A 288,358-nucleotide genomic window follows, 5' to 3' on the forward strand; every position below is an offset into this window, starting at 1 on the left:
CTGACTTTCTAAAGGCAGGAATGTACAACACAGCACTGCATTCTCTTATTTTTCCCAGTCCACCAAAAGCAATTTCTGCTATGCATTCAGTTGTTGTTTTTTTGCCTTATGTTGCTTATGTGCAGCATGTGCTTCATTTCATTATACAAGTTGACAGATATCACCATTCCAATAGGCTATTATGCATGCTGGCAGAAATGACCCCCTCCAGTCATTAATAAAGAAGGGAATCTACCAATTGGAAGCTGTGGCAAACGGAGTTCAGACAACATGAGGCCTTGATTGACCACAGTGAGGAAGGGGTTAAAAATCTGGAAAGGGATTTATTAAGTTGGTTTTCTTTCCAATCAGTTTAAGAACAGGAGATCAGCAGTTTAAGCATCTGTGAAATTTAGAGCAGAAAAGCTCTACATTTCACATATGCTTAAACTGCTGATCTCCTGTTCTTAAACTGATTGGAAAGAAAACCAACTTAATAAATCCCTTTCCAGATTTTTAACCCCTTCTTCCTTTAGAGCAGGGGTGTCAAACTCAATTTTATTGAGGGCCGCATCAGCATTGCGGTTGCCCTCAGGGGGCCGGGTGGGGGTGGTTAAAGTGCATATGGCCTACTGGGTGGGCATGGCCAGCTCTACATCGTTGGCATCAAGGGTGCCTATGGGGGCCTGGGCAGGAGTGGGACAGATCTGAGGGTCTCTGGCAGAAGGAAGGTCTCTGGGCCAGGGCCAAGGCAGTGGGGGCCGTTCCCTCACTGTTTCCAGGATGGCTTCGCAGGCCGCATGAAACCACTTTGCGGGCTGGATCTGGCCCCCGGGCCTTGCGTTTGACATGTCTGCTTTAGAAAAGCTCTAAATTTCACATGTGGTCTTCCTTCCTTCCCACATTTACCCTCCAAACTGAAATTTTCCTATACTACTGGTTGTCATCAGGCAGCTGTCTGTATGGTCAACAGGCTTTGAGACAACATGTTTTAGTAAGACAAGAGGTTGGACCAGGTTACCAGTCTTAGCTACAAATGTACCCAATGCAACCATCCCCACTAGATGTCAAGATAGTAACAATCAGTTCTGGAACATTTTGGCCAGTATGGCCCAAGTAGAACCAAACATCTTCATGCTATTATAGGCCAACCAGGATCTCTAATCTAGCACGACCTTGCAAGCCGATATACAGTACCGTTGCCTGTAACCCACCAACTAAAATTTGCATGTAGTATATATTAACACAAAAGGGACACGGTGGCTCAGTGGGTTAGGACACTGAGCTTGTCGATCAGAAGGTCGGCAGTTTGGCGGGTCGAATCCCGAGTGCCGCGTAACAGAGTGAGCGCCTGTTACTCGTCCCAGCTTCTGCCAACCTAGCAGTTCGAAAACACATAAAAATGCAAGTAGAAAAATAGGGACCTCTACGGTGGGAAGGTAACAGCGTTCCGTGCACCTTTGGCATCTAGTCATGCCGGCCACATGACCACGGAGACGTCCTCGGACAAGCGCTGGCTCTTCGGCTTTGAAACGGAGATGAGCACCGGCCCCTAGAGTCGGAAACGACTAGCACGCATGTGCGGGGGAACCTTTACCTTTACCTTTATATATTAAAACTTTTCTCTTCCATCAGGCTGACCTGGATTGATGATGGGTTTTTAAATATTTTTAAATTTTTAACTGTGTAGTTAATTTATTTTGGGGCTGTTATTTAATTCTTTTTTTTTTTTTTAAATTTTTGTACTGTTGTTTTTTATTGTTGTTAGCCGCCCTGAGTCCTTCGGGAGATAGGGCGGCATATAAGTCCCAAAATAAATAAATAAATAAATAAATAAAATAAATAAATAAATAAATAAATAAATAAATAAATAAATAAATAAATAAATAAATAATAAACACAGCCCGGCGCGCGCACTCGAGAGTAACGTGCAACCCAATCTGTACCACTTTCCCGCCCTCCCCCTCCGCATTAGTTTGTTAGCCGTTACTCCGCACAAGTGCAAATTTAAACTACGTACGCCCCCAATAACACATTTCACAGATATTCGCCGCCATGGCAAGCGCTTTCCCCGCCTACGCGCCACTTCGGCTCTTTCCGTAAGCGGCGCCAGGGTTCCGCGGGAGTCTGTTATTTCTTCTATCGGGCGATCGCCCTGCCCCTGGTTTCCATGGAGACGGGAAGCGTGGCGCGCGGCCAAAGCGCTCCGTTTGATCCTTTCCAGCCGCCGTCCTCTGCTTCGGTGAGTGGTGGGGGAAAGCCTCGGAGACATGGCAGGAGGCCGGGGGGGGGGTGTGCTGCGGTTGCCATGACGACGCCATGGCGGGCGGGTGGCTGCTCAGCGAGCGTCCGCAGGTGGAGATGAGAGGGAAGGTGCGACGGGGTTTTGGAGAGCCGGCGCTCAGAGAGCGAAAGGGCCTGAGGTTATGACGGGCAGGCTCTTCTTCTTCTTCTTCCGTGGCAAGAAAAGCCCGACGAAGCTTGCTTTGTTGGGAAGCCAAGGCTGAAAAGCTACCGACTCGATTGAAATCGGCGTAGTGTTCCCCCTAACGCAGGGGTAGGCAACCTCGGCTCTTTTATGACTCATGGACTTCAACTCCCAGAATTCCTGAGCCAGCCAAGCTGGCTCAGGAATTCTGGGAGTTGAAGTCCATGAGTCATAAAAGAGCCGAGGTTGCCTACCCCTGCCCTAAACCAGAAAAGAAAGAGTGGGACTGAACTTGTCTGAATATCAGTTTTTGTTCGGAGGGTGGCAATTCTGCGATTCGGGCTAAAGGGTGGGCAGGCGTCCGAGATAGGCACGCGGTGTGGGGTCGCTGTGTCGGTGGTTCCGACGGCTTGAACGTCGTCTTTGGGAGGTCCGAGCCTGCCCTGATTTCGGCGAGGATCAAAACGGAGGTGGCGATTGCCATGGCGACAGGTTTCGCTTACTTTTTAGTCTCCTCCCGCTCAGACGCTTAACGAGCCTAGGCAGCATCAAGCCTTAATCTGCAAATTATTTTTCTCCCCCCCCCCGCCGCCCCCCAAATATCGCTCTGTTCGGGGCTATATGACTGGATTCCAGAATTGGTTGGGTTTGAAGAAGAAAAAAAGGTTTATCGTTTGCCTCAACGTAGTTGGCGAGCATATAGTGAGAAAAGGGTCAACCTCTTCTCCAAAGCAGGACAAGAAATAAGGATGGAAACCTATCATGGAGAGATCCAACCTAGAACTAAGGAAAAATGACCTGACAGTGAGAACAGTTATTTATTTTATTTATTTATTTAATTCCATTTATATCCCGCCCTTCTCCGAAGACTCAGGGCGGCTTACAAGCTTAGCAGTAGCCTTCATTCTATGTATATGCCTGCTTGTTAGGGCTTTCACACACACACCCAAGCGGCATTATTACAAAGTCAGCTTATTGCCCCCAACAATCTGGGTCCTCATTTTACCTACCTCGGAAGGATGGAAGGCTGAGTCAACCTTGAGCCTGGTGGGAGGCGAACCTGCACTAATTGCAGGCAGCTGGTGTTACTTAAGGAGGCATTAGCCCACTGCTCCACCAAGGCTCTTGGTTAACCAGCCGCTCCGCTTGCCTTAATAAAAGACAGGCTGCAGTTCTATCAGATTAACACATGAGTCAAGTTTTATATTTATTTATTTATTTATTTTATTTTTATGACAGTTATATCCCGCCCTTCTCCGAAGACTCAGGGCGGCTTACAAGCTTAGCAGTAGCCTTCATTCTATGTATATGCCTGCTTGTTAGGGCTTTCACACACCCCCCAAGCGGCATTATTACAAAGTCAGCTTAATTGCCCCCAACAATCTGGGTCCTCATTTTACCTACCTTAGAAGGATGGAAGGCTGAGTCAACCTTGAGCCTGGTGGGATGCGAACCTGCACTAATTGCAGGCAGCTGGTGTTACTTAAGGAGGCATGCTTATGCTGCTACTGCATGCAAGAACATCTTTTAATTATTAAGTTATCCATATTAGTAACTAGCTATGTCTCTCACCTTTCCTTAACAAGTGCTGTATGTATGTGTTATATGTGTGTGTGTGTAAGATAAGCATTTCTAAAGACTGTACTCAATGCATTTGACTAAGTGGACTACACATGGAAATTAATGTGATAAAATATTAGTATTTAAGGAACAGAAGACTCTTTGATCAAAATAATTGTGTATAAAGTGAGGATAGTAGAAGAAAAAGTGGGTACTGAGGATCAAAGAAGAAATTACTAGAATGTTGCTCAGAAGAGTTGTAAAGTATAACTAAAGGAGAATTGAGTATTTGTCCATATAGTCAACAAGACTAAAACTTGACTTGATGCCTTCTATCTAATTTGTGTACAGGTGGTCCTTTTTCAGTGATTGCTTAGTTTAGCAACTGCCTTGTTTAGCAACTGTTTGCAGTTATGAAGCTGATGAAAGAGTAACTTTATGACCAATCCTTAGATTTATGACCTTTGTAGGCCTGTAAAGCAAAGCAAAGCAAGATCATAAGCATGGTTGTGGTGTCATTTGTCCTAGTTGCTGGTCCTAATTGTGGTTGCTAAATGAGAACTACTCTAAAATAACCCATGTGAACTTAATGCCTTTTCTTAAATTTTATTTAGAGAAACAGAAAACCTGGATTATAATATACTGGATCTATCACTTCTGCCTTCCCATGTTATTATTTCAATTGATCAGAATGATGGATATCTCATTTCATTATACTATCTTAAAGTGTTCTATAAAATCTAAGTACAATAGAAATAAACCTATACTTTTTAACAAGATTACAAACCTGTTTATACAGGTAGTCCTCTACCTATACCAGGGTTCCCAACTGGGGGTGCTGGCACCCCCTGCGGGTGCGAGATAATGTTCCAAGGAGTGCGGAAACTTGGGTTTTCAAAATTATCTTGTATATGCTTAATTCATTGCCATTATTTCGAACTTTTGCAAGGGATGTGAGAATAGATCAGAAGCATTCTAGGGGTGCGGGGTATAGAAAAGGTTGGGAGCTGCTGACCTATACGGACAGTTTGAAATTAACAACAGTCCTGAAAAAGTGACTTATGAGTGTTTTCACACTTATGACCATTGTAGTATCCCCATGCTCACATGATCAAAATTCAGATGCTTGACCACTGAGCCATATTTATGATGAGTGTCCTGGGGTCAGCCAGATTCATTTAACAACTAACTTAATAACTGCAGTGATTCACTTAACAACTATGGCAAGAAAAGCCGTAAAATTTAGGGCAAAACTCATTTAATTAATTGTCTCGCTTAATAACAGAAAAATTGGGCTCAATTGCAGTCATAAGTCGAGGACTACCTGTACTTACTTTGGAATTGCTGTTGAACTTATCCTATCCTTTAATTTTCTGTTACCTTAACATAAACTTGTAGAATAGCATGTTAGTGTTTTGAAATAATTAGGAGCAAGTACTTTGCTGAATAAGGGATGCGGTGGCTCAGTGGGTTAGGACGCTGAGCTTGTCGATCGGAAGGTCGGCAGTTTGGCGGGTCGAATCCCGAGTGCCGCGTAACAGAGTGAGCGCCTGTTACTCGTCCCAGCTTCTGCCAACCTAGCAGTTCGAAAGCACGTAAAAATGCAAGTAGAAAAATAGGGACCACTCCGGTGGGAAGGTAACAGCGTTCCGTGCGCCTTTGGCGTCTAGTCATGCCAGCCACATGACCACGGAGACGTCCTCAGACAAGCGCTGGCTCTTCGGCTTTGAAACGGAGATGAGCACCGGCCCCTAGAGTCAGAAACGACTAGCACGCATGTGCGGGGGAACTTTTACCTTTTTACTTTGCTGAATAACATTTTATTGCCATTATTTGAGTAACATTAATTGATATATGCTATTTGTAATTTTATGTTTTCCAATGTTATAGTTTTATTTTAAGAAACATCCACAATGAGTGACAAAAAAGAAACCAGTGAATCTACAGACACGGGGGATACCACAGAAGGTGGTGACTATGAGGATGATTTTGAGAAAGACCTTGAGTGGCTAATTAATGAAGAAGAAAAAGAAATTTCTGATGATATACAGGTATTAAGAAAATATGATTGTATATCAGTATACATAGAACAAAGATATGTAATACAGATTGATTAGGAGAGTTGCTGAACGCAGGATGAAATTTAAATGGTTTATGATTAAATGCCAAATGGCAGTCAGCTATTCTGTGGCGTGATTCACCATCAACAAAGATGATTGGGGGACTGGAGGCTAAAACATATAGGGAACGGTTGCTGGAATTGGGTATGTCTAGTTTAATGAAGAGAAGGGCGAGGGGTGACATGTTAGCAGTGTTCCAATATCTCAGGGGCTGCCACAGAGAAGAGGGAGCCAAGCTATTCTCCAAAGCACCTGAAAGCAGGACAAGAAGCAACGGATGGAAACTAGTCAAGGAGAGAAGCAACCTAGAACTAAGGAGAAACTTCCTGACAGTTAGAACAATTAACCAGTGGAACAACCTGCCTCCAGAAGTGGTGAATGCTCCAACACTGGAAGTTTTTAAGAGGAGACTGGACGGCCATTTGGCTGAAATGGTATAGGGTTTCCTGCCTGAGCAGGGGGTTGGAGTAGATGACCTCCAAGGTCCCTTCCAACTTATTATTATTATCATGTTAATAACGTATTTGTTTACTTTTGGGTCACTATGTTTTATGAGTCTAACCACTGTAATTTGTAAACTATTACAATTTAGTTCAGTGGAACACAATCGGAAGCCCCAAGGATTTGTGAAGTCCCTCCAAAGCTTTTGTGAGTGTACCAAAAATTGTTACTAAATTATGTAACAGGTATTGTGATAAAAGGGAAATTATTAAATGTATAACTGAAAAAGATTGTTAACTATGTTTGATTTCCATTAAATATAAATGAAATAAATTTAGGAATTTGATGTATGCAGACTTCTATGCAAAACTTTAGAGCAGTCCTCAGATCAGAAAATCATATATTCCCAGGTTAGCATAGTGTAAGAATAAATTGTCACCCAATAAATCTTGCTCAAACAAATTGTGCTTTAAATAGTACACGAACCATGACTGTGCGTATTGCCTCCTACATTTTGTATAAACAGATATTACATTTTTTTCATAGAATCATGATGACAATGAAGAGGATTTTGAAACTAACACTGACAAAGACTTAGAGGATAGAAAAAATCCTTCACAAGATTCTCTTGAGCCTGAAGAAATACTGAAGGATGAGGAACGAAATTCTTCACAAGAACCGCCTGAGCCTGAGGAAGCCCTAAATGATGCATCACAAAATGAAATACATTCTATATTTGTACTTGATCCTAAGGCATTGGAACCAGCATCTGATACAGATAGCGAAAGCTCCGGTCAGGAATCAAGGCTAGAAGACAAGGAGGAAGATGATGAAGATATAAAGCGTTATATCTTAGAAAAAATTGAAGAAGCTAACAAACTTCTGTTGAGTCAGGAGCCTTTAGATGAAACAAAAGAAAGAAAACTAAAATTCAATGATAATATAGTAGAACTAGAAGTACCATCTCTGATAAATACAGAAGCAGATAAAAATGATCCTTACAGAGAACAAAACATTGCAGGTAGGCTATCTCAATTGCGCATTTCTAATGAAACGGGACAAGAAGATCTATCTCTGTCCATCAATGGTAGTATGGATGATGAGCACAAGGATGGCAAGATCCTAGTAGAAAGAGATGGGAAATTTGAACTCTTGAGTATCCGTGACATTGAAAGTCAAGGCTTATTTCCTCCTCTGAGTATTTCTTTCAGTGACATTGAAACTCAGCATGTTTCTCCTAAAAGTTCGTACGCTAGTGCTTTTGGTGCAAAAGACGAGTCCTTCTTGCAAACACCTGTAACATCTTGTTCTCCTTCCAAAGAACGATATTTTTTTTTCCCTCAACCACCACCTATTCGACCAAGCTCTGCCATCAATATTACGAGAAATATAGAAAGGGGAAGGAGCCCACGCAGGGTCCAGTCAGCAAAAGTGAGCCTTGATATAAGAAGTTCTACATTCTGTTTATCTCCCAGGCAAAAAGAGCTACAAAAGCAAATAGAGAAAAGGAGAGAGAAAATAAGAAGAGAGGTGAGAATATTAATGATGTGGTTACTTTTACAGATCTACGATTAGGATATGGAAGCAAACAATACCCTTGATATTTGTTCCTCTTGCAAATAATATTCAGAGTACAGGTTTTATATACTGTATACTGTTTATATACTGTTTGGCTGCCATCTTCTTTTATGCAGTCATTTGTGTTTGAAAACTTCTAATAGAAGTGACATTATTTATTTATTTATTAATTCGGTTTATATACCGCCCTACTCCCGAAGGACTCAGAGCGGTTTACAAGGCAAAATTTAAAAATAATACAATATAAAATTAAAATAAAATAAAAAAAAATTAAGTCTAGCCCCCAAAAAATTAAAATCACAATTTAAAAACATTAAACCCCTCAGTCCAGACCAGATAGCTCAAAGAGCCAGGTTTTTAGGTCCTAGCGAAATGAACGAAGGTCGGGGGCAGTCCGGAGTTCCGTTGGCAGTTGATTCCATAGGGCAGGTGCGCCCACAGAGAACGCCCTCCCCCTGGGGATCGCCCGTCGGCAATCCTTGACTGGCGGTACCCTGAGGAGGCCGTCCCTGAGGAGGCCGTCCCTGAGGAGGCTCCGCACAGGACGATGGGAAATTGACGCTGGCAGCAGGTGCTCCCTCAGATAATCCAGGCCCATGCCATTTAGGGCTTTATAGGTCATCACCAGCACCTTGAATCTCACCCGGAGGGCAACTGGGAGCCAATGCAGCTTGCGGGGAAGAGGTGTTACATGGGAGTATCGGGAGACTCCCATCACAACTCGCGCGGCTGCATTCTGCACCAGCTGAAGCCTCCGAGTGGTCCTCAGGGGCAGTCCTATGTAGAGAGCATTGCAGTAGTCTAGCCGGGAGGTCACGAGCGCATGGGTGACTGTGCGTAGGGCATCTCGGTCCAGATAGGGCCGTAACTGGCGCACCAGGCGAACCTGGGCAAAAGTCCCCCTGGCCACGGCTCCTATATGATCTTCCAAACTGAGCTGTGAATCCAGGAGGACGCCCAAGTTGCGGGCCCTATCAACGGGGGGGGGGGTAACACCTCACCCCCTCATAGTTAACGATGGAAAAGATTGGTTAGTCTGAGATGCCGGTATGCACAGCCACTCAGTCTTGGCAGGATTGAAACGAAGCCTGTTGACTTGAAAATGAACTTTAAAATAAATCCTGTTGGTTCATATCTTAAACTTAGCATGTTCTGCTTCATCTTTTAAAACATTGCTAATACTATTCCATTTGTAAGGCTGTGTCCAGAGGTCAGTTTCCCTTGCTGACTTTTGTTCTTGTTATGCAATGGTAGTTTATTTAGCGTACCCCAATTTCTTAGGTTTTCACAATATACCGAACCATAAATTAACAACACGAACTCGATTAAAAAACCCACATACATTAACGATTGATTTATGATTCAGGGTATTGTATGAACACATGTTGTATGAACTGTTTGCAGTTCTAAAAGCAGAAATGGTTTGATGGAGGAGGGAAGCTATAATCATCAAATAACATGAGGCTTCACTGCAGTTGAGAATCTTACTAATTTTGAAAACCTATTGTGTTTACCATTATGATAGTATCTTTGGCTAAAAACAAAAACAAAAATTTGGATTACCTTGGCTCTAATCAACATTTCTTTGTCTTCTGATCCTGTAGAAAATCTCAGAATGAGAAATCGTGTGATTTTGGGTAGTTCCTGCTCCTGCTTACAATCTTTGGGCCAGTTTTCCTTTATTTTCAGTTTCTCCCGAGCTTTCAGAAGACCTTGAGATAGGGGATATATTGTGGAAGAACAGCTGAAAATCATGTTCTTTTTTTTCTAGTCTGTATCTAGTCTGTGATGGAAAATTAACTTACAATTTCCATTCTGAATTTTTTTTCTAAAATTGTCATTATTTGTTAATGTTTTAATGCAAGGAAGAAAACCAAAAAAAGATGTTGGAAGATGAAAAAAAGAGAGAAAATGATAGAGTCTTCCAGGCTTGGCTGCAAAAGAAAAAAAATCAAATACTGCAGGAGAAAAGAGTTCAGCGTGCCAAAGAAATAGAGAACTTAAACAGCAGGGTAGGATGAAGTTTCCATTATTCTTCTGTGGTTGGTTCAGTTTTAAAAGTTTAAACCAAGTTTTCTTGATGAGGATGAATAGAATTCAGCCTTTTATTTCCAGATGCAACTATTTGTATGTCAAGGACAAATCTCACTTACTTACAGATAATATAATCAGCTATTTGGAAGCCAAATTAGTGTGGTATTAAACATTACTGAAATTCTTTTTGTTGCAATGTGTTGTGTGGATATTTCCCCAACCTCAAATGCATCCTAACAATAATGGCAAAATTTCAATTTCTAGATGCATAGTCCTTGCTTATGTCAGAAAATGTCTAGAGTTTGCCACTTCGTTATAAAAAGTATGGAATGTTAATTTTGTAAATTAATAAAATGGTTTATGCTGATATTTTGAAAATACAATTGAGTAATATAAATTGAGTTATATTTAAAAGTTTGTGAACCATTCTGAATTTTCAATATTTCTGCATAAATACGTGATGGAATATGCACATGGACAATCAGTGGACAGGAGTTATTGCAACACAGAGCTATCCTAGGAAGGAGGCAGTAAGTCTCATCAGAGAGAGGCTCAGATTAAGAGACTGTGCAGTCCCTAGCTAGATTGAGGAAGGAAGGTTCGGGATAGTTGACCAATCATGTTGATCAGTTGACCAATCACTAGGAATAAGGAGTGTAAGTAAAGGCCTCACTTGCATTGACAAATGTCAGTGTTCCTGAGACCATCATCATGAGAATACTGAATAATGATTTACATGGCAGAGTTGCAAGGAGAAAGCCATTACTTTCAGTTAGCAAAAGATCATGTTAGGTCTTATTCAATCTGTAAAACTTGGTGGCAACAGTATCATGATTGGGCCTACTTTGCTGCCTTTGGGCCAGGACAATTGATAGAACTATGAATTCTGAATTGTACCTGTAAACTCTTTAGGAAATTGTTAGGATATCTGTGAAATGAAGCTCAAGAGAAATGGGTCATGCAGCGAGGCAGTGAAACAAAACACCAGTTGTACAACCCGAGAATTAAAGTGGTTAAGGCACCAGGCTAGAAAGTGAAAGATGGTGAGTTTGAGTCCCACCTTTAGGCATGTAAACCAGCTGGGTGACCCTGGGCCAGTCACACACTCTCATGTTGTTGTGGGGGAAATAGGAGAAAATGTAATCTATGTACTTCACCTTCAGTTATTTATTTGTATCCCACCTTTATTATGTTTTTAGAAATAATACATTCTAAATTTATTAGAATTCAAATCCACAAACATATGCAACATACCTTCCTCCTCCTACCGTATGTTCCCCTCAATAACCCTGTGAGGTGAGTTGGGCTTAGAAAGTGAATAGTCCAAGGTCACCCAACCAGCGTTCATAGTTAAGGTGGGACTGGAACTCAGGTTTCCCTCTTTCTAACTTGGTCTCTTAACCACTAGAGCAAACTGACTCCTATTATTCATAAAAATAATAAAATAAAAATAAAATACTAATACTAGTTACAAGAATTAAGATGCTTCTGAACACATGCAGATGACTGGTTTTGTATTCAGTGTATCACTTACTAAATATGGAATAATAATTAAGATGGAATTGTTAATATGAATTATTTTCAGGTTATGTTTATGATGTAATCTTTTCCCTTTTCCACTTCTCTGATATTATTCTGGAAGGCAGGTATATATCTACAAATCATAACCGGTTTTTCTTTTGATTTTAATAGATTAGATTGTCTCATGCCTTCAGCTTAGGAACATATAGCTGTCAAATTAGTTTCATGACTCTAAGAATCAGTATACATTTTATATATATATATATATATATATATATATATATATATATATATATATATATATATATATATATGATATATATATATATATATATGTTTGTTTTATATATATATATATATATATATATATATATATATATATATATATATATATATATATATATATATATAATTTATTTATTAATTTAATTTATATACCGCCCTTCTCTCAAGAGACTCAGGGCGGTGAACAGGGCAATACATAAAAGTTAAATACAAAAATTAAAATTAAGATTATTAAAACATGATTAAACAATGCCCATAAATAATACAAATTTAAAATTGAAGTTATTAATAAAAATCCCAACCCGTCCCATCAGGCCAGGCCCGCTTGTTTAAAGAGATGGGTTTTAAGGTCGCGCTGGAAGGAGCGGAGATCGGGCGCCATCTGGAGCTCAACCGGAAGATGGTTCCATAAATCCGGTGCACCCACAGAGAACGCTCTCCCCCTGGGGGCCACCAGTCGGCACTCTTTGACCGGCGGCACCCTGAGGCCCTCTCTGTGGGAGCGTACTGGGCGGAGGGAAGTTGACACCGGCTGCAGGTGCTCCCCAAGGTATTCTGGACCCATGCCATGAAGGGCTTTGTAGGTCATTACCAACACCTTGAACCTCACCCGGAAGACAACTGGTAACCAATGCAGCTCGCGGAGCAAAGGTGTGACACGGGAGTATCGGGAAACTCCCAATACAACTCTCGCGGCTGCATTCTGTACCAGTTGGAGCCTCCGAGTGGTCTTCAAGGGTAGCCCCATATGTTAAATGTTTGTTAAGCATTCAGACTACACTTGCTTGGTCCCAGACACGGGACAAATCTTATTTCCTGTTTCAGCGTAGCCCAAGGCCATCTACAGGTAGTAGCCACAGCAGTGGCAGGTCATATTTGTGTAAATTTTTTGGCTTGCTAACAAAGTCTCCCTTTATTCTTTGTTATAGGAAGATAGAAATCCAGAAGAAGCTTTCAAGTTGTGGCTTAAAAGAAAACAGCAGGAACAGATTAAAGAAAAACAGATACAAACACTGAAAGAGCAAGAAGAGGGTATGTTCTTCCTTCCAAGAACAGTTGAAAATGACAAAGCTTATAAACAGTAAGTATTTTTGTTTTTCATTTTGGGAACCAATATAATATTGTTATTTTAATAAGATCTGGATGTTTTTTCTCCAGGAAAGCAGATTAATTTTGGTCTGTTGTCTTTTCTCGTTTTCTCCTGTAAATGTGTATTTTTCTCACTACATTTTGGATCAAGCTAGAGAATATATTCGCACAACATGAAATTGCAGTTTGAAAACTTGGATCAATTTAGAAACCATGTTTTTAACACAGCATTATATGTTATGAAGATGTATGTAACTATAGTCATCCTTTCTTCTTGCCTTATAATAATAATTGTTCAAATAAGCTGTTTTATCAAGTTGATCTGCTTTAAACTGAACGTAGTGATTAAGTGAGGGGTTTGATTCAACACCAAATAACTTTAGATCATGGCCAGTAACAATAGAAATGAAATTTGGTTATTGCTTGATGAGAATAGTTTCAGATTCAACATTTAATCTTTTACCAAAATACTTGGGCTTATATTTCTCTGTAAGCTACAGCATGATAATATGCTATGTTAATAAGTAATAAGTTCACTGTCATCAAAAGATTCAAATACTTACTGGTCTCAATATTATGAACTATAGTCCAAATCACAGGTAATTGTCTAATAAGACTTTTAGATGCATTCTGTCCCAGAATGTATCTTTCTAGGGATAGGTTATCTGCTTTTACTACACAAACAGCAAAAATGAAGTGTTGGTTAATATTCAGTTTTAAACATGATTTCATTTCTATGTAGATGGCTAAGGAGGAAGAGACGTGAGAAGCGAGAAGAGCAAGTAATTGCTAGAGAACGATCAAAACAGTTTAGGCAAGAAGTCAGAAGAGCAAAGCAAATAGAAAATATTCTCCATTCAATTTCTGAACCAAAGTCACTTCGCTTTACAGATCAATACTGCTGAGATTTAGAGGTCTGTTCCAGAATGTCTTGCATAGGTTGAGATTGCCTGTTAGAAGTGGTTTCTCTTCTGGAATATTTTGAAGTCCTTCAATAATGACTTAATTTTCTCTATCTTAGTAATTTTTCCCCATCTTAAACTTGGAATAATTATCTATTTGTGAATAGATCGGGATTGCCTTCTCAGTTCTATAAAATTTACATATAATAAATCATCCTCCTGCAAGTATGGCGTATTTTTTTCACATCTGGCATTTGGTTAGAAACCCTACACCATCAATCACAGCTAATGCCCAAATAATACAACACATTATTTATGCATGTATCAAAGTTTACTGTTCATTCAGGCAGCTGAGCTATTTTAAAGTTCCATTTAATAAAATTTCTATTTTTCTGTTTTATGGGCTTATTACACATTCAGCAGTAGAAACACTTTCTACTTATTTTGAAGTAGAAATTACTAAACTTGCACTGCTTTGAAATGAGCAGCATATACAACTTGTAAAAGTGTTAGAATATAAATCTGTTTTGTTTCCAAAATTTGGGGAAATAGTTGAAATAGGACTTTGCTATCATATAGCACTTATTTTTATGCTGTTTCCTTTTGTTCACCCTCTCCCATTCATAGATATAGATATTGTATATAATGCCGAACCTATTTTGTATACTATACTGTCATTCATATGTGTTTGTATGGGGTTTATATGACAGTGCTGGGTTAATGAGTCAAACAGGTGTTGCAGGACTGTTTTTCAGGAGTAGAATGTACAACATTCTTCTAGATACTATATCATACAAAAAAATGGCTGAAGGTTTTACTATATCACAGCATTATCTGGAAGTTCCATTGTAAAAAATCCAGCGTATTTGGTGTGTTATTGAGAAATTGCAAATTATACCACCAACCCACCCTCATTATTAAGAAATAGAAATTTAGAAAGGAAGTGTTTTTTAAAAGTGATGACAGCATATTTTTGCCTATTTACAAATTAGAAAAAAAAGATAAAGTAGTCTAACCACATTTAATAGCACCGTTAAAATCTTTTCACAAAATCCCTCAGCGATACTGATTCTAAGTTTGTTTTTAAAAAAATCTTCTCTACAAAAGGTGAACTCAGAGGCTCATCTCCAGTAGTTTGCACATAAATGCTGTTGCTACTCTTTGACATAAATGATGTGCATTAAAATTCATTTACTCTCACCAAATCTATTCCATCACTTAAGATCTTTAAAGAAGCATTTTGAGTTTTCATTAAAATATGCATTTTAACCTGCCCATGTAACAGCTAATACTGGAAATCAACTGTAGAAAATACTTAAAACATCCACCCTAATTCTAAAATAAAATAGTTCACATAAAGAAATAAGCTGGGTCTTTTCAAGGAAGCAAATATTTGAGGTTCGTGGGATATTTCTAATACTCTCAAGTGTTCTCTTAAAGAAGAAAATTTGGTAATGCAAATTCTATAGATCTTTGTACAGTATAGAACATTTTTCTAATACATTCTTGGTTGGTGTTGAACAAATTACATTGCATTACAAATTCAATCTGCCACAAAGGAATTTGAGAACAGAACGTTAAAGCCCTGAAAGCTTTATGAAAGACATATTTCTAGCACAAAATCCAGTACTCATTAGTTAAAAGTACAGAAAATAAAAGTGCCCAAAGATCGTATGCTTTATCAGAATCAGAAGCCATTGCTACTAAATAAGATTTTTTTAAAGAACAAGTAATTCTCCTTTGCAGTGAACACAACAGTTGAAAGTTATGTTCTCATATCTAGTATAGGGATGAAATCGTCCAATATTTTTCTTTTGGGAAAGAAAAGATGTTGTTGACGGCTCCGAAAAAGAAAGTTCTGATACTTCTGTACATTTGCCAGAATCCAGCATTTTTAATACCTGGAAAATAACAAGGCATAGCGATGAATTACATTGGTTTCTTTTGCTAAAAATATTTATAACATATTTAAAACAATCTGAAATATCTAGATAAAGGGGTATCTCACTTTTTAAATTTAGAAAATTCAACTCCCATGCAAGAGAAAGGTTTATCCTGTGTTGCCAATTTACACACTAGAGATAGTGTGGTATCTCTATAAGATTATTTTATCCTGTACAGAATAAAGAGTTTACTTCTTAAAGCTGTTTGTTATCTTAAATATTGAAACCAGCAACTTGAACTGTGACCAGAAAACAGTGTATTATCTTAGTTTTAGATATCAGTATCGCCTAGAGGCCACAATTTACACCAATTGAACTTTGCACAAATTCTTCAAAGGTGGTCTGTATTAACTGAACAATAATGCAGGAGATGCAATTATTATAATTTAGATACAATTAGTTTGGAAAGGATTGCATTTGACATAAACAGCATACATTCCTTTCACTACTGGTATAAGCCGAACAATTCTCAGTTCAGATTTTCTATTAGCCTCAGCTATTGCAATTGAAACTACAACCATAATTGAGATTATGTTCAAGGAAAAACTTCCTCAGGTCTTTCTATCAGCAATCTACTTTAGAAGTGGGCCGTGACAGAGGTGTAGCTCTAAGAATCAACTCTCACCCTGCTCTAACCACCACTGAGTTTGTATCTTGTCTTGCAAATGAATAGTAGAAAACTATTGCTATGAAGTACAGTAGAATACTAATATTATATAGTAGAATACAAGGCTTATTAAGTCATAGCATTTGTTATCATGCAATAAAAAGGTACTGCTTTATGTTTCTGGAAAATAAACTTGAAAATTTTAATGCACAACAGAATAGCATGCGATTGTGTAAAATAGTTTTTACCATTTCAGCCATTTTCTCAGCAGGGGTATTGCAGAGTTCTGTGGATGAAGAGCCATTTTTTGGACTGTTAGAGTTTCCAAGTAGGTGTAAAGTTACTGCTCTAGCAAGCTTATGATTTACAGCAGCTAATTCCACCGTACTATGAGGATGTGCACTAGGGTAGTATGTCTGCTGTCTTCCCCACTGTAGAGAAACCAGGAGCTCCTCTAATAATCTGCATTGAAAAAGAATCAGTTTCAGTTACAAATGTTATTGACATAAGAAAATTTGGTGGGCTAAAGAAACAACAGGATAAACAGTCAAGGAGAAGAAGGGATAAAAAGAAAAAAGTGTTAAGTTATTCAAGAGCAAAATTTGCTATTTATAGCTTTGCCAGTGATGCGATGGAACAGATTATGTAGCTTCTGGTTAAGATTTTGGATGGGAAAATTAGTGTAATGTTGAATTATGGCCCTTGTACAGCAGGGGAGACCGCAACAGGAAGGGCAGAAAACTACAGACCAACTGTGGATTATTTTCAAAAGAGGTAAAAATAATTGGGGGGAAAAAGATTTCCCCTTGCATGGGTAGCTCACATCAGCCATGTGGGACAGAAATTTCACCCAAAGAGTATGGACTGACCTATTATCCATTTTCAAATTTTGTCCTCCACATAGAATAAAGTTTCTTACTTGTGGATGATTCTGAGAATAAAATGTAAGATACACAGACTGTAGAAGAAAAAATTAAGCTATGCAAGCACCTAATAACTAGGGAAGGTAGATCTCTATTGTCACAGAGAATGGTAGTTGCTCTAATGCTGCATAGTCTGTGCTACTACGTACATTTTAAAGCAATCACACTGTTTTCAATTCTCTATACATCTGTCATTCTATATAATGCACATATACACAAAATATGCATGCATCTGTATACACTACTAAATATTTTGTGTTTGTTTTTCTATTTGTAACCTTCAATTAGGCAAAATGATGCATCATACCACAACAGTTTTCGAATCAAAGTTACTCAAATGGCCTAACTTACAAAATCTGGAATCCATCATTCTAGTGGGACTGAAATTTGCAAAAGCCGTGACTGTTTCAATGCTGGTCCTGTTGCATCAATCACAGTCACATGGCTGTCATTTCCAACTGTCCCTGTCAGCTTCCCACAAGCAAAATCAGTGAGGATGCTGGCAGAAAGTTACAAGTCCAAGGCTAGCAAGCAGGCAATTGACTGCTGGAGGAGTGAGGGCATGTGTAAGGTGTGGCAATGGTTGGGGAAGGTGCATAAGAGGTGCAGCAGGTCAGGGTGGGTGTGCGAGGGGGCACAGGTGTGTAGGTTGTTGTCATGGTGTGAGCACAAAGGGACTTTGGGAGGATGCACAGGTGGGGGGGACTTGTCTGAGCATTTTGCAACCTTCCCTGTTGGCTTCCCCATTGACTTTCTCTCTGCAAGCTTCCCAAAAACAAAGTTAGTGGGAAAGACAGCAAGAAGTTGAAAAGTATTCTTGCTCCCAGAAATAATGAACAACTGAAACAATGACACAACTGAAACAATGACTTGACTGAAACAATGACCTAATGGGTCATGGATTGTCTAGTGCAGGGGTCAGCAACCTGAAACAGTGAAAGAGCCACTCGGAACCGGTTCCCTCACAAAAGGAAAAACTGGGAGCCGCAAAAAATGTGTGCACATGCACGTACATGCGCGCATGTGCAGAACAGGGTTTGACTGAAGAGTGGAGCCAAGGCGAGATATGCACCTACCCTGCATATTTGAATTGATTGGTTGAACCTTTTTAGTCCCACTTTTTTGGGGGGGGGGACTGCACATGGCAGAGGACCGGGAGCCGCAGGAGATGGTTGAAAGAGCCACATGCGGCTCCGGAGCCGCGGGTTGCAGACCTGTGGTCTAGTGTTTATATATAAGGCTTGTTAACTGAGAACAGCTCTCCATACATATGATCATTCTGATACAATTATTTCCCAGCTGCATATTGTTTTCACTGTATTCAAAGTGTTTTAGACACAATATTTGCCTGTATTTTACTCATAGAACTTTGTATATAGAATTCTAATTCAGTCTATGGAATTAGAAGTAAATCTTTAAATAAAGCAGATTATAGCTAAGGCTTATGCAATAATAAATATATAGGAATAACACTGTATTGTTTCTAAATATCAATAATCCAGAGTTTCTAAGTAAAATGGCTAAACTGAGATTTGAAAAATGTCTTTCACAAAAAATACATGTATTCATACTTTTGTGCAGCAATCATTTCTTGGCGAAACTGATCACGTTCATTTAAAAGGTCCTGAATTGCACTGTGTGCATCTCTGGCCTGACGCTGGAGAACAGCTCTGGAGTTAGTCAACTCATCAGACATGACTCTGTAGAAGAAATTTCAGATATGTCCTAGTTAAAATTGATTCAACAAATTAATACTGTGTTCCTATTGTACATTATCAGTTAATGCGATGGTTGCATTTTCGTGCTGCAGCCTAAACAGATTATGTATATGATTTAGAATAAAGGGATAATACATCTTGAACAAACAAATGTGATATGAAGTACAAATTTCTTACGATATCATCCTACTTTTTCCCAGGAGTACTATTATGAAATAACCCTGTAAAATATATTACGGTGAAGGATGGCATTCTAGGACCATGCAGTGAGCTTGTTTGCTAAATTGAGATTTAAATCATTACTTTAGACCAGTTCAGACATGGTACCAGTTACATCATAGCAGCTTTCCCAATTCACAATTGTATTAAAATCAACTGCCCTTTCTTTTGCAATAATTTAGGAATGTATAAAACATCAATTAAGTGAATAGATAATAATTGTCAGACAAACCTCTAAAAGCATAAGTAGATTTATAAAAGTTTTTTTAAAAGGCATATAATGAACTTTTCATTTGGTTGGCATACAAATATTCATAATTATCAAAATTAACTTTATTAAAAATCTCTAAAAATGATTGCAAACTATAAGAGGTTTAGGAAATGAAATATTTTAAGCCTCAGGCAGTGTTTCAGTTTACACTCACCATGAATTAGCTGCTCTAAAACCTATTAGTGGAGTAAGCTGCAGAGATGCCCCATTAATAATATTAGAACATGGATATTTAAAAGTAATTTGGCTCCAAGACCTACCCAGTTTTTATTTATAATATTTTATTAATTTTCCAATTTTACATTTATTTAAAAAGCAACATGGTGGCTGGGTTAATCAATAGTTCGATAACAAAATTGAGCCTTGGTGGAGCAGTGGGCTAATGCCTCCTTAAGTAACACCAGCTGCCTGCAATTAGTGCAGGTTCGAGTCCCACCAGGCTCAAGGTTGACTCAGCCTTCCATCCTTCCGAGGTAGGTAAAATGAGGACCCAGATTGTTGGGGGCAATTAAGCTGACTTTGTAATAATGCCGCTTGGGGGTGTGTGTGAAAGCCCTAATAAGCAGGCATATACATAGAATGAAGGCTACTGCTAAGCTTGTAAGCCGCCCTGAGTCTTCGGAGAAGGGCGGGATATAAATGGAATTAAAATAAAAAAATAAATAAAATAAATAAAATCTTTAGTACAAATCTCAAGTTACAACATCAAATATTTCCTCTTTTTCCCTTAACATTTACTGTCTCGTATTTAAGCTAACACAGTTCTTATTATATCAACTCAGTAAAAACATCCTTATTACACTTCTTCTGTTATCTTCTGCATTGTTAGTTCTTTGGTTGTAGTCAAAGTTTGGGTTTGTGTATCTAAGTTGGTGTCTTGATCTTTTATGTTGGGTCTTATTTTATCACAAGCTGAAAGAATGGTTTTATGTATTGCTTTCAACATGGAAAGGATCTTTTCCTGGTCTTCATCCATCTCTTTCACGTGTTTATAAATAGTCTTTATAGTAGAAGTTGTTTGTCAAGAAAGTTTTTATAGTCCAAGCTATTTCATCATCTCATATAGTAACCAATATTCCTCAAATAAAGAGATAGGAAGGCAATTCCCCACATATAACTCTGAAAGTCAGTAAAGATTTACATTCACAGTTCGAGTAGGCCGGTTATGCTGCCCAGCTGTTCTCTTACAGCTGAGTTTCTCACAGGTGGTGCGATGGTCAAAAGAGTCTTATCTGAGGTCTGGGCTTCGAGCCAAGTCTCTGTTAGGAAATAACAAGTTGTAATACCAAACTCTGCCACAAGATATCACTGATGCTGTTTAAGGTTTTTTAAGTCCAAAATTTTTATAATCTTTTTTCCAATTTTATTTCTTTTTTGTAGATAAGAGCAAAAGTCTCCAATAAAAATTGGAAAATTTTTGGTTCCCAAGTTTCAGGAACATATAAATCCAATTAAAGTTGTTCTTTTAATGCTTTAATTCTCCTGGGTAGTCAGTTGCCGCTATTCTTAGAGGGTGGGATAGAAATTCCCTTCCCTCTCTCCTCACAGAGGGAAAGATACTTCAGGCAGCTTTTACAGGAAAAGAAAGTACTTAGGGTAAAGAGAAGATCGGATCATCCAGTTTCATCTGCGTTGCTTTTGAAGTGCTTGGTCTGCAGCCTAGTGATGAGCCATATTACTATGGCTGGTCTTTCCTCCGCTGGTTTGGAGGGCTGCCCCAGATCGAGCGGAAGGGTTGCCACCCTCCCGTGATCAAGTGGGGTCTCCTCCTTGCTCGTCATCCCTACACGGCTACTTTTGACCTCTTCCAAAGTCCCCCAGTGGAGCAAAACCGAACATGGAAGACGGAGCTCGCTTTTCAGCATCCGCGGCAGCCGCGATGGCAAACCAGAAGTCCTAAGACCTACTCAGTTTTGTACACCAGAGTGAGTACTTTGAATTGGGATCAGAAAATTATTCAAGTTTGCACAATTGCTTTATGAAAGGTGTGTTGTGGCATCTCCTAGAAGCACCAATCATGTTGCATCATTCTTGGCTAATTGTCAGTTTTCAAGAGGCATTCCACAAAAAATATATGTAGTAGTAATCCAGTCTCCAAACCATACTTTACCAATGTCAATTCTGTCTTCTCCTGGAATACACAACTGGTTTATCCGCCAAGGCTGATAAACATTTAGCCTGCTACTGTTGTGTATCTTTGGTTAAAAGCAGTCCCAAGCTGTAAACCTGATTTTTAAGGGAAGCCTGACCCCATCCAGAGCAATCATTTCTGTTAAACCTTAAAGCTTGGCATCCTGCATCAACTCTGAACAGAGAAAAAGTATTTATGTGTGTATGCTTGCTTAGGTAGAGGTACATTTATTTATCAAGATATCTTTTAAAAGGCAGCATTATTAACAGTACCTGCTTGCTAGGAATTTGCTTCGCCAAACATCACATTGAATAGACATCCGTTCTAACTGCTCAGACAACTGAGACACATTCCGCCCAAGGGCTTCATTTTCAAGAATCAGTTGATTTTTTTCACGTGCCATACGCTCAAAATGATATTGCAAGTCATCTCCAACAGAAGCCACAAGTAACTTTTTCAACTCCCGATTGACCTAAGATAGAGAAATGATTTAAACACACGTTGAGTTGATTAACCTACTGCAGTTGGAAGAACTGGGTATAAAGTAAGATGCATGCTGGTTTGTTCTGTGTTACTAGATACGTGTAGTAGTTAATTACAGCATATATTAAAAATTGACTGCTGTGCATTTCAAAATATGATGAACACCAAACAAAGCTTGTTACTGTTTGTGTTACTGTAGAGTGGCCGCATAAACACCATGTCTTAAAAAGGAAAAAGAAAAAGACTGGATTTTATACAATGCAGCATTAACAAGCTGAAGATAAGTTTACATGTTTACAGCTTTCATAATCTAAGACCAGTAGCTTTCTATCCTATAGTACCTTTCAAGAAGCTCCTCCAAAATTCAGTGATATATAATAACTCTTAATTTGGGTGAGCCTACTCTCAAATCCGAGGAGGAGCTAGAATCAGAAGGTCATGTTTACCATTGGTTTACATTTATGCAGTTGAAAGAAAGATTTAAGTGAGATAAAAAGGAATCATGGGTTTAATTTTGTTAAAAATCAGTTGGAAACCCTACTGTGAGGTAGTGATAAACATATTATAGCTAAAGTTTATAAAATATTATTGAATTTAAATCTGGAAAATGAACAAGTAAAACACTGCATGATTCAGTGGGCAAGGAATTTGAGGTACAATATAATGGTTGAACAATGGGAAAATATGTGGAATAAAGAATTAAAATTTATATTAAATTATAATTTAAAAGAAAATTTTTACAAGATGATGTACCGTTGGTACTTAACACCAGACAAGTTATCAAAATTGTATAAAGGTATTTCAAGTGTAAAGGTGAAGAAGGGACTTTTTACCATTTATGGTGGACATGTGCTAAAGCAAGAAAATATTGGAGCAGGATTGAAATGTTTACAGAAAATTCTTAATGGGAATATAGAAAGAAAACCAGAAATTTTTCTCTTGGGGGTAATGGACAAAGACCTGGGGGGGGAAAATGGAACTTTCATGTTATATATGTTGACAGCAGCAAGATTACTTTACGCTCAGAAATGGAGGACTACATTGATTCCCACAACGGAGGAATGGTTACAAAAGCTGATGGAGCTAGCAGAGATGGCTAAACTAACTGTACTGATTAAAGAAAAGAATCTGAACACTTTTACTGCCCCTTCTAGACTTTGTGCTTGAGGTAAAAAAAAAATGAAATTTTGATTTTGGGTTTTACCAATTAGATAGACTTGATGTTATCGAAATGCCTAGCTTACCGTATATTATTTTGTAAAAGCAAAAAGTTGAGCTTTGTAGTCTACTTTGTTGCAGCAAAGGAAGTTGGAAGTCAATGCCTTTTTTTTTCTCTTCCCTACCTCACTTCTCTCTATTCCCTTTTCCCTTCTCTATCTTTTCCATTATTTATTTTTGTATTTTCATTGTATCATATACAATAAAACTTGTTTTTTTAAAAAAGCTCCTCCAAAATCCAAATTGTAATTTTGCTTCGGTGAAAGTTGGCTTTTCCCAAGAGATATGGAACTTACAGTCTCATGGAATGACGGCATATTCAAACATAGCAGCTACCCACTTTATCAATTTTTAGGTAGAGGGTATAGTTCTCTATTTATACAATTATGGTTTATATACATATTTAGAGACTGCCCTTCTCCTTTATAGAGTGACTCAATGAGCCACTTTATATTGAATACTTTTATAGTCATGGCTCAGAATAATCGAATGATGCAGACTACAATCCTTAAAGGCCTTACTATGAAACAATGTCATTAAGGGCAATTTAATTTAATTCTGAGTGGTAATGAACAGAAATAATCAAAACTAGGAAAAAACTGAGTATAAACTATTAAATGGAGCTGAAGCTGCATTGTTATCCCTGAATAATTATTTGTACACACTGCAGTTATTTCTTCCAAACGAATGGTATAAAAGAGTCTTTAAAAGTAATTCAATCAAGTCTATTTTCTTACCTCTGTTTGCACGTGGAGTTGATTGGAAAGGCCTTCCTTATCCTGTAACAATCTCTTTTCTGAATTCTTAAGCTTTCCTATTTCACTTCTTAGCTCCAGCAGTTCTTTCTTATTATCTGATGAAATTCCATCGGACAGACTGAGGGGCTCTTTTTGTAGACCTGAGGATTTAGATCCTTTAACAGGTACCACATGGTATATAGAAGTTTTAGGAACTATTATTCGTACAGCTTCAATTTCCACAGCCTTGTCACCATATACTTTCCCCAGCTGAAGAACTCCGGGACTCAGTGATGGAAGAAGTTTCTTGTGTGGGCTTCGATGGGCATGGCTAGTTGTGTTGGGGATCACTTCAACAGATTTTGAAGGCTGCTCTGTTTCCATGCCATCACCAGATCCACGAATGGGTGAGGTAGTGTATTCACCTTCAGATTGAGGCAGAAAATAGGATACAATATGTTTAAATCAGGAAAACATGATTAATATACCCTAATATTAGGAAAGCCCGTAGTTCAGGTGTAGTGCAGGGGTCCCCAATCCGTGGATCAGCACCAGTCCATGGCATGCCAGAAACTGGTCCTCGCAAAAAAGCAAAGCCCCATCTGCAGGAAGCACATGAAACCGCACCCCGTCTGGTCCACAGAAAAACCTCTCTCCATGGAATTGGTCCCTGGTGCCCAAAAGATTGGGAGCCACTGGTATAGTGGGTTAAGATACTAGGCTAGAAATTGGGAGACCATGAATTCTAGTTCCACATTAGGCAAAAATCAGTTCGGTGACCTTGGACTAGTCATTTTTTTTGTCAACCCTAGGAAGGTGGCAATGACACTTCTGAAAAATCATGCCAAAAATACAGCATGTATTAAAAGCCTTCCCTTTGTAAATATCTGCAAATATATCTCCAAAATCAATATTTAATTCCTAGAGAAATAATATATCTCCAAAATCAATATTTAATTCCTAAAGAGAAATACTTACTATTTTCTGCATTATTTAGAGTTGCCATTTTATTGACAAGATTGCATATAAGAAAAAACCCTTAAAGCCTAAAAGAGACAAACAACAAAAGTGTTATGACTGTCAGTTCATTAAACAAAATATAGAATCATTAGTACAGAACATATTGCAACATACTAATTCAACTTCATAATGCAGCTTCTCACAAAAATAGTAGAAAATGTTCAAGCCCCCAAACCTCATTTGGAAGTGACTAGATGAATACGCATCCTATTTGGGATGGTTGATCATTATTTTAAGTATTGTAAATACATTTTCATGGAGCTTTATTTTTTTATTAAAAAGCTGCATATCTTAGTGTAATAAAAACAGTTAATACAATAAAACTCTGAAAGACAAAAAGAGGAACTATTTCATTTCAGCAAATGCTGAAAAAATGCCTATGATTTTGAAATAGGAAGTTGACTTAGAACAGTCCTCTTTTCTCTTTTAGGCAGTATTCCAATGGAATTTGGGTGCCTGAATAACCTAGGTATGTTTAAGATGGAATTCTACCCCACCCTCAGAATATAATCAATCATGTATACAATTTAAGACCTATCTCAAGCATAAGGCAAAATGAAGTGATTACTGCAGGTAACAGTTTTGGGGATTCAGGACTAGATAGAAAATCAAGTTATTTACTTTACAAACTGGAAAGAGAAAGATGCTAGTGAGATTTGGATGTTGGCACATCAGACAGCAAATCTCTTTGCCCAGCTCTAACAGGTTCAAAGAGAGCTTTACCCTTAAAAAACTGAAGCTCGAAAATGATCCCCTCGTGTGTATTTTAAAACATCATTAATATTCCAACAAATCCTATGGCATCAGGACCAGGTTCGTGCACCAAGGTGGCAGAAATAAAGATACAGTATACAACACAGAAATCAAGAGGCAAAAATATTATCTTTCTGACTTATTGAAAGAGCTTACCCCTCACACTGATTTGCCATATGACATGTGAACTTTGGTTCAGCATATGTGAATCCCGGTATTTTGGATTGTAAACTAGTTTGCAAAATTCCAAATTAGGTTGCTAGGTCTGGGCTACACAAATTCTGACAACTCTTAAAGGTAAGAAAGAGTTAAAAAATTTCCATAGCTCCTTGTAGCTATGGAACTCCCAGGAGCTGCCTAGGAGTTGTCATTTTGGCATAGGCCTGAGGTAGGGTGGGGAAGCCAGAGGAGGGAGGAGGTGCTGCGGACAGGTGCATTGATGGCGTGCAAGCAGGCAGGGGTGGTGTTTCTAGTGACTTACTGGGGTTTTTTTACTATGTATCAATTGTATTTTAATCGGGCATGTATTTAATTATCTTTTAGTTTTTGTAAATTTCTGTGTTTTATTCTTGCCCTGTACACCGCCCTGAGTCCCCCGGGAGAAGGGCGGTATAGAAATATTAATAAATTAAAATTAAATAATTTGCAACCTTCCCTACTGGCTTCCTCATTAACTTTGCTTACGTGGAGGTGGAGGTGCCAGAGAAAGTCACAGATGGCAATCATGCAGCATAGCTTCTGCAATGTTGTAATCGTGAGCCAGGCACCTGAGCATCTGGATTGCAACCATATGATCATAGGGACATTACAACAGCTGGAACTTCAGAGACTGGTTGGAAGTCCATTTTCTCAGTGTCTCAGTAACTGAATGATTGCTGAACAAATGGACATGAGCCACGTCTACTCATAACTTGCCTTGCCAGTTGCCTAAAGCTACCACATATAAACAGACAGCAAAACTCACACTCACTATGCATTGATGATGTTACCTAGTTGGGTAGTGAAACATCTGCAAGCTAACCAAGGTCAGACAGTATCAAGAACCCCACATTTCAACCCTAAGCTACAGATACTCTCTTCTATTGGAAAATCATATTTTTCATTCTCCAATTTTTTTTGGGAAAGGGGACTGAATTGGTGCTTCTGGGTTAGCACCGAGACTTCCCCTAAAAGCTAGTCTGTCCCCTCCAGAGATGCTGGCTGAAATGGAGTTCTTACATTGGTTTTGGGGGGTAGTTTGTTAGTTATTTTTCCCTTCGTCCTGCAGTTTCTATGGTGGAGTAATTGTTCCATTTTCTTATGTCATACTGTGGACAAATAAAAAAACTTACACAACTTTATGGTTTCTGTTGTAAACTGCTGTGAGTTGGGGAGGAGATATTCGGCAGAAGACAACACTCACAAACCATAGAAATAAGTAAACAGAGATCATCCTGGACTTACAACAGTTCATCTAGTGACCGCTCAATGTTACAACGGCAATGAAAAAAGTTGACCTATGACCATTTTCACAGTTATGACCATTGCAGCATCCCCATGGTCACGTGATTTACATTTAGATGCTTGACAACTGGTTCATATTCATGACGGTTGCAGTGTCCCGGGGTCATGCGATCCCCATTTGTGACCTTCGGTCAATGGGAAAGCCAGATACACTTAACAGCGATGTTACTGATTTAACAACTGGAGCGATTCACTTAACAACCATGGCAAGAAAAGTCGTAAAAAGAGGCAATACTCACTAAATACATTTCTCCCTTATCAACATAAATTTTGGGCTCAATGGTGGTCGTAGGTCGAGGACTACCTGTTAACCCAGTCATGGCGGACACTTTTTCCTCCTAAGGCTGCTCTCCTATTGAATTTAAAGAGCCCTTCAACTTTCACATCAACTCAGTGCTGACGGGTCTCCGGCACGGCAGGTTACATTGTGTCCGGGAATGATGTCAACACATCCCACTTCTTCGTAACAATGATTTACAGATAGACAGCTGATTTAACTCGCTTCAGGCAATCCCCAGATGGCTTCATTCTCACAACACGCCAACCCAGAAATAAGCCGATCGTTATTTGGACGACTAGGTGAGGCTCAGGCGATCGATCAGTCAATTGCTGCGGAAATTCGTTTAAAGTGTAAAAAAAAAAAACTGACCAGCTGCGGGATTTCCTCCTTCGCTCTTCCCGGCTGCTTCTCATCGCTCGTTTCTTTCTCCTTTTGGGAAGGAGTAACTTCCCTTCCGTCTACTCCCTTCCGTCTATAGAGGTATAGTGACAAACTCACCCAAATGGCGTAACTTCTGACTTCAGTTTCAACTTTTTGTTTGTCTTGAGAGACTAACCCCAGGGGTAGGCAACCTCGGCTCTTTTATGACTCGTGGACTTCAACTCCCAGAATTCCTGAGCCAGCTGGCTCAGGAATTCTGGGAGTTGAAGTCCACGAGTCATAAAAGAGCCGAGGTTGCCTACCCCTGGACCAGGGGTCTTCAAACTTGGCCCTTTTACGACTTGTGGACTTCAGCTCCCAGAATTCCTCAGCCAGGCATGCTGGCTGAGGAATTCTGGGAGTTGAAGTCCACAAGTCGTAAAAGGGCCAAGTTTGAAGACCCCTACGGCCTGGACTAACCAAACAAATCACTGGCAACCTTTTAGACTAGAAAATCACATGACCCCCTTAATTTTCTATTTGTAGAGCAGTGTTTCCTCATCCTTAGCATTGTAACTCTAAAGATGTGTAGACTGGCAGAGAACTGGCAGAGAACCCCCATCTAGAATGCTGGCTGAGGATTTCTGGGAGTTGAAGTCCAAAACATTTTACAGTTGAAAAAAGTTGAAAAACATTGTTGTACAGCATATGTTCAGTGGAACAACCTGCCTCCAGAAGTGGTGAATGCTCCAACACTGGAAGTTTTTAAGAAGAGACTGGACATCCATTTGCCTGAGATGGTATAGGGTTTCCTGCCTTAGCAGGGGGTTGGACTAGATGACCTCCAAGGTCCCATCCAAATAATAATAATAATAATAATAATAATAATAATAATAATAATAATAATTATTATTATTATTATTATTATTATTATTATTATTATTATTATTATTATTATTATTATTATTATTATTATTATTATTATTATTATTATTATTATAATATATGCCGCTTGGCTAGCAGTGCGACCCTCAGTCTTCGGAGTTCCCTTCGGTGGATGGGCGGCTATAGAGATTTGATAAATAAATAGCCATGGAAAATTCCTACGTTTTCTGCAAGGCTTTGGTTCAAATGGGAAAAAAAAGAGATTCCAGTTTCTAAAAGTTGTATGAAGAACTGCATGAAGTTTGGCTGATTTGAACACGGAAGATGGAATCGAAGTAGATCGGTCATGGCTTCAGTAATTTTTTTGTGAGGCTTTTTTTTTTTGAACGGGAGTGCAACCAGTTTCTTTTTCTATCTCCATTTTGGGGGAAAAATATTGCAGGATTAATGTACGTTAGCCACAGGTCTCCTTACAATCTACCGTACAATGAAATCTATTCGCAGCTCGAGTCTGTGGCGGGACTAAAAAAAAAAAAGCACTTTTCACTCGAAAGTTAATGAACGCTGTGACTTCTAAATTTCTATCTCTACGTTCTTGTACAGACAAGTAATAATGACGCGCCCTTACCCCCCCATTCATCCTTGCGCACGTTCACCTCGCGGGAATTTCATGATTTCCGGTCTCTTTTTCCGGTGACAACGCCAGGCTTTTTACTTTGCCGGACTAACCATCGCGAGAGTGAGCGATACTCCTCCCAACCAATAGGAACTCAAGACGGCTTTGGTCTTTTTACCGGAGGTTTAAGCCGCAGAGCCAGAGAAGGTGTGGCCTCGGTTGCTAAGAAGCGGCTTGGGGATAGCTCGTGTCGCTAGTCGAGTTTTCTTTCTCCTGTTTTGCTCTAACGGTGCGGTGGCGATCGCGTCCGGGTAGGCGGAGGTGGCTGGACCATGGTGAGTAGAGATGGCCTGTGCATGCTGAGAAAGGAGATCTCCGGCTTGGGAGGAGATTCCCGTAACGTCAGCATAAAAAGTCGATTAAGGGAGGCGACGATCCCTAACGAAGTATCCTCAAATTTTGAGCTTGCGTAAATTTTACATTTCTCACCCAAATCTTTTCCCAAGTATCCATTGTAATGACTTCTTGAAAATTCTGAGCCCACTTTATCATACAATCTTTTAACAAGTTCTGTCTCTGAATCAATTTCTATCAATGCAAGATATATCCGTTTGATATGTGCTTGACCTTGATTTCTAATTTGCTTTACCAAATTTTCATCAGTCATTGAAAAACCAATTTTCTGATCTTCTTTCCACCTGGCCTGTAATTGCCCATACTGAAACCAAGTTTGAACAATCTTTTCTTCTCGTAAGATATTATACGGCTTCAAATGCCATACATTCCTTTCCAAACTTAGAATTTCCTTATATGTAGTCACATCATATTTAAACCCAACACTTATATTTTCTATTGCGTGTTTCGGTATTGCCCATAAAGGTATCTTATAATTTAGCTTATGTCTATACTTTTTCCAAACTCGCAACAGAGCATGTCTTAAAATATGCACCTTGAACACATTATCCACCTTATCATACAATAGGTATGCATGCCAACCAAATAGCAAATCATGACCTTCAAGATTTAATAATCTCACTTGTGTTAGATTAATCCAATCACTTATCGCTGACAAAGCAGCACCTTCATAGTATAGTTTAAAATTAGGCATTTTAAGACCACCTCTCTCACGCGTATCCTGCATAATCTTTTACCTGCCCAGACAAATTTATTAATACCCTTTTGCTATTCCTCCAAGTTTAAATCCTTTTTAAGAATAGGTATCATTTGAAATAAAAATAGAAATTTCGGCAAAACATTCATTTTCACTGCTGCAATTCTTCCCAATAAAGACAATTGTAGTTTTTTCCAACTATCCAATTCTTTTTAAACTTTTCCCCATAGCTTTTCATAATTATTTTTATATAGCTTTGCATTTGAGGGTGACAAATATACCCCCCCTAACGAAGTATCCTCATGAAAAGAAATCTTGTCGCTTGAGCTAATAGCAGTCCTATAGCTGCTCAACGACATGGTGTTTATTAGGGCTTTGTTAATAGTAGTACAGTGACCACATTTTCTTGGAAAAACTCAAGGACAAATCTAAAAGTGGGCAAATCTGAGATTCACAAAGGTAAAAAGTTATAACGTTGCTTTACAAAGGCAATTTCAAAAGCAAAAGGAATAAATCTACAGAACAACTTTCTGAAATACTGTAAAGAATGGTCCTTTGCAATAAAGGACGTACTGGGAAAAAATGAGGAAAAATGGACAATGATTTATGTAATGAGACCACAGTTAGATTCCATCTTTCTTCAAACAAGCTGTATGTAGCATCTATAGTTACATATTTTATTTTCTCTGTTACCTTGAAAAGTAGGCTGGCCTTAGAAAGCAGTAGGCTACAACCATTCAGTGTTATTTATGGCTAAAAGGTGTTTCAAGTTAGCTCATTCTGCTCTTAAATGGATCTTTCCCATCATTTTCACTATATCATCTCCTGCCACCTTGCCCAATGAACAAGGAGAACCAGAGTTTCTTTGGTAAATGTGTGAAAAAAACTCATGTTGGGATGACTGTTATAGTTGCTAAACTGTTAAATTATCTTCACGGTATCATAATAAGCTGAGGTTTTCTTTAGATTTAGGAAAATGATGTCTATTTGCATTAGCTTGGGGAAATATGAAGTCCCCTCCATTCAAGAAGGGGAAGGCAAGATGGAAAAAAAACAATCAAGAATTCAGGCTGGCATTGGCTGGAACTTATCCTCTGATTTACATAGCATGTTAAGCCATTACGTGGTTTGTATGATTTGGGCATAATGTGTTGGACAAACAGCCAGTTTTGGAGTGATTTATCTCAGTGAGTGAACTCAGATTGCATGGATTGTTACTCTGTTGATTTGTTATACATTCTAGTATTTTATATGCAAACATAGAAGCAAAGGCCTATAAAGATTACAATTATGAAGCAGAAATTATAGATGTAAAACCATACAACTGTAAGAACCGCTGATTTATTTTTGAATACAGTAAAGAGAATTTGAATCTGGCTCATTAAGATTGTTTGCCTGCAATTTTATGCATATTACTACATTTAGAAGAATTTTGTTGAATACAATAGGATTTATACTTGCTATGCATAAATAGGGCAACATTCATTTTTCCCAACTTAATTTCTCTCAGCTGCTTTGTATGTAATTATTTAAGTGTCTAAAGTTTGACTTAAGTCAGTTCTATAATCTTTTGTGACAAGCTCCTTTTCCCCCTGGAATCCTTTCTTGGCTCAACAGTGATAACAAGGTTGACTCAGCCTTCCATCCTTCCGAGGTAGGTAAAATGAGGACCCAGATTGTTGGGGGCAATAAGCTGACTTTGTAATAATGCCGCTTGGGGGGGGGGCAAAAGCCCTAATAAGCAGGCATATACATAGAATGAAGGCTATTGCTAAGCACATTGATTTGTGCTTCTTAGATTGTAAGCCGCCCTGAGTCTTCGGAGAAGGGCGGGATATAAATGGGATTAAAAAAATGTATTTTCATCTCATTTCACCTGTTTTACCTAAAACCTTTAAAACATTTTTCTTACCGCAGTAATAACTTTGGCTAAAATCCCCAATATTGCAACATTTGTAGAAAAAACAATAGGAAAAAGTAGCCTTTCACTTAGTTTAAAAAGAAAAGATTTCAAAGAAGATGTGTGTAGGCCAGGGGTAGGCAACCTTGGCTCTTTTATGAATCGTGGACTTCAACTCCCACATTTCCAGAGCCAGCATGGCTCAGCTTGGAAACTCTCCCTTTCCCCCCCAGCATGGATGGCTCAGGAATTCTGGGTGTTGAAGTCCACGAGTCATAAGAGAGCCAAGGTTGCCTACCCTTGGTGTAGGCAGTAATGGCAGTTAGGTATTATAATGATATGACCTGCTGGAAAGGTCTGTTTCTGTGAAGAAATGCATTTGAATCTGAATTATAATTATATAATGGATAATGTATAAAACAAGCAGAAAAAACAATATGGGAAACATAAACATTCCATCTCATGCTAGATATGTCCTTAAAGTTTTGTAGAAATCCTTGAACTTTTGTACAGAATTTGAATCTGGTCAGAAGCTGACAAAAATACCTAAACACACACTATTCTGCTTCTAATGCTATAATCTCCATCCTTGCAGTTTTATGCCTAGTGTAAACTGTAGCTATGGATGGGATAGTTTACTATGTGTATGCCAAAAACCTAGGCATGTAATGCTACATTGTACTATAATGTTACTGTACATACAAAATCATCCTTTTTTTGCTATGGTACCTACATTGTGGAGTCTTTTCCTCTACTAGAGATGAAGTTGGCCTCCTGCTGAATTTTCAAACCTTATTTAATAGATTTAGAATAGATGATTGTTTTATGTATCTACTGTTTTATTGGATTTCTATATGTCTCCCCGAGTCACTTTCTATAAGTTGGGCAGCCACATAAATTTGATTGATCGATAAAATAGTTGTAGTCTGAATGCATCTATAAAGATTTAGGAACCCAAGAAGGCAAAGAGGGCAACAAATAAAGGATTAGGAAATGAATTTATATTCCTAGCTTCTTAACAAACAATACTTGAGTTCTTATGCTTGAACTGAATATACAAGCATAGCTCTGAGCGTTCTTTCCAATTCCTGTACAATTAGTGATCATAGGAGCTTCTATATTTTCTTCTGTGTAGTGATTTTCCTCCCCAGGGTCTTATTAGTTTATGTGCATTATTGTTGCCTGTATATGTGTGTGTTTCTGAGCTGTGATCAGGGCAGGTTCTTGTGTGTTTGCTCCATCTATTTGTATTTGACTTACTGAGAAGGGAAGATATGTATTTTCTCTGTGCTAGTCCCATGACAGTTGCTTCCAATTAAGAAAACTGGTTTCCCAGAGTCTCATTCTTTAAATTGATTTAAAGAAACATGCTTAGGTTACAACATCTTAAAAACTGGGTATGTATACTTTAGGTCCTCAACCTTCAGTAAATGCAGGTCCTCTTTTGTTTCTTCTGATCCTTTTTTTAATCTGCCTGTTGATGCAAAGAAGTTTGCTACCTATTTGCCTGATCCAGATGTATATAGATCGGCCAACATTTGCAAACTACCACTCCTCATTTCAACAAATTGCAGTATGTTTCTGCTCTCCCTTTTGGTGCACCTGTATATTTTTATCTATTGTATGCATAGGGTAACACAGGGTTAGCTGCATCATAGTACAGGTTTTAGATTACGGGTGTCAGTACATTATCCATTATATAATTGTAATTCAGATTCAAATGCATTTCCTTCCTTCCTTCCTTCCTTCCTTCCTTCCTTCCTTCCTTCCTTCCTTCCTTCCTTTTTTTAAGCTGCCAGAGGCTCCGGGCAGAGGTGGCAACAGGCAGGCAGAGGTGGGCAAAGGCTTCCCCTTTCCCCTGTCATTGCCTCTGCATGGCTCAGCTCACCTCTCGCAGACCCGCGCACGTGTGTGTTTGCGTGCGTGTGTTTGTGTGCATGCGTGAGCACGTGGACGCATGGTGTGTGTGTCTGTCTGTCTCTCACCCCTTGCAGCCCCGCGCCCCCAACGGAGACCTTCTGCAATGGCAGGCTGCAAACTAATGAAAGCTGGTTTTGGGGAATACTTGTTTCTTTTTCTCAACCTGCCACCTATTGCATCGCGCCCTGCCCCCCCTCAGCTCCTGCCCCCAGACCTGTGGAAGGCTGTAAGAAGCTCCCATCACAGCTTCTCTTACCTCTCCTGTTCTTTTCCTCCCCAATATCACAGTGTGCGGCTGCAAGAGGTGAGACCCCCCCCTCACACACGCATGCATGCACACTCACACAAACACGTGCATGGTTCCCATTCTGTCTCCTCTGAATTAAGGAAGGAGCTAGGGGAGGGGGAGAGATTGACAGCGTCACCGGTGGCCATACCACTGGTGGCCGTGGTTTTCCCACTTGTGGGTGAAAGGGAAGCCTTGCAGGCTGCGAGGCCAGGCCGGCAAGCAGGGCATGGAGGTGCTAGTACTGATCTACAACTTGGTGCGGAATGCGGTCAGCCTTAGATCCTCAGTGCTACCCTGGAGCCAGCAAGGGCTGGCATCCTGTGTGGAAAGGAAGCACTCAGAATGCAGTCCCCAGGGATGCCAGGCCCCACACATTCTCCGTGTCCTGCGCACGTGCCCAGAGGGCAGGGTGGGAGCAGTCCCTCACTGGTTCCAGGGCAGCGCCATGGATCTAAGGGTGACTGCGTTGTAGATCACTGCCTGGTTGGCCTAGGTCAGGCTGAGGCACCGTGGGAAGGGCCGCTGTTTCCAGGGCGGCTGCGGGGGCCAAATCTAACCTCACGGGCTGGATTTGGCCCACGGGCTTTGTGTTTGATATGTGTGGTCTATACCATGTAGGCTTCATAGGTTATAACCAGCACCGAATTGCACTCAGCAGCATATTGCTAACCAGTGCAGTTTATCAGGGATGCCCATTATTTCCCATGCTGCTGCATTTTGGATCATTTGAAGCTTTCAGATGGTCTTCAAAGTCAACTCTAGATAGAGCACGTTGCAACAGTCAAGTTATGAGATGAATAGGGCATGAGTGATTGAAAGACCTCCCAGAGTAGGAAAGGGCACAACTAGTGCACCAGATGGAGTTGCTAGGCCTTCCTTTCCATAGCTGCCACCTGTTCAATGATCAGGAATTTGGAGTCCAGGAAGATTAGTTTAAAATTAGGTAATAAAGCTTTCACTTTTCTTTTTCTGGCAGTGTCTGAAAATAGGGGTGTGGAGAATAATTTGAGAACCCAACACAAGTATATAATCTATTTATTTATATCCTGGCTTTATCATTTAAAAAAAATAACTCAAGGCAATGAACATATCCAGCACACCTTCCTCCTATTTTCCCCATAACAACAACCCTGTGAGGTAAATTGGGCTGAGAGAGCGTGATTGGCCCAAGACCACCCAGCTGGCTTTCATGGCTGAGGCAGGACTATTTCTCACAGTCTCCTGGTTTCTAGGATGGTGCTTTAACCACTAGACCAAGCTGGCTCTAAAAGTACTAAAATATCATTTATATGGAACAGACAGAGAAATCATGCTTTGCTTTTATTTGCCCCACGTCAGTCACAGCTAATGAAATTGGAGTCCAACAACATTTGGGGTTAAGGGGGTTGCACTTACCCTGATTCTGCCTGAATGTGGGTAGGCCTTATTGAGTTACTGATTCTACACTGGTCTGTATATGGAATCTATGAACAGGAGTTCTCCCTTTATCAGCTTCTGTGCACATGCAATAACTCTTGCACCAATTCTAATCTATTTTTGAGTTCCACAGAGACTTTCCAGGACCCCCTACAATGAGAAATTTGACTGCTGCTACTGTGAAAATGAAGCTTCCAACTTTATCTATACCATGTTGCATTGCGCTGGAGGCCTATTTGGAGCAGCTATTTGGTTGTCTAAGCTTTAATTGCCAAGTCTTCTTTGCAAGATTAATGGAATGGTAGTGCTGTGGAAATGGGAATGGCTATCCCTTGAGGCAGGAGAAATTGGACTCCTAGGAATTCTCAGCATTCATGAGAATGAGTATCTAGGTCTTCTGGATTGGAAGTGCTGTGCATTAGAGGAACGTCACTAGGTGGGAAGGTTGCTCCTTTTGTGGAAAAATCAGGGAGCCCACTCTTGAACAGCCATACCTCCATAACTTCCAGTGTTTTTCTCTAGCTAGCAATTTTATAACTCCACTGCTTAATCGGGGGACATCTTCCCTTGCATAATCCCTTATTCATAAGAGACCAGGGGGGGGGAGAGGGCTTCGGTTTGCGCTCGCGGCGCTGGTGGACATGCACGGAGAGCTCTCTTCCCTGCTGCCTGGTTTTCTTCCATTGGAGGACCCTGAAAAGGGTCAAAAGTTGCCCTGGAGGGGTGATGACTGTGAGGAGGCCCTCCGACTGATTGTGGAGGGGTGACAGCCCCTCCATTTGATCCAGAACAGCTCCTCTGGACTGACGAAGAAAAAATTGGCCATCAACATGGCTGGTCATCAAGCCGTACCAGCCAAAAGCCAAAAGCACTAACAAGCACGAAGAAAGCAATGCGGAGGAACTGGGTGAGACCCTACCTTTCTTATTCCCCCAACTACTTTCCTGTGGGAACGTTTTGAAAATTTCTCCCCCCCCTTTGGAATAGTGGTGTCTGCCTACTTGGGGATTTAAAGCTTTGAAAATAAAATAAAAATATAACTAAATTAAACAACTAAAAAATTAGACTTGCACCTTTTGGATATTTGGGAGTCCCAAAAAGTTTCTATTTCTACGGGGACCTATTACCCTATCTACTTGTTAAGCTGGAAAAAAAGAGGAAAAATTAAACTGGATAAAAGCTTAACTGGAGCTTGTAAAAGGATTTTATATGCTACTAAGGACATCTTGTGGCGAAGCCTGGAACAGCAAGGAAATTTACCTTTTACTGTGAGACCTGGCTACAGCCTAGCTGATCTTGGCATTATCTAAAAGAGATAAGAATTTGAAACAGCTGGCGGAGGAAACAACTCCCAGGAATAGTGGAGGTGGACATACACTGACTTCTATTAAAAATAGCTTCCACTAAAGAACTATCTGTAAACACCTTAGAAATGGAGGAATACTATCCACAACTTAACTATAAACTTGATGTCAGCGCTGCTAACATCGAATGTTATTGCTTGACAAGAGATGAAGAAGTAGCCATTTCATATGTTAAACTTGTGTATTGCTTTAAGAGATTGAGTTAAGGTTGGGAGGGGGGAAGAGGAGGATTGTACCTTCAAGGCCATGAAATTAAAGAAGATAAGAACTTGATGTGTTTTCTAATGGAAGGGAAACTGATTCTTTAAATTAATTGGAGAATATGATTAATGACAAAATTAGAAAGGTGGAGAATTGTGTTTAATATATTGTGCAAGGGGGCGGAGATTTCAGATTCCAGCTTCCTTCGAGCAAGCATTTACCAGTGTATTAGGCTAAATAAAGGACTTTTAAGGTAAACAATGCCTCAGAGTCACTTGAAAAGCCCATACGTCGGAAACCTGACACTTATACTTGAAACAATTCTTGAAATTACTGAGCAGACGAAATCCAGACTGAAAGACAAAGGTGCCAGCCTAAATTTACAAAATGAAGCCGTGATTTCAACTGACGAATCTACAATCCAAAAAGCAACAGAAGAGGAAGAAATTAATATCAAGACAGAGGACTTTAAAGAACAACAAGTACAATCTACTGAGAAGCCAAAACTTGATCTCAACTATAGAACCTGCAACCCAAAAAAACAACACAAACTGAAGAAAACAACACTAAGATGGAGGGTTCTAAAGAGTTACAACTACAACATACTGAAAACTTAGACAACCATACAACAACTTCAACTGTGGACATGACCTCTCACCCAAGCCAGATGAAACTGGAAGAAGACCAGACTGAACTGATGACAAATATACTGATCCAAACAGGGAGACTTGAACTGTAAGAGCAACAATGTAATGATTACAAAGAGGCCAGTTCCTTTGAAAAATTGACAACTGGATGGTCTCCCTTGATTCAAATAACGTGTCGGAATGAAGGGAGATCCATTTGAGGATTTAAAGGCACTGGTATGGAAGCCTGCTTGGCACAAAAAGAAAGCCAGAGTTAGATTAAAAAAAATATATGTTTTTTTCTTTTCCCCTCCCTTTTTTTAAATCTATAATGGAAGAGCCTAAAATTTTACTTAATGGGTCAAGGGGAGACTTTAAAAGATATTATTTGATTTAATATTTAGGATTTAGATTTACAAGGGAAATTAAAATTAGCTATTAGAATATAGTTTTGACTTATAATATGGAAGTTGGATTGAGACAATAAAGGATACTTTATTAGTAAGTGATGAGATACTAGGATGACAAATAGAATATATCTGTGAAATATATTTGTGAAATAAAATAAGAATGTATTTAACTAATTATGTAATGAAATAGGGGATATTTGGGTTACCTGAATGTTAAATACTATGGATCTTAAAGGCTAAGTTGGAGCACTGTAATTAAAAATTGATAAAATCTTAAAAACAGGACATGATAACTATAAGCAAAAATATATTGATAACTATCTTAACTGATTGTGTTATAACTAAAAATGTATTAACTTGATTGTGACATAGTAATTATGGGAAACAGGGAATTTTTAGATGATTTAACCAGAGCTAGGTACAGATGATTTTGTTAGTGGACTATCACCACGTTGCTTTCTAAACATTTTGAAATTTTGATGTAAAGTTGGAAAATTAATAAACCTTTTTTTAAGAGAGAGAGAGAGAGAGAGAGAGAGAGAGAGAGAGAGAGAGAGAGAGAGAGAGAGAGAGACTTGTTCTTTGCCAGTTCAGTCAAACTCGCCTTTTGATATCCTTTTGCTCAAATGGCTTCTCAAGACCTTTTGCTTAAATGGCTCTGCATCCCCATGTTTGCTTGCATCACTTGAGCATGCCTCCCTCTCTGTTCTTTTAAGTGGTTAGGTTTCTGAGCCAGCCTTCTACAGATCACTACAGACAGTGCTCATTTTCTGCCTGGATGAGCAAAGATAATGGCAGCCCTGCCAGAGTGCAGTGTGCAGTCCATCATTTTTTTTCATGCAGCTTCGTTATATTAATGGATCACAGCCCTTCAGTGTTTGAAATCACCTGTTATAAAGTATTGCTAGTTGACTAACTTAATGCTATTCTCTTACTTCATTTTGGTTTTTGTGAGCTTTGTCTGAACTCAGACCATGCATAAAATAAATATTTAATTTATTATTTTATTTTATTTTAATTCCATTTATATCCCGCCCTTCTCCGAAGACTCAGGGCAGCTTACAAGCTTAGCAGTAGCCTTCATTCTATGTATATGCCTGCTTATTAGGGCTTTCACACACACCCCAAGCGGCATTATTACAAAGTCAGCTTAATTGCCCCCAACAATCTGGGTCCTCATTTTACCTACCTCGGAAGGATGGAAGGCTGAGTCAACCTAATTATATGAAAGTGGTAATGGACATTCTTCCATTTTTTTGTTTTGAAAAGTATTTTTAATTACAGTTGTTTTTTTTTTAAATTATAAATTTCTTTACATCTCTCTAGTTAAAATTCCATGATGTAAACAACCTTGGCAATGGTCCATAATTCCCCAAGAATAGAATTATGTTTAACCGCAAACTATAAATAGAAGAGTAACCATCAATAAAAGGGTATCATCAATGAAGAAAGCAATTGATAATGCTGCTATTCTCTTCAGATAAAAATAGATTGGATTCTCCTTCAGCATTTTCAGAGCAAGTTTGTAGAAAAACTTTGAAACATTTAACTAAATAATATTTTTCCTTTGTCACTCAATACTTTAAATAAGCTGATATATCTGAAAATATGGGTTCAAATTTTAGGCTGAAATGCTATTAACAGCATACCAGCTAATCCACTGAATGAAGTGGGATTTGTTTCCAAGTAAAGAGGTAAGCAGATTGTAAATAATCACATTCTCTAATTGCATTAGGATTAAGTATTAAAATCAGTTCTTGAAACACTAGGTGGAGCTATTTACTTGGCAAATATATTTCTCTCCTGGTTTCTGTACAGTCCATAATTTACCAGCATTTAATTAGGGTTTCTTTAGACAAAAATATTAATTTGAATCATTTGTAAATACCTCTCCTTCTAGAGATCTTAAAACTGTTGTAAAAATAATTATGTTCACACATAGGGCAGCTGACATGTTTTGAAAATGTCATTTCAGTGACTTAACAGGTTTCCCCATGTGCTATATTATTGTTATAAATATAACATTGTGTATAATAAGACAATTATTTTTATTGTTGAACTTTCACCTGTATTTAATCAGTATTTTAAGCCAGGTTGGATGCACCACCCTCTGTCATCCTTGGGCTGTACTTTATACTTTATTTTACTGTATTAATGTATTTATGCCTATTTTTTCTATAAATACGTATATGTTTATGAATTTTTTTTTGCTATAGTGTTCTCTGTCCAAAAGGCCATAAAGAATTTTTACTTGCTTTGATAGCATAGGTGCTAACAATGACATACAAAGCCCTACATGGCATGGGTCCGGACTGCCTGAGGGAGCACCTTCTGCCAATGTCAACACCCCACCGCCCTGTGCGCTCCCACAGAGAGGGCCTCCTCAGGGTGCCACCGCTCAAGGAATGTCAGCTTGTGGCGCCCCGGGGGAGGGCATTCTCAGTGGGTGCGCCAGCCCTCTGGAACTGCTTACCAACTGAAATCCGGATGGCCCCCGACCTCCGCACCTTCCGGCGCGACTTAAAGACTTACCTATTCCAGCAGTCCGGCTTGGCCTGATAGCTCTGATAGCTCTAATTGGGGTCCCAGTTTGTTTTGTTTTGATTATTGTGTTTCAATACTGTTTCACTTTGTTGCCTATCTTACTCTGTACACCGCCCCGAGTCCCTCGGGAGAAGGGCGGTTTATAAAAACAAACAAACAAATAAATAAATAAATGTATTTTACCTATACAGGTAATCCTTGAATTAGGATTACAATTGAGCCCAAAATTTCTGTTGCTCAGCAAGAAGTGGTTACGTAAATTTTGCCCCATTGATGACCTTTCTTGTCATAAAGTGAATCACTGCAGTTGTTAAGATAGTCACACGGTTTTTAAGTGAATCTGGCTTCTCCATTGACTTTGCTTGTAGAAGGTTGCTAAAGGTGATAATTTGAGCCCAAGACTCCGCAACCCTCATAAATATGAATCAGTTGCCAAGCATCTGAATTTTGATCGCATGACCCTGGGGATGCCGCGATGGTTGTAACTCTGTAAAAATGGTCATAAGTCATTTTTTTTTCAGTGCCATTGTAATTTCGAAGAGTCACTAAATGAACTGTTGTAAATTGAGGACTACCTATAGATTTTTTTAGGTTCAATCTCAGACATCTACAGTTAAAAGAGTTAGGTAAGCTAAAGGTGAGTAAGACTGCTGTGATTCACAAAGTTGCAAACCATAGTAGGCTGTAATTGAAAACTAGAATATGTGGTGCCCGTGAATCAACATCATTCCTCTTGGTGTCTGCTAGGCTTCCTATAGAACCAGATTTTAATTTTATGTATTTTTAAAAGGAAGGGACGCGGTGGCTCAGTGGGTTAGGACGCTGAGCTTGTCGATCAGAAGGTCGGCAGTTTGGCCGGTCGAATCCCGAGTGCCGCGTAACAGAGTGAGCGCCTGTTACTCGTCCCAGCTTCTGCCAACCTAGCAGTTCGAAAGCACGTAAAAATGCAAGTAGAAAAATAGGGACCACTCCGGTGGGAAGGTAACAGCGTTCCGTGTGCCTTTGGCGTCTAGTCATGCCGGCCACATGACCACGGAGACGTCCTCGGACAAACGCTGGCTCTTCGGCTTTGAAACGGAGATGAGCACCGGCCCCTAGAGTTGGAAACGACTAGCACGCATGTGCGGGGGAACCTTTACCTTTACTATTTTTAAAAATCAGTAAGTGAAAAGTGCCTTTTTATATCTAAGAACTCCTGTTCTAGAAAAAGGGGAAAGATAAGCTGTGATGGAAGAGACATAGCAAAAAGACAAGTTAAGAACTAGAGGAGATGGCAGAATATAATCTCATCCGTTTGCTTTCTAGGAAGTTTTTTTTTTTTTGAAAGTCCATGTCTGCAATGTAGCCATTTATTTTGTTAAATCATTTTCACGTGAGACCACTACACGCTCATAAAATTTCAGTTATATCCTTTGACCCAAAAAGATTGCCAACAACTGCAATTCAAGATTGTTTGCTACAGTTTCACTGTGTCTCTGCCACAGGTTTTTAAAAATAATAAATGGGAGAATTGGACCTTCTGTTTACACTAATTCACTGTTTAGGCAGCCACCTTACACTGGCAGTTCTAAAGATGTGCTTTAAGTATTCTATAACAGGGCTTTTCCACCAGTGGTACGGGTACCACCTGTGGTACATTGGCACCTGGCAGGTGGTACACGACCATCATAGAAAAGTGGTACAAGGGAAGGGAATTAGCTAAACCGGTGGCAGCAAGCCTGAGCGAGAGATGGCTGGAGCTGCAGGGCTGTCAGAGCTCAGCGGAAGCGCCAGGATCAGTGCCAGCTGGAGCTCGGCGCTGATCCTGGCGCTTCTGAGCTCATAAGAATCACCAGTCAGTTGGAATGTTGCAGCATCTCCAGGGTCTTGTGATTTACATTCAGATGCTTGGCAACTGATTCATATTTATGATGGTCACAGTGTCCCAGGGTCATGTGAAGTGACCAAAACCTGCTGCAACCACCCAGCAGAGGGGGGGAATAAAAACCAAACACCCCTCACCCCACCCCTGCTACCAATCCTCAACAGAAATGCTCACAACAATGCAAACCTCGGACAGGAGGAAGAGCGCCGCCGGGTGGGCAGGCAGGTGTCTTGCTCGGCTGTGGCTTGGGGGGCACTTTTTCCAGTGCCATTGTAACTTTGAACAGTCACTAAGCGAACTGTTGTAAGTCAAGGACTACCTGTACTTCATCACTTTTTTCCTTTTTTTTTGTTCATCAAGTTTTTGACACCTTGCTAGGCGACTGGTGGTACTTGGATGTTGCCATATCCTAAAAGTGGTACAATGGGTGAAAAGGTTGAAAAGCCCTGTTCTTATAACCCCATGGTTGCAATAGTTAAAATGTTCATAGGTAGCATTGTACAGTATGTGATATTGAAAAAAATATAGAAAAGATTCTACGTCCTTTGGCCACCTGAATTGGATTGTGATGCAGTTTAAGCTTTAGTAGAAAGGTAATAGCATTATGCTATGGGATTATTTGCATCGCTAATTTGATTAGTCGATCTGAATTAAAAAGATTTACAATGCTAGTCTTTACAAGGATATTCAATGTAAATCCCATTTAGTCGATTGGAATTTGCTCTAGTCAAGGCGTATACAACTAGAACCGTAACTTCACTTTTGTAAATGCGCACTGTACTTAGTTCCAGAACTATGAATTCCAGTTGAAATACTCTTTGCCCTCCCATTTTTCCTTCTCTTTTTTGTTACATAATTCTTTACGAAAGATATTAGATAAGTTAGAAAAACCAGCACACCCCTGTTCCAATATTAACTTGATATGTGTCTTTATGATAATAGTTTTATGGGCATGCCATCAAACATTGTGGTAACTGAAATCTGTGTTCAGCTGAATTGCCCAAGAGTTAATATTTTACGCAATCCAAGGTAAAAAGAAGCATTTAATTTTAATGACAGACTGATCAGGAGCCTGTTTGGTTAAACTGTACTACACAATGAATGCTGGCTCAGAATGTTCCCAGTAGTGAATAAGGCGGCGATTGGTTGAACTCTTTTCTGTCTTTGTAGCAAGGCAATAAATTTTTAATAGGCCACGATATTCTCAGAATGTTCAAGGTAAGTGCAAAATGTGTGCTCTTTGGAACCGCCTTTCAAATTCTTCGGCACTAACACACGCTGGTATCAGCTGGCTGAAGGTCACTTTTCACCCTTATTGCAGTTCCAGGAGAACCCAACTGTAGTACTTTTCTTATGTCTAGGAAAGTGTTAGACGTAGAAAATGATTGTGGCATAGTTGGCTCAGGGTCAATTGAGAACTCAGAGACTGAGTTCAAGGCTCATTTGTGCATTTTATATATGCTACATTGACTTCATTCAGATCTAAATGTTTCTAACTAGACCTTGCAGCCCTTTTTGTTCATAATGGCTTTTAATTAATTACACTGGGCTTGGTTTTTTTATCCATCATTAGTTGTTTGTTTCCCATTTTTGTAGTGTTTCTGTTTCTCCGACTTCATTTTTGTTTAACCGTTCCTTAAAATTTGGGAACTGTGGACAATATGGTACCTGGAACGGAATGGAATACAAATATAAAAATCAATGCTGTAGTCCTCAACTTAAGAGGGGCCAGAATTCCCGTTGCTAAGCAAAGTTGTTAAGTGAGTCACACCTGATTTTACAATCTTTTTTGCCATGGTTGTTTGTTTGTTTGTTTGTTTGTTTAAATTTATTTGCTACCCATTTGTTGGTTATGACCTACAAAGCCCTCCATGGCATGGGTCCAGAATACCTTGGGGAGCACCTGCAGCCGGCGTCAACTTCCCTCCGCCCAGTACGATCCCACAGAGAGGGCCTCCTCAGGGTGCCGCCGGTCAAAGAATGCCGACTGGTGGCCCCCAGGGGGAGAGCATTCTCTGTGGGTGCACCGGATTTATGGAACCATCTTCCGGTAGAGCTCCGGATGGCGCCCGATCTCCGCTCCTTCCGGCGCGACCTTAAAACCCATCTTTTTAAACAAGCGGGCCTGGCCTAATGGGACGGGGTGGGATCTTATTATTACTTCAATTTTAAATCTGTATTATTTATGGGCATTGTTTAATTATGTTTTAATAATTTTAATTTTTGTATCCTATTTTTATGTATTGCCCTGTTCACCGCCCTGAGTCTCTTGAGAGAAGGGCGGTATATAAATTAAATTAATAAATAAATAAATAATAAATTTCATTTCAAAGCAAGCCTGGGCGACTCACAGGATAAAAATATTAAAATCATCAGAGATCATATCCCTAACACAATAGATGAAATTACTACCAAATAAAATCATAGTTACAAGATGGGGAAGAAGGGAGCAGGATGGGAGGAAGGTGGATTGGTTCTTAATTAATCAACCATCTCCAGTGTGATACTTACTCTCCTGTTGGGACCCCAAGCCCTCTGGCAGAGCTAAGGTCTTAAGGCTATGGGGAAAGGTCAGAAGGGTGGGAGCTGATCTCACCTCTGGGGGTAAGACAGCCACAGCAGAGAAAGCTCCTCTCCTAGACCCCACAGCCGAAATTCCTTGACTGATGAATCTGCAATATGTCTCCTTTGCCAGCACAGGTGGGTTAGGCCAGTACCATCAGGTTGAGATGTTCCTCAACTAACCTGGATCTTTGCCTTGCAGGGCTTTCAACACCTTGAATTGCACCCGTAAGCAAACCAGCCAGGTGGCAGCCCTAAGAACTGCCTGCGCTGGCACACACTATACCAGCTGTAACTTCTGAATGCTCTTCAAGGGTGGTCCCCTGTAGAGCGCATTGCAGTAGTCCAAATGTGAGATGACTAGGGCTTGAATGATTGAGCAGAGGTTGTTGAGTTGTTAAATGAATCATTTGGTCATTAAGCAAATCTGGTTTCCAGAAGCTGTCTGGAAAGATTGCAAATGATGATCACTTGACAATGGGACATGGCAACCATAGGAAATACATACTAATTGCCAAGTACCCCAATTTTGATTAAGCGACTGTGGAGATGCTGCAACAGTTATAAGTGCAAGAACTGGTTGTAATTCATTTTTTCAGTTCCTTTGTAAATTTGACTGGTCACTAAATGAATGGTTTTAAGTTAAGGACTACTTGTAATTAATTAAAGTGAGTGTAGTGCAGAGTGTTCAACAGTAACAGCTTCCAGTTTGTTTTTAATCTTTCAAGAATATGCAGCATAATTGCCTTGATCTGAAAATTAAAAAATATTCTGATTGTAAATTGCTTTGAATGCAATTTTACTGTGAAAAAAAATGATGTACCGTATATACTTGAGTATAAGCCGAATTTTTCAGCCCACTTTTTGGGCTGAAAAACTCCACTTCGGCTTATACTCCAGTCAACAAAAAAAAAGAACTGTCCCTTCGTTCGGAACAGGCTGCTGAGAGAAGGGAGCGGCAGAGCCTTGCAGAGCTGGCGGCAGTCCAGCGTTGTTTCTCCCCCTCGTGCGTGCGTGTGTGTGTCAGACCCACGGGAATGGCTGGTAGGGAAGCGGCATTCCGGCATTCCCCCCCTTCCTGTGTGTCGAGCCCACGGGGCTTGACACACAGAGAAACGCAACTAGCCATTCCTGCGGGTCTCACACACACACACACACACACACGCCGCCGGGCTCGGCTCCTCGGCAGGAGGGGCAGCCCCAGCCGCGCCCCCCTCCCGGCCCGCAGCGCCGCGCCACCGCCGCTTCCTCCGGGCAAGTCGGGGGGGCTTGCGGGGCGAAGGCACCGGCCAGGGGGCAGGCAGGGCGGGAGGGCGCGAACTCACCGCCGCCGCGCTTCCCCCCCCATCTCTCGCTTGCCCGCTGCCTCGCCCGTTCCGCCCCCAACTCACCGGCCAGCGCTTCCCCCCCATCTCTCGCTTGCCCGCTGCCTCGCCCGTTCCGCCCCAACTCACCGGCCGGCGCTCTCGCTTGCACGCTGCCTCGCCCGTTCCGCCCCCAGCTCACCGGCCGGCGCTCTCGCTTGCCCGCTGCCTCGCCCGTTCCGCCCCCAGCTCACCGGCCGGCGCTCTCGCTTGCACGCTGCCTCGCCCGTTCCGCCCCCAACTCACCGGCCAGCGCTTCCCCCCCCATCTCTCGCTTGCCCGCTGCCTCGCCCGTTCCGCCCCCAACTCACCGGCCGGCGCTCTCGCTTGCACGCTGCCTCGCCCGTTCCGCCCCCAACTCACCGGCCAGCGCTTCCCCCCATCTCTCGCTTGCCCGCTGCCTCGCCCGTTCCGCCCCCAACTCACCGGCCGGCGCTCTCGCTTGCACGCTGCCTCGCCCGTTCCGCCCCCAACTCACCGGCCAGCGCTTCCCCCCATCTCTCGCTTGCCCGCTGCCTCGCCCGTTCCGCCCCCAACTCACCGGCCAGCGCTTCCCCCCCCATCTCTCGCTTGCCCGCTGCCTCGCCTGTTGCGCCCCCAACTCACCGGCCAGCGCTTCCCCCCCATCTCTCGCTTGCCCGCTGCCTCGCCCGTTCCGCCCCCAACTCACCGGCCGGTGCTCTCGCTTGCACGCTACCTCGCCCGTTCCGCCCCCAACTCACCGGCCAGCGCTTCCCCCCCCATCTCTCGCTTGCCCGCTGCCTCGCCCGTTCCGCCCCCAACTCACCGGCCAGCGCTTCCCCCCCCATCTCTCGCTTGCCCGCTGCCTCGCCCGTTCCGCCCCCAACTCACCGGCCGGCGCTCTCGCTTGCACGCTGCCTCGCCCGTTCCGCCCCCAACTCACCGGCCAGCGCTTCCCCCCCATCTCTCGCTTGCCCGCTGCCTCACCCGTTCCGCCCCCAACTCACCGGCCAGCGCTTCCCCCCCATCTCTCGCTTGCCCGCTGCCTCGCCCGTTCCGCCCCCAACTCACCGGCCGGCGCTCTCGCTTGCACGCTGCCTCGCCCGTTCCGCCCCCAACTCACCGGCCAGCGCTTCCCCCCATCTCTCGCTTGCCCGCTGCCTCGCCCGTTCCGCCCCCAACTCACCGGCCGGCGCTCTCGCTTGCCCGCTGCCTCGCCCGTTCCGCCCCCAACTCACCGGCCGGCGCTCTCGCTTGCCCGCTGCCTCGCCCGTTCCGCCCCCAACTCACCGGCCAGCGCTTCCCCCCCATCTCTCGCTTGCCCGCTGCCTCGCCCATTCCGCCCCCAACTCACCGGCCGGCGCTCTCGCTTGCACGCTGCCTCGCCCGTTCCGCCCCCAACTCACCGGCCAGCGCTTCCCCCCCATCTCTCGCTTGCCCGCTGCCTCGCCCGTTCCGCCCCCAACTCACCGGCCAGCGCTTCCCCCCCCATCTCTCGCTTGCACGCTGCCTCGCCCGTTCCGCCCCCAACTCACCGGCCAGCGCTTCCCCCCCATCTCTCGCTTGCCCGCTACCTTGCCCGTTCCGCCCCCAACTCACCGGCCAGCGCTTCCCCCCCATCTCTCGCTTGCCCGCTGCCTCGCCCGTTCCGCCCCCAACTCACCGGCCAGCGCTTCCCCCCCATCTCTCGCTTGCCCGCTGCCTCGCCCGTTCCGCCCCCAACTCACCGGCCGGCGCTCTCGCTTGCCCGCTGCCTCGCCCGTTCCGCCCCCAACTCACCGGCCGGCGCTCTCGCTTGCACGCTGCCTCGCCCGTTCCGCCCCCAACTCACCGGCCGGCGCTCTCGCTTGCCCGCTGCCTCGCCCGTTCCGCCCCCAACTCACCGGCCGGCGCTTCCCCCCCATCTCTCGCTTGCCCGCTGCCTCGCCCGTTCCGCCCCAACTCACCGGCCGGCGCTCTCGCTTGCACGCTGCCTCGCCCGTTCCGCCCCCAGCTCACCGGCCGGCGCTCTCGCTTGCCCGCTGCCTCGCCCGTTCCGCCCCCAGCTCACCGGCCGGCGCTCTCGCTTGCACGCTGCCTCGCCCGTTCCGCCCCCAACTCACCGGCCAGCGCTTCCCCCCCCATCTCTCGCTTGCCCGCTGCCTCGCCCGTTCCGCCCCCAACTCACCGGCCAGCGCTTCCCCCCCATCTCTCGCTTGCCCGCTGCCTCGCCCGTTCCGCCCCAACTCACCGGCCGGCGCTCTCGCTTGCACGCTGCCTCGCCCGTTCCGCCCCCAGCTCACCGGCCGGCGCTCTCGCTTGCCCGCTGCCTCGCCCGTTCCGCCCCCAGCTCACCGGCCGGCGCTCTCGCTTGCACGCTGCCTCGCCCGTTCCGCCCCCAACTCACCGGCCAGCGCTTCCCCCCCCATCTCTCGCTTGCCCGCTGCCTCGCCCGTTCCGCCCCCAACTCACCGGCCGGCGCTCTCGCTTGCACGCTGCCTCGCCCGTTCCGCCCCCAACTCACCGGCCAGCGCTTCCCCCCATCTCTCGCTTGCCCGCTGCCTCGCCCGTTCCGCCCCCAACTCACCGGCCGGCGCTCTCGCTTGCACGCTGCCTCGCCCGTTCCGCCCCCAACTCACCGGCCAGCGCTTCCCCCCATCTCTCGCTTGCCCGCTGCCTCGCCCGTTCCGCCCCCAACTCACCGGCCAGCGCTTCCCCCCCCATCTCTCGCTTGCCCGCTGCCTCGCCTGTTGCGCCCCCAACTCACCGGCCAGCGCTTCCCCCCCATCTCTCGCTTGCCCGCTGCCTCGCCCGTTCCGCCCCCAACTCACCGGCCGGTGCTCTCGCTTGCACGCTACCTCGCCCGTTCCGCCCCCAACTCACCGGCCAGCGCTTCCCCCCCCATCTCTCGCTTGCCCGCTGCCTCGCCCGTTCCGCCCCCAACTCACCGGCCAGCGCTTCCCCCCCCATCTCTCGCTTGCCCGCTGCCTCGCCCGTTCCGCCCCCAACTCACCGGCCGGCGCTCTCGCTTGCACGCTGCCTCGCCCGTTCCGCCCCCAACTCACCGGCCAGCGCTTCCCCCCCATCTCTCGCTTGCCCGCTGCCTCACCCGTTCCGCCCCCAACTCACCGGCCAGCGCTTCCCCCCCATCTCTCGCTTGCCCGCTGCCTCGCCCGTTCCGCCCCCAACTCACCGGCCGGCGCTCTCGCTTGCACGCTGCCTCGCCCGTTCCGCCCCCAACTCACCGGCCAGCGCTTCCCCCCATCTCTCGCTTGCCCGCTGCCTCGCCCGTTCCGCCCCCAACTCACCGGCCGGCGCTCTCGCTTGCCCGCTGCCTCGCCCGTTCCGCCCCCAACTCACCGGCCGGCGCTCTCGCTTGCCCGCTGCCTCGCCCGTTCCGCCCCCAACTCACCGGCCAGCGCTTCCCCCCCATCTCTCGCTTGCCCGCTGCCTCGCCCATTCCGCCCCCAACTCACCGGCCGGCGCTCTCGCTTGCACGCTGCCTCGCCCGTTCCGCCCCCAACTCACCGGCCAGCGCTTCCCCCCCATCTCTCGCTTGCCCGCTGCCTCGCCCGTTCCGCCCCCAACTCACCGGCCAGCGCTTCCCCCCCCATCTCTCGCTTGCACGCTGCCTCGCCCGTTCCGCCCCCAACTCACCGGCCAGCGCTTCCCCCCCATCTCTCGCTTGCCCGCTACCTTGCCCGTTCCGCCCCCAACTCACCGGCCAGCGCTTCCCCCCCATCTCTCGCTTGCCCGCTGCCTCGCCCGTTCCGCCCCCAACTCACCGGCCAGCGCTTCCCCCCCATCTCTCGCTTGCCCGCTGCCTCGCCCGTTCCGCCCCCAACTCACCGGCCGGCGCTCTCGCTTGCCCGCTGCCTCGCCCGTTCCGCCCCCAACTCACCGGCCGGCGCTCTCGCTTGCACGCTGCCTCGCCCGTTCCGCCCCCAACTCACCGGCCGGCGCTCTCGCTTGCCCGCTGCCTCGCCCGTTCCGCCCCCAACTCACCGGCCGGCGCTCTCGCTTGCACGCTGCCTCGCCCGTTCCGCCCCCAACTCACCGGCCGGCGCTCTCGCTTGCACGCTGCCTCGCCCGTTCCGCCCCCAACTCACCGGCCAGCGCTTCACCCCCCATCTCTCGCTTGCCCGCTGCCTCGCCCGGGACCAGCGGTGGCGCAGCAGCCCAGCCAGCCAGCGGGCGGACGGGCGGAGAGAAGCCCGGCCCGGAGGGGAGGGAGCGGAGTCGCCGTGGCCCACGTGGAAACAAGGCTTTACTGCCACACACACACACACACACACACACACACACACAGAGACGGATGGAAACAAGCTTGACTGAGGAGGGAAACAAGCCCCTCCCCCACACACACGCACGCACGAGGAGGGAAACAAGCTTGACTGAGGAGGGAAACAAGCCCCTCCCCCACACACACGCACGCACGAGGAGGGAAACAAGCTTGACTGAGGAGGGAAACAACGCTTGACTGCCGCCTCCCTAGCAGACCACCCCATTCCTGTTAGAAATGGAGCCCAGTACTTCTAGTACTCTTGCACCAATGGAGCCCAGTACTTCTAGTATTCCTGCACCAAAACAAAGACGCAGGTCATACGAAGCTGCTTTCAAACTAAAGGTTGTGTTAAGAGCAGAACAAAGCAATAACAGTATTGCAGGTAGGGAATTTGGTGTTGATGAAAAACAAGTGAGGGAGTGGCGGAAAATGAAAGCTGAGTTGGAAAAGATTCCAAAGGCAAAAAAAGCTCGACGTGGTTTAACAACTCCATATGTGGCTCTAGAGACTGAATTGCATGAATGGGTTATGGAGTGTCGTCAAAATGGTTACTGCGTAACACGCATGGGAATTCGCTTACGTGCCCTTCAAATGGCTAAAGATGACAAATTAAAAGTACCAGGCATTGAAAATTTTGTTGCGTCAGCAGGATGGTGTACTGGCTTCATGAATAGGTATGGCCTATGTTTGCGGCAAAGAACAAAGATTTCACAGAAGTTGCCAAAAGACCTTGATGAAAAAGTGATGTCATTCCATTCATTCATCATAAAACAAAGAAACATCCATAACTATGACCTGGGAGATATTGGGAATATGGATGAAACACCTATGACCTTTGATCTTCCAAGCAACAGAACCGTGGCAAGTTTGGGAGACAAAACTGTTTTACTCAGAACCACAGGTAATGAGAAAAACCATTTTACAGTTGTTCTGTCATGTTTGGCTAATGGAACTAAGCTGCGGCCTGTCATTATTTTTAAAAGAAAGACCTTGCCTAAAAAGGTCAAATTCCCACCACGAATTACAGTGCGCCCACATGTTAAAGGCTGGATGGATGAAGATGGAACAAAAAAGTGGCTGGAAGAAGTTTGGAATGGACGACCAGGAGCAGCCTTAAAGAAAAAACCATCATTGCTAGTTTGGGATATGTTCAGAGCCCACACATCTGATGACATAAAAAGATTGGCAAAGTCTTCTCAAGTTACTTTAGCCGTTATTCCAGGTGGGCTTACATCTGTATTACAGCCCTTAGATGTGTGTTTAAATAAACCTTTCAAAGACCGTGTGCGAAAGATGTGGTGCGAATGGATGTCATCTGGTCAAGCCCGACTAACAAAAGGTGGAAATATGATGAAGCCTGACATAGAACTGATAGCAAAGTGGGTTCGTGATGCATGGGAAGAGATTCCAGAGGACATGGTGAAGCACGCCTTCAGGAAATGTGGCATAAGTAATGCTATGGATGGCAGTGAAGACACTGCTTTGCATGAGGAGGACAACTGTGATAGTGATGACAGCGAACTCTGTGACAATGTATATGATGATAACCTCACACCAGCTACAGCTGCAGCTCTGTTTGCAGATACAGATGAGGAGGAGGAATCCAGTTTTGAAGGATTTTGATGCTTGTGTTTTAGCTTGGTTGCTTATTGAGTTAAGGTTTTTGTACATTTAAAGTTATTGTTAATACTTTAATATTATATATTGTTTTTGTTGAATATACTGATAATATATTGTTTTTGTTGAATATACTGATAATATATTGTTTTTGTTGAATATACTGATAATATATTGTTTTTGTTGAATATACTGATAATATATTGTTTTTGTTGAATATACTGATAATATATTGTTTTTGTTGACCCTCTTTTCCACATGCCTCAATTAAAGCAATTTTATTGTTATCTACCTGTATTTTTATTTTTGAAATTTACCGTGAGCTGCTGCATTTCCCAGCCTCGGCTTATACTCGAGTCACCAACTTTTTCCAATTTTTGGGGGTAAAATTAGGGGTCTCGGCTTATAATCGAGTCGGCTTATACTCAAGTATATACGGTAAATGAAGTAATATATTGTTAAGTACACTAGGATCTTACAAATGAATTATTTGATTTCAAAGAAGTTCATGCTTTCAAATTGAATAAAGTTCCTTCAGTTTGCTTCAAAGTCAATTATATTTGATAGACTTACTAGCTTTGCAAAGTCTTGAACATTTTTCTTTCATATAGAGTGCTTGCTATTCAACTATGAAGAATATATTACTAATTATTTTTCATAGCATTTTCTCATTTACACAGTTGTGATAGCATACCAGTCTTTTTTTTTAAAAAAAAAACAATGTTGCTGAAATAGAATGTGACAGATTATTTCCTGAAGAGGCTAAGTGAATCATGCCAACAACTTAGAAATGCCACTGCTCAGGGTATGGGGGATGTGTTGGTTTTTTTTAAAAGAAAAAGCTTACTTTTAAATAAGATTTACATTGGACTAGGATTTTATGAAGTCATTTGGCACAATTTAAGCTGTTTACTGGATAATTTGGAGGCAGCAGTGTTGTCTGCCTTCTCTGCTATCTCTGTCCTACAAGAGTTTTAGAGGAACATTCTTTCTCTCTCTCTCTCTCTCCCTCCCTCTCTCTCTGTGTACTGTATCTCCTAGTCCAGGGGTCCCCAACTTGTGGTCCATGGCCCACCAGTGGGCCATGAGGGGTTTGCAACTGGGCTGCGGAAATGGCCAGCTAGTGCATGCACACATCCTTGCAAGAGCAACGGACAAGGGTGCGTACATGCTCCATTTAAATGAGAAGCAGGCTCGCGTGCACACTGTTCACACAAATGGAACTGTATGCATGCTTGCTGGCCACTCAGGCAGAACCACCACCCCCTCCCCGCCAGTCCACAAAGTCGGAAACGTTGGGGAACTCTGTCCTAGTGACTATCTGGCTGAACATTTGCAGGTCTACTATCCCTCCAGTTCCAGATGCTTCGATGATTTTCCATTGCAGGCTCTGGTTGAATCTTTTATGGAAGTTCCAATTACTTCAGTTTTTGCTGCCTTTGAATTACAAATTCAAATTAAATAATTGAAAATATTTTTTCTTTTTGGAATGTGATTGATTGATGTACCCTATATTACATCCTCTTGTGAATTGAAATATACAGAAGGAATGAGTTAAAATATTGTCGTTCTAAATGAAAGAAAAATTCAAGCACAAGCAAGTACTGCATTGCAAAAATCTCTGCTTAGCTCCATCAACTTCTGACCCCCCCAGTTCTGACTATTATGAACTTTAGATTTCCTAAAGTTATTTACATATTCCACAAAAGTTTAGTAACTACAGTTGATTAAGGTTAAGCACTGTCAGTTGTTTACATAGTGTTTGTGTTCTATAAATGGGGTTTTTATTAGTGTATTAAATATTGTGTTCTAGGACTTTATAACTAATTCATTGTGTGCATCTTAATCTAAATAATGTTATTTTGATAATCACCCCGCATTTAATATTTAAAGATATAATTTAGGGATGCAGTTTTAAACATAATTGAGTGATTCCCATTTACGTCTGCTATTCAAACATCATAGTATTTTTTAAAAAAATCCTAATTAGTTTTATTTTTTAAAATTCCCATTTGGCACAAAAATTTATGATAGTTTCTAAATAATTGACTGAATGGCAAGGAATGGGCAATTTTGAGGGGTCTGAGAGGGAAAAGGTAAAAATTATATTGTTCTAATTGTGCTTCTGTATGTATTTTACAATTATCTGATTTAAAGATATTTATCTTATTGTTCACAGTTCAAAGCTACTATATGTAAGTATCCTTTCTGTAGAACAACTTGAGAGTATCAAAGCAATGGAAACGGACAAAATGTCAACAATATAACATGAGCTTTTTAAAAAGGGCATAGCAACAGGAAATAATACCAACCAATATTTTTAAAAGCTATTTTTAAAAAGTAGGAAAACTAAGCTTGACTGATGTCCCTTGATAGGACATTCTAGAAGCTTAGTGCGGTAACTGAAAAAAACTTTGTCACATCATTTGGTGAACCTGTAGTTCATTTTGCAGGTTAAAAATTGAACAGAAAGTATGACAAGGAGTAGTTTACTATGTACAGTAGATTCTGTAGATTTAGTTCTTTTTAGGCTTGTGCAACTTAAACTGTATTTGTCTACCAGCAATAAAAAGTTCCTGGTGTTTATCAAAGGAAGATAACCATCATATACCACCATCATAATTTAATAGAACAGCCTGTAAGCAACTAGATGATAGATGGTGCTGGTTAAATGGTTGTTTGCAGGGAGAAAAAATAGATGGGTGTAATTCTGTTCATTAGCTTTCATGTGAATTAGAACTATACTTTTAAATGAGCTTATTTTATTCTCTTCACAATCTGTTTTTTTTTCTTTCCTAACTCATAGCAACAGATGTTCCTAATCATTAATGACCAGAGGGCACATTTGTAATATTGTTAATGTGGGCTCTTCTGCAAAATAATTATTTGAATGTGCTTCTCCATTTATGAATTGGCAGCCAGTGAGGGTCACAACCAGTTACAAATTTTGGACCAGAATGTACTTGTCCTTTTGTTCCTCACTTTGCCCTTATCCACATGACATTCACATCCATTTATTATAGTCCTTTTTTTCCTTTGAAGGTACTATACTCAGACTTTCAAAGAAATCAGTGGTCCGCTACCACTGGTTATTTTTCTTTGGAAATCTTGTAATGATGTTGGAGTTTAATACCTTGCCCTGCAGCAAGGCAACCTAATTTTTTTTTTAAAAAAAATGAAAATTATCAGATGAGATATAGAGCCTAGCAGCATTATGTAAGGTATCTACACTGACACTTCTGAGTTATAGTGACTATAAGTAATAATAATAGCGACAATAATAATATCAACAGTAACCATAATAGCTGTGACAATAACAATTTCAGTTTATAACTTGCCTTTACCTTAAAGCAGAGGTGTCAAACTGCCGGCCCATGAGCCAGACGCGTTACGCGGAAGCCACGCCCACCCCATTGCCAGCAATGGCAAAACAGTCCCGATACGTTGCGCGACATCACGTGATGTCGCAAGTTTGGCATGTCTGCCTTAAAGTATTCAAGTGTGCCTTGGTCTTTGTCACAGGCTGCTTTGCTCTTCACAAAGAGTATGATAGTGCTGAGAAGACAGTGTTCTGCTCCCCCTCATGGATTTTCCTAATTTCTTTTCCCAACAGCTTGAAAAGATGCTTCTCTGTACCATTTTAGTATTATATTTTTTTAGCTTACTTGAAATTAATTCTATCACTGTCATCACCACATAGAACAAGTAGATTGTAATCTTACCTTTGAATGTCCCTCACTTTTTAAATCCGTTTCATTGCCATCTGCAAAATACAGGAACTACATCCTTAATTCCATCTTCTCTGGGCATTTGAAAGAGGTTTTCCTTTCCTAATTTTATTTAGTTTTATTTATTTATTAAATCTTTATGCTGCCCATCTCCCCTACAAGAGATATTCCCCCTACTATTCGGGGAATATCTAATATTCTTTCTCAACACGGGGAGAGGAAGGCGTGTTTCTGATCTGGGTTATTTTTCTGCAGATCTTTCATTACCGATCATATCATCAGTGCACAGCAGAGTATGATTACTGATTGCTTACATACAGTAACTTGTTCTGCCATTCTCGGTTGGGGTATATCTTCTTTGAAGTTCCGTGTTTATAGCTTTATTTGGCATATTTGCTGTTTATCTTAGTACTAGGCTAGGGGTCCCCAATCCCAGTCCGTGGACCAGCATCGGGCTGCAGCATGTCAGAAACCAAGCCATGCAAACAAGTGAAGCCCCATCTGCAGGATGCAGGCAGCACACAAAACCACGCCGCCTCCAGTTCACAGAAAAAAACCTCTCCACAGAATGAGTCCCTGGTGCCCAAAAGGTTAGGGGCCACTACTCTGGGCTGTTTGTTTTGTTCTTTACTTTTGGTTACGTATTTAAATAGTTTGAGGAAAGGGTTAATCTCTAAAGTTCATCCCTGGGCTGCATACATTTTCTCCTGGAGGAAGACATATATTGGAGTTGACAAAATGTGTACAGTACAGTATGAGCTTGGTTCTCATATTCTTGGAAAAAATAGGCAGCTCATATATGATTTGGAATTGTTTCTATTTCAATCTACAGTAATCAAAATTGAACATAAATAAGAATATTATAGCATTACTGCTACATCCTATTCAGGACTACTCACTATTTTATTTATAGCCTGGATCTTGAAAGCAAATAAATATTTGCTTTTCAGAATGCAAATAGCTCTACATCTAGAAATAAACTCTTCCTCAGTTTTACATTCTTCCATCTAAATGGGTAAAAAAATTGGCCCTGTACTATTTTATCTCCTATATGGATGCTTAGAAACAGTGCAAGTCTTCCATGGAAAAATATTAGTTGATATATATGTACAATTTTATATAGTAAATAAAGCAAAGTAATTATACAGCAAGAGTCTCATTTGAAAGTACTTTTTTAAACCCGGGGTCCCCAACCCCCGGGCCATGGATTAGTACTGGTCTATGGCCTGTTAGGAACTGGGCTACACAGCTGGAGGTGAGCGGTGGGTGATTTAGTGAAATCAAAACCATCCCCCACCCCAGTCCGTGAAAAAATTGTCTTCCACAAAACTCGTCCCTGGTGTGAAAAAGGTTGGGGATCCTTATTTTAAACTACTGTTTTAAAAAAGCGTGAGCCTTCAAACAGCTAGTGGTAAGTAGTGAATCCATTCGTTTCTGTCTTTTGTGGTAAATAGATGTAAAATCTTTCATTTGATCTCTGTTGGTAATGGCTTATTGCCTTTTTACAGCAGTGACAAAAGTATACAAGCTGCTTCTTAGACAGAAAAGCTCTCTTAGCAACTGCTGTGTCTTCTGTGAGCCACAAATAAGACATACTGTTTGTTGTTTTGAGCTTTAGAAAATGACTGGCTGACAATCGTCTCTTTCTATGTCATCAGCTGCTTTTGAATACTGCACTTTTAAATGCATACTATTTGATTAATCCCTGAATTTTAAATAGTCTGGAGAAGTTGAGAGTATGTGGCATTCTCACTCTGTGCATATATACATATCAACTTATAGCAATAGCACTTAAACTTATATACTGCTTTACAGTGCTTTACAGCCCTCCCTAAGTGGTTTACAGATTCAGCACATTGCCCCTAACAGTCTGGGTCCTCATTTTACCAACCTCGGAAGGGTGGAAGGCTGAGTCAACCTTGAGTTGGTGAGACTCGAACTGCCAAACTGCTGGCAGCCAGCAGTCAGCAGAAGTAGTCAAGAACTCTCAGAAAAGTCTGAAGAGATAGAGTATAAAATTAATAAAATATGTATTTTATGGGCATCTGTCTTGATTTTATACTATGATGTCCAGATAATCACTAGTATGTACTGTTGTAAATAAATAGCAATAGTTGTCAATGAAGACAGTGAATTGATCCATAATTTTGGAGAAACACTTAAAAAAGTAATGCTCCTTGTTTAAAATTCCAGGTTTTGGTGCCAGGTTGACAAATCTTGATGCCTTTCACTGCAAATAACTAAGCAATATTGTTAGGTGTTATTGGAAGAAATATTGGAACATATTGTCTATTCTGAAATTGTTACAAAATCCATACATTTGACTTTTGTTTTCTAGAGTCAAGATGAAAGATTTGCTTTCATTGCAGAATGGTATGATGCAAATGCTTCACTTTTTCGGCGTTATGAGCTTCTGTATTACCCTAAAGATGGATCAGTGGAAATGGTAGGATTATTTTGTATAAAAGTATTTTATAAATATGGATTGCATTTTACACAAATTAGAAATAGAAGAATTGCTTTTCTTGCCCAAGAACTGCATAATGTGGGAGAAGATGGCATTATTTCCCCTTTTCAGAAACCTACATATAATTGCAATATCTTTTCATACAAAGAAAGAATGTAATTGAGAAAAACTGAGTGTTAATTGAGAAAAATATGAAACTTCCCAACAAATAAGGGCAGGTTGAACAATGTTGCTTGAGATAATCCACTTAGCCATTTTGTTTGTTTCCTTTATTTTTTTCTGTGACCATGGAGTTGAAATCTGATCATGGAGATGAAATCCCATGATATATTTCCTTTCACAAGTTAAATACGGTAAGTTACATAGGATTAATATGTAAAGTCTGCTTATCCAATTTTTGTCTTTTTCTCTCCATGTTAAATATTAATGAGTTTGATATTGATCAGAAGTTGGATTATTGAATTGATATGTTTTGTATATTTATTTGTGTGCATGCATATCACCTGCATAGCTCTTATTATCTTAAAGATATGCATGTTAGGTGGGATGGATAGTCTTGGTTTACTGTCACACAATCTATCATTTATATAACCAGGGATTATTGAATAAACATAGTTGGCTAAGTTCTCAAAATATACTTAACAATAAACTTTTTTTTAAAAAAATATTTTCTTGAAAATAAAACAGAACCTATAAATAACGTTTTAAAAATTCAAATATATTTACCTAAATAATACAAAGTAGGAAGTAAAAATAATACAAGAAATAAAATAGAATAAAGGGGAAAAAAGGAATGAGTAAGAATAGATTAATAATATTTATCTGATTTTCTGCATTATAAAATACTATTTTTTCATGCAGAATATATTACAATTTTTAAATATGTAATCTAGATCCCATGGAATCTTATTGCCTGATTTTTCCTTATTGTTAGTATGAAGCTAATTAAAAGGCTGAGGATTCAAAAATGTCATTAATCTTAAACCAGAGTTTACAAACCACTTACACAATCTTCTAACTGAAACCCTAATAAATTATATTAGGATGATGGGTGAATTTGTGCTTTTTTGTTTGTTGTTGGCAGTCTGATATTTGCTCATTCTGGTTTTGTGCAATCTCTTCTTTGGTGAATGAAATGTCATTCTAATGAAACATCTACAAGGAAACCACCAAGCTCAGAGAGCACCAAGGACCCCACAATCCAACCCTGAACTACAAATATTCCCTTCTATCAATCTCTTCTTTGCTATTAATAAAGGTTGCCAGATATTTTTCATGAGTTTGAAAGAAAGATGCCAGAGATTTATGAAATTAATTCGTTATTTTAATGTTAAGACTTTTCTAGTGGATGGGAAAGCACGTGCCTAAGATCTTTGAATTCTAATTCAGTGGGCTTCATTTGATCATGGGCCAAAGAGAGTGCAAGAAAAAGGGAAAGGAAGAAATTAACAAGCTGTATTTACAATTTTGAATAATTCTGTTTATTGACTTTATTGTGCACCTGTGTCTTTGTGTAAACAGATGTATACATAATTTAGGATGAACAGGCGAATTATGTATACATGTTTGTATTAATATAACAGTTTTTCAGGTGTGTTAGCATTTGAAAATGGATTGAAACTTTTGCAATAATTATCAGAAGAAATGACAAATAATAGTGAAGCATTCTATGGCATAGTCGCTTATTTCCAGAATGTGAGCAAACAGGAGAGAAACTTCATTATAAACTGTAAATTATGCAGTGTAAGAAATTAAACGAAAATCAAACAGAGTAAAGTCCATTGCAAGGAGATAGTGGTGAATTGGTAATGGGTGACAGTGAGAAGGCAGAGCTTTTAAGTTCTGTTTTGCATCTGTATTTTCTTAGAAATAAAAGGGAACTGCATCTTAGGACAGGCAAGTAGAGGGTAAGAAAGAACATAGGCTAAGAAAAGTGATTGAAAGGTGACATTTCACATAGAAGAAGAAAATTGATTTTTGTCAATTGCCCCATAGGATAGGACCAAAACCAGTGGGTTAAACCTACCAAGAAGTAGGTTGAGACTAGAGGGCAGGAAGAACAAACTGCCACAGAAAGTATTGAGTTATTGGAATCCCTCAAACAGGCTGGATGATCATATGTTGGATGTACTTCATCCTGTGTTGAGTGGGTGATTGGATGAGATGATCTCTAAAACAGCATTAATATAATAATTGTAGAATTGTTTAATATAAAAGGAATTGGATTTGCCAATTTGTTTTTTGTTAATTTTTTATCTCAACCTTTATATAGTGCTTAAAATCTCTACCCTCAAATCACCCTGTAAGTGCCTATAACAGACAGTAGACTAGAACTTGGGGGTCTTTGTCATCTGTCCAATACTTTAATCATTATATCACACTGGCTCCTTTTCAATTGTTATAGCATAGTTATAATCATCTCAGGAAGACATTTAATTTTTTCATGGTCATCAGAGACTCAGAATCACAAAGTTCCTGCTTAAAATGTGACAAACTACAAACTATATGAGAACCAACAAATTAGGCAGGTAACTAGGAAACATGATTTGTTAAAAAATTAACCAGAAAAGTTAAATCGGAAAAGTTGTCACATTTTTGTCAATAAAACAGAAAATAAAAAGGGCAGATGGGGATGTTATTCTGCCTTCTTTTCTATGACCCTTTCTGGATTTTTTTTTTCTTATATGTATCAAGTAGGATTTCAGTATCCAACATTTGACTGAATTTTATTGAAATGTTATATATTTTAATTTAAAATAAGAACATTAAAACAGCTGTCTCTTTACTCTTCAGTACGACATGAAGAATCGCTTCAGATTCTTAAATCGCACTAAATATGAAGATCTGAATTTTAAAGATTTCTTTGTGGGCAACAGAATTACTATTTTTTCACGCCACCTCAATTTGGTGGACTATGCAGATCAATATACCTCTCGCATATTGGGCAGTTGCAAACAAAGGTGAGAAAGTGCTGTTTCTGAACTTCTGAGGAGTTTTCAATTTTTTAAGTTAATCAAGATACTTCACTTACTGAGTCATCTTATTATATACAAGAATTAGCATTGGATTTTCTGATGGATGAAAGGAAAAATTGCTGCTTTAACTTTGTGTAGTTATATCTTATTTACTATCAGGGGCTTACAATTAAAATTTTCAAAAGTATTCATATTAGATCTGTTACAACTCAGACATGGTTATAGAGCCTAAGTTGTCTTTTCTAAGTTTTTAATGATGCTCCAAACAACACCTTGAAACATGAATTAAGGTCCTGTGATAAAATGGCAAATAAGCTGGAAAATTGTTGTACCAGAAAAATTATCCCCCCCAAAAGTTAGCAGTATTACTATAATACAGATTATTTTTCATTACCTGATTTAAATTTGCTGATTATGTACAACAAAGCCATTTTTATTTTTATTACTCATTTCCTAGATAATCTAATTAAAATGTGTTTGTATGTATAAAATATATGTGTATATTGCTTGTATATATACTCCAATGTATTATTAATCACTATTAATATGTTTAAATTTTGGAAAAAACTTGTTTTCCTTTGTATTTGTGTTTCTCTTATACTGGGGTTTCTTTCCAACTGATGGTAATACTCACAAATTCTTTCAGAAACTTTACTTAGAAAGAGCTGCTGGCAAACTAGTTTTTTCAGCACTGTTGAAATGTTTTCAGAAAGGAAGAAAACTAGGTTTTCTTGATGACATTTGTTCATTTTCACATTAGCAATGTGGATAACAACAGTAACAACAACAATAAAGTAATAGCAAATACCTTTCTCTTCAAAAAAAATTGTGTGACATAAATTGTTAAAATAGAAGAGCGATAGTGTACACATGTTATTCACTGGCTTCATTAGAATTATTATTGATCAAAATATTTACTGACTTCGACGTATTATTGATCAATATGGCATTATCGATATCAGTATGCCAGATTATCCCCCCAAGATACAAATCAGTACCAAAAGTATGTGTCAACTAGCATTTAGAGATTTTTAAAGTAACAGGTAGTCCTCAATTTATGACCACAATTGAGCCTGAAATTTCTGTTGTTAAGTGAGACTTTTGCTTGTTAGAAGGTTGTCAAGTATGATCACATGAGCTCGGGACACTGCAACCATCATAAACATGAGTCAGTTGCTGAGCATCGAAATTTTGATCACTTGACCGTGGGGATGCTACAACAGTCGTAAATGCGAAAAATGGTCATGTCACTTTTCATAGTGCCATTGTAACTTTGGACGATCACTAAATAAACTATTGTAAGTTGAGGACTACCTATATAGCAAGAAAGTGACGGGAACTCTTATATGTGTTAGGATTTTTTTCCGAAAGGGAGAGGAAGAGGAACAATGGGTAGGCTCATCTAAAATGGCAGTTTAGCCTCTGAGAAAAAAACCTAAAAATTAATCTGGCATTTCTTTTGAGCATATATAAAATAAAATTGCATAGTTTCTATGTCTAAAAGTTTGCATACATTAGAGTCTTTTTTTTTTGCATCTTGGATGATTCCATCCCATAATTTGAGTGGTGGCTTAGGTTCCTTTCTTTCCTTCATTCCTCACAGTCAGCTACTGTTCCCAGGGAAACACAAAAGAACAAAAGCCTCCAGCAAACCCTAACCTCAGAATAGTTCTTGCTCAGTGGTTTAGCCAATTTATGATACGAGAGATAGGAGAGATTGGTTCTCAGGTCAACTGTGAGTGTCTTCTGCCCTAGATAAATCTTTAGAAACTTGTATTGTCATTAAAAATCCAGCTTAATCCTCAGGACATTTGTAAAAACTAAGCTTATACTGTAGTCTTTTGAGAGGACTGTTTATCTGGCTTGGAGCTGACCATGGTGCTTATACTACTTGATTTTCCTCAGGGAAAAGTTAGAAAAGCAAAGAAAAAGATACTACTGCTTTCCCACAGTGATTACACATTGGTTAGGGACGCCACTTCCTCTTCTTTTTCCCTTTCACACCAATCTCTGGCATTTCCTCCCCTAAAGTATCATAATCCAGATATTGTCATAATTAAATTTCAGCAAATCATTTGCCTTTCTCAGTTTCTGACAAAGACACTGAAGGAATATGTTTCTCCCTTAACTGGTCCCTACCCCAAGTGTTCCAATTATATTGCAGTTATCAAAGGAACAGGGTCATGGGATAATGGGAGTAACAGGATTTTTTTTAAAAAAATAAAGTTTGATGGATTACGTTTAGACTTTTGCAAAGCCAGCACCTCTCACCATAAGAATATATTTCCATTTTTCAGTATGAGAATATTAAAAACTAAGCAATATTGTAAAAGTATAATTAGCTGCTCTCTCTCCCTGCCCTATTTGAGGTCATGTATTAGGGTCATATTTCTTCATGTCCTTCCTAATATATAGCTCAGGGGTGTCAAACTGCCGGCCCATAGGCCGGACGTATCACGCAGAAGCCACACCTGCCCCATTGCCGGCAATGGCAAAACTGTCCTGATACGTTGCGCGACATCATGGGATGTCGTGAGTTTGACATGTCTGATATAGCTGCTTAACAAATATGTGGCTCCTTATTTGTCTCGCAAAAGGTCCCTTTCCTCCCAACTAGAATCTGAAGAGGACAAAAAGACAACAGTGTCTGAAGAAATATCCTCCTTACTATTTGTTCCTGTGTAACTTCACTCATGCACTCATTACCTCCCGTATAGATTACTGCAATGCTCTCTACATGGGGCTGCCCTTGAAGAGCACCCGGAGGCTCCAGCTGGTGCAGAATGCAGCCGCGCGGGTTGTGATGGGAGCATCCCGATACTCCCATATTACACCCCTCCTGCGTGAGCTGCATTGGTTACCAGTTGCCCTCCAGATGAGATTTAAGGTGCTGGTTCTTACCTATAAAGCCCTACATGGCTTAGGCCCGGGATATTTGCAGGACCATCTGCTGCCAGGAACGACTTCCCATCACCCGGTGCGCTCACACAGGGAGGGCCTCCTCAGGGTGTTGTCGGCTAGACAATGTCGGCTGGCGACCCCCAAGGGGAGGGCCTTCTCTGTGGGAGCGCCTGCCCTGCCCACGGTATATAAATTAAATAAATAAATAAATAAATAAATAAACTTCCCCTTGAGCTCCGGATGGCCCCGGACCTCTGGTCCTTTCGTCGCGGCCTTAAAACATTTCTTTTCCATCAGGCTGACCTAGACTGACAATAGGGATTTTTAAAAATGTTTTTAATATTTTATCATTGGGTCTTTAATTTAATTTTTTTTAACATTTGTATTATTGTCTTTTATTGTTGTTAGCCGCCCTATCTCAGGAGAGTCCTTCGGGAGATAGGGCGGCATATAAGTCCCAAAAATAAATAAATAAATAAACTTTTTTCAAAACTCATTTGCATTACTGAAATGTTTGGACCAAATATTTCCATTATTTATCTGGGCACTAGGAATGATCACATCATGATGATTGACATGATTATGTTTTCCTGTCTTGGTAAATGTTGATGCATAAGCTATTTTTTAAAATTTGTCATTTAAATTTGTTATAGAACCTTGGCATTATTAAAACCAGATGTAGCACTCAGACTTGGAGAAGTTATTGATATGATTATTAATTCTGGTTTTACAATAACAAAGGCTAAAATGGTGAAACTTACAAGGTGAGATTTTAATCATTGCTCATTTTTCAAAAAATGGAAATATAATTTACATTTTAAATTTTTACTGATTCGTGAAGTACAGTCTTTTGTAAAACTACCCTAGAATGCATAGATGTTGCCAATATATGTTGTCTCTTGATATCATTAAAATATGACTGTGAAACCATATTTAGCATTTCCATCTTGAACCATGCAGTAGACCAAGAATGGAAGAAATAAAGATAAATACTACCTGTTATAATGTGATATTACATGAATGAATGAATGAATCTTGCTTGCTGTTATTAAGAAAATGCTACAAATATTGTGTACACATTAATTAAAGATAGAAGAATCCATTAATTAAGAATATTAAAAATATTCTTAAAAATATCTTTTATAGGGAAGAAGCAATGGATTTACACGCAAACCATCAAGCTAAGCCTTACTACAAGTGAGTATATGTTTTGGTACACTGAGTGGTTTAACTTGTATGTTACATTCCATGAAATAAAAACTCTTACCATGTTGCTTTCTATCGATGTCCTTTGAGTTATCTATACAAATATAATGTAAATAGTATTTGATAAGCATAGAAAAACTAGACTTCTCTTAATTTTATACTGTTTTCCTTGTACAGAATTGGATAGTTATTGATTTTCATTCTGTCAGGTTTGTAGTCAAGTCAGACTCAAATCCTGATGATTTCATTGAAACATCCATGTTGTTTTCTTGATAAAAAAATAAGTTATTTTCTATTGCTACCTTCTAAAATGTATTTTTGATTTCAGCATTAAAAAATCCCTGTGGTCTTACAGCCAAGTGCTAATCAGATCGGGCCTTATTTAGATTTTTTTAGTACCAGCTAGGCCCTGCAATCTGCTCTGATACTTTTATTCTAATAAACTAAATATATTCTAATAACATTAAAATACTCTTTCATTGTTTTCTCATCTTTGGAATTTTCTTACAAGAGTATACATGGTCCTACCTTAATACATTAATAAAATTCTACATTTTATTGTGGTATTACATACTTAGGTGCTTTGCAGTGTGTTTTTGTTTCAAAATGGTCTTGATCCTTTTTTATTTTCTTACCATTAAGCAAATTGACATTATACTACAGTAGTATAGTATTAGTATTAGTATAGTGTGGACTGCAGAGTGTCACAGAAGATTCAGTGATTCAGTCTATGAAATATCCAGTAAATCAGGAAATAGCTATTGTTAGTCAGCATAGACAGACTGAAAATTGAAGGACAATACTTTGTTTACAGCAATTTTCTTGATGGTTGCTGCCAAAAAAGTGTTACTGTGGTGCATCAAAAAAGGGGTGTTCTTGTTCTAATCACTGCAAAATATAAAGTTAAATCAGTTTCTCCTTTCCAGGAGACTGGGAATAAGCAAGGTAATCTTGCAACTTCCCAAGCTGCCTCTCCGTGTTCCAGGACACAGTAGCAAGTTCTTTGGTTTAAAATATATTGGGTAGAACATGGGAGTCAAATGTGCACATTACTGTATTATAGGTAGTCCTCAACTTACAACCATATGTTCAGAAACCAGTTGTAATTACAACAGCTCCAAATGAAAGTAGTTACAACCCCTGCCTGAAGTTGCGGCCATGGTCACATGATAAAAAGTCAAGTGCTTTACAGCACACATGCCCTTACAACCCTGGGGATGCCACAGCTCCCCTTGTATATCCCTCCCCCGCCCCCATTTTGGCTGCTTGCACAGTGGCATTCATCAGCAGCCACTACAATTGTCCCTACACCAGCTGATCTTCACCACCTTGATCCTTTCTTCAAACCAATGTCCCTTTTAATGTGAAAGCCCTCACAATGTGCAAAAGAAATGGTACACATGTGATTTGGGGAAATGAAGCTTTTGAAGCAACCCGAGAACAAGGCTTCTGCTGTTCTTCAAACCACACGTCTAATTTTCATGAGATTTGGAGAAGACCAGGAAGTTTCCAATGAGGTGCCAGCTTGCAGAAGGAAAGGGATGCCTGCTTGAAGAAGGTAGGGGAAGCTCACTTGTAGAGGAAAAGGGAAGCCAGCTTGAAGAATGGCTCAAGGTGGTGAAGGTCAACTGGGCAGGAGGGGCAATTGGGGTCACCACTGGCAGTACCACCGTGCAGAGCCAAAAGAACGTGAATGGGAGGGAGAATGATCCTTACTGAAACTTCACCTAATAATCCAGGTGATCGCCTAACAGCTGCAACTGGGAATGATGGAATTGTGGTCATTGAGTGAGGTGGTCATGTGGGCATCTCACTTAATGACTGCAATAACATACGACTTCAATTCTGGGCTCAATTGTGTTTGCAAGTCGAGGACTACCTATATAAGAGTAATGTTAGGAAATTCAGTGATTTATACTATTCCTGACTATCCACTTAATTAGGTGCTTGCTGTTTCTGGGAGCAGTATTAATGTGCTAAATTTATTTTGTGATGCTTTATATACACACTGTGACCAGTACTTTGTTTTCTTGACATGCATGTTTGCGATTGAACATGATTGCCCATATATGTATATAAATAACAGATAGAGTTCTACAGAGAGAGATGCCTGGCTTGATAGACTTGGCAAGCTTCATTTGGCTTCTAGGCTGCCAATTCCTAAGGAGCCAAAAGTTTAGGATTTATGTTCTGCTTAATCTGCAATTAAACATAAGATCAGAGTTCCTGAGTAGTCAGCAAATCTGTTATCTCTTTTCAGTTCTGCTTTTCTTAAAATATTAAAATAGTTTCTGATGTTGCAAAAGATAACAGAATAAACAGAATAAACAAAGTATTGTTTCAAAAATATGAAAATATTTTTTCCAGTCAGATTTTTCTGCAACTTACTGTTTTTACTATAGTAGCTTAATATTTGTACTGTGAACCCAACTTTCTTGGTATTATTTTGTTTAGGATGGAAGAATCCTGTTGAAACATTTGGTTTCCCAGGTATCCTGACTATTCTCTTTTCTGCTTTCAGTGAGCTTCTTGAGTTTATTACAAGTGACCCTGTTGTTGCCATGGAGATTTTGGGAGATGATGCCATAGGCAGATGGAAACAATTATTAGGACCCGCAAATTCAGTTGTAGCCCGAACCGATGCTCCAAACAGCATTAGAGCACGTTTTGGAAGTGACAGCATAAGAAATGTGGCTCATGGCCCTGATTCCTTTGCCTCTGCTGCTAGTGTAAGTTTCTCAAATATACATTTGCTAAGCCATTCTGTACACGACTTAGTTTCTCTTAGCATATAAGAATTATTTCTATTTTCATACCTCTCAATTAAATCTTTTCCACTGATGCATATATGTAAAATGAACACTCCTTCCTCTTTCTTTCTGAATCCTGTTTAAGTTACTATTTTTGACCAGTAGTTCTTTATTGACCAGCTTCCTAATTCCATGGCTTTCATCTTATTATTGACCAGCCTCCTAATTCCATGGCTTTCATCTTACTTTTGATCAAATGAGGAAATACAAATAAGATCTGTAGCAGATCCTAAGGCATATTTTATCACTAACACAAACGTTTAGTGTTAGTGATTTGTTATGAAGATTGCTTCAATGAATCAGAGAATTCTCTAGTCCATTCCTCTTCCTGATTCAGGAAGAGTTTGTCCAGGAAAACTACTGTACTGTGTAACTAACTATGTTTATATGACTTCATCCCATTTTTTTTCCACTAAAGCCTCCCCCATTTTGTTGTCACTTTGAATAATGGTAGTATGATTTCAGTCAAATATTGCCCCGAGCTGTTAAAGGAGTAATTGCATGATAATACTCTAAATAAATGAAATAGTAAATCTTACAGAATAAAATAAGATATATAATATATACATCATTTTAATTTTCATCTTGTTAGAGTTGAAACTATAAATGATGATACATAGCCGCATTGAATTTTTTTTTTAGTGTCCTAACTATTTATTGTGATGGATTAAATAAATGTAAACAGATTAATTGGAGGCTCATCTGAGGGCAAACCTTCATGTGAATCTTGCCAAGCTATAAGAAAACAGATTGGACAATATATTTGCATTTTACTTTTCGATGCCTGCTTTCCTTTCCATGGAAATATGTTTCTTGATGTTGATTAGAGGAGCTAAGAATAGTGCTGCTGGCAGTGTTTTAATTACACCCTTCTTTGTCCCTGCTGTGTATCCTGAAAAGTATTTTAATGTAATATTATGTATGAGTTATGAAGAGTTAAAAGAATCCATTAATTTATACACTGTTGAATTCTATACAACTCTAAAATGGTGTACCACATGCTCATGCCACTGAAAAATGTTAAAATGTAAGAGATTATAAATTAGGATGCCAAAAAAGCAGGGTCAGTCCTTGGCACTTGAAATGTCTTTCGGTTTGCTACTGATTTCCTCCTTCCAATTTTCTTATCTTCTTTAGCTTTCTCCTTGTTTTGTGTTGCTTGGAGAAAGGGAAATATTTATATTGAGATTACTTAGCAACTCAGGATCAGTGTACTGTAAGGCAACAAGCATTGTTCTTCCCATTTCAGATAAGTGAAAACATCTGCCAAGACTGAATCCAAGTAGTGTCATATCTGGGAGAAATAACAGGTGATCTAGTCACAGGTGCCCTTGCTAGCCTGAGATTTTACCTCAGTGTCCTGCTCATGAAAAAACAGGCTACTAATGGAGAAAAGTATATGTAGCTTGCAGAAGCCATGTTGGTAAAGTAGAAGAGCAATTACTTGGTTGTTTGTGAAGACAAACTTTGCGAGAAAGAACTGGAGATTGATCTCTGAATAGATATTAAAATTGCAAGTCGGAGAGAATAGATTCAAAATAAGTACATACTGTCCAATCTAGCAGTTCATACAGTTCCATGATTTTCAGGCAGATGATTTCTGCTGATTGGATTTTTGAAATCATAGTCCTAAGATTTTCTGTAGCTCTTGGAGAAAAGTTCTAGCCCCCAATCTAGTCTGCATTTTTTTGAGAAAAATAAAAAACGTAGGAGAAGGATCTCACTTCATCACAAAGAGAACCTCTGCTGTTGTTGATGGTGACCTTTCCTTCCCCAGTGAGCAGCTAGCCCGGTAAAAAGGCCCTCTGTTTTCTAGGAGTGGGCAGACAAGAAAACAAACAAAAGAATATCTGTGCTGTAACAGATAAATAGGAAGTAGGACTGTGGTTTTCAAGCTTATTTTTGTAATTTGGTTGTTTTTTGTTCCTTTTTCCCCCTAATCTCTCTATGTTGTTGGATCACCTGATTCTGCCTGTATTTTTCTTTTTTCATTAAATCATTAGTTCTTTTTGTTTTCCGTCTGGTTGAAAAACACACATTCTCCCATAAATGTACTCAGCTTGCTTTGGGATTTGAATTGTTATGTTTTTATTGTCTTGGGTTTGAGGCTTTTTCATCTTTTCAGGCAGTTAAGTCACCTGCAATAGCTTACTGTTCTTTTATTTCTTCTGGCCCACCTGATTCACTCCTATAGGCTAAAACTCATTCAACACAGTCGGCAGTCCTGTGGCATTCAGGTTGGAAAGTTCTCTGTTTCCAATATGAGCAGCTAGTAAGAAATCAAGTGTTATATAGTTTATTGTGAAATATTTACTGGTAATATGACAAAATAATGAACTCATCTGGTGGTCATAGCTCAATGAATGTGTTATGGTGACATAGGATAGCTTTCATGGTTTTCTCCTTGCCTATTCTTGGTAATGCAGTACTGAAATTTGCCTTAAATTTCTCAAGAGTTTTTTTTTTCTGTGAAAGGTTTATTGTATCTTTTTCTTGGCATTATAAGTAGTCCTTGACTTACGACCACAAATAAGCCTGAAATTTCCAATTCAACCAAAAGAGTTGTTAAATGAATGTTGCCTCATTTTACGACCTCTCTTGCCACAACTGTTAAGTGAATCACTGCAGTTGTTAAGTTACTAATACAGTTCGGTGAATCTGGCATCCCCATTGACTTTGCTTGTCAAGAAGGTCGACACTGCAACCTTCATAAATACATGCCAGTTGCCAAATGTCTGAATTTTGATCACATGACCACAGGGATGCTGCAAAGGTCAGAAGTGTAAAAAATGTTGGTAGGCCATTTTTTCAATGCCTTCATAACTTTGAAAGGTCACTAAAAATGGTAATAAGTCAAGGATTACCTGTACTTGGGGATTTTTTTTTTGAAAATTGACATTGTTTTGGATCTTAGTCTGTGTTTGGAAGTCTATTGTCTGTGCTGAATGATGGGGCGCTTTCAAAAATATGTTAATAAATAAGGAATGGAAATGAATGAAAACCAATGAATCTGACTATTACAATCTCAGTGCTTGGACCCCCATTAAATGTATGTATTTAATTCTTATTATTTCCAGGAACTGGAATTATTCTTTCCTTCCAATGGAGGCCGTGGACCCGCAGGCACTGCAAAGTACACACATTGTACTTGCTGTGTTATTAAACCTCATGCAATTAAAGAAGGTTAGTTAAATTCCTTGCAGAGTCAATAAAAAAACTTGTTGGTCCTCATTTTGTCTAGTTAGTAGACATGTAAATTATTTCCACAATGGTAGCTGTCTCAGCCTGGTTCTAACAAGCAATGCTGTTCCTTTTTGTTAATGTCAATACTTACAGTTGCAGAGATAAAGACCTGTTTTCCTGTTGCTGCTCATCTTTTTTTTCTTTTTTACTTTTTTGACAAGTCTTTCCTACCAGCAGTTTGTTTATCAGTTAGGCTCAGATGATTTCCAGCTGACCTGCTTGCAGAATCAGATGGAGATGCTCTCTGTATGCAATTAAAGTACATAAACCACATAAATAATTATTTGGGTTAACAGGTTCTGCAGAGATACTGTCAGGAGAATGCCTGCAAAACCACTTTGACCTTCATGTTTTGCTGCTTCTAGCAGGTCCTCAGAATAAAATCATAATGTTTAGAATATAGTATGATAGTTGTTTCTTCCCATAATATATCAGTATATAGCAGTGGAGTCTTTCAAATGAGAAAAAGCTATTAATGGGGTTTGTAAACTATGTTTGATAGTTTAAAATCCTTTTTTATTTTGGAACTAATTGTTTTTTGCAAATAAAATTAGTTCATTGCATTATAAGAAAATACATTTAACCCTCTGTAGCTTTAATATTAATAGCTTTTCCCAGCCTGGGCATCTTTCAAAGGTGTGTATTTTAGAATTATTATTAATGATCTGCTGGCTGGAATATTCTGGGGAAATTGAAGAAAGTATATCTGAAGGATATCCAGATTACAGAAAACTGCTATTTTCTACTACTCTTTTTCAAAAGATTTGACTTAATTTGACTTAAGCTTGTTCTTTCCTTCTGCCAGTTTCAAAACTATGGTACAGTTAGTCCTCTTACTGATCATAATTGGGACCTATATCTCTGTTGCTGAGTGCCACTGTCATTAAGCAAAATATCATGTGACCATGCCAGACCCATATATACACTGAAAAAAGTGACTTAGCACCATTTTTTCGTATGACTGTTGTAGCATCCTCATGGTCACATTACTAAAATTCAGATTCTTGACCACTGGCTCAAATTTATAATGGTTGCAGTGTCCTGGGGGGTCATGTGATCACTTTTTGCGACCTTCTGAAAAGCAATGGGGAAGCCGGATTCACTTAACAATTGTGTCACCAATTTAACAGCTGCAGTGATTAACTTAACTGCAGCAAGAAAGCTTGTAAAATGGGGCAAAATTCACTTAACTATCTCACTTAGCAACAGAAACTTTGAGCACAATTGTCAAAAATCAAAGATTATCTGTATAATATTGTATTGATAGGAAAGACAAAATGTTTCTTTTGATCTGCTTTGATTAGGCCACTTTCTCCATGCAATGCATAACTTTTATAACCCATGTTCATATTCCTGATATTTCTGTTTTTCTGAGCTAAACAGCTTCAAACATCCAAGAGGTGTTACCATACCCTGAGCTGACAGTATTAAACCTATCTACCGGGAGCCCCTGTTATGCATCAACACTTAATTGAGAATTTCCAGGATGGATATCAAAAAAGAAGAACCCCAAAGGAGACACCATGATAGCAATTATCTCTTGAGAGTTTATTAATTAAATGGCCCAAACAGATCTGGCCAGAATCCTGATTCTCTGGGCAGATCTTATAGCTCTTTGCCCCATTCCCCCACCTCTAAAAATGTTTATTCTGGCACTGAGATAATTAAATGGAAGGAAATTGATGTTTGTGTGTACATATTGTGAAAAAGAAAAGAATGCAAAAGTGTACCCAAGCACACAATTGGGAATTCAGATTGACAGGAATGCTGTTGCCTCCAGCTGTTTGCCTAGAGTGCTCACGACAGCCAGCCACAAGAGCTCTGGAGGCAAAAACTGTGAGCTATTAACTTGTTAGTGTCAAGGCAGGGATTTTGTTGGTTACTAGCAGCAGCACAAGCTGCGCATAAGATAATTAATTTGCTTAAAGTCATGGACTGTAGCTTCTTAGTTTGTTTTTCTTAGCGCTTATTAGGGAGATGCTGTGCAGTCGAGAAAAGCCACTCAGGAAAAAAAAAATAGTTTGTTTAAACAATCTCTCTAGTTTGCAAGGGGAAAAAAATAAATTGCCTATTCATGTAACTGAAAGAGATTTTTCTAAAGTTCTTCAATGATTTTTGGTTTTTACCATCCTAACTAAGGTTATGTGTTTTATATCATCCTCATACTTGGCCAGCTCATTGCTTACATCAAGATTGTTTGATTCATTTAAAAATTACTAATCTCAACATAGATCCTTTCCTACTTTTTCCCTCTAAAAAGAAACTTGATTTGTAGTCATTTGTTTGTGTTTCTATTTAAGCCATTAGCAATTCTCTTATCCCATGACTACTATACTAAACAGCTTTTGATGAGAAGTCCTCATCCATGTGCCTATTGACACTCTGAAAGAACTTTGTTAAGCTTCATGAAGCAGGATTTATCTTTATGAAATCAATGCTGATTTTTCTTCAGAACAGCTTGTACCTATGTACCTAGTTACTTTTTATTATATTACCAATTTTACAAATTTGCTCAGAACAGATGTTAAGCTGACTGACTTAAAGTATAATTTACAGAATCACCTCAGATCCCTTTTTGGAAATCTGTGTTACATGGTTACCTTTGAATGTAGTCAGTAACACTGAGCTTGATATAATTTGTTACATGTTTTTGTTTTGTTTTTTATTAAGAGATTAACAGCTTCACATTTGAATGACTTTTCATTGACTCAAATTAGGACTCCCTGATTTCTTATAGTGCAGTCTCTCAGGATGTCCTAGAATATCTTTTCTCAAATAATTTTAGTTGTTTTGATCCTCTTCCTGACACATTCTGTTGCTGTTGATGTTTTCAGACCTTTGAAATGGACAAAACGTGAACATCAAAGTCATGAATAGTAAACTTCTTATTGTAGGGTAATAAATAATAGAACAGTAACAGTATCTTGCAACTTTGAATGTGCCTCTCCCCTCCCCTTCCTAAAGAGAAGTTTTGAGAGGTCCAGGCTGAGGTACTTTCTCAAATTCCATTCCAGCTATGCTGAGATTTCTTTTATTTGACTATTGCCTTGGCTGTTGCTGTTCCTCTCCTTCCTCAAGGTTATTCTCACACTTTGTTACAGATGTCACATCTCAGTGTCTGGGTTTGGATGGGGATCAGCATCCACCTTGCCAAAATTGAGTGGTTTTGGCTCTTTGGGCCCTCAGCTTCTGGGAATCTAATGCTGGATGGGGTAGCACTACCTGAAACAGACCCTGTTCTCAACTTGGGTGTCTTTCTGGACTCATATCTCCTGTTCAAAGAGCAGATAACATTTGTGATTAGGGGGCCCTTTTTTACAATTTCTGTTGGTGAATTTGCTCCAGTTCCTGGATCAAGAGGCTCTGCTCTCAGTCACTCATGTCTTGATCACCTCCCCAATGAATTACTGTAATGTACTCTAAATATGGTTGCTTTTGAAGAGCATCCAGAAGCTGCAACTAATGCAAAGTGCTGTGGAGCAGACAGTTGTGGGCACTCCAAAACTAGCACACAACCTCTGCTCCCAGAACTGCAGTGGTTGTCAATTTTATTTTGATTTTAGTTTAAGACGCTGTATGCTAATCTGGACTGCAGAAGAACCTTTTTATGGGTCACATCTATTAAGTAGTATCATCTGACAGGACCCAGGAGGAGAGCCTTTTCTGCTTTGGTACCTGTCCTCCAGAACATCTTCCTCTTTACGATAGAGTAAAAAGACAAAAAAAATGTAAGAGTAAAATAAAGAACAGTAAAAGAAAAGTTATATATAAGGAAAAGATTTCAGTCTTCAACACAAGTATAAATAAATTTGGTAGTCTTCACCCCGATAAGGCTACAAACTGCTGTGTCTTTTTACCATAATCTATCCCTTATCTTAAACAAATCCATAAGATATCAGCTTTTCAATCCTGGTGTCAGCAAAAATGTTGCCAAAATTTCATAAAAACATGTCTTATTTTAACTTTGATCAAATAAACCAACTTTATATTCCTTTTATCTCTGAAAATCTTAATCTTTAATTCATTCAAATATCATAAGATTTTATCTCTGTCCAATTTTTCTTGTCCCATTGCATAGGCTTCTTCAAGGCTTCAACAAGCCTCTTTTTGAGTCTTTAACAAACCTCTTTTGTAAATCTAATAGAAATATATTATCCAGGTCATTTTCTGGAGAAACAGGATGACCCTTCTAACCCTAACCCTAACCCTTTCTCAAACACATACCCAGTGGCTGTATCTTGGCACAGATCTTGATTACTACTACCTTAGATGGCTGTCAAAAGGTTCAAACCTCTTAATACTTTTCTGCCATTTAGTGGTTGATAGGTTAAACAGCTGACACAATGAATAATTTTAGAAAAATTATGTGGATGTACTAAAAGCCCCCACAGCTTAACAGGTCTCTCTAACACACTGTACCCAAGAACATGTATGCAGTAGCAGCTTCTCAACAACACAGATTAGTGCAACCATTTTGTTCAGAGAAATGAACTCTTTGCCTTTACATAATGGGCGATAGGCCAAGAGACCTTTTGGGGGGGATGGGGGGACTAGCAGGACATCGTGCCTGGCTTGTACAACCATAGCATATCAATGATTGTTGGAGACAATGTTTGGAGAAGTTAAAGTTTTAGCCAGGAGAAGCCAATAGCATTTCACAGCTGTAGGGGCAGCGGCAATGCATGGGCCTATTCTGGATGCTGTTAAGGGCACATCATGGTGGCAGCAAGATTAGGATAATAGGAGTCCCACCTGACTCTGGGACAGAAGGAAAGGATAGTAAAGAGAGACTGTGTAGTATCATCAATTTTACATGTGTCATTCCCAGGTAACAGACAATACTTGTCAGGTTTAATACACTGTGGCTACTATGCCACAACTGCAACCAAAACAAGTTTTATCCCAAGCATGTTTGTGTTATTGTATGCCATCTAGGACCTATCAAATACAGACTATCCAATTAGTATTATTAACTACGAGATATCCACAGGTTACCATGTGATTTTGAAATCTGATTTTCTCCCCTAAGAGCTAAATATCTTACACTTAAGTGTAAATCATGGTCTTCCTATTTTCTGGAAATTACATATATTTTTGTTTTGCCTTAAGCAGAGAAAAATCCTTCCCAGCTGAGTGTCTCAGCTCAAAAGTTTGAGTAGGTGTTATATTTATCTCTGTACAGGTGTCAGATGCATATATATTAGTCCAAATATATTCTGGATTTTTTAAAAAGAATTATTATATGATAAGAATATCCTAACTCTCAAGCATTTAATATTTAAAATACACTTAGGTATCTGACCATTCCTTTCCTTTTTGTTTTAATACAGGTCTAGCTGGAAAGATTATAAAAGCAATTCTTGATGGAGGATTTGAAATCTCAGCCTTGCAGATGGTAACTAATTTTCTTATTTTCTTTTTATTTAATTCTTGTGGAAGTAGGAGGGGGAGAGAAAATTTCACATTTGCCACTCCTGTTTCTACTATAGAGCCACACACCTTAGTCCATTGCACTTGGGAACATGTCTGCCTCAGCTTTCAGTGATTCTTTCTCAGCTGAAACAGCTGCAGCCAGAAATGTCGCTGCTTCCTTCAGCTTTGTTGTAAGTGGTGTCTTGTATGAGGTTTTCAGAGCATTATCTTGCTAAACAAAGGAAATCAGCCTTTTCAGTTCAGTTAAGCAAAAAATAGATAGACTTCAAAGTTGCTGAATTTATTTTGTTTTTTTCTTATAATTCTCAGATTGTCAGCCAAAGAAAGATGAAAATGACTTAAAACTGAATCAGGTTGTCTCTGTCCATATTCTGAATCAGGAAACTTGCAGAACTAAACTGAGCTCACAGTTTTTTTCACATAAAAATCCTGTGTTTGTTCATTGCAGCAGTTAATTTAGGTAGAATAAAGCATTTGTTGCTGTTGCTGCTGATGCTGATAAAACAGGGGTGTCAAACTGCTGGTCCATGGGCCGGTTGCATCATATGGAGCTCCGGCAATGCAAAAAACGTCCCAACATATCACATGACGTGGCGAGCTTGACACCCGTTTGTGCTTAAATTGTAAGCCGCCCTGAGTCTTCGGAGAAGGGCAGGATATAAATGGGATTAAAATAAAAATAAAATAAAATAAAACATTTCACAGTCAGAACTGCTTTCTTGCAAATGCTGACCTACCTCCCATATGCTAGATCATTATATTTTTCCAACAGCACTATGGAAACAACTTTTAAGGGTGGGAATTATCCCCATTGAATTTGCTGAACACAAATCAATAAAGCCTTGATATAAATAATGTAAATTGAGAAGCATCTGGCTACTCCTCCTCCAGAAGAGAACAAGGAAAAGGACTCATAGCCAACCCTAATTAATTATGGTTAGCTTTTTAAAGAAGCAATGATCAGATTGGTTCTGAAGTAACCTTATTAATAAGATGTTAATTGGAATTAGTAGTTTACCCCACTTTCTCGGGAGAAAATGCTTGAACATTTGGTGGTTGCTGATCAATTTCAGACATTTTTAACTGATTTTCTGGATCCATTCAGGACAGCTGCATTCCTGATTTAGAACAAAGACTAGTTTCTAGACTGCGAGTTCAAGTGTGGTAGTGCTGGAACTCATCTCCTAAGTTCTAGCATAATATCTGAAACATTACATTAGTCCGACTCTGCAAATACATCCTTAGATATTACAATTAAAACTCACTAGTCAGTTGCAATAATATTGTACAAGCACTTAAAATTGTCAACGTTGAAATAATTCTTTAATAAAGTAAAAGGAAATAAAAGCATTATACAAACAGCATTCCTCCTTTCTTTTCCCTACCCCATTCTTTCCTTCCGTTGCTGTATTGCGAACTTACTTAAATTTTAATTAGTATAAATAATTGAATAATATATATAGTGAACAACAATCATGAGTTTTGTGCAGCCTGAAAATTGGCAAAAACGTTTTTTTGGAGATAGAGTGAAGTTAATTAAGACTTTTGTTGAGGAAGGTGTTTCTTTATGTGCAGGAAGCTCGGGGTTTGCACCTGGTGTGTTTGTACTCGGGGAGCAGGTTGACAACTATAAGGCTGGGAAAGGAAAGTCTGTCTGTTGTCACCAGCAAAAGGTGCCTCCTCCAGTAGCCCCCACTGACTCTAAAGCAGGGGTCTTCAAACCCGGCCCTTTTGTGACTTGTGGACTTCCACTGCCAGAAGTCCTCAGCCAGCATCCCCTGCTCTAAAGCAAGGTTACTTACAAATTGTAAGCCCAGACTTTTGTGATACCTAAATTTATTATTACTATTTTGAATAATGTAATTTTGTGTGTGCTTGACTTTGTACCATGTGGTTTGATGAGTAGTGTGCACATGCATGTTGTTTAACAGCTTATTTGCCAAACAATAAATAGCCTCTACATGATTGAGAAACCACACAATTCTTGTCATGTTTCTTGTACAGAAAAAGGGCAGCTATAATTGTTAGGTAGTTTTTAAGTACTTTTAAGACAATACTAGCTCCACAATTCTGCTCCACAGAAGCTCAAGAATTAGACTATTCCTTTCTATTTTATACATAGTTCTATATGGACCGAGCAAATGCAGAGGAATTCTATGCAGTCTACAAAGGTGTTGTTGCTGAATATTCTGTAAGTAAATATTATAACATCTATTTTCCCCATTTTTGATGCAGTTTAGATATTACCTTAAGGGACCATCCTTTTTGTATGGTAATGCTAAGAATTACTACTCATAGTTATGGATTATTTTAATATTTGCTGTAAAATAAACCATTAACAATTTATTGGAAAGATAAACGATGCACATAATTTTTAATTTTGAATCCACAGTGTGATATACATAAATTGTGTGCACTTTTGGGTAATGGTTTTCCAGGCTAAAAAGCATCCCCATTAAGTAACATTAGGTTGTCTTTGAACATCATATCAAAATTCTTAATTTTTAAAATTAAGACAGATTTCCAAAAATTCAAATTCCTTGCTACCTTTAGAAATCCTCCTTGCATTTTTCTGCCTCACTTTAAAAATGGATCAAATCTACAAACTAGCAAATTAATTTGTGCATACTTTTTCCCCATTGAGGAGGGATGCTTGGCATACCTTCTGTCTCCAGATCTTTCTTCAGTTTAATAATATGTCATCTTTGCAATTGGGGAAGAATTCTCAAAGGCAAATTTTGTTAATATGCTACATTTGCAGTATTTGCAGAAATGCCACACTTCGTAATATTTGCTGAAATGCCACTTTACACATTTTGTTCTACAATAGTTGGATAGTTATGTACCCATTCTATTTTTATTCTGTCATGCCTCACTATGGTTCTCACCTGTTTACAAAATACACATGACATTTAAAACATCCAGTTTAAATACCAATGGTAAATTTAATAAAAAATGATGAGTCAATAATTAAATATAACAAATTGAATTTTTTTTCCTATTAAGAACCAACAAACTCAATAGATAGTATCATTTCAAAGTGTAACTACTCTAAGACAAAACTCAGTTTCCAGAATCCTTCTAAAGGAAAACAGGAAAGGAGCTAGTCTAATTTCACTTCGATTTTCGAGGCCATAATGTCTAACTATATTTTCCGCAGTATTTCCAACCTTGACATTCTAGACTCCTGTCACAAGCAGCACACCATGCTTTGCATTTTCTGTCAATTTCAAATGGAACTTGATCATAAGACTCATCCATTTCCTTTTCTGTATATATAGTTGGAGCATAAACTTGAATACACTTGACAATTATGTCTAATTGATTATATCTGGTGATTGATAGCTTTGTAACCAAGTATTGTTCTTGCTATTGTTTTTTTAACTATGAAAACAAGACCATTTTTTATGTCCTGATAGTAAACAGTGTAAACTTTTGACTGAAACTATTCAATTCCAGTCTATCTCAATTTGCTGATCCTAAGATACCGATGTTTAGTCATTCATTTTCATGTTTTGTTGTGTTAGCTTTCCCAAAGCTTTAGGTGCAATTAGAGATCCTGTAGGCTTAAACTGGCAACAATATAAACACAATTAGTACTCTAAAACAGGGGTGTCAAACTCGCAACATAATGTGACGTGTTGTCACATATTGTGACTTTTTTTGCTATTGCCGGCAATGGGATAGGAGCAGTTTTGCTATGGGCCATGGGCCAGCAGTTTGACACCCCTGCTCCAAAAGATCCTCAACTTTTCTTCAGCAGTGTGTTTAGTGCCATCCTTTCTAATGGGTTATTATATCATCAATTATTTATATTTCCAACTGTGTGGTTTTCTTGGTAAAATATCAGTGATTTATTAATGCTTTCTGTAGTATGAAAAAATGTGCAGCTTGTAGTGTGTTGAGCTTTTCAAAATGCAAAACAAGCTAGAAGAGATCACTCTTATCACATCACACATGTTTATAAAAATAAATCCTCAGATATTGGGCAGGTACTTTGCTTTTGGTTAATGTTTATCCCAAAATAATCTAGGATAAAAACCCAAGTCTAGTCCTAGAGGATTTGTTTGCTTGTTTCTGCATCCCTGCTTTTTGATTATTTGGATTTTTGTAAAATAGTCAATTTAGTAATGGGGCCATAAAATTTTCAATAATGTGCCTTCAGAACAATGTAAACATCTGTTGGTTTTTTTTTTCTGGTTACAGGAGATGGTTGTAGAACTCTATTCAGGACCTTGTATAGCTCTAGAGATTCGGCAGGTAGATCCTGAAAAAGTGTTCAGAGACTATTGTGGCCCTTCTGATCCTGTAAGTAACTTATTGAGCAACTTATAACAAAATAAGACTGATGAGTGAGATCTGTGAATGTATATCCCTTGACTTTCACATTTAAAGCAGCTTGGAGAAGAGATCCATTTTTGCTTAGCTTGTAGTTTTGTACAGAACTGTTCACTCTCTCTTCTTGGGTCAAAATTTCCTGTGTAAAAAATATATACTGGCATAATAAAGATACTTGTGTATTTTCCTTTCCTTTCCAATCTATTAAAGGGCTAGGATCAAATTTGCCAAATTACATATGTACATATTAGGAGTATAACAACATTAAATATATTATATTTTGAATCCAGACAAAATGCTTTCTGTAAGTTGAGGAATAGCGTTGTACTTTAAAAGAAATAAAATCCAGAATGTCTTGGTTGAAATCCAGAATGTTGGACAAAACAACATTTGGAGGGATTGCACAGGAATTTTAAGAGGCAAATAGAATATGGTTAGCATGTTTCACCCTTTCTCTTCACTCCTCTTATCATCCATTCCTAGCATGGCATGATTCATGGTTTTGTCCATCTCACTAATCTTCCTTTTATCTCTGTATTGAGTTTTCACCACTACTGAATAGACAATATATCTCCCTGTTGTCCCAAGGCTTTTCCTTTGCCTCCCTGCCACCATCACTACCACAACCAAGATTCTCAATGTTCTTACCCAAATTACTTCTATTAAGAAAATAAATAGTTATTCAGATGCAAAACAAAATAGCCACTTGCACCACAAGATATTTTGCACATTTGCGTTTCAAACAAGTGTTAGTATTAAGTATCATAGTGTTACTTTTCTAGCCAAAATTCGAGCTTTGCAATTATGACTTATAACTTTTTAAAAAACTTGGTCATTCTCCTGGGAATTGACATACTTTTGATGTAGCAAGTTGAATTGTATAACAAGATTATGAGACATTGTTTTTAGGCTTTTCCTTACCAATCTTAACAAATAATCAGGCATGCACAGGCTACAAGAACTTCTGATTTATGTACAAAAATGTATGTACAACTTTTGTGAATATCTATGAAAAAAATCCAGTGACTGCTGCATTTACAGCTGAATTATTTTATTTAGTTGTTTCAGTAGGGAGATTCTAATTGATATTTTCTTGTAGTTTTTAAAAGTTTCAAAGAATTAGTTGTAGGCATAGGAAACAAACATTAAGCAGAAGGCATATTTTATGTATGATTTGCTATTTGTATGCACTTTCAATGCACTTAGGAGAGACTCTACTCCAGCCCAGCATCATTAAATATATATTCAGGGATGACAGAATTTGTTATTCTGTGTATGTGGTTGGTGCCAGTTTGGAGAAAGCTGATTTATGAAATTGAGCATGAAAAATGTATTTGTTATTGTTAAAGTGAAATTAGAATAGAATAGAATAGAATAGAATAGAATAGGACCTTGGAGGTCTTCTAGTCCAGCTCCCTGCTCGAGGAGGAGAACTTATACCATCTCAGACAAGTGACTAGCCTCTGTTTAAAAATCTCCAGTGATGGAGCGCCCATGATTTCTGGAGGCAAGCTGTTCCACTCGTTAATTGTCCTCACTGTTAGGAAGTTTCTCCTTAATTCTAGGTTGCTTCTCTCTGGTCAGTTTCCAAACATTGTTTCTTGTCCTGCCCTCTGGTGCTTTGGAGAATAGTTTGGCACCCCCTTCTTTGTGGCAACCCCTCAAATACTGGAATACTGCTATCATGTCGCCCCTGTTTCTTCTTTTCTTTAGACTAGCCAAACCCAAGTCCTGCAGCTGTTCTTCATATGTTTTAGTCTCCAGGCCTTTGATCATCTTAGTTGCTCTTCTCTGAACTTTTTCCAAGGTCTCAACATCTTTTTTGTAGTATGTATATGCATACTAATATGCATGTACATATATGAATAAATATATGCATGTGGAGTATAGAAGATAACGGCTTGAGGTAAAAAAAATAATGATCCTTTGGTTTTCCAGGGTTTTATTAGCTATCCTTATATTTCTGTTACGGCTAATTTTTAGAATTTATACCACTATACTAAGCTATGCATGATTGTGTAGCTTATGCTTACATCAACATCTACAGTTTTAATTGATTGTGTTAATGCAAAACTAATACTTGGTATATAATCCACAAATGATTTTAATAATGTTGCTTTATTTATTTGTTGCATTTAGATCTCATTCCAGTACAATAACTATTTCTTGGTCCGCTTTTACAATTTTTGAAATAAACCCATCTTGTGTTCCAAAATTTTAAATTAAAGATTTAGGTGCTGAAACATGAAATACCAGTGATTAAATGTTAAATATTAAAAATGCTAGAAACTATCAAGATAACAGTTATATTGCCTAAGCAACAACCATTACAATATCTGATGTCATTTTTTTTCAAAAGTGAGCTCTTCTATTTCTAGATTAGACTGCAGTCCTTAACCTATTTATGTAGGCTTAACACCATTCAATCCAGTAGGACTTCCATCTGAATACACATCTACCAGTTTATACTGTAAGCATGGGAAGAGGGGTGGCAAGGCAAACGATAATATATGTGAGCCAACATCAAATATACATCATAAATATTTCATAATGCACATTTTGCCATCAGATGTCATGAGGTCATTACATAATCATGCAATGACATTCTGATACATGGGCCATCCTTTTGAAATTACTGGTGCTTGTTGTTGCTGCATGTTATAGGATTGCAGACTTAAATCAGTTAATGATATCTGGCATAAAATAGCTAAATGAGCTATGGCAAAAGAAGTTTCTGGTGTCATTTCTGCTATGAACTACCTAGGTGACCTTTAGCTAGCAATTATATCTTAATTTCAACCTCAGTGTTAAAGTCCTGAAATATTAGAAAACTAATCATTCTTTTGAATATTAAAACTTGCATACTGTACACCTTCAAAGGTCTATGCCAGTTAAAATAATTATTTTAGAAATCATACAGCTATTAAAATACAGCTATATCAATAACAATATTAGCTATCTTATTTCTGTTAGTTTCAGAACTGTAATAACTTTGTTTCAAAGATTTGTTGATATGAAGATAGAGGTTTTTCTGATTACAGTCACATAAACTGGATAGCATTTTAGGTAGTTCTAGACAGCCCATAACTCACTGAGTTATGATTTCAGAGATATTTTTATTAAATTAAAAAACAGAATGACTACAGGTAGACAAAAAAGCAGAAGTGATTTCTGACTTCTGCTGGCTGCCCCATTGACTTTTCTTTTTATAAGACTTTATGAAACTTCAATAGAAGATAAAATACAAGAAAACAGAAAGAAAAAATTAAGGAAAAAACAGATAAGATAAAAAGAAAAATTAAGGGTGCAGAAAGAAAGAAAAGAAAAATATAAAAAAGGGTAGCTTCCAACTTTGGTACAGATACAAAGATAAAATATATTATTTTTTTGCTTTAAAATTCTTTTTATAAGACTTTATGAAATTTCAATAGAAGATAAAATACAAGAAAACAGAAAGAAAAAATTAAGGAAAAAACAGATAAGATAAAAAGAAAAATTAAGGGTGCAGAAAGAAAGAAAAGAAAAATATAAAAAAGTGTAGCTTCCAACTTTGGTACAGATACAAAGATAAAATATATTATTTTTTTGCTTTAAAATTAACCATTATATGTGGTACTTCAGTAGTGTATTAAATAGTGAGTTGTTTGACTCACTAGCAGCTGATTGTCAAAACCTCCGTTTTGCAATCTTCTTGCAAGGAATGGCTGTTCAGGGGATGAGTGCATTATTTTCCAGGATTCTTCTTAAAATCTATAAAATTCTTTAGGCTACAAGATTCTGGCCGAACCCCACATCAGTTATGGAGTCACTTCCCATTTGAGGGAGCCACTCAATCTGCCATTTTCTTCATCAGAAGCTCCCCCATTTACTTTTCTTATGGGAAGCTGGCAGGGAGTGTTGGAAATAATTATTATCATCGTGGCAGTGTGGCACTATTGAAATGGGCACAGCTTTGCCAAATTTCAATCCCATGGGAGTAATGGGTCTCAGATTTTGAATATACTCTGTAAGTTAGCTCATTTAAGGTACATTGATTAAAAAAATGTTTCCCTATGAAGCAGCATTTTGCCCAATTGAAAGTTACAAACAGGACAACAGGAGAGTTTTAGTAATATACTAGAAAACCTGTACCCTGCCGGGTCATTTTTTCAGATATATTTCCTTACCAGATTCCTCTATGCCTTCCACAGTGACACAGCTTCTAACGTACTGCCTTCACTGGAAAAATTGGGATATGTTCAGAGATGTATCTGACTTGAAGATAGCCCATGCGTAGCACAGTCAAACATCAGCACAGAAAATGTTTTATAACATTTTGAGTTATGTCATAAATTGCTTTATGATAATGTTTATATCATTAAATGTTTTATAACATTTGCCAAATTTCAATTCCACAGTCTGTAAGGTAGTCCATTCAAGGTGCCTTGGTTCAAAAAATTTTGTCCTATGGTGCATGTTTTCCCCGTTAAAGGTTACAGGAATCAGAATTTAATGATGATAGATAGATAGATAGATAGATAGATAGATAGATAGATAGATAGATAGATAGATAGATTAATGCAAAGCAAAGAAAGAAAAGTATTTTCATTCAGTGCCAAGGCTATTGTAGGTCAGCACAGAAAATCAGATCAATATGAGGCTGCAGTTAGTATGTCATTCTGTCTCTGTTAAAAAAAAGATGTGATTAGATTATCTAAAAAGTCAGACATCATGATCAGCATAACATATAAACACAAATATTAAATTTTGGACCTCTACTAGATAGTTTTGTCAATGATAGATAATTTAATTGCTGAACTTATTTGAGGCCACACAGGCTACAAAATCTTTTATTAAAATGATGAAATGTAATTTCATATTTTTTCCCTTGCATGTTAAACTGCAGTTCTTTTCATTTCTTTGTAAACATATTTGACAATTTAGTTCACTGAATTTGATGGCTATGGTCCAAAATATAAAGAAGAAATCTAATAGGAGAAGGCTGCAATATTGTATTTCTGGTTTTGCCCTGAGTTGTGAAGCATATAGAGCTGATTAATAAGATTCACAAATATTGCCTCACAGGCTTCCATTTTTCCTGAAGTCATAATTTTGCTGAGATGTATTTATTAATCAAATTTGTTTAGTCTCATTTCTAGCTGCCATCTACATATTTCTTTGAAAGTAAACAAGCAAAAATTTTTGCCGGATCCAGTCTGGGTCGATTCATAGAGTGAAGAGGAATTGTCTCAGACTGCAGATAAAATATATAATAACAAACTTCCTTTATTTTTTAAATATTTTTATTACAGTTTTGTGGGGCTGCATTATTAGCTGTCACAGCCACATGTGGCCTGCAGCCTGTGGGTTGGAACTGCTGTAGGCTGTGAGAATAACCTTGAGAGGCAGGAGGAAGAACTGTAGCCAAGACGAAATATGAACCCAAAGCAGGAATGTAATTTAAGTAAGCAACTCAGTAATGACCTTCCTCATTCTCTGGAATGTAAAGGAAGGAAGGGGAGAGACACATTCAGATTTCCAGAATACTGCAACCGTATAATACATATGATATTAGGACTCATAATTTTGGTTTCTGGTCTGGACTACCTTAAAAGGCTGATATCAATCAAATGGATTATAAACCTGAAAAATATTAGAAGGATGGATGGCACCAAAATAAAACTTTTTGGCTTGAGTAAAAAGTTTTATGTTTGATGAATGGCAAACACTGCATTCTAGCACCTTAACCTATTAGTGAAACATGGTGGTGACAGTATCATGATTTGGGTCCCCCTTGCCTCTTGTGTATGATTCCTGTTGTTGTTGTTGTTGTTTTAATGGCTGCAACCACATTGTAAGGTTCACTTTCTAGCACTTTTGCTATTGTCCTTTGTACTATTAATTAAACAGACTTTTCCAAGGCTCAGTCAACCAAAGGAGAAATGTGGGTGACTATTTGGTAGATGAATCATTTAAAATTTACTTACTAGTCTTCTCCTCTCTACTGCAGGGGAATCTGAGCAGAATTTTGATCAGTTTATTTCCTTGCAGAACTACAGACATACGTCAATATATTTTTTACCCCAGGAAGGGGATGGATACTTAAATTGAATTTAGATTACTAGCTAGATTACTTATAAAATAATTTTTTAAAAATCGATGATCTCCACATGCTTAAAGGTATGGTAGGCAACTCCCCGGATGACTCCTTCTAGTTACCGTGGGAAAGGCATTGCCTAAGTCAGGGGTGTCAAACTCGCAATGTCACGTGACGTGTTGCGACGTATCGCGACCTTTTTGCCTTTGCTGGCAATGGGGTGGGTGCGGTTTTGCTATGATGCATCTGGCCTGTGGGCTGGCAGTTTGACACCCCTGGCCTAAGTGCCTCTAAAAAGTTATTTCCTTCTTCATCCTTCTTAAGAAACGCAGTTATGACTGGCAAAATGGAGAGCACGGAGGTCTCTGTAGACTTTTCTAAAGACTGTCAGTATGTTTGAGCAATTCCAGTCAACTAATACTGGAGTCTCTAGATAAGTTTAGCCAAACTGTAACTATCAGTTGTATGTGAAATATCTTTCAGCTACTGTGCCATGAGTTCAACTGAGCAGATGGCATATATTTTTAATTCTTTCTCACTCGTACTATACAATGTTTTTTTTGTAATTTTATACTGAATTGCTTATATGATACTCAGACCAAAATGGAATCCCCTTTTTCAGGGATTATTTGAAATAGTCTTTATAAAAAATATTTTATTATATAAATGATCTATTTTTCTTTAAGTATGCAATTATTTTCTTCACTTTTCCTTCACATCTTACAATTTCTATTTTATGCAGGAAATAGCGCGTTATCTCCGTCCTGGCACCATCCGTGCTCACTTTGGTAAAAACAAGATTCAAAATGCTGTCCATTGTACAGATTTACCAGAGGATGGACTTTTGGAGGTAAGGCTAAGTACATTTTTAAAATTATATTAGATTACAGGTTTTTTTTAAAAAATAAAATAAAATGCATATAGAAAATTATTTGAGTTTATATATATATATTTTAATTCCATTTATATCCCGCCCTTCTCCGAAGACTCAGGGCGGCTTACAAGCTTAGCAGTAGCCTTCATTCTATGTATATGCCTGCTTATTAGGGCTTTCATACACCCCCCCAAGCGGCATTATTACAAAGTCAGCTTAATTGCCTCCAACAATCTGGGTCCTCATTTTACCTACCTCGGAAGGATGGAAGGCTGAGTCAACCTTGAGCCTGGTGGGACGCGAACCTGCACTAATTGCAGGCAGCTGGTGTTACTTAAGGAGGCATTAGCCCACTGCTCCACCAAGTCTCTTGGTGGAGGCGCTATTTAACATGACAAATGTGTTTTTTTAAAATAATCCTCTCTCCTTCCATGTACATATTACAACTGGCTGCAATAGGGAATTCTAGTTCAAATTAGCATTTTATATAATTAAGTATCCTGAATTTATCAGTACAGTGCATGCTCCTACTACTCCAGAAAGCATTGGTATACTCCATATATCGTCTAGTTGGTAGGGCATAAGCAATAGTATGTTATCTTGGAAATTAGTTTCTTGATTAGAGATCTGGCATAGAACAGTGTGACTATTCATAAAGTAAATCTGAGTTGGCCAATATTTAAAAAATAACAATTGCTGTGTTTGGCACAAGTATGATTGAGACTGGTAACTTAGTCTATAGCTTCTCTACATTTTTGAAAAGCATTATAAGAAAGCCTTGATTAATCAAAACCACGATGGATTTTGGATACCTGTTAATCAGTCTGATGATATCCATGGCATTGCAGTGCTATATATCGTTTTCTTTTTTCTGATCTCAAGCCTAATTTCTTTGCTTAAAAATTTATTATTAATTAATTTTATTATTATTTTCCCCCCAAATCTTTATTATGACCATAAACTAGGGCAGGAAGAGTAAACTTTAAAAGCTAAAAAGAATATGAAATAATCAAAGTTAAAAAAAACAATACACACACAAATGCGCATATTCATGCACACACCAGAGTATATACAAACAAAATTCTAAGAAATCTTTTAAAAACCTTATAAAAAGAGATTATGAAATATACAATATCAAACATTTTAAAATTAATATATGGTTAACTAAATCTATCAATACAAAACTCAACTAATAAATCAAATACTCATTAAGGATAGTTTGAGGCATGGATTTTGATCACTGCTGTGCAAAATCTAGCAATAATATATGTATGTTGTGTCAGAATTAATGTCTACAAGCAGCAGGAAGGAATAAAATTATTTGGGGTGCTCTGTATTTCACCAGTACAGTATTGGTGAGATGAGGCTAGAATCAATGGTTTGTCTTCAGATCGTATAAATCTTTCTCTTTTTACTGGGTTTTTTTGTTGCACTTTGCATAATGTTGCTTAATTCAAAAGGTACACATGTATGTACATAACAATATTGCGACATTAACTACAACTTAAAATAAATTTACTTTTGCTGATATTGTAGGATTGATGCCGTAGAATTATTGTCTACCTAAATAGGACAGATGTCCCAAGTTTCTATTATCTATCTGACACCTGGTTTTTCTGGATAATTAATCCCCAGGGGAAATGTCATGACTTGCTATGCTACCATAATTTCTAATTAGCATGGTAGCGCTGGTTTTTTTCAAGCTTTCTGATTCTTTAATTTGCATTTTGCTTTAATATTGCAAGCTTGATATAGTGTTGCCTTATGCGTGAAAAAAGTGCTTTACGTATTACGTACGGTACTTCTCATCTCACAATTGCACCTCATCCAACACTGGCAATAGATGAATTATCAGTGTTGCATAAATGTATATATAATTGAAGTACTGAATACTCTTCAGATTTCTTGATGATTGAAAGTCATTATTTGAGATTCTTTGCTGAAATAAATATGTAATGCTTGCCCCTTGCTTGTGACTTCAGGCAAATGTCACAAAAATGTGGCTTGTGTTAAACACAGACACTTCAGAATTGGTCCTGCGTAGTTAAAATATATTGTGGTACTTGCTATTATCTTCCAGTTTGTCATTATGCATTAGAAAGTCAAGTTTGTCTAATTGCTCATTAGGCAAGCTTGTACTATTCTCAGTAATAAAGAGGAGGCTGATGGAAGTGAGTGTTTTTTTTTCTTTTAACCAGAATGTTAAACCATAGCTGTTTTGTACTATTATTGATTTAAGAGGTGATTAAATGAATAGGTTTGACATAGGACATTTAGGGCTAACTTCTTTAAATGTGTTGAATTCCTTTATGGACTACCATCATTGCTAATAATTCAAATGGCAAGAAAGCACATTGGAAGTTACAGATTTTTCACAGCACATATGCTATCAGGTAGTGGTTTAACGTGGCCCTTAGTAACATTCAGCTTTTCTCAGTGGAAGTTAGTGAAAGTGAAACACTCTGGGTAGTCAGGCTCAAAATAAATTAAGGTAGATGGATGGGTCTGGTGAAGTGAATATCGGGAATAAGTAATGAAGTATAAGGTTTCCTGCTTGAGCAGGGGTTGGACTAGAACAGGGCTTTTCAACCTTTGTACCACTTTTAGGATATGGCAATATCCAAGTACTATCAGTTGCCTAGCAAGATGTCAAAAACTTGATGACAAAAAAGAAAGAAAGAAAGAAAGAAAGAAAAGAAAGAAAGAAAGAAAGAAAGAAAGAAAAGAAAAAAGTGATGACGTACAGGTAGTCCTCGACTTACAACAGTTCACTTAGTGACTGTTTGAAGTTATAATGGCACTGAAAAAAGTGCCCCCCAAGCCACAGCCGAGCAAGACACCTGCCTGCCCACCTGGAGGTGCTCTTCCTCCTGTCCAAGGTTTTCATTGTTGTGAGCATTTCTGTTGAGGATTGGCAGCGGGGGTTGGGTGGGGGGGGTGTTTGGTTTTTATTTCCCCCCTCTGCTGGGTGGTTGCAGCAGGTTTTGATCACTTCACATTTTGATCACTTCACATGGCCCTGGGACACTGTGACCGTCATAAATATGAATCAGTTGCCAAGCATCTGAATGTAAATCACAAGACCCTGGAGATGCTGCAACATTCCAGCTGATCGGTGCTTCTTCTGGGCTCAGAAGCGCCAGGATCAGCACCGAGCTCCAGCTGGAGCCTGGCACTGATCCTGGCGCTTCTGTTGAGCCCTGACAGCCCCGAAGAAGTGCTGATCCTAGCGCTTTCGCTGAGCCCTGACAGCCCTGCAGCTTCAGCTATCTCTCGCTCAGGCTTGTGCGGTGCTGCCACCGGTTCAGCTCATTCCCCTCCCCCGCTACCACTTTTCTAGGATGGTCGCGTACCACCTGCTAGGTGCCAATGTACCACAGGTGGTAACCGTACCACTGGTTGAAAAGCCCTGGACTAGAAGACCTCCAAGGTCGCTTCCAACTCTGTTATTCTGTTAAGTGGAGGACTGTGGTCTGAACATTTGGACTGGATTTTGTAGTTAAGCAAAGTAGTTCTAGGTTCAGGAGGATTGCTTTGAACATGATTCTGGATCAGTCTTGCAACTCAGTTAAAATACAGTATGGAAGCTTGGTGAGTGCTTTGACAAAAAGAAAGTATAAGAAAGAAAGTATACCTCAAAATGATGTTTATGCATGTGCATGTATTCTGTATTATACACACACACTTTGTACACATGCATATTGATCATCAGCAAAGCCTTCATTATAGTCTGACCCTGAACTCTTGGCTTTTTCCTTGTGAAAATGATTTCATTTAGCAGAGTAAAGTTAATAAATAACTCTCCCATGACTTATTTGAGCTGGAAAATAGGAGCAGGAATTAAAATGCTAATGGATTTCTCACTATTAAACCATTTTCATTCATAACAGTTGAATTGCTGTTCTATTTCTTTTTTTTAGTATCATTATACTAATGTCACATGTATTTTTAGATCATCTTTAGCTTCCTGAATCAAAGACTGTAGTTAATATGCATCTTAATATCTTTTGGATAACATTTTCACTTGAAAGTCATGCACATTGACAACGTAGATTCCAGAAATGACTATTAATTAAAAATTGGAATATCCAAAAGAGGTAGTAATTGAGTATATTCCAAGGTTTAGTATTATTTTTAAGGTAAGAAGTAAACTGGTACTATAGAGAAATGATTATCCTTTTAATTTTAATTCTGATGTGAAATGTGGTTCTTAGAGAAAAAAATAGTCACTTGGGCCTGTAAAAGCAGTTGGATGTTCTGCCTGCCAGCACAGAGAAGAATTTAAAATCCCTCTCAGATTTCTTTGCAACTTCCCAGGGGATGTTGTAGCCCACAGAGTAAGAATTCTGAAACTATAGGAAAGTAGATTCTAATTAAATATAAGGAAAAAGAAGTACCATTAGCAAGAGGACCTTGATAGTAGTACCAGTAGCCCAGAGAGATTATATACTCACATTCAGTGGATATTGACTACACAGCCTTCTCTTGCAGAAATTTTAATTTAGATTCCTACACAGAGCACAGGGCTTGAGTTCAATGGGCAAAATGGCCATTTATAATTGTATGATAGTATGACTTAATGCTTCTAGGAAAGAAAGTAGGTATCATTAATATTGTATAGTTACTTTGATATGGTGGCAACAAACTTTGTACATATTTTCTCAGAATTAATGCTAAATACAACTTGGTCCAAATCAGCATCAGATGCCCAGCTGAATCATAGCTGAAGCACAGTCTGAGGTACCAAGTACATTAACTTATTGTCATCACAACATTCAAAATAAGATAAGGAGTCAATGCATTCAGTGTTAGAGTTGCTCAGAGGGTTAAGGATGAACAGAAGCAGGAAGATTAGAGGGTATACATAAATAGAAATGTGCTGAAAGGCACAAATACCAAAACATACCGTATATACTTGAGTATAAGCCGACTCGAGTATAAGCCGAGACCCCCAATTTCACCCCCAAAAACTGGAAAAAGTTGGTGACTTGAGTATAAGCCGATCCGCCGTTCTGCAAGCCTCCGCCGCCGGCTGCTTCGTTCCGCAGCGGAAAGAAGCAGGCAGGCTGCTTCGTTCCGCAGTGGAAAGAAGCAGCCTGCTTCGTTCAGGCTGCTTCGTTCCACAGCGGAAAGAAGCAGGCAGGCAGGGGGCGGAGGAACGGAGACCCGGCGACGTTTGGGGAGGTTTGGGCGCCTCTCCAAATATCCCCAAACGTCGCCGGGTCTCCGTTCCTCTGTGCCCTGCCTGCCTGCTTCTTTCCACAGCAGAAAGAAGCAGGGAGGCAGGGGGCGGAGGAACGGAGACCCGGCGACGTTTGGGGAGGTTTGGGCGCCTCTCCAAATATCCCCAAACGTCGCCGGGTCTCCGTTCCTCTGTGCCCTGCCTGCCTGCTTCTTTCCACAGCAGAAAGAAGCAGGGAGGCAGGGGGCGGAGGAACGGAGACCCGGCGACGTTTGGGGAGGTTTGGGCGCCTCTCCAAATATCCCCAAACGTCGCCGGGTCTCCGTTCCTCTGTGCCCTGCCTGCCTGCTTCTTTCCACAGCAGAAAGAAGCAGGGAGGCAGGGGGCGGAGGAACGGAGACCCGGCGACGTTTGGGGAGGTTTGGGCGCCTCTCCAAATATCCCCAAACGTCGCCGGGTCTCCGTTCCTCTGTGCCCTGCCTGCCTGCTTCTTTCCACAGCAGAAAGAAGCAGGGAGGCAGGGGGCGGAGGAACGGAGACCCGGCGACGTTTGGGGAGGTTTGGGCGCCTCTCCAAATATCCCCAAACGTCGCCGGGTCTCCGTTCCTCTGTGCCCTGCCTGCCTGCTTCTTTCCACAGCGGAAAGAAGCAGGCAGGCAGGGGGCGGAGGAACGGAGACCCGGCGACGTTTGGGGAGGTTTGGGCGCCTCTCCAAATATCCCCAAACGTCGCCGGGTCTCCGTTCCTCTGTGCCCTGCCTGCCTGCTTCTTTCCACAGCAGAAAGAAGCAGGGAGGCAGGGGGCGGAGGAACGGAGACCCGGCGACGTTTGGGGAGGTTTGGGCGCCTCTCCAAATATCCCCAAACGTCGCCGGGTCTCCATTCCTCTGTGCCCTGCCTGCCTGCTTCTTTCCACAGCAGAAAGAAGCAGGGAGGCAGGGGGCGGAGGAACGGAGACCCGGCGACGTTTGGGGAGGTTTGGGCACCTCTCCAAATATCCCCAAACGTCGCCGGGTCTCCATTCCTCTGTGCCCTGCCTGCCTGCTTCTTTCCACAGCAGAAAGAAGCAGGGAGGCAGGGGGCGGAGGAACGGAGACCCGGCGACGTTTGGGGAGGTTTGGGCGCCTCTCCAAATATCCCCAAACGTCGCCGGGTCTCCGTTCCTCTGTGCCCTGCCTGCCTGCTTCTTTCCACAGCAGAAAGAAGCAGGGAGGCAGGGGGCGGAGGAACGGAGACCCGGCGACGTTTGGGGAGGTTTGGACGCCTCTCCAAATATCCCCAAACGTCGCCGGGTCTCCGTTCCTCCGCCCCCTGCCTGCCTGCTTCTTTCTGCTGTGGAAAGAAGCAGGCAGGCAGGGCACAGAGGAATGGAGACCCGGCGACGTTTGGGGATATTTGGAGAGGCGCCCAAACCTCCCCAAACGTCGCCGGGTCTCCGTTCCTCCGCCCCCTGCCTCCCTGCTTCTTTCTGCTGTGGAAAGAAGCAGGCAGGCAGGGCGCAGAGGAACGGAGACCCGGCTTCGTTTGGGGACTTTTGGGGAGGTGCGCGCGCACCTCCCCAAACCTCCCCAAACTTCGGCAGGTCTCCGGACTGCGGTGGCTTGGGAGAGGTGAGCGCGATCCCGGAAGCTCCAAAGCCTCGGCCGCGCACAAGTCCTCAGTAAGTTTTTTTGTTGACTGGAGTATAAGCCGAAGTGGAATTTTTCAGCCCAAAAAGTGGGCTGAAAAATTCGGCTTATACTCAAGTATATACGGTAATTATTACCATGAAAAAAGGTGCTTTTTTTGCAATAGTAGAAAAGCATTTAGCTTCTCAGGCGTGCATGTGTTAAAAAGATAATACCAGGCTTTGGCCTTGTTTCTTTACTTTTTAGTAAACATTTTTAAGTTTGCATATTTAGTGGAACAACTTTATGATGTACATTGCCCAATCACTTCTTGATATGGGTGTTGTGATTCCTCACCAGCCAGTGGATCCAACAGGTGACTCTGAGGAATCAGATGAGGAGGAGTCTGGAGTGACATTGGAGTCAGAGGAAGGCTCTGAGGAGTTCCAAGACTTACAGTTGGACAAGGAGCCTGGCCCCTCTACTCGCACTCAGGCTGAGACACAGCTGTGCTGGGAGTCTGAGTTGAACAGTGATAAAGAACAGTTGGGACAAATCCAGGATGCACGAAAGTGCAGGCAAGAGAAACGAGTAGGACAGAGGAATGCAATGGGGTGGCTCCAAAGGCAAAGGAGAAGGCATTAGGAAGCCACACCTTGGCTGAATTATAAAAGGGAAGGTGTGGGAGGTGCTGGTTGTCAAAGGCAACTGTTTGTGTTGAGGATCAAGTTTCTGTGGACTGTTTGCCTTGGACATTGACTCAGGTCTGTGAGAATAAAAGGGGTTGTTTTTTTCTTGCTGTTCTTGCCTATTTCTTGGAAGAGGGGTTTCTCCTTGTGAGCAAAACAAGGACTCACATAGGTTGGGACAGAACAATGGGCCACCAAAGAAATCAAATAAATAAATAAATCTTTTGCCAGAATATTTTTTTAAAAAAAATAAAACTGGAGGGTTTTGGGTTTTTTTTGTCAATTTCAGATATAACCTTACCTCAGTGGGATTTACAGATATATTATTCTAGTCTAGAGATATCTTGAAAAATGTTGAAGCTGGTTTAGATTCTGATTTATTAGCAAAAAAATGCATCAAGGATTTTCTAGGCCAAAAGTTGCCTCTCTTAATGCCTCTACCAACGCAGGAAAGCTAATTGGCTTCCTGTCACAATTTGGGGTTTCCCTTGTGGCTCTCCATTTCAAGGTGTTTTTCAATCATGCTCTCAGTTTGTTGCGATGCTCTCTGAGCTTGGTTATTTGCTTGAAGATGTTTCATTACTCAACTAGGTAACATCCGGGACTCCACCAGGGTGCAGGTGTCAGAAGGGAGAGATTGTGGCAACCTCTTGCTGTTTTAATAAAAGTGCTCTCCGTGTGGTTCTCAACAAACATGAACAAAAAAATGCAACATGATCCTTCTCCAAAGAGGTTTTGGTATCCATAAGTGAGCTTTAGAACTGCTTAATCCTTCCGAACCCTAGATATGGGACTTTAGGAATTGTAATGTTTATGGAAGAATAAGGAGCCTTGTTAGAAAAATATCAGCCAGTCAGGTATCTGTAGTCCTTTACGTTCTTTTGGAAAAGTGATGAGACGTTAAGTTTCAGTATTTTCTGTGGAAGGGCATCTTACGTAAAGTCTTTCATTAGTATAGTATTGGCACTTATTTTACTGTTAAGAAAAAAAGTTAAGTTCCTTATGCCTGCTCTACACATATATCTGAAGATTACTTCGGTTGAAATCTGCAGGGCAAACCTCTCAGTCACTATACATAAGAACTACAATCGAAAGCAGGGAACAGCCCAAAATACTGAAGTGATTTGATTCTGTGTGGTCTCGCTTGCAAAGTGGAATTGTAAATCTTGGGGGGGAAAGCCTTTCAAACTCATGATTAAATCAAAATTATAGTTTGAATCCAAAAATTGTACAATTTTTCATGTAAATCAAAACGTTGTAAGGCTAGCTTTTCTTTCACAGCAGCCTTGCATAGAAAATGGCAACCGCTTTTAAAACTGAAGGGGATTGTAAAAGGAGCTTTTAAAAGAAAGTTGGAACAACTTTTCAGTAGGGGAAAATCACATTCCGTAACGAGCTACCTCAGCAGCACTTCAAATGTTGATCAGGTTTGAAGGGGAGGGGGTTCAGATCGTGGGGGTGGCCCTGAGGAAGCAAAAGTCTTCCCTTTTTGCATTATATTTGATCTCGCCCTCCCTGTGTATCAATTAGATAGGCAGCAGGACTTTTTCAGATTAAACTAGAATTCATAACTTTTGTTGGGCATAATTTTAAGATGATTCTAAATGTAAGATGAGTTCAACTACATCAAAAGGAATATTGAAATCATTTTTGTTTCCTGCAATTGTCTTTTATATGAAGATAATAAAAGTGTGTAAATGATTAACTCTACAAAGTTTCAACTGGCTGAAAGCCTACACTTTCTTTGCCTAGCATTCCATTATGTCATATCCTGAACAAAGGTCTCTTAGTGCTGTACTGTGTCTGTTCAGATGTAAGCTCCACTGAATTCAGTGAGGCTTATGCCCAGGTAAGTGGGTCTAGGATTGCAGCTGAAGGGTGCTGTTTACATATTAACTTCTGAGCAAGTACGCAACCGAGTCTTTAAGCAATTTGGAATTTATTCTTCTTTCCTCAGCAGTGCATTTTTATTAGTAAGACAAGAGAATCAATCATGTGAAGTGAAGCAATGCCCGGTCTTGTCATGGGCTCTTCCTTCGTACCACATTTCCCCTTTCAGAGGCCTTTAAATAATTAATAACAAGGCCATTGTACTTCCCAGTCATCTGGTGATGTTGCAATACAGCCTTTCATCAAGGGCTAAAACTGAGCGGTATAATTCTATCTCAGATGCTTTAATTGTTCAGAGAGAAGAGAAAATGCTTTGGGGCTGATGAAGGCAGTGTCAGACCAACTCTCCTTCTCAATATCCCTACTATTAAACTTTTTCCTATTCTGTTCATTTCACTAATTGCTTCTGTGATTTCTCTTTCAATAGGGCATTTGTTTTTTTTGTTTTTTTGCTTTTCTATTTGTGTTGTTGTGATTACAGTGCAATCTTGTATTATATTGATTTTGATATGATATTGTGAACTGCTTTGTATAGTTCAGATAGAAAAAAAAATACATTTGATTTTTAGAAAAATGTAAAAACAGCCAATTCAATTGCGATGATGATTTGCCTATGCAGCTATTTCATATGCTTTGTCATAATTTCTAATTTTGGTAGCAGGAACTAAAAATAAGTAAAATCCTTGTCTGCATACAAGAGATTAAAATATGAATTACACTTACTATAAATGTCACATTCCCATGATTAATTCAGCATTTGCTAATGTATATGGCGTGGGTCTACCCACTTTGCACTCCATATACTGAGGCCCTTCCTTTCCCCCAAATTGCTGAAACATTTTCTTTGTTTCTATCAGAACAGGTAGAAAAACCTAGTTGACCGTAGCTAAGCAAGATGAAAGAGACTGCATCTTGGATCTATCAAGCTTATCTTAGGGCTCATACTACAGATTTCATATTTATAAGGCACCAAGATTCTAAGCAATTTGCAATACAAGATTAAAACAGTCAACAACCTCCTTACCCAAATCCCAGTGGAATCCAGCCCAGCTTAGCCATCATAAAATCTCTATAGCAGCATTAATAATCAAGTTACAGAAAAATTGAACACTTGTCTAAAGAGGTAGTATTCACAACCATCCAAGTTCAATAAGTAAGATATAAGTAAGTGAGGTATTTCACTTCATGAAATACTTGCCTTTGGGTCCATGTCCTCTGATTTCTTGTAAAGAGAGGACTTTAAGAATTTCACTCCCTAGACATGTATATGGGTGTCAAAGCAGCAAAATTGCTGTTTAATTTGAGTATCAACCATCATATCATTTTCTGAGTTGGTTTAAAGGCAGTTACATGTAGGCTGCATGATGATAAAAACATATACTAGGGACCCCAAGGGTTCTCAATCCACGTAGGTGCACAACTGGTATGTTATAGTAGGCTAAGCAAAGGCCTTGCCTTTTTCCATGGTTTCTACTTGCTGATCTAGTAGTAGCTATGAGTCCAGGAGAACTTCTACAAACCTGTTTTTTCAGGAACAGGCTGACCCATCAAATGAATTAAGGTCATTATAGACTCAACTGCTTCTGTATAAACAGTAACACTAAGATTTATTTTAGCTTAGTTTGGCCCATCTAGTTCTTCATAGTCTTTTTTGTATATTATCTATTTTTTTTTCAAAATGGGAGTCAGTTTTCAATCATTGTTATTGATATGACTTGGGGAACTCAAAAAGAAAAGCTTCTTAGCCAGCGCAAATAGCTGTTGAAAGGCCAGAGTTTAGTAGAGCTCTCATTTTTATTTATTGTTCAAATATATATACTGCTTTTCTATTTGTATAAAACTCAAGATAGCATACAGTATTTTTTTAAAAAGAGAAAGCTTTGTGTATATTAAAATTGAGTGTAATTGCTTTATTCTCAATTTGATGACTTCCCAACTATATTGGAGCATATATTAGAAGTCTATTCTTCTGATGACAAGCAGATTTACAAAGGATATTTCATAGTCTATAGAAGCAAGTAAATATCGGAGAGAGACTGCCCAACCCAGGAAGAGGAGTCAAACAGGGAATTAGTCTGGAATCCTTCTGTGGGCACAAGAAGACAAAGTCTTACCCTCTTGAATGCTGTTGAAACTTATCTATGCTTATACAGGTGCAAACCGTCAGTCTGAGAACTTGAACAATAAAACGCTAATTGAATTATTTAAGTGTGAATCTGGTTGTTACACCTGGCATTAAGATATGTAAAGAGGTACAGTCATCCTGCATAGGATGAAATCTGTATTACAAGAAAGCTCCCAATTACCAGCTACAAAATATGATGACATGTGATTTCTTGATTAGAAGATTCAGACAACTGGTCCTGTTTCACCTCTCAAGGTTATAAAATACTACTGTTTTGGCAGTCTCCTTGTAATAGTATGAGGGAATGCCTTTGGAAGTTGCTACCTAGGGAACAGCGAGAAGAAACGGGGAGAAGTCCACAGCTGCAAAAGAAAGAAAATTGGAGAGGATCCTCCCTAACTTATCAGACTGTAAAAAGAGACAGCAAGAGTTTTGTAATTTCATACATATAGGTTTCTGTTAATGTAACCTTACAGCAATGTAGAATTAGCTCATCCAGTCTTTTTCTATCTAGGAAGACTGACATCAGTCTTGCAAGTCTGAAAGTACAAATATCCAGCTCTTCTGCGCTAGTTATACCTTTCCTGGATTGAGAAGCCCTTCTTTCTTTCATTCACATCTTAGTTATGGGGCTATTGCCATGAACTCTACATGAGACTACTCTTGAAGAGTATCTGGAAGCTGCAGCTAGTGCAGAATGCAGTGGTGTGAGCAGTTTTGAGTGCCACTCGAGCTGCACATATTATGTCTGTGATATGTGAGCTGCATTGGGTACCAGTTTGCTTCCAGGTTCAATCCAAAATGTTGATTATCAGCTTTAAAGCCTTCATCCCATGGGACCAGATTACCTATGGAATCATCTTGTCCTATCTGGTCAGGCAGGAAGGGTATGCTGTGGATCCCATCTGTTAAAGAATTTTGAATGACAAGATCCAGGAAGAGAACCTTCTCTGCCATTGCCTCATCCTTTGGAATATCTTTTTCCACAGCAGTGAGATGGGGCCCCACAACATCTGGCCTTTTGAAAGAGGGGTTAAGACTTGGCCCTCCCAACCTAGCATGGAGGTTGAAGAGTGTTACAAAATCCTGAAAGCAGTTGGTGATGTGAGGGAGCTCCCTCCACCTTTATAATCTGTAATATTTTAATTTTAAGTTCGTTCTTCATTCTGTTTTATTTTTTGTGTATTTATTTATTTATGATTTCATATCACCTTTTATGTTTTTATTGTAAACCGCCCAGTCACTCTTGTGGGACACTCTGGCACCAACAGTTCGACAGGCCCTTACTTTTCTACTCTTTCAGAAGGCCATTAAGACCTGGCTTTTTACTGAGGCCCTGGGATTGTATGGGTAGAAGGTATGGAAGGAAGCAGCTGAGTTTGCTTGGGGCAACCCAAGGGGAATGATTACAGCACAGGATTTTTCTCTAATGCTTTACTGTTATTGTTTTTATTATTCTTTTATTTATTAGTTTTATGGTCATTGTAAAAATTGTAAATTGATCAAGATGAGTATCCATATAAATATTTTAAATAAATAAATGCATCACTTAGGAATGGCAATTCCAGCTCTCCCTGATGCCATTGTTAACTGAATTCCGCCAGTCATTAGGCAAGGACCCACCCTGATCCCAAGTGACTCCCAGCTTAGTCCCTCCCATCTCTGAGCTGTGGTGGCGCAGTGGTTGGAATGCAGCATTGCAGGCTAATTCTGCCAACTGCCAAGCAGTTTGATTTTCACCAGCTCAAGGTTGACTCAGTCTTCCATCCTTCCAAGGTCCGTAAAATGAGGACCCAGATTATTGGAGGCAATACGCTGACCCTGTAAACCTCTTAGAGACGTGCTGTAAAAGCATTGTGAAGCGGTATATAAGTGCTATTGCTATCTTACTTCACAAAATGCATTTAGAGTCTGCCAGTCTGTCTTTCATGTCCTGGCAAATGAATGTCTTATCTGTGGGAGAAGAACTTTACACAGACAGTGCAAGGCCTTATTTCCTTTTTCTTTATTTTTCCTCTGGGACTACTTGGAACCAGCCGAATTAGAATTACCTGGAGCAAACCTATGCTTTAGGTACAAAAGCAAGTATTTGGAAGCAACATTGTGTTAGAGAAGGAAAAGGTCAATGCTGCAAGCAAAAGTTGCAAGTGAGAGCTGAGCAAAACAAAAGACACCAGGACAAAGATGACTCGGAAAGTATGTGGGACTAGAGCTAGCCTGCAGAAATGCAGTGTCGAGATGGGGGAGAAATGGGTTCAGAAGCATGCACAGCCACAACTGAGCAGAGGAGCAGAGCCAGCAGCCATGCCAACTTCTGCAGTTCCATCCAGAGCCAGCCAGCATTGGCAGCAGGCAAGAAACAGACACACCGAAGTTCTAATGCTCTGTAGGCCAGAGACAACAGACACTTGATTAAAAAAGTTTATAAAGTTCAACGAGTTACACTTTCACAATGTCCCAGAAGTAGATGATGCTCCATATAGTAATTTGGTCAATAGAACTCCTTGACAAAAGAACTCTTTGCATCATAGGAGAATGTATAGAAAGTATAGTAGCTTTGTTTGTTTCAGCAAGGCTGGGAAATGTCTTCCTCCTCCTCTGGATCAAGCCCTTTATGCTTTCCCCCCCATTCCCATTCCTAACCAGGATACCTTATAGTTAGTATTACTGTGCTGTACTCAAGTACAATATCCAAATATCCCTTGATTAGGGAAATTAGGAGAAAACTTGTTTTTATGTAGGTGGCTGATAGCTTATTTACCTATTTCACCAACTTTTTTTCTTGGTAGAATTGATACTTTAACCAGACCTTTTTTTTTTCAGCTTCTCTGAAGAAATAGTAGGTGCTAATTCCAGGGAAGCTGTCCGTATGCAATAAGGCAAAACAGAACAAATACTCTTCTTTCATTTTTATTCAGGATATGAATTCTGTTACCTGTCATCTCTTGCTAGTATTTGAATATGTGTTGTTAGCCTTGGTCCTCTTCTTAATTGTGAATGCTGTTTTGGAATTGCACCGTGTTTTCTCTCCTTCCTAGAGAAAAAGAAAATGCTCCTTAAGGAGCATTTGAACTTGTGACATCCAGTTAAATGGTGCCGGCGGGTGATCCCCAGGGGGAGGGCATTCTCTGTGGGCGCGCCTGCCCTTTGGAATGATTTACCGGTGGAACTTCGGACCGCCCCCGATCTGCGTACATTTCGCCGGGATCTGAAAACTTGGTTTTTTGATCTATCAGGCCTGGACTGAAGGGGTTTTAGCTTTTAATATTGTTTTAATTGTTGGGCTTATGTAATTTAATCTATTTTAATTTATACTATTTTTATATCATATTTTATATTGCCCTGTAAACCGCCCTGAGTCCTTCGGGAATAGGGCAGTATAAAAATTTAATTAATTAAATAAATAAATAAATTGTTACTGCCCTAACCCTTATTACTCCTTGTTCTTCGTCAACAAGGTTATTAATCCTGTAGTTACTATATACTTCTAATTATTGTGTTTTAAAGTTATCTTTTTGGTTATCATTTCAGCCTTCAGGCTCTGTTATTATGCCTAACTGTAGTTACCTTTTCTGTTTTCCACAAATAATTACATTTTTTAAAAAATTGTATTGTCATTTCAACTATGGCCTACATTTTGCTACGTCACTACAGCACTATTTCCATGATTTGGATATTCATGAAAATCATGACCATCATCCTGGAAAGAAAGCAACTATTCTCTAAACAAAGTGGCTTCCATTCAGAGATTTGCAAATTGGATCTCTGCCTTGATGCACTTTGTCTTTCATTGCCAGTTAAGGATTCTCCATGACAAGTCAGGCCCTCCTCTACAATCTCTTCAATGACCTTTTTGATGGCTCTATTTTTGCATGATTTATGCAGTTCTCATCCTTGATGTAGTCTTTCATGTAGCAGTGCAACATAGCAGTTGGATATCAGAACTATGAAAAATAATACATTGGGGAAAGTGTGTTATTTTCTGATTTCATGTAACAGAGCATCTGTCCTTACCTGCTGTTTAACCATGGGTGCAACGTGCAGAGAATGCAAGAACATGAGCAGTTGCTGTGGTTCTTGAATTAATCATCCTATATTTACCCAGTCTTGCTCTATTCTCATATAGTGTTAAGGCAGCCTTGAGAAGTCTGGAACAATTGGACGAGTAGGGATTTTGCCCATAATCATGTGCATTAACAATGTGTTTGCTGCCAAAAAGTCGTCTATGTCTGTTAAAAATTCTGATGTGGCTCTGGCATAGAGCACCATGCACATGTGCAGCTTAGCAGGAAATGTGAATCCATCCCATATAATAAACTTTTTAAAAATAATCTGTTTCTCCCGGACTATTGTCAGTCAAAACCTTAAGTTCCACAGTGTTCAAGTAGAACTTGTGATGGGTTTCAGCCAATCCTTCCTGTTCGTTTTATCCCCAAGCAAACTTAGAAAAAGATGGACAGAGTGGCAGCTTGCTAGAACCAAAATATGATTCTGTCAGTGTGTCACATATTCTACAATTACGTTGTTTTGGTTTCTTTTGCAGGTGCAATACTTTTTCAGTATCCTAGACAGCTAACAGAACACTGTGGAGTAAAACTACTTAGAAAAAACAAACTGCAGAATGGGAAATGTATCTTTATTCATTTATTGTCCAGTGTTTAACCTGAATGAAATACAAGGCCCACAAGAGCACTGAACTCCTGGCTATTACATATATTAGAACATAGAGTTTTGCACTTCAGACAACACTTAACACCAATTGATGGGATAACTGCATTGCTTCTCAAAGTTCAAAATAAAGATTTATTTTTAGACATGTGGCTTTGGTTTATTTTTATACATTACACCTTTTTCTTGCAGAAAAAAAATTGTACAACTGCATAAATATAAAATTCTTCCACCGTGAAAATGGTTAAAACATTCAATAGAGCACCACAGCATGTGATGCTTCTCACAGGAAAAGAAGAGAATATACAAAGCAAAATAATTCTTCTTCTCACTAATGAAATTGATAGGCTGACATGGATGTCACACACAATTTTAAAACATGGTAGGATGAAAGAGAAAGAAAAAGACACCAATTGCTACAAAGCACAGTACATGATCACTTACTCTCCATTACTTTCAAAGTTAAAGTAATTTTTTTCCCTGCCACCACATTTAATTTAGTAACTACTGAGGAACAGAAGTTGGGGGAAGCTTCATGGAGTGCTATTGAATAATCACAGTTGGGCCTTTACCTTTTCAAAACAAAAGAGCCGGTTTGATGTAGTTAAGGTGATCTAGCAATCAAGGAGCTGTGTGTTCTAGTCCCATTTAGGCATGAAAAACTGGAAGGGTGACTTGGGCCAGTCACTCTCTCAACCCAATTCATCTCAAAGGGATGTTCTTGTGGGGAAAATAGGAGCAAGGGATATTAGGTATGTTTGCTGCCTTGAGTTGTATATGAAAAAAAAAGTTTAAAAAATCTTTAAAAAATGAAAAAAAAAGTACTGTGCCAGTTTTAATCCCACTGAGTATTTACACCTTGTGCAGCAAATCTATGCTCACAGAAAGTAGAAAACAGTACAATAATACATGGCTTGAAAAATGACCAGAATAATGCACCTAAAGTACTATACACTAAATAAAATTAACATGGCAGCAATACTTAGGGGGCAGAAACACTGCTTACTACAAGTCAGTTATGGAATCATAATTTACAGTAGAAATGGGCATATCCCAAGGCTCAATTCTGTTTTTCATCATTTACAATAGAATAAATATCTGTCACTATTGCTACACTTTTAGGTTTACATTCTAATCTATTTAAATGCAGAAAGCTAGTGTAAAGCATATAGATTATGTGTAGGTCCCATATGTATGAGTTTTGTTCAAGACTAGTAGTTTTGTCTCTTTTTATACTTTTTAAATGGCTAAGAGGAAAAAAGAAGAAAAAAAACTGTGCTTATGATCAGCTGCTTTTTATCTCGATTTTCATATCAAAACGTCCCTGGAAACGATCTTTGTCACTGTAGTAAATATTTTGAGCATAGGCCTTGCACTCGATACGCAGCCCAATATCAGTAGTCAGGTTGGTGAACTGTACTGCTATAAGAGGTTGAAGGTATTTCTCCTGAATGAGCCTGCCATAATATGGGTAGTATTGTAGAGGAAAGCCACCATAGCCACCAAGACCATAGTATTCCACGGGGCCAATTTTGTCCAGATCCTCCTCTTTCTAAAAAAAATAAATGAAACATATTTTAAAAAAGCATCTTTCCTGACCTGTGCTCCAACTTGAGCTGTTCTCTAAGTAAACATCCAATTATGCATCTTTCCAGTACCCTTTAAAGTGAGTTCAGATAATTAAAATAGTCATGTCTCCATCAACCTTAATTGCCTTAAAATAAGTTTCCATGATTGAGTGAATCACTAAAACTTTAGATTCTTTTTACGCATTACAATAACATAGATGATGCAAAAAAGTAAGAAACATATACTCACATAACAAAGTGAATGTCTACCTGAAACTAACGTGGATAACTTTTTGTGCCACTAGAGTCCCTATTGTTCCAGATTTTTTTTTTACTTACAATGAGCATAAATCCACAATCACTATAGATCTTAAAAACAGGAGCTTCCCAATGCAACGTAGTTGGTCTCCAATAAGACCATTAAATTTAGAATGAATAGTCATAAAAATAATAGCAATCATTAACTAAATGAAATTTCCAGCTTAACGGACAATATGTCTCTAAAATGGGAAGGGGATGTTGCTTTTACCCCATCTGTATCTTTCAACTTCAAAATCTTTCAAATTCAAAATACTGTGCATACTGCTATATGTAAGCATTGGAAGAAACTATTAGGTAAATCAAAACCTTAACTGTCATTCAGCTTCCTTGGCTATCTATAAGCTTCCTAGGAAAGCCACAAGTACATCATGTTAGCAACAGCTGTCTCTTGGTATTTTTCCCAGAATTTTCACTGAAAAGATAAAATCTAATATTGGAAGTTATAGTTATAGATAACCATTCTTATAATAGGCATTTTAATGTACATTTGCCACAGAGAAATCAATAGCCACTGGTAGACCTTTAATTGAGTTAGCTTTCTAACCCTACAAAAGGAATTTATAACTAATAAGGCTGAATTCTTTGGCTTCACTCTTTGGCAACATCGTAAAGCAGTTGCAACTTCTCCCAAGGTAGCACTGCTCTTTTAAGTTACTGTAGAAAAGTATTACTTTTGCTCTCCTATGGACTCTGAAGCACCTGAGCACTATGAGACCCTGATAAATATTATTCATAAAAGATTTTATGCTGTTTGATAGATGTTTTCATGATTGCCTTGTGAATTCATCTAGGGCTGTCCAATGGTCTGTAATCTGTCAGCGCTTTCCCCATTCTTTTCTGCATGTTGAAATGCACACTGCGTTTATAAATGTGGGCAGGCTGCCAAGCACCCACTTTTTTATCAGGTGACCATAGGGACACTGTAACTTCAAGGAACAGTCGTAACTAGCATTTGTTCAGCCATTCTAACTTTGAATGGTTGCTAAACAAATGGTAGCTAAGTCAGGACTACCTATATACTAACCTAGAGAGAGTATTCCTCATATCTGATGCCAAAAAATGTCTTTTTATGGATTCTATGCCTTAGATTGTGCATGCATCCAGAGGAGAAGCTCCTAGAAGCAAATCAGTATCATAGCTGCTAGTTATGTTGGATTTCAGCTCTTATTTGACAATCACCATAATGCCTCTGAAGATTAACGTGAAGGCAACACTTATTTGTTACCTCAATTTCAACTCAAGAACGTTTCCATAGCTAAGAATGAGAATTTGATATGGCTAAGGCACAAGACAGGAGCCATCACAGTATTTTTAGCACTAATAGCAGATATGATTCCAAGACCTGATCCTAGTTATCAGTACTATTTTGAACTAACAGGATGGTCTTTGAGATAGATCTTACAGACAACACATTTCATTAAGAAGATTAACTGTTTTACCTTAGCCATGCAATGAATGGGAATGATATTGGGATTATATTTTGCCAGCAGCTCAGGTGGGATGGAATAATTTTGTGGAAGCTGCGGAAAAGAAACACATTTCAAAAAAGTTTTAACAAATTTCCAAGTTGCTGCTAATAAATAACTCCTATATTCAATATATTTATTTCCCACATATTATATTTTCTATAAGCAGTTGTTTAACAGTTTGGAAGTGAAGCTGCCTTGGGAATGGAAGGACAGGAAAGGAAAGGATGGATTTTGTATATGTGTGTAATGAACTAATATAAGTCTTACAAAAAATACACTCACACACACATAATCCACAAAGACAAGATAAGAAAAAAGATTAGTGTGATTAATTAGTGAAATTTTGAATTTACATTCAGCAAAACTACAACTTCTGCATTTGCTGCTCCCTAATCACTGCTATTCTGTGGCCAAACCTATCTCTTGTTCTATGCAGGTAGCTCTCACTTCTATCTGAGGAAATTGGGTTAGACAGCTAAGTGAGCTTCTGAAAAAGTAGAAATCAAACGATCAAGACTAAGGATGGTTTTAGCTGAAACACCCAGCACGTGGGCAATGTTGGGCTTTAGGCTGTCTAAACCGTGGTTTAGACAGCAGATTTTCTGATGTTTCACTAGTAACTGATGGCGTCTTCAGGGGCCAGGTGATCTGTGTGGTCAGTGAAATATCAGGAAACCTGTTGTCTAGACCATGGACACAACTCTAAACCCCAATACTGCCCTACAAATATCAGCTGCAAAAACTTAGACCAATACATTGCTCCCAGCAATATTGGTTAAACCTCATTACATCCAATATATTTCTCTAACTTAACAGTGTTTTTTGAGAAATAAAGATACGATCAGCATGTTACAGATAGAAGCAGACCTCCAGAACTGGTTTAAAATTCTGAGAAAAGATAGGGGAATGTGAAATATATGATATTAAAGGGTTCAGTTGAGAAAAGAAAGAAACCAGAATAGAGAAATCCAGAGCTGGATTTTAAAATGTTTTCAGTATCTTACTTTAGTGTCTTCTATTCTGGATTAGAATTTTAATCACCCCATTTAGAACATTCTGTAGGATATAATAAAAATAATAGACCAAGGCTAAATTTAGATGAAGCCCAGTGTCTTTACATGGCCTTAGGATGTAATAAATTATTCCTTCCTTCTCAAAATATGGTGATTTTGTTTTAACTGAGTATTAGAATATCTGTTTACATTACAACACATATTAAAATTTGTAAAAAAATAAAATAAAATATCCAAATAAGACAATAGGTACAGTTATTTCCAGAGGTATTTCACTGCTTTTTTGTTACTAGATTGATTGATGAAAATACTGTATAGAATCACCACCATTTTATGTATCAGGAGTTCCAAGTTCTTCAAGGACTGTATTAATTATTGCTTCACTGGATGACCAGTAGATGAACAGTTCTCAATTAAGAGGGAGAAAGAAGCAAACTTGTCCAAGCTGAGATAACACTATTTTCCTATGAAATCATGTTACCTTCTTTTATCTTGTATCTTATAAAAAGAAAAGTAATACTTGCCTTAGGTATGAAACCCAGAACTCTGTTGAGTTTAATGATGACACATGGCTTGCCATCTTGGTAACCAAAATTTGGATCTTCTAAGCCAGAGCAATTTCCCAGCCAATCGCGAAAGAACTTGCAAGATCGCAGAGCACCTGGAGAGCCATCAAAAGGTCCTCTGTCTTTGGGAGGAGAAGGATCATCTGATGGTGTGGTTTGGGAAAGAAAGAAGGAGAAGTCAATAATACCTTATACACATTTTAGTCAATACCACATTTTTTAAAATTAACATATAATGGCTATTGCCTTAAGAGGGTAATAGATTTCCTCCTCCATTTTATTTTTAAACAGAATAGAAGTCTAACATGTATTTTATAGTTTTGCATCTCTGTCGACTGGTATAGGATAATTTTTGCCAGTGATTGCATCCCAATGCACACCGATACCAAAGCATATAATGCTACTGATCATATATTTTTCTCAGTCTGAGTATATTTAAAAATGATTGCACATAGAAATAAACACCTTGAAGGTTATAGGAACCTTGTTTTTTTTTACACAGAAGCTTCTTCAAGACCACTGTTGGAATATTAGATACACAAGAGACTGCTAGCTTTAAGACCATCAACAAACTTTCAGGTTGATCAAACAAAAACAAATTAAAAAGAACATCTACTCACTGCCACAATTCTCAAAATTGACATCTTGCTGAATATTACTCTCATAATCCTTTAAGAATGTCTCAATTAGGTTTACATATTTCTTGTATGAGTTTGGATCAGAAGGGTTGAAAGAAATCTCCATTTTAAGGACTTTGGGAACAGTTGTCAATCCTGGAAGGAAAAGGAAAATAGCTGTTAACCTACAGGAAGAGAAACCAACGAAGAGGACTTGTGGCAATGAAGCATTTCTAAGAGCAGGAGAGAAAGATGAAAACTCTCTTCCATCAACTGACTGAAAACCAGCAATCCACAGTGTTTAAATCTTCTTGCTTCTCTTCTGCCTGCCTTTTTCTTGCTGACCACAAAGTCCTGGCACAGAGACTCTGGCCACCCAGCCTGTGATTTAGAAATATGTATCGTATTTCAGGCAAATTTCAGGAAACTTCCTGACAGTTAGAACAACTAACCAGTGGAACAACCTGCCTCCAGAAGTGGTAAATGCTCCAACACTGGAAGTTTTTAAGAAGTGACTGGACAGCCATTTGTCTGAAAGGATATAGGGCACAGGTCTGCAACCCGCGGCTCCAGAGCCACATGCGGCTCTTTCAGCCGTCTCCTGTGGCTCCCAGTCCTCTGCCATGTGCAGTCCCCCCAAAAAAAAGTGGGACTAAAAAAGTTCAACCAATCAATTCAAATATGCAGGGTAGGTGCATATTTCGTCTAGGCTCCACTCTTCAGTCAAACCCTGTTCTGCGCATGCGCGCATGTACGTGCATGTGCACACATTTTTTGCGGCTCCCAGTTTTCCTTTTGTGAGGGAACCGGTTCTGAGTGGCTCTTTCACTGTTTCAGGTTGCTGACCCCTGGTATAGGGTTTCCTGCCTTAGCAGGGGGTTGGACTAGATGACCTCCAAGGTCCCTTCCAACTTATTATTATTATTATTAAATGTCCTTATATCAAAGGAAATCTTGAAAAGAGGCACCATACAGGTATTTCTCAACTTATAATAGTTTGTTTAGTGACTGTTCAAAGTTACAACAGTACTGAAAAATGTGACTGACTGGTTTTCATACTTACAACCTTTGCAGCATCCCCGTGATCATGTGATCAAAATTCAGATGCTTGGCAACTGGTTCATATTTATGACCAGGATCATGTAATCGCTTCTGATAAGCAAAGTCCATGGGGAAACCAGATACACTTAACAACCAGCTTATTAACCTATCAACTGCAGTGATTCACTTAACTGTGGCATGAAAAGTCATAAAATGGGGCAAAACCCAATTAACAAATGTCCCACTTAACAACAGAAATTTTAGGCTCAATTGTGGTCGTAAGTCGAAGACTACCTGTATTCTTCGCATTTGGACTGGGTTGCTGTATGTGAAAATGGTACGTGTGAACTTTTTTGAATTTTATTTTTTTAGAACTGAAGTCTATGAATATAGGCAGCTGATATAAACTGCAGTGTCCTCCCCAGCCCTTTGTGTATGCATCCCAACATCAAATATATTTCAAATAAAACATTAAGTACAGCAATTGGTAGACTGGGGTTTGAGGTGGGGAAATAATTGAAAGTTTTAGAGGAAAATAAACAGGGTATAATAATAAAAATAACCACTATCTAATGTGCTGATTCCTACTTATAACGCCCCCCATTCATCACTATCATGTATTGCAATTAATCAGCAAACTCACTCTAGAAAATTCTGCTTTTGTATGCCACCGCCCCCACATATACTAAATTTGGGGAGAGCTGAAGGCCATGCTGGCTGGGAGCGCTTTCCTTGATTCTGCTAGTTAGAAGCTGGCTATGAAGCTTGCCAATGGTCATCAGATGACTGCGGGCCAATGACATGGTTATAAACAAGCTCCAGTTGCAAAGCACCAAATCTCAATTACATGACTACAGGAATACTACAACTATCATAATGCAAAAACCAGCTGTAAATTTATTTTTTCAGCACCATCATAACTTCAAACAGGACAGCTGCTAAGCAAGGACTAGCTTGTATGTATGAAGAACCAAGCTACAAATACTTTAAGACAGGGGTGTCAAACTCCTGGCCCGCGGGCTGGACATGTCATCAGGAAACCGCGCCCACCCCATTGCCGGCAATGGAGAAAAAGCTCCGATACATTGCGCGACGTCACGTGACGTCACAAGTTTGACATGTCTGCTTTAAGAGATTATTTGAACTACAACATTGTTTACTGTTATACCATCTACAATATAACTGTAAATAGTGTTGTACAGTAGTTCAAATTATAATCCAGAGCAATAACATTCTAGTTTCCAAATATATTTTACAGATTGGAGAAAGGCTAGCATATGACTGATTTCTCAGATTTTCCCCAGTTTACTCAGATACTCAGTTAGTGCCAATAATTTAGTCAACTAGTCAGCCTTTGTTATCCAAAGCTTTGTATGGATGATGGGAGAAGTAAATCAATTATAAATTTCAAGTTTCTCAATTTCTTAAGTTTATGACTGTATTGCCTTGTTTCCACATCAGCCTCAGTCACACAAAGCATACGTTAATTTTATGTACATTCTCCTCAAGCATTTAGTTGGATATAAAAATGCAAAATATGCACTCTTTTGAATGCTATTTAGCAGAACATAAGCAATAGCAATAGCACTTAGACTTGTATACCGCTTCACAGTGCTTTACAGCCCTCTCTAAATGGTTTACAGAATTAGCACATTGCCCCCAACAATCTGGGTCCTCATTTTACCAACTTTGGAAAGATGGAAGGCTGAGTCAACCTTGAGCCGGGGAGACTCAACCTGCCAAACTGCTGTCAATTGGCAGATAGCAGAATTAGCCTGCAATACTGCATTCTTAACCACTGCGCCACTACACACATAAGGTAGAAATAGTACTTATGTGCGTAGTGGTGCAGTGTTGCAGGCTAATTCTGTTGACCGCCGAAATAGTACTTTACAAGCAGCTTCTAACACTACTGATTTTTTAATTCAATCCTAGGGACTTTCAATAAAATGATTTAATTTATTACTATACTGTAAATGACTATTTTATAATCCTGTCCATATTGTGCAAAAGCCAATGACAGCTCAGCTCCCAGCATTTCAGTACACTCAGAGCATAGCTCCCATCCTATCCCAGCCAGGTCCCTGTCTATTCAACAGGCAATGAAAGCTAGTTTGAACTGACATTCCACATACAGGGAAAAAGGATACCCTGGCTACATTTTCTTGTACATTATTTCTCGCTATGTATACCTTTTCTTTTAATGACTAATTTCTTTGAAATTATAGGAAGGAACACAGGATGATTTGTGCATTGCTAATAGTATAGTGGCTGAATTACATTTTTCCAAAGGAACTGATTCTGTGTTCCAGTTAGGAGGGTATCTGATGCAACCCAGTGTTTTGCATGTCAAGTACATGCAAACCAGTGACCAATAGAATAACTGGAGGGAAGGGGGAAGTTGAAACTAGATGACCTCGTCTTTATACTTGGATTGTTTTGGATGCTGGCCAGATACAAATGTAATATTGTTTGTCCAGTGCAATCAGTTCACTGGATAGTTTACATTGTCTGGAACTCTCAGCTCCCATTTGGGGTGGGGAAAGGCTCCATTCAGGGATTAATTTATCCTGCGTACTCTTTCCACACTTGTCTTACTCATTCCTCATGGGTTGGACTACAACTTTCATTAGTCCCATGGCTAGAGATTATATTATATATGCAACTGGAAAACCCATGACCCCATTGGGTCATCAGTTCAGAGATATTTCCTTACCAGGTTTCCCGATGCCTGCAAAAATGCAGAGTTTCTAATGTACTAGAAACTTTTTTTTAAGAATTCAAGAAGACATTCAGAGATGTATCTGCCTTGAAAGCAGCCCATGTTGAACTGCAGAGCACACTGAAACATCACCAGTTGACCACAGGAAATGTTTTATGACATCTTGTTTTATGTCGTAAATTACTTGATGATAATGTTTATGTCACAAAATGTTTTATAAACTTTGCCAAATTTGAATTCCACGAGAGCCATGGGTTAGGGATTTTGGATGCATTTAGTAAGATAGCCCATTTGAGGTACCTTGGTTGAAATGTTGTGTTCTATGGTACATCATTTTGCCCAGTTAAAGGTTAATGAAATCAGAGTTTTAATGATAGATATGGTAGGTAGGTAGACAGATAGGCAGGCAGGCAGACAAACAAACAGACAAGACAGACATAGATGACAGAGACATAGACAGACATGACGTGAGACTAGAGAAGGCTGCTTTATATTCTCCTTTTTCTCAGAATATAAAATAATAAATATAGATCAGCCACTTTAGCTAAATCTTTATTTATTACATTAAGAAAAGACAAATCAACCCAGGTCATTGTGTTTCTGTATACTACTAAAACTGCCGTTGTCATGACCTTTACCTGAGTGAAATGGTGCATCACACGGCAACATTTTTTGAACCAAGATACTTCAAAGGGGCTAACCTTACAGAATGTGTCAAAATCCTAGACCGATCACTCCCAAGGAAATGAAATTTGGGAAAGTTTTGGCTGCTTCAGTGCTACTGAAATACTGGGCTGCTGCTGTAGTCATGTGATCTTCCATTTTTAATGTTTCCCAGCCAGTTTCACAATCCCTCACTTCCTCTGCCACTTAGCAGCAGTCACTTACTTGCCTGCTGGAAAAGGAAGGGAAGAACAGGGAGGAATGAACCCCACAAACTTTTCCCTGCCCATGTCACTCCTATGCACTCCTCTGACCTGTGCTACCCACCCCTGTGCCTTCCCTGACCCATGCAGCACCCCTTGAAACCCCCACAACTTTCTCAACCCACACCACAACCCCTTCACTGTCCCCAACCTACAGCCTAATACTAGGCAAGAGTGGAGCAGCTGTCTTTGATGTAAAAATATTCATTCTGTGATTTATACATTACAGTAAAACTTACATTTGGTTAATAATGAAATATATTTGAAGAAATTGAGTTGCTTGACAAAATCCTGACTATTAAACATAGAACAGTAAACCTATGTAATTTATTTGTCTCAGGTGATCTTATGCTGAAACCTAGCAATTTAATTCTTCATTTCTTACCTTCTATAACTTTGCATTGCATGGCTACGACTATAAAAATAAATAATTCTTGCTTGGTACTGCTAAAGGGCAAACAAGAATAACTCCTTCCTGCAGCCCTACCCTTTTCTGTAATCATACGCCAACAATGCAGTATGGCTATGTGGTTAGAAACAGGATGAGAAAGTTACACTAATGTTGAAAAAGATTCAGGAAATAAATATTGTGCCAATAGCTTATTCAAATCAGTGCAAATCAAATGTATACATTTACATACAGACATGCACACACTGATCGTTCCAAATTGTAAGGCTATTTCAGAGACAAATTAAAAGCATATTGTTACATATTTCTTGTGAGTATTGCCTGAATTAGTCCCCATATGATTGGAGTTGGCACCTTACACAACAGAGTGTGTAAGGCATACTCTGTGCTTGAAGGTCCAGGTAATTAAAGAAAATTTCTCAGATGCGGTGGCAGCAGACTGGTCCTACTTACAAAAGGCTCATTCTTCTATCAGGGTGAGATATCCGTAGAAGGCTCTAGTCTAACTTGACAACTGTTCTATGCAAGTGTTAGATTAAGGAACTGACAGATAGTCCCTGAGTTTTATCTCTGGATTAGAGTATTTCTCTTCCTAGTACTGTGGTTTCAAGAACCATGAGTCAGAAATGAAGCCAAGTGAAGAGCTTCTGATGGGTAATTCTATTAATAAATGCAGTGATTTCAAGCATGAATTGATGGGTTCCAAATAAAGATAACTGATGCAAACAGTAGATAACAATAGAATAGATTAGGCAGACATTTTAGCATGCTCTGCTTTTCTTTCATTTTTATTGAGTTATTTTATCAAAAATAATAAAAAGCAGGATAAAAATAAATCAAATGTATATATTTTATATTTGCATTCTGTTCTTTTTTTGTTCCTTATTAATATTTTCAAAACAATAGCAATAAAATACTAAATATGTATAGAGATGACTTTTGATATTACAAGAAAATTGAATTCTGTCTTGAATTTTTTCCCTGAGTTTTGATATTATAAACTTTACAACAGGGGTCTTCAAACTTGGCCCTGTTATGACTTGTGGACTTCAACTCCCAGAATTCCTCAGCCAGGCATGCTGGCTGAGGAATTCTGGGAGTTGAAGTCCACAAGTCATAACAGGGCCAAGTTTGAAGACCTCTGCTTTACAATATCAGTGACTATGGTATAGGAATGTATATACTGTCAAGACAGTTGTTATGAATAGTTTCAAACACTATTTACATATAATGTACAGAATACTTTTTAAAATGAATAACAATTTCTGTGGTATTCATTGAAAACTACTGTAGGGATAAAACTACATATAACACCAATTTGCCAATATGCTACTTGCTACATTTCCCTACCAGCTCCTATTTATATTTCTCTTGTTACTTGGAGGATGGAAAACCAAGCATAGTAATCTATGAAGGCCAGGGGTGTGAAGGGGTGGGTGATGTTTAGTGATGTGATCATACCAATGTCATCATGTGCATATTTGTATCAGGCATTAGGTCACAATATAGAACAAAATGAAAAGAAAGAAGGAAAATTAGAAAGAAAAATGAGGAAAAAAGAATATAGTAAAAAAAGACCAAAGAAATATATAAATTATTTTCCCATTCATCACAAGTATAAACAATTTTAATAACTTATTGCCTTCTTTAAAATACAACGCATGATCTCCTTTTCCCATATTTAATCTCTTATCTATAAATAAATCCTTAAAGCATTGTCATTTAGTCTTGATCAGCTAGAGTCCACGAAGGGGTACCAGAAATAATAACCTATCTATTTTAACCCTGATCAAATAAGCCACCTTTATATGCCTTCCTGTTACTTTTAACAATCTTGATCTTTGGTCTCTTCAAAATATGTTCTAGAATTTTATTTTATTATTATTAATCCCTTCTCACAAAATTTTTCAAAGTTTTAACAAGTCTCTTTTGTAAATCTAATATATGAAAGTTATCCACGTCATTCTTTTGGTTTGTTATTTGGACTGTATATCCACTTTCACTATGAATATATCAGTGGGCTTCAATTATATGTCCAGTTTTTATATCATGCTTGTAGCCTGTCATTTTTCAATCCACTTTGAGATCAATCTCAATCTCAGTTAAGAAAAATCAAGCTTTTGATAGTATGTACCATACCATGTGCAATAGTGCTTGCAGTTTAGGCAACAAACTTTGTGAACTAACATCTGGTATATCCAAGTATAATTTGAATCTTGCTGCAATTACAGGATTCAGGGATTCCAATGATTGGGATGTAAGTATAATAGGCTATACTATACAAAAAAGACAGACTAAAAAGCTCTCTCTCTCTCTCTCTCTCTCTCTCTCTCTCTCTCTCTCTCTCTCTCTCTGTGTGTGTGTGTGTGTGTGTGTGTGTGTAGTTGCCATTTGTCAAGGAGGGCATAAAAGCAATACGAATTCAGAAAAAACATGATTTACTTCAAACCTTCTGGGTTTGCTTACAACTAAAAAGTGATCAGCAATCAGAACTGTGTCATATATAGGCTGCCAGGACATTCAAAGGATTATGATAGCATTCTGCTTGAGGAGATAACCCAGATGGCAATAAAAGGAGAGGTTATAATCATGGTTGAATTCAATGTGCCTGACATTAACTAGAATCTTTCAACTGCACTTACAAGCAGGAGCAGAGATATTAGGGGCATTAAATGAGAGGCATTAAATGATGCCTCTCTAAAAGAGTTAGTAAAATGCCCATCAAGACCATATTCTAGTCTTAGTTTTGACAAATGGAGATAGGGTACCAGAAGTTGAGGTGGGGGAAAAACTTAAGTTACAGTGATCATCAATGCCTTTGGTTTGGCAAATGGGGAGAAACAGGCTTCGTCTCAATCCCGCCAAGACTGAGTGGCTGTGCATACCGGCATCTCGGACTAACCAGTTCATTCCACCTTTAATGATGGGGGGGTGAGGTGTTACCCCCTGTCGATAGGGCTCGCAACTTGGGCATCCTCCTGGATTCGCGGCTCAGTTTTGAAAACCATATAGGAGCCGTGACCAGGGGGGCCTTTGCCCAGGTTCGCCTGGTGCGCCAGTTGCGGCCCTACCTGGACCGAGATGCCCTGCGCACAGTCACTCATGCGCTCGTGACCTCCCGTTTAGACTACTGCAACGCTGTCTACATGGGGCTGCCCTTGAGGACCACTCGTAGGCTTCAGCTGGTGCAGAATGCAGCCGCGTGGGTTGTGATGGGGGTTTCCCAATACTCCCATGTAACACCTCTGCTCTGTGAGCTGCATTGGCTTCCGGTTGCCCTCCGGGTGAGATTCAAGTTGCTGGTGATGACCTATAAAGCCCTAAATGGCTTGGGTCCAGGATATCTGAGGGAGCACCTGCTGCCAGCATCAAGCTCCCTTCGTCCTGTGCGCTCCCACAGGGAGGGTCTTCTCAGGGTACCGCCGGTAAAAGATTGCTGACGGATAACACCCAGGGGGAGGGCCTTCTCTGTGGGTGTGCCTGCCCTTTGGAACCAGCTGCCCGTAGAGCTTAGGACTGCCCCTGACCTTCGCTTATTCCGCCGGGACCTGAAGACTTGGTTCTTTGAGCTTTCTGGCCTGGACTGAGAGTATTAATTGGGGTTTTAATTGGATTTTAATTGGGGTTTTATATTTTTATATTTATTCAAGGTCTAAATATAATCATTTTAACTGTTCTTAATTTTGTAATTGTTGTATTGTTAATTTAAAAACCTTGTGAACCGCCCTGAGTCCTACGGGAGAAGGGCGGTATATAAGTCTAATAAAGATAAAGATAAAGATAAAAACTTAAACTGATATAACATAGACTACAACTAATGTTTTAGACTTTTAAGCGAACCAAGTTTTACTGAAATGGGGGAGTATCTAAAATATATACTTGAAGGGTAGCATAAAGTGACAGAAGTCAGTACTCAGTACACAGTGGGCACCGATAAAATCTGCCATCTTCAAGACAACTAGCTTCTACGTGAGGCACATTATTAAAAGAAAAAGAAACCTACCCTGGTTCACAGCAGATGTACATAGAATAGTAAAGGAGAGAAAAAAAATCAGCATATACAAATATAAGAATGGCAGAAGTGTAGCTGACACAGAGGTAGATAGGAATGTACGGAAGGAAGCAAAACGAGTTATTAGTGCTGCTAAAGCACAGAAAGACAAGGAACTGGTTACATCTATTAAAAAGGGAGATAAAACTTTTTTTAGATGAATTAGTGACAGAAGAAGAAAAAAACTGTTCACTCACCAAAATAAAAAATGCAAACAATTTTTATTTTAAGGGAAGCCTGGCTGTAGCAAACCATCTAAAGTGGGGGTGGCTCCGGCGATGCCCGGGCTGAAGGCGGTGCCGCAACCCAGCGCCCGTCACCATGGAGACCCGTCGCCGCTGGCGTGCAGGTGCGTCCACCGGCACCAGCAGGTCTCCAAACCACTGTTCGGGCGGAGCTGCGCATGCACCTCCGCCCGAACACCCATGTCGAGACCTGCTGGTGTTCGGGTGGAGGTCGGGCGGCAGTTTGGAGGCCTCGGGGGTGGCTCCGCCGACGCCCGGGTTGAAGGCGGCGCCGCAACCCAGCGCCCATCACCACGGAGACCCGTCGCCGCTGGCGTGCAGGTGCGTCCACATAAAAAAAAGTGGAACCACGCGCGTGGAACCGCGCGCGTGTATCCACGCGCACGCACGCGCAAAAAAACATTTTGCACATGCGCAAAACATTTTGTTTTATGCATATGCGCGTGCGTGGATGCACGCGGGCGGCTCCCACTTTTTTTTATGTGTGATGGAACCGGTTCCCAGTGGCTCTTTTGCTTTTCCAGGTTGCCGACCCCTGATCTAAACAAATACTTCTGCTCAGGCTTTTCAGAAGTAGATGCCAGTACAAAAACAGGTTGGAGAATACTAGTTCTATCTGGACAGATTCTTTTCCAGGGTTTTTAGAGGTGGAGGCTTCAGGTGAGCTAGCCTTCTGAAAGCTTAATAAAGCAATGGGTCTTGATGATATTCATCCCAGAATCCTAAGGGAACTTCTAGGTGTACTTGCTGGACTATTAACTGATCTTGGTAACCTGTCTCTTCTAACAGATGAAGTTCCCCAGAACTGGTGAATAGCTAATATTGTACCCATCCATTATAGCTAGGGAAGAATCTGGAAACTATAGACCTGTGAGCTTAACATCTGTAGTAATGATGTTAATGGAATCACTCCTGAAAAAAACGATTACCAAACATTTAAAAGCACACAACTTGATGGACCCAAAACAGCATGGCTTTACTGAGACAGATGATGTCAAACTAATCTGATTGACATCTTTAACTAAGTCACAAATGTTTGGACGAAGGTGCTGTGGACATAGCCTATCTGGATTGTAGCAAAGCATTTGATACAGTTCCACATAATGAGCTTGTAAAACATTGAACAGGCACTAGGGCTTAACCACTGGGTGGTTCAGTGGGTAGGAAGTTGGCTCAGAGATAGATCCCAGGGTGTGATTATTATTGGGGCACTGTTTAAAATAGAGACCAGTCACAAGCATTGTATAACAAGGCTCAGTCATAGATCCTGTTCTGTTCAATGTGCTGGTAAGCGATATAAAGAAGGATTGCTAGGTGAAGTTTGTCTTTTTGCTGATGACTCAAAGGTATGTAATAGAGCTGATGTTCCTTTGGGGTATTTGTAACATGGAAAATGATTTGGCATTGCTGGAAAATTGATCAAAAATGTGGAAACTGCAGTTCAATGTTTCTAAATGTAAAATCATGCACGTAGGAAAAAACAATCCTCTGGCAAGGTACAGTATTGTGCATACAGTCAGAACAATAGGAGAAAAGGATTTAAGTGTGCTAATAGCAGATGACTGCAAAATGAGTAAACAGTGTGGCCAGGCAGCTGTGAAGGCAAACAAAATTATGGGATGTATCACTAGAGGGAAAAAGGAGGTCCCAATCCCACTATATAGGGCTCTAGTCAGACCCCATTTAGAATACTGTGTCCAGTTCTGGAAAGCTGAGTGAATCCAGAGACGAGCAACAAAAATGATGCAAGTTCTGTGGGACAAAACATATTGGGAGAGATTGGAGGAACTGAATATGCACAGCCAGGAGAACATAATTGAAGGGGGGAGTCATGATCGAAACCTTTAAATATATTAAGGTGTGAATGAGATTCTATAAGGAAGGATTTTCAATATTAAGCAAAAAGCAAGAACACAGGGGCTGACAGGAAAGACAAAAGTAATGCTAGAAAATATTATTTCACAGAAGGAGTAAGGGAAGCTTGAAACTAACTTCCAGCAGAGGTGGTGGGTCAATCGTCAGTAACTGAGTTTAAACATTCTTAGGGTAAACACTTGTCTATCATCTGACAAAATTTTAAAATAAAAAACCTTAAAAGGCAGACCACTATGTCTTTTTCTGCCAAATTGTTTCTATGTTTCTGTCTCAATCTTGTTCAGTAAAATATGTTCCTCTTCCATAACATCTCTGCAATACAGTCTATCTATAATGGCAGACATTTTAAAATTAACTTCTGGGTCCATTGTTCAAAAATATCCTTCAGCATGTGGGATGTTAAAATATTTTGATCCATTCTTATTAGTAAGTCAAATTAAGTGTTCTTCCTCTCTAATTGTACTCTATTTCCTTTTGGTTCCCTTTAACATCCAGCCTTCAAAGACTCAGCCTAACATGATTTTTTTTAAAAAAAAGAAAACTCAAAACAAAAGCATTTTTCCACAGGAAGTATCCTTATGATTAATTTCAAACTTTTATTTCGAGTACATCTAGACTCTTAAGATGTACTTTCAAAATCAGAGTTCTAATCCCTCATCTGCTGTTTATTCCAAAAGAAAAAAAAATCCTCAAATGTATATTTAAAAATTCTTTTGCTAAGGATTAAAAGAAACTCACTGCTATAAAAGTTGTGAATACAAAGGTTTCTAATAGCTGAAAAGAAGTTAACAATCAGTTTCTGAACATGATTAGAAAAAGATGTATGCAAACTCAGTGTCCTTTACTGACCCTTCAATTCCCTTTGTTGTGTATTCCTTCTTCTCCTAGAGCTCCAAATCTTCCACAGACTGCTCATGCAAAGAGCAACTGTACAGAGCACTTGTGGGCAATCTTAAGACCTTTCCTTATCCAGAGAAGAGTTACAAAGAGACAGACTATTTGCCAGTTCTTCATTCCACCGTGGTTCTTGGCTCTACATTCAATTGAGTCATCTTTGGTTTGCTATTTCTTCCTCAGAGGTCATCTGAAACACCTCTCCTAGAAGTTAATTTATTAGTAGTAATGAAATATATATGCTGCCTAATTCACAGCAACTCTGAGCAATTTGTGCAGCTTATATTAAAATCCAGATGTGTCAGGTAGCCACTTCCATGAACATTTGAGTGGTTCATACAATAACTTCATGTATCACATAGCAAAAAGTCTTACACATTACATTGGAATTAGGGCTCCAGGAATCAAAGTCCAGTGACATAATAGCACTTCCTTCATGCAATGCTGTTGCATTTAGGACAGTTCAGCTTAGTCAAAATTGACAGAAGATGAGGTATGACCATGCTAAGCATGCCTATATCAGATTCAATGAAAAGGCTTTCTTTCCTGATTTATATTCTGACTACTTTCAAATTTGAGGACTTCACGTCAGTCTGTCAAATCCTTTAAGGGTGGCAAACTCTGGAAACGAGAATACCTTGGACTTCTGGAATGATCATTATTGCTAGTAGAGTAATAACGAATCTCCACATCAACTTATATGTAGTATGATTAAGGCAGGTTTATTGTGTTTCTTTCTCAAACTTTCCCCCATTTCTGACTAAGGAATCTTTTTGTAATGCTCCAGTTCCTTCCTCTGTATTCACAGGATCTGATAGATATTCCATTGCAGAGTTATAGTTATTGATAACTTTTAATTACATTTTAAAATCTAATGAATACCTTATCCTCAGCATTTTTGTAGAATATATACTGTTTATATCAAATAATCTCTTATTCTCTTCTCTCTGCCTCTTTATTAATGCAATATCTTGTCCACAGTTCTTTTTTTAAAAAAAAAGATTAGGATCAAGCCACTCCTAAAGAAATCTATACTATACTCAGAAAATATAAATAATTTTTAAAATTTGAGTGAACACAACTCTTTCCTTTTTGCAACATAGGTTCCTACGTCTTCTTGTCTTTCTCCTATACATTCTAGGATGGACAAATAAAAGAAAGAGCTGAGGACATTTCATTTTTAACAGCTAGGTGGAAAAGAGAATTTTAGCAGAGACAGACTGTCATACAAAGTCATTTCCCACTACTGATTTAAACAGCCATTCTCTTCTGCATATGCCATCACAAACCAATGTTACTGTTCAATTGGCTGTCTACATTATAAATCCCTATTTTGCTTCTGTTGAAACTTCCTGCCCAAATCCATTGTTTAAATTTGTAGATATGTCAATCATTACAGGCACTCTCTGGCTCTTGTCACCGTCCTCTTCACTTTAACCAGGTGGAAAACTTCTAGCAATCAGAGCAGTGCCGCAGGAATGGAAGGAGACTGATATCATTTCCCAGTTTCTGCCATTTAGGCATTTAGGTACAAATTAATAATGTGAAAAGGAACAATGAGAAGATGTTTCCTAATTATAAACTTACATTATGTGTGTGTGTGTTTTAAAATTAACTAAGCTGCACCAAACAGATTCTAATCCAGACAGATATAATTAAACATATCTGGAGGACACCAGAACAGAAATAGATGCAGAAAAAGGTGTGTGTGTGTGGGGGAGCTTTCTCTGGTTACCTAGGTCAGGGGTAGGCAACCTTGGTTCTTTTATGACTCATGGACTTCAACTCTCAGAATTCCTGAGCCAGCTGGTTTGCCTGGGAATGAATTATATAATAATATGACAGATGAAAATGTAGAACTGGGAGGACAACTTACCTTATGATGCAGAAGGCAATGTAATATTTCCAGGATGCTACCTAACTGCTAAATAATCTGCCTGACTTTAAACCAGCTTTCTCAACTTGATATGCTTCAAATATATTAAACTTCAATTAGCATCATTCTTACCAATATAATGATCAGTACAAGTTTGAGGAAGATTGTATTAGCAGTTCTTATTCATTTTTTCTCTCTCTCTCAATAGAGAATGACAGAATTTTTTTGAAAGAGGTAGTTAAAAGGTAATTACCCTACCTCTACAACCCTGCATAGCCCTAAAGGCAAACCATATCTATTCCACTGCAACAGGGGATATAATTAGCCTACCCAGCCATCCTCATAATTACCTGGGGGTGCTACTCGGTCCTGATACTTGGGTTGGAATGTGCTGATAGTTAGCAGCATGACTTGAATGGTCCCAATGAAGATGCCTGCCAGGCAGCCATAGAAGATCGCGTAGAAGAGTAAGATCTTAACTGTGACAAGAGAGAACAAATACTGCTATTAAGGACAAAGGGTTATTAGACCACTAGAATAAACACCAGCTTTTCAATATTACCAGCGCAGGTCACATTAAAATCAACATTAAAGCCAATTGCTATGAAGAAAAGATAGCAAATTCAAGCAATGGCACCTAAATTTAAAGAGATCAGAACGAAGTAATTTTTAAAAGTTATGAGTTATGAGCATGTGCTTTTCATAGAAACTACCATCCTAAATACATTTACTTAGAAAAGATTTGCTTGTTGTAGGTTGTGGGCATTATAATCCAATACATCTAAAAAGTATAATGTTGGGGAAAACTGGCCGATATTGTTAGAACTAGAATGATGCCTAGTTAAATCTCTGTGTCCTTAAAGGAACCCAGGAGCAGTGCATTCCCAGCTCCAACATAACTCTTGTTAGCAAACTCAGTGTTAATGGCTTTATACTCCAAAACTGGACCACTGAGAGATAGGGAATATATAGAGTAGACCCTAAGTATGGTAAGAAGATGACGTAGTGGTTAGGGTGTTGGACCAAGCATGGAGAGTTGTAGAAAGTTTATTGGGTGAATTTAGGCCAGACATTTTCTTTCAATCCAACCTACCTCATGGAGTTGCTACTGTGGGAAAACATAGGAGGATAGAGCACTTCTCTACAAAATGCACAATATAAATCATATAAATAAATAAATAAGAGACAACTATTGACATTAATCACATCCAGCTTACACCCAACTTTGTTACAAATGGATCTAAAATCTACACATATTATTCTGAATGTTTCCTACATAGGAAACTTAAAGTATGTTTTTAGAATTATCTCTGCGTCTGAAGCTGCATAAAACCACAACTCGCTGTAATAGTTATCTTGATTAAACTCCTTGTTTTCAATTTTTAAAGTCTCTTTCACATTTATTTGAACTCAAATCCTCTTAAGAAGACTCAGTTCTCAACAGCTTCCTCATATTTTGCTTTTTATATAATCTATTAATAAAGCTATCCCGTATTAATCACCCATTTACAATACCAAATTGTAATCAGTCAGATTAATGCCCCAAAACTTCGTAACAGAATAAATTGGGGGGGTGGTGGGGGGAATTGTTGCTGCTTTTCAAGGAAGAGGAGTAAAACTTTATTTGTAATACCACTTCAGGGAACTTCAGTTTTTGAAATCTGGTTTAATCAGTTTTTAGTTTACAGGGATTATCTCAACTGATTAGCAGCAGTGTTACATGCTGTACTAAAGCCTCGGTGCAAATCTACTAGCAATCCAATTTTTGAATATAAAAGGGGCGGTGAAACTACAAATTACATTTTAAAAGTGATCTTTGGAACCAACATTTGTACAGAATGACTGTGAAAGGGCAGCAATAAGTAATACATATACAGAAAAGTTTCTCCTTTTACAAGCTGGTCAGAGCAAGAGATAAGTCCTATTAAAATAAGGTGTTTTTCCACCAAAGAAGGGAAAAATGAAAGTAATCCAGAGAGACCAGCAGCACAATAGTTTTAGCACTCCTGGGTTTAACACACTCTATAGTAACCAGGCAGCAGTAGGCAAATAACTGTGACGTCAGAGAGATTTGAGCATTTTTTCCAGAGTACAGTCATAGGAGGTGCTGTTGAAATGAACTAGAGAAAACCTGCTGACAGCAGGCTGCTACGGGTGGCGCATATGGAGGGCAGTGAAGGGACATGCATTTAGGTAACTTTCCTAATCAGGATCTTAATAGTAACCCACAACCTCAAGGTCCACTGTCTTCTTGAGGCTATAGAAGAATTCTGTTCTAAAAGGAAAGACATGGCATTTTTAAAGCAACAGAGCAGTACACTATCAAGTACAAAGATAAGATCCTCCATTGGTTTAACCACTCTGAAAGTGATGTAAGGGGCATTTTATTGTCCCCCTCAGTAACTGGGCATCACATGACAGACCAGTAACCCCAGAATAATTGAACTAGATCAACTTGGTCAGAACTAAGCCGTAGCTTGTGATGACGGGAATAATACTGTATTGCAAGCCTTTACATCTCCCTTTTACACAGATTCAAGGATTTTTAAGCCTGAAAATTTTGGCTATGCCACTTCCAAGATGACATTGGTTAAAGATTCAACCATGAAATGGCACCTGGGCAACAAATGCAGGTGAAAATATCTCTCTAACCAGAACTCTTAAACTAAGGTGTGGATTATTTTGATATGCACCTTAACCTTTTCTCTTTCTTCTCTAAGCTCTTATTTCATACAGCCATTCTCATTTATTACAAACATTTTTTTACTGCATAGAACTATTTGTTGCTCCTGGGTATAGTTCGTTGATGTTTCTAATTTGCACAAAAAAATTAGAAGAGATTAGAATGTTCTAGATACCGTACTCTGCAGGATCTACAGAGATACTTAAGTTTCAGACTCCAGCAGTGATTGGATGAGATTCAAGGGCAACCTATCCTTTCCTTCAAGGGCAGTCATATCTAGCATATTACTGTAATGTAAAAGGCCCAGAATGTGCTCTGCACAATCCACATGAGATTTGTTAAGACTTTTTCCCTTGGAAAAGACTAGAAAATAAACTGCATTTCGTGATTCTTGGCTGGCACAAAAAGCCTGTTCAAAATAAAGCCTGGGAAGCAAGAAAAAACAACAGTGCCTATTCTGAATTTAATACTGTTTTATAAATTATCAAAAGTGACAGGGGAGTAGAAGGGACCTCTGAATGGTAAGTCTCTGAAAATTTACAATGACTTTTGCACTTGAGCTGGCTTGTGCAACACAGAGTCATGAATAGGGCCTGACTCCTAGAGTGGTGGTTGGGGCAAGGATGTCTCAACCAAGCAGGAAATAGGGCGAGTGTAAAGAGGAAGGGTGAAAAATTAAATAGTTTTTGTCTGTGTGTGTGTTCTGAACTTTCAAGTCTCATTCAACCTAGGTTTAGTCGCTAAGAGACAGCCTTCAAGGAGTTTATTATTTCTAAACTCCTTTTGCTTCCCTAACCTGACCTTTCTCTCTTATTCTCCTATCTCTGCAGCTCTTTAGACCTTCCTCTCTCAGTGAAGGTGTACGGACAGCTAGCAAGTCAGATTTTTCAAGAGATGTGTGTCCATTCAAAGGGTCCTCCCTTAAACCAATTCAGGATTCTCCTTGATGCAGTTGCTCTGCTTCCCCAGGGATCTCAAACAAGTCTACCATTACCTCTTTGCTCAGAAGGTATCACCTTGACTAACCTTGAGCTCTGATGCATTTTTAACCCTTTGGAGTTAATGGGCCAGAAAACAGTCCCAGCCTTCTCTTTTTCTGTCCTCAATTCCCCAGGATTCTGGTAGCTATTTTAGAGGAGCAAAAGGAAATACTAGGCCCATTCACTGGTATGTCCTTTTCCCCATGCGGTGTCCTTCCTGAGCAAGGCTAAAGCAGCCGCAGTGGCTGCTGTGCTGAAAAGGGAGTGTAATGAAAGGGGGGGGAAGCAGGGCACCCCCTCTCTCCTGGCACCTACCCACTCCTGTCCTGCCTACAGTCACGATGCATTTGTGTCTATCAATGTCCTTCAGTGTGACCTTTTTCTTTGGGGGAGGGGAGGGAGGAGAGGTGGGGAAAGAGAAAATGAAAAGAAACACAGGCTGCTCTTTTAGTGCGGAGGCAACAGGCTGCAGTACAGAGATGAAAGTCCACTCTGCAAGGTGACAAAGCAGCCAGCCTTCCCCAATCAGAAGGCCCTCCGAGGATACTGAATGTCAGTTCTGATCACCCTGCCCAGCCCACCTGGGGATGATGTAGGCATCACATTTGGAGGACCCCAGGTTGGGGAAAGCAGAGAGGCAATCAGAGTCCCAGGTTTCTTTCTCCCAGGAATGTCTGCCATGGCAACACCACTAAGCTAATTCCGCAAGAAGAAACCAATTTGATCTTTTTACACGCACAGTGCACAAGCAGCAAATGATGGCAGTGTTCACACAATAGTGCCTGTTAACACGTTAAGCACGGTTGGCGTTAGTCTTGGTTAGCGGCGCGGGGGGGGGGACGGCGGCGGGGGGGGGGAGGGTTGTCATGTTGCATGAATTCAGCCATTGACTCACACATCTGAGGCTTAAAAATAACCCTCAGCCCTCCTTGATTTGTCACAGTTCCCGAACGGTTCTGCCATACTGGAAAATCTCCGTGTTGGCAACAAGACCGTCGGCTCATCTCTCTCACTTCCCAAACAACGTGTCCTGGAGGGTTTGATTTTTTGAAGGTTGGGAAACAGGAGGGCTTGGTGTGTATTTTTAAACCCGACAACAGCAGCACGGGAGATGGGCGGGGAGCGAGGGAAACGAGCCAAGCCACCCGAGCAAGAAAAAACTGATCCGCCAGATTTACACCCGGCGACGGCATCCGTGGCCCGCCAGTTGTGCTAAGGAAAAGCAGCCGCCGTGAGCCAGGTGCTGAGACCGACGATCCGGCGAAACCCACCGGCAGGCGAGGCTGAGGACTTTTCCCTCCCACGCAATCAAAGAGCCTTGGTGGAGCAGTGGGCTAATGGCTCCTGAAGTAACACCAGCTGCCTGCAATTAGTGCAGGTTCGCATCCCACCAGGCTCAAGGTTGACTCAGCCTTCCATCCTTCCGAGGTAGGTAAAATGAGGGCCCAGATTGTTGGGGGCAATTAAGCTGACTTTGTAATAATGCCGCTTGGGGGGGTTGTGTGAAAGCCCTAATAAGCAGGCATATACATAGAATGAAGGCTATTGCTAAGCACATTTGATTTGTGCTTTAGATTGTAAGCCACCCTGAGTCTTCCGAGAAGGGCGGGATATAAATGGGATTAAAATAAAATTTAAAAAATAAATAAATCCATTAACACCGCGCAGGCACACGCAAGTCGCCTCCAGCCTGGTTGCGTCTTGTTTTTTTTTTTTTAAAAAAAAACGGAGCCCAAACCACAAAGAAGCAAATCACGGCTAAGCAGATACTCACACCAACTGCCTCCGGTCCTCCCTAAAAATTCCTTCTTCTCCGAGTTCCAGATGAATTTCTTCCAATTGCCATCCCCTTCCTTGGCTTTCCCGCGAGCCATGAATCAAGGAGCTTCCTTTCGATTGCCTTAGAAAGAGCTATGCAGGTGGGGGGGGGTGCGGGGGGGGTGTCGGAAAGACGTCCTTCTTCTCCGAGATCACTCGGCGCTAATCCAGAGTTAATACAGATGTTCGTAGCCGCTGAAGTGCCGGCAGGCGCTTGGGAAGAAACGCTGGAGGTCTTTGTGTGCCGGGCTAGAGTCCCACCCTCCGAAGGGCGCCAACCTCTGAATAATCCTCGTTCGGAGAGAGAGAAAAAGAGAGAGAGAGATGTATACTTGGATCTCGGGTTCACTTAGTCGGGTGGACGCTCTCCCAAAGCCGGGAAAAGAAGGGGAAAAAAAAAGGGGGTGGCGAGGAGGCAGCGGAGAGGAAAAGGCTGCAAGCAAGCGAGCGTGCCCGTGTGAGAGGAAGCCAAGGGGTGGGAAGAAAGAAACGGGGCTCTGCCCAGGGACAGAAATTAGCTCTGTGCCCTCCCACTCATGCTGGATATATTCTCCACGTCCTGAAGCGAGCTCCGCCTGTCAAATGCCGGTAGCCAATTAGAACTGCGGTCAGGCGGGCGAGGGAGCGAAGCTTGGGGAGGCGAGGCTAGGCGAAGGGGAGGGGAGGGGAGGAGAACCAGGGAACGAGGCGCGGGAGGTGGAGGGGGCCGGGTGGTTTGGAGAGGCAGATTCTCTGCGGCAGACTCTCCGCCTCACACACCACCACCACCCCTCCTCCCTTCCCTCTCCTCCCGTGCCCTCTTCCCCCTTTCTGCCGGCCTTTTTCTTCTTGCCGCTTCGACCTGCGCTTCGTGCCACACTGTTGCGCGCAGGCAAAAGAGACGAGGGGGGAAAAAAAAAATCACCTGTAATTCTTTCCTCGGCCAGAGGGGGAGGCAGTGGGAGCGCTGCGCATAAAAGAGGGTGGGTGAGTGGAGGACAGAGTCCGGCAACCGAAGCGAGTTTGATCTCTCCAGATTAACAGCTCGAAACGGGAACTCGGCGGCCCCCCAAAGCGGCGGGCGGGAGGCAGGCAGGCAGGCAGGCAGGGGAGTGGAGGCAAAAGGTGGCCGCTTCCAGTCAAGTCGAGGCGGCGGCCTGGCGGTCAGGCTGAGACCAGAAAGGAAGCTCTCTCATTGACGCACCGGTTGGCTAAGAAACTGAACTGCTTGCCCAGAGAGAGAGGCCGGCGCGCTCTACACACCTGGGCGCAGCCGGACAAACAGCTTGAAAGGGAGAAAAAAAAATGGGGAGGGGGGAAAGTGCCCTTCCCTCCGCCCCAAAGTAACCGCGAGGAGAAGCCAGGAAACGTGGCCGGCGAAAACTGTCCCGTCTGTTTGCATCTGCGAGGTTTCCTGGCTGTTGCGTTAGGCTGACATTCAGGAACTGCATAAGGACATTTAACAAATGCAAATGCGAGGCGAAGAGAGAGTGGCACGCGCGCCTGGCATAATCAGAGGCAAGTGGAGCAGTTAAGCTGTGCCCGTAATTGAATCTTCCGTGCCGAGATCGGTTGCCTTCAAAAACAGACTGTAGACAAGATGAGGCGAATTGACCTTCAAGCGGAGCCAAAATCCATCTTTTCAAACGTACCTTGTGCCCCGGGCTTTCCTCCCATTCTTGTCCTTCCCCCCCTTCCGAAGGTGGAGCTGTTCTGCTTGCCTGCCTTCCCTTGCAACGTCATCCCTGCAGCCTTCTGTCCTGGGAATGCCCTTCCCTGGGTCAACTTGCTACTGCTGCTGCTTGGAGCTACTGTCACCACTGCTTGCTGCAGAGAGGTCTTTCTCCAGCAGCTAGGCAAGTGAAGCCTGGCTGTATATACGAGGGACAGGGAGTTAATGCAAGTCCAGTTCTGGGTTATGGATGCAAGGCAGGTTCTTGAAGGTCTGTCTCAAACCGTAGAACCAAAGTGCTGACATGGGAGGAGAACAAAATCCAAATCAAGAGGAGAGCTTGATGGGAGGGAAACATCACTATGGTACCACCTTGGTGAAGGCAACAGATTTGGCCAGCCAGAGAAAAAGATGTTGCTAAAGACTAGGAGAATAACATGGTTTCTTTGTGCAAACCTTCTCTTCTTTATATTTGCTATTTGCCCTTTACACACAAAGGGACGCAGTGGCTCAGTGGGTTAGGACGCTGAGCTTGTCGATCGGAAGGTCGGCAGTTTGGCGGGTCGAATCCCGAGCGCCGCGTAACAGAGTGAGCGCCTGTTACTCGTCCCAGCTTCTGCCCACCTAGCAGTTCGAAAGCACGTAAAAATGCAAGTAGAAAAATAGGGACCGCTACGGTGGGAAGGTAACAGCGTTCCGTGTGCCTTTGGCGTCTAGTCATGCCGGCCACATGACCACGGAGACGTCCTCGGACAAGCGCTGGCTCTTCGGCTATGAAACGGAGATGAGCACCGGCCCCTAGAGTTGGAAACGACTAGCACGCATGTGCGGGGGAACCTTTACCTTTACCTTTACCTTTACACACAAACCCCAGCAGAATGCCTGAGACCGAGCAAAAGATATGGTGCTAGTTTACAGCGGGCACACTTCCTACAACTGTTTTCCTAGCTGAAATTCTTCTGCCGTAGCTTTTGTGCTCCTGGTAACATTCTGCTTTACTGACAGACAAAGAGGAGAACAGAACAATGCACATTCTAAGCTATGCCGGCATAACCTTTCACTATGTTTGTATTGGAACACCTGCTAACATTTCAAGGCAAATGACTGAAAGTGTGGGGGAAACATGGCAATCTGACATATCTGCAAGAAGTTGGGGAAAGCGAATGAAACCGTAGAAATTATGGTGTGATGGGAAGGAAAGAGTCGTACTCAAAAGCTGGATTGTCAGGGTATAAATTGAGAACAAGCTTGGGAGGAAAAAAATTTAGAAGGAAAAGGTATTTCTTCCTTATTTGACCTTGAACAATGTCACAGGCCTCTGCATCAAGATATTTATAGAGGTTTATAGAATGACAATGAAAAAAGGCTGTTCATAGGCTGTTCATTTTTACTAATTCTAGTAACAGCATACCCTGCATTTGCTTTCCCAACTGCAGAAAAATAATAATTCTTCATTTCTGTGCTGTTTAGATTTTATTCAGTCACCTTGGATCAGGATTTCCATTTTATTGCAGTGAAGATAGTCCTGCTAGGTGACTGATGGACTTGCCAGGAGCAGGAATTGTAATGATCATTCTTCATGTACTATCATGACCGTCTTTAAGAGGAGCATGGTTTCCCTCTGTTCAGACTGAAAATACACGTAGCTACTAACATTTGTGAGGGATATTTTTTGAATTAGTCAATTCAGAACATTGGTAGGGGGGGAAAAAACTGGTCAGGGAGGGTAAAATAACATTTGCCTCACATCACTGAACTTTTTTGTCCCAAGCAGCCTGCCAGTTTTTGAACAGAACTGGAAGCAATGAACAAATGTAGCACTATTTCTGCTTGCCACATAAGTTGCTGGAACAAGCCCCATGAGGTTTTCAGAATGTTGTATTCCTTCATGAAGCACCTTGTGAAACCATATATAAGCAACCCACGATGCTGCTGGCCTGCCAACTCGTTGATTTTATTATGAGGCTCGGAGTGTGGATTCTCTGCATGGATTTCTGGCTTAGGACCAGTGATTCTGGTGATCAGAAATGAAACTGAAAATTAGAGAACAGGTTCACACAACCTGCTAGGTTGGTTAATTTGTGGTTGTGAGTGAATGAGGAATTTAGCCAGTGGTGTCATGTGCTGTGTAAACCAGCCAATATGATTAATTCATAAACAGTGATTCAGTAATGGACTGGCAAGCAAGCACTGTGTTTCTTGTGGTGGTTCCCATCTTTTCTCTGTAGCCAGATTGAGTCAGTCTTCATGGAATGGGAGCACGACTAGTGTACAATTTGGAGATCATCTACGCACAGCTCCCACTCAAAAAGCAGATGACAGCTATCTTTTGGGAGCCTTTGCAGAAATATCTCTGTCAATTCCATCCATTATCTGGACTGGGATGGCCTTAGGGCAGTCATCCAGGCTTTGATGAGTGCATGTTTGCTCTATTGCAATGCAGTCTACATAGAGTTGCCCTTAAAAGCTACTCAGGAGCTCCAGCTTGTCCAGAATACATCATCATAGGCAATTATGGGCATATCATGGTATACTTATGTATTGCAATTGCTTCTTGACTACACTGATTATCACTTATAAAAAGGACTTCTTGACATGGGGGCTGGTTATTTGAAGGACACACTGTCACTCTTCAGTAGTTTCTGCCCAACCTATACAATTGGGTAGAGCTGACATGCCTTAAATTCCATCAATTAGAGAGCGTCACCTGATGGAATCCAAGAAGCAGACTTTTTCTTTTGTTGCAGCACTTGCTCTAGAAATGATTCCCCCCCCCCAGAGATCTACATGGTGCCCATCATGATCTTATTTAGATGACCTCTTAAAATCTGGCTCTTTTTCCAGGCCTGGACTAGAGGTGGTGGTGAAAGTCTTGTGGTATGTTTGGTTTGGTAATGCTGGTATTCTTGTATACCATTCAGAATCAAGATTGAGTTGGCTGGCTTAAAAATTAAACAGATAGGGACATTTTGACATTTATATCATAAACAAAACTAAAAATACAGTCTGATTTTCTAGTATTCATGCACTGTTCATGACAGCTAATCATAATGAAATCTAATTGTAAAGTACAATGTAGTTTCAAAACAAAGAAAATACCATGGCAATAATAAGCATATGCAGCAGATAAAATATCGAGCATGAAAAACATGCATATAATAAATCAAATGTTTAGAAAAATAAGTTTATTCCCATATGCTGAAGTGTTATCAAAAAGGAGCTAAGAATTTATAGTTTAAGTATGTGGCCACTGAGAAGTCCTTTCTTTTCTTCCTACTTTTATGGTAAAATAGCACATATAATCATGTGAAAAAGTAAATACACCCTCTTTAAGTTTTATGTTTTTACATATCAGGGCATAGTAAAATCATCTGGTCCTTAGCAATTCTTAAAAGTAGGTAAATACAACCTCAGATTAACAACAACACATGACATATTATATCCCATCATAATTTATTTTACAAAAAGAAAGACAAAATGAAGAAGTCATGTGTGAAAAACTAAGTACACTTTATGATCCAATAGCTTGTAGAACCACCTTTAACAACAATAATTTGAAGTAAGCATTTTCTGTATGATGTTCTCAGTCTCTCACATTGTTGTGGAGAAATTTGGCCCACTCTTCTTTATAACATTGCTTCAGTTCATTGAGGTTTGTGGGTATTTGTTTATGCACAGCTCTCTTGAAATCCCTCCACAGCATTTCAATTGGGTTGAGGTCTGGACTTTGACTGGGCCATTGCAACATCTTGATTATTTTCTTTTTCAACCATTCTGTTGTAGATTTGCTGGTGTGCTTGGGATCACTGTCCTCTTGCATGATCCAATGTTAGCCAAGCTTTAGCTGTTGGACAGATGTCCTCACATTTGACTCTAGAATACTTTGGTATACAGAGGAGTTCATGGAGTTCAATAACTGCAAGGTGCCCATGGCTGCAAAACAAGCCCAAATCATCACCCCTCCATCACCGTGCTTGACGATTAGTATGAGACGTTTGTGCTGATGTATTGTGTTTGGTTTTCGCCAAATGTGGCACTGTGCATTATAGCCAAACATCTCCACTTTGGTCTCGTCTGTCCAAAGGACAGTGTTACAAAAATCTTGTGATTTGTTCAAATGCTACTTTGCAAACCTAAGCCGTGCTGCCGTGTTCTTTTTAGAGAAAAGAGGCTTTTTCCTGGTAACCCTTCCAAAAAACCCCCATAAAGTTCAGTCTTTTTCCAACTGTACTGTCATGAACTTTAACATTTAACATGCTAACTGAGGACTATAGAATCTGAGATGTAATTCTTGGGTTTTTTGCAGTTTTTCTGAGCATTGTATGGTCTGACCTTAGGGTAAATTTGCTGGGACATTCACTCCTGGAAAGATTAGCATCTGTCTTGAATGATTCCACTTGTAAATAATTTTCCTCACAGTAGAATGATGGGCTTTAAATTGTTTGGAAATGGCCTTATAACCCTTCCCAGATGGATGGCCAGCAACAATTGCTTCTCTAAGATCATTGCTGATGTCTTTACCCTTTGGCATTGTGTTAACACACATCTCAATTCTGGAGAACAGCAGACACCTAAAACTTCGGTTTTTATAGATGTAGTTACATGTGCTGATGATCAGTTGATCAAGGTCACTTGATTAGTAGCACCTGGATGCTAGTTAACCTTTTCATACCTGTGGAAGCAGTAAGGGTATACTTAGTTTTTCACACATGGCTTCTCCATCTTGGCTTTCTTTTTCTAAAATAAATGATGACATGGTGTAATATGTGTTGTTCATCTGAGGTTGTATTTACCTACTTTTAAGAACCAGATGATTTTTACTATGTCCTCATACGTAAAACTATAGAACTCAAAGAGGGCATACTTACTTTTTCACATGACAGTATGTCCTCAAGTACAGCAATGTTTATTGCATTACAATTAATCCAGCTAACTAATATTTCTTATTGACCATTGATAACTGGCCAGTTTGTTTAAAAGAGATAAAACAAACTTCAGTGTATTAAGTTTTTCAACTAAAGAACAATACAAATAAGCGGAAATTGAAACATGCCCTGCTAATCCTTCTTATATACTGAACAAAAGCCATAACAAGAAGAACTCCATGCTATAATAGGATTTTTCTTCTTCTTTGTATGCCTTAAAATCTACTCTAGAGAGCTTGGGAATCCCCAACAGAGCAGCTTTTTGAATATATGGATGGTTGTTAAAGATCTGTATTTCTGGATTTGGGAAGACACAAAACATTCTTCTTTCTATTTTCCTAGGATTGGTTGGAAGAGACACTAGCCTATATCAGCAAGATGTTAGGTGACTTGGATCACCTTTCAAATGTTACATAAGTATTTTATGTTCAGACTAACCATCTGTTTGCCAGGTTCTGTAAAAAGACACCATTGCATTCTTATTAAGTTGCATCAAAAAACTGGTTACGATATTTGTGTGAGCAGCCAAAAGAACTGCAGTTGTAGTAGACACTAGACATTATCTACAATAGTGAAGTGAAGCAGACACAGAAGAATAAATTCTAAATTAAAAATATTCTTAGCATCATGTGTAGGTAATTTAAAGTAGGTTCTGTTTTGGCTTTCTGGAAATCTGGGATGGGGGTGGGGCAGACAGTTAGAACAATTCCTGACAGTTAGAACAATTAACCAGTGGAACAACCTGCCTCCAGAAGTGGTGAATGCTCCAACACTGGAAGTTTTTAAGAAGAGACTGGACAGCCATTTGCCTGAAATGGTATAGGGCAGGGGTAGGCAACTTCGGCTCTTTTATAACTCATGTACTTCAACTCTATAGCTGGCTTTTATGACTTTTATGACTCATGGACTTCAACTCTATAGCTGGCTCAGGAATTCTGGGAGTCATAAAAGAGCCGAGGTTGCCTACCCCTGGTATAGGGTTTCCTGCCTGAGCAGGGGGTTGGACTAGATGACCTCCAAGGTCCCTTCCAACAACTTCTTCTTCTGATGATGATGATGATGATGATGATGATGTATGGTAAGTAAATCCTTCTCTAGTTTCCTGCCCCTTTCCAGTGATCTGTCACTTCACAGAGTCTGGGACCAGAATGATCTTAGGCATGGTTATGACCAAAGGAGGATCAATAGTGGGTGAAAAAAAGTTTCCAATGCCTTCTTCACTCCTTCTGTCTCTACAGTTGGAATTCCACTCATTCTTCGGCAAATATATTACAATTCGATAAGATTTAAAAAGAGATCCACTGACATCATGGTTGGTTTTTCTCATTCAAGATGGAAACGGCATGAAAGTAACTAATTGGAAAGAAGCGGAGCTTTGGGCTTTATTTTCACAGAGACAAGATGATATTACACCATAACAGAGTAATAAAGTAAGTATTATACTGGGATATGGTTGATTGTATGGACATTCCTAAGGATAGTTATTTTCCACTTCAACCCAAGAAAAAAATGTCACCGGAGATGAAGAAATGAGAACCTGCAATGGAATAATACAGCTGTATTCCACTGCCTAGTTTTACTTCTCCAATTTCAAAGAATATTGGAATATTTATTCATATTTTTTATTTTACTTTTCCATCCATAAGGAATCCACAAGGTCATCTACCAATAACATTTTTTTTAAAAAAGAAAACATCCTCACAAGATATTTTAACTGAAAGAAAATATAATCCCACTCTTCAAAAGCCTGAAATCTTGTCATATTAGAAGAGATAACTTATTCCTTCTCTGGTCTCCAGAGAACAGGACTCAGTCTAATATAATAGGCCAAAGGTCCTGGTGAATATAACCATACAAACATTGGAAGAAATTTGATAATGATGGAGACATTATCTAATGGTGCAGTAGGATCTTTTTCAGTTGAGGTCTAAGCAAAAGCTTGGTGAGCCATTTCTTGGGAATGCTCCAGCACTGTATTTTCTGTATGGACAGGACAAGAAGTAGAATTAAACAAGGTCATCTCCAACTTTATGGTTTTCTGGGTCTATGACTCTCTTCCACACACCTCTAAGTGTGTATTGAAACCACATTTCCAATACGTCACCTGCACTGTTACCAGACAGGTTGCAATTATGTTTCAACTAGTTTAATTTCTAACAAAGTTAAAAGGCTGAAAACAGGCAGGGGGCAATCAATTTTATTTCCAGCTACTGTTGTGATTCCTTGCCAGCCAGTGGATCTGGCAGCTGAGTCTGAGGAATCAGATGAGGAGGAGGGGCCTGGAGTGACATTAGTCAGAGGAAGGTTCTGAGAAGCTCCAAGATTTACAGTTGGACGAGGAGCCTGAGTTGAACAGTGATAAAGAACAGTTGGGACAAATCCAGGATGCACGAAAGCGCAGGCAAGAGAAGTGAGTAGGACAGAGGAATGCAATGGGGCGGCTCCAAAGGCAAAGGAGAAGGCATTAGGAAGCCACGCCTTGGCTGAATTATAAAAGGGAAGGTGTGGGAGATGCTGGTTGCCAAAGGCAACCATTTGTGTTGAGGATTGGGTTTCTGTGGACTGTGTTTGTTTGCCTTGGACATTCAGGTCTGTGAGAATAAAAGGGGTTGTTTTTTTTCTTGCGGTTCCTGCCTGTTTCTTGGAAGAGGGGTTTCTCCTTGTGAGCATAACAAGGACTCACGTAGGCTGGGACAGAACAGCTGGCTATTAAAGAGAGTTCAAGTTTTTTCAAGTATTGAAAAAACATTTCTTTCATGATCAGTTGCAACTTTGGGAGTACCCCCATTCCATACATATTACCTTAAAGTCTCACAAAAATTGAGTTTGGCTCCTGATAATTTCATAGACATATTCACGTAACTATTTTTGGCAGCAATATATAAATACTTTATTACCTTCTAGATTTTTTTTTAAATTTCCCAATCTAGTTTACAGTTCTGGGATCTCCTGGTGGTCTCCCATCTGATGATAAAACAAGCCTGGTCCTATTTGGCTTCTGAAACCAAAAAAAGATCGGCCTGATATTACCACACAAAATACACCAGCCCGAGCAGCGCCAGCACTGAAAGAAAAAAAATGCAAGCGTGTTCCTCTGATTTCTAGTGCATGTTGTGTGCATTTGTTTAACCATTTAAAGACTAAACCAACTGTTATACTGAGAAAGAGAGGGCATCCTGTTGTGATGATACTGTTCCTTCTTTTCTGTTAAAAATCTTTTTATTTGCTGTGATACTGAAGACAACATTTCTGTAACTAGGCATTTTTCACATTAGTTTTAAACCTGGTTACTGGTTGCTGTGTTGATGGAGGGGAGGAGATGCAGGAAGAGAGCAATGCTTTTTCTAGGTCCAGAGTTTTGTGAAAGATTTTAACATGCCCCCTTACCCCTTAAACAGGGAAAATCAAACTGCCTTTTTCATTTTTGAGAGATTATGAAATTGGTTAGAAATTCACTTCAAGGATTCATATTGGTTCACTTGATGGGATTGTCTGTATTCTTCCCCCTGCCCCCCTGCATCCAGGAGGTTAGGTGTGTGATAAACAGAACAAAATTAATTGAAAATTCAACAAGCTGCAACATTGTGAAAAGAAACAAAAAAAAGTCCAACTTTGTTTTGGTTATAGATAAACTGGTGTGAAGTCAGAAAAATATTCATGAGAATACACAGGGACACGCTGATCTGGGAGAAATACAAATTGCCTATGAAGGGTTCCTAGCATTCACTATAACACCAATTCTAATAATCACTACCAATTTTAAACAAGGAATTGGAGTCCATTAATAGGAAATGGCAGTTACCTACCTAAGAATGCAATACAGTAGATGAAGCACAACTAATGGGCCATCTTGTTGTAAAGAATCATCCAGATAGTAACTTTGAGGAAGAAATGTATGAAATATTAAGAGAAAAATGCCATCTTTCCTAGAAAAGGAAAGAAACTAAAAATAAAACTCGACCATGATTCTGTTTGATATAAGAAAGAAACTCTGGCAGGGTTTTAAGATTCCATGATTCATTGAGTGACTGATTGATTATATGCTACCTATTTGTTGTCAGGTCTTCAATGGCAGGAGTAAGACAGAAGAGGAATATAAGCAGAGTGAATATGTTAAATATGAAACAAATTACAGGAAAAACAGGCAAGAAAATTACTTCTGTGCTTCTTTCTAACCCCTAAATAATAGGTCTTATCTGAGTCATGTGAAAAAAAGGGAGGGAGTGGCTTAGAATGAAAAGAGTAGCCGCAATCTAAATTGCTGCCCAACTACCAGTATGTTTCACAGGGGAAAACATTAGGGATTTCTTCTTTGCTGATCAGGTTCATTTGTTTTATTTGATCTTTCTTTTTTGCAAGTTGCTTTCTGTAAACCAAATTTGGTCCTGTTCAGTGTCCCGAGAATTATCCTTCTGACAAGCAGCCAGCCAGAAAAGATAAGTTACAAAACTTATTTTCAGGATTCTACTGAGTGGAAAAAATTAAAAAATAGGTTTATGGGGCAGGCTCCTCATGTAAAGATAACTGCAAAGAACAACAGTCTGAATAATTGCTTTTCCAGTGGAGAAATAGAAAATGGAGAACAGCTCTCCCTCTCTCTCATACGCACACATGCATGCACATGGATACACATAAACATACACTCAGACTAGTTCAGGTTTCAATTTTGTATTTTTATGTTATTGATTTATGAAACCAAAGTACAATGAAACCTAACCTGAATAAGTTATACAGCATGATTTGATGCATGTTGGACCTGGATAGCATTAGGCAACTTGTTGCCTTACAGTTGTTTTTAACTAAAACCTCCATAATCCTTTACCATTGGCAATATTAACTGGAGCTGGTGGGAGTTCGGGGAGGGCATCAAATTGCTTTCCCCTGAATTAGAAGTAGGGCTATTTAAGTTCAAAGAGGCTTATCTCTAAGTGACATAACTTAATTTGTTTAACATACTTTGTTGACAAAGCTGAAATTGGCTGGGTTATGCAATATGACAAGTCAAAACCAAGCTAACCACATTATGTCTGAGACCAGTCCGTGAACCCAAGCAAGTTATGTTCAGATGATTTTCTTTGGTCTTACAATGGGACTTTACATGGCATGTATATGGCATAATCTATGGATAGACAGCACAGCTGCTTTGCTGAAATTAAATAGATTGAGATTAGTCTGGATTTTTTTATTCATATTAGCTTGAATTCCATGACAGAAAGACAGGGTATACTAAATGCATTAAGAAAATGTTAACTTCCTCTTATTGGCAGAGAGATGCAGTGACAGAAAATATTTCACAAGTTGATGTCTATTCATTTGCAAGTACAGTATGAAAAGCTTAGAAGCATTGTCAGGAAAAAAAATATCCTGGCACTGATTTAAATAACTATCCAAAGAATTGTGGCTTTGTTCTAAGGTCATTTCAGGAGATCAGTCATTTGAGGCCCTCCCCATTCTCAGAAGTTAAAACTTGGTAGTATATACAGAATGGGTAAAAATTTTAGAAATGTCACAATTTTTACAAATTGACAAAGATACTTCTTTCATGTGCTGTGCAGAAAGACTGCAGCTTTTAGCTTTAACTATTCCCCAAGTGAACAATTACCTTCCATTCCTTTCATGGTATGTGAGTGGGTGAATGAATGTGGAATCTAAAAGGGGAATCTTAATGGCTGAAGATGCAAATGCATAGATTATGCTCTATGTAATGGTTGAGGATTCCTTTAATTTCCTTTATATATTTTTTTAAAAAAAATCATTGGGAAATGCAACAGGTAAAAATTACAGATGCAGGTGACTAAGAAAAAGGACTCTGATCCCTGGGAAGGATAAGCAGCTATTAGCCATGTCCTGAATGAAAGAAACAATGACATGTAACTTTCCTGTCACAGGGTGTGTGGATGGGGACATGCAAGGTAAGCTACTGTATACAGTAATAGAAAGTAATATACCAAGAATCTCTTTTTTCACTGAGTACCTGCTCTTTGGACTGTGAAAAACCAGTTAGGATACTTGCAGACCAATTGGAAAATACTGTCCATGTGCACAACCAATTAGACAAAAGGTTTTCCCATTTTCCATTAGAGATCAACCAGCTTTTCCATGGATCACAGCAATGTTGACAACAATAAAGGGCCTGTTCTCCCACTGATTTTTTGAAACTGGTGCTAAATCATAATTCAGCTTGCTTGATTTCAGCTTAATTATACAGTCTGAATTTAGGCATGGCATTTTTTTAAAAAAAGAGTATGGACTACGGTTTAACAGATTGTGGAAATCCAGGCAGTCATGTGCTTTGTTCAAGCTGTAGTTAAACAACTTATGGCGTAGTGCAGCAGTTCTCAATTTTTTTCAGGCCACTGAACCAGTTATTATCAAGAGGCAAAGTTGTAGAAATATTGAAGTAAACATTTTCTTTTTCCTTGCAGTAATCTCTCAAAGAACCCCATCAAATTCTTGTAGAACAGTGTGGGAAACTTTGGCTTAACACAAAGTGTGATTCGACTATTGACAATAGGATTGGATTATACACCCAGGACATTATTTATTTAAAATGTTCTTTCCTATTACTCTTAATACAGTCAAAAGAAGCAAGAAATATAATATAATATGCAGTAGCAGAAAAGTAGTTGAGGAACAAAATATCCCATAGTAGAGAAACAAAAATTAAATCACATTAAAGGGTCTATCTAGACTAGAGGAATAAAACAATAACTCCTGGCAGCACAGGGAAAACTTTAAAGACAGGGATTTCTCAAGGAGGAGAGTTCCATAATCCTGAGGTTGCACTAGCCAATTTACAAAAGAGATTAAAAATTCCTGGGTGTGCAGCTAACGAGTAGGCTGGCTTGATCGCTCAGCAGTGAGAAACTGGTGAAGCGGGCACAGCAGTGCCTGCATTTTCTGCATTGCATGAGAAAAGCTCATCTTCCTTCCCCTGTCCTGACCACTCTCTACAGGGGAACGATCAAGAGCATCCTGTCATACAGCATCACAGGCTTGTTTGGAAGCATCACTGCTTCAGACAGGAAGGCGGTGCAGAGAGTGGTGAGGATGGCCGAAAAGATCATTGGCAGTTCCCTCTCCTCTATCTAGGACATAGCACAGAAGCGTTGCTTGAGCAGGGTTCGTAAGATTATCTGGGACACTACACATCCTCTTCACAACCTGTTTTCCTTGTTACCTTCTTATCCTATTTTTCATAATAGAGAGCTAAATCATCAATGTAGATCACATGCAAAACAGTCTGCTACCAGAGTTGTCCTATTCTGATTTAATATTCATATAATTTGGAAATATAAGACTTACCATGTGACGTTGAACTATATACTGAGAACTTGAAATTTATTGATTTTTCAGGAATTTTGGAATTATCAGTGCTAAAGTCAGAAATGTCTGCAGCAAACCTCTATGATGCCAGAAGATGCCATTAATACAATGACATAGTCATGCAAAAGCTCCTGTTATATATCTGATGCATGTGTCACCATCTGTCCCCATTATGGATGCATAGAATGTGGTTAAAAAGATTGTTCTGCTTCAGTGGAAATACATTGTTGTTTCCAGTGGTGGGATTCAAATATGTGAACAACCGGTTCTCTGTGTGGATGCCGCTTCCAGAAGTCCATTCTGGGCCTGGGCAACAAAAAATTAGCTCCCGGTTCTGCCAAAGTGGTGCAAACTGACTGAATCTCACCATTGGTTGTTTCATATTTAAAATCCTGGACTGAAGACTTGTTTTCATTCTTTGCCTACAAACTTATATTTTGCCAATATAATGAAAAACCTAAATGAAATTGTTTCATTATCCAATTGTTTCATTTGTTATCTACAGTTGCTGTTGTCTCATCATCATAATCTTATTTTAATATACTGTTTTATATTTTATAGTAATGTTTTTCTTATACTATACATCACTGTAATTTATTAACAATATATTAACAATAGCTCCTAGGTCCTTGGTTTGGACTTGAATTGTTGAGTTTTTATCAGTCGCAGACTGTGAATCAAATTGAAGATTAAATCTTTAACAACAACAATAATAATACCAAATCCAGTCTAAACATCTGACTATGCAATAAACCATAATAATACTAGTAATATTTTTATTCAAAAAGTTATATTATGTCTATGCTGAACTTTAGAGAATGCTGATTCTGACTATGGAAATATCATCAAGAACGTTTTCTCTGCTATTTGTCTCCATACTCTTTAATGCTGTTTAAGGTTGAGACCTGTCAAATGTATGCCATGTTTTATTGCCAGACAAATTGCATTAAAGTTTACAATTACAAAGATAAAAAACTAGTGCAAACTAAGAAAAATATAAGAGTTGAAGGAGAGAAAAAGTGGAAGTAAGAGAGAAAAAATTAATATATTAAAGAAAAATGAACAAATATCCCTTCATCATGACAAGTACACACAGTTTCAGCAACCCCCTTCCTATTTACAATAAACCTGTATCAGTTAAGTGTACAGAAAATTCAAATCACATTACAGCATAGATGGTAACTAACACTGTGAAACTTGACTTTAATAAAACCAATGACAAATCCAACCTAGTAGCTATTAAATGGGCAATTTGCTTTTCAGTTGCCCTTTTTGAATATGCCTTAGCATAGGATTTGTCTTCAGTTATATAACTATCATTTCATTTTTCGAAAAGCCTTGAAGGCTGGTGATTTTCGCCAGGCATGAGGGTCAGGAAAGTGCTTGAGCCAACATTGCACGTGTGTGGTTTTTTCAGGTGCCAATTTGTTTTTTTTACTTGGTCACAATATGTATTTTTTATATTGTAGTTTTAAACATTTGTTAGCTGCTCAGAGTCATATTAATGAAATGGCCAGCCTTACACATTTAAATTTAAATAAATAAATAATAAACAAGCTTTACTGAATTCAAGATTTTTGTATTACTTCTATAAAGAGAGGATATTATCCTTAAACTAAAATCCTGTCACTGATCCATCTACCTCAATATATATATTTCCAGAAATGGAAATCCATTGTGATATCTTCTGTGCTTCTTTTTCCCATTCATCTCATGAAAATAGTTTGGCAAGGTTAATATAGAACTCAATGAGGCTGTCCAAGTCATTAATATAATTAATGCCAAACAGTGTGGTTTCATTGTGTTTCCTTTTGTTTTGTTTTTCTGCTCCTGGGAAAGAAGGCTTGTCAAATAATCTTTGAGATGTTTATAGCTGGAATGAGATATTTGCTTAGAACTTGATTACTCTGGACTGCATGAAACCATGGCTAGGCAAAGAAATAAAGCTGCCGTTTCAGAGCATCTCTTGAAAATGGCTCTTATGTCAATATAAAGCTCTCTCCCTCTGCTGGCAGCTTGAGGGCGGACTGAATACTGCCTGAAAGCAAAGGGCTGCCTGCCCATTTCGATTGCTTGAAGATGCACAAAAGCCAAACAGCAGCTTTCCCAAACATTTCCAAGTATGCTGGAACTGCAATTCCCAGATTTCCCAAATAGGATGTTGGTTAGGATTCTAGGAGTTGTTGCATTGGAATAACTGGAACATGAATGTGTGAACCTGTCAACTAATTTAGTTGTTCATTTATTTACACAATGTATATGGCCACCTACATACAAACATAGTTGAAAACATATCCTTACCCCAAGTGCCAAACAGTCTCAAAGCTCAACTCCCCCCCCATCCTTGCCCAGTGCTCTGGGAAAGAGCCAAATTTTCACAGTGCTCTGGAAAGGTAAAAAGGTAAGGATCCCCCTGATCTCCAGTGGGAGGCTGTTCCAAAGGGATGGATGGCCAGCAACAAGGAATGCCTCCGAGGTCCTATCAGATGGTAAAAGTTAAGGAAGGAAAGCTGGAATACACTCACCCGATTGAAATGTTTTCTTTGAGTAAGAGATTAATGAAAAATTAGATTTTGGAGGGTTTTAGTTGGATGAGCAGATACCCTCAGGGACAGGCAGTGTCCCAACTTCAGTTTTCCTGTTTCTTGTTTTTGTGACTATTTACTGAGATTTTGTGGCAGTTTGTATGATGCATGTATATCAGATATCATATATTATACCATAAATGTTTCTTTGTAATTTTACTTAAGGCAAATATTTTTTATATACATTTTCTCCTTTTAGTTCATTTTGGTACTGTATTTTCATGAACATGTACAATTTTGCATACATTGGCAAACTGCAAATTGTAGGACAACAGTCAATTATTGGTTCATATTTTTGCTCAAAGTCTTAAATTAGATAAATTTGCATTTGAGGCACTGTGGCATAGTGGTTATAGTGTTGGGCAAGCACATTGAAATCTTCCTTTAGTTATGGAAGTTCACTGGTTGATTCTGGGATACTCATGTTCTTTTTGCACTATCAATTTCACAGAGTTTTTGTTGTAGAAAAAATGGAAGAAGAAGCTCCAAATTTCAAATTACTTGATCTTCAAAGAATATTAAAACCATAGTCCATCCGTCCACCCAACCATCATCCATCCATCCACCCACCCACCCACCCACCCATCCTTCCTCCCATCCTTCCTTCCTTCCTTCCTTCCTTCCTTCCTTCCTTCCTTCCTTCCTTCCATCCATCCATCCATCCATCCATCTATCCATCATGCAACAACATCTGGAGAACACAGGAAAGGACAAAATTTGTGTATGCTTATGGTATAAGCTTAGAAAAATCATTTCAAATTTTAGTTGTACCTACATATGGCCTGTGTATTTTTCCCCATTGGTTTTCTTCAAGCAACCCAAAACCAAATAGTTTGCTTGAACAATTTTGTAAAATACAATTTATCAACAGAAAATAAAAAACAAGCTGTATGTTTTGATGAAGAGAAAATACATTTGAGTGCCTTTACCTGCTAGCAGCAATTAAATGAGACTAATTTCTATATTAATTCATCCATTCATTTTTTTCTATTTCTCTAAGAAGAAACATATCACTTGTCATTAGATGTATTTTGGGATGGGAGAATCAAGCACATTACATTAGTCCTTAGTAAGAGTCATAGTTGCTGGAGTGGAAAATCTTGTGACCATGTCAGACATCGCTTTCCATTCAGCTCTTAAGCAAATCACCATGGTCATCAAGTGGGACATCACATGACCATGATTTATTATTTTACTATTGTGTCCTCAATTAACTCTGCTCATCAGAAGTTGGTTGTGAAACACAAGAATGGTGATTACGTGATCATGAGCTGCTGCGACAGTCAGTCGTAAATGTGCACCAGTTACAAAGAGCAATTACATGTCTGCAGGACACTGCTACAGTTGTAAATGCAAGGATTAACTGCAAACCTGTTTTTGAAGACCATCGTAATTTTGAACAATCATTAAACAAGGCCAATGGTAAGCAAGGATTACCTTGCATCCAAAGCTTGTTGCTCCTTAATTGATTGTAATGCAAAAATCCCTCAGTTTGCAAACTGAAGAGAGTCCAAATTTGATCTTAATTCTGGATTTTGATCTGTTTAGGATTGGGGTGGCTGTTGCTTTTTTCAACAATGAAAGAGTGCTCAGACATTTATAAAATATGGTTTGTTTATATTTTAATGTATACATATGCACACACATTCTCTGTCACACACACACACACACACACTCATAATCATTCGAGCCATTGTCTATCCACTGAAGGATGAAGGCCTCTTCCGCATGTTTACAACCAACCAATACGGTCCTGAGCTTTCTTTTGTCAGTTGGGCCTGCAATTATATATATATTGCATGATGAAGACTAAAGAGTCAGAAATGCATCTTAGTCTCCCTTAATTCCTTGTTAGTATTTTACACAAAAATATATGAACTGTCCAGTGTGACTACAGCCTGTTCGATGGCCTTTGAGATAAGGCTGAAAACAGGAAATAAAGATTTGCCCCATGTTTGGGGCCTAGCAAGGTAATCTAAATAGTTAACATTTGACTCATATCTCCCCTTGCAGAAAGCTAACAGAGAGCGAGAGAGATCCTGTGGCTCAAGAGGTAAAAATACTGCCTAATATGCAATCAGCCCAGGTTCGAATCTCAGAAGGGTATGACTGACTGATGAAGACTAAAGAGTCAGAAATGCATCTTAGTCTCCCTTAATTCCTTGTTAGTAATTTACACAAAAATATATGAACTGTCCAGTGTGACTACAGCCTGTTCGATGGCCTTTGAGATAAGGCTGAAAACAGGAAATAAAGATTTGGCCCATGTTTGGGGCCTAGCAAGGTAATCTAAATAGTTAACATTTGACATATATATATATATATATATATATATATATATATATATATATATATATACACACACACACACACATATATACACACACACATTATATATATACACACATTATATATATACACACATTATATATATATATATACATTATATATATATATATACACTTTATATATATATATATACACTTTATATATATATATATATATATATATATACACTTTATATATATATATACACTTTATATATATATATATATATATATATATATATATATATATATATATATATATATATATATATATATACATACACACACATACACATTATATATATATACATTATATATATATATATTATTTATTATTATTTATTAATTTAATTTGTATACCGCCCTTCTCCAGAAGGACTCAGGGTGGTGAACAGGGCAATACATATTAAAAAATGCCCATGAATAAATTAATATACATTAAAAAGTTAAAACCGATTTATAAAACCCAACCCCATCCCATCAGGCCAGGCCAGCTTGTTCAAAAAGATAGGTTTTGAGATCGCGCCGGAAGGAGCGGAGGTCAGGCGCCATCCGGAGCTCAGCCGGAAGATGATTCCATAAATCCGGCGCGCCCACAGAGAACGCCCTCCCCCTGGGGCCACCAGTCAGCATTCTTTGACCGGTGGCACCCTGAGGAGGCCCTCTCTGTGAGAGCGTACTGGGAGGAGGGAAGTTGACGCCGGCCGCAGGTGCTCCCCAAGGTATTCCGGACCCATGCCATGTAGGGCTTTGTAGGTCATTACTAACACCTTGAATCTCACCCGGAAGACAACTGGAAGCCAATGCAGCTCGCGGAGCAGAGGTGTAACATGGGAGTGTCGGGAAACTCCCAACACAACTCTCGCGGCTGCATTCTGTACCAGTTGGAGCCTCCGAGTGGTCTTCAAGGGTAGCCCCATGTAGAGAGCGTTGCAGTAGTGCAGACGAGAGGTCACGAGCGCATGAGTGACCGTACGTAAGGCATCCCGGTCTAGATAGGGCCGCAACTGGTGCACCAGGTGGACCTGGGCGAAGCCCCCCCTAGTCACAGTTGCTATATGGTCTTCTAAAGAAAGCTGTGAATCTAGGAGGACTCCCAAATTGTGAGCCCTATCTACGGGGGGTAATAACTCACCCCCATAGAGAGGGATGGAATATCCTGAATATCCCGAGATGCCGGTACGCACAGCCACTCGGTCTTGTCAGGGTTGAGTCGAAGCCTGTTCCTCCCCATCCAGACCCGAACCGCCTCCAGGCAGCGGGACATCACGTCGAGGGCATCACTGGGGTGGTTTGGGGTCGAAATGAAAAGCTGGGTATCATCAGCATACTGATGATACCCAACTCCAAAACCACGAATGATCTCACCCAGCGGTTTCATGTAGATGTTGAACAGGAGAGGCGAGAGGACCGACCCCTGAGGGACTCCACAAATGAGAGGCCTCGCGGTCGACCTCTGCCCCCCTGCCAACACCGACTGCGAGCGTCCCAGGAGATAGGAAGAGAACCACTGAAGAACCGTGCCTCCCACTCCCAATCCCCTGAGACGCCGCAGCAGGATACCATGGTCGATGGTATCGAAAGCCGCTGAGAGGTCTAATAGGACTAGGACAGAGGAAAATCCCCTGTCCCAAGCCCTCCAGAGATCATTCACCAGCGCAACCAATGCCGTCTCCGTGCTGTACCCGGGCCTGAATATATATATTCAGGCCCGGGTACCAGTTCTGCCGAAGTGGTGCAAACCAGCTGAATCCCACCATTGGTTACAACCTAGTTTGCTATAGGAAAGAAAAAGTGATATTAAAAGTTAATATAATAAAATGTGCTGCCAGCTGTGCTTACTCTACAGTTTCTTTTAAAAAATGCCAACTATGATTTTAGTGTCAACTCTGAAAGACTAAATACTGTCCCATTAATCACATCCAGAGATTGTTTTCTGTTACCACAATCACTTTCTATTTTCTGGATATAACATAATTGAGTGTAATGTATTATTTAAATCAAATCCAGTGTTACATTATGATCTGAATTCCCAAAGTGGTCCCACAAATACCTATTTTGGAGCCTGTTAGCCTGCTTCCTCACCTGACTTAATTAAAAAAAATAACTTTAAACAAATTAAATGGAAAGTTTGACATGCTGAAAAGCAATGTGTGAGTCTTACTCAAAACCTTGTTTTATGAGAAGGTTTCTTGGACTTTGGAGAATTCATAAAGGTAAAGGTTCCCCCGCACATGCATGTTAGTCGTTTCCGACTCTAGGGGCCGGTGCTCATCTCCGTTTCAAAGCCGAAGAGCCAGCGCTTGTCCGAGGACATCTCTGTGGTCATGTGGCCGGCATGACTGGACACCAAAGGCGCACGGAACGCTGTTACCTTCCCACCGTAGTGGTCCCTATTTTTCTACTTGCATTTTTACGTGCTTTCATAGCAAATAACAAAATGATAGGAAGCTGTAACCTAATGCCTCACCTGCAAGGTGATCACCTGCTCTGTCAAAATACAAAGACTGAGGTAAGCTGAGATACGAGGAACATCTGCAGTTCAGAGGGGGTGAGGGATGCAGTCTCACCAGTTTTTCTTCTGGTAAATCAGTGTTTTATGACTGGTCATGCCCACATGGGGGTAATTTCTATGAGAATGTTCATCCCATATCGTGTAAGCAAGTTTATAGAAGTAAAAGTGTTTGGAACTGCTGGGTTAAAATGCCATAAATTACTCATGTGTGTCAAGATGTAAATACATTAATAATGTTTATAGATACATGCTCTGCAATTATGATCTGGAAATTACTTCTGCTGTTGTGAATATGACAAATTCTTTGACAGTGCCTAGTTTTTCTACTTTAATATACTTTAATATTTTATTTGATTTTTATTTTTAAAAGCAGGCAAGAATTATATGACTTTGTAATGTCTCATTAGCAGAGTACGCCATGACAACTAGATTTTAAAAAGAAAATATTCTGGTTTTCCTATAATATAACTTAGTTGGCTATGTGCCCATTTTTCTTGTCTTTTTCCCTGCTGAGGCAGACACTGCTGTGTAAACAAATGTGCTGCCGCCTAGTTAGATCAGCTTTGCACAGAATGTCTGCAGAAGACATAAACAAAAACAAAAGAAGGTGAAAAGCCATTCTACTCTATACCATGTCATCTTTACATATGAAATCCCTTATGAATGGGAAGCCTACCCTAAAGACAGTCTGTTCAATCCACCTGTATTACCTGGGACCTTGATCTAAAATCACTTTATCTGCCTGTTTATCAGACTTTGAAGTCCTGACTTCTTACTGCCTATAAGGCAGTTAAGGCAACAAGCAGGAGTGTTAAGCATAAGATAATTAATGGCTCCAATGGAGTTCTAAGAGCAATAGCCTTAGCAGTAGGCTATTCTCTTCTCTGTACAGTAAATTCCTTAGTTGGGTGCATAGAGTCGTAGTTTGTAGTTAAACAGACTAAAAGAAGAAAGCAAATGACATTTGTCCTCCGTTTCCATTACGTACATTTAATAATGTCTGTATTGTTGATACCCTATTGGCCATCCATCCAAAGTTGCTGTTGTGACACAGACAGCCATATACAGTAGATGGGTATAAACAAACAAGTACACATTATGCTATCACTTAGTAAGGCTGTATCTGTACTCCTCGACTTACAACCATTTATTTAACAACCATTCAAAGTTACAACAGCACTGAAGAAAGTGACTTACAATTGGTCTTTGAACTTACAACCGTGGCAATATCTCCAAAATCATGTCATCAAAATTCGAGCATTTGGCAGCCAGCATATATTTACAATGGTTGCAATATCTTGGGGTCATGTAATTGCCATGTGCAATGTTCCCAGCCAGCTTCCAACAAGCAAAGTAAATGGGACTTTGCTTAAAGTAAATGGGATTCTCTTAACTGCTGCGATTCACATAACAACCATGGCAAAAAGGGTCATAAAGGCAACAGAATTTCTGGTCCTAATTGTGGTTGCAAGTCCGTGACTACTGCAGTGCCATGTCCCTGGATGCATTGGATTCATAATTTCCATTCCAAAGGTGGAGTCAAATGCAACTTGGAAGAGAAAAAGTTAATGTTGGAAGCTCTTTCTAACCACTCCTGTTAAGGATGAAGAAGAGGCAAAGCGGAGACTGGAAAGGAATATGTAATAATGAAGCTATTGATCTACTGCAGACATGTCAAACACAAGGCCCGGTGGCCGGATCCGGCCCGCGAAGTGGTTTCATGCGGCCCGTGAAGCCATCCTGGAAACAGTGAGGGAACGGCCCCCACTGCCTTGGCCCTGGCCCAGAGACCCTCCTTCCACCAGAGACCCTCAGATCTGTCCCACTCCTGCCCAGGCCCCCATAGGCACCCTTGATGCAAAGGATGTAGAGCTGGCCATGCTCACACAGTAGGCCATACACACTCTAGCCACGCTCACCCAGTAGGCCATGCCCACCCAGGCCATACCCACCCGGCCCCCTGAGGGCAACCGCAATGCTGAAGCGGCCCTCAATGAAATTGAGTTTGACACCCCTGATCTACTGCTTCCTACCCCATGACCTTCCCAATACCTCTCCAGGGAGAAACATTTGTTTAAAAGAAACAAAAAAGTAAGATGAAGAAAAGGTCATCAACACACAGTGGTCTTTTGGCCTTAATCTCATCCTGCTTGCATCACCCCAGCTGGGCCCTGAATACCTTGACCTTTTGATGTTATGGGATGAGGAGAGTATTGGCTGAGTTGCCCTATTAAAATAAAATTATTTCTTAAAATTGGTTGTTTTTTCTCAAAAACATGTCTCAATATAATTGAAAATATGAATCATATAATACCATTTATATAAACAAGCTGAACTAGGAACCAAAAATTAACACTTAGGTTAGGGAATTAGAGAATTTCCACAAAAGTAATTAACAGCATACAACTTTTTCAGTATGCCAGAATTATAATTTTGCTAATCACAAATTTTATTTGGCTTTACTTTTTAGAAACATGGCAAAAAATATTCAAAAATGACTTCAAACACACTTCTAATCTACATATGTTTACTTACTTCCCCCATGTACATACTGCAAATGCCATTTTACCTGTTTTTCCCTATATTATATATTTTGACATAGTAACCAAAAACATATGCATTTTTGTTTGTATGTTTTGACGTGTATGTCACAACAAGCTGAAAAGTGTGAACATCAGTGTGCCTGTTCATCTGCAAATCACCTGGGTGATCCAAAATGTGTTTGTATAAAATGTTCACATAAGTATTTTAGGCATTTCTGTCAACAGTTCTCTCATCTAAAATAAGGAGCTCACCTTGCAATCCCAGATGATTTTATAAGGCCCTTTCACCCACATTCCTGGAAGCTGGCATTTCTTCAGACATGGGGCCTGCAGCTCTGAAAGTTGTTACCAGATTATACTTTTAATAGCAAACAGAAAAAAAACTGGTAAAGAGAAGAATCATATTAGCGGGATTAAATGAATTTAACTCAAATTTAAATTAACTCAAATTTATGTTTTTGTCCTTCATCCTACCTACTTCTCTTTTTTTTTAATGAATCATGACTGAGATTACATATTCAGCACGTTCTATCTTCCAGTTGTTCTGAGAAGATTTTATCTTTTATTTCATGAAGAGAAAAAGCAATCAAAGTAGCTTGCATCATTTTTAGGTGAAGGCCTTTTGCATTTGGATTGCATAGATTTCTCCCTGTTTTAGTTTAGACTGTCACTAAGCTATCATTTGAATTTGTCTAGCAAAGAAGTCTCTTCCAGCCTTAAGACAGCAAAATATTTTTTTTGAAAAATAAATAAATAAACAGTTCCAGTCACTGGAAAACTGCAAAAGCCACGAAGACCCAGAGGAATGCATATTATAAGAGCTGATCCTTGTTTAAAGAATGTTTTGTCTGTTCTTTAGCATCACCTGGCATCAGCAAACAATAATTACATTCCTGAGATGAACTGATTATTGCTTAAGCTGTTTTTCTTGATTTTTTTCCCTATTTATGTACAAACTATTTATTTTATTTATTTTATTTTATTATATTTATATACCGCCCTTTCCCGAAGGACTCAGGGCGGTTTACAGGGTGATTAAAACAAAAAATACAAAAGTTAAAAACAGATTAAAAAAATTATATCCGTCCCTGAACAAATAAAACCCCAGTTAAAATTAAAAATTAAAATTAAAATTCTCAGCCTGGGCCAGAGAGCTCGAAGAGCCAGGTCTTCAGGTCCTGGGGGAACGAACGGAGGTCGGGGGCAGTCCTAAGCTCCACTGGCAGCTGGTTCCAAAGGGCAGGCGCACCCACTGAGAAGGCCCTCTCCCTGGGTGTTGTCCGCCGGCAGTCTCTTACCGGCGGTACCCTGAGAAGACCCTCCCTGTGGGAGTGCACTGGACGAAGGGAGCTTGATGCTGGCAGCAGGTGTTCCCTCAGAATCTCACCCGGAGGGCAACCGGGAGCCAATGCAGCTCGCGGAGTAGAGGTGTTACATGGGAGTATCGGGAAACCCCCATCACAACTCGCGTGGCCGCATTCTGCACCAGCTGAAGCCTCCGAGTGGTCCTCAAGGGCAGCCCCATGTAGAGAGCGTTGCAGTAGTCTAAACGAGAGGTCACGAGCGCATGAGTGACTGTGCGTAGGGCATCTTGGTCCAGATAGGGTTGCAACTGGCGCACCAGGCAAACCTGGGCAAAAGCCCCCCTGGTCACGGCTCCTATATGGTCTTCAAAATTGAATCATGAATCCAGGAGGACACCCAAGTTGCGAGCCCTATCGACGGGGGGGTAACACCTCACCCCCCATCGTTAGAGGTGGAATAGTCTGGTTAGCCCGAGATGCCGATATGCACAGCCACTCAGTCTTGGCAGGATTGAGACGAAGCCTGTTTCTCCCCATCCAGACCTGGACCGCCTCCAGGCAACGGGACATCACGGCGAGGGCATCGCTGGGTTGGTTCAGGGTGGAAAGAAAAAGTTGGGTATCATCAGCGTACTGATGATACCCCACCCCAAAACCACGAATGATCTCACCCAGCGGCTTCATATAGATGTTGAACAGGAGGGGCGAGAGAAACGACCCCTGAGGAACTCCACAAACGAGAGGCCTCGGGGCGGATCTCTGCCCTCCCGTCAACACCGACTGTGAGCGGCCCAGGAGATAGGAGGAGAACCACCGTAAAACGGTGCCTCCCACTCCCAACCCCCTGAGACGCTGCAGTAGGATACCATGGTCGATGGTATCAAAAGCCGCTGAGAGATCTAATAGGACCAGGACCGAGAAACAATCCCTGTCCCAAGCCCACCAGAAATCATTCACCAGCGCAACCAATGCCATCTCCGTGCTGTATCCGGGCCTGAAACCCGATTGGTATGGGTCGAGATAATCAGTTTCCTCCAGGAACAGAGGAAGCTGATGCGCCACCACACTCTCAACAACCTTCACCAAAAAGCGAAGGTTGGAGACTGGACGATAGTTATTTAAAACAGCCAGGTCCAGGGCAGGCTTTATGAGGAGGGGTCTCACCACCGCCTCCTTCAAGGCAGCAGGAAAGACACCCTCCTTCAAAGAAGCAGTTATTACTGCCTGGAACCAGCCTCATGTCTCCTCCCGGGCCGCATAAACCAGCCAGGAGGGGCACGGATCCAACAAACAGGTGGTGGTGCTCAGCCTCCCCATGATCCTGTCCACATCATCAGGGGAAACAGGATCGAACTCAGTCCAGATAACATGCTCAAGACTGTCCGCTTCCTCCATGTCAGACTCTGCCCAGTCAGAGTCCAGACCGGCCCGGATCTGAGCGATTTTGTCCACCAGATGATGATTAAACTCCTTGGCTCGTCCCTGCAAGGGATCCTCCCTCACCTCCTGGTTAAGGAGGGAGCGAGTCACCCTAAACAGGGCGTCCAGGTGATTATCTGCAGACGCGATGAGGGCAGCGAAGTAATTAGACTTCGCCGTCCTCATCGCCGCAAGACAAGACCTGATAAAGGTTCTTAACTGCAATCGGTCAGATTCGGATCGGCTGGACCTCCAACCGCTCTCTAGACCCCGTCTCTGACGCTTCATCTCCCGGAGCTCCGCAGAGAACCATGTAGCCCAACGGGATCTGCGCCGGGTCAGAGGTCGCAAGGGTACAACACAGTCAAGTGCCCTGGCAGCCGCCCTTTCCCAGGCATCCACCAAGGCATCGACTTGGCTGTGGGTGAGGGCGATGGGTATAGACCCAAGCGCCATCTGGAACCGTTCAGGGTCCATTAGGCGCCTGGGGCGGAACCACCTGGTCGGTTCCGCAGCCCAGCGGTGGGGGGGTGGCATAACAGAAGACCAGCCACAGGAGATAGTGATCGGACCATGACAGGGGAACAATGGTTGATGAACCCCCTCCCAGATCATCCAACCACTGTCCAGAGAGGAACACCAGGTCGAGAGTGTGACCCCCCACATGAGTTGGGCCCTGAATCACTTGGATCAGGCCCATGGCCGTCATGGAAGCCATGAACTCCCGAGCTAACTCAGACGACCCTCCCAGTGAAGGCAAATTGAAGTCCCCCAGAACTATAAGCCTGGGGAACTCCACCACCAACCCTGAGAGGGTGTCAAGCAGCTTGGGCAGGGCTGTTGCCACACAGCTGGGCACCAGGTTTGTGAGCAACAAGCCCAACTGACCCTGAGGGCCACATCTCAGGAGGAGGGAGTCACTCCCAGCCATCTGGACAATGATGGTCTCCCGCGGACATAAAGTCTCCCGAACAACCACCGCCACCCCTCCACCCCTACCCTGAGCCCGTGGCTGATGTAGCACATGGAAACCTGGAGGGCATAACTTGGTCAGAGGAGCCCCTCCCTCCGAGCCCAACCAAGTCTCCATGATGCACACCAGATCCGCACATTCCTCCTTGATCAAATCCTGAATGAGGGGAGCCTTGTTAATGACGGATCTGGCGTTAAAATAAACCAGCCTAAGCTCAGGGGCCTGATCACCCTCATCCCCGGGGAAAAGGGTGCTAACCGGAGGGTTGGAGCGCACCACTGCACGCAGACAGCGGGGGCGCGATCCCAGATGTTGATATGGCCCTCCGTGCAACCACCTGCTGCCATTCCCTATCGTCGTGGGGATTTGAAGCCCCACCCCAACATTCACAGAACCAGCAACCACCTCCCCCAACCCCGTCTCGTCGGGACCCCTAACAGGCCCAGACTGAGTGCCGGTTAATAATTCCCTCCCCACTCTACTATCCCTCCCCCTCCCTAACCTTTTAAAATAACCGGCTAAAAATGTATCAGGGGCCTCTTAACGTGTCTCAACACTAGGCCCCTGTCTAAGCCCAGCCACCTCTCGGAGTCCCAACAATTGGGCTCATCATTAAGGGGAGTGTAGAAACAGGCGGTTGGTTGTGCCCAAGAGGGAGAAACCCCCCTGAGGGCATACAGATCAGCTCCAGACTAACAATAACAAACCATAAAACAATAACATGTCCACATAGGGCAAAGATTACAATTATTTACAATGGGTGAATCAATAAAATGATGGTATCGAGATGGAATAGTATTGAGTCCGGTGGGTGTATCTCTCAATCCACTAGTCCAGCTCAGCTCTCACCTGAGATGGTGATCAGGAAGGAAGCCCCAGCTGTCCTCTCACTCCGGCTGAGGAGTCCAACCTGGGGTGGAGAGAGCAGAGAGTCCAGGGCCAGGCCTGCCCCAACTGGTCTCTCACACCAGTGGGGCGGTCGATGAACAATCCAAGACCATCCTCCCACCACGGTCAGGTCCAGGCCCAAACCAGACTGTCAATGGGGAGGTCTTGATCCAGCCGAGCATTAAAGCGGCCATAATAGCTGCCTGCCAGCACAGGAAATAAGCCAGGCCGCTACCAATCTTTGGGCAGCCGGCCACTGCCACCATTCTAAAGGGGGGGGGACAAAGACGGCCTCTCCTACAAGCGTCCACCCGCTAGTCCAAATGATGTTCCAGTAGTAAGCAAAAGGCGAGCAGAAGGCATTCCTAGCAATGATGTTGAATCCAGGCATTTCTCAGCAAGTCCATCGTGGCGGGGCAGAAACCGAGGCCGATATCTGGGCCTCAAAGCCACCGTCAACCATTCGGAAGGAGAGGGAGGGCTCCGCGCCGCTGAAAACAGCGCCAGCCAGCTGACAGCTCCCGATCGAGTTTCCAACCTGTAGAGTTGGTGAGATCATCGCCGCCGCCCCTCCGCACAAGCGGAGGGTATCCACGGCGAAAAAGCAGAGGAAAAATGTCTGCAGCAGCACAGCATTGTTCTCCAGGCCGGTAGGGCAGTAAAACGCCACTCTACAAAGGGGGGGGAGGAGGGGGCTCAGCGCTGCCAAAAACAGTGCCTAACAAGCGTCTCTGCGTCCGCCCCCCCGAAGTCACCCCCTCATACTGTGCCACGGCTGGGCCTCCCTAAATTGCCCCATTTAGAGCCCTTGTGGAACGCGCGTCACTCAAGCTGCTGCCGTCACCATCTTGGGCAAAAAAAAACCTATGTAGAAGCACTCTCTGATCTGGGGCTCAAGAATTCATGAAGGCCTAGAGACACTTGGGACATGATCTGCTATGTTTTTACAAATGGTTTTCAGATTTGCATTGTGTACGTTGTTGCCTAAAGTTCACTATTAGGACTAATGCTTATTCATATTTGAATCCAATAAACGGGCAATTTGAAGTCCAGTTCCCTCACCCACAAGATCGTCACTGACAATGTTTGTGGGTGGCATAGTTTCTTACTTGGAATAATAACGCCCCCCCCAAAAAAAGATTCAAGCAAAGAAAGAAGAAAAAGGTTCCCAAACTCCCTCCAAAGCCAGAAAGCCTTGGTGGAGCAGTGGGCTAATGCCTCCTTAAGTAACACCAGCTGCCTGCAATTAGTGCAGGTTCGCGTCCCACCAGGCTCAAGGTTGACTCAGCCTTCCATCCTTCTGAGGTAAGTAAAATGAGGACCCAGATTTTAAAATTTAAATGAAACAAAAACAATAGGAAAAAAAGAAAATAGCTGACTGGAAACCAAACCCTAAAAGTCAAACCTCCAACAGTCAACCAAAGAGACTTAATTCCCATTCTTGCTTAGTGCCTGCAAAACAACCAGGTTTTAAGCAGTTTGTGAGAAATCAGAAGGGCGGGAGGAGAAAAAAAAAATCTCCAGGGAGACATCATTTCACAGGGCAGGGGCAAAAGGGCCCTGCTTCCTCGGTCCTGCAAGATAATATTGCTTAATAGACAAATGGAAAGATATGGAGATAGGCAGTCCCTCGAGGTTCTATCCCATGCAGGGCTTTATAGGGGATAACAGGAATTTTGAATCGCAACTAGAAGCCAAATGGCAACTGGTAGAGCTTGTGAAGGTGTTGGGACATGTGTGCATCTATGATACACTCATCACTGCCCATACTGCTGCAGATTAAAGATGGAAAATCCCTAGACCATGAAGAGGGTGTCAAACAAACAGGGAAATGGTTGGTTCAAAAATGTGAAAAAATAAATTCAAAATAAAGCTACTTAGTCTTTTCAGGATTGAGCTCAAAATTTGTTCTTCCTCATCCAGGCCCACACAACTTCCACATACTGGATTAGGACTTTGACATGTCACTTGGTTGGTCTGACCTTTCAGGTGTATGTTCATCTTATTTTCAGTTGGAATGTGTAGGCAATAGGTAAAGAGTGGTGAGGTTTTTTTCCATTTTAGCCTAGTGTTTCGAGGACTGAGGGGCAAATCTCCAGACCAAGTCTAAATGACAGCAAAGAGATATGGGAAATCTGGTACCATCTAGTGTTCCCCTGAGTTTTTGCCACTCTGGATCTAGTGGTTCTAGGTTAGGTTTTTTAGATAATACTTGGTTAGATTTGAATAAATCAAGGTTTTATTTTTAAGAGATAATTGTTTAGCTTCCTGCCTAGGATGATGTATCCTCATTTTTAAAAAATCACACTTCTCTATATGAAAAGCTGCCAAAGACTCTTCTGTTTGAAGGTGACTTTCATTCAAAATCCTATGTTAATTATATTTAATGTTAAAGAGCCCTATGAAGAGAAAGCCAGGGACCTTGAACTTATACAATTAATATCTAGACACTATTCAGGCCCCACTATTGTGGCTATTATTACAAATAAATTATGGCTGTTATTATTACATTTGCATCTGTAGATAGATTTCATCATGCACAATATTTTTGCAAATCCATGCCTAAACTTTGTTGTATTTTTTTGTGATAAATAAGACTGAGTGTTCTAAATCTTCTATGACAGGCTGCAGTTATAGAAGTTTAGTGCTATTCTATGTCCTAATCCAATTCTTATCTGAAAAAAAGAGCACAAGAAAAGTCTTTCCTGGAGCTTGTGGAGAATAGATTAACAAATATAAAAGGGATACACAATAGGGACCACGAAAGTCTTGAGTTGGCTCTAGGGGTCTACTGCATCTGTACTGATATTATATCTGAATTGTAATTTTTAATGCGTAAGAAAAGAAAATTGATTACCTGAAATATTACATGAAACATAACGAACTTAAACTAAATTTAGTTTGTGTTCTGGCTTTAATCATTTTTTAAAGTATAGCTCTTAGTGTATTGAAAAAAAATTATATATTCCTACTATACAAAAGCCAAAGTGTTTAAGGCTTTGACAATAATTATTAACTCTGGCACAGAAATTACTGCTTTTCAGTAGGCTGTGGTTTATCTAACTTGTTTCTAACCCAGAGAGAGAAAATAAAAACGCGAGAAAGAGTACTCTTTCTTTCCCATGTTGCTTCCTAAAAATGTTTTGCAGCTTCTAGACCTCCATTTTGGTTCCTTCCTACCACTAGATATTTGGTGAAAGTACTGAGGACAATTCCGTTTTTCTTACAGAATCCAAGATCTCAGAATTCCATTTAGCTTCATAACCCTTTTAATCAAGTGCTGAAGGTGGTTTGACTATCTCTGCTTCTCTTTTTTACAGAATATTGTTCCAATATGAATTTGTGTGGTGGCTGTCTTTTACAATATTTCTTTATTTAGAATTTATGTCTTACTGTTTGTGCTCCATATATTTTGGTCATTTGTATTTATTCATTTATTTTATGGCATGCTAACTTGAATATTTGGTACAAGGGCTGGGAAAAACATGTGCAAATAATTGATTTCAGCTTTTTTAGATCTTTATTAGCACGTCCTACAATTAACATTTATTTATTTATTTGATGGCTGTCTACTTAAAATTGATTGACAATAAAAATAGCTAAAGTAATACAATACAAATAGAGAAAAACAGAAAATTAAGATCACACAAATGAACACAGAGCATCAGGATCAAATTTTTCTTCTTATATATTGCCATGTATTGACATGCATCCCACTGGCCCAATGCTTGAGAGAAAAGACTGGTTTCCAATGTTTTTTTAACAGCTAGAAGGGTCAAAAACACCTAGATCTTGGGGAAGCTATTTCACAAGATGGACACAGTGACAGCAAAGGTACACTTCCAGTTTCACCAAAGGACCGGGAACATGTAAACTCTATCTTATCCCATTTGAGGGCCAGAGACAATCAGTTCAAATATCCTGGTCATATGACATGAAACTTTTTGCGGGTGACAATAATTGCTTTGCATTGCAGAAGTCTAGTATAATAGTGAGTGTGCCCATAATTTCCATGTTGCATTTTTCACCTGTGGTAGCTGCTAGGTGATCAGACAGTCCCATGTAAAAACACACTGCAAAAATCCAAAGAAGAGATTATCAAGGCATGAATTACTTTGAGCAGAACCTCCTGATCCAGAAACATGTGCAACTGATGCATAAGATTAATTTGTGCAAAGATGTGCCTGGCCATGGCTACCACCTTATTGCAGGAGCCATGTGTCCAGTGCTGATTGCAACCAGTTCTGACTGGGACTTTGGTTCAAGTGCTTCCAGAACTAAACTTGGAAAATCTCCAAGTTCAAGGGCACAATGATCCTCAGCCACTCAGTTTTGCTAGAGTTGAACCTAAGCCTGTTTCCCCCCCCCCCACAAACCCCACTGAGACAGAAGCTTGATGTTATCACTGGACCCATGATTGAGATAAATAGCTGGGTATCATTAATGTGTTGATGATAAATACCTAATCCCATGTTGTTGGAAGATCTCATCTACCAGCATCATGTAGATGTTAAACAGAAGTGGAGAAAGTTGTTGAACCCTGTGGCATGCCACCACACAAGTACCTGGGACTAGACTTCAACAATACCAACTGGAACTGATTCTGAAAACCATCATAACATTATGACTCTCACTCACATCCATGGAGCTGGTGCCGAAGAGTAGCATGATTAATGGTAGCAAAGGCAACCCAAAAGGTCAGGAAAGGGCAATATGCACACAGTCCCTCATTCCACTACCTACGATAAGTCAACAAGTGTGATAAGTGTCATTTCAGTACTGTACTCAAACCTGGAACCCAACTATCATTCAATGACATAAATATTTTTGAAGCTAATATAATCCTATTAATGTTTTGGTAAAACCACTCAATGACATTTTTCTGTATTACTGATTTTGTGAGTAGACATTAATACTTGTATTGTTTGTATTAATAGCCAGAACCGTTCATGTGATAACATAATAAATAATGTAATTCCCGTTCCCCGATGCTCAGATAAAACCTGTAGTAGAGCAGAAAGAAACAGTCATTGTTTCACTAATCTCTTCAGAACCCCTCTCAAAATCAACAGATATGGTACCTACAATGAATCTTACTCTGTATCCCTTCTTATTCTTATAATCAAGTCTACCAATGTGCATATGGAAATCTATGCAAAACTATTATGCTTATTTGTCGCTTCCAGTTTGGAATAGTATAAGGTAGGAAGAGCCTGCCCTGCTTTGTTCTCATGGTGAAACATACCGTAAGTGTGTGGTACAGCGGTAAGCAATTCTTTCAGTTCATACTTATCATACCTATCTCCTTTAACAAGTGAAGTCAATATGATTTATCATGGAATAACGTGCATATAATTATATAATATGAATCCAAATTGCAAAGTGGAAATTCTCCAGATTTAAACCTCATTTTGCTATGATGTCCTTGGTATTCAGCGAGCTATTCTTGGGGTGACCTCCATGCAGTATAGCAACAGTATACATCTTGAAGCCCCAAGACCATGTGGTTCCTGAAAGCCCTCAGTGTAGCCATCAGCACCCTCCAAATGGTATAGAAAATTATAATATAATAATAATAATAATAATAATAATAATAATAATAATAATAATAATAATAATAATAATTTTATCCTTCTCCTGAAGGACTCAGGGCAGTGAACAGGGCAATACATACTAAAATACAAGAATACAAAAATTAAAAAGAGATTAAACAAGGTGCCCAAAAGCTTACAGCAGTAAATTAAAATACATTAAAACAATAATAAAACCCAAAGCCATCACCCATCAGGCCAAGCTGGCTTGTTCGAACAAGTAGGTCTTTAGATCACGTCGGAAGGAGCGAAGGTCGGGTGTAATGCTATTGAAGGGGAAAAAAACTTTGAAATATATAGAGAACAATTATAATATACAGAATTAATTTACTTGTAATTACACTTCCATTTTAAATTTAGCTTTCTCTCTCTCTCTCTCTTTCTCTCTCTCTCTCTCTCTCTCTGTGTGTGTGTGTGTGTGTGTTTGTGTGTGTAGATATTTGTACATATTTGTTTGTCTAGCTAATAGCCAATATTAATAGCAAACAAAATAAATCAAACAGTAGTCGTGCATATCTCAGATGCACATTTCATCATCTCAATCCACAAATGCTCATGTAAACAGTGAGCTTTCTAACAGCTGATCTTATTTTTGGAAGGTAACTTTTTTCCACTGGAAGGGATTCCCAGCAAAGTATGTTCACATCTGAGCCCTCTTCCACAACAGCTTGCAGGAAGTGGTAACACTAAGCTTGTGTTCTACCAGCACACCATGGATTGGCAGATTCTGCTTGGAGTAGGAAAAACTTTATAAGTTATTATTGTGAGATACACAATAAATGTACATGTTGTAATTTTCCATTTCTGCTTAAGGAATAGGCATGTAGAGACACTTAGCTAAGGTACATTTAGAAAAGGAGATGTAGTAAGCTGGAGGAACAGAGAGGGACTATATACACTGACTCGAAGCATATTTTATAATAGTGCACACTATTGTAGAATAGCATATAGTTTCAGAATGACATATTATTCAATTTATATAAGATTTATTCTTTATAAAAACTGCCTACAGTTAGTATTTTAAAGTATAACTATGAACCAAAGTGTAGCCTTGTTTAACTGAAGCATGAACTCTGTTACACATATAGCTTCTAGATGAAAAGTAGGCATTCTTATAGATAAACAAAGGAAGATATAAATCCTTTTAAATTGCAATTATCCAGTTTAGGTAGACTGGCTCACCTTGTAGATAAGCTACCTCCTGAGTTAGCAGGATGTTACAAATCATGCCACAGACAAGGAAGGAGAGATAAGACAGAAACAAAACGGGCTTTTGATCTAATAATTGGAGGTTCTGGTTGCTAGGTGGTCAGAAATCATGTAACTGATCCAAACCTATCAACTGGGTTTGGAAAGGAAGGATGTGGCATAATTCTACAGGACAGGTTTTAAAAGTTTATGCTAAAACTGATTCAAGTGTGGTCTCTGGGATTTGCAATTACCAAGAGATCCACGAGCCTTTGCAAATGCTTCAATAAAACTTGTTTTGTTTTCCAACACCCTTGGAGCTGAATTTTTATTCCTCACATTATGATCACCTTGAACTGTACCCAGAGACAAACTGACAACCACAGCAAACCAAACTCTGGTAGTACTGGTGCTATGCAGTAGGAGAATATTGGTATGTTCCTGTTACTGCATCAGCATTTTGTACCAGCCAAAGTTTTGAGTAGTCTTCAAAGACAGTCATGAATTAGAGTAATCCAGTTGTAAGGTTACAAGAGTATGCGGTCACTGCCTCCAGTTCCAGGTAGAGTCATAAGAAGAACACAACTTTTCATATAATGGCTCCAACGTGCCCAACAGTTTCTGCAAACTTGCTAATATTGGTATAAAAAAGCTTTCTTGATTTTGACATCCACAAGCTTATCTGAAGGTTACAGGGATATCATTTTGATGCCTGAAGTTCCCATGTCCTTAAAACCTTACACATCCAATAAATGTTCAATTTAACTACCTTGTCAGCTATAAGATAAAAACTATTGAAATAACTTAATATAAATAGAACTATAGTGATTCATAGTTTGTGACTGGCAATAGTCTGATGTTTGCTTCCATTTCTAGTTTAAGGCAGTGGAATGACAGGCAGATTGTGCAGCTTTGTGTTTCATCTTAGGGGACATAATAAGCACTGGTAATCCTGATGGGATATTGGAATAATTGGAGTGGAAGCCAATTGCTATTACAAAAATCTTTTTAGTCAGCAACTTCCATTTTCTTTGAAGAGATGGGAGTTCAGCTCCTTTGTCATCTTTTGAATGTTTTCAACACAGAGAATTAAACTGTCAGTTTAATTTGTCTCCATGCATTTTATTACTTTACAGATTAGGAAATAGTTATTTTTTCTTTTCAGTTTGACAATATGAAACCTCTGACTTTAGATGCAAAGCATTTTATAAAAAGAGGGAACAGATGAGTGATATTTAAAAAATCCAACATTTTTTCTTTGGATCAGAAATCTGAATCTACTGTGCTATGGAAAAGAGGAACGTTTTTCCAAGCTCTTATGGAGGCACTCTAATCTAATCTTCTGTTATAGAAACATTAAGTTTCAATGTTTAGCACAATTATTATGCATGTATATGGATCATAATTCATTTGTTGGAGTTCTGTTGACTAGAAATGATCAGAATTATGATTCAAAATACCAGGTGGAAGGGTGACATATGGTTTGTCATCACTGCATGAACGATCATTGGTAATTCTCCTTCTGGGAGACAGCTAATTAATTAAAAAGTTTGAAGAAATGATAGAGATAAAAAATAATCTAGGGATTTGTTAAATGCAGCAGAAATAAATTTAAATGGTAAATTCATTGCTCCTGATGTATGCTGATCTACAATATAGTTAGATTGGTTAAGAATGAAGCAACCACAATTAATCAATTCAGTCATCTCAAAGTTGGGTTTTATCTGTAGAGACTGCGAAACAAGCAAACAAATGAACAAGGAACCAGCTTCTTATTGAAAGCAATTCCTTTCCCTTGTGTATGTCACAATATATACTATTTTCTCAATCCCTTCATTCTGTTTTCAGATAAGTTGTTATTTTGCCTTTACCCAATACCAGCCTGAAAATTGGTTGGAAGTAGATTTGTCTGTTTTCACTTTCCTTTTTCCCAGTCTCAAATAGTGCGATTATCTGACAAAAATAATAGAGTTGTTTTCCACAAGCATCTCAGCAGTAGCAGTCTCAAACTGGATCCTCAACTCAGAAGACCCAATTACAAATTGTCCATTATTCCAGAATATGCCAAATTACCCCTTGGGAAGTAAGTACCCCCGTTTAAGAACCACTGCTTTAGAATCATAATTAGCTTCAATTAATTTCAGTGGACCACCTTTAAGTAAATCTGGACACAACCTTAGCTGTTTACTTTATTCTGAACATTGAAAATTTCAATCTAATATTATTAATAATTGTAAATGGGTTACATGCATTTTAAGACTCATTTTCTGCTTTCTCAAAAAGTCCCAATTCTCTTGTTCAATGGATATTTTCCTATCTTTAGAAAATAGAACTTGCATATCACAAAGTCACCATGTAGTTCCTTGATTCAAGCTCACCATTTATAATTAAAGTAAGGATTATGTAGATGGGAGAGAGAGAGAAAGAAAAAAAAAGATTCATAAAATGGATTAGAAACACATATACATGCAGGTAGCATTTTATATCCAAGCAAATTACCAGGTAAGCATCACAAATGTCTTGAAGTCTTTTGTTATTGTTTATATCACCGCTGTTATGATCCTTGCAAACAAAGAAAGCTACATTCAGTGCCTTTGTTGAACAAGGTTGTGAGGCAGGTCCTCCTGTGTGTCTAAGATAAAAAGTCTAAATGTTCTCTGAAATAAGGAACAGAAAACCATTCATCATGGAAGTTTCCTACACAGAAATGAAATGAATGTCAACTGCCAGTTGGCACAAGTGCTTCACTTGGATTTATAAAAGAACAAGCACTGACAAAAAAAAAATATTGAACGTTATCTTCTATCACCTTCCTGTTTCATTGGGACCAATGCCCAAAATCCTAGCTAGCCTGGTTAGAGGCAAGTGCTAGGGGAGAGCAGCATAAAACCATTAATCCAGGTGTCTCCAAATTGGTTCCACCTAGATGTGATATATGCAGGGCTTTTTTCCTCATAGAACGCTCAGAACGGAGTTCCAGCACCTTTGTTTGGATGGAACCTTGTAGGGTAGGCAAGGCGGGTTGTATGACATGTGTGAGTTCTGGCACCTTTTTCTTTTACAAAAAAAGCACTGGATATATGTCAATGGTCATGATGGGAATTGTAGTCCAATATAGGAAGCAACTTAAGGAAGGCTAGATGTTTGCCTCCATTTTCATGATAAATGTTCTGTTATTTTCATGCAAAAGTACAGCAAGAGAAATTATAATAACAGACATTGCATTAGCTTTTCAAGGAGAAGAAACACAAGTTGACCTTTGTTTTACATGTCTAATTTGTGATGGAATCAGTTTCAATTTCCACACATCTCAGCCTTCCCTGAGGTAGCATCCTTTTTGCAAAGCACCTAGAGCAAAAGTGCTGTGTCACAATACAAGTTAGGAGAGTGGAAAAATACTGCTATGAGGTAAAGAAAACAGGCATGTGTTCCTTTCACATCAGAGCAACAATGAACAGTGACATGCTCTCCGGTCTAACACATTATACCCCCAATAACTACTTACTATACAACCACAATTATGACTTGCTTTTAGAACATGTCACAGAGAAATGAGGGCAGCTAGAATTCTTTGAAGGAGAAACAGCTCCAAGATTTAAACTAGCGTGTTGAAACAAAACTCAAACACATATAGTTTGCCCCTGCTGCTAAACACTGTCTTCTCTAGTTGGCTGAGGTATATTTTATATTAAATGTTAGAACTATTTTTATTGTTATCTCTACATAAAATTATCATGTGTAACTTTTTATACAATCCAAGCTCTTTTGCTTTCTTTTCTGATATTTTCCTCTTTTTTTGATAACATATTTCAAGTGCATTTATGTCTTATTTACAGCCGTGATAACAAATGACTTTGTTAAAAAACAGAAACATAGATGCTCAGGAAGTCAGATTTTGCATCAATTCTCTTTATTTTGCATTTTTTATACTTACGTGCAGTGGTGGGATTCAGCCAGTTCGCACCAGTTCGGCAGAACAGGTAGCTATTTTTTTGTTGCCCAGGCCCAGAGTGGACTTCCAGAAGCAGCATCCGCACAAAGAATTGTGTGTTGCTCACATGTTTGAATCCCACCAATGGTTACACAGGATTGTAGCATATACAGTAGATGCCCTTAATTTATGCAGAGAGTATGCATAATTAATTTTTTATGTTTAATAAATAATGACTAAAAACTATTACCTATTTTCTTTTTCCTAATTATTATTTTTTGAGTGTTCCTTTCCTCCCTCTTCTTCTAAAATCTCATACATTTTGTACTTAGCAGTTGAATTATGTTAGTCATGTTTTTCAGTAACTTGTTAAAACTAATACAAAAATTGTACAGAGCACACCCACAGTGTAAATCATTCTTGAAAAGAGAGTTAAAATTTTCTTTTCAAATCAGAGATACTATGCAATAATGGAAAAAGATATGAGAAACAGCCTATCTGTAAACAACAACTAAGTTTCATCAGATCCAAGGAGAAGACAACCTACTTTGATAAATCAAAGCAATTTGTCAAGCTGGCTTGACAATTTGGCAGGCTTCCTTGGCTAAAAACAGCAATTATTTATCATTTAATGTCTCTGCTATTAGAGAGAAGAACACAGGAACACTGTTTATATATGCATCTGTTTCTACCCAGGATGATGCCAAAATGATGAGATGTGCTGTGACATCATGATACAAGTTCTGCTCTTTTGTAACTGTGTTACAACATTGCTTACAGGAATATAAGGAGAGAAGTCTGAACCATGATGCATGCTTTGTTGTTTGCCTTCCTTTACAAATGTTAGCTTCATTTGGTGACCTAATAATTCTTCCTTTCTCTTCCTCGTGCGTCAATCCCTTTTGCCCATCCTCTTGTGATTTTCTTTTTTTGTTGTTGGAACAAGGGAGAGAAATGTCTCTGTGTGTGTTGGCTGTGAGTGGTTTGTGTTTGAGACAGAATGGATGTTATATGTAGATGGGGAATCAATTAATTTGATGAATTTATTCTACAGGTAATTAATTTTAATTATGACTTGTTAATTTAAATAACTGCTTTCTTCTGGCTCTTCTCTTAGAATATGGTTTCTGCAAGATTCTATTATTATAGCCAATATTGATAAAAGTAGTTTTAGCTTTTCTGTGGAGTGGATTTCCTGATCTGTTCTACCTGGTGGGACTGACATCTATGTTGCAAGTCTCTTTGCACTACCCCTCCACTCACTCTTGTACACCAGCGAATTAGGGAAATATTCACCTGAGTTGCTTTCAGATGTTATCATTGTCTGGACTTAAAAAATATTTTAGCCCCTCTTGTCTGGATAATGCTTCCTGCATATCTCCATCAAGGTAATGTCCCTCATCCTCTCAAGTAAGTGTCTTAAATTACAGGAAGAGAGATTCTAGCTGAATACTAGGAAAACATCTTAACAGTGAGAATAATTTGAGAGTAGACTTAGTCATCAGCCTAAGGATGTGTTGGAGTCTCTTGTTGGATGCATCCAAATGGAGGCTGGATAGCCATCTATCAGTAATGTATGATTTGACTGATTTGGTGAGTAGGAGACGGGGATCAATATTCTAAATGGCTTTTTTTAACTCTAGTTTTTTAGAAATATTATAGCACTGAGGGTCCAGCTCTCACTTCTTTACTCCTCTCGTTGCTTACTTCAAGATAGTAAATAACTAAGTATGCCACTAGATTATCAAAATGATGATTCTGACGTGAATAAACTAGGTCAGACATGTCAAACACAAGGCCCGGGGGCCGGATCTGGCCCGCGAAGTGGTTTCATGTGGCCTGTAAAGCCATCCTGGAAACAGTGAGGGAACGGTCCCTGCTGCCTTGGCCCCAGCCCAGGCCATCTGGGAGCCAATGTACAATTTTGTGGTGGCCATCTATGCTGAAACACATTCTGTCTTAGCTCCACAAGGCCATCTGGAAACAGCGAGGGACCAGCCCCTGCCGCATCGCCCCCGCACCCTGGGCATGCATTGGGGAGGTATCACCCTTTGTGAGGAATGAAGAAATGCACCATTGCCTGGAAGTGGCCAGCACATGGCCCTGCCTACTTTGGGAAGGCTAGGGGCTGGGCAGCATTGCGCTTCTCTTCAGATTCATGCCAACCAGCTCAGCCTCTCGGCACTGTGAGGAAAGCGCAGGCTGGGGGCTGGGCAGCACTGTGCAGGTAACATCAACTCATGCTACTCATGGCATCCCCTCCCTCAGAGCCTACCAAGCCGGATATGTGAAGTAGGTGAGGGCCATGTGCTGGCCACTTTCAGGCGATGGTGCATTTCTTCATTCCTCACAAAGGATGACACTTCCCCAGCTGCGTTTCTTGCCTGTTTTTCTCCCTCCCTCATCTCAAATATTTTCCCACCACTCTTAGGCAGGATGGATGGATGGAAGGAAGGAAGGAAGGAAGGAAGGAAGGAAGGAAGGAAGGAAGGAAGGAAGAAGAGGGAGGGTCTGAGGGAAGTCCTGCCTTAGTCCTTCCCTGCTACCCTTTCACCATCCCCTTTCCCCCTCCTCCTGGCCTATCCTGGGGGGTTTCCCATCCTATTGCTAAGGAAGCTTTAGATACAAAGCTAGGTCTCCTCCCATGGAGAGGGAGTGGGTCTCCCTCTTGACTTTGCCCTCGTACCCATCATGAGCAACCTGGCTAAGGAGAGCAAGCACAGCAGCAGCAGCCTTGAGGAGGAGGTAAGTGCAGCTGGGCACCACCTTGGGAAATGGGGCTGGGCAGGGCATTTGACCTCCGTGCCACTGTCCAGCCCCCCACACAAACGGCCTGAGAGGAACAGTGAGGCTCCTCAAGTGGACCATGCCTTGGCACTTGCCCCGGTCCCACCCCCTTCTGCCAGAGACCCTCAGACCTGTCCCACTCCTGCCCAGGCTCCCATAGGCACTCTTGACGCAAATGATGTAGAGCTGGCCATGCCCACCCAGTAGGCCACACGCACTCCAGCCACACCCACCCAGTAGGCCCACGCCCAGCCTGGCTACACCCACCTGGCCCCCCCGAGGGTAACCGCAATGCTGATACAGCCCTCAATGAAATTTGACACCCCTGAACTAGATGATCAAAATACCACATAGTGCATATAGCCTGAATTAGTCCAGTTCTAACTCCAAAAAATGTAATAAAATTTCACTTGTTCGTACAAGACATGAACATCAACAGTGCCAGATATTGGAAAAAGAATTGAAGTACAGAAGAAGCAACAAATTATGTAGCAATAATGGAAGTGTTATTGTGTATTTCTGTTACATTCATGTTGACTGTTCATTGCTGTTTGAGATTAGCTGAATGTTATTTAAATGATTATTGAATAGTACAGTTGACTGTTTGTTAATATTCAGAAAACCTCAGAAGTAATAAAAAAGGGAGAAGGTCTTCTGTTACACATTAGAAATATCAATTTCTGCTCCAAATGAATTAAATTGGATGTGCTATTTAGTGCATCTGATTTAAAATAAATGGAAAAACAAATACAAGCAAGACTGCTGCTAGCATTGACTATTATTCTTTCTACTAAGTAGAAGATGTGGATGATAACTTCCAACTGAAGATCTTTCCAAGAAGCACGCTGAGCGACTACTACTAAAGAATTTCAAATCTTCTAAGACATTATGACAAGTGCCTCAATTTGAATGGCGATTATGTCAAAAAGTAATGTAATGTTGTAGTTTTCTAATGTGTATAATAAAAGTTCTGTACCTGCGAGTGTCTGTCACTGATCACCAAATGGAGGTTTATTTCCGAATTGCCCTCGTACTTGTTCCTCTCTTAAGTTCTCATTTTGAATTGTCCCACAACAAGTTGTCCTGCAGTGAGTTGGCCATGGTGAGTTGTCCCGCAACAATGGTCCAAGGCGAGATGGCGTGACAAGTTGTCCCATTCTGCAGTAAACATTTCTGTTGAGAAATTTCTGCCTCATGTTGCAAAAGTTTTTTTTTCCTGGTACACTGTGCATGTCAAAATTTCAGCTCAGCTTCCAACTTCCTCATTTAAAGTTTTTCTTTTTAACTTTTTACCTCATATATCTAAATAAACATCAGCACACCACACCAGAAGTCAGTATGCCCCGATGCTTCGTAACATTTCACAGTATACTTCTGAATTGATGGTCAAACCATGCTCCATGAATTTCACTAGCAGTACTCCTTTGGCATCTTCACATTTGGTGGGATTTTCTATGGCACAGTTCTGGTGTGGTGTTGGATCACTATAATGCTCGCCCGCACACCACTAGATGCACCCAAGAACATTTGAAGCAGTTCCATTGGGATTTTTATGGTCACCCCCCCCATAACTTGGATTTAGTGCTGAGCAACTACTACTAAGGAGTTTCAAACCTTGTGAGACATTATGACAAGTGCCTCAATTTGAATAGCGATCATGTCAAAAAGTAATGTAATGTTGTAGTTTTCTAATGTGTATAATAAAAGTTCTGTACCTGGGAGTGTCTGTCATTGATCACCAAATGGAGGTTTATTTCCGAATTGCCCTCATACTTGTTCCTCTCTTAAGTTCTCATTTTGAATTGTCCCACAACAAGTTGTCCTGCAGTGAGTTGGCCATGGTGAGTTGTCCCGCAACAAGTGGTCCAAGGCGAGATGGCATGGCAAGTTGTCCCATTCTGCAGTAAACATTTCTGCTGAGAAATTTCTGCCTCATATTGCAAAATTTATCATTTTTTCCTGGTACACTGTGTGTGTCAAAATTTCAGCTCAGCTTCCAACTTCCTCACTTAAAGTTTTTTTTTAACCTTTTACCTCATATATCTAAAGAAACTTCAGGCTGTAATCCATTTAATTTAGAGAAAGGCCAGAAAACTGGTTTTCTGAGATTTTTCAATGCAGTACAATTTGTCATTTACTGTAACTAATTACTTCAGTAAACTACAAACTAAGCCTTTTTGGTATTATTTTTCAATGGAAAAGAAAGCAAAGATGCATTTTCCAAGTTATTATCCAGCAACCTAGTGCTAAAAAGCAAAAACAATCTACTTCTTCTGGATTGTAGGGAGGCAAAAACCACGAGAGACAGCAGGCTCAGTTCTTGAAGCTTTTGTTCGGGAAGGCACCGCACAAAGTGTGGTCAGGGATTCCCTCTATTTATGCATAACCCGTCAAACATTTAACCAATCGCAACAGCGTGTTCTCCCACCGCTGCTGCTGTGGCCAATCCGCTGTCGGCAGGCTTTGACAGCTCGGAGCTGTCAACAGCCTCCTGGCCTCCATGCTCAGCTGATGGCAGGTCTTTGACAGCCTGGAGCTGTCAATGGCCGCCGCGCATGCGTGGTCAGCCAGCAGCTTTGACAGCTGTCAACTGCTGTGCATGCGCGGTCAGCTGGTGGCGGCCTTTTGACAGCTGTCACTGTCAGCTGGCCGTCGCGCATACGTATTGGGTAGGCAGCAGCGTTTTGACAGCTGTCAACTGTCAACCGGCTGCCACGCGCCCTTTTTACCTCAAGTTGAACTTAACAAATCTGTGATTTATAACAATATATATCACCCCTTTCCCCCTTTCTTAGACAGAAATGCGAATGGTTCAGGGCACGGTTAAGGGTTGCCTTGTAGTCTGCGCAGACCCTCACCTCCCCGTTAGGCTTGATTGGGGTGTATGGGGGTTTCCCAGGTTCCCCCATCAGCAGGTTCCAATACCCCGAGTTTTACCAGCCGGTCCAGTTCGTTCTCAATTTTACTCTTGAGGGCGAAGGGGACTCTTCTGGCCTTGATCCTGACTGGTAAAACCTCAGGTTTTAGTTTTAGTTCTATTGGGGGGGCCAGTGTATTTTCCTAAGGAACCGTAGAACATGTCTGCAAATTGTTTGCAGACGGCTTCGACGGCTCTGGTCTGTGTCTGGTTTATACCCTCTATTCTAATTCCTAGGGCTTCGAACCAGTCGAGGCCAATGAGACTGGCCCGTCTTCCTTCGGTGATTTGGGCAGTGAGTTCCCCTTGGAACTTTTTATATTCTACCTTAAGCTTAGTTTTCCCCTTTAGCTTGATCAGAGCCCCTTGGAAGTCGGCAAGCAGAATTTGGGAGGGTTGTAGGGGGAATTGATGTTTGCTGTGGTGGGAAATTCCCTGAAGGGTGTCCCATGAGATAATGGAGACTGAAGACCCAGAGTCCACCTCCATTTCGCATGGGACCACTTGCAGCCTGATCCAAATTTTTACCTTTGGCCTGAGGTGGTGGATGGCTAGGGAGCCCTGGTCCGAGTGGACTGTTAGGACTGAGGCCTGAGGGAATTCCCTGGTCCGGGGTTGTGGGGTTGTCCTACCTGGCAGGGTTGCCTCTAGCTCGTGGAGGTTTTCCCTGTTCTGGCTGCGGCAAATGGCGCAGATGTGTCCTGCACCCATGGCACTTGGCATTTTGGAACTGGCAGGTGGCTCTGGCATGGTTTCCGCCGCAGCTGGTAGACCTTGATCTGGTGCTCGGGGGATTTTTGATGGCGGCACCTGGTCTGTCAGGTCTTCTGTCTCCGTCGCGGCATGTTTGGAGCTTGTTAAACCTTGGGAGGATGGCATCGACTCCAGTCTCATCCTTGGGTTCCCCATTGTCAGGTTCCCTTATGCAGTCTTGGTGGACCGATCTGTTGGAGCCGCAGCCTGGCGAGGTCAGGTCTTCCTGGTGGCTGTCCTCATATGCCATGATTTCTAGTGTGACTTTGGCGAGGTCCATTGTCGGCTTTGCGACTATCTTCCACTGCAGTCATTCGTTCCGCAATCCCGCTATCACTTGATCGCGGATCTGGTCCTCGAGATCTGGGAAGTGGCACCGGCAGGCAGCGTGGCACACCACCGCGATGAAAGCCGTGGCTGTTTCACCTGGTTGTTGGCATCGGCGGGCAAAGTTCAAATGCCAGTATAACTCTGACCGCCTCGGCATGAAGTGCTTTCTGAGGCGTCCGGTCAATTCCGTGTAAGGTACGGTGGCGACCGGGTCCACACTGCAGAGTCCGACAGCGACATCATAGACCGCTGGCCCGCTGAGGCACAGTAATGCCACGGCCTTTAGTCGGTCTTCAGAGATTTTATTCACCAGGAGGTAGCCTTTGACCTGTCCCCAGTGTGACTCCCAGCCTTCCGGGTGCCTGATGTCAAATTCCCGAATGTGTCCGAGATTAGCCATGCTGTCCGGGTCCGCAGTTCTGCTTCGGTAGAGGTCTGATGGAGGGCTCCCTTTTTTTTTTTCCAGCCAGTGACTTCAGCAAGTGACTACCAGCGGCTGGTGGGACGGCTTCCCTCCCTTGGTTCATGACTTCAGCTTAGTGACTTAGCTCTGTGAAGGAAACCGATCCCATCCTCGTTGCCAGGTGGATTGTAGGGAGGCAAAGACCATGAGAGATAGCAGGCTCAGTTCTTGAAGCTTTTATTCAGGAAGGCACCAGACAAAGTATGGTCGGGGATTCCCTCTATTTATATATAACCCGTCAAAAATTTAACCAATCGCAACAGCGAATTCTCCCGCCGCTGCTGCTGCGACCAATCCACTGTTGGCAGGCTTTGACAGCTTGGAGCTGTCAACAGTCACCGCACCTCTGCGCTCAGCTGACGGCAGGTCTTTGACAGCCTGGAGCTGTCAATGGCCGCCGCGCATGCGTGGTCAGCCGGCAGCTTTGACAGCTGCCAACTGCTGCGCATGCACAGTCAGCTGGCGGCGGCCTTTTGACAGCTGTCACTGTCAGCTGGCCACTGCACATGCGTATTGGGTAGGCGGCAGCCTTTTGACAGCTGCCAACTGTCAACCGGCTGCCGCCCGCCTTTTTTTTACCTCAAGTTGAACTTAACAAATCTGTGATTTATAACAATATATATCATCTTCCACTTTTTATTATTATGGATTACAATTCTGAGCAAAACGTCAGAATACTCTGAACTGATCGTCTTTGAAGACTCTCAAGGTTCAGTTAGGATTTACAAACCCACAGTAAACTGCAGATACTGTAAATATTGAAAAAAGCTTTCTGATTTAGGCCCTATCCTAAACCAACCAGCTGTAATTTATTAAGTGTCATACTGCTTGATTTGGGCATAGGACAAGATTTCTACTATTATGCTAAATAAAGCTTCCTATAATTAATTCTTAACTTGCCTTGTCTTATGGGAAGACCATCAAACATTACTTCTGCCTCCTATTAAATAAACCTTTGCTTGATCTATCCCTTATGGTTTAGGAGCCAAATACTTCATGAGACAGAAAGAGAGGAGACTGTGGACTGACTAAATAAGTAAGCCCTTGTATGTTATAATGTACTGAATGGAGAATGTTAAATAAATCATATCTCTATTTCTGATTCTGACATTTTGACTAGTATGATGTTATATCATGGGGCTCAAGTGGAATAATCAATATAGAAATTCTTCAATCTATATAAACTCTGGAATTCGTGGGTGGGATGATGCACAAACATGGCATTTATCAGAAAGAGATGAAAGTCAATGTAACTTTTCTTCTTGATTCTTTCTGCTCTAGAATGATATACTCCTGGAAATCCATACTGCTTCCACCTTATTGATTTTTTTTTTCAGTGGTGGGATTCAGCCGGTTTGCACCACTTCGTCAGAACCGGTTGCTAATTTTTTGTTGCCCAGGCCCAGAATGGACTTCTGGAAGTGGCATCCACACAGAGAACCGGTTGTTCAAATATTTGAATCCCACAACTGGATTTTTTTCATAAAATATTAAAACCCAGTTGTTCTATCGGGCCTTGGGTTAGGATGGAGGTTGAGCCCCTTTGGATTTTTTTAGTATTCCTTTGACTTTTTCGTGGTTACAGGGTTCATTTTTCAGCTACTTGTATTCCCTTTTCTTTGTTATAGTGTGTGTTGTTTTTGTTTTTAATTCTCTTTTAATCTATAACTGCCCAGCATAATTATGAATCTGGGTGGCCTCAACACTGAAATATTGCATCACATTATATTAAAATTAAATCAATACATAAAATTAATACACAAAATTAAATAAAGCACATAATGGTCAATCAACAGCAATTTCCAATTTAAATACAAACATAAGACTCAGCCTTCCATCCTTCCAAGATCAGTAAAATGAGAACCTAAATTGTTTGGGGCAATATGCTGATTCTGTAAAGCACTATGAAGCTGTATATAAGCCTAAGTGCTATTTCTATATGCGTCCATATGGACCTGTACCTCAAGATTTGTTATTGTTGGGTCAAAGTACAAATGTAAAAAACTACATGAGCAACAACGTTCTAAAACTCTCTCAGTCTATTCTTCTAAGACCAGAAAGCCATCTAAAGTGTGATTGCTTTTAAAATATTTTTTCTGTAATGGCTCCATTTCACACAGAAAACAAGAAACGGGTTTTTTTTTGCGTTGATATTTTTACCATCTATGAAGTATCTGGCTGCACACATCTGTATTCTGTACAGCGATGGCCACGTAGGGTACGCAAAGTATCATCAATGTCCTCCTATTTGGGGGGGGGTCAATTATGACAAAGGTAAAGAAAATATTTTCCTTCCTATCCTGAATATTCTAAAAGGGTGCGATTGTATGCTGGAACGTTTGCAAGAATAAGTTATTGCTTCATTTTTGCTGTAGTACTGCCTGTTCTATGATGTTACTGGCAGATCATATCTTCTGCAGAAGTATGGAAGCATGGCAGTGGGTATTTTTAAAACAAATAGCCAAGCAAAAAAGTGAATCTTTCAGGCTGGCCACTGATAGTATTTAAATTACAGGAAATGAGTCAAATGGAATTCAACCTGTTTTGACAGACTCATAGCTTACATACATGCAGTGCTTTTTTTGTAAAAGAAAAAGGTGCCGGAACTCACAAATGTCATACAACCTGCCTTGCCTACCCTACAAGGTTCCATCCAAAAAAGGTGCTGGAACTCCGTTCTGAGGGTTCTATGAGAAAAAAAGCCCTGCATACATGACTTTGGCATAACACTAGACCGCAGCTTCATCTTATTTCTTTGTTTGTTTGTTTGTTTATAGTTAGTTAGTTAGTCAGTTAGTTAGTTTATATGATGCCCATCTCACTATCAGGCCACTTTATAAATATACATATTGCTTTTGAAATAACAGGTGCCTAAGTCCTATGACCATGTTTATTTGAGGACACAGTTTCCACACTGGGAGACCAAACAATAATGAACATTTATAAATCATCTTGACAGCATGGCCACAGCATGTCTTGAATATCAAGCCACACCCAAGAATCTATATGGGCAACTTCAATAACTATCATGTTAATTGGAAATACCATTTCACTGATGACTATTGTCCAACTGGACTGCAGCAAATAAAGTTCAACTAATTTTTGACACTAAAGACAAGAGCCTATTTAAATTGGTGGCATGGAACTGCGAAACCAATTCAACCTTATGCTTCATCCTTGCTACAGACTGGAAATTTCCAATATAAAACCAAGATGTTTTTTCCGTGGGATAACCTCATATCTTAAAGTATTATTCCTGATCAAGGACTAAGCTTGCATTGAGGGAGACTAGTACAGATATCCACTTGAAATAATAAAATAGTGGTTAATAGTAATAAAGTTAATGTATAACTCAGTAGATAAAATTGTAAGTTACCAGCCAGCCTGGAAAGTTTTTCCTTGTGTAAGAATTAAACTATTTTTTAAAAAAATCTGCATACCCTAGTGCTAATTATTCACCTCACATTAACCCTTTCTGGACATATTACTGTTTATTTAAATATTTTTCACAATAATGTACCACCCTGGGGAGAAGGAGGAGAAAAAGAAAGAAAAGTGAGAAAAAGTTCAAGAAAAAGGAAGAAGTAATGACACTGTAAAACTCTAGAGAACTGAGCATTGGACAAAATGCATCAGGAATGTGCTAGAGGATGCATGATGAAACTTTAATACTTCTAATAACCTTCTTCAAAGATAACAAAACTGATCTATTGCTTTTGCAGCTTCATATTCAGCTGCTATGATTATAGTTTCAACACAGTAAAACACAAGCTGAAGTAATGGGAGAAGAGTTTTATAGGCACACTGCATCATTTCTCTTACAACTAACATTAGTACAACACTAATTTATAGCACTGTTAGCTACAATGGCTAAGTATAAAGAAGGTAAGCAGAGTGAAGCAATAGCCTTGGACAATCTTTGCTGGGGAAATTGTGATTTCTGGTATTTCTGTCTCAGCATGGTATCATGCAAGATAGAATTGTAAATGCCATATAACTTCTTGTTGACCGAGCCTACTAACCTTTTTTCTGGACAACCCTTATCCTATTGTCAGTATTAGAAATGTTGACTTCCTATCTAACTGGGTTTTGTATAGACTCACTTTAGTCTAGTGGTTATAGTACTAGGCTAGAAACCAGGAGACTGTGAGTTCTAGTCCCATCTTAGCATTGGTGGGATTCAGCCAGTTCGCACCACTTTGGCAGAACCAGTAGCTAATTTTTTGTTGCCCAGGCCCAGGATGGACTTCTGGAAGTGGCATCCACACAGAGAACTGGTTGTTCACATATTTGAATCCCAACACTGCATCTTAGGTATGAAAATCAGCTGGCTGACTTTAGGTCATCACTCTCTCTCAGCCGACGATGTCAAGCTTGGGAAATAAGCTGGTTGATCAATTCTTGTTGCAACCAATGAATCAACACCTGGTTGATCTGAAAAAAGCAGATCCTATACTTGAAGGAAAAAAATGCTAGGTGAAAAAAAAACTAGTTGGGTTTTGTTCATGGAAATGAAATCACCTTACAGAGCTACCATCCATTTTAGTACGTTTATTTATATATTATGCCATCTCAAACACTAAGGCAACTTAATCTTCCCAATCCTATAGACTCTGGGTGATGTACAACATAAGAAAATAAAACTGAAAATATACTATAGCAAATAAAATTAATACATTAAATATAAAATTCTATATTTAAAATAGCATCATCTAATCAGTCTGGGCCAAAGATATGATAAAAAGTATTGCTTTAATTTGCTTCTGAAATGCAAGGTGAATAAAGGTTTCATGTATATCCAGATGAAGTGTTCTCTAAATCGGAAGTAGGATAGTTAGGAAATCCTTATGATTTTACTTCTTTTGGTATTGAGTTAGCTTTCTGTTTGGCTGTGTTTTCTTCTTATGTATGTCATTTTATCTCTCTTAACTGTAAGCTGCCAGGAGTCAGGCACTCTCAAACTTTTATTAATTAATTAACACACTTCTCTTGCCTAACCACCAAGTGGAACCATCCATTCAGAAAGGAGATGTTCTGTTCCAGCCTACGACCGGCCCTGTTTGAATGTCAGGGACAACCCCTTTTTATAGTCAACAGGCTGGAAAAACCCAACCAAATTTATTTACAAAGAAATCAAAAGTTCAAATAAGAGTTAAACAGGAATAACAGACCAGGACTCTAGCAGAAGATCTTCAAAGGGTTGCCTTCAGCAACCAGCACCTCCCACACCTTCCCCTTTTATCAGCAGTCCCAAGGCGTGGCTTCTCATTGCCTTCTCCTCCTCTCACCGAGTTGCCTCATGGCCTTTCTCTGTTCTACTCTGCTGGATTGCCTCCTGCTCCTAGCATCCCTGAATAGATGCAGCTGTGAATCCTCTACATCCAATACCTCATGCTCACATGGCTGAGTCTGATGAGGAACATGATGGGAGGGTCCAGGCTGAGAGTCCTGCAGTGCATCAGAGCCTCCCTCTGACACCAAAGGCTCTCCAAACCTCTCCTCCTCCTCTTCAGAATAATCAGACTCACAGTATCACAGCCAGTATCACAGGCTGATGCTGAATCACAACAGGAAAAGATTCATTGTAAAACCATGTTTTCAATTTCCACTGCCTCCAGTTGATCCAAAAGGATATCATGGTTGATGGCATCAAATGCTACTAAAAGGACCAAGAGGGATGTGCTTCCCATATCAAAATCCCAATGAGAATAATCCACCAGAACTATCAGTGTCATTTCTGCTCCATGACCAGACGTGATTCCTGACTGAAAAGGATTCAAATAATCCATTTCTTCTATTTCCATAAAACAAAGATACATTACTATTTCTACAAATCTTGCTTTACTGTTTTCAAAGTTATCAGACATTCTATACTATTTCATTAATAACTGTGTTAACTTTCATATTCTATAGGTGTAAGACTAAACAAGAATTTTCCCTCACTCTAAGACTCTACATAGCAATGCAATATGTTTTCTGGAATCACTGGATATGTTCTAAGAGAGAAATCTGGGTCTTAATATCTGCTATAATAGCTAATTAGAGCCTCCCTTTGGGAAATATTTGAGGGTGTAGAAAGCATTCAGAGCTATGATTGTTTCCTAGCAAGAACATTAGCCTATATCTTATAATTAGGCTATTTACTTAATACTCACAAAATTTGTCAAGTGAATTGGTCTCTTTGGATCTTTCAAATGCATCATTTTCTGTATGTTAAATGTATCACTGTGGTTTCTAAAGCTGCAATTTCTGACTAGTTCTTGAAAGAATAATTAAACAAGTCTTTTATACTTTGGAAATGGTTCTTCTCAGTGGCACACAAGCAGTGCCATTCTATTTTTTCTTTGCATGGCCACTTTCTCGATACTTTTAACCTTGATACTGTTTCCACAAACATACAATACATGACAGCACTTCAGGATCAGAAATAGGTTGTATTTTTCCCCAAGAGGCCTTGTATAGCATTCAGTGCAATGTTATTCTTATGCATTGATGTTATATTTGATCATTCATATCTTAAATGGGCAGTCTTCATATATGTCTTAGCAAATCAGATTTGCAGTCCAAGTCTCCTCAAACCATAAGATCTATTATTTAATAAATAAAAAGGTAAAGGATTGACTATACACCAAAGGCACACAGAATGCTATTACCTTCCCACCGAAGTGATACCTATTTATCTACTTGTATTTGCATGCTTTCAAACTACTAGCTGAACAGGAGGTTATTATTTATTATTAATGAATAATAAATAACCAACCAAGCAAGCTCTCTTTACACATTTTTTCTGGTCAGTACAAAGCCATATATAAGCCACGTTTCCTCCACTTCCTCCATTACTGACTACAGGTAGTCTTCAACTTACAACCATTCCTTTAGTGACTGTTCGAAGTTATACGCCACTGAAAAAAGTAACTTATGACTGGTTTCACACTTACGACCTTTGCAGCATCCCTGCATCACATGATCAGAATTTGGATGCTTGGCAACTGGCACGTATTTATGATGGTTGCAATATCCCAGGGTCACTCTTGGTAAGATAGAAAAATGTGGGATAGACAGCATCACTATGGATGGATTTGTAACTGGCTGATAAACCACACTCAGTGTATAAACCTCAATGGAACTACTGTATGTCTACTTGGAGGGAAGCATGCAAGGTTCTGTCTTAGGTACAGTACTTTTTCAACATCTTCATAAATGTTTTTTTAATATGTTTTATTGATTTTTGGCAATAACAATCTTTGGTGCTTAGTAAACAGCATGTTGTCTGGGTTCATATATTTGAAAAAACAATCAATAATAATTGATTTCTCTAGTTCCAAGATCAATATATTAATTAATAATATGTTTGTACAAATAACAATGACATCCATATAAAACATCTTTTCTACTTAACTTAAGTTTGAATTGTATTTGTAAAAATCATCTTGTCAGGTCACTATGTGTCCTGTTTTCAAAATTCTTATTAAAACTTAATTTCTCCTCACTATTCAAACCATAGTTTTCTCAAAGTTGATTACCTAAATATCCAAATTTTTCACTTACATACACCATCCCAATATTTTCATATTTCATAATAATAATAATAATAATAATAATAATAATAATAATAATAATAATAATAATAATAATAAGTTGGAAGGGACCTTGGAGGTCATCTAGTCCAACTCCCTGCTCAGGTAGGAAACCCTATACCATTTCAGGCAAATGGCTATCCAGTCTCTTCTTAAAAACTTCCAGTGTTGAAGCATTCACCACCTCTGGAGGCAGGTTGTTCCACAGGTTAATTGTTCTAACTGTCAGGAAGTTTCTCCTTAGTTCTAGGTTGCTTCTCTCCTTGATTAGTTTCTATCCATTGCTTCTTCTCCTGCTTTCAGGTGCTTTGGAGAATAGCTTGACTCCCTCTTCTTTGTGGCAGCCCCTGAGATATTGGAACACTGCTATCATGTCACCCCTCACCCTTCTCTTCATTAAACTACACATACCCAATTCCAGCAACCATTCCCTATATGTTTTAGCCTCCAGCCCCCTAATCATCTTTGTTGCTCTTCTCTATACCCTTTCTAGAGTCTCGACATCTTTTTTACATCGTGGTGACCAAAACTGGATGCAGTATTCCAGGTGTGGCCTTACCAAAGCATTGTAAAGTGGTATTAGTACCTCACTTGATCTTGATTCTATCCCTCTGTTAATGCAGCCTAGCACTGTGTAGGCTTTTTTGGCAGCTGCAGCACACTGCTGGCCCATATTTAAGTGATTGTCCACTAGGACTCTGAGATCTCTCTCACAGTTACTACTATCGAGCAAGGTACCACCTATACTATACCTGTGCATTTGATTTTTCCTGCCTAAATGTAGAACCTTACTTTTTTCACCATTGAATTTCATTTTGTTAGATAGCGCCCAGTGTCCAGATCCTCCTGTATTTTAAGCCTATCTTCTGGAGTATTGGCTATTCCTGCCAGCTTGGTGTCATCTGCAAATTTGATGAGTTCTCCATCTATCCCCTCATCCAAATCGTTAATGAAGATATTGAAGAGCACTGGGCCCAGAACAGAGCCCTGGGGCACCCCACTACACACTTTCTTCCATGTAGATGCAGTTCCATTGAGGAGCACATGCTGAGTATGGCCTGTCAGCCAGCTACGAATCCATCTGGTGGTGATGCTATCTAACCCACATTTTTCTATCTTATCAAGTAATAGGTTGTGATCTACTTTATCAAATGCCTTACTGAAGTCCAAGTAAATTATATCTACAGCAATCCTCTGGTCCACTAATTTTGTCACTTGGTCAAGGAATGTGAGAAGATTTGCCTGGCATGATCTGTTTTTGACAAACCCATGTTGACTTTTAGTGATGACTTTGTTTGCATCTAGGTGTTCACTGATTTGTTGTTTGATTATCTTTTCCAGAATCTTCCCAGGTATTGAGGTCAGGCTGATAGGTCTGTAGTTTCCTGGATCTATTTTTTCCCTTTTTTGAAGATGGGAACTACATCAGCTCTCTTCCAGTCTTCTGGTAGTTCCCCAGTGCTCCAGGATCTTTGAAAAATATAGTTCAGTGGTTCTGAGATCACGTCTGCCAGTTCCTTGAGAACTTTGGGGTGTAATCCATCTGGTCCTGGTGATTTGAACTCATCTAGGCTGGACAGGTGTTCACTTACCATTTTTTTGTCTATCTTAACTTGCGTTTCTATTCTTTTTATGGCACTTGGTTTGGTAGGTTGGACTGTTTTTTCCCTTTGTGTAAAGACAGATGCAAAAAACGAGTTAAATAGTTCTACTTTCTCCCTCTTGCTTGTCACCTTCTTGCCACTTTTCCCCACTAACGGACCAATCATTTCCTTAACTTTTTTCTTGTTTTTTATATGTTGAAAGAAGCATTTTTTGTTATTTTTGACTTTGGTTGCAAGCCTTAGTTCATTTTGAGCCTTAGCTTTCCTCACTTCATTTTTGCAGGCATGGGCTATTTGCTGATATTCTGACTTAGTTATGTGCCCCTCTTTCCAATTCTTATACTTGTCCTTTTTATCTTTCAATTTATCAGAGAGTTCTTTATGCAGCCATGCTGGTTTCTTTTGAGAGCTGTTATTTTTCTTCTTTGTTGGTATTGTACTAGACTGGGCCTTTGTTATCTCACTTTTCAAAATTTCCCAAGCTTCTTGAGTTGTTTTCCCCTTTAGGATTCTCATCCATGGAATTCTTCCCATGGTCTCTCTAAGTTTATTGAAATCAGCTCTTTTAAAGTCCAAGACTCTAGTTTGGCTGTATTCTATTGCTTGTGCCTCCAGAATGTTGAATTCCACTATTGCATGATCACTTCCCCCCAAGGTTCCTGTGGCTTTGACATTTTCTATCATTTCATCTCTGTTTGTGAGAATTAAATCCAATATGGCTAATGCCCTATAAAAATACTGTACTACTTATATATCCTATAACATCCACATATAACATCTTTTCGGAATGGCTTATATTTCAAGTATATTTGTAAAGATTTTGTTAAGTCACTATATGTCCTGTTGTCAAAATTCTTATTTGAGCTTAATTTCCCCTTGGTATTCAAATCATTCTTCTCAGTCATAATTCTCTCAAAATTAATTACCTTTAAATGTCCAAACTTTCCATTCACCCCAGTATTTTAACATTTCATATATTGTAAAAAAATACTATACTACTTATATCTCTTATCCCTCTTACTATAGGATCCCTTTATATCCCAAATTATCTATTCTTTTAACCATATTCAAACAAATGTTTAATCATGTAGTATTCCATCTGGTAAATCTCTTAAGTCTAACTCTAGCCTTCTTCTTTTGCCAAATAGCTTTCCAAGTCAGTATATTCCACTTGCCAGGAAGTTCCTGTATTTTTGTAAGTGTTGTTGGGAGTGAGAAGAACAAGTTGAGTAGGATATATGCTTTTTGTCTCCCAGATTCTGATGGTTTTCCTGGCAGCTCTATAATCCATTTTCTTAAAAAAAAATTCTTATCCTCAAATTTGTTTTGAAGTCCTGATGGATAAAACATCTTTTCCATTTTCATTGTTGTGGTAAAATATTGTAGATTTTTTCTGTTTGTCTTAAGTTGTAGTTCTCTTCATTTGTAACTTTCCTATTTAAGTCACTTTCTTCTAGTTTGTGTTCTGTTATCTGATTCTTTATTGTCATTTTCTGAGAATTGTTTAATTGTAAGTTTAGATTGAAGATGTGCTCATTTATGTCATCAAAGTTGATTTTGATCTCATGATCATTTGATATTATTGTCCTTTGAATCTGTTGTTACATTGCATACATTTCCTCCTAAAAAGTACTTGTCTTGTCTTGGAGTATTACTTCTGCAGATCTCTGATGTTCCAGGCTAGATCTTTCAGAAGGGTATATTAAGTGGGGTTTCCTGTACCTTTCAGATAAATATGCAATATCCATTTCATCTCCTCCCTCCAAATAGACTTCCATCAGTACCATAGTCTCTGTAACTAGCCTTATCAAACCAGCCAATCTCAAAATCCAAACAACCAAATATTATATAGTTCTTATCTTTATATATGGTTTTTGTAATCCAATGCATTTTCAACTGTCAAGGCATCAGTGAAAGCAGTATTTTATAAGAATTCTTCTATTCAAGGATCAATTATCAACCAGTCAGAGTTACAATCCAGATGTCATGGTTCCAACAAAGTACTTCAAGGCAATGTTTACCTTAAATAATCTTTATTTGAGTAGCATGGCTTTGGCACATACGTGGTCGAAGCTGAAATCTGAATTCCCCTCCCATAAACACATAGCATTAAAGCACAATTCTCTCCTCTGATTAGCAGTCATAAATCACATTCTCCAATTAGTTTGAAATGCAAGCTTTCCCTCCCGTTCTCCAACCCACCATTCCTTTATCATCTCTTATTTCAAAAGCCCCTGAATTTTTATGTCTAGCTAACTCCCATTACATTCCTCCTCCTCCCCCAGTATCATCTAATTCTAAGAGTACAGCATAGGAAAGAAAAAGGCTGCATCTTCCTATATTGTCAAAGCAAGAACATCCGATGTTAGCAGCATTGACACCAGAATGTTTAGCCACCTTGAAGCCTTCTAGTAAATTCCCCCCAGAAGATTAGCCAAGAGTCAAAGTTTTTCTTTTTCTGCAAACAATTCTTGAGCTTAGACAACAGTTAAAGTTTTCTTTTTCTGCAGGCACTTTTTAAGCCTATAGATGGCCCAGTATGCTTTTTTCTTTGTTCCCAGTTGTTTTCTATTTAGCTGAACGTTATTAAAGTTCAAGGGAACAGATTATTCTTTGTTTCTGGGCATCTTGCCAATTTCTGAGTCAGAGTTACTGTTGTTCTATGCTCTGATTTTCCACTAGATGTCAGTAGTTATTTATTTTCCAACTTTTTCAAATAAAATAATATTTTTTAAAATAATTTCATCGAAGTTCTTTAGGGTGTAAAATCTTAAAGGTTTTCTTAATTTTCAGATTTATCCAGTGTTATTAATTTCATTTCAGTATATTTCTTCCCCCCTTAGAAGTTAATTTACTGCTTCCATCTATGGAGGGGTGGGGATTTAGTCCCCTCCCTCACTTTTGGATGATTTCTTGCTTTGGGGATCTTTTCCAGGGAATCAGTTACAAAATAGCAGAGAGAAGATCAATATGCTCACCCAGTTTCAAGCACACTGTTCACCATTGTTCTAGTTCATACTTTTGGACTGCGGTTGCTGGTAGCTTGGGCTAGACACTGATGTGCAGTTAGCCTTTCTTCTGTTGGGTTGGAGGGCTTCCCCCAGATTGAGCAGGTCGACCACCATCGTTCCACATTGGGGTGCCCCCTCCTTCTTTGTCACATCTCCCGGGTGACTTTTGGCCCATTTAGGGTCCCCTAGCAGGACAAAATCAGCTGTAAGGTGCAGAGCCCCATGATCCCTCAGCTGTGTTAATACAGGGCAGAACCAGAATGATATAAATGATATAGGTGATGGAATAGAAGGGGAACTTATTAAATTTTCAAACAACACAAGCTATGGGGAATAGCCTAGCTAAAACTAACTTTAGAAGATAGGCTCAAGATCCAGAACGATCTTACAGACTTGAACATGGTACCCTATTCAACAAAATGCAATTCAGTGATGAGAAAAGAAAGGTTTTTGAGAAGAAAAGCTAAATGCACAAATACAGAATAGATGCTACCTAGGTCAATAGCAGTAACTGAGAGTCCTTGTGGACAATTTAAGTATGAGTCAGAAATGTGTTGCAGCTGCCAAAAAAGGAAATGCAGTAACCTAGACTGCATCAACAGAGGAATAGTATCAAAGATTACATGAAGACTTTTTACTACCATATACTGCTTTGTTGAGACCACACTTGGACTATTACGTCCAGTTCTGGTCACTATGATAGACACATAAAATGTTGAGAGTTTAGAAAGAGTGCAGAAAAGAACAACAAAGATGACTAGGTGGCTAGAGGCTAAAACATATGAAGAATGGTTGCAAGAATTGGGTACATCTAGTCTAACAAATAGAAGGACTAGGGGAGACATAATAACAGTCTTCCAATATTTGAGGGTGCTGTCACAAAAAGAGGGGAGCAATCTATTCTTCGAAACACCTGAGGGCAAGAAAAAAAAATAATGATTGGAGGTTTATCATAGAGAGATCTAACCAAGAACTAAGGAAAAAACCCTTGACAGTGAGAACAATTGATCAGTGGAATGGCTCTCCTTCAGAACTGTGGATGATCCAACATTGGAGGTTTTTAAGAAGGGATTGGACAGTCATTTGTCCTGGGTGATATAGGGTCTCCTGCTTGGGCAGGGGGTTGGATTAGACAACCTCCAAGGTCCCTTCCAAATCTGTCCTACTGTATTCTGTAAATTCTGTAAAATAATGGACCAACACAAAGTAAAGTCAAGGGTTCAAAACAACAATCACTGATAATTATTACCAATCTAGGAGCAGAGTTGATTGGCATATAAGTGGCAGGTACTTTTTTAACATTTAAGAAATAAAATTATCATCTAGTAAATAGCACAACTAAAATTTAAACAAGAGGGGGTGATCAACTGAATGTGGATATCCTTGCAGAGCTGGCACTAAATAAGAACTTGGGCCTTGGTATCTGTGACACCTCCACCATAAAGACAATTACCGTAATTTGTGATTCAGTGTACAGAAAAATTGATTGTGAATACAGGCATGGATATGTATTATGCCTCTGCAGGATGCATGGCCAATTTTGTTTCCTTCTATGCCAGGATACAGCAGACTAATAAAATATTTTCTAAGTAAATTACTTCTGGGTGCTGATTTACAAATAGTCTTACACTGCATTTAACTTTCCTAGAGATCTCTGTGCATATTATTACAGATATAATAAATCCCCTAATTTGTTGCAAATTTGCACATTTGTACACAGGGATAGAAGCTATATATAGTCAGATTTTAATTGTTGCCAAATTAAATAGCTTACCGCTTATATTTATGTCAAGTAGCTAAGTTAGCCACAGTTCAATCAATTTTATGTGAGGTTTCAGGGAGAACATATTTTGATGAGTTCTTTGGATGGTAATTACATGCAAAAAATAAATAAAATCAAAAGTTAATAAAGCATAATCAATAATATAGCAAGGAACCTAAGTAGATGGTAATATATAAATGAGAAAACCACGGGAAAATATTAACTCAATATTCAGCATTGTGGCTGTACACTAAAAGGTCCTTGGACTGTATATTATATTTGCTGGTTGTTATATCAGCAATGAAATGCTACACGCATTAGAGTTATACACAGTGCTTTTTTTGTAAAAGAAAAAAGTGCCAGAACTCACACATGTCATACAACTCGCCTTGCCTACCCTACAAGGTTCCATCCAAAAAAGTTGCCGGAACTCCGTTCTGAGCATTCCATGAGAAAAAAAGCCCTGGTTATACATGAACAAAGGGACATATAGCTATACCTTTTTTTGGGTACAAGCCTTAATTTGTCTCATTCAATGAAGTTTGGTAGTGATCATAAATTTATTCAACACAAATACATAATTTACCACTGTGGAATGTCTCCATACTTCGACCATATACTGTTAGCTAAATTGTGGCCAACATTTCTCCAAAATTTGCCTCAAACAAATGATAAATCTGTTTATCATTTGTAAGAACCAATGTAAGCTGTAAATTGATTCAATTAAAAGGGATCCATAAAAACATGTTTGAGTTTACATCTTTTATTTCTGAAGCCAAAGTAGTTGGAATTCAAATAAAGAATCTCCAAGAAATGTTTTGATTTTTGTTAATTGCTTTTTTTCTATTGTTATTCCATCCAATGTAGTATATTAGAGTAGGAAAAAAGAATTGGGCTAAAAATACCTCAGAATGCAAATAGAAAGCTGAATGTCTCTTAATACCATGACATGGATATTGCCAACTCAAATTTTGTCTATTATGAAAGAGAACATAAAGAAACATCTAAAGCTGAGCACAGGAGACAACCAGGACTGCAGAGATTGTTGTTGCTAAGTAAAATGTTCATGACCACATTACTTGGCATTGGAAATTTTGCTCCCAATTGCTGTCATAAGTTGAGGACTATCAGTAAATGTTGAGTTTGCATTGTGATATCAAGATGCACACTTTTACTTCTTCCCCACCCCCAAACCCCCCAGATATCATTGCTACATTAAACTGAAAACAGTGGACCACCACTCTGGACTTATAACTGGCAGAAGAAATTCCATCAATAGCTCACATACTATTGTGGAGGCCATCAAGAGTAAGTTGAAAAAAGGTATTAGAGGAAATTACACCTGTCTTGAAACATGGCGTCAGTACAATGAAGAACATCAAAAGCATAAAAGCGCCACCCTCAAGCTTTACAAAGTTCCATATTACATATGTAAAATGGTAAAAATTGAACTAAACTAGATGGAAATGGATTTTTTTTTGCCAAAAGTTGATTGAACCAACAGGATACACCTATGGATGCAATAGGTGAAAAGAGTGGAACTGTCAGGAATATTACAAGCTGTCCAATCATCCACTGTTATTTAGATAACATCATTGCCACTTGAGAAAATGACGAGATGTATTTGCAAAATCTCAAGATAACTTTGTAGAGATTACGGATTATGTTCTTTGAGCATGGCACAGCAAAAGTGAGTTCTTTCAACCTAGTATTGCATATCACAGTTCGACCACTGATGCAAAAAAAGTGTGCAGAGAAAATTCAATCAGTTGTGAATGTCCTGAGGTGAGAATATTTGTCACAGTAATGATCTTTGTTAGATATAATTAATTATATAACTTCCCCCCCCCAATTTAGCCACCATAGTGTGTTAGTTAAACATTTTTATCCAAGTCGGGAGGGCATAGCAGTGGATAGAAGAGTTGTTTATATTCGCTCAAAGAAAATAGTATCATTAGACTGGCAGTTGATCTACACTTACCTGTGAAATTGTCTTACAATACCTCAAAATACAGCATTGCTAAAATTATGTCACATATAATTAAGGTGGTACTGCACCTTAAACTGTAATCATGGTCACTACTAGTTGCACAGAAAAATAATGCACGAATAGATAGGGAAGTGCTGAGCTTGGTTTGAGGAGTGAAAAATCTCAACCAGTATTTGTATGGAAAGGGTTTATTTTTATCATGTATCATCAACCATTCTACCAAAAGGATTCTGTTCACATCAGCTGCTTGAATAACAGTCTTGGCTTTTCTTTTTGGATAGCACACATGCAAAATAGGAATCAAAATAATACATACGTATGTAAATGCAGACAGATTCTCTCATTTATCCCTAGAGAAAAAGAATTCTGAAAAACGTGCATGTGGATTTTCTGGATATTTTGCTCTCACAGAAACTCTTCCTATTGTGGCTGAGATGATTTCAAAGAGAAACTAAGATCCCCCACAACTGTGTCATACCTGCATTATGCCAAGCAATCCATAATGATTCAAGCACAGAGAAAAAAAAATCTGTTTTATGAGTGCCTTGATGTACTTACACATAATAGGAAATGTATTATAAAGAATCTGAGTCATCATACCATCCAGAGTGAAAGCTTAAGTGTTGGAAGAATTAGCTGCTGGACATCTCACAGTAATAAAAATGAAAGCTCATTCTTTTGTGATAAGGAAGATTCAACAGTTCACAAAGATTGCAGTGAGTTGCTCAGACTGCCAACTTCTCCAAAAGCTGTAGAAAATCATATAACCTCATCCATGGAAATGCCTTATGGGCATTACCGTTTTAGTCATAGAAATGCATGTTCAAAGTGGCCAGGGGTATTTTCAGTTCCATAACAAATACAAATATCCGAGATGTTTTGGGAGTGAAAGCTTTGGAGCACTTTCTAGGGCAGGCATGTCAAACTCGCAACGTCATGTGACCTTTTTCCCCATTGCCGGCAATGGGGAGGGCGCGGTTTTGTCGTGATGCATCCTGCCTGTGGGGTGGCAGTTTGACATGCCTGTCCTAGGGAAAATAGCACATTAAATTAAAAATCTTCAAAATTTATATGTGCACAAAGCAATGTATTATATATGATATCAAAATCCAATGCCAGCAATCTTGTTCTTAAATTGTACCTTACATTCAAGGTTGCGCCTTCTCAAATCTAATATCAGAAGTAGTATTCAGGAAAAATAACTAGAGCAAGTGAAGCAATCTTCTCATACTGAAATATGATGCTTTAGCATTGGACAAACTGTTAGCATGATAGAATAAAGAACAGTGTAAGTGGAGAACTGGAAAGATCAAAGGATCTCTTTATTATACTGTTCAAATTGCTCCTGATAACACTGGAGACAGCACAAGAAAATGGAGAGACGAAAGAAATTGCAGACTCAAATACAAAATTACTACTAATAAATAGTAGTCCTTGCAAAGTAGACATACAGGTTTTGGTTGCTCCATGGTTGCCAGTACTAGTGGATAACCCAAGCATTCCTGTATGTGATAACAAATGTCATTTGTTACTATGAAAGCCATCATAGCAGACTATAAATATTCTAAATACCATAAGGTCTTTATCCTAGAATGGAGTTATGTAACGTATATGATTAGAGTTAATATGCTAGATCTTGATTGTTGCTTAACTACTTTGAGCTGTCCTCTATACAGTATGTTGTAATACTTGCACATTCACTCATTAGCTGTTCTGGTAGTAAAGCAAGCAATAGAAGAACATATCGATAACTTTAATGTTCTTTGATCTGTAAAAAGGGTCCGACAGTTATGATGTAACCATGTAGTTCATATTCTTCTATACATAGAATTGCTTTCCAGTGTTGGGCTGCAAAACTGGAAGATACATTCTTTATTGCAAATTAATAGTTGATTCAAATTCTGAACGAGTAGCACAATGCTTTGCATTGTTCACATGTGGCCTCTTGACATTTTTTCTGCAGGCCTGGAATCCTTATGTCCTATTTCATTGGTTCAGACCACTTGCATTTGGTAACAAACAGTTGATTTATAGCAATGCAATTTATTTAGCCTTTTTTAATCTAAGTGGTAAAATAGGCTAGATCTCCAATATACAGTAACTATCATGCCTACTTTAATACTTCTCCCTTTTCCTCCAAAATAACCCTAAAAAGTCCCTGAAATTACCATGTCACCATTATGCACCATGCAGCTTCAACAACTTTTCACAGTACATAAAATGCAGCCCTTGATTGCACATAATAATCAATTTCTAATTTAAAATGATTAGATCTGGGAGCTAGTACCTGCAATTATGATAGGAAAATGGCATGGATGGAAGACAGGAAAATAGTCATTTAGGAGAAGAGGAATAAAAGGATTTAATACTGGTATGTTTGACACCCATACTTATTTCACTATCTAAAGCAGGGCTTTTTAACCAGTGGTACGGGTACCACCTGTGGTATATTGGCACCTAGCAGATGGTACGCGACCATCCTAGAAAAGTGGTAGCGGGGGAAGGGAATGAGCTAAACTGGTGGCAGCACTGCACAAGCCTGAGCAAGAGATGGCTGGAGCTGCAGGGCTATCAGGGCTCAGTGGAAGCACCAGGATCAGCGCCAGACTCCAGCTGGAACTTGGCGCTGATCCTGGCACTTCTGCTGAGCCCAGAAGAAGTGCCTATCAGCTGGAATGTTGCAGCATCTCCAGGGTCTTGGGATTTACATTCAGATGCTTGGCAACTGATTCATATTTATGACAGTCACAGTGTCCCAGGGTCATGTGAAGTGACCAAACCTGCTGCAACCACCCAGCAGATGTGGGGGAATAAAAACCAACCACCCCACCCCACCCCCGCTGCCAATCCTCAACAGAAATGCTCACAACAATGAAAACCTCAGACAGAATAGAAACGCAAGTTAAGATAGGCAAGAAAATGGTAAGTGAGCACCTGTCCAGACTAGACGAGTTCAAATCACCAGAACCAGATGGATTCACCCCAAACTTCTCAAGGAACTGGCAGACGTGATCTCAGAACCACTGAACTATATTTTTCAAAGATCCTGGAGCACTGGGGAACTACCAGAGGACTGGAAGAGAGCTGATGTAGTTCCCATCTTCAAAAAAGGGAAAAAATAGATCCAGGAAACTACAGACCTATCAGCCTGACCTCAATACCTGAGAAGATTCTGGAAAAGATAATCAAACAACAAATCAGTGAACACCTAGATGCAAACGAAGTCATCACTAAAAGTCAACATGGGTTTGTCAAAAACAGATCATGCCAGGCAAATCTTATTGCATTCTTTGACCAAGTGACAAAATTAGTGGACCAGAGGAATGCTGTAGATATAATTTACTTGGACTTCAGTAAGGCATTTGATAAAGTAGATCACAACCTACTACTTGATAAGATAGAAAAATGTGGGTTAGATAGCATCACCATCAGATGGATTCGTAGCTGGCTGTCAAGCCGTACTCAGCATGTGGTCCTCAATGGAACGGCATCTACATGGAAGGAAGCATGTAGTGGAGTGCCTCAGGGCTCTGTTCTGGGCCCAGTGCTCTTCAACATCATCATCATCAACGATTTGGATGAGGGGATAGAAGGGGAACTCATCAAATTTGCAGACGACACCAAGCTGGCAGGAATAGCCAATACTCCAGAAGATAGGCTTAAAATACAGGAGGATCTGGACAGACTCGAACACTGGGCGCTATCTAACAAAATGAAATTCAATGGTGAAAAAAGTAAGGTTCTACATTTAGGCAGGAAAAATCAAATGCACAGGTATAGCATAGGTGGTACCTTGCTCAATAGTAGTAACTGTGAGAGGGATCTTGGAGTCCTAGCAGACAATCACTTCAATATGAGCCAGCAGTGTGCTGCAGCTGCCAAAAAAGCCTACACAGTGCTAGGCTGCATTAACAGAGGGATAGAATCAAGATCACGTGAAGTACTAATACCACTTTACAATGCCTTGGTAAGGCCACACCTAAAATACTGCATCCAGTTTTGGTCACCACGATGTAAAAAAGATGTTGAGACTCTAGAAAGGGTACAGAGAAGAACAACAAAGATGATTGGGGGACTGCAGGCTAAAACATATAGGGAACGGTTGCTGGAATTGGGGATGTGTAGTTTAACGAAGAGAAAGGTGAGGGGTGACATGATAGCAGTGTTCCAATATCTCAGGGGCTGCCACAAAGAAGAGGGAGTCAAGCTATTCTCCAAAGCACCTGAAAGCAGGACAAGAAGCAATGGATGGAAACTAGTCAAGGAGAGAAGCAACCTAGAACTAAGGAGAAACTTCCTGACAGTTAGAACAATTAACCAGTGGAACAACCTGCCTCCAGAGGTGGTGAATGCTCCAACACTGGAGGATTTTAAGAAGAGACTGGACAGCCATTTGCCTGAAATGGTATAGGGTTTCCTGCCTGAGCAGGGGGTTGGACTAGATGACCTCCAAGGTCCCTTCCAACTTATTATTATTATTATAGGAGGAAGAGTGCCGCTGGGTGGGCAGGCAGGTGTCTTGCTCAGCTGTGGCTTGGGGGACACTTTTTCCAGTGCCGTTGTAACTTCAAACAGTCAGTAAGCAAACTGTTGTAAGTTGAGTACTACCTGTACCTCATCACTTTTTTCCTTTTTTTTTTGGTCATCAAGTTTTTGACACCTCGCTAGGTGACTGGTGGTACTCGGATGTTGCCATATCCTAAAATTGGTACAATGGGTGAAAAGGTTGAAAAGCCCTGACTTATGAGAAAGTAACAGTTCTGCAAGTTTGCACATCAGCATCTTTTATTAGTGAATAGTTATGCAATTATGCTAGATCTCCAATATACAGTAACTATCATGCCTACTTTAATACTTCTCCCTTTTCCTCCAAAATAACCCTAAAAAGTCCCTGAAATTACCATGTCACCATTATGCACCATGCAGCTTCAACAACTTTTCACAGTACATAAAATGCAGCCCTTGATTGCACATAATAATCAATTTCTAATTTAAAATGATTAGATCTGGGAGCTAGTACCTGCAATTATGATAGGAAAATGGCATGGATGGAAGACAGGAAAATAGTCATTTAGGAGAAGAGGAATAAAAGGATTTAATACTGGTATGTTTGACACCCATACTTATTTCACTATCTAAAGCAGGGCTTTTTAACCAGTGGTACGGGTACCACCTGTGGTATATTGGCACCTAGCAGATGGTACGCGACCATCCTAGAAAAGTGGTAGCGGGGGAAGGGAATGAGCTAAACTGGTGGCAGCACTGCACAAGCCTGAGCAAGAGATGGCTGGAGCTGCAGGGCTATCAGGGCTCAGTGGAAGCACCAGGATCAGCGCCAGACTCCAGCTGGAACTTGGCGCTGATCCTGGCACTTCTGCTGAGCCCAGAAGAAGTGCCTATCAGCTGGAATGTTGCAGCATCTCCAGGGTCTTGGGATTTACATTCAGATGCTTGGCAACTGATTCATATTTATGACAGTCACAGTGTCCCAGGGTCATGTGAAGTGACCAAACCTGCTGCAACCACCCAGCAGATGTGGGGGAATAAAAACCAACCACCCCACCCCACCCCCGCTGCCAATCCTCAACAGAAATGCTCACAACAATGAAAACCTCAGACAGAATAGAAACGCAAGTTAAGATAGGCAAGAAAATGGTAAGTGAGCACCTGTCCAGACTAGACGAGTTCAAATCACCAGAACCAGATGGATTCACCCCAAACTTCTCAAGGAACTGGCAGACGTGATCTCAGAACCACTGAACTATATTTTTCAAAGATCCTGGAGCACTGGGGAACTACCAGAGGACTGGAAGAGAGCTGATGTAGTTCCCATCTTCAAAAAAGGGAAAAAATAGATCCAGGAAACTACAGACCTATCAGCCTGACCTCAATACCTGAGAAGATTCTGGAAAAGATAATCAAACAACAAATCAGTGAACACCTAGATGCAAACGAAGTCATCACTAAAAGTCAACATGGGTTTGTCAAAAACAGATCATGCCAGGCAAATCTTATTGCATTCTTTGACCAAGTGACAAAATTAGTGGACCAGAGGAATGCTGTAGATATAATTTACTTGGACTTCAGTAAGGCATTTGATAAAGTAGATCACAACCTACTACTTGATAAGATAGAAAAATGTGGGTTAGATAGCATCACCATCAGATGGATTCGTAGCTGGCTGTCAAGCCGTACTCAGCATGTGGTCCTCAATGGAACGGCATCTACATGGAAGGAAGCATGTAGTGGAGTGCCTCAGGGCTCTGTTCTGGGCCCAGTGCTCTTCAACATCATCATCATCAACGATTTGGATGAGGGGATAGAAGGGGAACTCATCAAATTTGCAGACGACACCAAGCTGGCAGGAATAGCCAATACTCCAGAAGATAGGCTTAAAATACAGGAGGATCTGGACAGACTCGAACACTGGGCGCTATCTAACAAAATGAAATTCAATGGTGAAAAAAGTAAGGTTCTACATTTAGGCAGGAAAAATCAAATGCACAGGTATAGCATAGGTGGTACCTTGCTCAATAGTAGTAACTGTGAGAGGGATCTTGGAGTCCTAGCAGACAATCACTTCAATATGAGCCAGCAGTGTGCTGCAGCTGCCAAAAAAGCCTACACAGTGCTAGGCTGCATTAACAGAGGGATAGAATCAAGATCACGTGAAGTACTAATACCACTTTACAATGCCTTGGTAAGGCCACACCTAAAATACTGCATCCAGTTTTGGTCACCACGATGTAAAAAAGATGTTGAGACTCTAGAAAGGGTACAGAGAAGAACAACAAAGATGATTGGGGGACTGCAGGCTAAAACATATAGGGAACGGTTGCTGGAATTGGGGATGTGTAGTTTAACGAAGAGAAAGGTGAGGGGTGACATGATAGCAGTGTTCCAATATCTCAGGGGCTGCCACAAAGAAGAGGGAGTCAAGCTATTCTCCAAAGCACCTGAAAGCAGGACAAGAAGCAATGGATGGAAACTAGTCAAGGAGAGAAGCAACCTAGAACTAAGGAGAAACTTCCTGACAGTTAGAACAATTAACCAGTGGAACAACCTGCCTCCAGAGGTGGTGAATGCTCCAACACTGGAGGATTTTAAGAAGAGACTGGACAGCCATTTGCCTGAAATGGTATAGGGTTTCCTGCCTGAGTAGGGGGTTGGACTAGATGACCTCCAAGGTCCCTTCCAACTTATTATTATTATTATAGGAGGAAGAGTGCCGCTGGGTGGGCAGGCAGGTGTCTTGCTCAGCTGTGGCTTGGGGGACACTTTTTCCAGTGCCGTTGTAACTTCAAACAGTCAGTAAGCAAACTGTTGTAAGTTGAGTACTACCTGTACCTCATCACTTTTTTCCTTTTTTTTTTGGTCATCAAGTTTTTGACACCTCGCTAGGTGACTGGTGGTACTCGGATGTTGCCATATCCTAAAATTGGTACAATGGGTGAAAAGGTTGAAAAGCCCTGACTTATGAGAAAGTAACAGTTCTGCAAGTTTGCACATCAGCATCTTTTATTAGTGAATAGTTATGCAATTATTTTTTTAAAAAAGAGCGCAAAATTATTGAATAATAAATTCCACAAATTAAAAAAGAGAATCTGAGTTATGTATGAGATGGGGTTCAAGGAGAGAAGATGTTTACATATGGTAGTGGGGAGACTGATAGCTGAATGAGAGTGTTAGTCACTGGTGTGTATGTATAACTATCATTTTAGCAGGTGAAGGCAGAAAGAAGCTGAGATCACTCCATGGCTAAGGAAGTAGGTAGCCTTGGTGGAGCAGTGGGCTAATGCCTCCTTAAGTAACACCAGCTGCCTGCAATTAGTGCAGGTTCGCATCCCACCAGGCTCAAGGTTGACTCAGCCTTCCATCCTTCCGAGGTAGGTAAACTGAGGACCCAGATTGTTGGGGGCAATAAGCTGACTTTGTAATAATGCCGCTTGGGGGGGGTGGAGCGAAAGCCCTAATAAGCAGGCATATACATAGAATGAAGGCTATTGCTAAGCACATTGATTTGTGCTTCCTATATTGTAAGCTGCCCTTCCTAGATTGTAAGCTGTCTTCGGAGAAGGGCGGGATATAAATGGGGTTTAAAAAAAAGTACTGTGATTTCTTGCAATATTCTACTTGTAATATTCTGAATCACATAAAGAGCCATGATTTTTCAAAGAGGGTTTCTTCCACTGTAGTCCTATAACAATTTGCTCATCGTCTAAATCTTGCTAGGGTGAGAATGCTAAAAATGAATTAGCTGTCTAGCACATCAAGTAAATAGCTGAATGAAGGATGAATTGAAGTATGTTGTTAATATGGTCTGGCTTGAGAGATGGATTTCCTACACCCAATCTATTCTTCTCTCATTCCTTTCAATTGCTGTGACACAATTTTTAGAGCTAGAGGTCATGACTTCTTTATGGTGTCCACCTGGGCCACTTTTCCAATTTTGCACCATTAGAATTCGTTCAATCTAAATTTCTAAGCTTAGACCTTTACATTCCAAAATGTGCCTCAAAAACCACCATGAGACTAGAAACAGGCCTCATGAAGCCACTTTCATGGCTACATTTCATGGCTTAACTATTTTCCCATTAACCATGAATGATGGTTTTTAGCCCACATGGACATGATCAGGTTAAAACAGTCATTAAACAGCGTGTAGCAGACCCAGAACCCCTAGGCAGGTTCCCAACTTTTATTGCCAGTAAATCAGTACTCTGATTCTGCTATGGCAGGGGTAGGCAACCTCGGCTCTTTTATGACTCAGGAAATCTGGGAGTTGAAGTCCATGAATCGTAAAAGAGCCGAGGTTGCCTACCCCTGTCCTATGGCATGCCTAATATCAAAGAACCTAACCATCAGTGGCCCTTACTCCAGCATGGTGTCATGCCAGCCCCTCAGCTCTCCTTGATGGCCAGTGTAGGAAGATCCCCTCCCCGGAGAAACAATGCTTTTGTGATTCTGAACACAGAGAAACAACAGAGCATGTGTTTCTCCAGTGCCTGTATTAAAGAGCTATTCTTATTAGTTTCATCTTACTCTTGTTGCATAAATATCCAGGATATTTCAGGATGATTCTATATCTCCCTGCTGCTTTCAGATACTAATTCTGCTATAACATATAACATTACCAGGTTTTGTACAGCAGCACTTAACATCCATCAGATGATGACCTGTGCCGCAAACTCTCCTTAATGATTATCCAGCTTGTCATACTAGAGTGCTCTATACTGGGAGAGATCTAGTTTGCCACATACTTATCTTATGCTTTCCTACAATCAGGGCTTTTTTTGTCATAGAAAGCCCAGAATGGAGTTCCGGCACCTTTTTTGGATGGAACCTTGTAGGGTAGGCAAGGCGGCTTGTATGATATGTGTGAGTTCTGGCACCTTTTTTTTTTTTTACAAAAAAGCACTGCCTACGATGATCTATTGCTTCTGACCCTCCTTTAAAATTGCTTTATATATATTCTTTCTTTTTTTAGCTTTTTTAATTATTATTTTTAGATACCAGTGTGTTTTCTATGCTTTTTAGCTGATTGTACCCCACCATCCTTATCCTGATCTTTGATTATAATAAAGATTTGATTAATGAATAGGATCCCAAGAAAAATTGAGAGGGGTTTGCAAAGTTTGGGGGCGGGGAGACTTGAACAAGCAAGTCTCTCCCAGTCTGCCCAGACAGATACTTGGCCAGACAAGGTGGGAGTGTCATCTAGAATTGCTCCTCAGGTTTTATAGGGATCCAGTGTCTGCTCTGCAACTGTACCACTGTTAATGTTCACTCCTGACCTTCCTGGATGGTCTAGAAACAGGATTGAGACTTTCTACAGCTGTTATTGTGAGTGTGGACCAAGGTAGGCCTGGATTTCACAGGTTGGGAAAGCTTATTCTTCCAACCAAGGGGTATGTTTTTGAATTTTATTGCTTCTATAGCAGACAAGGTCTATGAGTTACCAACCATCTTTTTCATTGCTAATGATATATATATCAATCAAGTTTAATTGTGGCTGTATGGAAAGATGCCATCAATGGAGGAGGTGTATTCAATGCAAAACAGAAAAGATGTGAAACTATATTGAGATTGTGAACTTAATTTGATACTACAATATAGTTTCTGTGACTGATATCTCCTGAGGAAAGGGAGTTCCAGCCTTGGAAAAATTTCAGACACAAGGAACAAAAGGTGGAACAAAAGAGGCTCTAGTTCCAAGGGAGATTCAGTCACTCCAAACCCCTCCAGGCCATCACCATGCTCTTTGTTCTATACTATTTTCCTCCCATTAATTATGGTGAGAATAGAACATTAAAAAAGATTATAATTAGGTGCACAGCTGAATCCTTCTATAAGCATGGCATTTAAAGATCAATAAAGTTGTCTATTAGAATGCTAGCTGACAAAATTGAATGGTAGAATATATTAAGCATTTTTCAAGGATATATAGATTTTCCTTCAGATGATGTTTAAACCATTCTTACAAGAGCTTTTCCATATCTGGTACTCTCCAAATATAACAGACCCCTTCAAGATGAACTGGACTTCTGGTCACTTCATGGATTTAACAGTGCATCATTTTCATGGGCATAATATAGAAGAAAATTGCTACTACTCTCCTTTGTCACTTTCCTAGCATTCAGGTAAGCCCTCAACATAAAACTGTAATGGAGCCTGTCCATTATGATTACATGTCATGATGGCTGTTATGTGAAATAGCTTCATTTAATGACCCACATCCTCTGCTCTCCCTTGGGTCACTAAGCAGAGCACTAGGTGCCTCAGGGGTGGGGAGGCCATAGGAAGCCTAGTGTAGGTTTAGAACCTCCTCTGTGCCTCATAAGTTGCTCCCACCCCTGAGACCTCTGTGATCTCTCCCCGTCCTTTGGGTCGCTGCAAGTGGGATGCGGTGGGAGAGAGAAAGGCCTGCTGGGACACAGTGGGAGAGCAAAAGGCCTGTGGAGCCCTGGGGGGAGATGGGGGAGATAGTCAGGGGGCACTGGAGCATTCTTTGGTTAGTTGTAAGGACAAACAACTGTGGGGCTGTTGCAATGGCCATATTTTTTGGGACCTAGACATAAGTAGCTTTTGGGGGGTCATTCATAACTTCAAACAGCTGTTAACTAACTGATCATAAGTTGAGGACTATCTATACATCCAGTTCTGCTTTGCTTTAAGCTGGTCAGCTGCTGCTATTTATGAGGCACCCTCCAGATAGAATACAACAACTTCAATGATGCTATATTTTTACCACAGATAATACTGGAGTTGACCTTCATGCAGTTAGAGGCTTCAGGCTGGAGGCTGAAGAAGGCTATTCAGCTATGTGTGATTATCTCACTGCACAGAAAGTGCAATCTCAAAGTTCAAGTCAGATATTAGTTCTTCCACATACTTATTCAGTTTATTCAATAGTAGAAAGCAATTGCTCAAGTTGCTAAATGCAGAGATTAAAGATTAGGAAGGGGAAAATGTGATTAAAGGAACTTCCCTGTAAGAATTTTTCACAAAAGAGATCTTGTTTTCACCAGCTTGCTACTGCCAACATTTAACCTTATTGCTGGAGATGCTTAAGCAACTTTTGGTAAATATTTTCTATGGTGGAACTGAAGCCATTGCCAGTTAGAATTACCAAACAGAACAGATGCAAAAATTCTGAAAGGACATTTAAAAAAGTATTTGGGAAAATATTTGGCAAAGAGCAACCAGAAACAAAATGGAACTAATGATCAGAAAATATAACACAAATAGCATTTTCCTGATATAATTAATTACTATATAGCTGACTGACGTTTTGCAGGAAAGCTACTTTACAGAGCTTATTCATTTTTATCTGTATTTTTCTGCCTTCTCCTCATAAACCTCTAATCTCCAGTCTATATTTGAAATCAGCTGCTAAACTGATTTATAATTAGCTACACAGATGTTAAAGCAGAGTTTTATTGTGGATGTAATCTGATATGCTCCATCAATAATATGGTTAGAACCACAATCAATGTTCTTGAAATATGATTAGTCCATCTTTTATTGGGCACTTCCAAATAATAAGACCATGCCCCCTTTCCTCCCTCCCCCACCCCCTGTGTCCTTTGCTCTCCTGGGTATTGTCTTCTATACCCATTCTAATTTGGGTAATGTAGACAAGTACAGAAATAGTGAAGAAGGAAACTTTTTATGTAAGCATCAGTTTAGCCCAGATAGGCAGAAGAACCCAGATAGACAAAATGGAGTGAGAAAATAACTCAAGATTGTCCTGTCTTGATTCTCGTTTGCATAAGAGAGGATAGAGAGAAAATAACTATTGGGGTTTTAAGATTTTGTTAGTATATCCTGTAACAATAAAGTAGAATTCTGGTAGCTCATGTGCTATCTGTTTTTTGACCTGGTCTACCTCAAAGGGCTTAGAGGCAGCCAAAATTGCTAGTTTTAAAAGCCAACTTTTCTCCTTCTTTTTCCCAACTATGAGATGTCAGATGTTCCTCTAGTTCAGGGCTTTTCAACCTTTTCACCCATTGTACCACTTTTAGGATATGGCAACATCTGAGTACCACCAGTCGCCTAGCAAGGTGTCAAAAACTTGATGACCAAAAAAAGGAAAAAAAGTAATGAAGTGCAGGTAGTCCTCGACTTACAACAGTTTGCTTACTGACTGTTCAAAGTTACAATGGCACTGAAAAAAGTGCCTCCCAAGCCACAGCCGAGCAAGACACCTGATTGCCTGCCTGGCAGTGTTCTTTCTCCTGTCCAAGGTTTTCATTGTTGTGAGCATTTCTGTTGAGGATTGGCCGTGGGGGTGGGGGGGTGTTTGGTTTTATTCCCCCTGTCTGCTGGGTGGTTGCAGCAGGTTTTGGTCACTTCACATGGCCCTGGGACAGTGTGACTGTCATAAATATGAATCAGTTGCCAAGCATCTGAATGTAAATCATAAGGCCCTGGAGATGCTGCAACATTCCAGCTGATCGGCACTTCTTCTGGGCTCAGCAGAAGTGCCAGGATCAGTGCCAGGCTCCAGCTGGAGCTCGGCACTGATCCTGGCACTTCCGCTGAGCCCTGACAGCCCCGAAGAAGCACTGATCCTGGCGCTTCCACTGAGCCCTGACAGCCCTGCAGCTCCAGCAGTCTCTCACTGAGGCTTGTGCGGTGCTGCCATTCCCCTCCCCCGCTACCACTTTTCTAGGATGGTCACGTACCACCTGCCAGGTGCCAATGAACCACAGGTGGTACCCGTACCACTGGTTGAAAAGCCCTGCTCTAGTTTACTACTTCAAAAGAGCATTAAATCCATTTTCAGTAGCCTGACTTAATAGGTCCATGGGGGGCAGTCACGGTGGAAAATGATTCCCTCACTCTGAATTAGGTAACTTTCTCAGACTAAAAAGGAAAAAAAGGGAGAATGGTGGCAGCATCCCAAAGCAGAATATTGGTGCTTTAATATATATACTTGTCCCACCAGATCTGTTGGGGAATTACACTTGATAGGCCCTGGGAGGTGAGCCTTCTCTGTTGTGGTGCCTGCATTATGGAATCTTCTTCCCCAGGAAGTAAGACTAGTTCCACCCCTTCCCTTATTCTACAAATCCCTCAAGATCCAGCTGTGCCATCAGGAACAGGGAATCAGGACAATCCTGCAATGGCTTCCTTACTATGGCTAGCATAATCTTTTTTGCTTGTTAGTTTTTAATAGTTTTTAGAGTCTTTAACAATGGCTATTTTATGTATGTATTGGTTTTTCTTTTTAATTCACTGTTGTACACTGCTTCAGAGTCATGTTTTTGGGCATATGTACATATGATACATAAATAAGTAGGAAAATAAATTGGTGCATTTTCCATTAATCTTCTGCAACAGGACTGCAGTAGCTGATCATCTCATATTCTGAGGTGTTACCACAAAATAGACTTTATAGTGTGTACATCTTCTTTATTTCAATGTATAAATCTTCTTTTAATGTGAAAATTAAGCTTCATGGACAGTCAGTAAATAAATAAATAAATAAGCACATATGAAAAAGTAAGTTGGTTCTAATAAAGTTTAATTTGACATGGATTCTTTGCCAGTGTAATTGGATTGGAAACTCAGTGGGAAATGTTTAGGAAATATATGAACAATATTTTTGATGCTTGTTCAATATGCTTACATTTCCGAACTTCAGACCTTTTAAGTCTCTATCTACCTGATTTTTAAGTTATCTGAGCTGCCTGATAGCATTTTCATAGCATATCAGGCCATTTTTGATAACACTCATTGAGAGAATGCATTTAAATGTATATAAAAGGTAAAGGTTCCCCTGCACATGCGTGCTAGTCGTTTCCAACTCTAGGGGCTGGTGCTCATCTCCGTTTCAAAGCTGAAGAGCCAGCGCTTGTCCAAGGACGTCTCCGTGGTCATGTGGCTGGCATGACTAGATGCCAAAGGCGCACGGAATGCTGTTACCTTTCCACCGTAGCGGTCCCTATTTTTCTACTTGCATTTGTATGTGCTTTCGAACTGCTAGGTTGGCAGAAGCTGGGACAAGTAACAGGTGCTCACTCTGTTACGCGGCACTCGGGATTCAACCCGCCAAACTGCCGACCTTCCGATCAACAAGCTCAGCGTCCTAACCCACTGAGCCACCACATCCTTCTAAATGTATATATTCCCAAGTAAAAATTGAAAGAGGTGTAAAACTGCAAAATATATATGTGGACCATATTATAACTGGATAATTTGCAGGATCTTCTTTCTCTGAAAGCCTTTATCTATCTCTAGGTCCAATAGAAGAGGAATGCTCCATGTCCTGTCTCTCATGGAATTTCATTGAGTGGGACCTAGAGAGAAGGCCTGTTTTGTTGCAGTAGCTGCCCTCTGGAATATCTTACCAGTGAAATCCAGCTATTACTAGCATTCCAAAAAGACTTTAAAACACACTAGTGTTGCAGGCATGACAGCTGGAGGATTAAGGGAGCCCATGAGATGGATGTGACTGTAATGCCTGTAGTTGCTCTAGTGGCCATTCTGTGTACATTCAATGCAATTGGAATGGTGGTGAGGTTTTTTTGGGGGGGGGGGTTTGGCTGCTCTTGCTCTTGGTTTGTTTCTATGGAGTTTTAATTTTGTTAGCTACTCAGGTGGCTAACAAAACAAATAAATAAAATGAAAATTGTCAGGGACAAATTTTTGTCTGTTTCTCTTTTCCTACTTCTCCTCCTGGTTGTGCCATAGTTTACTTAGGATGGTGTCCAAAAGGCAAGTTGTTGTTGTTGTTGTTTTTTAAAAAACCCATAACTTTAAAATTAAAATACAACTATGAATAAACTTGCTCTCTTTTTCAAGCTTTCCCAGTGGGAGGCTATTGAAACAAATGAAGTATTGCCAACTTTAAAGTGAGTACTGTAGGACTTTTCAGGAAAATTGTATGAACATTGTAGATCTTGTGGAATTAGCATTACCTCATACTAGTAGCTTCTTCCATATTAAAATACTGATGCAGAAAGAAAGAAGGCATTTGGTTAGTTAGAAACAAGCCCTTGTTTGTTTCTTCCTTATCTTCCTTAAATAACATTGTGTGAGAACAAGGGAGGCTGATTCATGTACCCAGTTGGAGCCTTTTTAACAACAGTATGTATGCGCCAGAAAGTTCAGCATAAGGCCCTACTGTACTTACTTCCTACTACATGTTATAGCCATGTAATGTTTTAGTTTCTGCTTTTTTTGTACCCATGACTCATGGAAACTGGAATCTGTATGTAAATCTTACATGGCAAAATAATTCTTGGGAATATTTTTTTTCAGATTGGTTTTATTGCCTTGAATGAAAAGAAGATGTGCTGTTAATGATTTCAAATATTGAAACTAACTAGCAAGTCTTTTTATACTGTCATACCAGAACCCTATTGTCTTCTATGAAGCTCAAAATATGAGATTATACATGCTAAAATATGCCATATACATTGACTTTCCTATGTTGAGCTGGCTTTTAGAAGGAAAGATTTCAAAATGAAATTCGAATTCCAACTTGAAACTATTGGTGTTTTATTTGTGCTGACAAGTAGATAGAAATATTAATTTAAAATCTGGCTGACAGGATCTAATAATAGGTCTATATTTTTTCCCCCATAGCTGCAATCCTGCAATAATTTCTTTTGGTTTGGCTAACAGTTTGGTGTTCTTTAATTACTTCCTTCTAACAGTCAGTCTTAAGTTACTATGCTAGCATTTGTTTTTCTCTTTTTAAGTAATTTTAATAAAGCAGCACCATAAACTATTTTTATTTTTAAATTTTGTTCTAATTTTTATCCTTTCTAGTCACCAACTATTTTGGTCACCAACTATTCTTTCTAGTCACCAACTATTAACTATTTTGTAAGCCTGTACAAACGCCATACAATTTAAACAAATACTGTATGTTCTACTACGAATTTTGCTCTATAAAAATGGTTCCTTTTATTGAATCACATCTGGCCTGGAAGAAATGAGTAAGAGCAAAATAAAAACTAACTCGAAATTAATTTAATATATATTTAGATTTAATTAAACTGAGTAGAGTTAATATGATTACTTTTATGAATCTGATAAATTTTAAATGACACCAAGACTCATTCATGCTGTTCATATGCTGATTAAGGACAAAATATAACAAACATAGCAGTGGAATATTAAAAAACATAATGGGACATAAATATTGATTAAAAAACATAATGGGACATAAATATTGAAACAAGCAAAATATAAAATGTAAAATCTGAAACAGAGGTTTGAAGACCTGGAAACATTAGTTTATGATATGATTTTTCTTAATACTGTAGCTAATTTAATATGTCAGAATCTGCCTCCAAAGAATTGGAGCAAGATTCTGACCTTAATTCAACCAGGAGATTAAAGGCAATTAAAATCTGTTTGTTATATAATAAGATATTTCAATCTATGTGCTAATAATTCCTATGGCTCTTAGTTTCATTTACATTTATTAGTATTATTTTTCTCTGCCCTTGATTGACTTTTTAATGATCCTTATGCACCCATATACATAGTAATAGTTCAATCAGACTGATTTATGAGAGGTTTTAGAAATCTGACATTTTTAAAACAATAATCTGCTGTAAGTGTATTGCTTGCTTTGAGATCTCATCTCCATGTTAAGATTTAGTTCTCATCCAAGAAGCTCCTTCAGTTCTGAATGAAATGAAGAAGCTTCTTGGATGAGAACCAAAACATCTTCAAGAAAAAATGAAGAAAGTCCAGTTGGGACAAGGTGATGAGATGTTTCTTTACTTTTATATAGCAGATTTTTATCTCATCTTTCTTCCAGTAGCTGAATGTTATACACCTAGTACTCTCATGTTCCATTTTTCTCTAGATCAGTAAGCTGATGAGATATTTGGCCTGAGAGAATATGACAGTCTCCAATGAGCTTACATAAGTAAGTTGGGGCTTCAGTCTTGGTTGTCCTAATTCAGCAACTTAGCCACTATATGCTTACATATCTCTCCACTCTGGCTGCAGCATTTTTCTTGTCTGCCATTCAAGGTTGTGTCTTCAGAAAAGAAAAGCAATGGATCCCTGTCTCTGGATATTGATGCAAGTATCTTATTTCTTGCCCTTGCTACTTATCTATTTCTTTTCTGATGCTACTTAGAGACACGTTTTATGAAAAAGGTACCTGGCTTTAACAAAACTTTGAATAAAATAATTGTGGCTGCTCTTGATTTACACAAATGACATTCCATAACACCTTGGGCTTGTCAAGATTGCAGGGATCATAATTTAATGGTAACCCTTGGTGTTTATAATTTATCTTGTCTTGATATAATAAGACCATTTATCTGCCTTGTTTCTTTGATTTTTGTCTCTATGCCTCTTTCTGAGTGCTGATAGGTTTTAGTTTCTTATCCTGTTAGCATAACTCTATGAAAGAAGAATTATCTGGAGGCTGTTAGATGTCATGTTTGCTCTGTTTCCCCTATCTGTGTGGTTGCACTTACTTAAATTACAGTTGTGGGGTAACTGTAGTGATTGTGATCTCATTATGGACAAAGAAAAGAGGTTTGTTGGGTTAGGAGTTTTCACTGACATGTAAGCTATGTAATGTTTAAGATGGAGGTTTAGAAGAAACACTTTCCTGTGGTATACTGTATAAGAATTCTCTTGATACATTATAGGATGCATGGGCACTATAGATTCTACTGTAATTGCTTGGATATAGATATTTGACTATATTTATGGATAAAGGAATCTGAATTCCATGTTTGTGTTGACTCTCTATGGCTGGGCAATGGATTATAGCACATGGTGTATCAGAAAACTGAGCCAATGAACTATTACCTCAATGAGGAATTCTTGGTGCTCTCTGAGCTTGGTTATTTGCTTGCAGATATTTCATTACTAAATTAGGCAACAACATTGATATGAGTGAGTGTAGGATTTGCTGTCTGTTAATATACAGTAATTTATTGTGCCCGTTTTGGTGGAGATGTGGTTTTCTCCCTGGTGGCACCTTGGTTTGCCTCACTACCTACATTCAGTTTGATGAACAAAGATACCAACAAATCAGAAGAACACCCAAGGGATCACTACTCCCGTGGGATCATAGCAGAGACTGTAGTGCATACCTAATTGGGTAATGAAACATCTGCAGGCAAAGAACTATACTCAGAGAGCACCAAGAACTCCACAGTTCAACTCTGAGCTACAATACATTTCTTTTCTATTATCCTTGCTCAAGATGAGATGTGATAAAGAGAGTTTTCAGTGTTTCTTTTGGAACTATGGTAAACACTATTCTGTCCACCTTGGACTCTTGGACTCTTCTCACCCTTCCATTGTCAAAGTGCTGTGGTATCTTGCCACTATCATTTGCATTTACTCTAAGCAGTACTACAGTGGAGATTGTCATGAGGTAGTGTAAAATTATTTTCATGGATTTGAGAGATGAGGACAGTGGCTCAATATAAGAACATTCTGTATAAACATCCTTAAGCCATAAAGCCACATCTAATAAACTACAATTCCCAACAATCTCATTTTTAAGCAACTCTGAAAATATGAGGACTAGGTGTTTACTTCAAAAATATCCTCTTTTTAATTTTCACAAATATAACTCAAGAAGCACAAATATGACTCAAGAAGGACATGGCTGACATGCTAATTTCAAGCTAAAAGAAGGAGTAGTTTGCACGATTTCTCAAGTCTTTTATAGCCATGCAAATATATTGTTCCAAGTCAGTAATTTTACTGAAGTGTAGGCTCTAGGTTAAAACCAAGGAAGCATTTTCTCCCACAGATTCTCTTTATTACACAATCATTTATTTTGTAGATAATGTCTTTTGTATTTTTAGAGGTGGAAGTTGCTAAGGCAACCAAAGTAATTGAACATTATGTTTTGCTGAGAACAATATGTGTTTAAATGTTCAGGGATTTTTCCATTGTTCAGTGAAACAAGATTAGGCATACTAAAGAAGGCAATCTAGGCTGACCTTAAGAGAGAGGAAAAAAGAGAAAAGACAAACCTTCTCTATATGCTGACAGTCTCCATGGCTATTGTCAAGACAAATTCACAACTGATTTATGGAAGGTAATGCACACGCTAGAGAGAGCAAAATATATTTATTTTTATTGAAATATCGAGTAATACATTATTAGTAAACCTGGAGAGCAAATTGGTTGTGTTACTGCAGAGGACAAGAATAGAACCAATAAGTGGAAATGATAGGAAAGTTGATGCCAACTTTGTAATGGCATGAGTTGTTGGACAAGGTTTTTATATGCTGGCTGGGGAATTCTGGGAAGTTGACTCACCTTAAAGTTCCTGAGAATGAGAAACGCTGCCCTAGAAAATAATAAGGATGAATACTGTATATTAGAGTACACTTTAAGTGGCCATTAAGCAAGGATGCTAGAGTGGAGAAAGTGTAATCTTGTTTGCCAAAGGTTTTTTTGTTAGCTTTTATCTGACTACTGTAAAAGGCAGTATACATATTTTGCTTATTCATACATCCATTTATAATTTTTAGTTTATAAGGGGATTTTTGGATCTAGCCCCAGGCATTCCTCCTTTAGACCACCTATTTTTCTTGCACGTGTCACACAAGATTAAATCTGCCCCTCAACCCCATATGTTGGTCGCTCTACAGAATCACCCAAGCCAAGCCTATGTGCACGTTTTGAAAAAGCAAAATGAATTAAATATGAAACCTCAGTTTGAGTGTAAGCAGAAACTGAGATTCAAGGTGCTGGTGATGACCTATAAAGCCCTGCATGGCATGGGTCCGGAGTACCTAAGGGAGCACCTGCGGCCGGCGTCAACTTCCCTCTGCCCAGTGCGCTCCCACAGAGAGGGCCTCCTCAGGGTGCCACCGGTCAGAGAATGACGACTGATGGCCCCCAGGGGGAGGGCGTTCTCTGTGGACACGCCAGACCTTTGGAACCGTTTACCAGTTGAGCTCCGGATGGCTCCCGACCTTCGCTCCTTCTGACGTGATCTAAAAACTTGTTTATTTGAACAAGCCAGCCTGGTCTGATAGGTTTGGGGTTTTAATTACTGTTTTTAATTAATTTATTTTATTCGGGCACAATTGTTTAATTTGTTTTTAATTTTTGTATTTTGTACTTTTGGTATTTATTGCCCTGTACACTGCCCTGAGTCCTTCGGGAGAAGGGCGGTATATAAATAAAATAAAATAAAATAAATAAATAAATAAACTAATTTTGAAAAGTAGAAGATAAAAAATACAGTATCTTATTAGCTTTTCTTACTGTTTGTAGTTTCATCTATGTAACTACTAGAAACAACTGTGGTTTTTGTATACATGTTTGTTTATAAGATAATGAAACATACCATCTGTCACTGTCACTGAATATCAACTGCTACTAGTGATGTTCTCCCCATTGACAGAAAAGGATATGAAAGAACATTGATTTGTATGACCTGAAATATTCAGCAAAGTAGTTTAAAACATGCGTCTAGATTCTAGAACGCACCGGGCAACTATCGTGTGCCAAAATGATGAAGAGATAATTTCCCTTATATAGAGATAATGGTTTGGATTATGGCAGTAGTGTATCACTTGATTTCCATGGCCTGCAAAAATGTGTGTAGTCCAAAGTTTCTAGGAACCATGGGAAATATAGCTTGCAATATATCCAGCATCCCAATTTTGCTACATACTTTTATGGCTCCATTGAAGAATACTGGGAATTATAAAAATATTTCCCAGAATTCATTATTGACTTTGCATACTGCCAAACATATCTGGAATTCAACCTGATGTCCCAACAATATCTGGAATTTACTTATTTATTTATTTAAATTTGTTTGCCATCCATCTCACTGCAAGGTGACTCAGGCAGCTTACATCAAAATAATATCATAATTATATTTACAAATGTATACACTCACAATAAAAATGCAATAGAATTCAGTTGAATAGCTTCTCATGAGTGATCTGCAGCCTGACTTCATAACATGCTTAACAATAATAATAATTATTATTATTATTAATTTTATTTGTATACCGCCCTTCTCCCAAAGGACTCAGGGCGGTGAACAGGGCAATACATATTAAAAAACAAGATACAAAAATTAAAAACGATTAAACAAAATGCCCATGAATAAATTAAAACACATTAAAAAGTAGGTTAAAACAGATTAATAAAACCCAAGCCCATCCCATCAGGCCAGGCCAGCTTGTTCGAAAAGGTAGGTTTTGAGATCGCGCCGGAAGGAGCGGAGGTCAGGCGCCATCCGGAGCTCGACCGGAAGATGGTTCCATAAATCCGGCACGCCCACAGAGAACGCCCTCCCCCTGGGGGCCACCAGTTAACAAAAGTAGAAGCATAATCCTACTAATAATATCAGGAACATTAGAAGAATTTCATCTCTATGGAGAGCACAGGATTTGAGGGTGAGGGGATAATACAGTACATGTCTTTACTTTTGATTATTTTCTTTCCAGTGAAACTAATGGAGGAGAAATGATGTTTGATGATGCAAAGGTAATGGTGTTGGACAATCAAAAGAGCTTTGGATATTATTAAAATCTTGCCTTCCACAATATATCTATGACAGTTCCTCCAATCCACCCTCTTTTTGTTATTTGTGGTTTTTTGCTTCCAAAGCTTCAGTGCTAAAGGTCTCCAAAATTTCCTTTAAAGTTAAAAGGAGAATTCAAGGTCAACTGTCTCACTCTGAATTAGGCCAATACCTCTTCAACCTTTTGGGAGACCACCGATTTGCAGCTTCAATGCAAATAAAGTGAATACATAGATTCGGGACATATCAATTTCCAAATTACGCTTGAGTTAACCACATACCATCTTTATAAAGTTGAGTTACATTGATTATACTATAGAAGTCCTGTTGTACAGAAATTATAATGTATATCCAGTGTCCACAACCTGAAGCAGAGAAGCACATTCACTTCTCAAAAGGTATTGCTCCCAAACTTTCTCCAAAAAATGCCAGTAAATTGATTTTTAATAATAACAAAAGGGTGAAATACATGATATATAATCAGATTTTTTGCATTTAATTTAATTTAAATTATTAAATCACATTTAGTTTTTGCTTTTCTTCTGTTTATTTTTTCCTTTCAGTAGACTCCCTGGAATCCTATTCAAAGGCTAGTGTGGCCAAAGCCCAAGAAAAGTTGTGCCTTTTTGTTCTATCCTCTTGTGTCTACATAATTATAAACTTTGTACATAACAGTATCTCTTAAAAAGTAATATCCATTATTTATTTCAAAGTCTGGCAAACCATTCTGTTTGCTTCAGTTTGTTCTGCTGAAATGAGATTCTGAACCTCTGTTTTCAGTTGTTATCCTGGGGATGCCATTGACTTACAATTTTATATTTATGGCATTCCCCAAAAACAGTTTCTCTCCACCAGTGACAATAAAAGACGGCAATGTTTACATGCCAGCATGAAAATACAGTAAAAATGTTGAATGCTTTCAGCTTTGCAACAGACGTTTGCTTTATTATTTGCATCAGTCTCTGGATATGAGTTTCAGGACCAATAGAGAGAACAGAGAGATACTGTGTCGGCCAAAGAAAAAAGATAACCAAATATTTAAAATCTCATTGGATGGTCTTGTCCAAAAAGTGCTCCTTTGATTCTGGAAGTGTAATAACTTGTTTTGCTGCTGCTTTTCAAACAAACAGCCTAAAGCTCAGCTGTCATAACGCTTTGTTGTCAAATTACATCAAAGGTCGCAATCTTTACCATGCCTTTTAAAAAAAGTGCAAACATTAGGGAGAAACTTTCATAATGACAACCATGAGGATGGAGCCTAGAAATTCAGTGCAATCTACCAAACTATATTTAATATTCCCTAACCCTCTCTTAAAGGCAGCATAGCAAAAAAAGAACATCTACGGATAATAATTGGTCAAATCTTGCTTCAGTAGCAGCGTCTATGGACTCTTTTTCTCCATATAATGTACCAGAGCTTCTGTAACTTAAACAAGGAATATTCCTGCTGGATGTGGCTGTTCCTTATGGTAAAGACCAGAACGGCTTGTTGCAACCTATGGCTGGATAGTTTGGTCTCTTCAGGCCCCAAATTGACTTTACCTACTCAGAGAGAATGTGAGTTTAAAACCACTTTTTATCCCACTTATGTTTTGGTTAATATTCAAGCCTCAGATGTCTTTGTTGTTTTTCTTTGATTATGTTTTTCAACTTGTTTTGCTTTTTTATCATAATTTTTTGTTTTACTTCTTGATGCTTTTTCATGCTTTGTCATTTAGTGCTCGCTTGGTCACTTGGTCTTGATTTGCTTCTTGCTCCTGATGTTTTCTTTGTAAAGTGAGGATCTTACTTTCTGCCTTATCTTTTAATATTGATTTCACTTTAGCTCTTCAGATCAATTTGCTTGATTGTCCAAGATTCACTATAGCCTTTACTCCTTAAACAGTGGAAGACAATATTTCTGTTGCTTTTGCTTACTGCTGTCAATCTATAGTAGGATTTGGCATAGTCATATCAAACCATGATGATAATAATGAGGACTTCTTTGTCACAGAACGCTCAGAACAGAGTTCCAGCACCTTTTTTGGATGGAACCTTGTAGGGTAGGCAAGGCAGGTTGTATGACATATGTGAGTTCCGGCACCTTTTTCTTTTACAAAAAAAGCACTGATAATAATGGTGATGTTATCTATTCAGTTGAGTTCAACTACTGGCAGTTCTATGGGCCAGGCCTCTCCAAATTTTCCAATCTTGCGCTATTCCTTTGAGTTTTTCTATGCTCTGGTTGGTATCAGCTTTGGTAGTGTCTAGTCACCTTGTTCTTTGACAGCCTGGTTTCCTTTTACCACTAAATCTTCCCAACGTAATTGCTTTCTCCAGTGAATTCTCCCATATGACATGCCAAAGTGAGTGAGATACAGTTTCATGATTTTGTCTTAGTGATATGTTATGTGCTCCAGTACTTGTTTGTTAGTCACCTTTGCAGTCCAAGGAATACACAGAAACCTTTTCCAGCACCACAGCTCAAATGAGTTGATTTTCTTCCTGTTTTGCTTTTTTAAGGTCCAACTTTCACAATCGTAGATAATGGGGAACACAATAGAATGAACTAACCTATATTTGGTTCCCAGGCTAATATCCTTTGCTTTGCCATATTCAATTCCTGTTCATCATTGCTGTGTGACCCAGATGCAATCTGATATTTCATGCCCATAACTAAATCCATTGCTATGTTCTGTATCAGCTATAGATTCCAAGTTATCTTCAAGCGCAGTCCCATGTAGAGCACACTGCAGTATCCATATGGGAGATGACCAGAGCATGAATGACTACGAGTAAGAACTCCTAATGTAAGAATAAGTGCAATTGCCACAAAAAATAGATTTGTGTAATGGTCCTCCTAGCTGCCAATCCACACTTAAACAGGTGCAACAGGTCTGTCTGGGTGAATCCTATTTGATTACTAGTGAAGATGGTAAGGCCTCACATGCTGACCTGGCTTTATCCATTCCATTTCAGTTTTGCATGTACTCAGTTAAAAGTTCATTCCATCAAATTACTGCATTTTTAAAAAATAAAATGTGCAATTATTTATATATTAACCATTCCCTAACCTGTACATTGTATGCATATTGGTTCATTATAAATTCTGTATAGTGTTTGTACATAGTCCTGATATACTGTACATATATACACACACACACATACATGGATAGATCTGGGATCCTCACTGCAAATTTTCTAAATTTGCAGAATCTCTGCACTGTGATATTTTTACATTTAGTTTAATGCATGTAGTACAATATATATGTGTTTCCTGTTTTAGAGTGATATGAAATATGCTGCTGATTGTTTTACCAGTGTACCTTTAAAATTTAATAGTGTAATCACAATGAGTTCAAGAATTAAACAGAGAGCTGTAAAAGATGCTGGGTCCATAGATTGTCACCCCAAGTTAGTTGAAGAATTTTGGGACACATTATGAGCATTTTGGGGATACTTTTAATAGGCTCCATTTCAAAAATAATTTTTTTCACAAGGGCCACCTGGTAAAAGCATGACCCACCCATGATTTCTAGAATATGTTCTATAATTTAATTTTGAACTAAATTGTCACTATGTCAGTTGTTTTGTCAGTATTCTCGTGATGTGTTAACCCAAGTTGGTATGGTTGTTAATTGCTACCAAAGGGTAAGATTTTTCTTCATAGGTCAAGGATTGGCTTTCTTGGAACATTTAGCTTCTTGCCAATCATGTGTCTAATCCCTAAGAATGCCACTGGTCTTAGCTAAAGCTTGCCAATGTTTCTTCTACATCTTATTGGCCCAACTGTGGATTCTGCTGAACATGCAACTCTTTACATAACACCTCCCAGATCAACATAATATTTGAACACAATGACCTTGAACTGTTCTTTATGACCATTTGGGACAGGCTGCCAAAAATAGTCCTGTGCACCTGTTATCTTGTTTTCTGGCTGAAAATGAAATTGTGAAACAATGTCTAAACTGTAGAGAAAGAAAATGCAATCAAAGCATTGTCAAGGAAAGAAACTGCATATCAAATTTTAGATCATGCATGGCAAGCAAAAATAAAAAAAGAGCAGAAGAGGATTAAACATATATTTACCTGTCAAATTCTGATTCTATATACTTTTAAGTTTTTGCCAGATAAATCAAACAACTCTTGGTTTGATGAATATGTTATTAATCCTATCAAGATCAAAAGCAAAAAACCCCGCAAAACAAATAGTAACTGTTTCATTATGAAAAGGAGATAGCTGAACACTACAGTGATTTTTCATTTAGAACGGAATTAAGCTTAGAGATCTTTGAAAAGGCCTTAAAAGTTATGTTCATGAGGGTTTCCTAACAAGAGAAAGCAAAGTGGAGCTTATTATTTATTGAACTGGTTGGAGCTTTTCCTCAATATCATCTTCTGCTGCTGATATTTGTGTAAGATAGAACAAAAGATGAGGCCGAATTAATTCTTCTATTAATTCTTCTGCTTGGTCTTGAGCTCCAACACGGCACCAGAGTATAAGAGATGGAGGGTTCAACCTTTTGTCTTCATCCCTGGTCAAATATGCAAAGCTCTACCTCAGACTGTGTTTTTTCCAGGAGAAAGGTTTTACTTGAACCTACTGGAAACTCCAAATGCCACCACCGAAATCTTCAGTTGACATTCCTGAAAACTGCATCTGACATCAAGTGATGGTACTGGAAATTTAACTGATGTTCTAAAACCTGGGATAAATATACATTCCTTTTCAGATATGATCTGACTTTTCTGCTCCCTATATATTTCCAAGCTAGTTTCCTTCCCTATTTATTTGCTTCCTGGTCTTGTACAAGTATGATCTTATCTGCATTATCTTATGAGACAGCAAGATTCTGTAAGTTTTGATCATTCTTTGAGGATAAACGTCATGTGGCAGGTTTCCCATATGACTCATATAAATTTAATTATGTGCTTTAAGAGTCATTTTGTTTATGGAAATAATTTGTGGTATGTTGAGAAGTATAAGTCCCCCTGATTAGTCTAATTTCCCAGTTGCTGTAGTGAACAAACTATTATTCTGATGAATCACAAAAAATTGAGAACATAGAAAAATAGACAGTTGGTATATATAAGATACAGTAGACCCCCTCTTTTTACTTTATCAGTATGCAGAAGTTTCAGCATGGTCAAAGAACAGGAATTCTGGGAACTATAGTCTCAGAATAATCCACTTCTTGGTAGGTGTCTCTACCTTTTTAAATCACATTAACAGAACTAATCAGAGATGGGCAAAACTACTTGTTTTGGTAATAAACTATTCTTGAATAGTGGATCCAAATGTTCTTGAGAAAATGGAACATTCTGGGGAAAGCCTGAACATTCTGTAATTGGAACACAAAGTTAGCACTGAACTGTAGATAATTATTACTTCCAAGTGATCAGGGATTCATATCTTTGGAAATTTGTATAGTTTGCCAGGGTCATTATTAAAAATGTGTATTAATAATTTCCCTCTCCAATCATGTTAAATAATTCAGTTTAATGGGAACTTTTGAAGGAGTTTCAAAACTACATCAAAGACTTGGAACGTACAAGATTATGCACCTCTGGAATAAGGCATTAGAATGTCAAAATAATTTATTATACAATTATGCGTATTTGTATTTTTTTGTACTTTTTACATTCTATATAGATTATATGTTATATTGCTCATTTTATATTTCAGCAAAAGTCATAAAGCTATGGGTCTCCTTGAACTGTTAGCACAACTATCTGATAAGGTAGAGCTAAGATAAAGTGATTGCAGAAAATCACCCAGTGAGCTTCATGATCAAATAGGAATTTGAACTTTGACTTCTTTAGTCAGTCCAATTCCTTAGCCATTACATCTTGCTGCCTCTCAGTAAATTGAGTAATCATTGTTATCCTTCATATTGAAAAGAGCCTTGGTGGAGCAGTAGGCTAATGCCTCCTTAAGTAACACCAGCTGCCTGCAATTAGTGCAGGTTCGAGTCCCACCAGGCTCAAGGTTGACTCAGCCTTCCATCCTTCCGAGGTAGGTAAAATGAGGACCCAGATTGTTGGGGGCAATTAAGCTGACTTTGTAATAATGCCGCTTGGTGTGTGTGTGAAAGCCCTAATAAGCAGGCATATACATAGAATGAAGGCTATTGCTAAGCTTGTAAGCCGCCCTGAGTCTTCGGAGAAGGGCGGGATATAAATGGAATTAAAATTTAAAATAAATAAATAAATAAATATTGTGGGCAAAGAGAATTGAAAGTGATTGGCTAGAAAGACACTTTCTATGGCTGTCTACATATTGCTGAAATACTTCTATCAGCTACAGTTGTTATGAGCAATGGTGAAGGATTCTGGAAGCTTTAGTTCAGCAACATCTGGAAAACTACAGGTTCTCCTACCTCTAATGACAAAATGCATATAATCCTCTTGCCCTGGTCTAATGGATAGTCCACTAGCCCACACCTGTATTTCATCATCCACTCACATTTGAGTCAGCCTAAGTAAACTTTGAAGGGACGCGGTGGCTCAGTGGGTTAGGACGCTGAGCTTGTCGATCAGAAGGTCGGCAGTTTGGTGGGTCGAATCCCAAGTGCCGCGTAACAGAGCGGGCGCCTGTTACTCGTCCCAGCTTCTGCCAACTTAGCAGTTCGAAAGCATGTAAAAATGCAAGTAGAAAAATAGGGACCACTACGGTGGGAAGGTAACAGCGTTCCATGCGCCTTTGGTGTCTAGTCATGACCACAAAGACGTCCTCGGACAAGCGCTGGCTCTTCGGCTTTGAAACGGAGATGAGCACCAGCTCCTAGAGTTGGAAACAACTAGCACGCATCTGTGGGGGAACCTTTACCTTTACCTTTAAATAAACTTTAGATGTTCCGCTCTCGAAGTTCAATTTACCCTCATATCTCAGTAATAGATGCTACATGTTACCAGTGTAGGGCATGCTTATACTCAAGGGGGAGTGGCCTGAAATACGTTATATATCAGCAAACTTCTTGCTCCAATTTGTTCTGCTGGCCTCCATTAGGACCATCTGGTTTCTAACTTGTTCTCCTGTTCCTGCAATCCTCTTTTGGATGTGAGGGAAACTAGAACGCTCTCGGGGGGGCAGTTATGAAATATGAAATATAAATAAATAAAACATACAAATAAACTTCAGTTTCTGCATCCCTTTTTAAAACAAATAGTTGAGTGTTCAATGTAGACATCCGGGTCTGGATGGGGAGGAACAGGCTTCGTCTCAACCCCGACAAGACGGAGTGGCTGTGCGTACCGGCATCCCGGGATATTCAGGATATCCCACCCCTCATTATGGGGGGTGAGTCATTACCTCCTGTAGATAGGGCTCGCAACTTGGGAGTCCTCCTAGATTCACAGCTCTCTTTAGAAGACCATATTGTAGCTGTAACTAGGGGGGCGTTCGCCCAGGTTCGCCTGGTGCGCCAGTTGCGGCCCTATCTAGACCGGGATGCCTTGCGCACGGTCACTCATGCGCTCGTGACCTCTCGTCTTGATTACTGCAACGCTCTCTACATGGGGCTACCCTTGAAGACCACTCGGAGGCTCCAGCTGGCACAGAATGCAGCCGCGAGAGTTGTGTCGGGGGTCTCCCGATACTCCCGTGTTACACCTTTGCTCCGCGAGCTGCATTGGTTGCCAGTTGTCTTCCGGGTGAGGTTCAAGGTGTTGGTAATGACCTACAAAGCCCTCCATGGCATGGGTCCAGAATACCTTGGGGAGCACCTGCAGCCGGCGTCAACTTCCCTCCGCCCAGTACGCTCCCACAGAGAGGGCCTCCTCAGGGTGCCGCCGGTCAAAGAATGCCGACTGGTGGCCCCCAGGGGGAGAGCGTTCTCTGTGGGTGCACCGGACTTATGGAACCATCTTCCGGTAGAGCTCCGGATGGCGCCCGACCTCCGCTCCTTCCGGCGCGACCTTAAAACCCATCTCTTTAAGGAAGCGGGCCTGGCCTGATGGGATGGGGTGGGTTTGTTATTATGACTTTAATTTTAAATTTGTACTATTTGTACTATGGGCATTGTTTAATCATGTTTTAATAATTTTAACTTTTGTATTTGTCTTTTACGTATTGCCCTGTTAACCGCCCTGAGTCTCTTGAGAGAAGGGCGGTATATAAATTAAATAAATAAATAAATAAATATAAAGCCGTGAAATTGGCTTATGGTGTGAAATTGAAAGTCTACTTTAAATGAATGCTGCTTGCAGAAGCTTTCTCCCTTCCCTTTCCTCTCCTCTTCTCTCCTCTCTTCCCCTGCCCTGCCCTACCCTACCCTTTCCTGCCCTGTCCAGGTTAGTTTACAGCTTCCTTCAGATAAATTCCTTTCTCAAAATCCAGCTTTCCAACATTTGTATGAAAAAAAAATGTTACTAGCACAAATACAAGCATTAAAGAGTACAATATAGAAAGGATATAGAAGTATAAAGCTATAATATAAAAAGCGAAGTACAATGTGTGGGGCAGGTACATATGATCCATCATTGGGAATCCAGGCCTAAGAATGAGATTAAAATATGATAGACGTTTATATTTTTACAATAAAATGTGTATGTGTGTGTGAAATAGCACAGAAAGCAAATTTAATGATAAATACATAATGCACAAAAGCAATTGCCAACATCAGAAGAAAGCAAACACATACAGAAATGAAGAACAGAAACCGCAGAGAGAGGAATTACTGTATTTTGCTACCTTGTTGTGGGCACCAGCATCCTCCTGATTTTACCTGCTGCTAGACAGCATTTAAAATGATTTTATATCTCTTTTAATCTTTGATTGGAAGCCACCCAGAGTTGACTGAAGGCTGGGAGGCCAGATAAATGTTTTAAATAAACAAATAAAATTTTGCCACATTGTATGTTATGATGGTAATCAACAACATTTTTCCAGTAGATGCACAAACTCAGAAGATGACTACAAAACTGCTAAAAATATTTTTGCTGTCAGTCGGTAATCAAAAAACCAACTTTTGATGTTGTTTCAATAATTTTCTTGGTTGACAATATAAAAAAAGGAAGAAAAGCAGTGCATGGAGCCACTGTTCAAACCAACCGGAAGAGAATTTTCACATGATGAAGGTTATTTAGCAGGACTAGAATTTCAGCCAAGCGAACCACCAATAGCTGCCCTAGAATACAGGTAATCGTTGACTTACAACCACAACTGAGCCCAAAGTTTTTGTTGCTAAGTGAAACATTTGTTAAGTGAATTTTGCCCCATTTTACAATCTTTTGTTTAACAGTTGTTCAGTGAATCACTGCTGTTAATAACATGTTTGTTGTGTAATTCTGGCTTTCCCATTGACTTTGCTTGTAAGAAGGCCACAAAAGGTGATTGCATGAGCCCAGGATACTGTAACGGTCATAAATATGAGTCAGTTGCCAAACATCCAAATTGTGATCATATGATTAGGGGGAAACTGCAAAGGTCATAAGTGTGAAAAACAGTCATAAGTCACTTTTTTCAGCGTCATTGTAACTTTGGACAGTCACTAAATGAACTGTTGTAAGTCAAGGACTACCCGTACTATGTGAGCAGCACAGAACAACCCCATTAAGGCTGCACTATAGGCAATTAATGCCCCAAGATTTAGAGTGCTATGATTTCTTGTTTGCTCCAGGACAAAAAAGGAGAAGGGAATGCAGGCATGGGATTCATCAGCTTAGCGGGGGGAAAAGAAATTTAAAGTAGTGAGGACTTTCTGATTCATAACTAACTGGTTCATTAATTACTGCTTTTGCATCAGCTGACACAATGTAGCAGAACACATTAAGTTCTTACAGCAAATGTTGTGCCAGATCTCTGCTTCTACATCAGTGTATATCGTCATAAAATATAGCAAGTAAGCTTAGGTAGAATATTAACTTCTTTAAAACTTCCAACTCTATTTGTTTAAAAGCCGTTTTGCTATCACAATGGTCATGGTATACCGCTGAATTAAAATATATTCAGTCATTCATTTCTGTGGACCTAGCTACTCACTTGTCAGTTTTGCATGATAGGAATGAAGATATGAGCAAGAAAAAAGATATCGTAACAACTGTAATGTTACTGCTACTACTGGTAATACTATTAGTATAGCCCAAAGCAGTTCTAAGAACATCACAAAAAACCTACTTGCTGAGACCTAAAGCACGTCTGTTTTAGAATAATTTCTTACACAATAACTATGTCACAGAGCATGGAGTTTCCACAATACCTAGCACTTTCATTATTTAAATCGGTATGATGGTTTAAGAAATATAGCCTAATCCTCTATGAATTGTCCAATCCACCTTTAAAACCATCCACACTGGTGGCACCACAACACCAGCTGATAGTGAATCCCATACTGCAATTTGCTACAGTTTTACATGTGCTATACCAAGAAAATAAAGTGTACACTATTCATATGCAACATTGTTCTAGTCAAGCACCTTTTCCTATACAACCATATGGTATTTGCTATCAGATTACAGATATTAATTTGCACAACAAATGACCTGAATGGAGTATCCAGATGGGTAACTGAGGAGCTATATATATGCATCAGAAGTTTCCCATATGGCTCAGTACAGGTAACCATGCTGCTGCTTAAAAACTACTGACATGATTATGGTAGAAAAATTGAGTCATCTTTAAGCATCTTCTTATTCATGCTTCTAAAATACAAACTGTAAAATAATGGATTGTGTCTCAGTTTTTCCCCTCTTTAACAAGCTTCCCTCTTGCATTAGGAAACAGCTTCAGCCCACACCGCATTTATGTTGGATCAGATTGGCCCCTTGGGACCAACTACCTCTCACAATGTAGAATTAATACAGAAAACGGTAGGAACTTTGCAAAAGGGGAATGTGATTTTTCCAAGGAGGTAATAACATAGTTGTGAAATTGTTTTGCTTAAAACATTCTGACACAGAATACATAATAAATCCTTTTAACAATCAAACGTAGAGTTTTGTACTCAGCACCTTAATGTTCTATCTATAGAGAAGGTGGTATAGCCAGGAACATCAAACTGTTACTGCAAACAGTAGAAAGAGCTTTTGTTATGCTACCTGGAGGTGTATCTGAAGGTTGGGGGAGTAATAAATGTGTCCGGGCAAGATTTGACCCACAATTCTCAAAAGATGGCACTAGACAGCTATGGTTGATCCCAAAAACCTAAACAGAGTTGGACCTATTTAGTTCTTTATTGTGAGACAATCAGAAAATCCCAGTGGTATAGGCTAGACTGAAAAATCAAAAACATCTTGGAAAAAAAGCAACGGGAACAACTTTGATATTGCTGCCAAGAAAACTGTAGCTAAGTCCATGATGTCACCAGATGACCAGTTCATCTACAACAGGCATGTCCAAAGTCCGGCCCGTGGGCCATTTGCGGCCCGCGGGGCGGTTTAATACGGCCCGCAACAGCCCTCCCTGCTGTATGTAAATGCGGCCCTCCCACGGCCCTCCCTTCTGATTGAGGGCCGCCCCTTCGGGAGCTGCTCCCGCCTCCCCCGGCGAGGGGCCGCCCCAGGAAGCGCAGGCCGGCCCAGCTGCCGCCCCCACCCCGCCAGCCAGGCTCCGGGGCTCCACGCGGCTTCCTCCGCCTCCTCCTCCTCCTCCACCAGGCCTGCTCAGGGCCCGGGGCGGCTCCAGTGCGCAGGGGAAGCACGCGGAGAGCGGATCGCGCCCTCATCCCGGCCGGAGCGCAGCCCAGAGGAGGAGCCGCTGGGCCGGGCATGCCCTGAGCGGCCGGGGGTCTCCGGTTGGGCCATGCAGCACTGTGGGCGAGGCGGGGGTGGCCGGCGGGGGTCTCGGCCTGCCCGCCCATCCCGCTGAGCACCTTCCCTGCACGCCGCGGCTGCCCATGGCGGCGGCTCTGGCGGCGCTGGGGCTCCCAGGCGCGCGGCCTCCGGCAGTGCCGGGCTGGCCGCTCTGGTACCACAAGGACCTGAGCCGGGCGGCGGCCGAGGAGCTGCTGGCGTGGGCCGGGCGGGCCGGCAGCTTCCTGGTGCGCGACAGCGAGAGTGTGGCCGGCGCCTTCGCCCTCTGCATGCTGTGAGTCCGGGGACCCGCGGGCGCCGCCTTGGGGACGGGCCGCGGGAGGGAGGGAGGGGAGGGGAGGGGGCCAGGGTGTGCCTGCAGAAGACTCCCCCCCGAGGCTGGGCGTTCCGTGGTGGCGGCCCCGGAGCCTGGAGCGGGGTCTGTCCAAGCCTCCAATTTCTTTCTTTCTTCTTTCTTTCTTTCTTTCTTTCTTTCTTTCTTTCTTTCTTTCTTTCTTTCTTTCTTTCTCTTTCTTTCTTTCTCTCTCTCTCTCTCTCTCTCTTTTCTCTTTCTTCTTCCTCTCTCCTGCATCCATTCTCTCTTCTTCCTTCCTTCCTTCCTTCCTTGTCTCTTTCTCCTTCCCTCCCTCCCCCCATTCGTCCTTTCTCCTCCCTGTCTCCTTCCCTCCCTTTCTCCCCCCCTCCCCCTCTCAGCCCTGCCTGGTGCTGGAGTCCCGGGGGTGACCTTCCGCCATGGAATCTGAGACGACTTTTTCAGCTGCAGAAATGTCAGCCTCCCGGGACGGGCTGGGTGACCCCCCGGCGGGGAGAGGTGACTCCCCTCCCCCTTCTAGTGGCTTTCCCGACTCCGGCCACGCCGATCTGCCACTCCTCCGGTGGGTTGAAGGGCCGGCTGCCTGGCCGAACCGCCGCGCTCCTCCCCCCCGCCCCAGGCTTGGCGCAGCGTCTGTGCCGGTGCAGCGAGGCTGACGGTGCGCGCCTGGCCTGGCTGAGTGGGAGAAGGGCCTGGTGGGCAGAGTCTCTGAGCTGGCGCCAGGCAGAGCAGAGCGGGCACCCCGGCCGAGCTTTGCTCGGCAGCAGCGCAGCCCGCCCAGCCACTCCCTCGGCGGTCTTCCCTCACCGGACCGCGGCCGCCTCGCCCTGAGCGTGTGCTTGCTCGCCGCCTCCACGTTGTGAGCCCGGGCGCCGTTACCAGGTGGCGGCCGCTTCCTGCACCTTTTCCTGTCTGGCCAAACCGCCACGCTCCTCCCCCCGCCGCGGGCTTGGCGCGGCGTCTGTGCCGGTGCAGCGAGGGCGCGCCTTCTTTGCCGCCGGAGCTGCCCCAGCTTCGAAGCCCTCTGGCTCCCCTGGGCGAAGGCGACATCCAGGGAAGGGCGTGTGTGTGTGTGTGTGTGTGTGTGTGTGTGTGTGTGCACGTGCGCGCATTCTGTGTTTCACAGCCATTTTATGGGCTGGGATGTGGGGAGCTGGACAGGGGTAGGTAGGGCCCTGGCCTAGCAGAATTTGTGAAGTGGTGCAAGTGTGTGAGCTGTTACCAGAGAGTCTGACCTTGTCAAAGTAAGTTTGACAAGGTCAGACTCTCTGGTAACAGCTCACACTGTAAGTTTTTTTTAAAAATTTATTTAAAATACATTGTGAAAACTCAGCTGTCAGTTGATCTTATGTTATAAAATGAAAAGTATGCCATTTGCAATTAACTTGGCATAAAATAATTCATTTGCATTTAATTGTAATTGTTCAAAGAATGTTCGGAAAAATGTTCGGCCCTCCAGCATGTTCACTTCATCCAATCTGGCCCTCTTTGAAAAAAGTTTGGACACCCCTGATCTACAAGGAGACTTCACTTCATTTATTCAAACAGTGCCAATCCATCCTCAACATTTTTGCTGGCTTTAACTAAATATATGAATGGAAAGAAATGCTGTGTTGGTCACTATTTGGAGATACTGCCTTTCCATCTTGAATACTAGTAAACTGATTTTGAAATCTGACAGATGGATAACAACTGTTCTGCCTGCCTAGTATGTTCCAGCAGAGCAGATGAGCTCCAGGTCCCTACCGTTAAATGTTGCCATCTTGTGGGACCCAGGAAGCCTGCCTTCTCTGTTGCGGCCACTAGGGTGATATGCTGTCTCCCAGGGTTCTGGAAAGCTTTGAAAACCAAGCCTGGGTTGATATTTAATATTTGTTTAATGGCTCCTGTTTTTGTTTTGTTGGTTTCATTGTTTACTAGATCATTATTGGTCTCAGTTGTCTGTCTGATTTAATATTTTTAGCTGTTTTTATGTGAGGGTTTTTGTTTTTTTGTAGTTTTGCATTCTGTCCAGGGTCCACTGGAGTTGGACGGCCAGTTAAATTAAGAACAATAACAATAACTTCTGTCTGTGTTGAAAACTTTCCAGCCTGAATGGACATTTGATGCAGTGCTGAAGTCATGGCCATGATCACACATGAGCCACATTTTCCATGTCTCTAGTGCAGTAACTGAAGTAGTGAACATGTTGGGCTGGCAGAAACCCAAAGAATCAAGTAAGCCAAAGTAGACCCAGGCAGCACTCCAGCTGAATGCTATGGAGTTAAATTTTAATGTGCTTTGAAATTTTAAGGTGGAACAAGAAAAAAGCTTCAGAAATTATTTGATCCAAGAAGCAAACAGTCTAGTCTTCCAATTGAGCAGATAACCTGTCTCTGTGCTAAGAACTAATAATCTATTCACTTCACATTTTGTAGTATTTGCTTTTTTATTTTGCACAAATGTATTCTACCAATTTTCTGAATTACTTGCATTTTTAAAAAGTAAGAGCATTCATACTGGCAGGGCAGGGGTGGGGGCACACTCGTGCATGGGGACGCACGTAGGGCTGCTGCCTTGCTTTCCGTGCTGTGCCGTGCCAGGGATGGGCTGGACTGGACGTGGAGCCTCCACACTGCTACTTCCCATGTGGACATCGGGAGCACCCACCCCACATCCTGGGATAGCTGCCGCTGTCCTGCGCTCTCCACCCCATTGCCGGCCAGCTGGGCGCACCAAGCTTGGGCCTCGGGCAGATGGAGGCCGGAGGGAGCGAAAGCCACAACTGCCCAGCTGTTCCACCTGAGGATGTGTGCGGAGAGAAGCACTGCCCGGCTTGGGAAGCCATGGTCTGCCTGCAGGAGGAGGAGGGCTGGCTGAGGATGGGCATAGCGCTGCCCATGTGGGGAATCTGACCAGCCCAAGCCTGGAGGGGGGGAGAGGCTGAGGGAGCCTGAAGAGAGGCAGGCATGGTGCTCAGGGGTAGCCGCTCTCCCCCCTCCCCCCACACTCCTGCAGAAGTCCTGGCTGGCTTCGGTGTCACCTGGACAGGACTAGCCATGCATCTGCCCAGCAGCACTGGCAGGCCTGGCCTTCCTTCCTTCCTTCCTTCCTTCCTTCCTTCCTTCCTCTCTCTCTCTCTCTCTCCCTTTCTCCAAAGTCCAAACGTACATGTCCTCCTTCCCCCACTAGCCTTCTGCAAAGCACAAATGGACACCGCGTCCTACTTGTCTTCTCCAAACACATGCCCACCATCGCTTCCAAAGGCTGCCTGCTTGTTCACTCACTCTCTCGCTGCACTCCTACCAAAACCTGTTTTTATAGGTTCCCCTTTCCCTGCCCAGCTGTCGCAGCTGTTCCGTGAGAACACTGCTGGATTCGGTTTCTCTGCCCTCTCCAGTTCCCACTAGTTAGGTGGACATGGAGAGGGGGAGGAGAGCATCCCTCTGGCACGCGTGCCAACAGAAAGGGCTCTGCGTGCCCAGTCTGGCACACGTGCCATAGGTTCACCACCACGGCCATAGTGTATTTCTATGTACAGAACCATTTCTATGCATGTAGCTGCCTCTATAACTTAGGATGTACATATACTTTCTTGGTGGTATATAACCCATCATACTAGCTAAATTGGGGGGCGGGAAGGGGCACATGCAAATAGTTATAAATTGGCATCTGGCTTCTGTCCTGATAGCATCATTGTTGAAAAGCAATTCTACTAATTCCGTCTTTCAAAATGTACATTATATTCCCCAAAGCCAAATCAGGGATATATTAGGAACAAGATGCATATTGTATTCTTTGTGATAACTGACTGAAAAAATGATTAGTGGTTTTATAAGAAAAGATTTTTGGGGAGAACTTTCTCAGTATGATTGTTTCAGTACAATTGGTACAATTATGCAGCAATCACATGATGGAGTTATTGTAATGCATGTTCATACATTATATAGCTACTGCCAGATCTACAAATACAAATACATAAGATATGCTAGTACATATGCCAGGTATATTCCAAAGATTTTTTTTCCTCCTTTTGAACTAATGCAGGTGTTTCCATGGTTTCAAACCATCTTTCATGGCAATTAATGCTGATAGAATTCTTACTTTTTTCTTTTTATTTTCAATTCTTTAAGCTTTGTAAATAATAGAATGTTAATAATTTTCAAGCATATTAAATAAACATCACTGCATTGAAATTTGCATTGAAATAATACAGTGTACATAATTCACAACATTACAATTAAAAAGATATGTTTCTCCAATGCTAAGAACTATGTTAATAATCTCAGGTTTTCTTATTTCTCTAAAATAAGATATTCTGTAACTTGCTCATACATTTCTTTCATTATTGAAGTGGACTGAATAGTTTTTCTATATTTAAATTATATCAACTTGGTTTCTTTGAATATGGTAGACAAAGGAGATCATAGTTAAGGTATTGTTTCTTTCTTCCATGGACCTGTCTATTATTGAGACTACAGAAGTGTTAACCTCTGATATCAAAAATAAGGAGTCTAGTAACACCTTAAAAGTGTATGCTTTTTAATAAAATGTGTCAATTGGAAATGATGTTACTAGACTCTAATTTTCTGTCTCTGACAGCATGTAAAATAAACCTGCTATAGCTTGGTAATCATTTAATTAAGTATAGTATTCAGTAGAAATTGTGTGTTAACATAAAATTTCTGTAAACATTTAAAAGGGTTGAAATATGCAATTTCCCAGAACTGAAATTTTGCTATTTTTTAAAATTATTTTCTTTAAAGTCTCTGCTGATATTAAAGGTTGAAAAAAACCCATAATATTGACTGTCCATGTATAAAAAAATAAAGGTAAAGGTTCCCCTGCACATGCGTGCTAGTCGTTTCTGACTCTAGGGGCCGGTGCTCATCTCCGTTTCAAAGCCAAAGAGCCAGTGTTTGTCTGAGGACGTCTCCGTGGTCGTCTCTAAAGGACGTCTCCAAAGGTGCACGGAACGCTATTCCCTTCCCACCGTAGTGGTCCCTATTTTTCTACTTGCATTTTTACGTGCTTTCAAACTGCTAGGTTGGCAGAAGCTGGGACGAGTAACAGGCGCTCACTCTGTTATGCGGCACTTGGGATTCGACCCGCCAAACTGCTGATCTTCTGATCGACAAGCTCAGTGTCCTAACCCACTGAGCCACCGCGTCCCTATTTTAAAGTACATATATGGAAAAAATAATAATTTGGAACAGTGCATCCACACTAACCATTCTGGAGAGACACCTTGAAGAGCTATATGGAGATTTTTCTTCAAATATTTTTTCATTAATATGCAGAAAATATGTGCTTAATTGGTGTTTTGCATGATAAGGAGCTATAAATTAAGTCTCCTTCCACTGCAGTTGCAAAACCATTATCTTTGTTCACTCACCTCATTTGAGAGCCCATGAGTTCTAATATTTTTTTAAAAAGATAAAAGGAAGAATACTCTAAGCCTTACTACCTTGGACTTCGTATTTTTCTTCATCACATTCATATTTCCTGTCTTTCTTCTTTGTTGTATTGAAGTTCAAGTGATCAGGTTTTTTTTATTTTTTTATTTTATTTTAATTCCATTTATATCCCACCCTTCTCCGAAGACTCAGGGCGGTTTACAAGCTTAGCAGTAGCCTTCATTCTATGTATATGCCTGCTTATTAGGGCTTTCACACACACCCCAGCGGCATTATTACAAAGTCAGCTTAATTGCCCCCAACAATCTGGGTCCTCATTTTACCTACCTCGGAAGGATGGAAGGCTGAGTCAACCTTGAGCCTGGTGGGATGCGAACCTGCACTAATTGTAATTTTGCAGTATAATGTCATAATCTGGAAGTCAGAGAGAAAAATGCTAGAATAGCAGAGAAAAGAATGATTGGGGAAGTCTCATTAGGGTCACAAATTTTAGGTGGCCTTAGGCAACATTTACATATATTTTCTTGAGCATATAAACATTAAATATCATTATTATTAAAATGTGGTACTAAAAGCTAAAAGGAACTAGTATGTGAACTTTTGCAATAGATCACATTATCTCCCCAATAAACAAATTGTGGTGAATTTAGGAAAATGTTCTCTCCTCCCTCTTCCCATGTAACCACACAGTGGCATAGAGATACTAAGAGATCCAATAAGTGCATTTAGTCTTTGATTTTCTCCAAATCAAAACCTTCTGAATTATATGAAACAGTAACTTGGGCTGGGTAGTGCTCAGCAAATGAGCTCCACAAAATCTCATTCTGATGACTAGCCTGACGATCTAAATGTTTATCTTTGAACATCAGTCAAATCCTGACTTCTGTTTCCTCCCTATAAATCAATGGGAAATTATTAAAAAAATGATTGTTTCAGAATTATCCTACAGTATTCTTCCAGATTGTTATGATCATTCAGTCATGCCCTATGATCTATGCTACTGTAATAAAAGCTGAGATTTGGATAAAATATACAAAAAATCACTAGGCAGGAAAATATGACATTATGGGTATAGAAATTGTATGAATGAGGGTTGATTTCTGAAAGATGCTTAAAATCCGATAAAATAATTATAATATAGGAACAAATTTATCAAAGCATGATGACGTTCACCCTGGATGTGAGACAAGAAAAGATGTTCTTTCCTCTGGGAAGACTTTGGTTCTTTCTGCTCCCATAGATGCGTTCTCAGTGTTCTTCAGAGCAACAAGATGGCCATGGAGACTGGCTATGGTGCTGTTGCTTAGCTGCATTGGCAGCTAATAATTTTAACATTTATCATAAATTAAAGCAATATTTGCCATGGCTGCAGATCAAATATTGCTCGGTGCAGAATTTCAAATTAACACATTCTCGACAGATGGCTATACTTGTTGATACTTGAGAATAAGCAGTCCAGTAATATTTGATAGAAATCTCCACTAACTGAAAGGAATTTCCTTCACAAGAAGCCTCCTCTTTATGGAACTGGAGCCTTTGGATTTCTCCCTCCAGTGAATTAAATCATTCTTTATAGAGAGATTGTTTTAGCAAATATTGGCAGATAAGCATAATATGAAACTGTCAATATAAAAAAATAAATGAAGTGCATTTCCCCCTTATATAGACAATGTATGAAACTAGAATATGACATGGAAAAAATTTTTCCACAGACATTTGGAACATCAGACATGTGCTTTTGATTCATTGTCTTTACAGTGAACCAAAATTATTTTACTTCCCAGGCTGTAGATTTGTTTGTGTTTTGCTCATGTAATAACTTTAATTACTACTTGGAGAAGAAGAGTTGTTCAGATCAGATGGAACATGCATCAAGCGTTCTGGACATTTTCTGCTGAACATTTTGAAGGTGGAGATGTGGATAGTGGGTGTTGTCCTGTATATTGCCTTCACCTGTTTCTCAACCTTAAAGATTTAAGATATGTGGACTTGGTGGAGCTAATTAAGGAGCTAATGCCTCCTTAAGTAACACCAGCTGCCTGCAATTAGTGCAGGTTCGCATCCCACCAGGCTCAAGGTTGACTCAGCCTTCCATCCTTCCGAGGTAGGTAAAATGAGGACCCAGATTGTTGGGGGCAATAAGCTGACTTTGTAATAATGCTGCTTGGGGTGGTGGTGAAAGCCCTAATAATAAGCAGGCATATTGGTTTGTGCTTAAAATTGTAAGCCGCCCTGAGTCTTTGGAGAAGGGCGGGATATAAATGGGATTAAAAAAAAACTTCAGTTCCCAAAATTTCTCAGCCAGCAAAACCATGCTTTTAAAAAACAATCTGATAACTCTTCATTCAAAAAGGTGACACAAAATTTGGAAAAATGTGGTAATTTTCTCTTCATTTTGAATTCTACTACATAAATCTTTCCTTCTTTAGGAACAAGCAAACAATGGTGCTTACTGTAATTTTTGAACATTTTGTCAGACCCATATGAGAGCTACAACCCAAAATGACAAACAATTGTGGATCATAGAATTACCATACACATTTATATTTCTGTGAAGTTTTAAAGCTAAGGGATTTATTTAAATATGTATGAAATAGATGCTTTAATTTCCATGATAGATGGACTTTTCATTTCTTTATTTATCATATAAGTCAGTTCAGCACACAGACAAAAAATGTTTAATATAGTTAAAAATCATTCCGATAAAGTAGCAATTACAAATTTAAGTACCTCAGGGAGGAAAAGTAAAATACCACAATAATATTTTTATGAGATTTCATCTAGTCATTTACAGCCTTTGATCACCGTAGACCAAAAAAAATAACATTATAACCTATAAATATAACCCAGACTTCATTTGAATTGGTATAGTAGAGTAAAAGAAAAAGAAGGGGGCAATGCTTTGATGTCCCCTTTGAGCTGGAGAGTGAGATCAAATAATATTTCTGCTCTCCCATCCATTAGTTCTCTACTCAGCGAAATACTGAGTTCCACATATATATTCTTCAGGCAATGAGAAACATCTTGAAATCCTCCTGTGATCTAGAAAGTGCATTTACCAATTGTACATGCAAATTAGCTGGACTTAGTCCATTATTCCTGTCTATTTATTTATTGTTTGCTTGTTTATTCTTTCCCACTAAATTGTTAGTATTCTTACAGAGCCCATGTGTCCAGCTTAATAGTTCATATAAACATAACAGAATCAGGGACTGTGGCAAAACAGCTTTCATCACATCACAAAAAATTGCAACCTGACATTTCCTTGTGACTCCAAGAATTCCATCATTCCACTACTTATAGTAACTGAAATGGCTTCTTTCTTCTCCCACTTTAGCTACTGTACAAACATATGTTATTAATTTCCTTACATATGGGGTTATAAATGATTTATAGTCCTAGGTTATCCCAGTCCTGATTATGCAAAGGATAGAGTGCTTATAAAATTCCACCTTAAAACTAATTAAACGGATCTGCAGTCAGTTCTTTTGCTCAGACATCTTATCTAAACAGTGACACATAGCATTTGGAGCTAGTTATTCCACATCTGGAATCCAAATGTTGGAGATGATTATAAAAAAATCAGCACAACCACACCACTCAGGCGTTTAGCAGCCAGAAGCTCAAGTAACATGGACCTTGTTCTTCTCTGCATGTTGCTGCCACTATTCACAGTGGCATGGGGCCAATATGGGAACTTTTACCGTTCCTATGATGACTATGGGACTAATGATGACTGGGCTAATGTGTACCGGCAGGGTTTCAACTTCCAGTGCCCTCATGGGCAAGTTATTGTGGCAGTGAGGAGCATGTTCAGCAAGAAGGAAGGATCTGACAGATTGTGGAATTATGCCTGCATGCCCACCCCAGATACGCTTGGAGAGCCTACTGAATGTTGGTGGGAAGAGATCAACAGAGCTGGACTGCAATGGTAGGAAACCAAGTTTAGACTTAGACTCCTTGTCATGTGTGGTTAGGCTGATGCAATGTTTCAGATGATGGATGCAAAACTGCATGTTAACTCCATAATAACTTGTTAAATTAATATCATCGGTTTTGTGTATTATAGTGGTGATGCCACTATTCATTCCTACACATGAAGCAATTGTAATATTTTCTTTATATTATGAGGTAAATGGAGTACATTTATTGCATTAATTTCTAATTAAATAATTAATTGTTAGTTCCTTAATTTACTGAATTTATCCTAAAAGTTTGATCTGGGTAAAGTTGTTCATCTTTCTAAGAAATTATGTTAATGACAGAAAGTTGAATTAATTTTATTATTTTTTTTTGTGGGGAGAAGAAAAAAAAATGCTTGTCACGTAGTTATTCCCTTGTTTTGTTCCATTATTGGCTCCAGTCAAAAAAATTTCTTGAAGCACCAGTAGTACTTGCGAAACTTTTTAAAAAATAGCCAAATGAAAACTTTATGGCAGAATAAAAATAAATCTATGTAAAATATATATAAGCAATTATAGCTTTAATTATATCACAGTTAACTGTCTGCAACAATTATTGTTCTTCAGGCATTTTAAGGACTGGCCCATGACAAACCAAATTCCAAAACATGGGGATAGTAGTTGTACACAGATCTGGTTCATGTCTTGTTTTGAGATCACAGGATAACAAATACTCAGTTATTTAGTTGACAGTTAATAAACTTCAGCCTTAGGTTTTAAGTATACAGATGCCAAGAAAATCTTATGAACAAAGATATCTGCATAATTAAACATATATGTGTCACTATTAAATACCTCTATTATTCCTCAGTGTCATCATTTTTTCTTAATTTTTTAAAGACAAAAAGAAATTAAAATTCAAAAATGTATATATTTGCAATGTTCAGATCCGAAGGACTTGGAACTGAATTCTATTATTAATGCGCAAAATATTTAAGAGAACACTGCAAGAATCATCTGTCTGTTGTAAAAAGAAGCTTTGAGTGAAAACCGCTGTTTTTGCATAATGGAATTATCTCATTATTTATATGTTTATTTGGTTAATATCCTGACTCTGTTTTGTATAATTCAAGCCAATGTGTGCAGTGCTCTCTCTCCTCCTGTCTCCCCATCACAACAATCCTGTGAAGTAGATTGGACTGAAAAAGAGAGTGACTGGCCCAAAATCACCCAGATTACCTTGTGGTAAAGCTCAAGATTTCCTGATTTCTTGCAGAGCACTTAATCCATTTATCTGATATGGCATTTTAAATTTATATACTAGTAAAACACTCATTGTCATGACCTTTAACTGGTTGAAACATAGACAACAGTCTTTGAAGCAAGGTACCTCAAATGGGCTACAGAATGTGTTCAAAATCTGGGATCCCTTACTCCCAAAGAAATGAAATTTGGGGAAGTTGTGGCTACCTTAGTGCTACTGAAGCAAATATATCCTTCCATTAGAGTAAATTTGACAGCTTACAAAGGGCTTCAAGGGAAAGGAGAATGTCCTCACTAGACTCTTTCTTACCAGTACAATATGGGATACCACCCCAAAAACTGATGTGGGATACTCCTCGTAAGCTTTTCAGCCAATTGAAATGCAATCCATAGCTTTAAGTGCTAACTACCTTGCATAGAGTGCTAGTGTGAAATAGGAACTGCAGCAAAGAAAAAAAAGTAGCTAGCCTCTACTCTGCAACAGCATATTTTTTTACCTGTTTTATTTGGGGCAGGGGACAGAATTTAGAGGCTATTAAACTATTTTAGTCCTTATGAATTCTTAGAAACATCAACATTTGGGCTTCTAATTAGACCCACTTTGGAAATACAAAGACCAGTGTGGACTTCTAGCAGATGGAAGTTTCTACCTCTGTTGCAACTCACGAATTCCCTGATTGTTTGACTTCTATAACAATCTGTCATTTATCATAGTAAAACCTGAAAATCTTGTTATCACGCCAAGTACTTATCAGACCAAGGAAGTTCTAGTTCACTTTGGCAAAGAACACCATGTCTCATAATCTTGTAGTCCAGCTTTCCCACCTACCTCAGAATCCCAAAGTTAAGTCCTTTATTACATTCTTGCCAGAATTACATGAGGAAGCTGCTTGTGTGGAATCCTGTTTAGTCAGACATTTTTACATTTCTGATTATCAAAATACTGAAATGTAAAATGCTGTAATAAGAAACAATCTCACCTTCACTTAGCATTTTAGGTTAAATGAAGACATTACAGTATCTAAATAGAAAATATTTTCACATCTTAACAATAGTATTTATGATTGCAGAAGATGCAGAAAATGCAAAAAAGAAAAATTCTTTTAGCCTTTTTTGTTGTGTTTTATGGTGTAATTATAATTATAATTCTTAATATAATTACTATAAAAACAATAGTATTTATTTTTGCATATGTCTTTGGGCTTTGTTTATTGAAACTTACATAGATTTAATGCCAAGGCTGCTGAGAAATGGGATTGACAGTTTCTTTGATGAAGGAAGATCTAGATTAGTGTTATTTAAAGTGAAAAAAGATACAAACAATTAAATATATGTAATAAATATTTACTTGTATCATTATGGTTAGGAAACAAAGAGGTTCATTCCTCAACAGGGGATATTTCTGAACAATTTATCCTCACAAAAACCTTGTAAGCTAAGAAAGTGCCCACCCAGAACTACCAATGGTTAATAAGGAATTGATGATTTCAGAGGCCTGTTCTGTCTCCATTATATCATCCTTTTCCCTATGGTTGAGTCACAGCAGAGAAGTTTATTTTTGCCCTGCAAATCTGCTTAGTTAAATAGGATAGTGGAACAGAAGTATTTCTGTTGTGTCACCGTTAATTTTTGTTTTTAAAAATCAAAGAAACCTCAGAAACTGCCTTACTCTGAGTCAAATCTTTAATCCATCAATTCCAACATATCAGCCTTGAAGGGCAACAGTTGTTTAGGATTTCAGGCGGGATTCTTCCTGACTTCTTAGCAATTTCAAGGAATGAAGCTGGAGCTTTCAGAATAGAAAGTCTATGTTCTACAGTCTCTTCCTCATTACTGGAGATAATCAGAGGGAAATAATAAAAAGAAAAACATTCTGTTTTTTTATTTTGTCAAAAACATTGGATTTCATGATAGGACATTTTCTTCTTGGTGGGAATTTCCATCTTACCTTGGCTTCTTCTCCTCTCCCACGTGGCAAAATTAGCTACTACAGCACTATAATATCTTCACAATGATTTTCTTAAATCAATGTGGTTTTAAAGATGGCTTTACTGCTTATCTTCAAACCAGTCCTGGTTGTTTTTAACAGTTAAGGAGGAAAAAAGTATGACAAGAACAATAAACCAGGGTGGAAAATGTTGATATCTGCACTTCTTATAGCCTAATGGTGAGGAATGCTGATCGATTCCTGCTGAGTTCTCTACATCTGAAAGATAGTTGTAGTGAGAATAACCCCAAGTCATTTCAAAATGATTGCAAGGGATTGGAGAGTGAAAATAGGGCTTTACGTGCCCAGAGAATATGCAGATATGTATCGGCATATCTATTTTTCTCCTTCCAAATCAAACAGTGCAGAGGATGAAGCCAAGATTTTCATGCATTCCACTTTTTTAAAAAATGAAAGAAGATGGTTTGGCTTTTATTCCCCAAAAAACAAAAGAGGCTATAGCTTTTCAGAAAAGAAAAACGGCAATATGAGGAAATGTTCCACGTGGTTAGATGTTTAACTTAGTAAACTTATTAAAAATGAAATGGAGGAAAGGAGCAGGACCAATCTCTTTATACTGGCTTTAGGGTGGCCACTTCCATTTTGCCAAAACAAAAAGAAATGCATATAGTAATTTGTAGCTCAAATGTAATTTAAAAACAAACAAACAAATGCTATAATTTAAATAGAAATAAACCTATCTGATGGATAGCTTCAATAGCTTCACAATTTTATCTCCTTTCTTATGTTTCTTTAAGAGAAACCGACTCATGAGGGGACCGACTCATGAGGGAGGCCACACCCTTGACCTAGTTTTCTTGTCTGGACGGTGGTTAGATGATCTTGGTGGGGGCTCTCCAATTATTATGCCCCTGTCATGGACCGATCATCATCTCCTGCGGCTGGTCTTCCGTTTTGCCACCCCCCGCCGTGGGTGTTTGGAACCAATTAAATGGTACCGCCCCAGACGCTTAATGGATCCCCAGAGGTTCCAGGCGGCGCTGGGGTCCCCACCTGCCTCCCTTGCTCACAGCTCGGCAGATGCCTTAGTGGAAGCCTGGGAAAGGACGGCCACTGAGGCTCTTGACCGAGTTGTACCCCTGCGGCCCCTGACCCGGTGCAGATCCCGTCGAGCTCCATGGTTCTCTGCGGAGCTCCGGGAGATGAAGCGTCGGAGACGGGGCCTAGAGAGCGGTTGGAGGTCCAGCCGATCCGAATCCGACCGATTGCGACTAAGAGCCTACATTAGGTCTTATCTCGCTGCGATAAGGGAGGCGAGGTCTAACCACTTCGATACCCTTATCGCGTCCGCAGATAATCGCCCGGCCGCCCTGTTTAGGGTGACTTGCTCCCTCCTAAATCAGGAGGTGAGGGAGGATCCCTTGCAGGGTCGTGCCGAGGAGTTTAACCAACATCTGTCGGACAAAATCGCTCGGATTCGGACCGGTCTGGACTCTGACTGGGCAGAGTCTGACGATCAGGACACGGGCGGTCTTGTCGATATCACCTGGGAGGAGTTTGATTCTGTGACTCCGGAGGAAGTGGACAGGATCATGGGGAGGCTGAGCACCACCACATGTTTATTGGACCCGTGCCCTTCCTGGCTGGTCTATGCAGCCCGGGAGAGGACACGCAGCTGGTTCCAGGCAGTTATATCGGCTTCTCTGAGTGAGGGTACCTTCCCCGCCGTCTTGAAGGAGGCGGTGGTGAGGCCTCTCCTCAAGAAGCCTGCCTTGGACCCAGCTGTATTGAACAACTTTCGTCCTGTCTCCAACCTTCGCTTTCTTGCGAAGGTTGTTGAGAGTGTGGTGGCGCATCAGCTCCCTCTGGTCCTGGATGAAGCGGATTATCTAGACCCGTACCAATCGGGTTTCAGGCCCGGGCACAGCACGGAGACGGCATTGGTCGCGCTGGTGAATGATCTCTGGAGGGCTCGGGACAGGGGATATTCCTCTGTTCTAGTCCTATTAGACCTCTCGGCGGCTTTCGATACCATCGACCATGGTATCTTGCTGCGGCGTCTCAGGGGACTGGGAGTGGGAGGCACAGTCTTACAGTGGTTCTCCTCCTATCTCCAGGGACGTTCGCAGTCGGTGTTGGCAGGAGGGCAGAGGTCGACCGCGAGGTCTCTCATTTGTGGAGTTCCTCAGGGGTCGGTCCTCTCGCCTCTCCTGTTCAACATCTACATGAAACCGCTGGGTGAGATCATTCGTGGCTTTGGAGTTGGGTATCATCAGTACGCTGATGATACCCAACTTTTCCTTTGGACCCCAAACCACCCCAGTGATGCCCTCAACGTGATGTCCCGTTGCCTGGAGGCGGTTCGGGTCTGGATGGGGAGGAACAGACTTCAACTCAACCCCGACAAGACTGAGTGGCTTTGCATACCTTCATCCCGGGTTTATTCGGACATTCCACCTCTGGCTATGGGGGGTGAACTATTACCCCCCGTAGATAGGGCTCGCAACTTGGGAGTCCTCCTAGATTCACGGCTCACCTTGGAAGACCATATAGGAGCTGTGACTAGGGGGGCCTTCGCCCAGGTTCGCCTGGTGCGCCAGTTGCGGCCCTATCTTAGCCGGGATGATTTGTGCACGGTCACTCATGCGCTCGTGTCCTCTCGTCTGGACTACTGCAACGCTCTCTACATGGGGCTGCCCTTGAGGACCACCCGGAAGCTCCAACTGGTACAGAATGCAGCCGCGAGAGTTGTGTTGGGAGTCTCCCGATACTCCCACGTTACACCTCTACTCCGTGAGCTGCATTGGTTGCCAGTTGTCTTCCGGGTGAGATTCAAGGTATTGGTAACGGTGTTCAAAGCACTCCATGGCATGGGGCCGGAGTACCTTAGGGAACATCTGCTGCCAGCATCAAGCTCCCTGCGCCCTGTGCGTTCCCACAGAGAGGGCCTCCTCAGGGTGCCACCGATCAGAGAATGTCGATTGGTGGCCCCCAGGGGGAGATCCTTCTCTGTGGGCGCTCCGGAGCTGTGGAATCAGCTACCGGTAGAGCTCCGGATGGCACCCGATCTTCGCTCCTTTCGTCGCGATCTCAAGACGTTTTTGTTTGTACAAGCCGGCCTAGCCTGATGGGGATCGTTGGGGTTGTTTTATTTTTGGTGTCTTAATTTTATCTTGGGGTTTTTAGAATTGTATTCCTATTGTTTTAACTTGGGCAATCATTTAATCTCTTTTTAATGTTTGTATTTGGTATTTTATTCTGCCCTGTGAACCGCCCTGAGTCCTCAGGGAGAAGGGCGGTATATAAATATTATTAAATTAAAATTAAATTAAATTAAAAAGTTATTTATGAAAATCTGGTCATTAGTAATTCTCATCCGGATGCTGGTCAGTTGTCACTGGTTTCTAATAATCTGCAAGTCAGGGCTTCTAATTATGATTTTTATTTTCCTAATGTTTATGTTTTTTAAAAAGTGAGTTTTTTTCCTCTCCTCCCACAGGTATCAAACATGTTCAAATAATGGCCTAGTGGCAGGATTCCAGAGCCAATATTTTCCATCTGTGCTTGATCGAGAGTGGCAGTTTTATTGTTGCCGCTACAGCCGGAGATGTCCATATTCATGTTGGTGAGTTCACAAAACTGAATTGTCTATCCATATTAAGGCAGTATCTTTATTATTACAATAAATATCAGAAAATAGCTCTGGAAAATGATTGTCCAAGTCATTACATCTTCAGCAGACAAAATGGCAAAAACACAAAAGGAGGGAGAAATTGGCAGAGATGGACAAATCCACAGAATGTACTCAAATCAATACATTATTTTTTACTATTTTGCCATTGATATAATTACTATGAAACCAACCAAAGAAGAGATAAACTCTGATTTATTATATTTGATGAAATGTTAACTTACTTGAACCATTTGGAAACAATGAGCTGTAAATATAATTTATGTGTATATAGTAAATTACCAAGTCAAAAATTATTAATAATTTTATAGCTAGATTTTACATTTACATTACATTTACCAATCCTTGGAGAATCTTTTTATTAGCTGAGCACTTGAATGTTGCAGAGAAAAATCTACACTTATCTTTCCTATAAGACAGAAAAATATTTGTAAAAGGCATCTGTTAAAGCTACCTTTTCCGAGTAAAGACAAGGTGATGAGGACCCAGATTGTTGGGTGCAATGTGCTGACTCTGTAAACTGCTTAGAGAGGGCTGTAAGGCACTGTGAAGTGGTATATAAGTCTGTTGCTATTGCTATCTGCACCTTCCAAACCAATCCATCTGTTTGTGCAGATATTCTTAATAACCTATTTGGATTTAAAGGACAATATTTTAAAACCTTTACCAATATAAATTAGATTTTTATAAGCAAAGATGAATGGCAGATCTTATAATTTTACACAAATAATTTGTGGAACCCAGAAATGTAGTCTCTCTTTCTGGATCATAAAGTACATTTATCCATTTTATTGTAAAGGTGATTGAGGTCATTCATTATTACAAAAATCTCTTTTGAACTCCTTTATTTCATTATCTGTTAAAGATCATTCTAGTCATCCCAGGTAAATGAAAGTATTTATTTGCTACCACATTACTTTTGATGTTAGGGCGAGAGGTTGCTCTTTTGTAGGTAGATATGTCTACTCAGAAATAAGTTCCAATGAATTAAGGAGAGAGTATTCTATAATAATTATACATAGACAACTCTGCCAATTAGTCACTGCTTCCTGAAACCTGCAACAAATCACTCAACATCACAAATTTGCAGATTGTTAATGCAGCTGCACTAAAGAGAATCTATGATCCATATTCTATCTGTCCTGTTAAGAGGAACATTGACAAATGTGTCCTTAAACTAACTGAACAAAACCCATTCAAGTTACTTAGACAACAGAACTATTTATTCAGTTACACTGTTGAAACTGGAGTTTTCTCCCCTCCCCTACCCCCTACCCCCCATTAAGCTTTTGGTACTTAATGGTTTCAGCCGTTTAGGAGCTGGGGTAAAACATTTCTTTCTCACTGTGCGAAACAAGCAATAATGTAGGAACTCAGGAAAGAAAAATACTGATTACAAACATGATTCAAGCACACTCCAAACCAGCAGCATTCATAAATGTTCTAAGCACTGCATTGCTGTGACATTTCTGTAACAATAGCTGTAGCATAGATTAGAAAGCCATGCCTGACAAATGCAAGAAAGTTTATTGTGTGTGCATTTTATGCTTTTAATTTGGAAAAAGGATACTTTTCTGAAAAGTAAGTGTGTTTAAGAGGATTTGCCCACAGAAAGGAAAGAGATGGGCAATCATTTTCCTGGCATGGAAAATTAGGAAATTGTAGCAGCAGGTGAATTGCCCAATGGGGATGATGATTGTTGGCAATCCAAACTGAACACCTGGCAACCATACTAAAGCATCCCAATCTGGACAGAATGTTCTTACAGGAACTTAGAATCCATCTGGCATCATCACAGGACTGGAGCAGTTAAGACAGCAGTGAAGAAGTGCCCTTAAATCATACATGAAGTGTCAATGGTAAACTCAGGCAGTAGTTGATCTGAAGCCTTTATCTAACCATCTGTTAATGTTCATGAAGCTGTAGCCCGTATGAATTTGAATAAAAATAAGCCTAGAGCTGGAAGATCAAGGAATGTTGAAACAAACTAAACCTCTGAACATTCTTCAAGGGTCAGCTGATATATCCTATCTTCATGTAAGGTAACAATTGTGCATTATGAAAAGTAGTTTGTTAATAATATTGCTGAAGCCTATCATAAAGATCTGTGCTTAATATGAAATAGGTGTTTGAGTTCTTTGGTGCTAATCACATTTTAAACACCGTATAGCTCCTTTTAGAAGACCTGTGCCAGATGCATATTCAGGACTATCTACCTCAGTGATTCCAAACCTTTTTATGCTCAAAATGCATAAAATGCCTAACCTGATTCTGCTGGTGTGTCGTGCCATCTTCTTCCTTCCCCAGAAACAAGAGAAACAATATGTAACATCCATAATTGGAAATATTTTTCAATTTGTCTTTGTCCTTCAGGAAAAAAATGCCCATCGGAGGCAGCCCTAAGTTGCATGAGGCCTGAAAACTCTGGAAAATTCTCTTGTGTGGTCTTGCAGTTCTAAAATGAGTGGGAAAGCACACCTTGTTCTCAGGTGATTTTTTTGGAGGCTCCAGAGGCCTCATGGCAGCCCACCCCATTCTTGTGCAGCCTTTGTAACCTCAGAAAACCTCAGAAAACTAAGCAAGAATGGGACATGGTGGCATGTCACCAAATATGCCATGGTATGTCACCTGTAATATGTGTGTCCTCAGTTTGCCATCATCTATCTAGCAGCTACGGTACTTTTCTGGAAATTTTCAATAACGATATATTTTACCATAAATCCTTGTAAATCTAAGTGAGTTTATTATATCCATTACATAACTGAATTGTTCACCAAGTAATTTCTGGATCGAGTCAAGATGTGCCCCAAAAGCTCCCAAGGGCTGCATTGTACTCATTTACATTATCATTTTGTAAAACAAGAAAAGATCACAGTGATGTAGTGGTCTGTACATGGATTATGGATTTCTCACTCAACTCTTATGCAGCCTATTGTTTACTGAGAAAATATGAGGAAATTTTATGCGCAAAATTCTTTGGCCTGGTAAAAATGCCCAGCCCACTGAAATGCCCACTGAAAGGTGATACTAATTATCACTACAGTATTACCTTTGTTTCTGTTCCTCTCAAGTTCAGCTTCAAGGTTCCTTCAGGCAAATTATTGTGTCAGTTGCAGGTTCAGATTCCCATCTCTTCTTTGTTAAAAAGGTAAAGGTTCCCCCGCACATGCGTGCTAGTCATTTCCAACTCTAGGGGCCGGTGCTCATCTCCGTTTCAAAGCCGAAGAGCCAGCGCTTGTCCGAGGACGTCTCCGTGGTCATGTAGCCGGCATGAATAGATGCCAAAGGTGCACAGAACGCTATTACCTTCCCACCGTAGTGGTCCCTATTTTTCTACTTGCATTTTTATGTGCTTTCAAACTGCTAGGTTGGCAGAAGCTGGGACGAGTAACAGGCGCTCACTCTGTTACGCGGCACTCGGGATTCGACCCACCAAACTGCCGACCTTCTGATCGACAAGCTCAGCGTCCTAACATGTAAAAACTTAGTTCAGGATTGCACTTAGTGTGTCAGTGGGTGCAATTTGAAATAATGGCCTATGTCAAATGGTGAGAAGGTAAAAATGTGTTCACAAGCTGCATTGCCTCTGTCACATGCCTGAATCTGCCTTGACAAAGAACAAGCCACTACAAAGCAGCATTTGTGCTGCACAAAACCCTTCAACTGACTATCTGGAAACCTGGATAAGGTGACGGGAACAGTGTGCAATTTTAATCAAATAAGGAACAAGCATTTGCCCAGATTTTATTGCTTCCATGTGCATTGCATAGGCAAGCTGAAAATGCCTGACATAGTATAATCAGTCTGAATTGTAAATAGTTCCAGAATTTCAGAGTTCATTGTTTGGTGCTTTTTAAAATTATTTTTCCCAGAAATCCTATTCTGTTATAATACTTAGACAATACATTGAATGTTCTTTTGAAAAACAAGGGAAAAGGCAGAAGAAAACTGTAAATAAATCAAATATGTTGGGTTTATGAAAAAGTAAACTTACCCTACAAAGTTGGTGCCTATATGCTTAATTATGGAGAAATATAGAGTAATTTTATTCTCTGTAATTGCTAGGGAGGCATGGACAGATAGACGCCACTGCCCTGTGGTAACAAAATGAAACTTCACATCCTTCATTTATGTTGGTTAACACTTTGGGCAATATACCATAATGTACAAGTTTTTCCTATGTCATCTTATTGAACAGTATAAAGATATGCAACTCTCTGGGGTGATTGGTATATGGTGGAATTTTGTGGATTGTTTACAACAGATATGCCATGGGAACTGTGGCTGGCCAAAAACTGACCACTAATCTGCAAGCAAGCTGGTAATGTTATACCCTGCTGACTCCTCTAACTTATAAGTGTTTTCAGTGGTGGAATTCAAATACCTGAATAACTGGTTCTCTAATTTGATGCAGGCCTGGGCCTCCGAGGCCTAGAACGGACTTCTGGAAGTGGCATCCATGCACTTCCAGTGGGCCGTTCTAGGCCTGGGAGGCTGCCTCCAAGGCTTAGAACAGAGTTCCGGAAGTGGCATCCACACACTTCCAGTGGGCTATTCTACCTGGGAGGCCTCCTCCAGGTCTCCGAGGCCTCGACTGGACTTCTGGAAGCCAGCTGCTTCTCCGAATGCAGCAAAATTTAGCTACCGGTCCTGCCGAATCAGTGTGAACCGGCTGAATCCCACCACTGAGTATTTTGCTATAACTCCTCTACCCCTTATTTTTTTTACTTGTCAACAAGTAAACACATTACATGACTGTATCAAATGTAAGGAGCTGGGATGGCACAGTGGTTAGAATGCAGTATTGCAGGCTGACTCTGCTCACTGCTAGGAATTTGATCCTGACCGATTCAAGGTTGATTCAGTCTTCCGTTCTTCCAAGGTCAGTAAAATGAGGACCCAGATTGTTGTGGGCAATATTCGGACTCTATGCACTGCTTAGAGAGTGCTGTAAAGCACTATGAAGCAGTGTATAAGTCCAAATGTTATTGACTGAGCTATTGCTATGTACCCACAGTTATCATTTTCTAAGAATGTAGATGAAGCAGTCCCCAAAATGAAGATATGTTTAAAAATGATACAATGTGGATATTTCCAATTTCATTATTTTTAACTAAAAAAAATAAACTCAGATAAGATAAATATCCTGGTAGGCATCATGTTGTCTATTCATGAAATAGAAGAATGAAACTGACCTACTGCAGAAAAGAGTTTTTATTATATCTCCCCATCACATCTTTGGATAATAGTAACCTCTCTCAGATGGAAATTCAATTTTATTACTGAATAAACTGAATACCATTCTACCACTCAACAAATCAAGTTGTGACTACATGCTTACCATTTTATTTAGTCCCAGTTTTCTGTACTACAGTCTTTAGGTTTCCTTCTGATGGAGAAACTGAGGGGATGTACTGAGGCATTCATTCCTCTCTAGAAGCACTGATTGGCTTATAATTCTCTGTCCTCCACTATTGTTTCTGAAAAGCAAATGTTGATTAACTCTCAGTTCTTCCTGTAGTATCCAAGCATGCTAATAAATGTGGAAATAGATAATCTATACAATCCCAATAGTATTTTAATTGTTAAATCAGAAATATATTGATCACCTTGAATGCCATAGGAATAGGAATCAAGAATTACTAAACATTTGAGTATTTAACTACCATTAGTAAACCCATGTCAATCTAGCCTCTGATTCTCCCTATCCCTTTGAATTTCAAACCATGCTTCATTTGGATTAGGTTCTCCTGGTCATTCTGAAGTGATCAGCCTTTCTGGAACAGAATCTACAATACTTTGCTCTTGACTTGCATACATTTCTGGCCTATTTGGATTAAAAGCCAATTTCTCTGAAAACAACTGCCTCTGGCTCAACTCATTCCAAGGTCTGACTCATATACAGTATAAGGGGGAAAGGACAAGCATATAAGTGGATTGACAGATGAATTTTGTCCATGATCAAGATGGACATTGTATTCATATGTTGACTTTGGATAGTATAGTATCTACAGTATATATTGTGGCATTCACCAAAGACTTAAAACTCCTTATTCTAGTTTTAATGTAAAACTCATTCCTTTGGCTAGCTGTGACTAGTGACCTTGAAATACCATTTTAAAGATCACATTTTATGATTAAAGATCACATTTTTACATTCTGGAGAGAGAGAAGTTCCCTGAGAATGGGAGCACGAATTTGAAAGCTTAGAAGATTAAACCTCTGGTCCCAGTGACTAAATTGGATCCTATCACATTTTAAGACACATAATAGAGAATTAAACTGATAAAACTCATAGTTTTTTTTGTCTCCATTCCCAGATCCACAGGAATTAGTATCAGTAGGAGAAGAACGGATTCCTAGGATCTACTGACTTGTCTTTGGGGAAGCATTATTCTATGCTTAAAAAAATATATTAATATTCTGACCAAGGATAGTCACATTCTGTAATTAATTTTTTTAAATAAGATGGAAACTTCTTTGAAAAAAGAAAGAAAGAAAGAACACTCTATGCCTGTCAGAATCCATTTATATCACATTTCATAATTGTATAGGTAGAACAACGTGCTATTACTGGGGATTCTCCCATCTCTCCGAGGGGGGGGAGAGGATGGTTACTAAAGCGATTTTCAAACAACAGGGGATGTTTTAACGGGGGAAGGGAGGGGGACAGACAGATCTGGTTTGTGTCTTCATTTACAACTGAAAAGGGAAGCAATAACCATAAAACCAAGGAGAGTTCCCTTTCCCATGGAAGGACCTGACACCTAGCAACTGACGACAGCCTGACCAAATGGATGAGGGGAGGGACTGGAATGGGAATGGTTTATATAGGATTGAAATGTAACTTTTCTCAGATTCCGTCTTGTATTCCCACAATCGATTCCTTCCTAGTAAACATTTTCCTTTTGGACTAAACTTGCATCCAAGAGTTCTTATTTCCTAAGATGTGGATTGAGGTGGGTCCTGACAATGCCCATTTGCTGAAGATTACTTACAGTAATTGTTTTTCAGGTCTTCTGAGATTTATCAAATGTGTTCAACAACCTGAATTGAGTCTCAAGTATCAATAGGGTTTGCAATTATTATTCCTGTACAAACTGCAGAAATGATTGTTGTTTTCTTTTTCCTGATTTATAAGGATGACATCAGAACATCCAGAGCACTATGGAGAAGATATGGACATGATGTTGTACGCCTATGATCATTATATCCGCGGAGCAACTACAACTTTCTCTGGTGTAGAAAGGTCAGGTTCAAAAGTGCTGTTGAAAGCTGATTTTTTCCCTTAACACTAAGCAATGGATGATTGTACCATGAAACATTAAAAAACACCCCAAGATGAAATAATTGCCTAGGTGTGATGGGAGCAATGGATATAATGGAAAGCATGATGACTTTTCTGAGAGGCAGAAGGACAATTAGCCTTTAACAGTTAACAATTAGCTAACAGCCAGACAGATATCAAACTTTTTTTACCCCCAATATTATCTTAATAGACCTCCCTCCAGTAATGGCAATCCCAAAACAATTACCTTAAGTGTAGAAGGAGCTTAGCCCTGGACATTAATGGGAAAAGGAGACTTTATTATATATTAAATACTGATATTGATATTGTAGAGTAATTCAAGTTGTTAATTTCAATATTTTTAGAATATAGAATTAAAGTTCTGTACTTATTTGGCTATTAGACCTCTCAGCGGCTTTTGATACCATCGACCATGGTATCCTACTGCGGCGTCTCAGGGGGTTGGGAGTGGGGGGCACTGTTTTACAGTGGTTCTCCTCCTACCTCCTGGGCTGCTCGCAGTCGATGTTGACGGGAGGGCAGAGGTCCGCCCCGAGGCCTCTCGTTTGTGGAGTTCCTCAGGGGTCGGTCCTCTCTCCCCTCTTGTTCAACATCTATATGAAGCCGCTGGGTGAGCTCATTTGTGGTTTCAGGGTGGGGTATCATCAGTATGCTGATGATACCCAGCTTTTTCTTTCCACCCTGAACCAACCCAGTGATGCCCTTGACGTGATGTCCCGTTGCCTGGAAGTGGTCCCAGTTTGGATGGGGAGAAACAGGCTTCGTCTCAATCCTGCCAAGACTGAGTGGCTGTGCATACCAGCATCTCAGACTAACCAATCTTTTCCATCGTTACCTATGGGGGGTGAGGTGTTACCCCCTGTTGATAGGGCCCGCAACTTGGGTGTCCCCCTGGATTCACGGCTCAGTTTGGAAGATCATATAGGAGCCGTGGCCAGGGGAGCTTTTGCCCAGGTTTGCCTGGTGTGCCAGTTACGGCCCTATCTGGACTGAGATGCCCTACGCACAGTCACCCATGCGCTCGTGACCTCCCGGCTAGACTACTGCAATGCTCTTTACATGGGGCTGCCCCTGAGGACCACTCGGAGGCTTCAGCTGGTGCAGAATGCAGCCACGCGAGTTGTGATGGGAGTCTCCCGATACTCCCATGTAACACCTCTTCTCCACGAGCTGCATTGGCTTCCAGTTGCCCTCTGGGTGAGATTCAAGGTGCTGGTGATGACCTATAAAGCCCTAAATAGCATGGGCCTGGATTATCTAAGGGAGCACCTGCTGCCAGCGTCAATTTCCCATCGTCCTGTGCGCTCCCACAGGGAGGGCCTCCTCAGGGTACCGCTGGTCAAGGATTGCCAACGGGCGATCCACAGGGGGAGGGCGTTCTCTGTGGGCGTGCCTGCCCTATGGAATCAACTGCCAACGGAACTCCGGACTGCCCCCGACCTTCGTTCATTTCGCCGGGACCTAAAAACCTGGCTCTTTGAGCTATCTGGTCTGGACTGAGGGGTTTAATGTTTTTAAATTGTGATTTAATTTTTGTGGCTAGATTTAATTTAATTTATTTTTATTTTATATTGGATTGTTTTTAAATTTTGCCTTGTAAACCGCCCTGAGTCCTTTGGGAATAGGGCGGTATATACACCAAATAAATAAATAAATAAATAAATAAATGGTTTTGACACTTTTTACAGAATTAAAGGAAGATTCTTTAACAACTGAAGCAATTTAAAGTAATAGTTTGAAGCTGTAAAACCAAAAGAAACTGCAACTGAGTTCCTGATATTGTGCTGTAAACATTTAGCGAGGATAACCTTGTTTATTTAGTGAATTAACGTTATAATAAAAGAATCAATATATGATGAGGCCAGTTCTTGACCATACTTTACAACTGAGAGCAAAAGGAAGCAATACCACGCAACTTGTACATTTGCTTTCAGAGTAGTTTGAACATTCTTGAGATAAAAAGCAATTCAAATCAATGTATAATACTGTTATAAAACTTTCTTTTTGGGGTATGTCTTCAAGTGATGATTAGCACCTGGCAACTGCCTGAATAAGTCCCTGCAGTTGTGTTGGAAAAATTTTCTGAAATGGCTTGCCATTGCCTCTTTCCTGGGCTGAGAGAAAGTGACTGGTCCAAAGTCAACTAGCTGATTCTGTGCCTAAAGTGGGATTAAGATTCATACTTTCCCAGGTTGTATCCTTGTGGTTTTAACTATTGCACCAAACTTCCCCCACTTAATCATTACATCTGAGCTGAAAGAATATAGCTATAAAATATGCTCATTTTTAATAATGGAAAATGCATTTCTCCCCCTTTTTCAATGCAACATATTTTGCTTTAGTTTGATTACAAGCAGCATTGCTCCTGGATGAAATTGCATGTGGAAAAATTCCATGAAGTATCATTAAATTAATTGAATAATTGAATAATTGAATAAATTAATTGTTTTAACTGATTTTAATTTTTGTATGTTATGCTTTTAATTTTCCCTGTAAACCGCCCTGAGTCCTACGGGAATAGGGCGGTATATAAATTTAATAAAATAAATAAATAAATAAATAAAATTAATAGCCATTCTAAATCAAATTTCCAATTTTGTTTAGGCTCAAGGCCCAAGTTTTTCAAAATCACACTAGAGACCTTGCTAGTTGTTTTTCTTTTGCTAGAAAAACCATAATTCACAAAAAATCTACTGTAAATAAATTTAATTCATAGTCTTAATATGTTTGGTATTGTCTACTTATTTACAGTGTATTAAACCTTATTTTTATTTCTCTTCCTTTGCAGAGATCGTCAGTGGAAATTTATTGTCTGCAGGATGACAAATTTTGATTGTCAATTTCAAAATGCTTAAAAATTCTGAATATATGCTACACTTTGGAGTTTGGGTAGGAAATTTAATAAAAGGGTGAAAGGAGAAAAAAAAAGACAGGAAAGTCAGATCAGTAATAAACGTATCAACCTCTTACAGAGGTTTGACTCTTGTATTCAAAAAAGGCTGGTAAGTACGATATTGAGTTATTTCGTTACTTTCTGCAGGGGAATTCATAGAGCTCTTAATTAGTGAATAGAATTTCTGCCTCCATTCTCACAATCTCTGCAGAGCCTGTGCACATAATACTTGAATATCCATTGCTTTCCAGTCCATTACCTGCCTGGTCAGTTGCACCTGCAGAATTAATGTTAATTTGGGAGTATGCATGGCCAGTCTCTCTTCCCATAAAAACAGAACTTTTACCTTTATATTGGTGTGAGTTCTCACATATGTCACTATTCTGACCTGGGCATATGAGTGGCTGCTGGGCAGAGGGCAATCTTTGAGAAAACTGCAGATCATTTTCCTGATTTTTTTTAAAATGGTTAGATGCTTACTTGTTTAAACTTGGATAAAGTTACTTCCTTTGTTATTTAGCTACTCTATACAACTACAGCTTGGTTTTGCATAGCAACTTTATATCCACTGCATCCACTTACCTACAAATGAGCAAAAGCTCCCTAACTTGAGCTTTCCTCATATTTGTTCACACTGCTGAGATTAGCAAAAAAAAAAAAACACCACAACAACCCACCTTTGCAAACCATATCATTATTATATTATATCCATGATAATAGCAAGGTTAGTTGGTAGCAGTCACTTTTAAAGATTGTTCACCTACATTTTTAATTGTTTGACTGTTTACACTTCAAGTGAAATAGATTAAAATACATTCTGAGGACCATAATATCTCCATGTTGAATGGTATCAGATTATTTTTGTTAACTGTTATATATCAGTGTTACTTCCCTTGTAATGAGAGACCATAATAAATTCTAGAATACTGAAGCTCCATGGAAAAGAGCAATGGCCATTGTGTAACTCTGTACAAAAACTGATTATATTCCAGTAGCTTTTGCTTTGTAGCTCAAATGTGAATATAATTTTGTTGAACATTGTTTAAAGCTTAACTATGAAGGCAGTCACTGAGGGAGTTACTTAAGAATCAAATATAAATAAATGCTGTGCAATTTATTCTAAATACCTGTATCTATTATTCAAGTATATTATGAATTATTTACAATTAAATGAATAAAATAAATAAAATTAAATGGCAATTCAGTAAGCTTTTAAACAGTTTTCAACAATTGTTTGTGCATTTAATAATTGCAAACAAATTAGCTGTAGAGATTCTGTTACTAATTGCTTAATATAAATTAGCAAAGTTCTACTATATTCAGAAACAATAGATACAAATGATTGTTTATGGATTTGGTCTCACTCATTATGAAAGTATTAAAATTGTAATCAGCATGCCTTTGAGAAGGATTAGGAAAATTTTAAAATATGAATAAGTTATACAAAATGCAATTGAAGTGAATTCCATCTATTCAAGAAAGAATTAAAGTGAAATACCTTGTATCTAGGAAGATATATCCTTGGTGGAGCAGTGGGCTAATGCCTCCTTAAGTAACACCAGCTGCCTGCAATTAGTGCAGGTTCGCATCCCACCAGGCTCAAGGTTGACTCAGCCTTCCATCCTTCCGAGGTAGGAAAACTGAGGACCCAGATTGTTGGGGGCAATAAGCTGAGTTTGTAATAATGCTGCTTGGGGGAGGCCGAAAGCCCTAATAAGCAGGCATATACATAGAATGAAGGCTATTGCTAAGCACATTGATTTGTGCTTAGATTGTAAGCCGCCCTGAGTCTTCGGAGAAGGGCGGGATATAAATGGGATTAAAAAAAAAAGAATAGAAATTCAGGAAAGGGCATCATTTTGCATTGTTAATGGATCAACCCATCCATTAATTAATGCAGCCTAAAGAGCATATTCCCATCAACACTTAAACACTATGCTTCAGTTTTCATCTGAAAACAAGAGAAAGAAAACTTTCATAATTGGGATCTGGTTCCCTTCCTGAAAATCTTTGCATTTCAGAAGGCAGCTTTAGTAATGTCTCTCCTGAGGAATCAAGATTAACTTGGCTGAACCAGTAAAACTCCAGAATTTCCTCTGAAGTGGAATCTTTTGTGAGGAACGTGATATTGTAAATCACAAGAACAATTTCTTGGAAGTGAATATCAGAAGAAGAGTGAATATCAATGGTGTATTAATTATATACAGGAATGGGTGACCTATATGGAAAGAGTTTATTATCTTTGCAATATTGTATTTTGCACAGATGCGTGTTCACACACACACACACACACACACACACACACACACCTTGATTTAAGATACACTTGAAGAAAGGATACTGTCTTGAGCCAGGTTTCCCTACAATAGTGCTATGATCTAATCTTTATCAGAATTGTCCTTAGCTGGAAAATGCTAGGAATGTTCAGAAAGCCTTCTAGTATTTCTCTACAAAAGCTGCAATTCTGGAATTTGCCAGAGAAGTTAACAGTAAAAAAAATATTTCTTAGGCCATGTTTCTCTGAAAGAACAGAATACTCATATATTGTATATTTACAGAAATAATAGCTTTATTATCATTTCCTGGAAAGATATCTCACATATGAGCTTAATTTTGGCTTCTGTAATCATTGCTATACAAGAAGTGAGATAAGACTTTTTCTGGTCATCTGGAATTTTTTTGATTAGAAATGGCAGAGGTATATTCAACAGAGATGCAGGTCCTACTCATTCTTCTTAGGATTTTTTCAATCCATCTTGAAACCGTGTGCATGCAAACATTTAATACTGGTGGGTGAAAGAGAGGGTGATTCAGAACTCATTTGCATCTAAATACGGCACACATATCCCTAGCAACATCTCTTTTTTTGCTGGTTCTTCATGATGTTGACTTCATCTGATCACCATCTCTTAAATGAATCAGTCTTAAAATCATCCTTAGCTGACCTTGTGAACTCTCAGGCTTCCTTCTTCCATTATATATTCAAGATGGACAGTATTTAATATTTATTTGTTATGTATATGTAGGGGTGTGGGTCTATCTATACATATGTTGTATATAGTATGTTTTAGGTGAGTGTCATGTATGTGTTTCACTTTGAGAGCGGGCAACTAAATTTCATTTTTGATGTATGCTGTTGTGCCCACAGTAAAAAAAAAGACAATAAAAGGTTATCTTATCAGCTGTATTACTGTGACACAGGTTTCACCACAGATATATTCTGACACTTTTAAGCAACCATTTTGTAAGTGATTCACTGAGTGGTGTGGTAACCTAGTGGTGAAGACACATGGCTCCCACTCAGAAGGTTGAGAGTTCAATCCTAGGTAGTAGCAAATGTTTCTTTCCTAGAGTGCAAAGAAAAAAAAATCTGCTGCAAATTCTGTTTGGCACCAGGAAGGCATCCAGCCTGTAAATGCTCAGCTCCATTCAGTTGCCCCAACTCTACCCTGAATTAAGGGATTACAAGGGAGTTTGTAGGTGATTCCTAAAGGGGTATAATAATAAGCTTGGTATCTATGGACATTTCAGGACCTCATTCCTCTACTCTGTATGCATTTTCTTCTGTCATTCTGAAGATTAGATTGGAAGAATAGAGCTGGAAGGGATCTTGGAGGTCTTCTAGTCCAGCCCCCCACTTAAGCAGGAGAACCTATACTATCTTAGACAAGTGGCTGTCTAGCCTCTTCTTAAAAATCTCCAGTGATAGAGCACCCACAATTTCTGGAGGCAAGCTGTTCCATTGGTTAATTGTCCTCACTGTCAGGAAGTTTCTCCTTAATTCTAGGTTGCTTCTCTCTTTGTTCAGTTTCCAATCATTATTTCTTGTCCTGCCTTCTGGTGCTTTGGTGAATAATGTGACCCCCTCTTCTTTGTGGCAGCCCCTCAAATACTGGAATACTGCTATCATGTTGCCCCTGTCTCTTCTTTTCTTTAGACTAGCAAAACCCAAGTCCTGCAGCCATTCTTCGTATGTTTTAGTCTCCATACCTTTGATCATCTTAGTTGCTCGTCTCTGAATTTTTTCCAAACTCTCAACATCTTTTTTGTGACATAGTGACCAAAATTGGCTGCAGTATTTCAGGTGTGGTCTTACTAGGGTTTTATAAAGCAGTACTAATACTTAGCGTGATCTTGATTTTATGCCTCTGTTTATACAACCCAGGATTGTATATGCTTTTTTGGCCGCTGCTGCACACTGCTGGCTCATGGTTAAGTGATCATCCACTAGGACTCCAAAGTCCCTCTCACAGTTACTGTTTTTAAGCCAGGTCTCATCCACTCTGTACTTGTACCTTTGATTTTTCTTTCCTAAATGTAAAACTTTGCTTCTCTCTACATTGAATCTTATTTTGTTGGACAGGGCCCATTGTTCAGGTTTGTCAAGACCTTTTTGGATTCTGAGTTTGTTTTCTGGGGTGTTGGCTGCTCCTGCCAGTTTGGTGTCATCTTCAAATTTGATGAGTTCCCCTTCAATTCAATTCCCTTGTCTAAATCATTGATGAAGATATTGAAGAGTACTGGGCCTAAGATGGAACCTTGTGGTACCCCACTGCTTGCTTCTCTCCACGTGGATGTAGTGCCATTGAGGACTACTTGTTGAAGGACTGCTCCCCTGTACCTATTATATCTCTGAAGTTATTCCTGGTCAGGTACACCTTGAACAGCAGCTGGTCTGCAATGGTAACAGGGAGTGGGATGCACATTCTACTGTTTCATGGTGCAACCTTCCCTGTCAGCTGTCAGATATATCCAGACTGCTTTTGAACAAGGTGTTAGTACTCTTCTGAAATAGTACTAAACTTTGCTCCAAAAGGAAGTTGACTATAAGTTGACATCAGCTGATAGCCAGATTCCCTTTGCATGAATCTGTGCAAAACATTTGAGAAAAAAACAGAGGGCATTCTAGTGGAGAGTTAAACTCATTAGTCTTGACTTAGGTCAAAATTCCTCCCCAAGCTTCAAATCCAATCTACATTAACAAGAATGATTGGCATAGGCTTTCCTCCTGGTTATGTTTGATGGAAGGGATGGAAAATACACCAATCCTTGGTGCTGACATTTCCTGTAAATTGTAATCAAGGACAATTGCATTTGTTGTCATTGTGTCTATGAGAGGATAGGGATGACTAGTGAAAGACACAAGTTTTATGCTGGTATAGCTTTTTACCAGTTCCACGTGTATACAATTAGTCCTCAATGTATGACTGAAATCAAGCCTAAATTATGGTCACAGGTTATTGCAGTTGCAAGTCAAGACATCATGATTTTTCAACATTTTTGCAGTGGTTATTAAGAGAACACAGTGATCATTAGATGAACCAATTTTCCCCAAAGCGCATTTTTTTTTGCCAGAAATCAGAAGCAAACACCTGAAACCAGCAAAAAAAATATGTTGCAAAATTGTGGTTGTGTGAATATCAAGATCCTGCATATGGCCATAAAGGTGAGCTGATTGTCAAGTGCTCAAAATATGATCATGTGACTGTAGGGGGCAATCCTCATAACTTGGAAAATAAGTCATAAGTAGTTTTGGGAAATCCAAATTTAAAATGGTAGCTAAATGACAAGTCATAAGTCAAACACTACTTGTACTACTTTAACTCAGCTGAAGGAAGAGCTGAGAAAAACAAGAGACAGAGGAGTGTTTTAAAGAAAAGATGTCTTGTGATTCACCGATCCAGTATGTGCTAAGCTTTGACAAATGTAAGCTTGAATAAATCATTGCTTTTGTGCCTATTTATAGGCAATGTACTTTCATTTTAATGCACATAGATTACCCCCTCCTGCAGAGTTTAAAACTGTAAATTGAAGCACAATGGAAATTACTCTTACAATGTCCATAGCTGTTTACTAAGAAGCTCCCTACTGTGATCTGCCATAAATATTAGATACTCTTGATGCTTCTGCAAAAAGCTATAATGTAATTTTTATTGATGGCATTCTACTGAAAATGGTTATGCTGTAACAAGAGAAGATAATTTAGATGATGTCAAAGGAAGTCAAAAAGCGCTCTTCAACCATGTACGGGGGTGTACTTCTTATCTTCTGAGTGTCTCCATTAAAAAAAGATGTTCTTCATTATGCTTTATTTTTAATAGGGTTTTGTCCTTTAAAAGTATTAGACAGCCACCCCTACCCCAGTTTGATGTCATCTAAAAATTTAATGAACAGCAATTCAATACTATCCTCTAGATCTGGGGTAGCAAACCTTTTAGAGACGGAGTGCCCAAACTGCAACCCAAAACCCACTTATGTATCGCCAGGTACCGGGTGGGTGTGGCCCACTTGGTGGGCATGGCCCACTGAGTGGGCCTAGCTATGGTAGTCATGGCAGACTGGGTGGGCATGGCTAGCTCGCTGTTGGTCCTGGGGAGGGATGCCTGTGGGGGTTGGGGGAGTTCCAGGGGGTCTCTGGCAGGTGGGGCAGTGGGCAAGAGGGTGTCTTGCTCAGCAGATGGCTTGGAGGGAAGGGGGCAGCTACACCCCATCCCAAACACTACCATCTCACGAAAGCAGGATGAAAACTCCAAAAAGCGACAAGGAAAAAAAATTAAAACAGAAGAGTGTCTCATGATGGTTTTCTTCCCTTGGGGTGTGGGGGGGGCAAGGGGGGGAGGGTCCTGAGCCCCACAGTTCTTCCAAGGGGGGGAGAGTGGAGAGGGGCTGTGCTGGGATCGGGGCTCCTTGTCCCTTCCGCTCCCCGCCTGTGCTTTTCTGCTGCAGATGCTGCAGCTCTCCTTGCCTGGCAGGGCGGGGGCACGCTGGTGCTCGGGGACGCACATGGGGCTGATGCCTCGCTTGCTATGCTGGGGTTGGGCTGGGCTGGGCTGGGCTGGGCTTGGCACGGAGCCTCCTCACCGCTTCTTCCCCTGTGGACAGGAGAGCGCCCACCCACCTACCGCTCGTCCTGGGGCAGCTGCTTGCAAAATGCTATCTTTTCTCATACCTTGCTTAGTGCAAGGCAAGGTAAAGTGATCTTGTCTGAATCCTTTCATTTCCCCTTTTGAATACTGAGACTAGTCTGTTCTCCAATATTCTTATTTATTTCCAACTTAATTTTCATTCTGAGAAAAAGTTTTGACCATTTCTTTAACATCCTGTGATATAATTGCCTTACCTCTGGAGAAAAGAGTTCATTTGAGATTGCAGAGTTGATTCTAACTATACTTTTATCAATCCTGAAGTGTGTTTTTCCTTGTTTGCTAAGTCATATTAGGAAATGCTCTTTCGCTCTTTTGAGAAAAGACAAAAAAGCTGTCAAGCAGTTCCACCTTATCCTCATTTTTTTTAATTTATCCTGCCTTTATTAATTTTATATTATATATTTCTAATACTCCTTCCTCTTCCTATGTGCAACAGACCAAAAGCTTCCACGATAACTTTATTTCAGAATGTCTCAAACACCAGCAGTTACAGTTTGCATTTTCTTAATTCAACCAAAGCTAATTACTCTGCACCCAATTATGGGAACTTTCCTAGCTTAATATGTCTCCAGTGTGCAAGACTGCAGTCAAGTGAGAAAAGGTACTTCTTAGAAAATCCAGACGCTGTGATAGAAGGCTGTTTGCAGATAACAAGCTGGAAAAGGATCAGAGAGATTGGTGAGATAAGTGACTGATATTTGAAGACATCTTATCTGAACTTTGTTGTCTTATACTTCCACCAATGGCTGGAAATAGCTCATGATGAGCCTCTTCTCCCTAGAGAGATTGTAGGCAGACCCAGAACTGCCTGGCAGTTGAAAGGACATGGTGACATGCAAATTAGTTTTTTAAAAATAGCTGGATGAGTGGATCAGGATTCCTTTGTAGCCAGGGAGATATACACTAGGAGACAGAAAGATATGACTGAGCCTAAACTGATATGCCTACTCTTATATAACATATATAATAAGTCATTCTCCTGTTAATATGAATATAAATGAGAATCAGGGTTCCACTGAATGGCCCACAATTAATTTAAATTAATGGCATCCAATTTCTTTTCAGTTTTGTTTATCTAATGCAGGGGTGTCAAACTCAATTTCATTGAGGGCCGCATCAGCATTGTGGTTGCCCTCAGGGGGCCGGGTGGGTATGGCCAGGGTGGGCATGGCCTACTGGGTGGTGTGGCTAGAGTGCATATGGCCTACTGGGTGGGCATGGGTAGCTCTACATCGTTCACATCAAGGGTGCCTATGGGGGCCCGGGCAGGAGTGGGACAGATCTGAGGGTCTCTGGCAGAAGGAGGGTCTCTGGGCCAGGGCCAAGGGAGTGGGGGCCGTTCCTTCACTATTTCCAGGATGGCTTCGCGGGCCACATGAAACCACTTCGCGGGCTGGATCCGGCCCCTGGGCCTTGTGTTTGACATGTCTGATCTAATGTAACCCCATGTAGCACTTAGTGATTTGGCATCTGTGAAAGTGGGGTGAAATTCTTCTGTGTTTCCCTTCTTTCAACTTGGACTTTTCCTGCATATGGTTCTACTGATTTTCAAGATTGGGATTCCAATGATAATATCCCAGCTCATAGTTCAGTGGATCATACAAAGGGCATGTGACAGAATAAGAGGGAACTCTATCAATATGCCTGTGAGTTTATTCAAGCATCAACCACCCTCCACCACCCCCCATCCCCCATACACAGCTATATCCTTCTACCCGAAAGATCTCTGAGCTGGTATGTTTTTTAAATCCTTTTTAGACCTGTGGGATGGAAGGTGACTATATCTTCTATCTCAAGCATACACTTGAAGTACCCCAATCCTGCCTCATGATATATAATTGGTAATTACTTTTCCCACTAGCAGATAATATAGAGTGGAAGGGGAAAGGAAGATGACAAATATATCAATTGCTGCCACAAAATTATCCCATATGTTGTGTAGTGGAGCTGGGGTGAGAATGGGGCCGGCTGAGAGGTTTTGCGGGAGCCCTGCTGATCCGGCAGGGAAATGAGAAGCTCCAGCAGCTGCTGTGAGTCTGGTGGCGGGGTGGCGCTCTGAGGAGGGAAGAAAAGGGAGGAGGAAGCTGACCGGAAGGGGGGAGAGAAAGAGACCAGAGGGAGGGTTTTTTGGTGGGAGATCAGATGGAGCTAGCTAAGGAAAAGGAGAGAGAGCTTAGCTTAATGGAGCCTGCCATCCAGAGCTAGCTGAGTGAAGAGAAAAATAGAGAGTAGGAAGGCCTGACAAAGAGAGGGAGAGAGGGTAGGTTGGGGAGTTTTATTTCTTTTCCCTTGTTGGAGCCAGCTGGGTGAAGGCAGAGCCAGGAAAGAGTTTGACTGGGTTGAGGTTATGTCTTTTGGTGGGAAGTAGAGGGGTTTTTATAGGATCCTCTGGAGGAGGCAAAAAGGGGATAAGGAAGAGAAAGGGAGGATTACATATAGTAAGGGCAGAGAGAGACGAGGAGAGTGGATAAAGGAGGGCCCCTGTGAGCTCCATTACCATCATCTTAGGCAAGTTGCTCTCTCACTCTAGGCAAGTCGTTGTTACCAAAGACTGACTAACATTGTCTTAGGCAAGTTGCTGTCACCAGAGACTGATTACCATTGGCTTAGGCAAGTTGCCATCACCAGAGACTGACTACCATCGCCCTAGGCAAGTTGCTGTTACCAGAGACTGACTAACATTGTCATAGGCAAATTGCTACTATCAGAGAATGGCTAACATCGTCCTAAGCAGGTTGCTGTTACTAGGGTCTGACTACTACTGTTGTATGCCACCTGCTGCTACCAGGACTTGGCTACCATCGTCTCCTGTAAGTCTTACTGCCTGAGGTCAACTATCATTATCCCACATGAGTTACCGTCAAAAGAGATCGACCACCACCGCCCTATGTCCATGGCTGCCAACTGTGACTGAACATCACCATGCTATGTGCCCTGTCAGGCAGAGGTGCCAACATGAGAAACCCCTTGGGTTGGTAGCCAGCCGAAGAGGCCAGGAGGGCCCGGACTTTAGCAGTCCCTTCGGGTGTGGCGCTAAAGTTGCCTAATAATTGTTAACTGCTCATAGATAGCTTTAAGGCTCTACTTTTCCTTCCTATGTTAATGGTTTCTTAATCAGTAAGTCAAACAGATTGATGTCTCTTTGATCAGAAGATAAAAAAGTAACCTTCATTCTCAACTGTCCAGGAAACTCAATGGTCTCAGTGATGGTAATAACTGAAAGAGATTGAGAGGCCATGCTTAAGTATTATTGCATCCATCCAGTACTGTTGGCTTTCTCTTTAGTCAGACATCATGAAATTATTATTATTATTTTCAAATTGCAGTTAAAGACAGCAAACTTGAAACAGAATTTATCACAATGCTTGCTTCTATCAAGATAGAGATGAGGTTTTCATTTTCATTTTTCACCAATAAGTCCTAGAGATATTCGGTTTGGGACCTCCTCCAGTTCACCATTTGAAATGTTGAAATTTGAGATAAGTCTGCCAAGGAGTCACTGTAGTAAGATTCTCAACTGGCTGAAAAAAAGTGAGTACCTGGCACTAGGAGGCCTTTGGCAGAACATCAGCTGGCTCTCAGGAGAATACCTGATTGCAAGGACCTGGCCCTCAGCTCTCTGTTGGCTGTAAGTAAACAACAAACCTTCTACTATGGATCATATCAATGGGGGGTTCCAGCTGGCCTGTTTCAAATAACTTCAGTTCTTTTTATTCTTTGAGGAATCTGAATTAACAACTGAAGACATATACAATAGCAATAAAAATTGCACTTAGACTTCATGGTGCTTTACAGCCCTCTCTAAGTGGTTTACAGAATCAGCATATTGCCCCCAACAATCTGGGTCCTCATTTTACCAACCTCAGAAGGATGGAATCTGAGTTAACCTTGAGCCAGTGAGATTCTAACTGCTGGCAGTTGGCAGAATTAGCCTGCAATACTGCATTCAAACCACTGCACCACCATGGCTCTTGTCAATACAGATAAAGGAAAATGTACATATAAAGGAAAATGTTTGTAGCTCAGAGTTGAAATGAATGGTCCTTGGTGGTCTCTGAGTTTGGTTGCTTGATGATGTTGCCTAGTTTGAGTAATCTGCAAGAAAACAACCAAGTTCAGAGACCACCAACGACACAATCAAACAAAAGTCACTGCACTGAATCAAATTTCCAGCTCTATATTTAAAGCAATTAACTCTGTTCTATAGAATAATTCTATTAAAAGGTTATTAAGCCATTCTGAAGCTAAGTTTAACATATATTCACTGTAATTCCTTATATCCTAATTGGGCTTCATTGAGGATACTGTATGTATGTGTTAACTTGTTTGCTTTAGCAGCTTACACAGTTCTCTCAGGAACATCTAGGCAGACATTTCCTAGCCAACAATTGCCCATATAAGATAAGCCTTCTTCATTTCAATCATGTTCTTAGTTATACTTTTGAAATCTGTGTGCAGAAATTTTAATATGAAAGAAAAAGTATTATAACACCTATTCTGATCAGCTAGCTTCCCTTCCTTTCCTTCAAATTCTTTACTCAAAGCTTGCATTCTGGGAGAAGTATATTTAACAATTTCCATTCCATTCCTTTCAGTTTTTCATTATGCAACTGGACAGGTTTGTGTTTTCTTGGTTGCCAAATTGTGAATATATCAAGTTGGTTGATCAATTTTTTTAAAAGAACGTACTAAAAGGTCTATGTAGCTTGGTGCACATTTCCTCAAATATATGCTTTATTCTTGGCCCTTCTATTTAACATATTTTTCACACTTTACTACACAAGAATTTGTATATTATTTTCATAAAGACATACACATTTGCACAGCCTTTTCTTTAATAAACTTATTTTATTTGGCAAACCATTCCAAAATTCTGGAAAGTGTACATTTTGAAAGATGATTAAATTTCACTTTGTATCAGTTGACAATGCAAAAATTAGCAAAGTTTGCATTGCAATATTGACCAAACACATTCCAGACAGCTGAATCTTTGCTCTGAAAATCCAATTAGATTAGTACTGGCATTGACAGGACCCAACAGTTGGGCTAGAGATTTAAACCCAAGCCAACTGGATTCCATTGCTGTGTAGCATTGTGGAAGATCTCCTTAAATACTTAATGTATTCTTAGACACTGAATAGCTACTGGAATGTACCAGAATGTGTTGCTGCCAAGGTTCCATTAATGTTCAAGCAAGGCATTTATCTGAACTTGTGAGGAATGAAAGTATCTAAGGTATAAATGATAATTTCACATATTATCAATTCCCAGCATACTTTTCCACTTGCCATTGATTTCCTTAACCCCCACTGCTTGATTTTTTTTAATCTGTCTTTCATCTTGTCACATAACCTCTATGTAATATTAAACTGTCATCATTTTGACTGTTAAGTGAGCAAAATAGTGCATCGTAGGGCAACTATTTTTAAACTAAGGTAGCTCAAATGAGCTAACTTCAGAATGTATCCAGAATCCAGGTCCAATGACTACCGAGGGGAAGCAGTAGCTGCTTTAATTCTTCTGGCTGCTGCTGTAGTTACATAAACCTTATTTTCAATGCTTTTTCCCAGTCTTGCAATCCCTTACTTCCTACCTCACTCACCAGCCACTCCTCTGCTTTCTGGGAAAGGAATGGAAGGTGTAAATGCCATAAATACATTCTCCAATCTAATTATTGGGTTGGATATTATTATATAGACCCACATATCAATAAACCCAAAAACAAATAATCAAAAGGAGTTACCCCACAATTCCATTGCAACAATGGAGGCATCAAGACTGGCCTAAATACAAAAGTTTTTATTCAGAAAATAAAACAAAATAAAACAAATCAATACAGATAAAACAATGTATATTTCTCCAGGAAGTGTATTCATCTATTAGCCTTGTAAGCCTTACTAGTAAATCATGCATCAAGATCTTTAATGTCAATGCCCAGACAATTTCAGATAATTTGTTTGTTAGGTAAATTGATAATAAACTATTTTGAATTTTGAAGTTCAGACCTAGCCCTTTCAATGGAGCCTGGAAATGAATAGCAAACAATTCATCTAATATGCTATCAGTATTAATGTAATAGTAGTGTATTGTGACCCAAATACATGGTAATCAGCTGCTTTTCTTATAGCAGTCTCTGCTTCTGAATCATCTTTAAAGGGATGATCACCTCTCCAATTCTTTCCATAAGTGTAAGGCATGGTGAAGATTGGTTCTCTTCAGAGTACAGTGTTAAATATTCAGGCATCCCTTGTACTCTAATGGAATTATTGCTTCCCTGGGACTTGGTTAATTGGTGGAAACTAAACAAGGATACAAGCAACCTAGACCTAAGGAGAAATTTTCTGGCAGTAAGAACAATCAATAATTTTCTGGCAGTAAGAACGATTTGCCCCAGAAGTTGTGGGTGCTCCAACACTGGAGGTTTTTAAACAAGAAATTGAACAACCATTTGTCTGAAATTGTATACAATCTTCTGCTTGAACAGAAGGTTGGACTAAAAGACCTCCAAGATCCTTTCCAACTCTGTTATTCTGTTGTATCCATTACTACTACTACGACTACTACTACTACTACTACTACTACTACTACTACTACTATTATTATTATTATTATTATTATTATTATTATTATTATTATTATTAATTATTATTATTATTATTATTATTATTATTTACATTAGTGGGTGATACTAGATAAGCCTGTCCTGCATATTACATTGATACACTATAGTCTCATAAATAAAACCAGAAGGGTATCAGTCTGGGAGCTGAGAGAATACTGGGAATAGAGGACTATGACTAATTGGTTAAACAGCACTTTGACACAGTTGAGAAAAACTAAATGCAGATATAACGGATGCTTATTGAGAACTTTCTAGAAAAATGTACAGTTCCCATAATTTTCACAATCACCCATGTACACATTAAATCAGAGTCAAAAGTAGTTACTCTCATTTTCTCCTACTTTTTCATTTTCAGTGCATGGGTCAAGTAAAGAAACCAGAATAAACTGAAGGCATTTTAATTAAATTCAATAGATGGGAAATCATACTGGAGGATTCCATTTCAAGATTTCACCTTTCCTGTCAATCTAAAGTGTAATTTTATATTAAAATGAAATGCATGAAGAAAAGAAAGTTATAGAAAATACTTCCCTTAATTGCCAGTTGTCAAATCCTAGCCAAGTTTATTCTATTCTTAAATCTGGATTTCTGTCTGCGCTAAATCAAAAAAGCATCTTGTGGCATCTTAAAGACTTGCTGATTTCTTATCATATAAACTTCGATTACTCAGAGGACAGTTCATCAGTTTAGGCTTAATCAGACCAATTCATCAATTAATTCATAACCAGAATATCAATTGCATCATGATATCATGGCGGAACCTCCATTCTTTCACACTTGTGTCACACATATGTAGGTAAGGGGCTGAGTTTGCCTTGTACTATTATGATGGACATCTTTTCATTTATCCCATATTGCCCAACTCCTCAGACCACTGTGTTCATTAGATGCATGGGGTATGCAATAGAGGTATAAATAGGAATATAAAATAGAGCATTCTCTACACACATTTGTTGCTGAAAGAGATGAAGATAGCTTAAGGAAGTGAAAATAGCGAAAATGCTCAAGAATGACCATTAAACTGAAGGAGTTACTAACAGACAATGCCTGATGAACTAATGTCTGTTAGACTGACAAGAGTCAAAGCAAAATGAATAACTCAACATCAATGGGGAGACCCATTCAAGTCTATCCCCAATTGTCGAAGTTCATTAGGTGACTTGGGACCTGAGTTCTTGTGAGGAAAATGGGAGGAGAAAACATAAAGTGTGCAACCTTGATCTCCCATTGACATATAGTACGTAAATTATTCCTGGGAAGCAGCATGACCCTGTGTTTAATTTCAATGGGATATTAATATTCTTGTTAGTATTATCAATGTTCAGTTTCACAGCAAGCTCTAAGTAAGCAAACAAGCTAAGTGTCACAAATTCTGTTTTATCTTTGAACCAAACTTCTCAGCTTCAGCTGAAAAAATGAAGACAATTTACCAAACAAATATTTTACCACTGACTGTGATTGTCTACTCCTCTACATCCCTCCACCTCAGACATATTAGGCAAAGTTAGGCAGTGACTATCAAAGGAGAAAATGTTATAGCTAAGGAAAATGTGAGTATATGTTGGAAGCCAGAGTTCTCTATATTTGCTCTATATTCAGGGTGTTGCTCTCAGGAGCAATGGAACATGCATTCCTCTCTCTAGTTTTGGAATAAAATTCGCCCCTCCTTCTGGTCACCTTTCATTTGCGGGAAGCACGAGTGCCATTTTGTGTTAGGGTGGTACAGTTCTTGAAATAATTTGGGACCTGCATTTTCTTCCCAAAGAAAATAGAAGAATCCCTTTCAGTAAAGCAGAGCCTTAGAAGAAGAAATCTTCAAATAAGAAAAATGTAGAGGTTTATTTTTCCCTTTTCTTTTTGTGCTACAAACAAATATTTGGAAAGATTCTTGGTGACTGTCTTGCTGCATTAGTGGGTGTTTCAGTTTCTCTTGTACAAATGGGAGAGAGCAGAGGCAGATGTCAGGCTGTTTATTAGATATCGGTGCTACAACAATGTGATATGACACTCAGCAGCTGTTCTACTGGCCACTTTCTCATTTTTACACTCTTAAAGTAGGGAAAGAACAGATGGCTGAAGAAGAAATCCAAGATTTCTGTCTTTTTTCTCCAACATGTTTTTATTAAGTTTATCATAGCGCATACATGGGGAAAAACAACCACAGTAAATTTCAGCGACATTGCTGAAATTTCCTTCAGCAATTTTACTTTTTAATCCAAAATTCCAACAACTTTTGTGCTTAACTTTAGTGGAATGTGGGTTTAGTTCACATAGAATGGATCATAGAACAAACCAATTCAGAATTATCATTCAACGCAAGCCTCAAATTGTTACATTTCAGTCACATTATGTGAAGATCCAACTCCTTTGAGAAATCCATCACGCTGAGAAGGAAAGAGAAGTCCAGCAACAAGGCAGCCATACAAATGGATAAAGGAAGGAAGGTGGATAATGCCCATGTATACACTATTGGAAAGACCTGAAGGGCCAGGCTGGAGAGAAATCATCTCAGAGATTGTTTATCTGTGTGATTGTTAAAATTGGATACCAAGTTAATTGCACATAAGCATTCAAAAAATACTCCCCCGTGCATAAACATAACTTTATATTTTTAAATTTTATTTTAGCCCTAAGAAAATCCTCACTGAAAGTGTCTCAGTGGGCTGTCATTATTAATTTAATAATAAATATATTGCGATCTGTGTACAGAAATTCTGAAAGATTTCTTCTTTTCTAATATATAAAAATATGATTGTGGGATGCAGTGATAGGTAAGACTAACACAAATGGCTCACAAGCCTTCTTAGCACACAGTCTCCTGAATGTATTTTTAGTTAGTTAGCTGGTTAGTTTACTTTGGAGGCCACCTAATTTTATGATGCTTCTAAGCTGTTTACAAATAAGAGGGGGGGGGGAAACATGTTCAAAAGAGAAGACAGCCAACCAGAAGAATAAACACCCAGTTTTAAACCAGAGTAAACAAAGCTAAACTAAAAGGGAAATTTTTATTATATGATTAATTCTTTGAGCAGGTAACAGGTCTGTGTTATCTGCTCAGCATGTATTTGGAATTTCCTGACATGAACCTGGTCTCAGCACAAGTGCTTCTCATCTGTAAATACCGCATTTTCAGAAAGTTGCTTTTTTTGGGAGGGTTGACATAAGCTGACCTGCAGCTGGTGGCTTGGCTGTTCTTTGGATTTATGTACTCTGAATGTAAATTGATGTACTATACTTTTAAGCAGAATTTGTATATGATTTGTGTGGTTCTAAATTAGAACAAGATAATACATAGAGCAAAAGCCCCATAATCTTTAATACATGTGTAGAAAAGAGACTTTTAGCTGTTTAATACCACACCTGCCATCTTGCATTTATTCATATGCATATTGAATAAAGTCTTCTTTGGGTCAGGAAGGTTACTATTCCAAAGATCCTATCTTTGGAAAGCACTCTATCTAATGCATTATTAAGAAGAAATCTGGCACTGGATACTTGGCAATATACTTGAAAATGTCAGTGATAACTTGAAAATTTGGTCACTGTTGTGTTTTTAAAAACCAGACATAAAATCTACTAATAAAACAAAAGAAGAACCGAATTGGAAGAATTTATTTCTGCTACTCAGTGTTTTGACCGAAGTATAGCATTAAATTTTGAGGTGACTACAATAGCTTAGTGTTTTCCCAACAATGAAAAAGAATTACATCAACAAAAAGTAAAATTAATACCCAAATACTTTTTCTATTTATGAATGATTTCATATACCTTTTCTATTTTTCCTTTTCTTCTTCCTCTTTCTTGTGTTCCCTTTTTTCCTCCTTTTCCCCAACTTATTTAGCAGCTATTCAAATAGCTATTGTTATGCATACAGTACTGGAAATAACATGTGTTTAAGATCTCTTCTTCCAGCTAGCCAGCCAAAAACTATCTCATAAAAATCTCTCACCAACGAGGGTTTCAAAATATGAAATCCAATCAAGGAGCATTCAAAGAGCAGGAGATATCTCTACTTTGTCCAATGGTATTAGTTACTACTGTATATACATCCAAGTTTTGTTTCAGTTGGTTGGCTTCCCATAAATCACAAGTTTCACAAGAGTCAATATAAATTTCCATTCATCTTGGAAGACAGGTACTCTCTGTACTTGAATTGCAATTAGAACTGCAATGCAAATATCAGTTATTGGTTGAATGCAATGTTTTGTTTAATTTTGTTTCCTGTTTTATTCATTCAACTGCTAAGAAAAAATTCTCACTGAGCATACCTTCATTGATTTATTGCATAACTGCTATCGCCTGTTGGCATTAGGGATAATGTTGTGAGATACTTTGGGGGAGACAATTAAAGTATTTAATAATGGTAGGTAACATTCTAAGCTAATAAGCAAAGTAACTTTGCATATATTCAATATATGCAGTTTATTTTACAGTGAATACATTTATAAATACATATTTAGTGAGAAAATATATTCAAAGTAGGATAAATGAAGAAAAACTGTTTTGAATATTCTATTTAATTTTGAATAGTTTTGAAATGTAAAGTTTAAAATTAAGTAAGATGAAATGGTTTTATAAAATAACCCATCTTAACTTGAAAATCAACTGATCATTTCAGTCATAGATGGTTCAAAGCTTGGCTACTAAACTAATACATAAATAAACTTTAGAACAGTAAAGAAAATATAACTGTCATATGATTTTTGAAATGGGCATAGTAGTTCCTTTATTATTGCAGACTGCAAGATTTCAAATTACTAATTATTGAATTAGTCATATCTTCTTTTTGACGCATATTCACTGCTTTAGTGCTCTCACTGACCACACATCCTTCAAAATAGCATCTGATTTGTTGTGTTCCTCCTTTTCTACTCTGGTGAGCTTCTTCCACGTAAAATTATGTTTGGCAGACATAATGGACTGATTTTTAGCTCTGCCAGCAGTTAGCAGTTGTGCCAGAAAAGGAAATATAAATCTCTCTCTCTCTCTCTCTCTCTCTCTCTCTCTCTCTCTCTCTCTCTCTCTCTCTCTCTCTCTCTCTCTCTCTCTCTCTCTCTCTCTCTCTCTCTGTGTGTGTGTGTGTGTGTATGTATATGTATGTGTGTGTGTGTATATATGTATATGTGTGTGTATGTATGTATATGTCTGTGTATGTGTGTATATATGTATATGCATGTATGTGTATATATATGTTTGTGTGTGTGTGTGTATGTATGTATGTATATGTGTGTGTACAGTATGTGTATATGTGTGTGTGTGTGTGTGTGTGTGTGTGTGTGTGTATAGGGGCGGGGGCTGCTGGCAAGAAAATGGTGAAAGAAGAATAGTAAAGGAAACTCTGGCAATAGAAAGCAAATGAGATAGCATCCCTTTTGTCTGAGAAAAAAGTTTCTAAATATTACATAAAATGATGATGAAGAAATCCTTTCTCCCTGATAGTACTTCTGTTTTCACTTTTGCAGGTGAGCCATGGAAGGAAGGAAGGAAGGAAGGAAGGAAGGGAGGGAGGGAGGGAGGGAGGGAGGGAGGGAGGGAGGGAGGGAGGAAGTTTGGTCTAGTGGTAAGGCTCCAGACTACAAACCAAGAGAGTGTAAATTCTAGTCCTACCTTAGGTATGAAAGCTGGCTAGGTGGCAGTCACATCCTCGCTGAACCTTAGGCATCTCACAGGGCTCTTGATGTGGGGATTATTGGAAAAGGAGGGAGTTTTGGGTATGCTTGCTGCCTTGAGTTATTTTAAAAAAATAATGAAGTTGGAAAATAAATAAATAAATAAATAAATAAATAAATACTTAAGAGTTTCATTATCAATATCACTCCAGTGATTGCCTGCCTTTAGAAGTAGTTTATCTGATTCTTTTTCTCTGCATTTTCCTGAACCCATGTAACCTCAGTCCCCCAGTACTGACATCAACACTCTTCCCTTCAGGCAGTTTCCACTGAAAATTTTGGGCTCCATTCCATGCTCACATTCTTCTTGTTCCCCTCCACCCTTGGACAATCATCTCCCTCTTCTTTCACCTTGCTAGAAATCAGAAAAGTTGAGGGAGTCTCATTTTCATTCAGTGTGACCTATAAAGATTTTGGCACCTTTGTGATTATGAGAAACAACAGCTGCAAAATCCAAAACATGGGAGTGGATATATGTGTTGTCCTTGATCCAGAAGGACTTTTCAGATTTCCTGTCCCAGAACCACCAGCTTCCAAGTGGAATAAAAATCACAGGAAACTGAAAGGTCATGAAGATTGTATAGAGTTTCTTTTAAAATATCAAAGAGGTTCACATTGAAGCAAAACAACTTTATAAAAAGGATAAGCTCATTAGCCTTCTCCTCTGGCATCTAAACAACTGAATTATATGTCCTGAAACAGTTACTTTGGTATCAACCAATAACATATTGAAAATTCAGACAGTATGGAACAGGATCCTGCTGCATCATCCATTCCACACGTTAATACATGTTCCTTCAGACCTTGAGCAGGCAAAAGTATCCTGACAAAAAATTTTCTACTTTAATTGTTGTTCCCTATTATGCCTCACTAAGGAAGACAATTGGACCTTGTAGATTTGATGGAGGGGGAAGTAAAGAAAATGATTGGTAGATTCCTTACCCTTATTTCCCCTCCCATAAAACATCACTGGCTGGCAGAAAAACATTCACCAATCACTCTCCTTAATGTAGGAAGGAAGTGAGTTTTGACAGATGGCTAGACTTGGGAGTTTACACCATCTGTCAAATCTGCCTCTGGTTTTTATATCCTTTGTGTAGCTGCCCTCGAAGGAAATCAGCTAGTAGCGAGGCTCCTTTTGAACATGTTCTAATAGTGCTATTCTAGAATGGTTTATTGCTTCAAGAACCTATGTTTAAAGTAGCCCTTAAAACTATGAGGCAGGTAGAGGGGGATGTCAGAGACAAAAGTAAAATAGGAAATCAGCTAGTAGCGAGGCTCCTTTTGAACATGTTCTAATAGTGCTATTCTAGAATGGTTTATTGCTTCAAGAACCTATGTTTAAAGTAGCCCTTAAAACTATGAGGCAGGTAGAGGGGGATGTCAGAGACAAAAGTAAAATAGGAAGGATATCTCCCACATTATATACTAAACATGTCCCATGCCTGCTAGATCTTTTTGGGTTAATTGGCAAGCATTGGTAGGTCATCTGCATGTGCCACCTCTTCCACTTCTGTCAAGTGTTTGGTTGCATGAACAGATTGTCCCAGAACAGAAATAATACAAGAGTTACTTACTATCTTTCAAATAACCTTAGGCACAGTCCATGAAAATCAGTCATGGACTCCCCCTTTCCTCTAGCATGCATAGGAACCTGGTTGTTTCATCTCCACTCAGATAAAGTAGCCTTAATAATATGATGATTGAGGAAAACTTAGTCAACCACACGTCAGCTAGATGGCTCAAAAAAAATCTTGTACAGAGGACTCCTGGTCTCTTTCTATTTGCTCAGCATGAGTCTGGTAAATGAAAGGATAAATGTGGTATCCTCACATATTGCTGCTTTTCAACATACACACTTTCGTATAGTAGAGAAAAGATGCTTGAGCTTCACAAAAAAGGACTTTCAGAACAGCTTAAATGTGTGCACATAAGGACCCCCTTATATGACACTTCCTACATGGACAGATCTCTCCAGAGAAGCCAGTTATCTAGTCTTTCCTGCAGGTTACTCCAAAATAATTATGAACTTCTGTGTTGTTTAGCAAAATACATTTGACCATGGTGTTCAAATACCAAAAATGACTTATGTGTTTACTAAATGGTTTCAGCTATGTTCACCTACATCTTAAGGCAATGATACCTTCTTTGCTACCAGAGAAGGTGAAATGGTGATTGGAGATTGGGTTTGGTGTTATGGAGATCATTGGATATAATCATGCTTCCTGTCATATCAAGGGAGCAAGTGAACTGAATTTGGGATGGGCTAATTTAAATCTTTAGGGATGCGGTGGCTCAGTGGGTTAGGACACTGAGCTTGTCAATCAGAAGGTCGGCAGTTTGGCGGGTTGAATCCCGAGTGCCGTGTAACAGAGTGAGTGCCTGCTACTCGTCCCAGCTTCTGCCAACCTAGCAGTTCAAAAACACGTAAAAATGCAAGTAGAAAAATAGGGACCACTACGGTGGGAAGGTAACAGTGTTCCGTGTGCCTTTGGCGTCTAGTCATGCCGGCCACATGACCATGGAAGACGTCCTCAGACAAACACAGCCTCTTCAGCTTTGAAACGGAAATGAGCACCAGCCCCTAGAGTTGGAAACGACTAGTATGCATGTGCGGGGGAACCTTTATCTTTACCTAATTTAAATCTTACTTTTAAGATTTCATAAAAAGAATTTAAATGAGAACAACCTAAATCAGGTCAGTGGCTGATCTTACTGCTCCAGACCTAAAATAACAATTGATTACAATGCAGTTTAAATCAATCTTGAAATGCAATGGATGTGGATGTACACAAGGGAATCTCACAGTGAAAATGTCTCAAAATGTACAATTGCATTAATGAGGATGACTCAAAACTAAGATTTTACATAATTTTCATCCAAACTTTCATAGTTTTTGAATTCTAGTCTAGCTACCTACGTACCTTAGTATAAATAATTCCATTTGAGTTATTCTAATGAAAAAGAGTTACATTTAGAACAACATTAATGGGGAATTTTCTAGCTGATTTAATTTGGTTGCTTTATGTAATTGCTAGGGTAGGACGTCAGCCAAGTGACAGCATGGCTAACCTTTTGTAATAAGAGCTCGCTCTTATAGTATCAAATGGAAATCCCAGGGTTGTAGATTAGATTAGGGGGGAAAAATCCCAGAAGGCAGTAAGGGCAACCTATTTCCATAATATCACTATAACAAAATTACATGTTTGTGTACAAGGGAATAATTTGAACAATTATGTAGGGTTTGGCCCCAAAAGACATTGAACTTTGTTAAATTAGGCAGAGACATTTTGTCATGAGAAATATCCCATGAACTCCACAATACCAATCCACAATAAGTTATGGACTTATTGCAGTTTCCAGATGTTCTTCAAGGACAATCCAGAAAAAGGTTTTTAAGTGCACAAATTGTGCAAGGCCATGGCCACAGCTGCCACTTGTTCCTCAAACAAGAAATGTGAATCCTGGAAGACCTCCAAATTGTGTACCAGTTGTTTAGAGTAAGGCAAACTCATCTCGGACACCCAGACCCTTGTTCCTTAGGAGCAACCATTCTGCTTATGCAATCATGTGCGGATGGAATAAGGGCCCATAAATACTGGTGTTTTACTGACCTTACTGCTCCAAGGTCTACCCTAGTAATAGCTCTAGCTATTCTAGAAATTCTCAGCTCATGTAAAGTTTCCAAGATGGCCCTTGGAGCTGATCTGGAAAACATTGCTGAAACATAGCTAATAAGTCAATTTTCTGAATCTGGAGCTTATGCAACTCATTGAAGAACACAGTGAGTTATGCATCATGCTATCATCTCTTAGTTAAAGCTCCAAAAGGAAATTCATGAACAAACTGGGAGTTATTAATAAATATACAGTTCAAAAAAGAACAGAGATCATTCAGTTAGGAGGTGACATAATGAATATAGATATAAGACCCTGGAGCACAACATTGTCATCTAGTTAAATAGATATAATCTTGCCAACGGCTGGGGAAACATGCAAATATTTTAGCTAGAGATGGAAATGACATGAAGTGATTATATAGCATAGGAAGTGAACTCTGAGCTTTCATGATGTATGTAAATTGCAAGTCTGTTAAGGTTACTCTGATTATATATTTAGTAAACAACCAACAAACCAATCTTAGAACCCTTATAATGGAACTTCTGTTATTAATTCAAATTTGATTTAGGTTTTAGTGATTGCGCGGAAAGTCCTGGATCGGGAGGCAAAACCAGATTGCCAATGGGAATGCAACTGATCATTATTCCTCTGTGCCTACACCAGCTAATGTTACCTAAAAAGGCTGATGCCATAAGCAATTTGTTAATCTGCTGCAATATTTCTTGAGTTTTTCCTGCAACAGGTTAATATAGCTATCCATTTCAAAACAAATGTCCAGATAATTATACAAGCAATACATTACCATTGAATTTACACATCCTATTATAGTTTATGGGTGGATATAGTTGCCAAGTGGTGTAAAAATGCTGATTGCGATCATACAAGATTGAACATTTTGCGCAACTTTTGCTATACCTTTTTTAAAGAGATATAACAAGAAAGACACAAAGCTGCCCAGAATCACTTGGTTGAGTTGGACAGCTATAGAAATTGACTGACTGACTGACTGACTGACTGATTGAAACCACTGACAGCTGCATGTCACTTATAACCAAGGTCACAGCCACCTCTAATTAGGCCTTAACAGCTGTAGAGCATGGGTGTCAAACTCGCCATGTCATGTGATGTGTCACGATGTATCGCAACTCTTTTTGCATTGCCGGCAATGGGGTGGGCGCGGCTTCGGTTTGATGAAACTGGCTCGCGTGCCAGCAGTTTAACACCCGTGCTGTAGAGGGAAGTCTCAGTCAAACATCTGTTATTTTGCAAGTTGTCAGCAGTGTTGATGTACATGGAAGGAAGATCATGTACAGTTTAGCACTTCAATTTCATCAGGGGGCACCATCCATCTAGTCTCAGAAACTGAGCATGGTTGAATCTAGTTAGCATTGCCTGGATGGTCACCAGAAAATAAAGAGGTGATGAACTAAACATCCTTGAAAAAGGTAGAGGCAAACCATATTGCTGTCACAAAGTCTGCAAGGGCATGGGCATGAAGACATCAAGAGCTGAATGCAACTTGAAGCAGCTGGTAGATTTTCTTTGAGCAATGTTGAGTCTTATTTTTAATGTGGAAAATATAACTGAACAAATTCCAGAAAGTTGGATTAAGGTACTCAGTTAGAAACTTGGAAATCATGAGTTCAAGTCATTTGTTAGGCATGAAGCCCATTGGGTGGCTTTGGGCCAATCACTTTCTTTCAGTCCTAGGAAGGAGATAAGGGCAAACCACTTCCAAAAATATTACCAAGAAAATTGCAAGCTGCCCAAGTTGTTGCTGTGAGTCAACATTGACTTGAAATCCCCTGACCCCCCAATATAAAATACATTCCAAGGCTGCTATGATTAGCTTTCTCCAGCATTGTATGATTTTACCTGGCTGATAAGCACTTTTACTGTAAAAAAATAGCCAAAGTATTTTATCTTATTTTAAAAGCTATTGTTCATTTGTAAATGCTGCACAGGTTTGTTAAGCTTGAATTGGTACAAGAATCACATCTGATATTGCTGAAGAATATTATGTTCTTTTATCTGTAATTTATGTAGACTTAACAGTTTTACATGCACAAATACTTTTGAAGAGCTTTCTGTAATTTTAAAAAAATAGACTACTTTCACTGTGATTTGTAGTCTCATTCACATACCACTGCACACCATAATTTAACATGAAAAAGTAAGCTTTGGATTAGTGTACTCCATCACCTATGATGGTGCCAGAAAAAAGTTGGAAAGTTTGTCCCAGTTTTAAAAGACACAAACTATAAATAATTTATTGAAATGAAATAAAATTAGATTGAAAAAAGATGAAAAAGAGCCATTCTACAAGTTTTTTTGTTTCCTCTTCCCTTTGAATGCCTACCATTTCAGCTGTTTGTGCTAAGAAATTCAGCTGCTTTCAGTATAGTATAAGAATTTTATAGCATAAGAGGCAGATTTGTCTTCATTTTCTTTTTTTTGCAGGACTACTGTCTTTTTATATTCTAAAGAGACTTTTTTTTAAAAAAAAACTGCTCTAGCATAGCTGACTCAGGAATTCTGGGAGTTGAAGTCCATGAGTCATAAAAGAGCTGAGGTTGCCTACCCCTGGGTTATTGGAAACTGGAAGACAACACAGTATTTACCTGTATCAAAAGTGGAATGGGGAGGAGAGTACAAAAACCAAAGGTTTAACTACAGTTTATTGAGGTTTAAAGGCAACCTGTTTTCTAATTTTTCATTGCAATATTTCAGGTTCTTCACTTCTAGGAACAACAAAAATCACAAGACAGCTTTTTGCAATTCTTTTGGAAAAAAACAAGAACTGAAGATTTATATATGCATTGTGATATATGTTTTCAGATGCACAATTTGAGCAGAGGGGAAAGTAACTACCAGTACTAATTTTTAAAGCAGCATCAGGATTGCTCAAAAGCGTGGCCTCTGGAGGCCTCTCTACAGCTCTGTCTTGCCAACCAGCTGCAAAACTGAGAATTCAGCCTTCACTGGCTACAGTCAGACTGCCAAAGTATTTATGTATGCATCCCATATAATCAAGTAAGAAGTATGTTCAGTGCTATAAACCTAAACTATCAATCAATATCAATAAATCTAATCATCAATAAACAATGTTCATTTTTTAAAAGATCTTTGACAATTAGAAAATGAGGGGGGAAAAGTCCATCTTACATGATGGTAGGAAAAATTCAGAAGTATATTGTGCAATTATTTGGCTAGTTTTAATGGTGAGTGAGCAAGACTTTGAGCAACAGGGTGAAGAGATGCTGCTTAGGGAATGATCAGATAAGACAGGGACAGCCTGCAGTTACATAATGAGTGAAAAAAGAGGCTCAGAAACAATCCTCCCTAACAGCTCAGGCTGTAAACAAAATGGCAGGAGATTTGTACTTTCTGACTTCCAAGATTCTGTTAATGTAGCTTTACAATAAAGTAGAATGAGCTCATCTGATCTGTTCTGTATCAGGAATACCTGAGAAGGGTGACACTAGCGTACTGAAAAGCTTAATATATAGAAACCCAGGTTGAGAGTTGTCCTGGAGGCATAAAAGAAGCTAAGAGACATTTGGTGTTACGTTGGTCTACAGAAAATTGTTTTCACTTAAGAATGTCATTGGTTCACAGGAAATGAAAAAAAAGAGGATATATAATCATTAGAATTAAATATCCATATTTATAAATAGGCTAGAATAAAATAAAATAGGCAATGCAATTACTACCTCATCCTATTTATATTATTTCATTTTTTTAAAACAGAAGACAACATGGCAAATTCTTCCTTTGGAGGTGATTTCAATTAATAACAATATAAACTCCCAATCAGAAGCACTTAGGCTATTTCAAAAACTGCAAAGTGCTGATTTCTTACACCATATGGATCAAAGGGGACACATACAGTATCGTATCCTCCTTTCATTTGTTTATAAAATTCCCTCCTAATATAGAAAGGAGAACTTCTTTGTCTTGCATGCTTTGGTTACAGAAAGGTCCTGGGCTATTTTGATCTATTGCAGACATGCCAGGAAATGCAAGGCTATTGGCAGCCTCTTAAGCGTTTGGGAACAAGCATCTTCTGGAGAGCCTTCAGTGCTGGTAATGTTGGCACTGAACAATCACCTTGACATCTCAACAATGTGTTTATTGGTTCGATACAGTTCTTAAAGTCTTTTTATGAATGCCGTCTTTCCAAGATGTCCTTAATACAGTTCTAGGTCCTTATAGAAAAATCACACAATCATAATTTTTAATAATAATCATTTAGCCAAATGAGAATGCATATTTAAATATTTGAAGTTGAAAGGAACTCTTCTCCAGATAAAAGGAAACTCCAATAGAAAATAGCAATATATATGCTAACTATACATCTCCTTATAAAAAATTCCATAATTGAAAAGCCATTATTCTCCTTAATAGAGCACAGCTCTGCAAAATGTTAGGTTAGTTTTTCCTAGCTAGATTTCAGTTGATTACCTGATAAACTTGTAAAAGGGAGCAGTCAGTGACAACTGATTTCTCCTGTTGAATAAAGAAGTACTCTAAAAGTTGATCCTTTGGGAACTGTGTACAGCCTCCAACCAATATCAAATGAATCTTTCTGTCCAGTTAATAAGATTTCCCACCCACAATATTTCCATTTGGTCTAGAAAAACTTCAGTTTATTTTTCTTCATTGATCCACAAAAATTTGAAATCACTTCCTACCACCTTTTATAGATTATAAAGTTCCCCAGAAATTGGTACCTAATAAACAAAATTAAGGTACTGAATCATCATGGAAATATTCCAGCCTATATCTATGCAGCATGCTATTAAATAAGAGTAACTTACAAATCAAAGGATGAATTTACAACAGTAGGAATAATAATCACAGGGCAAATTATCTGTGGAGATTCAAACATAGCAATCTTGTCATTCCATATGTTGCAGGAATATCTGAAAAGCTCAGGAGGATTTTTAACCAAGAAAACATATATGTATACTTTAAACCCAAGAAGACACTAAGGCAGAAGCTTGTCCATCCCAAAGATAAAACACCAGACAAAAACTGAGCAATAATATATATATTCAATACAATGCAGTGAGACACTGAACTATACATTGGTGAAACAAAACAACCACTTCACAAACTCATTGCACAACATAGGAGATCAAATCCATCAGGAAAAGATTCAGATGTCCATCTGCATTTGAAAGACACATTTTGTGTCTTGAAGACACATTTTGGATAGAGAGGATCATTGTTTGAAAGAGGTGTAAAAGAGGCCATTTATATTAACATTGAGCAGCCCTCTCTCACCAGAGGGAGGGTGGATAAGACATCACCTATCTCCAGTCTACCATGCAGCTCTTGCAGCAGTGCCAAGAAGATTTCACAACCAACTGCACCCTGAGGGTAAAGATAGACCCCAAGAGAGTGCTAATGGACCAGAGGATGGCAAAGAAATACAATCCTTCCATTCCCCCACCACCACTGGGTCAGAACCTATTCTCCATCCTTCCCCCCTTGTCACAACTGATGAAGTTTCTTGGATGAAAAACGAAAAGTTTTGTTCTTCTTCCTCAAGGAAAAAAAAACAGTCCAGTTGCCTTTTGAAAAAGCACTTTTGAAACAACAGTGCATACTATTATACTATGTAGTAACATCTGATCAGGCTTGGCTATTAGATAGTTGTTAAATGTGAGTGGAACTTGTTTGCTTGTTTGCTTGCTTGCTTTTGCCATGGTATATCTTCATATTTTTCTATATGGAAAATCTAAGCTATTATCTGATCGCTAATTACTTCTTGTTATAAAGCTTGGTTTATAGGCAAATAATAATCCGCAGCATTATTCTCGCTACTATGGTAAACAATATTTAATAATTCTGAGTTATCTTAAATAATAGCTTTTCCCAGAATTATCCACTCTGGTATTTCTTAAGTTCACAACTTTAAGCTGTGTAGACTACAGCTGTGAAAAAGCAGCCTTTTAAAGCTGCTGAGAAACACTACTCTATTTGAATTTAGGACCTCTTCCTTTTAGGCACTTACCTAGCCATTTTAGCTTCCACTGTACACGTTTGCCAGTCCCTTACCGCAGAATTTGAGAAGTCCTTTTTACCTAGTGCTGCATCAATATTATTGCCATTTTGCATTACAAAAGGATCAAGTCCAGTCTGCCCTGAATCAGAACCTTTATTTCTTGCCTGAAATAGTAACTCTGGCCTTACATTACATCATTGGTTGTTTGGATCCTCTTCCACCTGATCTTCTTTCTGATCCTTCAACTTTAAAAATACATGTTAGAGAACAGTTATTCCTTGGATGACAGCTGCTCAAGTTAGTCACTATGTGCAACACTCATATTACAAAAGTTTTAAATGTACAGATGAAGGAGGAAAATAATACTGATGTAAACTTGCTTAACCTCCCTATTATTATTTCTTCCCTGTATTTTTTATTTCTTCACTGGGAATCTGGAGGATCATCTATAAATAATATAAATGATTAATGTAAAATATTGTAATGTAATGTAAAATATTTAGATCCAGGACTCAAGAGCAGCTTACAACAATTAAAGCTGCAAACTAGGAAATTTCTATGCTCAAGTCACTACATTAGGTAGAATTAAAAATACTATCAGTAAATACCTACAGTAAATCAAACCTGATATTCTTAACATCTATTTTATAGATTTGGGGCAGGCTGCAAGAGAAAGTGCCAACCTTTCTATAAATCTTGGTAATATCATCTTCTTATCAACTGCTGAATAACATGTATCATGAGTTACTTTGACCCAGAGTCACTTTGTAGTCGAGATGGGTGGCATAAAAATTAAAGAAATAATTAGATAATAGATAGATAGACAGACAGATCACGCAAGCGTTTCCAAAGTTTTTGCTTTAGGATTCCATGTGCAAGCGTGTCCAAATGTCAATTCTATTCCTTAAATATTTCTATAATTCTGTTGGTGTTGCAGTCAGATGATTCTAAGAATAGGGGAGTATTTATTGGGCACTTTAGGCTGGTAAGGGCCTCTGGGCACTATCCTCCAGGCCATCCTGCTTTGGCCCATGGGATAATTAAACACAATCCAGCTGGGCTTTTCACCAGTAGTAACCAGGTTTCCAAGCCAATTTCAGTTCAAAGGCCAGATCAATCCAATCTAATCACAGCTGAACATCAATGGTGGTAATAGGAACAGCATACTGAAACAGGAGAGAAGAGTTGGCTATCTTCCATTTCCTTCAAACACAACTCTCCTTGCACGTATCGCCTGATGTAGGGGCTACTTTTGAAAATATTTTATTATCCCAAAAGAGACAATCAGCCAATAAACCATTTGAACTCATCTGTGCAAAACCAGAGCATTTCTCAATCCCCTCACATCTTATGAAGACTTATTGGGAATGTTCTCTCACTGGCTGAAAATACCCTATTTAGTAGAAGAGGGAAAAAGCAAAACTAGAGAAATCCAGCAATCTCAGGTCTCAACATAACTTTGTACAGCATAAAATAACCACCATTTGCCAGCAGCATGCCTTTGGCAAGGTAGGAATCATTAACTGGGGCAGCAATGCTTTCCTGCCGTCTCAAGAAATTACAGAAAGTGTTGTAAGGAAGAACCCTGAGAAAAAAACAAACCTGATAGGAACACTCATTCCTACCTTGTACAATTTTCCACTTCTAGTTGATTAAGTTCAAAGTAATTGCACTCCTTGTTTTGCTTAGAGCTAGTCCCTTGCACTTTGGTTTTCTTAAGAACGTTATGTGGCCTGAAACTAGGAAAATCCTTCACATCTTCCATTTCTGCCACCTTTCACTCAAGAGATTTTAATTTTGGGATGGCACAATTCTGCGTATGCCTTTGACTATGAGGGTAAAAGTTTCCCCAATTTTACTTTTCTCTATATTTGGGGATATATATGCAGGTAGAGGAGATGATACCACTCTAATGGCAGAAAGTGAACAAGAACTAAAGAGCCTCTTGTTGCGGGTGAAGGAGAGTGCAAAACTTGGGTTGAAACTTACCATTAAGAAAACCAAGATAATGGCATCCGGCCCTCTCAATTCCTGGCAAATAGATGGGGAAGAAATGGAGGTAGAGACAGATTTTATTTGCCTGGGCTCCAAGATCACTGCAGATAACGACTGTAGCCAAGAAATTAAAAGAGGCTTGCTCCTGGTGAGGAAAGCCATGGCAAATCTAGACAGCACACTAAAAAGCAGAGACATCACCCTGTCAACAAAAGTGTGTATAGTCAAGGCTATGGTCTTCCCAGTTGCAATGTATGGCAGTGAAAGTTGGACCATAAGAAAGTCCAAGCGCCAAAGAATTGAGGCCTTTGAACTATGGTGCTGGAGAAGACTCCTGTGAGTCCCTTGGACTGCAAGGCGATCAAACCAGTCAGTCCTAGAGGAGATCAACCCTGACTGCTCTTTAGAAGGCCAGATCCTGAAGTTGAAACTCAAATACTTTGGCCACCTAATGAGAAGAAAGGACTCACTGGAGAAGAGCCTAATGCTGGGAAAGATTGAGGGCAATAGAAGAAGGGGACAACAGAGAATGAGGTGGCTGGATGGAGTCACTGAAGCAGTAGGCGTGAGCTTAAATGGACTCCAGAAGATGGTAGAGGACAGGAAGGCCTGGAGGAATGTTGTCCATGGGGTCACGATGGGTCGGACATGACTTCGCAGCTAACAACAGCAACAACAACAAAAAAAATCCAGAAATACTTTTCTTACAGGAAAATCTAGTAAGCCAAGTCCTGACTATAAAATGTTTTCAAACATACAAAGAAAGAATGCTGCTCTGACCAGCATTGCCTTGGCCTGTCCATGCCTTTTCATCATGAAACTGGACACAGTTTTTATTTTCCTGGTGCTGGTTGAACATAGTCCTGGTTTCTAATCCACTCATTATTTACTATTTCCTGATCATTTGCCTTTGCACCCCTCACCAGGTAATAGTCTGTTTGATTGTAGCCTGAGGTTCAATCCTAGTTACATGGCTCATTTAAATTAGCAGCCAAGCAAGTTGTCTTCTCCATGTGAAATAGAAGTGGAGATATTTTTTTCTTAGTTGTTTGAAAGACTTTTGTCTTAAACTAGCCCTGAAAACCCATTCATGGCCTTCATTTGAAACATTAATTTGGCCTAAGCAGCAAGGCACTAAAGGGCTTGCACTAAAGGACCTTGTATTCAGAGAATAGAAATGGGAAATCCCTTTGCTTTTATCTTGAAGAGCGGCTGTCTCTGTCTGCACTGGCAAATATTAGCAGAACCAAGTCCTTGCTAGGGTGATATAATATCCTTATGGCATAACAGTATATTGTCCTGATTTCTTCTTTTTTCCTCTCTGTGCAAGGAGTTTTATGACTAACAGTCTTGTCTGCCTGGAGATCCGATGACTACTTTGAGAGCATAGTTTGGTGGATAAAATGGCAGCATGCCTATTCTATCCTCCTTCCTAAACTACAGGTATGTCCTTTGTGTCTGTGTTATCTGGATGAAAATATTTACCAACCAACAACCAAGGCTGTGGAGGTCACATTACTATACTTCCTAAAGGGGAAAGAAATCTTTGCAAAGTCTGTACATCATATAACTGTGCTGGGATTATGGTGGCTTAAGGAGGAGGGACTGGATGACTGGTGGTATAGTTTGCATAAATCATGGTTTGGAACCAAACAGGGCCAGCATCATGGAGGCAGAAAATAAATGTTGTAACTAACTAACTAAGAAAGGGTCTGTATCCAATAAAAGACTGCTTCAAAGGGTGTGAAAGGACAGGATGAGAGCAAAGTAATATGAGGAAAAGAAACTGTGTTTATACCAAGAGGAAAAGTAGAAATACAAAGCACTTTCATCTCTGCAGTTTTTTTCATTTAAGTGAAAATGTAAGTCAGTATCAAGCTGGTGATGACTCATGGCTTGTTCTTTCCCCTTTCTGGTAAAAGATGGGCGTAGAGGAAGGTCAGTCTGAGGACCAGTACTGAAAGGCAAGCTGCTCAATGCTGCGATGAGGAATTTCTCTGCTTCTTAGCTTCTCTCTGTGTCAACACTCAGATCGTGAACTGTTCAGATGAAAGCAGTTTGTGTAATAACCACAGGAGGGAGGTAACTGAGACTTCTCTCCCTCCACCCACTTCTTCCTGCCACAGCAGCTACTAATAGTTGTTGCAGTCAAACTGTTCTGTGCAAATAAAGAAATGTAATATACATCAGATGGTATTCTGTTAGTTGTCCAGGATAGAAAATCTCCTGGGACAAGAATAGCTGGTTTCATCACAAATTGGTTGATATTTCTGCCCAGGGCACTTTGTCTTTTCTTGATCTCTGGGTCCCTGTCTTAAAAAGAGAGCTGTGTAGCAACTTGAAAACCTTAACTATCATACAGGAGAAGTTCCAAATGGTCTGTCAATGTGATTAGCCAGAGGAGAAATGGAGAAAACAGAGCACACTGGAAGAAGATTTATGATTCGCTATGGGCATTAGGAATGGGAGCTTTGCCTTTCAGGGACTTCTCATTAAATTGGATCTATCCAATCAGTGCAACTAATAAGTGGAGGGCCTAGAACAGGGGTGTCAAATTCCCGGCCTGCGGGCCGGACGTGTCATCCAGAAGCCACGCTCATCCCATTGCCGGCAATGGCAAAACTGTCCCAATACGTTGCGTGACGTCACATGACGTCACGAGCTTGACATGTCTGGCCTAGAATAATGCCATGATGTGGACAAAATGTTGCATCCCTGCCAAACACCCATATCTTATCTCCCCCTTAAAATCCAGTTTAGATTTTTGGTATGGTTTATTGATCTGAAAATCATTCACACATTTCATAAATGTGGGCTGACATATCATTTGATATCCTCCAAAATGGCTCCCTGTGTAAATCATACATTTTTTCCCTGTCCAATTATATTCACTTTTTTTCTTCTTGTCCCATGCTTTTTTAAAGAAATATTTTAATCTTTTTCTTCATTGCCTTGCAGCTTTGTAAAATATTTTAGGGATCACTTTTGACCAGAAATGAAGTAAAAATGTTTTAGTGTGTTGTGATCAGAGTGGTTAGTTTCATTACTACTGTCCTTTGTTAATGTAACATCCATGGAAAGTACATGATATCCTTATTTTTTTTAGTTATTTTACTCCCAGTATAGCAGCTTATTTGTCCGTCTCAGAAGAAAGCAAGAGGCACCAGGCAGAATCTTTTGCAGGGTTTACTTAGAGAATTGGTGGTGCCTTGTACACAATGCAGTCACCTACTTATGCAAAGTGGGTGACTAAAATGGGTGTCCATAGTGCCAGTGAAGTGTTTCTGATTGGGAGTAATATTTATAACCCACTTCATAAAGAGCAAAAAGTCTGCCAGAAGGCAGTTGAATGAGTGGAAAATCTGAGGCAAGGACTGGAAGTTCTTCAAGAGAAAGTCCAATCAAGTGGTTAGGAGGGAGAGTAGGAGTTACAAGTCATATCTGCAATAGTTTCCTCAGTACCTGTCTCTCATTTTAAAGACCATTTGCACAATGGTAATGTGTGGCTGTGTGGAAATTATAATATTCAGGGGAGACTAGTTTTCTAAGGGTACAACCATAATGAGGTACATATGAATGCTAGTTTTTCCTGCATATATAAAAAGTCAGCCCAGAAGAAGGTAATAACAACAACAACAACGCACTGGCCATATAACACTCCAGACTTAACAATTGTCGATAAGAAAGACAAAAAAGTTTGGATAGTGCCTGGAGACAGCAAAATAGAAGAGAAAGAACTGGAGAAGATAACAAAATACGAAGATCTACAAATACATAGAAATAGAACAACTGTGGCAAAGGCAAGCAAGGGTAGTACCAATAGTAATAGGCACCTTGGGTGCAATCCCAAAACTTGAATACCATTGGCATTGACAAATTCGCCATCAGTCAATTGCAAAAGGCAGCCTTACTGGGAACAGTTTCCATCCTGCAATGATATCTGTAACACCATCAAACATCCACATCTGCCTATCCCAAGTCCTTGCTGAGGATTCGATAGGTAGGCAAAAATGCCAAATCCAGTCTGAACATCTGACAATAATAATAATAATAATAATAATAATAATAATAATAATAATAATAATAATAATTTTTCTTACATGCTTTCTGATTATTCTAAAGTAGAAATGCCTTGGCTGAAGTAAGCCTGGGATTAAGAAGATAAGGACAAGGAAATCCATTACTCCCAGTAAGCCTGGGATTAAGGACAAGGAAATCCATTACTCCCAAGAGACACTCCCAAGAGACCAGTGCTCTTCAATATCTTCATCAATGATTTGGATGAGGGGATAGATGGGGAACTCATCAAATTTGCAGACAACACCAAGCTGGCAGGAATAGCCAATATTCCAGAAGATAGGCTTAAGTTACAGAAGGATCTTGACAGACTTGAACTTTGGGCG

At 39.9% G+C, this 288,358-nt stretch overlaps 5 protein-coding genes across 14 annotated transcripts; 3 read left to right on the forward strand and 2 right to left on the reverse strand.

Annotated features, from left to right (window-relative positions):
* Positions 1–2,242: 2,242 nt before the first annotated feature.
* On the forward strand, positions 2,243–18,934 carry CCDC181 (coiled-coil domain containing 181). 3 transcript variants are annotated; one of them, XM_083361800.1, is made up of 6 exons: positions 2,243–2,352; positions 5,858–6,018; positions 7,075–8,058; positions 9,972–10,118; positions 12,876–13,027; positions 13,778–14,721. In XM_083361800.1, the coding sequence occupies exons 2-6, from the start codon at positions 5,881–5,883 to the stop codon at positions 13,938–13,940; spliced, it is 1,584 nt and encodes a 527-aa protein (XP_083217926.1). In that variant the 5' UTR covers positions 2,243–2,352; positions 5,858–5,880; the 3' UTR covers positions 13,941–14,721. The 3 variants fall into 3 exon arrangements, with proteins under 3 accessions (XP_083217926.1, XP_083217927.1, XP_083217928.1); XM_083361801.1 differs by lacking the exon at positions 2,243–2,352 and adding an exon at positions 17,699–17,770 and having other exon boundaries at positions 5,801–6,018; positions 13,778–13,949; XM_083361802.1 differs by lacking the exons at positions 2,243–2,352; positions 13,778–14,721 and adding an exon at positions 17,699–18,934 and having other exon boundaries at positions 5,801–6,018.
* Positions 14,940–28,186, reverse strand: BLZF1 (basic leucine zipper nuclear factor 1). Of its 3 annotated transcripts, XM_083361805.1 has the most exons (8): positions 28,113–28,147; positions 27,179–27,267; positions 25,166–25,233; positions 24,188–24,612; positions 22,022–22,221; positions 18,982–19,110; positions 16,736–16,949; positions 14,940–15,838 (listed from the first exon to the last, which is right to left on the reverse strand). In XM_083361805.1, exons 3-8 carry the CDS (start codon positions 25,191–25,193, stop codon positions 15,656–15,658), a joined length of 1,179 nt encoding a protein of 392 aa, XP_083217931.1. In that variant the 5' UTR covers positions 25,194–25,233; positions 27,179–27,267; positions 28,113–28,147; the 3' UTR covers positions 14,940–15,655. The 3 variants fall into 3 exon arrangements, with proteins under 3 accessions (XP_083217931.1, XP_083217929.1, XP_083217930.1); XM_083361803.1 differs by lacking the exon at positions 27,179–27,267 and having other exon boundaries at positions 28,113–28,186; XM_083361804.1 differs by lacking the exons at positions 27,179–27,267; positions 28,113–28,147 and adding an exon at positions 27,703–28,082.
* Positions 28,187–29,821: 1,635 nt separating this feature from the next.
* On the forward strand, positions 29,822–140,978 carry NME7 (NME/NM23 family member 7). 6 transcript variants are annotated; one of them, XR_014492550.1, is made up of 13 exons: positions 29,822–29,939; positions 59,084–59,191; positions 62,006–62,172; positions 65,742–65,852; positions 66,235–66,285; positions 68,816–69,023; positions 72,182–72,287; positions 77,678–77,742; positions 79,903–79,971; positions 81,987–82,088; positions 88,937–89,044; positions 138,211–138,308; positions 140,940–140,978. XR_014492550.1 is itself a non-coding variant. In XM_083362850.1 (13 exons), the coding sequence occupies exons 4-13, from the start codon at positions 62,012–62,014 to the stop codon at positions 105,134–105,136; spliced, it is 1,014 nt and encodes a 337-aa protein (XP_083218976.1). In that variant the 5' UTR covers positions 31,818–31,902; positions 59,084–59,191; positions 59,506–59,565; positions 62,006–62,011; the 3' UTR covers positions 105,137–105,336. The 6 variants fall into 6 exon arrangements, 4 of the variants coding, with proteins under 4 accessions (XP_083218974.1, XP_083218975.1, XP_083218977.1 ...); XM_083362850.1 differs by lacking the exons at positions 29,822–29,939; positions 138,211–138,308; positions 140,940–140,978 and adding exons at positions 31,818–31,902; positions 59,506–59,565; positions 105,104–105,336; XR_014492551.1 differs by lacking the exons at positions 138,211–138,308; positions 140,940–140,978 and adding an exon at positions 87,410–87,561 and having other exon boundaries at positions 88,937–89,046.
* Positions 105,164–130,798, reverse strand: ATP1B1 (ATPase Na+/K+ transporting subunit beta 1). The gene is made up of 6 exons (XM_083362856.1): positions 130,259–130,798; positions 125,172–125,300; positions 110,786–110,938; positions 110,124–110,308; positions 108,557–108,637; positions 105,164–106,780 (listed from the first exon to the last, which is right to left on the reverse strand). Exons 1-6 carry the CDS (start codon positions 130,356–130,358, stop codon positions 106,514–106,516), a joined length of 915 nt encoding a protein of 304 aa, XP_083218982.1. The 5' UTR covers positions 130,359–130,798; the 3' UTR covers positions 105,164–106,513.
* Positions 140,979–235,724: 94,746 nt separating the features above from the next.
* On the forward strand, positions 235,725–254,301 carry DPT (dermatopontin). Its single transcript, XM_083361759.1, has 4 exons — positions 235,725–236,035; positions 242,717–242,842; positions 250,050–250,157; positions 253,006–254,301. Exons 1-4 carry the CDS (start codon positions 235,737–235,739, stop codon positions 253,070–253,072), a joined length of 600 nt encoding a protein of 199 aa, XP_083217885.1. The 5' UTR covers positions 235,725–235,736; the 3' UTR covers positions 253,073–254,301.
* The last annotated feature ends 34,057 nt before the right edge of the window (positions 254,302–288,358 follow it).

The sequence above is a fragment of the Vipera ursinii genome (assembly GCF_947247035.1).
Source record: "Vipera ursinii genome assembly, chromosome: 4".
Classification (NCBI taxonomy): Eukaryota; Metazoa; Chordata; class Lepidosauria; order Squamata; family Viperidae; genus Vipera; species Vipera ursinii.

Bases quoted from the DNA above. Each gene is read 5' to 3' on its own strand.
- CCDC181 (XM_083361800.1), top strand. From the start codon at position 5,881: ATGAGTGACAAAAAAGAAACCAGTGAATCTACAGACACGGGGGATACC. The intron at 6,019-7,074 runs GTATTAAGAAAA...TTTTTTTCATAG, and splicing joins AAATTTCTGATGATATACAG to AATCATGATGACAATGAAGA. The intron at 10,119-12,875 runs GTAGGATGAAGT...TCTTTGTTATAG, and splicing joins TAGAGAACTTAAACAGCAGG to GAAGATAGAAATCCAGAAGA.
- DPT (XM_083361759.1), top strand. From the start codon at position 235,737: ATGGACCTTGTTCTTCTCTGCATGTTGCTGCCACTATTCACAGTGGCA. The intron at 236,036-242,716 runs GTAGGAAACCAA...CTCCTCCCACAG, and splicing joins AACAGAGCTGGACTGCAATG to GTATCAAACATGTTCAAATA. The intron at 242,843-250,049 runs GTGAGTTCACAA...CTGATTTATAAG, and splicing joins AGATGTCCATATTCATGTTG to GATGACATCAGAACATCCAG.
- NME7 (XM_083362848.1), top strand. The intron at 66,286-68,815 runs GTGAGTATATGT...TTCTGCTTTCAG, and splicing joins CAAGCTAAGCCTTACTACAA to TGAGCTTCTTGAGTTTATTA. The intron at 72,288-77,677 runs GTTAGTTAAATT...GTTTTAATACAG, and splicing joins ACCTCATGCAATTAAAGAAG to GTCTAGCTGGAAAGATTATA.
- ATP1B1 (XM_083362856.1), bottom strand. From the start codon at position 130,358: ATGGCTCGCGGGAAAGCCAAGGAAGGGGATGGCAATTGGAAGAAATTC. The intron at 110,309-110,785 runs GTGAGTAGATGT...CCACACCATCAG, and splicing joins CAATTTTGAGAATTGTGGCA to ATGATCCTTCTCCTCCCAAA. The intron at 108,638-110,123 runs GCAAGTATTACT...TCTTTTCCGCAG, and splicing joins TTCTGGGTTTCATACCTAAG to CTTCCACAAAATTATTCCAT.
- BLZF1 (XM_083361803.1), bottom strand. From the start codon at position 25,193: ATGGCAACTCTAAATAATGCAGAAAATA. The intron at 24,613-25,165 runs GTAAGTATTTCT...CTCAATCTGAAG, and splicing joins TCTAAATAATGCAGAAAATA to GTGAATACACTACCTCACCC. The intron at 19,111-22,021 runs GTACTGTTAATA...TTTCTTCTACAG, and splicing joins AGCAAATTCCTAGCAAGCAG to AGTCATGTCTGATGAGTTGA.